Source organism: Mirounga angustirostris, unplaced genomic scaffold (assembly GCF_029215605.1).
Source record: "Mirounga angustirostris isolate CCGP_5_RB_7025 unplaced genomic scaffold, mMirAng1.0.hap1 SCAF_12, whole genome shotgun sequence".
Lineage (NCBI taxonomy): Eukaryota > Metazoa > Chordata > Mammalia > Carnivora > Phocidae > Mirounga > Mirounga angustirostris.
The window spans coordinates 84,278,415-84,521,828 of NW_026991720.1; the positions used below are offsets into that span (position 1 = coordinate 84,278,415).

Below are 243,414 nucleotides of genomic sequence, written 5' to 3' on the forward strand. Positions count from 1 at the left end.
AGAAAGAGAATCAGCAATAACGAAGCCCTGAATGAGGGCCAGAAGTGGGAAGGAAGTTGATCTGGTAAGGTCAGTAGACAGCAAGCAGTGAACAAGATGGTCAGAGTAGGGAGGGACATTTTCAAAATGTGCTCTTCAGATACCTGGCACCATAATTAACTGGAAACTTCTTTAACATGCAGATTCCTGTGCCCCACCCAAGACACACATAATCACATAGCCTGCTTAAGAAGCAGCTTCCCCCTCACCACCCTGGTGGTCCTTACCCATTCTAGTTTGAGAACTTGCGTACCGTTGGCTGGCTGAGAAGATAATCCTTCAGATATAGAGCCGGAAATGTCACCTCTGCTAACCAGGAGGGTTGAGAGGAGAGACAAAGTGAAGCCTTTGGAGCCTGGACATTGATCTCGTCTCTGCAGACACAGACCTCCAGGGACTTAAGGGAGAACTAAAGACGGAATTAGCAGGAAGCCTGTCGTTAGATTGTTTTCAGCTCCAAATATCAGAAAGTCCACTTCAAAGTGTCCAATTAGCAAACACATAGTCTCGCTAAACTAAAAGTCCACAGGAGGGTCAAGCCGCAGGACTGGCATACACGAGGCCCATCTCCAGATCCTCTCTGCTGCCATTCCCCTTAAGGACGTGGTCACTGATTAGGGTCATAGCATCTAAGCCCAGAGCGTTAGAGACCCTAGGCGATCTCGAGTGGCACTGGATGAGAAGCTTCCTGATTTTTTTTTTTAAAGATTTTATTATTTATTTGACAGAGAGACACAGCGAGAGAGGGAACACAAGCAGGGGGAGTGGGAGAGGGAGAAGCAGGCTTCTCTGCGGAGCAGGGAGCCCGATGCGGGGCTCGATCCCAGGACTCTGGGATCATGACCTGAGCTGAAGGCAGACGCTTAACGACTGAGCCACCCCGGCGCCCCAAAGCTTCCTGATTTTTAAACGTGAACATTGCCCACTGCATCTTCACAAGTGAGTTTCCCTTTTGGTTCTGAAAAAACACAGTTCCTAGTTCGGCCACACGTCTAGTTAGACTACTACATAACCGCCATGACTGGAGCCCTGTTCTCCTCAAACCTCAGTTTGGTTCGTTAGTTTGGCCTCTCTATTTGAAGAAACCAAGGAACCTCACTGAAAAGATGAGTCAGAGCAAACTGCGCATGGCATCAAATCCTGAAGTGATCCTAGTTCTCCTACGCGCAGCATCTGCTGATTTCTCAGTGAAGTCACCCTGTAAGGCAGGATCAGGAAGATCTGAGGATTATCAGTGAATCTGGTTATTCTGTAGTGTACACCTGATTATTATTTAGGGCATCATTTCTCAGCTCTTCCGGTATAATTTTGTTAGTGGAGATATAAACATATTTATCATTTATTTTATAATTTAACAAATACTTACTGAGAAATGAAACCCAAAGCAAGCAGAAGGATGGAAACAATAAGGATTAGAGCAGAAATTAATGGAAGAGAGAACAGACACTCCATAGAGGACATCAATAAAACTAAAACTTGGTTCTTTGATAAGATCAACATAACTGACAGACTTTTAACCAGCAAAAAGAGAGAAAACTCCAATTACTAAAATAAGAATGAAATAAGAAGGACTATAAAAGAATGCTATACGGGAGGGGAAGAATGAGGCGGGGGAAATCGGAGGGGTGGACGAACCATGAGAGACGATGGACTCTGAAAAACAAACAGGGTTCTAGAGGGGAGGGGGGTGGGAGGATGGGTTGGCCTGGTGGTGGGTATTGAGGAGGGCACATTCTGCATGGAGCACTGGGTGTTGTGCACAAACAATGAATCATGGAACACTTCATCTAAAACTAATGATGTAATGTATGGGGATTAACATAAGAATAAAAAAAAAAGAATGCTATAAACAACTTAGATGAAATGGACAAATTTCTAGAAAGACACTACTGAAATTGACTCAAAAAGAAATAGAAAATCTGAATAGAACTATACTAAGTAGGGATTAAATTAGAAATTTGAAAACTACCTACAAAGAAAGTCCTGACCTAGATGGCTTCATTGGTGACTTCTACCAAACATTTAAAGAATAATTACTACCAATTCTTCACAAACTCTTCCAAAAAATAGAAGAGGAAACAATTCTCATCTTATTCTATGCACCTGATACCATACCAGACAAAAAAAATCAAAAGAAAACTATAAATCAATTTGTCTTATAAATAGATAGATAGATAGATAGATATAGATAGATAGATAGATAGATAGATAGATGCAAAACTCAACAAAATACTAGCAAATAGAATCCAGCAATATATAAAAAGTATACATCATGACTGGGATTTATCCCAAAAATACAAGACTACTTTAACATCTGAAAAACATCAATTAGTGTAACATACCATATCAATAGAATAAAGGAGGAGAAAACACACAATCAACTCAATAGACACAGAGAAAACATATGACAAAATTCAACACTACTCATGATTAAATAAAACAAACAGACTACATTTAAGAAAAATCAATAAACTAAGAATGTAAGGAAACACCCTCAATCTAATAAAGGGTATCTACGAATAAAACCACAACTAGCACCATATTAATGGTGAAAAACTGAATGCTTTCCACCTAAGACCCAGTACAAAACAAGAAGTCTGGTTTTTTTTTTTCTTTTTTTTTCTTTTTAAAATTTTTATTTATTTATTTGACAGAGAGAGACGCAGTGAGAGAGGGAACACAAGCCAGGGGGAATGGGAGAAGGAGAAGCAGGCTTCCCGCCGAGCAGGGAGCCTGATGCGGGGCTTGATCCAAGGACCCTGGGATCATGACCTGAGCCGAAGGCAGACACTTAACTGACTGAGCCACCCAGGCGCCCCAAGAACTCTGTTTTTTGATGCCAACATTGTACTAGGAGTTGTAGCCAGAGCAATTAGGCAAAAAAAAGAAAGAAAAGACATCCAAATTGGAAAAGAAGAAATAAAACTATCTCTATTTGCAGATGACGTGACCTAGTGTACAGGAAATCTTAAGGACACCACTAAAATTCTACTGGAATTGGTAAACAAGTTCAGCAAGGTTATAAGATGTAAGATCAATATATAAAAATCAATTGTATATTTACAGTAGTAATAAAATAAAAATAAAATAAGAAAATTTCATTTACTGTTTAAAAAGAATAAAATATTTAGGTTAAATTTAACAAAAAAGTGCAAAACTTATACTCTGAAAACTACAAAACATTATTGAAAGGAATTAAAAAGATCTAAATAAATGGAAAGAAATATAATACTGTTAAGATGGCAATACTTCCCAAATTGATCTATTTTTTCTTTCTTTTTTTTTTTTTTAAGATTTTATTTATTTATTTGACAGAGAGAGAGAGACACAGTGAGAGAGGAAACACAAGCAGGAGGAGTGGGAGAGGGAGAAGCAGGCTTCCCGCGGAGCAGACAGCCTGATGCGGAGCTCGATCCCAGGACCCTGGGATCATGACCTGAGCCGAAGGCAGACGCTTAACGACTGAGCCACCCAGGCGCCCTTGATCTATTTTTTCAACAAAATTTTTATCAAAATCTCAGTTGGCTTCTTTGCAGAAATTGACAAGGTGATCCTACATTTATATGGCAATTCAAGGGACCCAGAAGAGCCAAAACTATCTCGAAAAACAGAAAGAAGACTCACACTTCCCAATTTCAAAAATTACTGCAAAGTTACAGTAATTAAGACAGTGTAGTACTGGAATAATGGTAGACATATAGATAAATGGAATAGAATTGGGAGTCCAGAAAGAGACCCACCCAGTTACAGCCAATTGATTTTCGACAAGGGTGCCAGGGCAATTCAATAGGAAAAGAATAGTGTTTTCAGCAAATGTTACTGAGACAACTGGATATCCTCATGCAAAAGGATGAGGTTGGACCCCTACCTTCCAACTATACGTTAAAATGAACTAAAAATGGATCAAGACCTAAATATAAGAACTAAAACTATAAAACTCTTTAAAAAGAACTTTGGCACAAATCTTTGTAACCTTGGATTAGGCAATGGTTTCTTAAATATAATAACAAAAGCACAAGCAACAAAAGAGAGATAAATTGGACTGGCTTATTAATTGGGCAGGACTTTGGTGACCTTGATGAGAATAGTTTTGGAGGAAAGGAAGGGGAGAAAGGTAATAAGGGTTGTATATGGAAATGGCATTGGGCATACAGAGAATGCAAGAGATACGTCAGGGGATGAATCATGAAGACTTGGCAAGAGATACGATTTTTTCCTGAAGTACAAGAAAAAATGAAAAGTCAAATATGCCATATATAACTACTTAACAAAAATACTCTGTATTCTGATTTGGTTTGCCAAGTGTGCAACCTCTCTAGGTCTGTAGAAAAAAAAAGTGATTTCAGTAATAAGTGTGTACTATAACAAATATATATATAATCCCACTTTAGTGTACACACACACATAGAAATAAGATAGAAAATACATAAAAATGGGGCGCCTGGGTGGCTCTGTTGTTAAGCATCTGCCTTCAGCTCAGGTCATGATGGAGCCCCGCATCGGGCCCCGCATGCGGGCTCCCTGCTCAGCGGGAGGACTGCTCCTCCCTCTCCCACTCCCCCTGCTTGTGTTCCCTCTCTCGCTGTGTCTCTGTCAAATAAATAAAATCTTAAAAAAAAAAAAAAAAGAAAATACACAAATTTTATAGGGTTTCTTCCTGATTAGGACATAAAAGATCATTTTTATTTTCTTCTTTATAGTTTTAAATAAGAGAAAATTTTTTAGAGAAAACAAACAGTTGTTTAAATTTCATAATATGCAATCGGAATAGAAAAAGAATAGCTTTTTCTCTCCCATCATCTTCCCTCCCTCATCTCCCTGCCCAGATCCTTCCTTTACTGAGCAATCACAGGCAGGCCCAACCTCTTTTTCTACAGGCTTGGTTCAGGAAAGTTTAACCCTCACACACAAAGTAGGAAGGGGGAAGTCCCACACTTTTCTGAGGAAGGCAGGATTGTGTAAGGGTTAAGAGCAACCCCAGAGCTCCTAACCAGGCTCTGCCCCTCACCTGTGATGGGCCTAGAGGGAGCACAAATGCAACCTCCCGTAACTGTAGTTTCCACGGGGGCAGTGGGCTCATTATACAGGGAGTCTTTTGATGACAACATGAGCTAATGCCTGTAGATGGGTTAGCATAGTGCACACAGTGAAAGTTGGCTGGTACAACTATTACTAGTTTTATCTGCATGAGATTATGAGTTTGACAGTTTTCAAAGGGCAGCAAAAATCTCTGAATGTTAGAGTACCTGTACTCAGAGACAAACTACCAGAATGTAGAGTTTTAACAATACCCTGTGCGTGACCTTACCTGATCTACACAGAAGACTAATCGAGCCCTTCAAATGTCACTCGCAGGCTGCTCTTCCCCAGTTCACATGCCTTTAATCATCCATCACAATAGGAGACTTGATCAAAGTCACGAACAGCTTGGGAGCTGAAATCGCAGGAGAATTACAGCCTCTAAGATGACTTGAGGCTTTAAATCTTACTATTTAAAAAACTGCTCAAACTTTAAAAGTTTAAGCAATCCAAAGAAACAAAAAAAAGGAAATGTAATTTTTTTAATATTTGCAAGGGAGCTCAGAAAACCATAGCCTGTAGACCCATAAAACTTGTGCCAACGGAGACAGGGGCTCCCCATCAAAATGACAAATGCAGGGTAGATTGAAGCATGACAAGAAGTCATTTTAGGAATGAGCAAGTCCCATGCTCTCATTTTATAGAAAGGTCGGGAGCAACTTCAGCCCCTGGCTCATGTTCCTTTCTGCACCATGGCTTCTCTCTGACAGCTGACCCGCACTGATGAGCAGCCCTATGTTGCCGTGTGGTCAGACCTCAACCACACAGCCTCCCCTCAGGGACTCCCGGCTTCCCAGACTCCTAAGGACCAAAGTTGCTAGAATTCCTCAATAGCTGGGAAAGTGGAAGGGAGAGAACCCAACAGCAAGCCTTCTCGGGGTTTTTTCCCAGTTTTTTAACCAGGCCCATTAAATGAAAAGCAGAGGAGCAATTCCTTTAGGAAGGGTCAAGGACAGAGAAGAAACTAGAGCTTCCCTGCCCAAAACTCTGCCCAGAACAAAAGCTCTGCTCTCCATTCAAAGGCCTCCACTAGGCGCTCTAAATCACTCTTCTCAACTTACTCCAAGGGATTCTCTTTCTGAATGACTATTACTAGTCTCCCAGATACATTTTTTTTTTTTTTAAGATTTTTTATTTATTTATCTGAGAGAGAGAATGGGAGACAGAGAGCACGAGAGGGGAGGATCAGAGGGAGAAGCAGACTCCCTGCCGAGCAGGGAGCCCGATGCGGGACTCGATCCCGGGACTCCAGGATCATGACCTGAGCCGAAGGCAGTTGCTTAACCGACTGAGCCACCCAGGCGCCCAGTGAAACTTTATTTATTTATTATATTTTTTTAATAAAGATTTTATTTATTATTTGACAGAGAGAGAGCACATGAGAGGGAGGAGGGTCAGAGGGAGAAGCAGACTCCCTGCCGAGCAGGGAGCCTGATGCGGGGACTCGATCCCGGGACTCCAGGATCATGACCTGAGCCGAAGGCAGTTGCTTAACCGACTGAGCCACCCAGGCGCCCTCCCAGATACATTTTATCCCCAGTAGCGCCACCTCCCCCGCAAGTGCCATTGTCCTGCCCGTTTCCATCTATCAAAATCCTGCTTATCCTTGAAACCCCAGTTCAAATCACTCACTGCTCTCCGTGAGTTCATCCCAGATCAGCCCGAAGAGGAAGTGGTGTCTCTCCTTTGAAATGGAAAGAGAGTCACTGGTTAAACAGCTTCTAGAACCATCTAATAAGGAATACTTTGACAGGAGGTTCATTGTTAAATACTGAAGGAGACTGTGAAGCCCCTCCCCCCCCCCACCGCCCCCACAAGAATAGGAGCTGTGTTATTGTGTTAATATACCCCCTCAGGACTGAGCACAGATAAGGGGCTTCATAATGAACAAGTGAATGAATAAATGAACAAATGAACAAACAAAAGAAAGAAAAAAAAAATCAGACCTTCATGTTTTTCAAGAGATTATCAACCCTTTAAAAAAAATAGCTCTCCTCTTAATGACAATTTTAACCCAGGCGTGGCTCAGACCATATATACTTATGGACCCACAGAACACCATCAAAATGTGAAGCACATTTGCCATTGACATGAAGTACAACTAATTTTATTATTTCTGTTTTTGCCCCTACCTTTTCAGTAATGAAATAAATCCCAGTCCCAGCAAATGGCAAATCTCTATTCTTAAAGTGCATTTGGATTTTACTAATTTACTTTGCTTATACATAATTCAAAGGGGGATTTTTATTTCAGTGCTTTATTTGTGCCTTCTAGTTATTATTCCTTCTGGAAACAGCCCTTCACATATATTAGGTCTAAAGCTCTACAAAAGGTTTTTGGGGTCTCTCTGTGTGTTTTTAACTTCATTTTCTTAAGCTGGCAAAGTGGAAGCATCAGTTTGGGGGATTGCTTTGTGGTAATGTTCAATTTCTAGGACATTAAGAACCCTAGTGAGGAGTGAGGGGAGGATGAGGGATGAAATGTTAAAATACCAGAATACAGGCTTATGGTTTCTCAGAAAAGACCTTTTTTCAGCCAAAAGTCTCTAATTGCAGAGGAAATGGCCTTATACAGAGTGTAACAGGCACCTTGTCTTAAATGCCAGGAACTATATTCCCAGGGCCTGAATAAGCATGATTTTTTAAAAAAAGAAAGAGAGAAATCCATCCTACTCCAGCACTGTGATGTCAGGCTCTCTCTATACTGTGGGGGAAACTCTAACAAAAATCTCAGTGACTTAAGAGATAAGCATTGAAACCCCCCAAGAGAGGCAGGCCAAGAACAGAGCTGTCCCATCTGTCTTAACTCCCCAGGCTGCCTCCTATCAAGTTGGGTGTAATTACGTGCTGCCAGTTTCCTGTACCTCTGTGGGAGCAGAGATAACCCATAAGGAGCTTAGATAAAGTTGATTTTAAAAATAGCATTTACTTGCATGCCCAAGGGCATCAGAAATGGTTTATGAACAGAGGGGAGGGGGGTTGGAAGAAAAGAGGCCAATGGTCAGACATGGAGCATGGACAATCTACTGAGTAGCATGGCTCCTTGTGAAGAACCTCCCAAGCTGTCAGGCAACCTGACAATGCCACTCCGGATGTCTCCCCACGCTGCCTTCCCCAACAGCACCCATCTGGTCACCTTTTCACTGAGGCCCTCATCTCTAGCTTTCCAGAGCTTATACAGACATGCCCTTGACAAACATCAGGGAGTCAGACTTCTTTGTAGCAAACAGGAGGAAGTCATGGACACCAAAGAGAGCTATAATGAGAACCTTCAGGAAGATAGGAAACAGACTCCAAGAGCAGGTGGGGACAAAGAGAGAATACACAGCAAGAACATAGCCGGACGATGGTCCCTGAACAGTCTTGCTAGAACCATGCCCTGGGGTGCTGGATGATATTGCTCCAGGCTCACCTCTACTCCTGAAGCCAGCCTGGAAAGTTCTACCTCTCCCTGTGTCTTTATGTCTACAGCTCTGCTTGGCTAGGCCTAGGCACACACCCATGTCCTGGCTGCCCAGGAGCCTCTGTGGAAGGTGGCTGGGCCCTGTCCTCCACCTAACTTGGGGTTGTCCCCCAATAGGAAGGGTGTTTGGATAATAGGCAGCCAAACAACAATCCCAGGAACCACTCTGCAAGGTCCAGGAACCTAAAGTCTAAGGACTTATGTACCAGTCCAAAGCCAGAAGTCTGGCACCATGGCACAGTTACTGAGATCTAATCTCTTTCTAGAGGAGGCTGTCCCAGGGCTCACGACCTCTGGCTGGACCATAGCACAATCAACTTAAGGGGGCTTGGAGACCATCTGGCCTAACAGCCTAGATGAGGAAATTGAAGTTTCCAGAGATCAAGCCCCTACTTTCCATCCTCTGACCCTGATAGGCAGAGTCTGAATTCACCGCATCTCAATGGAAGTGTGCAACTTCTGGCTTGAACTTGCATGGTCATTGGCTATGAATCAGTCTGAGCTTGAATGCATTAAAACATAATTGTTTTACTATCCTCAAAATAGAAACCCAATCTCCCTCCTGACATTTTCCATCTACCATTTTCCTTGCTGAGTTTTTTCTTAGCCTTCTGCTAGGAAAGTCTCTTGTTGAAACAGTTCTGCCTGTAATACTCCTGAAGAATATGCCATAACCGCCTGGGGTGAACTGATTAATATTAGCCTAAATCTGGAGCTCTTCTGTGACTGGTTCTGGAAAAAAAAAAGAAAGAAAGAAAAGAAGGAAAGGAAGGAAAGGAAAGGAAGGAAAGGAAGGAAGAAAGGAAGGAAGGAAGGAAGGAAGGAAGGAAAGAAAGAAAGAAAGAAAGAAAGAAAGAAAGAAAGAAAGAAAGAAAGAAAGAAAGAAAGAAAGAAAGGAAGAAAGAAAGGAAGAAAGAAAGAAAGAAAGATCTGGTATTATCCCAAGGATTTGTTAGAAACAAATGCTCAAGAAGGTAGGAGTAAGACAAAATGACATTTCCATTTACAAATCCTTTGAACATTGTAAGACCCAGCTGATCCTCCTGGTGATATCTGTTGTGATTTGCCTAATGATTGAGGCCTTATTTTATTTAATTAATTCAAGAAACATAAACTAGCCTCATTTCATTAGTGCTTAAAATGCCATTAAGATCCGGGCACTTGGTGGTGAATGGTTGTATTTGTGTTGTATAAAGTAGAACCTCTATTTGAATTGTGACTAATGCTCTCAAACTAGTCATCTAATGTATTTAAGTATGAGTGGGGAGGGGGAGACACAAAGGATGTTAAAAGGAGCTCATCAAACAGAAGGATGTACCATTTCTGATTGATTTCCAGACTCACTTTCTCACATTTAACATCTCTGTCAATGGCAGTGCCCTTTCTTTCTTAGCAATACACGAAACAATGATGCACTTTAAAATAGAAGGTATCTTAGATTCAATAAAACACTGTCCAGCAAACAACTTGTTCATATGAAATTATTGAGTGATTTATGATTTGGGGGAAACTAGAATGTAGCCATTTCCTCATACTAATATTTACATGTGGAAAAGAAGATTATCCATAATGTCTATAACACAATGGCAATCCCAAAGATTAAACTTGCCTTTGCTTCAGTCCACTGTGGCCCACCCAACATTTACTTTCTGGTAAGACCAGATGCTCTAAGACTTACATTATCTTTAACATACCTTACTCTGTTAGAGAAACAGACTGATTTGGTGACGATGACTTCGTCAAATATGGCCTTATTAACTGGAGAAAAGTAAAATATGAAAACTGATCTAGTTATAGACAATATAAAAAAGGCAAGGCCCTAACTTCCATTGTAGAATCAGTAGACTGAGTAGGGTTTTTTTTTTTCCTTCTTTCTCCTTTTTTTTTTAAATTTTTTTTTTTAAATTTTATTTATTTATTTGAGACAGAGAGAATGAGAGACAGAGAGCATGAGAGGGAGGAGGGTCAGAGGGAGAAGCAGACTCCCTGCCGAGCAGGGAGCCCGATGTGGGACTCGATCCCGGGACTCCAGGATCATGACCTGAGCCGAAGGCAGTCGCTTAACCAACTGAGCCACCCAGGCGCCCCTTTCTCCTTTTAATTAAAAGAAAAAAGAACACTCTGATATATTTCAATTTCAACATTAATGATGATGATTTTCCCTGCTATGAGCACTTCCTATGAGTAAACACATTCAAGCCTCCCAAGGTGATATAAATCATCTCTCGGATCCAAAAGATGAATGCCAAGTTGTTTTCAGCTTCTGTGTTGTTGCTGACACAGGATAAAGACAATTCACAGCTAGTTCAGACATGAGTAACAAACGGTTGCTGGTTTTACTAAGAGATTTAATGCGGAACCTGAAGAGTGGGGTTTTGAGTACAACAGAAATGACTGGGAAGGGAGTAAACTTACTGCATATAACATGATTTAACATGTAATTACAATGATTTTTGTCATTTATTGAGCAATTTCTATTGCCAACATTGTACCCCCATTTTATTTCTGGGAATCAAATAAACTACCTGCTTCTACCTGTGAAGAAATCAAGCCTCAGAGGGGAGACGTGCTTCTCCCGGATCTCACCATTGCTGGGTGAGAGCCAGATTCACACCAGATCTGCCTCCCGGGCCCGTTCACACTCTTAACCACGACCTGATGTTATTGGTGGGTGCTCAGGGCTCTTTGTAGGCTTCCAATCGTGACTTTGCTCTGGAACACGGAGACCGTGAGTCAGAAAGAGCAGTTCCTGCAGTCTGGGTCAGAGAATTGAGTGCTACCGCACTGCCCTATTCTCGGGAGCATTCTTCATCCAATGGGGGTGTCTCTGCGTGCTGGCAGACACTATCCAAACTTGACACCTGAGCTTGCAGGTGCTCGGCAGAGGTGAGCCAGAGTCCTGCTGGCATGTGGTGCATGTAGACTAGGTAAACGCTTGAGAAGAAGGCTCAGGAGTGAAGGGTCTGCTTCTCAGGCAGTTTGCCTGTGGCTCCCCCCGCCACATACACACTTCTAGGGACATGCTCCTACCCTCCATCTCGCCCCTCACTCCCAGAGGTTGGGGGAAAATTCTCTTCTATTTGACCTCTTCTGAAAGCTTGTGAACTGCAGACCTGAACTTAAGCTCTGGAGTCCCCTCTGGGTCTGTCCTAAGAGACCTGATCATGCTCGTGCAGACAGGACTCCTGCAGGCCTAATGGTACAGCAAAGGGTCCTAAGGCGGGTGCACATGCCAGACACCGCTGGGATCCTTCCCTCAGAGCCAAGGCAGAATTGGAGTTTCCAGAATGCGGTTCAAGCCAAGGAGTTTTGTGGGCATCAGTAAGTTTCACGCAGTAGGTATATGTCGCTTAAACATAATTTGGTGTATGCCAAGCACTTTCACAATTTAGCATGGATGGAATTTTTAAAATTATATTATGAAAGTGGTATGTGTTCACTGCAGAAAACTTGAACAGTAGAGAAGAGCGGACAAAGAAAAATTAAGATCACACATATTTTCACCTCCAGAAACAACTTCTGCTAACTGTTTCGAGTGTTTCTCCCCTGCAGCCCACCCATTTAAGGGCACACAAGTGATTCTTGTCCTTACTGAACCATGAGCATTAACTGGATCTACAGAAGAGCAGGGGCTTTATAATTAATTCCAAATGCAAATTTGCTTGAATATTCTAGAGCATAATAACCACCTGGCATGTTGCCTTTTCATTTTGATAGTACTCATCTAAATATAGCAGGTAGGTGCTAAGCTGCTTTCTGAAACTACGCCAAAATGACACTAGTCATAGATATTATTTTTCTGAGTAAACAGATTCAGACTCTACATTTTCATTCAGTCCTTCTGGACAAAAGGGAAAAACACAAGAATGAGTTCCAAAGTGGATTAGTGGAAAGAGCTTTTTACTAGAGGCTGCTACTTCAGGGAGAAGAGAGTATGTCTTGCATACCAAGCATTTCTGGTGCAGTGACTAAATCCTTCACCTGTATGTTCACTCTATTTTGCAGTCCCAGGGAACCTGGAGGTGATGACTCAACTAAATGTTAAGTCTGATGAGGACTCCATATCAAGAGATCATCCTCTTTGCCTTTTATTGATTTGTAGTCTTTTTGTATCAACCCTGACTCTACATCTCTGTTACACATCAGGGTTAAAGAAAAGGTTCAGGTAGAAAAGAGTTAGATAGATCTGAAAGGAAGCATGAATGTATTGGCAAGAATTGGAATCACTGACTTCCTGGGAATGCTCTGGGTACAGTGGACTCTATTCTTGACATAACAAAAGTTGGTAAAAGGCTTCAGAGCAAAGATGGAATTTAAAGCATGTAGATGAAATACCTGAAAAGCAGCAGGAAAGGATGAAACTGTTCCTAAGAAGAGAATCAGGGACTCAGAAGAAAATGTCAAATTCCCAGCAATGCTGTAATAGCCACATGGTTGTATTTCTTTTTAAAATCATTAACACAGGTGGCTGGGTGATAGACACTGGGGAGGGTATGTGCTATGGTGAGCGCTGTGAATTGTGTAAGACTGGTGAATCACAGACCTGCACCCCTGAAACAAATAATACATTATATGTTAAAAAAAAAAAAAAAGAAACAAATAAATAAATAAAATAAAATGGAAAAAAAATCATTAACACATAACAGACAGAGTTTGCTTCACTTCCTGGCACTTCAAGAGTGCAGACTGAGCTCTGCTCAGCACCCCACTGTCCCGAGCTGCCCCTCATCTTAGGTGGTTCTGATGGGACTGCCAGTAGTAATGCCACAGCCCCTCCCGCCAAAGGAGTGGGCACATAACCCAGTCTGGCCAATCGTGGTTCTCCATGGTCCTGAGGTCATTGGTTCAAAGGATGGCCATGTGACCCAAGTACAGCCAATGAAAGAAAGGGATTGGGCCGCTGGCTCCTGGGATAGATTGCATCTTTGTTTCTGTCTCTGGGCTCATGATCGCAAAGGTTCATAAGAGCTTAGAGCTTCTGGGGGTTATTTTGTGGTTGAATGGAGAGCAAAGCAAACAGGAACGCAGAAGGGAATGGGCAGAAAATGGGAAGGAAAAGATGGAAGAGAAAATAGAGTGAAGCCATGAAGACATTGAACACTTGGATCCAACTGCGTCAGAGTCAGCACTAGCTCAGCTTGGCTTCCCAGGTATACGAGTCAATAAATGCTCTTTGGCGCTTAAGCTAACTGATGTGGGTCCTGACACTTGCAAACAAAGACCTAGAAAATCTTCTCTCATTTTGTAAATGTAGAGAAGCTAAGTTCCAGCAAGGTGTTGGCCAAGATTAGATAGTAAGATGAGGGAAGATTCTGGTTCTCCTCACGGTGTATTGCCAATAGACTAACCAGCATACTGAAAATAACCATAAAATCACAGAACTTAGATTCCTTTTCCACACCTCGAAGTGTGATCTGTTAGTCTCTGAGCATCATGAACAGTATCAGCCTTTGTCATAACATTGTGATTTCTGGACTCCAAAAGGACCCTAGGCTCTCAAAAATGTCTTCCTTTTAAGCCTACCATAGTTTTAATTTTTCCCACCAGTTTCTTTTTTCTCTCAAGGAGAAAAAGAATTTATTTTTAGTATTATCTCAAAGATTCCAAAGGCAGGAGGTATAACTGGGCCTTGCAAATGTCTAGACAAGAACTGGAAAATGAGAAATCTGTGCTACTTTCTGTGTCTCTTGGGAGCCAAATGGATTCTTAACTTTTCTTTTATTCTTCTTCTTCTTCCTTCTTTTCTTTGTTTATGGTTCTTCTAATCTTTGTACCCATGCTCTCCCCCACATGCAGGTTACCCAAATTTTAGGTTCAAGCATCCAACAATAACCACTTCAGTACATTTAGATCAACTGTTCTCAGACTTTTTGGTCTCAGAACCCCTTTACACTCTTAAAAATCATTGAACCCAAAAGTCTTTTGTTTACATGGGTTATATCTATTGATATTTACCATGTGTGAAATTAAAATAGAAAAATTTTAAGTATTTGTTAATTCATTTAAAGATAGTGATAATAGGGGCACCTGGGTGGCTTAGTCATTAAGCATCTGCCTTCGGCTCAGGTCATGATCCCAGGGTCCTGGAATCGAGCCCCACATTAGGCTCCCTGCTCAGCAGGAAGCCTGCTTCTCCCTCTCCCACTCCTTCTGCTTGTGTTCCCTCTCTCGCTGTGTCTCTCTCTGTCAAATAAATAAATAAAATCTTAAAAAGATAATTATAATAAACCAATTATAAGTTAACCTAAATGTTTTTATAAAAACTGTATTTTCCAAAACAAACAAAATAACTTAAAGAGTAGAATTGTTTTAAATCTTTGCAAATCTCTTTAATATCCAGCCTACTAGAAGATGGCTGGGATTTCTGCTTCCAAATAAGATGGAGTAACAGGAATCAGGTTTATTCTCTTGCTTGAAACATCTAAGAAACTTGACAAAATATATAATACAGTAAATTCTCAAGACATTTGGCAAAGAAAGGCAGTGATCTCTGAGAGATGAAAAACACATGAGATGAACCCTAAAATTGCTCAAGCCTTGAGAGAGTTCCCAGTAAAGTTCTGTGGTCTTCCTGAGTTGAGATGGAGCTGGAGTGTGGGTAAGTCAAATTGAATAGAGTATACAGGGCAGAATACCAAAAAAGACAGCTACAGAAAGAGAAAATTCCAGAGGCCTCAGAGAACACCTGTCAAGTATTGGGGTAAGAAGTGACCAGAGAATTCATGTAAGAAAACTACCTGAAGTTAATGAAAGAATCACCTGAAAAGATTGGGAAGTGCACACAAGATTGAAAACAGTGTCTATTTCCACAAGCCAGAGTGGAAAACTTCATAATTCATGAGGCATCAAAGTAGAGTACTCAGAAGAGTATGCCCCAGTAATGGGGAAAAATTAATCTGAAACTAATCCTAAACACTGTTTTGGTCCTGCTTTTAAAAGCTTAAAAAGTGGGACACCTGGGTGGCTCAGTCAGTTAAGTGTCTGCCTTCAGCTCAGGTCATGATCCCAGGGTCCTGGGATTGAGTCCCACATTGGGCTCCTTCCTCAGCGGGGAGCCTGCTTCTCCCTCTGCCTCCCACTCCCCCTGCTTATGCGCTCTCTCTCTGACAAATAAATAAATAAAATCTTTAAAAAATAAAAAAATAAAAAGATGGTACTCTTCTTAAAAAAATAAAAATTAAAAAAAATATAAAAGCTTAAAAGAAAGACCCAAAAGGATCAAACTGTTACCAAGTAACTTATTCACTTCCCAGAACAAAGTTTAAGAATACTTATAGGAGGGGCACCTGGGTGGCTCAGTCATTGGGCATCTGCCTTCCGCTCAGGTCATGATCCCAGGGTCCTGGGATCAGGCCCCGCATCGGGCTCCCTGCTCAGAGGAAGGCCTGCTTCTCCCTCTCCCACTCTCTCGCTGTGTCTCTCTCTGTCAAATAAATAAAAAATCTTTAAAAAAAAAAAAAAAGAATATTTATAGGAATACAAAAATATCCAGCACCCAATAAAGTCAAATATACAATGTCTGGCATCTAATAAATCATTACCAGGCATTCAAAGAAGCAGGAAAATATAACCAAAAATTAGAAAAATCAACCAATTAACACTGAACCAGAAATGATACAGATAATAGAATTAGTAGAAAAGAAATTAAAATAGTTATCCTAACTATATTCTGTATGTTTAAGGAATAAGGTGGAAGAATGAACAGGTTAAGCAGAAACATGGATTCATAAAGAAGACCCAACTTGAAATTCTAGATAGGAAAACTACAATGTCTCTGATGTAAAATATACTGCGGATTAATGGAAGATTAGACACTGAAGAAGAAAAGATTAGTACACTTGAAGGTATCACAGTTGAAACCATACAAAATGAAACACAGAGAAACAAAAGGCTGAAAAAAAAAATGAACAGAGCAGGGAAGATTTTGAGCAGCTTAATATTCATGTTTTTGGATACCCTGAAGCAGATGAGGACAGAAAAAAAATTTTGAAGAAATAATGGCCAAGATTTCAAGAAACCAAATTTGATAAAATCTATAAACCCACAGATCGAAGAATCTCAATGAATTCCAAGCACAGGAAATATGAAGAAAACTACACCAAATCACCTCATAACCAAATTGCCTAAAACTAGTTGTAAAGAGGAAAATCTTAAAAGCAACCAGGAAAAAAAAAGACACATAATATATACAGAAAAGAGATAAGGATGAAGGTAGATTTTGTCATGAACACAATGCAAAACAGAGGACAAATGGAACTGGAAAAAAAAAAAAAATCCCTACCAACCTATAAGCCTTTATTCCATGAAAATATCTTTTAAAAACAAAGGCAAAATAAAGACTTTTTCAGACATACAAAAGCTGAAAGAATTTATCACCAACAGATCCACACAATAAGAAATATTAAAGGAAGTCCTTTGAGCAAAAGGAAAAAAATCAATAGACAGAAATCTTCATCTACACAAAGGGATAAAGAAGACCAGAACTGGTAATTATGTCAATAATTATAAAGATTTATTTGTATTGTTTAAATACCTTTAAAATGTAACCAATTATTCAAAGTAAAAACAATTACAATGCATTGTGGAATTTATAACACATGTAGAAGCAAAATGTTTGATAAGAATAGCACAAATTCTCAAAGGGAAGAAATAGAAGTATATTAGTATAAAGTCCTTTTACTATATGTGAAGTATATAACATCAATTCAAAGTAGAATGTGGTACATTTAAAACAAATTCTAAAGCAACCAATGAGATCAAACCAAACAAATAGCTATAGCCAGCAAGCCAACAAAAATGATAAAAAGGAATTGTTAAAAAATGCTCAATCTAAAAGCAAGCAGAAAAAAAGATAAAGGAGGACAAAGAACTGATGGGACAAATAGAAAACAAATACCAACGTGGTAGGCTTAACCCCAGCTATATCAATAATCACATTTTATGTAAATAATGTAAACGTCCCAATTAAAAGACAGCAATTAGAAGATGGATAGAAAAGACCCAACTATATTCTGGCTACAAAAACCTCACTTTAAATATAAAGACACAAGTTGGCTAACAGTGAAAGCATGGAAAATATATCATGCTGACACTAGTCAAAAGAAAGCTGAGTGGCTACATTAATATTAGACAAAGTAGATTTCAGAACAGAGTATATTACCAGGGATAAAGATGGCCATTTCATAATGATAAACCAATCAATTTATCAAGAGTTCATGATAATGCTAAACATGTATGCACCTAATAAGAAGACTTCAAAATAAAACGAGGCAAAAACTGAGAGAACTAAAAAGAGAAATAGCTACACCAATAATTATAATTGGAAATTTCAATGCCTGTTCCTCAATAACTAATAGAAAAAGTAGACAGATAACTCATAAGTATATAGAAAACTTGAACAACACTACTGACCAGTTTGACCTGATTGAAATTTGTCATATAATCCACCAAACAAGAGCAGAATACACATTCTTTTCAAGTACACATAAATCATTTACCAAGATAAGCCATATTCGTGGTTGTAAAACAAGTCTCAATAAATAAAAGGATCCAAATCATACAAAGCTTGTTCTCTGACCACGGTGGAATTACAATCAACAACAGAAAGATTATCTGCACCCTTGGAGGCTTGAGGAGGAAAAAAGCAGAATGGAATTAAAGATCAAAATGTTTATCAATGGAACAGAAAACAAACAAAAAAAATAGAGAAAATCAATAAAAAATTGATTCTTTCCGTACCTCTGAAACAAATAACGTAATATATGTTAAGAAGAAGAAGAAGAAGATAGCAGGAGGGGAAGAATGAAGGGGGGGAAATTGGAGGGGGAGACAAACCATGAAAGATGATGGACTCTGAAAAACAAACTGAGGGTTCTAGAGGGGAGGGGGGTGGGAGGATGGGTTAGCCTGGCGATGGGTATTAAAGAGGGCATGTTCTGCATGGAGCACTGGGTATTATGCACAAACAATGAATCATGGAACACTACATCAAAAACCAATGATGTATGGTGGTTAACATAACAATAAAAATTAAAAAAAATTATTCTTAGAGTATTGTAATAAAATTTATAAATCTCTAGCTAGACTAATCAGGAGGGAATATATAAATTTCTAGTATCAGGAATGAAGGAGGTGATATCACTACAAAGCCCATAGATGTTTGAAAAATAAGGGAAATAATGAATAAACTTTATGCCAATAAATCAAACAACTTAGATGAAATAAACAAATTCCTTAAAAGACACAAAGTACTGCAACTCATGGAAAATTCCCTGAAAGACACAAGCTACTAAAGATCACCCCTACTAAAGAAATTGAATTTGTAGTTTAAAATTTTCTACAAAGAAGAACCAGAGCCCAGATGGCTTCACTGAGGAGTTCTGCCAAACCTTCAAGGAAGAAATAATACAATTCTACACAAGGCTCCTCTAGGAAAAAAAACTGAAGAGGAGGAAATACTTCCCAACTTATTTTATGAGACCAGTATGACAAAACCAGACAAGATATAATGAGAAAAGAAAAACCATGATCCAATATTTCTCATGAACGTAGATATAGAAGTTTTTGACAAAATGTTAGCAAATTGAGTCTATCAATATAAACAAAAGAGAAATACAAACATTTATAACAATATTATGAAAACTTATATGCCAACAAATTGGACAGTTTAGAATGGATAAATTCCTAGAAACATATGCCCTACCAAAACTAAAGCAGGAAGAAATAGAAAATTTGAACAGACTGATAACCAGCAATGAAGTTGAATCAGTAATGAAAAAACTCCCCCAAAACAAAAGTCCAGGACCAGATGGCTTCACAGGTTAATTCTACCAAAAATTTAAAGAAGAGCTAATATTTATTTCTTTCAAACTATTCCAAAAAATACAAGAGGAAGGAAAACTTCCAAATTCATTCTATGAAGCCAGCATCACCCTGACACCAAAACCAGATAAAAACACTAAAAAAGAGACAACTACAGGCCAATATCTCTCATGAATATAGATGCAAAAATTCTCAACAAAATATTAGCAAACCAAATCCAATGATACATTAAAAAAATTCTACATCACAATCAAGTGGGATTTACTCCCAGGATACAAGGGTTGTCCAGTATTCATAAAATGTCACAACAATAAAAGAAAGCACAAAAACTATATAATCATTTCAGTAGATGCAGAAAAAGCATTTGACAAAGTATAACATCCATCCATTCATGATAAACACCCTCTGCAAAGCAGGTCTAGAGAGAACATATCTCAACATAATAAAGGCCTTATATGAAAAACCCACAGCCAACATTATACTCAATTGTGAAAAACTGAGAGCTTTTCCCCTAAGGTCAAGAACAAGACAACGATGTCTACTCTCACCGCTTTTATTCAATATAGTGTTGGAAGTCAGCCACCCACAGCAATTAGAAAATAAAAATAAATAAAAGGCATCCAAATTGGTAAGGAAGATGTAGAACTCTATTTGCAGATGACATGATACCATATATAAAAAACCCTAAAGACTCCACCAAAAAACTACTAGAACTGATAAATTTAGTAAAGTCACAGGATACAAAATCAATGTACAGAAATCTGTTGCATTCCTATACACTAATAATGAAGGAGCAGAAAGATAAATTAAGAAAACAATCCCATTTACAACTGTACCAAAAATAATAAAATATCTAGGAATAAATTTAACCAAAGAGGTAAAAGAACTTGTACCCTGAAAACTATAAAACACTGATGAAAGAAATTCAAAACCTCACAAAAAAATGGAGACATTCCATGCTCATGAATTGGAAGAACAAATATTGTTAAAATGTCTATACTACACAAAGCTATCTACAGATTTAATGTCATCCCTATTAAAATACCAAAAGCATTTTTCACAGAACTAGATCAATCCTATAATTTGTATGGAACCACAAAAGACCCCGAATAGCCAAGGCAATCTTGAAAAAGAAAAACAGGGGGCAGAGCAAGATGGCGGAGGAGTAGGAGACCTGGATTTCGTCTCCTCTCAGGAATTCAGCTGGATAGGGATCAAACCATTCTGAACACCTACAAACTCAAACAGGAGATCGAAGAAAAGAAGAGCAACTACTCTCTCATCAGAAAAGCGACCACTTTCTGGAAGGTAGGACGTGCGGAGAAGTGAATCCGAGGTGATATTCGGGAGGATACACGGCGGGGGAGGGGCCTCTGTTGGCCGCTTCTGGCAAGTGATAGAGCCGCGGAGCACAAAATCGGAACGTTTAAAAGTCTGCTCCGCCGAGGGACGTCACTCTGGTGGCTAAGAGGGGGGTGGAACCCTCCGGGACAGTGTGGTCTCAGGACCGTCGGGGTCACAGAAAAACCGGGGGTGCCTGAGTGCGGCAGAGCTCCCAGGTTTCAGAGCGTGGAAGCCGGCTGCAGAGACAGAGCCCAGGCGCGGGCTCTCAGCTCGGGGTGGCCAGAAACCGGGATCCGCGGCCCAGTCGGGCCCCTGCTCCTCCAGCAGGGACCCAACAAACGGCAGATCCGGGGAGACTCACCTTCCGCCCCCCGGGAGGAGCCATTCAGGAGTGCACCGCAGGGATCTGCTGGGTTTGGAGACTCCACCCTGGGTCGGGTGCCGGAGATAGAAACGCGCAGTCACAGGCCGGGTGAGCACGGGGTGCGGCCGGAGACCGGGGAGACGGGAGTGACTGACGGCTTTTCTCTGGGGGCTCACTGAGGAGCGGGCCCGAGTTCTCGGCTCCTCTGGGGCGGAGATTGGGAGGCCGCCATTTTCACTCTCCGCCTCCAAAGCTGTACGGAAAGCTCGCAGGGAACAAAAGCCCCGGAGAGCAAACCCGAGCAGATGACTTAGCCGGGAGGGGGCAAGGGCGGGGCAATTCCGCCTCCGGCAGAGACATTTGGAAACCACGGCGACAGGCCCCTCCCCAGAAGATCAGCGAGAACAGCCGGCCAAGACCAAGTTTACCGATCAATGAGAACGGCAGAACTCCAGCGCTAGGGGAATACTGCACATAGAATTCATGGCTTTTTTACCATGATTCTTTAGTCTTTCAAAGTTTATTTTTTTTTAACTGTCTTTTTGTCTTTTTATTTCTTTTTGAATTTTTCTTTTTCCCTTTTTCAACCAACATCTAATCAATACCTTTTTTTAAAAAAAACATTTTTATTTTTCATTTTTAGAGTCATATTCTATCACTTCATAATAGTTACCCATATTTTTGGCTTATATATATAAGTTGTTCTGTCTTTAAAATTTTGAGATAGTTTCTTCTAACAGATTAAAATATACCCTAAATCTCTAGTATATGGTGTTTTCTATTCCCCTGCCTGATCACATCCTCTCCCTTTTTTTTTTCTTTTTCTTTTTTCTTTTTTCAAACAACTTCTTTCTTTTTTCAAACAACTTCTTATCAATTCCTTTTATAAAATTTTTTATAATTTCCATTTTTACAGTCATATTCCATCCCTTCATCATATCAACCCTTATTTTTGTACATATATAAGTTTTTCTTTCTTTAAAATTTTGGGAGGCACTTCCTTCTAAAAGACCAAAATACACCCCAAATCTAGTGTGTCGCACTGATCTATATACCATATAGATCATATTTGATCACATTCTGGGTTTTTTTTTGTTGTTGTTGTTTTGTTTTGTTTGTTTTTGTTTTTATCTTTATCTTTTTCTTTTTTTTCTTTTTCTTTTTTCTCTCTTTCCCTTTCTTATCCCACTGCTTCAGGTCTTTTCTGATTTGTTTAGAGTATATTTTCTGGGGACGTGGTTACTCTGCTAGCATTTTGTTCTCTCAATCTATTCTCCTCTGCACAAAATGACAAGATGGAAAAAATCACCTCAACAAAAAGAACAAGAGGTAGTACCGACTGCCAGGGACCTACTCAATACGGACATTAGTACGATGTCAGATCTAGAGTTCAGAATCATCACTTAAAAGATACTAGCTGGGCTTGAAAAAAATATGGAAGTTATTAGAGAAACCATTTCTGGAGAAGTAAAAGAGCTAAAATCCAACCAAGTAGAAATCAAAAAGGCTATTAATGAGGTGCAATCAAAAATGGGGGCGCTAAGTGCTAGAATAAATGAGGCAGAAGAGAGAATCAGTAATATAGAAGATGAAATGATGGAAAATAAAGAAGCTGAGAAAAAGAGAGATAAACAACTACTGGATCATGAGGGCAGAATTCGAGAGATAAGTGATACCATAAGACGAAACAACATTAGAATAATTGGGATCCCAGAAGAAGAAGGAAGAGAGAGAGGGGCAGAAGGTATAATGGAGCAAATTATAGCAGAGAACTTCCCTAATTTGGGGAAAGAAACAGGCATGAAAATCCAGGAAGCACAGAGAACCCCTCTCAAAATCAATAAAAATAGGTCAACTCCCCGACATCTAATAGTAAAACTCACGAGTCTCATAGACAAAGAGAAAATCCTGAAAGCAGCTCGGGAGAAGAGATATGTAACCTACAAGGGTAGAAACATTAGATTGGCAACAGACCTATCCACAGAGACCTGGCAGGCCAGAAAGGACTGGCAGGATATATTCAGAGCACTAAATGAGAAAAATATGCAGCCAAGAATACCCTATCCAGCTAGGCTGTCATTGAAAATTGAAGGAGAGATAAAAGCTTCCAGGACAAACAAAAACTAAAGGAATTTGCAAACACAAAACCAGCCCTACAGGAAATCTTGAAAGGGGTCCTCTAAGCAAAGAGAGAGCCTAAAAGCAACATAGACCAGAAAGGAACACAGACAATATATGGTAACAGTCACCTTACAGGCAATACAATGGCACTAAACTCCTATCTTTCAATAGTTACCCTGAATGTAAATGGGCTAAATGCCCCAATCAAAAGACACAGACTAACAGACTGGATTAAAAAACAAGACCCATCGATATGCTGTCTGCAAGAGACTCATTTTAGAACCAAAGACACCCCCAGATTGAAAGTGAGGGGGTGGAAAACCATTTACCATGCTAATGGACACCAAAAGAAAGCTGGGATGGCAATCCTTATATCAGACAAATTAGATTTTAAACCAAAGACTGTAATAACAGATGAGGAAGGACACTATATCCTACTTAAAGGATCTATCCAACAAGAAGATCTAACAATTGTAAATATCTATGCCCCTAACATGGGAGCAGCCAATTATATAAGGCAATTAATAACAAAAGCAAAGAAACACATCGACAACAATACAATAATACTGGGGGACTTTAACATTCCCCTCACTGAAATGGACAGATCGTCTAAGCAAAAGATCAACAAGGAAATAAAGACTTTAAATGACACACTGGACCAAATGGACTTCACAGACATATTCAGAACATTCCACCCCAAAGCAACGGAATACACATTCTTCTCTAGTGCCCATGGAACATTCTCCAGAATAGATCACATCCTAGGTCATAAATCAGGTCTCAACCGGTACCAAAAGATTGGGATCATTCCCTGCCTATTTTCAGACCACAATGCTTTGAAACTAGAACTCAATCACAAGAGGAAAATCATAAAGAACTCAAATACATGGAGGCTAAAGAGCATCCTACTGAAGAATGAATGGGTCAACCAGGAAATTAAAGAAGAATTAAAAAAATACATGGAAAACAATGAAAATGAAAACACAACTGTTCAAAATCTTTGGGATGCAGCAAAGGCAGTCCTAAGAGAAAAGTATATAGCAATACAAGCCTTTCTCAAGAAACAAGAAAGGTCTCAAGTACACAACCTAACCCTACACCTAAAGGAGCTGGAGAAAGAACAGCAAATAAAGCCTAAACCCAGCAGGAGAAGAGAAATAATAAAGATCAGAGCAGAAATCAATGAAATAGAAACTAAAAGAACAGTAGAACAGATCCACGAAACTAGGAGCTGGTTCTTTGAAAGAATTCACAAGATTGATAAACCCCTGGCCAGACTTATCAAAAAGAGAAGAGAAATGACCCAAATCAACAAAATCATGAATGAAAGAGGAGAGATCACAACCAACAACAAAGAAATACAAACAATTATAAGAACATATTATGAGCAACTCTATGCCAGCAAATTAGATAATCTGGAAGAGATGGAGGCATTCCTAGAGATGTGTCAACTACCAAAACTGAACCAGGATGAAATAGAAAACCTGAACAGACCTATAACCACTAAGGAAATTGAAGCAGTCATCAAAAATCTCCCAAAAAACAAAAGCCCAGGGCCAGATGGCTTCCCAGGGGAATTCTACCAAACATTTCAAGAAGAATTAATACCTATTCTTCTGAAACTGGTCCAAAAAATAGAAACGGAAGGAAAACTTCCAAACTCATTTTATGAGGCCAGCATTACCTTGATCCCCAAACCAGACAAAGACCCCATCAAAAAGGAGAATTACAGACCAATATCCCTGATGAACATGGATGCAAAAATTCTCACCAAAATACTAGCCAATAGGATCCAACAGTACATTAAAAGGATTATTCACCATGACCAAGTGGGATTTATCCCTGGGCTGCAAGGTTGGTTCAACATCCGCAAATCAATCAATGTGATACAATACATTAACAAAAGAAAGGACAAGAATCATATGATCCTCTCAATAGATGCAGAAAAAGCTTTTGACAAAGTACAGCATCCTTTCTTGATCAAAACTCTTCAGAGTATAGGGATCGAGGGTACATACCTCAATATCATAAAAGCCATCTATGAAAAACCTACAGCGAATATTATTCTCAATGGGGAAAAACTGAGAGCTTTCCCCCTAAGGTCAGGAACGCGGCAGGGATGTCCACTATCACCACTGCTATTCAACATGGTATTGGAAGTCCTAGCCACAGCAATCAGACAACAAAAAGAAATCAAAGGCATCCAAATTGGCAAAGAAGAAGTCAAACTCTCACTCTTTGCAGATGATATGATACTTTATGTGGAAAACCCAAAAGACTCCACCCCAAAACTGCTAGAACTCATACAGGAATTCAGTAAAGTGGCAGGATATAAAATCAATGCACAGAAGTCAGTGGCATTCCTATACACCAACAAGACAGAAGAAAGAGAAATTAAGGAGTCGATCCCATTTACAATTGCACCCAAAACCATGAGATACCTAGGAATAAATCTAACCAAAGAGACAAAGGATCTGTACTCAGAAAGCTATAAAATATTCATGAAAGAAATTGAGGAAGACACAAAGAAATGGAAAAACGTTCCATGCTCATGGATTGGAAGAACAAATATTGTGAAGATGTCAATGCTACCTAGAGCAATCTACACATTCAATGCAATCCCCATCAAAATACCACCCACTTTTTTCAAAGAAATGGAACAAATAATCCTAAAATTTGTATGGAACCAGAAAAGACCCCGCATAGCCAGAGGAATGTTGAAAAAGAAAAGCAAAGCCGGCGGCATCACAATTCCGGACTTCCAGCTCTATTACAAAGCTGTCATCATCAAGACAGCATGGTACTGGCACAAAAACAGGCACATAGATCAATGGAACAGAATAGAGGGCCCAGAAATGGACCCTCAACTCTATGGTCAACTCATCTTCGACAAAGCAGGAAAGAATGTCCAATGGAACAAAGACAGTCTCTTCAACAAATGGTGTTGGGAAAATTGGATAGCCACATGCAGAAGAATGAAACTGGACCATTTCCTTACACCACACACAAAAATAGACTCCAAATGGTTGAAAGACCTCAATGTGAGACAGGAGTCCATCCAAATCCTAAAGGAGAACACAGGCAGCAACCTCTTCAACCTCAGCCGCAGCAACTTCTTCCTAGAAACATCGCCAAAGGCAAGGGAAGCAAGGGCAAAATGGAACTATTGGGACTTCATCAAGATAAAAAGCTTTTGCAAAGCAAAGGAAACAGTCAACAAAACCAAAAGACAACTGACAGAATGGGAGAAGATATTTGCAAATGACATATCAGATAAAGGGCTAGTATCCAAAATCTATAAAGAACTCATCAAACTCAACACCCAAAGAACAAAGAATCCAATCAAGAAATGGGCAGAAGACATGAACAGACATTTTTCCAAAGAAGACATCCAAATGGCCAACAGACACATGAAACAGTGCTCAATATCGCTTGGCATCAGGGAAATCCAAATCAAAACCTCAATGAGATACCACCTCACACCAGTCAGAATGGCTAAAATTAACAAGTCAGGAAACGACAGATGTTGGCGGGGATGCGGAGAAAGGGGAACCCTCCTACACTGTTGGTGGGAATGCAAGCTGGTGCAACCACTCTGGAAAACTGTATGGAGGTTCCTCAAAAAGTTGAAATTAGAGCTACCATATGATCCAGCAATTGCACTACTGGGTATTTACCCCAAAGATACAAAAGTAGGGATCCGAAGGGGTACGTGCACCCCGATGTTTATAGCAGCAAAGTCCACAATAGCCAAACTGTGGAAAGAGCCAAGATGTCCATCGACAGATGAATGGCTAAAGAAGAAGTGGTATATATATACACAATGGAATATTATGCAGCCATCAAAAGGAATGAGATCTTGCCATTTGCAATGATGTGGATGGAACTGGAGGGTATTATGTTGAGTGAAATAAGTCAAACAGAGAAAGACATGTATCATATGATCTCACTGATATGAGGAATTCTTAATCACAGGAAACAAACTGAGTGTTGTTGGAGTGGGGGTGGGGTGGGAGGGATGGGGTGACTGGGTGATAGACACCGGGGAAGGTATGTGCTCTGGTAAGCGCTGTGAATTGTGCAAGACTGTTGAATCTCAGATCTGTACCTCTGAAACAAATAATGCAATATATGTTAAGAAAAAAAAAAGAAGAAGAAGAAGGTAGCGGGAGGGGAAGAATGAAGGGGGGAAATCAGAGGGGTAGACGAACCATGAGAGACGATGGACTCTGAAAAACAAACAGGGTTCTAGAGGGGAGGGGGGTGGGAGGATGGGTTAGCCTGGTGGTGGGTATTGAGGAGGGCACATTCTGCATGGAGCACTGGGTGTTGTGCACAAACAATGAATCATGGAACACTTCATCTAAAACTAATGATGTAATGTATGGGGATTAACATAAGAATAAAAAAAATAAATAAAATATTTTTCAAACACACAAAAAAGAAAAAAAAAAGAAAAAGAAACAAAACTGGAGACATCACAGTTCCAGATTTCAAGTTATATTACAAAGTGGTAGTAATTAAAACAGTATGGTACTGGTATAAATATAGACACATAGAACAATGGAATAGAACAGAAAACCCAGAAATAAACCCACAATTATATGATCAATTAATCTTCAACAAAGCAGGAAAGAAGAGTCAATGGGAAAAATAGTCTCTTCAACAAATGATGTTGGGAAAATTAGACAGCCACATGTAAAAGAATGAAACTTCATCACTTATGGACCTGAAACCATAAAAATCCTTGAAGGGAGCACAGGAAATAATTTCTCTGATATCTGCCATGGAAACCTTTTTCTAGATGTCTCCTGAGGCAAAAATAAACCATTGAGACCACATCAAAATAAAAGTTACTGCAGCAAAGGAAATAATCAACAAAACTAAAAGGTAACCTATGGAATGGGAGAAGATATTTGCAAATGACATATCCAATAAAGGTTAGTATTCAAAATATATAAAGAACTCAACACACACAAAAATAAATAATCCAATTTAAAAATGAGCAGAAGACAAGAACAGACATTTCTCCAAAGGAGACATATAGATGGCCAACAGACACATGAAAAGATGCTCAACATCACTTATCATCAGGGAAATGCAAATCAAAACTACAATGACATATCACCTCATACCTGTTAGAATGGCTAAAATAAAAGACACAAGAAACAAGTGTTGGTGAGGATGTGGAGAAAAAGGAGCCCTCTTACACTGGTGGGAATGCAAACTGGTGCAGCCACTCTGGAAAACAGTATACAGGTTTCTCAAAAAGCTAAAAACAGAACTACCCTATGACCCAGAAATTACACTACTAGGTATCTATCCAAAGGATACAATAATACTGATTTGAAGGGGCACATGCACCCCAATGTTCATAGCAGCACTATCAAAAATAGCCAAAATATGGAAAGAGCCCAAATGCCCAACAATTGACGAATGGATAAAGAAGATGGGGTATATATATACAATGGAATACTACTCATCCATCTAAAAGAATGAAATCTTACCATTTACAACAACGTGGATGGAACTAGAGTGTATTATGCTAAGTGAAATAAGTTCATAAGAGAAAGACAAATACCATGATTTCACTCATATGTGGAATTTAAGAAACAAAACAGATGAACATAGGGTAAAGAAAGGAAAAATAAAATAAGATAAAAACAGAGAGGGAGGCAAACCATAAGAGACTCCTAACTATAGGAAACAGGTTGCTGGAGGGGAGGGGGGTTGGGGCATGGGGTAATTAATTGGGTGATGAGCATGAAGGAGGGCAGTTGTGTAAGTGATGAGTCACTAAATTCTACTCCTGAAACCCATACTACACTATATGTTAACTAATTTGAATTTAAATAAGATCTTGGAATTAAAAAAAAAAGAACTCAGCTTGGCACAGGTATGTTGTTGGAAAAGAGAAATATTTTATTAGGCTTCTGATAATTGTAGATATTCTCCTTTGCTACTGTACCAAAACTTGGCATGTTATCTTCTTTAAAAAAAAATGATTTTATTTATTTTAGAGACAGAGAGCGAGCATGCGTGCATGAGTGTGGGAGGGGCAGAGGGAGAGGGAGAGAATCTCAAGCAGACTGCCTGCTGAGTGTGGAGCCCTACTCTGGGCTCAATCCCACAACCGGAGATCATGACCTGAGCAGAAATCAGGAGTCGGACACTTAACCAGTAAAGCCACCCAGGCGCCCCTTGGCATGTTATTTTCTTAAAGGTAAATCACAGGGTGGAATCTGAAGCCATACCATGCACATTTTATACTGTTACACTGAAATCCATCGGTCCATAATACACTTTTATGAATCTCTTACCTGTGCATGATTTTAACCTTGCAGACCCCTGAAAGAATCTTGGGAACCCCCAGAGCTCCCTGAACCATACTTTGACAACCAATGATTTAAATTATTCATTTTTTTTTTTTAAAGACTTCAGTTATCAACTAAGATGTAGGCAATTCTTGCAGCTGAGCCAACCATAAAGGATCTGTGACAAAGTGAGGAAGGCAGGGTTCATGCTGATTTAAAGGCTAGCTTTCCTAGGTAGTTTGGATTAGTTCACTTTCAGCAACAAACTGCTACTCTGTCCTTTTTAAATATCCTCTTGAAACAAAGTTCCTAAAAGACTTGGAGTACCTGTGTACCACTGATGAGCACCCAGGGGAACACAGAGGGGCTAAATGTCATGGCCACTACTCAGCGGACATACACTGTCTGAACATACCGTTTATCTCTAAGTCCTTGAAGCAAGAACAGTAATCACTTGGGTGTGTTGTCAGCATGTATCAAGGATCAGGGGCTATGGCAGGAGAAGCGCCCCCCCACCCAATAAATAAATAAATAATAGAAAACAGTGATACATTATTTAGGACACAAAATTTTAAGTTGTCAACATAGTAGATACATTTGTTCTCGCCTCTTTGCTCATGTACCCACTGACAATGTCTTCATCACTGTCTAAATTCTTTTGATAATGTAGATCATATTTTAGTAATGACAACTCTTGCTCCCCAAGAACAACTTGGTGAGGAGTAAAAAAATCTCCTCCTCTCAGAATCTCTAGGAGTGGAGCAAAGATATCAGTATTTTCGTGTGTGTGTGTGTGTGTGTGTGTGTGTGTGTCCAGGCCTTTCTAACAGGCAGCCAGCATTGAGTCCATTATGAAGACATCACATTCTTAGTAAACCTTTTGGTCTCCCTCTGCTGCTCCTCCTTTATCCTACCCTCAGTGAGTACCCATGTTCAAAAACCTACATTTTGAGACTAGATGCTTATAAATTACATATTTACATTAGGAAATTACAACCACAGTGAACTCTCTGAAAATAAAAGAATTCTTAATTCTATTGCTCATTAGGAGAGAGAAAATAGTAAGACATCTCAGAATGGTAAAGCTAGAGGAGGATAGATAGATCAACAAATTCTAATTCTGAACTATTTCTATTTAGATACAGGGTAAACGGCTACTCCAGGTCATGCAGGAAATCAGTCTAACAGCAGATAGGAGCCTAGGTTCCTGGTATTCCGAGTGAGACCTTCCGTCCATGACATATCTCACTGCGTATTTTAACTGTACATGAGAAAATATGACTTTCAGGATCACTGGCTAAGTGACAAAAGCATATGCAGAATCATAGTATTGAGGAGGACCCAAAGTATCAAGTAAGCCAGTCCTCCTTTCCTAGCAGGTGAACTCCACCAGCGTCCCTGGGGTCACGACATCCACAAATTCTATTAGCATTCTGCATTGAGTAAGTACTTGATACTTTGTGTGTGTGTGTGTGACCAGCCAAAATCTCACAATGCAATTCAAGTTACCATCTGCTGCTTTAAATCCTGGGATTGATGAAGAACAGCTCGCTTGTCAGGACCCTGGCTGAAACCTGTCACATGCTTAAAGACGAATGTAAGCCTTCCACTTGTCTGATTTCCATACTGAAAAATCCTAATGCTTTCTCCCAAAGCCTTATTTTCATCCCTTTAACAGTTTAGACTTGTTCCTTTAGACAGCTTCAGTTTCTCCAGTACATTTTCTAGTTGGATAATTTCTTTAATTTACTGAGATCTCTCTGAACCCTTGCCTATTAGCCAAAAGGGATGCTAATAAAAATAATGCTAATAGTTAATAGTTATTGTGAGATGACTGAGCATGTTCCCTAAGTGGCAAGATAACTTGGGATATTTGCTGCTGAAAGAGACTCAGAAGAATAAGCAGTGTCTTTCCTATCCACTGTTCCAAGAAGATGGTTACACAATCCTCTTTTGAACTCGATTCCCTCCCCTCCATGGGGATTACTGCTGCTGGAGTTCCTGGGCTGACAGGAGAAGTTGTCAAGTCCCAGAAGACAAGTCAGCCAGGCTTTGGCTTGGGAGTCCAGTGGATTGAAGGCAGCTAGTGGAAACTGAGGGAGCGGGAGTTGCTGGGAAAGGGGCTCCTCCTCCAGAGAGGTTGCGGATGTGTCTGATGGAGCATGGCTGAGGGGTATGTGTGGGAGATGGGCACCGAGATCTAAGGCCTTGAAGGAGAGGTGACAATTGTGAGGCTGAGTCTGGGGTCAGCAGGGAAGGACTCTATGGGGAGCATCTCTGAGTTGGCTAGAGCATCAGTGCCCAACAGACACAGGAGGTGTCAGCCGGACAGAAGCGCCAGGATGGAGGAAGAGCTACCACCAGAGAATAAGGACGGGGCCATTTCCACACTTCCCAGGTGCTGGCTGAATCCACTGGATTTCTGTATCAAGGAAGGAGGGGCTCCTCCAAACCTGAATTGTTGTTGTTTTTTTTAAGATTTCATTTATTCTTTTGACAGAGAGAGCGATAGTGAGAGCAGGAACACAAGCAGGAAGAGTGGGAGAGGGAGAAGCAGGCTTCCCGCTGAGCAGGAAACCTGATGTGGCACTCAATCCCAGGATCCTGGGGTCATGACCTGAGCCGAAGGCAGACGCTTAACGACTGAGCCACCCAGGTGCCCCAACAGATTGAATTGTTGATAGTGTTTTGAGCAGGTGCTCAAGGCCAGATTTAGTTTGACAGAGGACAGATACGTTGATATTTTGTTACACAGGAGGACTGTAGGGCAAATCCATGCCCATTACACAAACCCTCCCTGATTTCATACTTGCAAGAACTGCATTAGGCTCCAGCATTAGCAGCCCTGCCCTGTATTTTACAGATGAGAATCAGGGAAGTAAGGTAACTTGCCCAAGGTCATACACATGCAAAGAATCCCAGCTTTGCCTGACTCCAGAACCCATAATCTTTATCATAGTGCACATGACTTGGTGCACCTTATTCTGTAATTTAAAAAAAAAATCACTTTGCAAGTAATTATAAATTAATTCCATCACCCAAATGTGGACAAAGAAACTGAGGTAAATTTAATTATATACACTCTGGGATACAAATTTGTGACATCTCAGGTTGTTTGTTTTTTTTTTTAATTAAATAAAAATTCTAACAGAGTCCTTAACACGTGCTAAAATTTTAAGTTAGAAAAATTAATTCTCGGGGCGCCTGGGTGGCTCAGTTGGTTAAGCGACTGCCTTCGGCTCAGGTCATGATCCTGGAGTCCCTGGATCGAGTTCCGCATCGGGCTCCCTGCTCAGCAGGGAGTCTGCTTCTCCCTCTGACCCTCCCCTCTCTCATGTGCTCTCTCTCATTCTCTCTCTCTCAAATAAATAAATAAAATCTTTAAAAAAAAAAAAGAAAAATTAATTCTCAGTCTGGAGCCAGTGACTAAGTGTCCCTGTAAAAATGTGACCCCTCGGTTTGGTATTCAGCAAGCAACTACGACATGCCCACACTGTAGCAGGCTGTCCTAATCTTTGACGAGAAAATTCAAATTCCTTGGCTTCACAAAGGCATCTTCCAGCCCTACTACTGTTTGCATGTGACGTTTACACTGAGCAACTCCATTACAGCACATGCCCTCCACAGACTGTAACTGATTTGCATGGCTGTACCGCTTCCTACTTCCAAGGTAAATGGAAGGATGGACTATATTTTAATTTCTGTATAGCTAGTGCCTTGCTCAGTGCCTGGCACATAATATTCAAAAACTGCTCACGGAATGGATGAAAGAGAAACTGAATAAAATTGGAAAAGTATTTGGTCTGTTTCCCACATTTCCGAGGCTAATGTCTTCCAACGTCTTCCCCCAAACAGCAGCATTCGTGTTGTGAGGACTTTCCAGCACCACTGCTCTGACCCAGCAGTTCTGTCTGAGAGCGAAAGGAAGGATATAAATAGAGGGTAGAAGAGGTGCTAGCTCCACGTCTGCATTTCTGGGTACAAACAGGGAAACGAATCTGCTGGCACTGGGTATAGATCCCAAGGGACACAAATTGGTCATAGCCTTTGGCAACAAGTCTATTTTTTTTTTTTTTAAGATTTTATTTATTTATTTGACAGAGAGAGACACAGCGAGAGAGGGAATACAAGCAGGTGGACTGGGAGAGGGAGAAGCAGGCTTCCTGTGGAGTAGGGAGCCTGATGCGGGGCTCGATCCCAGGACCCTGGGACCATAACCTGAGCCGAAGGCAGACGCTTAACAACTGAGCCACCCAGGCGCCCCGGCAACAGGTCTATTTTGCCTTAAAGCATACCTCTTGGTACCAAAGTTGGGAAAAACAGAAATTCTCATATATAAATAATTAATCAAGACTTGTACGAGAATTTGACTAAGACAACCCCGAACTCCTGAAAACCTACCTGTTAAGGAGATTATTGAATAACTACAGAAAGTCAATGATTAAATTTGGCAGTAAGAATTGGATTAGCTTTAAAAGACAATAAAAAAATCAAGCCACTAATTTGAACTTCAGGTCACTGTTGAATACACAGAGCTGAATAACTTTATATGAACTAAGCAACAAGCACAACTCTTGGTATGGAGATTGAGAACTATTTCATAGACAGAGGATGTCTAAATATGCTGAAAGAGTGGATTGCCAAGTACTATATTTAAGTAGATATGGGGAGAAAGACACAGAGTGAGAGCAATCAGAGAAGAGAAAGGGCTTAAGATGAAACAGGAAGCCTAACGTGCGAGGCTTGTTCAGGCTGAGAACCAGCCTTCGGTTATTTCACGTGATGAATTTATCAGAAGATAAACGGGGACATCTTGGCCTCACGATTCAGGCTGCAGAATGAAGCCACCACAGTCTGAAACTAAGGACCCAACAGCATGGCCTGCCAAGCTATCAGTGTTTTTCTGCCTCTGCCCGTTTGGGGGCAGTTTCTGTTAGCTGCTTCTCCCTTCTCCACTATAACGACTTCCTCTCTACTTTATGGCTCTGCTTATTAATTCCTGGCTTCTCTTGGGGTCTCTGCTTTTCTAGCAAGTCTCCCTGCTCACACTGTGTCCTGACTCAAACTTGCAGTGACAGAGATTCTGACTGGGTTGGCAAGTCGCCACCAAGGACAGGGTGCCTCTACTGGGCACAGCTCTTGTCCAGCTGGTCTCAGAGGTTACTCACAGGCCCATAAAATCGTGGGCTACCTTAGGGCTGGGCATCAATCACTGTCCATTCAGCTGTGCCTGAGAGAGAAAAGTAATAGAGTGTTCCCTTGCTGCCTGAAAGAACAGCATTCCTATTTTGGAAACTGAATAGTGTAGAGCAAAGAAGCAATTACCATTATTACTTTATAAAGAAAACTTTTTTAGTGTCCCTAGACCCAAGAAATAGCCTGTCTTAGGCTTTTCAGATACCTTAGGACTCATCTTGCTAATGGATGCACAGAATAAACGGAGATAAAGCACAGATACTCATAGACACAGTTAAAAACTATGGCAGCTTGATGCTGAGATTCTGTCATTCCCTGGAAGGAGCTCGACAGGGCCACTCCTGGGGCACGGGGTGCTTGCTGCTTCTATAACGGCTCGTTGCAAAACAAACTCTGAATGCTACTTTCACTTTTCACCTTTTCTTTATTTTTTTTTAAAAGATTTTTTTTTTTTATTTTTATTTATTCATGACAGACAGAGAGAGAGAGAGAGAGGCAGAGGGAGAAGCAGGCTCCCAAGGAGCAGGGAGCCCGATGCGGGACTCGATCCCAGGATGCTGGGATCATGACCTGAGCCGAAGGCAGACGCTTAACCATCTGAGCCACCCAGGCACCCCACCTTTTCTTTAATAGCCAAAATCTTCTTCAATTTCTTTTGGTTAGAGAAAACAGGTACTAATGTAAGTCCTTCATAAGAGCATAGTGGCATCACACAAACTTTCAAAAAACAGGGGATACCTGTATACAGGTCCAACAGAGCTTGATGAACATGAAGAAGCAAATTCCTGCTTTGTTTAGACGAGGGCTGAGGGTATGGCAAGCCCCTCACACTGCCATCCAGCATACCATAGTTCCAACCAACCCATAAACCTTAAATAGTGCTCTCATACTCTAGATTAAAGCACCTCTCATTGAAATCTAAATAGCTTATAGCATGAAATCAGAAAAGGAAAAGATTAAAGATGATGGTAGGGCAAAACCAAAGAGGTATCATATAGAAGGGCAGCGACAGAGTCCTGAGTGCTGATGGACAGCAGGCCTCACCGAGCAACACCTGTTCCATGGACTTGACAAAGGGAGAAAGTGATAGAATTCACACATGATGACTTCTATCTCTTCGATGTAGAGGAAAAAAATGCTGATAGTGTTAGGATGAGAGGGATTTAGGAGCTCCAGGATGACAGAGAAAGTTTGAAAGAGCCATTGTAGGGAACATACAAATGTACAAGAGATTTAAAAAAAAAAAAAAACCCTGCCAAATATACAACTCAGAGTTTCCAGTAAAATCTTCATAAGCATGATTTGTAGAAAGTCAAGTCAGATGTTTGCTACCAAGTCAAAGCATGAACAGTGAGCAGACAACTTAAGGTTGAGAGTTGAGACAAGGCAAAAGATAAAAAGGCTCCTGGGTATTATTAGTGAGGGAATCCACATATAAATGAAACAGAGCTCTAACTAACAATAAAAAGATATGAATGGGATATGCACCTGAGAATTAAGCAAAATTGTTCATAATTGGATAGAACATATAGGCTTACAAAAGAATGAGAAAACTTCCCTTCCATATTTTATTATGCCTGCTTATGAACAAATTAAATGTTGACTCCCTGTAAAAGAATTCTTCCTGTATGATAATTTATATGATGTGTAATTCTTAATTATGTCTCATATTTGCCAGAAATGCACATGATATCATATGTAATATGAATGGTTTAGCTTGGAAATTCTTGTTAATTGCTCTAGGCCATTACTTCTTTGAAGAGGAAAAAGAACCAATCTTTCTGCATAACCCATACATGTCAGTTCTTTGCTAGGTGCTTTACATATGTTGTCTCATTAATCCTCCTAATAGCCCTGTATCTTATGTATTAGTTATCACCATCAGTAATTTACAGCTGAGAAAACCAAAACTCACACGTGGCTAAGGAATTTGCCCAAGACTGTAAAACAAGTGTGACTCCAAAGCATATACACTTTCCAACAAACCACACTGCCAAGAGTTGAATAAGGATGTCAAATGACTTCTGACTTTTTCCTACTGCCAAGGCCTATTACCTTATATATAACCTCACTACCAATATGGACAGATAATTTATCAGTATCTTTGCTCTCTCCAGAATATTTTTCCTATGATTAAGTATTTTGATCAGTCAAGAGGTACAGAGGTACTATTACAGAATATACTTTCTTTTCTTTCTTTTTTAAATAGGGGAGTCTTGAGTTTATTTTTAAGTTTTTATTTAAATTCTAATTAGTTAACACATAGTGTAATATTCATTTCCGATGTACAATATACTGATTCAGCACTTCCATATAATACCTGGTGCTCATCACAAGTGTGCTCCTTAATCCCCATCACCTATTCAACTCACCCCCCCACCTACCTCCCCTCTGATAACCATCAGTTTGTTCTCTAGTTAAGAGTCTGTTTCTTGGTTGGCCTCTCTTTTTTTCACCTTTGCTCATTTGGTTTCTTAAATTCCACATATGAGTGAAATCATATGGTATTTGTCTTTCTCTAACTTATTTTGCTTAGCATAATACTCTCTAGCTCTATCCATGTCATTGCAAATGGCAAGATTTCAATCTTTTCTATGGCTGAGTAATATTCCATTGTGTATGTATACCACTTCCTGTTTATCCATTCATCAGTTGATAGACATGCGGGCTGTTTCCATAATTTGGTTATTGTAGATAATGCTGCTATAAACATCAGGTTGCACGTGTCCCTTTGAATCGGTATTTTTGTATTCTTCAGATAAATACCTAGTAGTATAATCGCAGGATCATAGCATAGTTATAATTTTGACTTTTTGAGGAACCTCTATTCTGTTCCCCACAGTGACTGCACCAGTTTGCATTCTCACCAACAGTGCAAGAGGGTTCCCCTTTCTCCACATTCTCGCCAACACCTGCTTTTTCTTGTGTTGTTGATTTTAGCCATTCTGACAGGTGTGAGGTGATAACTCATTGTAGTTTTGATCTGCATTTCCCTGATAAGTGATGTTGAGCATCTTTTCATGTGTCTGTTGGCCATCTTTAGGTCTTCTTTGGAGAAATTTATGTCTTTTGCCCATTTATTAACTGAATTATTCATTTTTTGAGTGTTGAGTTTTATAAGTTCTTTATATATTTTGAATATTAACTCTTTATCAGATATGTCATTTGCAAATACCTTCTCCTATTGCCTTTTAGTTTTGTTGATTGTTTCCATCACTGTGCAGAAGGTTTTTATTTTGATGTATTCTCATTAGTTTATTTTTGCTTTTGTTTCCCTTGCCTTAGGGACCTATCTAGAATAAAGCTGTTACAGCCAATGTCAGAGAAATTTCTGCCCATGCTTTCTTCAAGGATTTTTCATGGTTTCGGGTCCCACATTTAGGTCTTTAATCCATTTTGAGTTTATTTTTGTGTATGGTGAATGAAAATGGTTTAGTTCCATTCTTTAGCATGTTGCTGTCCCCTTTTCCCAAGACCATTTGTTGAAGATACTCTCTTTTTCCCACTGGCTCTTCTTTCCTGCTTTGTTGAAGATTAATTGACCATATAATTATGGGTTCATTTCTGGGTTTTCTATTCTTTTCTATTGATCTTTGTGTCTATTTTTGTGCTAGCAACATACCGTTTTGATGACCACAGCTTTGTAGTATAACTTGAAGTCCAGAACTGTGATGCCTCCAATTTTGCTTTTCTAATACTGCTTTGGCTACTCGGGGTCTTTTGTAGTCCTATACAAATTTTAGGATTGTTGTTCTACCTCTGTGAAAAATGCTGTTTTGATAGAGATTGCATTAAATGTGTCCACTGCTTTGTATAGTACATTTTTTTTTTTTAAAGATTTTATTTATTTATTTGACAGAGAGAGACACAGTGAGAGAGGGAATACAAGCAGGGGGAGTGGGAGAGGGAGAAGCAGGCTTCCCGCCAAGCAGGGAGCCCGATGCAGGGCTCGATCCCAGGACCTGGAATCATGACCTGAGCCGAAGGCAGACGCTTAATGACTGAGCCACCCAGGCGCCCCAAGTATAGACATTTTAAAAATATTCTTTCAATCCATGAGCATGGAATGTCTTTCATTTCTTTGTGTCCTCTTCAATTTCTTTCATCAATGTTTTATAGTTTTCAAAGTACAGCTCTTTCACCTCTTTGGTTAGGTTTATTCCTAGGTATCTTATTAATTTTGGTGCAATTGTAAATGGGATTGATTCCTTATTTACTCTTTCTGCTGCTTCATTATTGGCATATGAAATGTGCAGATTTCTGTACATTGATTTTGTATCCTGCAACTTTACTGGGTTGGTGTATCAGTTCTCACGGTTTTTGGGTGGAGTCTTCTGGGTTTTCTATATATAGTATTGTGTCATCTTCAAATAGTGTAAATTTTACTTCTTCCTTGCCAATTTGGATGCCTTTTATTTCTTTTTGTTGTCTGATTGCTGTGGCTAGGACTTCCAGTACTAGGTTGAATAAAAGTGGTGAGAGTGGACCTCCTTGTCTTGTTCCTAACCATAGAGGGAAAGGTCTCAGTTTTTCCCCATTGAGGATGATGTTAGCTGTGCATTTTTCATATATGGTCTTTATTATGTTGAGGTATTTTCCCTCTAAACTTATTTTGTTGAGGGTTTTTTTTCATGAGTAGATTTTGTACTTTGTTAAATGTTTTTTCTCCATCTACTGAAATGATCATATGGTTCTTTTTTTTTTAAGATTTTATTTATTTGAGAGAGAGAGCAGATGGAAGAGCAGAGGGAGAGGGACAAGTAGATTCCACACAGAACACAAGGCGCGATGCGGGGCTCAATCTCAGGACCCCGAGATCAGGACCTGAGCTGAAACCAAGAGTCAGACACTTTAATGTGTTGTTGCACTTGGTTTGCTAGTATTTCGTTGAGGATATTTGCATCTAGGTTCCTCAGAGATATTGGCCTATAGTTCTCTTTTTTAGTGGTCTTTTTTTAGTGGTTTTGGTATCAGGGTAATGCTGGTCTTATAGAATGAATTTGGAAATTTTCCTTCCTCTTGTATTTTTTGGAACATTTTGAGAATAGGCATTAGCTCTTCTTTAAATGTTTGGTAGAATTTGCCTATGAAGCCATCTGGTCCTGGGCTTTTGTTTGTTGGCAGTTTTTTGATTATGGATTCACTTTCTTTCCTGGTTATCAGTCTGTTCAAATTTTCTATTTCTTCCTGTTTCAGTTTTGGTAGGTTATATGTTTCTAGGAATTTATCCATTTCTTCTAGGTTGTCCAATTTGTTGGCATATAGTTTTTTCATAATATTCTCTCACAGTCCTTTGTATTTCTGTGGCTGTGGTTGTTACATCTTTTCTCTCATTTGTGATTTTATTTTTTGGGGTTCTTTCTCTTTTCTTTTTGATAAGCCTGGCTAGAGGTTTAACAATTTTATTAATTCCTTCAAAGAGCCAGCTCCTGGTTTCATTGATCTGTTCTGTTTTTTTGTGTTTTTGTGTTTTTTTGTTTTTGTTTTTTTTTAGTTTCTGTATCATTTATTTCTGCTCTAATCTTCCTTCTGATGGCTTTAGGTTTTGTTTGTTGTTCTTTTTCTAGATGCTTTAGGTGTAAGGTTAACTTGTTTTTTGAGATTTTTTTTGTTGTATTGCCATATACTTCCCTCTTAGAACTGCTTTTGCTACATCCCAAAGGTTTTGGACTGTTGTGTTTTCATTTTCATTTGTTTCCATGTATTTTTTAATTTCTTCTTTGACCTCCTGGTTGGCCCATTCATTGTTTAGTAGCATGTTATTTAACCTACATGTATTTGTGGTCTTTCCAGATTTTTCTTCTGGTTGACTTCTAGAATGGTCCATGTGCACTTGAAAAGAATGTGTATTCTGCTGTTTTAGGATGGAATGTTCTGAATATATCTGTTAGATCCACCTGTTCCAGTGTGTCTTTCAAAACCTCTGTTTCCTTGTTGATTTTCTGTTTGGATGATCTATCTATAGATGTAAGTGGCATGTTAAAGTCCTATACTATTATTATATTATTATCAATTTGTTCCTTTATGTTTGTTACTGTTTTATGTATTTGGGCGCTCCCATGTTGGGTGCATAAATATTTACAATCGTTGTATCTTCTTGTTGGATTATCCCATTTATTATTATATAGTGCCCTTGTTTGTCTTTGGTTACAGACTTTGTTTTAAAGTTTAGTTTGTCTGATACAAGTATTGCTACTCTGGCTTTCTTTTGACATGTTTTGTATGATAAATGCTTCTCTATCCCCTCACTTTTTTTTTCTAATAGAAAAATATTGAATTAATGTCATAAGTTGGGTGCCTTGGTGGCTTAGTTGGTTGGGCATCTGCCTTTGGCTTGAGTCATGTCCCGGAGTCCTGGGATCGAGACCCATGTTGGGCTCCCTGCTCAGCGGGGAGCCTGCTTCTCCCTCTCCCTCTGCCTGCCGCTCCCCCTTCTTGTTCTCTGTCAAATAAATAAATAAAAAATCTTAAAAAAAAAGTCATAAGTTTCAAAACCAAAATTCAAAAAGTTACTTAGACATAACCTCTAAGTTTCACGATTTCACTGCCTTATAATATTTTGCATTAAGCCTTTCATTGTATTTTTTTTTTCAAATTTTTATTTAAATTCTAGTTAAGATAACATATAGTGTAGTATTGTTTTCAGGAGTAGAATTCAGTGATTCATCATTTGCATATAACACCCAGTGCTCAACACAACAAGTGCCCTCCTTAATACCCATCAACCATTTAGCCCATCCCCCACCCACCTCCTTCCATCAAACCTGTTTGTTCTTATTGTCTGGTTCCCTCTCTCTTTTTTTTTTCTCTCCTTCCCATATGTTCATCTGTTTTGTTTCTTAGATTCCACATATGAGTGAAATCATATGGTATTTGTCTTTCTCTGCCTGACTATTTCACTTAGCATAATACACGCTAGCTCCATCTATGTCATTGCAAATGGCAAGATTTCATTCCTTTTGATGGCTTTATCCCTTTTATTTTTTTTTTTAAGTTTTATTTAAGTAATCTCTACACCTAACATGGGGCTCTGATTCATGACCCCAAGATCAAGAGTTGCATGCTCTTCTGAGTGAGGTGGTTTCTGGTTTAATCTGCAGGTGGTTTGAGGTTTAAAATGTCTCTGGCAGGCAACATATACATGGGTCTTGTTTTTTTTTTTTATCCATTTTGACACCCTGTCTTTTGATTGAAGCGTTTAGCCATTTAAATTCAAAGTAATTATTGATAGATACGTATTTATTGCCATTTTATTAGTTGTTTTGTGGTTGCCTCTGGAGATTTTCTCTGATCCTTTCTTGTCTTTCTCTCATGTTTTGATTTTCTTTAGTGACATATTTGGATTTCTTTCTCTTTATTCTTTGCATGTTTATAAGTGATTTTTGATATATGGTTACCATTAGGTTTATATGTAGCCTTTTTTTCACACAACAGTCTATATATAAAGTTGATGGTCATTTAAGTTTGAACCCATTCTTTTCTCCTCTCCTCCCCCATTTTTAAGTATATATTATTACATTTTATATCCTGTGTGTGTGTGTTCCTGATTTTTTACAGAAATATTTTTATTGCTTTTGTGTTCCCTACCTTTATACTGTCATTTTTGGTCTCTCCTATCCACTCAGAGTCCCCTTTAATATTTCTTGCAGGGCTGGTTTAACAGTTTTTAACTCCTTTAGTTTTTGTTTGTCTGGGAAACGCTTTATCTCTCCTTCCATTCTGAATGATAGCCTTGATGGATAGAGTATTCCTGGCTGCAGACTTTTCCCATTCAGCATTTTGAATATTTTATGCCATTCCCTTCTGGCTTGCTAAGTTTCTGTTGAAAACTCTCCTGCTATCTTTATGGGTTTTCCCTTGTAATTTACTAACTTTTGTCTTACTTTTAAGATTTTTTTTATCACTATATTTTATAAATTTAATTACAATATGTCTTGGTGTGGGCCTGCTTTTGTTGATTTTGGTGGGGATTTTCTGTGCCTCCTGGATCTGGATGTCTTTTTCCTTCCCCAAATTAAGGAAGTTTTCAGCTATTATTTCTTCAAGTGAATTTTCTGCCCCTTTTTCTCTCTCTTCTTCTGGGACTCCTATAATACAAATGTTATTATGTTTGATGGACTGAGTTCCCTAAATCTATTCTCGTGTTGCATAATTCTTTCTCTCTTTTGTTCAGCTTCATTGCTTTCTATTACTTTGTCTTCTAGGTCATTCATTCATTCCTCTGGTTCTTCCAACCTGCTGTTTATTGCACCAGGTATGTTTCTAATCTCATTTATTGCACTCTTCATTTCTGATTCTTTTTTAACTTTTATCTCTGTGGTAAGGGTCTCACTGATGCCTTCCATTCTTTTCTTAAGTCCAGTGAGTACCCTTATGATCACTGCTTTAAATTCTCCATCAGGCATACTACTTATATCTGTTTTCACTTAGATCTCTGGCCATGGCCTTATCTTGTTCTTTCACTTGGGATAAATTCTTCTGTCTTCTCATTTTGTCTAAGTCTCCACCTGCTTCTGTGTGTTAGGAAAGTCAGTCGTCTCCTGCTCCTGAAAGTAATGGTGTTACGAAGAGATCACGGTAATGACCGGGGCCTGGCACTTCAGGGAGTGTCTCCAGTGTGTGTGGTGTGCTCTCAGCTATTGTGTTCTGGCTGCTCTATCCTTCAGGCCAGTTGTCTGCACAGGCTCTCCTTGCCTGCTATGGGCAGTGTGTGGTCCTTGGCCAGAATGTGGTGAGTTTTAACTAGGTGTGCTCTGGTCTGTTTGTGAGACCTGTCACCACCACCACCAGAAATGAGGCCCTGCAGAACTCACTGGTTGGAAGAAGTAGTGTGGGCAGGAGTTTGTGCTAGTCTTCTGGGGAGGGGCCCACCATGCTGGGACTAAGGTAAGTGTGACTGAAAGGGCAGTTCCACCAGAGTGCAGGGGGCTGGGGCTTAGCACAAGAAGTGAGGCAACCAGTGTCCACACTGTGCTGCTTTCCACAGGTAGCTTTATGTTTATGCTGGGGGCGGGGGAGGGGAAATGGCACTGGCCAGCTCCCTCGTCCGGGAGAGGAGTCTCCATGAATACTGCCACTCTGGGATACACTCTGAAAAAAGCAATTAGTCTCCCCACCGGGTGCTCCAGGTGCTCTTCAGATCGCTGTTTCCATGCTGTATGCCCGCCCCCGCCCCAGGTTGTTTGCCTACCTTTTCTCCAGCACAGTGCTCTCTAGGCTGTATTCCAGCCAAGCCTGCTGACCTTTAAAACTCCAGGCTTGGGGGCCTGGGTGGCTCAGTCGATCCTAGGATCAAGCCCCACATCAGACTCCCTGGTCAGCAGGGAGCCTGCTTCTCCCTTTCCTGCTCCCCCTGCTTGTGCTCGCTCTTTCTCTCTGTCAAATAAATAAATAAAAACTTAAAAACAAAACAAAACAAACTCCAGGCTTTAAGCCTCACAGGTTGCAAGAACTCACAAAATTCAGCCCCTCTCACTTTCCAAACCAATGGCTATGAGGAAACATTCTCTTTGTGCATTCCCTGTGACTCCTCTTTCCCTCTCTCTCTCCCTTCTGTGCAACCACAGTTACCTCCCCTCCACAGCAGCCAGGATCTGTTTCTCCCCTAAACCATGTCTCCACACTTCCTACCTTCTTCAATGTGACTTCTTCTCCACCTTCAGTTGTGGAGTTTATTCTGCCAGTCTTCAGGTCAATTTCTGGGGTACTTAGGATGATTTGATAGTTATCTAGTTGTATTCATGGGATAAGGCGAGCCTAGGGTCCTCCTACTCCACCATCTTCCTGTCTCTACAGAATATACTTTCAAGGAGAATAAAAGAGAGTGTGGGTTCTATCATTAACTAACTAGGGCAACCTTGGGCAAGCTTCTTAACCTCTTTTGTGGTTTCAGTTTTTTTACCTGGTAAAATAAGAACCTTGGACAAGGTGGTGTCTAAGGTCCTGTTTCACTCAGGTCATTCATTCATTCAGTCTGAGATTTTTCTATGTATTAGGCACCGTTTTATGTGCTAGGCCTGTAGTTAAAATCTCATGGAATTCCTGATCTTAAGGTAGTAATTCTCAAGGTGGTGAGGACTGACAGGTGAGGCAAATTTTCCAAATCGTTTGGGGAATCTTTTTGAAAATATACTGCCTCCTAGATCTGCAGTCTCATCTCCAGGAGGTAAGCTCTGTGGGGAGCCAGTGTTATTGATAAGCATTTGTGATATCCTTTGTATAGGCTTGGCAGAAAAAAAGGTTGAGAATTAGTGTTCTAAGTGATATAGCAATTCAAGGAGGTGCCAATCATGGGCTCTATTTTGCAGTCTGAAAGGAGATTCACTAAAAGAGCCAATTCTAAGCTTAAGGTAAGTTTGAAAGTACACTTGAATTAACAGCCCCTGATTTATTAAAATCCTATGAACGCTTGTACCAATTAGGTAATAGAAATATTAGAATGCTTACCCATCTTATTTTTGGCCATGATCTCTCCTGCTGAATTCATGTGGCAAAATTGTTAGATTAAAAATACCACTATCCTTCTGACAGTGAGTTTTACTATCCCAGGCCACAGCCAGTTTTCTGTATTTAAATACAAACAAACAAGCAAAAAAAAAAAAAAAAAAATTAACGATATGATAGCATTTTGGTGATGAAAGACCTGCATATGTATTATTATTCTTTCATGTTAAGAATCATAACAAAATCTTAAATGTCAGGGAGTTTAAAAAAATTTACTTCCATTCTCCTGAAATCTAAGAGTTATAACTAAAGTTCATGCTATAGTAAATACAAAATTACCATAGAAGTGTATATGGATTGCAAATGGGAAAAAAAACAAAACAGAAAACACCTCCAGCTTAACACTGTCAGCATAGAATATTTTATTTTAAACTTGCTGTTCAAACTTTCAAATACAACACATGTGGCAAAGAAACAACAGTTAACACACAACATCTGCCACAATTCTATCTTTGAACTGCCTTTTCTATATTATGTGATATGTTACAATTTCTTTCGATTTCTTACATTCATGGTATTCTTAAAGGCAGCAAATGTCAATTTTTCTGCTTTGAAACAGTTCCATTAATGTTTTGAAATTGCTTAAAATGACAACTTTTTCCTTTTGGTATTCTACTGCTGCCCACCTTAGTGACATAATTCATATTATTTATAGGTCATTGAGAGGTATACTGTACTCAACAAATCAACTCCCAACTCTAAGTTAAAATGAACTTCAATCCAAAACACGCATACTCAGCTACCTTTCTCAAAAATATTTCCATTCTGAAATAAGTTTTTTTTTTTTTTGTGAGATACAATAGTTTTATCTTTTATTCCTAACAGAACTCATGCTGTACTTTTTTTCTCAAAATATATTTGATATATTCTGTGCAAAATGTTAAGTTCTGTATAGGTATGTACCTTATTCTGAAAAAGTTTATAAAATATAATTCCTAAAAACAACCTCAACATTAGACAATAGAGGAAGAAGAAACATATCAAACAAAGCCTAATTTTTCACATGAGAAAATAAGTATGTTCTTAAAGCTCCAGTAATACATTCCTTGAAAAAACTCAGAATGCACTTTGGTCATTATTAAACATATGAGAACACAGGCAAATAAAACAAATTGCTTTTGTTGTTTTCTACACAAAAAAAATATACTACACAATGAGGCTGAATTGAGGCTGATCAAAAGGAATGGTAAGAGCAAAGTGATATTATGACATGGCTCTGTTCTCTACGCATTCCTGATCTTAAGATTACGATTTGGGGATTAAAACGGCACCAATCAAATAAATCATTTACAATTAATTATTTTAAATTCCCTAAAACATGGTAAAAAATGTGAGGATATTCAACATGATACACCTTGCACCAAGAAAATTCTATACTGTTTCAAATAAATTCTTTGTTTTAGAAACTAGATACCCAGTTTAAAAAAAATTGCAAAAACATTTCATGTTTCATGTAATTCCTAATATATTCTTGATTGTACAAATGTAACAACTTAAAATCAAGGCCCAATGTAAGATACCATCATATTCACTCTATTTACCTAACACGCCAACATGTTAAGTTCTCATTTGGACACTTGGCAAATTGCGGGTTTGTGTGTGTGGTGGTGGAGGGGGGGAGGGGGAGTAGGTAACTTTCCAGGTTAAAAGCATCTAAAATAGCCCTTATAAAATTGGGGGTAAGGGGGATGCACCAGATTAAGTTTAGAAGATAGAATTTGCAAACTGAAGCTCTTTTCTGAAAATCTGGATATAGTTTTAATAACTAGCAATCAGAGGAATATTTTATTGGTTCTTAACCTTATTCTTAAGTTGTTCATTTGAGTGTGTATACACTATAGTGTACCATGGGGAAAAATTATTTTACTTGAGTAAACATAATGTACTTTAGTAATATCAATAGGCACTTCACTTGTGAGATGAGTGTATACCTCACTCAAAAGGATACCAGATCATGCCCTAGTACACTATAACATATCCCATATAAAGATACGCATTTAAAAGTAACAATTTTAAAAAGTGCACATTTTGAGCATGCACAGTTGGAGCTGTGCAAACAGCCCAGTGTTTCAAATAAATACAATTATTACTAGTTAATTTTTATCAAAATATCTTACAGTATGGTAACCATTTACAATTATTGCTCTATTAAGAGTTTTATCATCAAAGAGCACTTGTTGACCTGTTATGTAATACCATATATATTAATACTGAAGGGTGTGTAACTGCAGCTTAATCAGTGTAGATCCTGGCATTGTTCCAAAATAATTCAAAAGAAACCCTGACTGGATCTTGATTTACCAAAGAAGATACTTCCTGTGTCTAGCTGAGTCCAATGCAATATTCCAAAGTTAAAGAAGTTTTCCTTTCAAGTAAGGCAAGTTCACGGCATTGATGGAGAAACAGTGCTTAGAATGGCTTCTAGTCTCACGATTTGTTATTTTGTCAACTATTTATGAACAATTACCAGGATCTCAAGTATCTGGATATCAGTTTTATCACCCTTGCAACAACTAAGTACATCAATGCTAAAAATAAAATATAAAGACTAAAATAAATGTAAAAAAAAAAACAGTGAACAAGTAAAATAAATATAAGAATTGCACAAGACAGTCTGATGTAAACACTTCGATTTCCCAGCTGAGACTCCTGAAGCAAAGAGTCAGTGACTGCTTGCAGGCAGCTTAGTTGGTACTCTTATTCTGGAAAAGAGGCTACATCTTCTTTTCTCTGAATTGTCATGATTTAATCTTCCATAGCTAGTGAAAAAATAACAGAAGTAGTAACCATTAGAGTCAGTTTTACTACTGCAAATTACTAAATTACATCACATATTGCTTTTGTCTAAATTTCATTCATAAACAAGAGTAGGTTCTACTATTTTAAACTCCTTTATTCCTGTGTTTTCAAGAATTCACCTTAAAATAAAAAAGTGAAAATCAGATTTCCCCTGCTTTCTTGTACTGAGAAGTAGCAATATATACATACTACTGGTATAATATGAATATGTTAGAGGATGTATGTACTGCTATATAATAAATATCACTTTTAGCTAAAAAAAGAAATAGGGCTCTTCTTTTCCTTTTTTTATCACCTAAATTAGATTCAGATTATATAAGTAAAAATAAATCCCTTTACTTATTCTATACAAGAGTCCTATTTGTATGAACACTGTTCCAAATTAGGCATTCCGTCAGCATTATAAACCAAGAATATTATTCATTCTTTGCGTACAGTATTACTAAAATGACTTCATCACTGCGCATAGGTGATCTCTAAAGAGTAATGGGGTAAAATAAATGTCACAAAATATAACAGGGCACTAAGAAATAAAAAATACCGGGAAGGTCTTACCTTTAAATTAAATCCAAGCAAGTCACTGATAACACCAGAGACAGCTGACAGGATGACAACCTGGGTGATGTTATAAAGCAGTGGATTCATTGTAAGCCCATACAATCTAAAGGGACTGTCCAATTCCTAGCAGAAGAAAAAAACCCATGAGTCTGGAAACTCATCAGGAATTACCAGTTAATGGGATGGGTTAGCCTGGTGATGGGTATTAAGGAGGGCACGTATTGAATGGAGCACTGGGTGTTATACGCAAACAATGAATCATGGAACACTGCATCAAAAACTAATGATGTAATGTATGGTGATTAACACAACATAATAAAATTTTAAAAAAGCAAAAAAAAAAAAAAGGATTATCAGTTAAACTAATTCAGGGCGATATACAATGAGAATTTTCAAAAACACTTTCAAAAAACAGTTACAAATTATGGGTACTTTTAGGAAGGATAAACTCGATTAAACTTGAAAGAAGTAAACACACTGTGTTTTTTTTTTTTAGAAGGGATTTTCATTAAAAGAACTCTATAACCTATATTTGTAACTCTAATTCCTGTCTCGAATGAATGACTAGTAAAGTATCGGTCCAGTAGCTACCAAGGGGTTTGGAAACATTTTCTAAGATAAGAAGAGAAAATGGATGGTTTTTGGAAAAATCAGAAAATTAGCCAAATTTTCTGCCATTATTAATACATACATACATAAACTTCCCTTTGAGACCATTACTTTTCGAATATAAGAACTGACTGATTCCAAGATTTAATATTCTTTGATTTATTAATTCTCAGATTTACAGTTATAGGGCAGGCCCTGTGTTAGGCTCTGGGAAATTAGGATTCAGTCCCTGTGCTGAAGGACTTTATGGTCTAACAGAAATGCAAAATAAACAATTCAGCTGTGAGCCTCCCACAGAAGAGGTGTGTATAAAACGTACAGGCCCTGGAGGGAGGAGAGAACAGGCATTCCGCAAGACACATGACAACATGGCATCTTTGAATGGCTACAGGTTGCTCAGCATTTGAGAGCCCAGGGGCAAGGAAAGAAGTCCTTCAAATTTATAAAACCACTGAGGTAAGGGTCATTCTTTATGCAGATTGTACTGACACAATGGCACCAGTGGAATTTAATTCGGGGAGAAGTGTATGAGATGTGCAGGTGAGAAAGACCACCGGCAGAGGGGCAGCAATGTGGAGGACCAGAGGCAGGAAGGCCTTGAAGGTTCAGTGGATAGTGAGACAATGAGGGTCTGACTCAGGGCAGGACTGACAGGGAAGCGGGGATGTACTGGAAACTATCTGAGAGGGTGAATCAATGGGCCTCAGAATTTCTTGGCAGGGAAGAGGGAGAGAGAGGGAACAACCGATGTTAAGTCCCTGGTTTCTGAGTAGAAGACTGTGTACGACTGTGTGTGATCAAAAAGGATCACACTGTTGTGCTCTGTACTTTAGTTATCTCCTATGTCTCTCTACTCGGGGACTGAAACTGCTTCTGAGTCTCATCCTGTCTAGCGTAGCGCCCACACTCTGAAGGTACTGCACACACGAGACAAGCCCCCCGCCCCTTCAGAGCCTTGTCGGTGCCAAATGTACGCTGGGAGGCCATACAGCCCATTAAGACTTTTTAATTGAAGAAATAATCGTAACACTGAGACACAACTAATTCTGTACCATTCTCTGAACACTTGTAAACAACTCTAAGAATTCATTCAACTTGCTATAGAAATTGAGATTTTAAACATTTTCCTTTTAAGAAAGAAAAGCATTACCAACACTGCAAAGCAGTGCTAAAAACATTTTATTGAATTACCTCCAAGGAGTTATTATTATGAAATCAGATATTTTGAAATTATATTCTTTTTGATTGTTACAAAAAATGATTTGAAAATTTAAATGTTTACTGGTAATATATACTTACTATAATTATTATGTATTACTACTTTTTAAGCTAACTCAGGCCAAGCAGAAGACTGCTCTCAGAAATACAAAATGAGAAAATTTCCAAGTTAACATTAAATCTCCCTTTTTGAAATCTATTTTAAGTTCTAGGAGGCAAAATTTCCAAAGATGCCAACCTCTACAATACTTTAAACATTATTAAAGTCTTAAATTTTTAAAAGTTATTAAAATTTCAAAATGAGATGATTTGGATTACTTTGATTCGTTTTACAGTAAGTAAAATGTACATGGCATAAATGTGTTCAAATATATTTTGGAAACAGTTTGGATAATCATAGAAACCAAACACAAGGTAGGATCTGCAAACAGAAGACTCAGTTATAATGTCAGAACAGCATATTCTACATTATATCCATTTTCAATTTCATTTTTACCTTTAGCAGTTTAGTAGCCAGCTTTAAAACATTATTCACTAGTGTCAGTTCCTCTTTTTTGTTAGGTTTCTTCTCCATTTTCAAGTAGAGGTTTATCTTTTTATAAAAAAGGAATAAATAGTTAAAAATACTGCACAGAGCACTGGGTGTTATACAAAAACAATGAATCGTGGAACAACACATCAAAAACTAATGATGTATGGTGACTAACATTAACATAATAAAATTTTTAAAAAATGACAATACTCATTTTTAAAAGGAACTGAAAGACAGGCACTGAAATATTAGTGGTGGTTCTCTGGTTATTGAGATTACAGATGACATTAATATTCTCCTTCATACTATATTTTATAGTCCAAATTCCTACAATAAACATGTTATTCTATAATAAGAAAACAAGGACTTATTTAAATTTTCAAATATAATGAAAGCTGACACAAGAAAGGCAAACCGGATGTCATTATTTAGTAACAGGTGAAACACTGTAGTCCCAGAGCAAAAGCAACCTCAAGAGTAAGTGAGAACTAGAGCAAAGTAAATCAACCGGTTTGTCTGTTCCTCTCCCCTTTCCCTTTAATTGAGCTCCTGTGACAGGGTTACCGATTTTTAAAAATCAAACTATCCCTGACAAAAACACTAAAAAGGTTTTCATTGGCTGTAAGTTTCTCTGAATAATTCCTATGAAACGGTAAGGAAAATATTAAACAAATTCATACAAAATACAGTTAACCATCAAAATTATTATGCTTTACCCTTCCTATTGAATAAAAATTCATACTTATTCAAATATGGCTCTGCTACACTGCCAAGCAAATATATCCCACTAATGGTTTAAAATTCATCATTTCTATAAATAGCACTTCCTTCTTGTCAAATAAAAGTGAAACAGAAAAACAGCAATTAGATTTGAAATCTGCATCAAGGCAGGAACACTGAAGATGAGGCTTGTGTTCTATCAAATTTCAAGTTTTGTTTTGTAACACAAATGCAATCTAACAGGTTCCTAAAAAATTTGAAGTAAATGAAAAGATTTTTAGTTTAATATGTAGATTATAGACATTAACTTATAACAGAATAAACACGCATTCTCACCTGTTCAGTAAGTAATATTGAGGTATTGCTATATTTTTTACTTGTTTCTGATCCAAGGGTAACAAATCTTAGGAGGAAAAGCGTTAACGAGATGCACCAGATTACTAGCTCCCAATTGTAGTGACAATCAAGGAAGATCTCATGCACATGAAGCAACTAAAAGTGTTATGAAAAAAGCAACAGGAAACAGCAATGTGATTCAAACAATTTCTTTTTAAAAGGAAATAACATTTTATTTCATACAAATGGATCATGAATGTAGTAGTACATTTTAAAAACATTCCACATTTATTATGGAATATTTCAAACACATAAAACATATAAGCAAAACCCATGACTAGAAGTGGGAGAGAGGATAACTGTCTCATTCCTAATTTAAAGTAAATACCCCTAAGGTAATAAATATCATATGAACAATGTTTGCTCTAATTTTTTAAAGATCTACTTTATCAGATTAAGAACATACTTTCCAGTATTATGAATCTCGACTAAAATTCACCAATTTATTTTCTGCACCTGTTGAGATGATCAGATGTTCTCTCCTCTAAAAATCAACTAAAGGAGCTCAAGCCAGATTTGGGGATTTTCCAAATTGAAAATCTTTGCATTCCAGGGATAAACTGTATTGGTCATGGCATATTTATTGTTCCTAAGTTGCTGGCTTCATCTCCCTAGTATTTTGCATTGAAGTGAACAAGGAAAATTAGTTCATAGTTTCCCATTTTCATATTGTCTCTCCCGTCAACTGGTATCAAGATTCTTTTAGTCACCTAAAATGAGTTGGGGAATACTCCCTTTTTTTCTATTCTCTAGATATTTTGTGTAGGATTAGAATTAACTGTTCAGGGGCGCCTGGTTGGCTAAGTTGATTAAGCGTCTGCCTTCGGCTCAGGTCATGATCTCGGGGTTCTGGGGTCGAGCCCCGCATCAGGCTCCCTGTTCAGCGGGGAGTTTGTTTCTCCCTCACCCTCTGCCCTTTCCCCCTGTCTTTCTCTCTCTAATAAATCAATAAAATCTTAAAAAAATATAATGAGCTGTTATCTGAATAATTGGCAAAATTCAACTGCAAAACCACGTGGGTCTAGGGGATTTTTGTTGGTGGCAAATTTTTAAACTATTGAATCAATACTGCTTTATAGTAATAGGTCTCCTCAGATTTTCAATTATGTTTTGAGTCAGTTTTAATAAATTATGCATTTGTACAAAATTGTCCGCTGAAGCTTTCAATTTCAACAATATAAAGTAACTTATATTAGCATTCTTTAAAAAAAAACTTCCTAACTGTGCCAGTAGCTTATGGTTTAATATACTGTGCTTTTTCTTTTTAAACATTTGTTATTGTACATTTTAAAACTTCCAAATGCATGAGTTTTCTTGCTGCTGCCATTGTTTCCTACTATAACTGCATTAGATCAAGTGGCCTGAATGGTCTCAGCTGAGAATTACTTTGTGTCCAAGTACATGGGAAAGTTTTATAAACTGTCCTTGTGCCTGAAAAAAATATGTATTCTCTGATTTTAGAACAAAATCTTAACTGTTGCTTACATACATATATTCATTATATTTTTTTATCTGTTTAACCTATGAATTACTGAAAGAAATGTGTTGAGACCTCCTAATGAGGTTTTTTTCTACAATTTCTCACCTTAGTGCTATTGATTTTGGCTGTCTATACATATATTTGAAGTTATATGATTACATGCATGCAAGGTGGGAATTATTAGATCTTCCTGATGAATTATTCTTTTAATTTTTGTCGTTTCCCTTTATCCCTTGTACTTAAACTACAGTCTATTTCATCTAATACTAATATGAACTCACCAGCTTTCTTTTGCCTGCAGTAGCTTTTTCTATCTTACATTCAAAACCTTTCAGAGTTATTATGATCCATGTGTCTTTTGTTGATAGGCATAGAAAGGTTTTATGTTCCTAAGAGACAGAACTACTACAACATGTACTCCAGGAACATGGAAATTAAATCTGGAAGAAATGGCTGAGATGTGATAAGGAATTGTGAGTACAGAAATCAGTCTTTTCGGGGCACCTGGGTGGCTCAGTTGTTAAGCGCCTGCCTTCGGCTCAGGTCATGATCTCAGGGTCCTGGGATCGAGCCCCGCATCGGGCTCCCTGCTCAGCGGGAAGCCTGCTTCTCCCTCCCCCACTCCCCCTGCTTGTGTTCCCTCTCACTATGTCTCTCTCTGTCAAATAAATAAATAAAATCTTAAAAAAAAAAAAAGAAATCAGTCTTTTCCTCTTCATTGCTTTTATGATTTTTCTCTTTGTTTTTGGTGTTCTGTGCTTCTCCACAGCATGTCTAAGTGTGGATTTACTTTTATTGCTCCTTCTCATTCTTGTGCTTCCTAAATCTGAAATTAATGTCTTTTATCAATACAGAAAAACTCTTAGCCATTATCTCTCCAAATATTGCTCTCCTTCTTTCCATCTGGAATTCCTACTGGATATTTATTGGATCTCCCATCTGTCTCAATCTCCTTTTCATATTTCCATCCCTTCATCTCTGTCCTATATTCTGGGTAACTTCTTCCATCTCCCATTCACTATTTTTAGCTGTCTTCAATCTGCTATTTATTGTTTATTGCGTTTTAAATGTCAATAACTGTATTTTTCATTTCTCTGAAGTGCTGTCAGTTCTTTTTCAAATCTGTCTGTCCTTTTTCCATAGTGTTATCTATGTCTTTATCTTACAGTTCCTATCGGATCAGTCTATCATCTGAGGTAGCTGGAGATCTAATCCCACTGTTTGTTGGTCTGTTGACTCACTCACGATGGATTGTCTCTTCACAGTGTTTTGAAACCTGAAGGGGCTTCATCTGTGGAAATCCTAGGAGGCCTAGGTTGAAGTCACATCCCCCTAAGAACAACCTTGGTTTTATTTCTGCCAAGTATCCAGGTATCCAGGAACCTAGGACCACTTTTCACATTAACTTCTTGACACAGAGGTTACAGGACAAGATCTGTAATGTACATTTTAAACCCTGAACCTATAATAAGTGCTGACCTACAGTTATATATTCTTAGAGGAGAGTCTTATCCCCCCTCATTCTTGTCAGTCCAGGCAGAGTCAGATGAGCTTTCTTATTGTCCTCCTGTGCTGGTGAGCAGGCTGTTTTTCTTATTCTACCTTTTCACTGAGACTGTAGTCCTTTAAGGGGAAGCATGTATAAGGAGGTATGCAGGCTGAGGCCTCATTTTCTGTCCTGTGGACATAAAATCTCAAGTCTCTAGGATACTAAGATTGACAATGTACCTCATTTTATCTGAGGGCTGCCACAGCATTAACACATATACTTAATAGCTGTTTTTAATTTTATCTTCATTTTTGGCCCCTTACCGTCTTATAAACTCAGATAAGTCATATGTGTATAAAAAAATTTATATATGTATATTAAAAAGCTGAGTTTTTTTCTTCCCCCCAGCATTATATAGTGTTTTAAATAGCATAAGAATCTTCAGGTAATCTAGTATGTCATATTACTTGAAATGGAAGTTTAATTTTATAACCTAGACTATCCTGAGATATTTTTGTGCTTCCTGACTAATCTTGGACAATGAGAGTTCTTTTTCAGAGCCTGAGGCAGTCAAGTCACAGTGACAATCCAGATATAAAATGAAAAAATTAATACTAAATGTGAATAAAGCAGAGATTCATGAAAAACAGTCTGAAACAATCTCATAATTCTAGTCACTCATAAGTTTGTTTTGGGAAATAAATTTAGATAACCAAGTGAATGGTGGGTAAAAACTAATTACTATATATTCAATTAACAGACATCTGAGAATATGCTAGTCACTGTTCATACACAGAAATGAATAAAACACATTCATTGATTCTACTGAAAAAAGATAAACTGCAAAAAGTCAATTTTAAAACTTGTATAACTAGGTTTATTATTATTAGAAAGCCTTCTGGAGCTAAATAATTATAGATGTGATTATCTAATTTTTACACATTGGAACGTCAACTTACCTGGGCACAACAGATAAACACAACTGATATAGTCAACAAGAAAGCAGATGAAACTATTACATCAACTGATCGCTGAGGACCTCGACGCTGTGGAAAAAAAGGGAAAACACTTTTAAATATATTTACTAATTAGCAGCTAATTCCATGCTTTCAATTGAAGTGTTGATCCATCCCTGCAGGTTGATCATAGCTTACAATGTTGAAAATATACCTAATTTGTCAGATGAATTTTAATTACAAGTGTTACTATTTCCTGAGGATTGCAATACAGTCAAGATGGTGAATACATAGCACAGAATTCTTGGCGTAACTTCCACATTTTTCATTTCATTTCATTCCAAATATTTTGTCAAACACTAATCATTTATTCAACAAATGTTTCTTGAGCACCTGCTCAGAATGGGGCCCTGTGTTAGGTACTGGAAATATAGCAGAGAACAAAACAGACATGGTCCCTACCCTTCACAGGAACTAGCAGGAGGCCAGACATCAAGCTTATAACCACAGATCTATGTGATCAATTGTAACGAGTGCTATTAAAGGAAAGGTAAAGGATGCTTTGAGAAAACTGGTAGGGAATTTGGTGTAAATATCACTTCCTTAGGGAGATCTTTCCCATTTCACACTCCTAACTCTCAATTACAAGTTAGGAAGATGGCCTGGGAAGATCTCCCTAATAAAGAGGTATTTATGCCAAAATAAGGTGCCAGGGCACGATGGCACATGGCAGTGTTCCTGGCAGAAGGAAAGGCAAGTGCAAGAGCACAAAACAGGAAAAATAATATTGCAATTACAGAACTGAAGCGGTCTAGTGTGGCTGGAATAGAGAGAGGAAAGTGTTTCAAAATGAAAGGAGAGAGAGGCTATCCTCAAGCGCTAGGTCACGAAGGGCACTACAGGCCCTATTCAGATTTTGTTCTTCAGCCTAAGAACAATGGGGACCCTCCAAAAAGTTTTAAGAATTATATGATGAAATCTACATTTTGAAAAGATTGCTGGTGGCAGACTGAGGAATGTACTGGAAGTAGGGAATCGGAATGCAGGGAGGCCAGTTAACAGGCAACTACAGCAGCCCAAAAGCAGATGATTGACAGTTTCAGTTAGGGTGGTGGATATGGAAACAAAGAGAAGTAAATGGACCCAAGATATATTTTGCAAGTAGAAAGGGTGGGAAATGGTGTTAAGTTGGATGTTGGAAATGCAAGAGAGGGAAGTAAACACCAAGGATAATTCCTAGGTCTAGGCTACATGTTTCCCTCGCTGAAATGTAAGCTCCTAAAGATAAGGACTTCCATGTCATCAGTAGTGGATATTACATGGTTAACATTAAATAAATGCTTATTAAATAAAACAATGTATAAAAGAATGCAACACCTACTTAGGGTTGATAATGAGTAGGAATTCCAGGTGGCTTCTTACTAAGCTACATAACAAAGATCATATTCGTCCCTCCATACAACAGAAAAGCCACAGTGGGCAAAAATAATCGAAGCCAATTTTTAGCATTTCCCAATGGAGACTAACAAGTTAAATCAATGAACAGAATTATGAATTTTTTAAATAGAAGGGTTGACAAATAGTGCAAACTTTTTTTTTACTTCTTTCATCGTCACTTCAAAAAAATAAAGATCTAGGTATATCAGAGGGTTTCTGGTCTTTGGGTCAACTTTATTTAAGACCTGATTACTCCATTAATAATGAAAATCATTGTGTCTTAATGCAACAAAGAAATAATCCTCAGAAGAAGTGCTTTCCTAAACCTAATTTAGGTGTTTCCCATCTCCCTCCTGAGTTTTTATATCTTACTTCCATAATTAGGAAAGTTATTTAAAAAAGATTAAAGGAAAAGAACAGCATGAGAAAAATGGCTTAGAACTGCAAGCTAATATTTTTAAATAGTAATAGGCCACTTCAGTGAGGCTACTCACTGATTCGTTTTTTTTTAATTCTTTTTTTAAGCAGTGGGCTCCCTCTGCTGGTTTCTGATAACCATTCTAGGTAGAAACAAAATCTTTAAGCTTTTTAATGAGTAGAAGTTGGTGAGATCTACGAAAAAAAAGATGTCAGACCTAAAAAACAAAACATATGGATAAACAAATATAAAGCAGAATCAGATCTATAAATACAAAGAACACACTGCTGGTTGCCAGAGGGAAGGGGGGTGGGAGGACGGTCAAAATGGGTGCAGCGGGTAGGGAGGTACAGGCTTCCAGTCACAGAAGGAGTAAGTCACAGGAATAAACGGCAGAGGTTAGGGAATATAGTTGGTGGTACTGTCATAGTGCTGTATGGTGACTGACGGTAGCTACACTTGGTGGTAAGAACAGCACAACACAGAGAGAGGGTGAATCACTATGTTGTACACCCGAAACTAATGTAACACTGTATGTCAACTATGCTTCAATTAAATAATAAATTAAAAGAAGATATATTTAGGATAATCCGATCTTGAATAACCTACCTAAAACGTATTTAAGCCTTTTATTATTTAAAAAAAAATTTTTTTTTTAAAGATTTTATTTATTTATTTGAGAGAGAGAATGAGATAGAGAGAGCATGAGAGGGGGGAGGGTCAGAGGGAGAAGCAGACTCCCCGCCGAGCAGGGAGCCCGATGCGGGACTCGATCCCGGGACTCCAGGATCATGACCTGAGCCGAAGGCAGTCGCTTAACCAACTGAGCCACCCAGGCGCCCCGTATTTAAGCCTTTTAGACCTCAGGTATTTTACTCTAAAGAACCAGTTTCTGCATATGGACTGAAAAGACCTCTAATTATGGCCACACAGCACCACCCTAGTACACAGGTAACTATACACCGAGATACACATCCATACTGACAAAAAGACTGAAACCCTGAGGGAGTTCGCATGTTAAGAGTACTTTTATCACTGTCATTCTACCTTAAGGTAGGACCGGAGAGATAGCCACATTTTTATATTCTGTACTTTCTTCAACCGGAAATGAGGAACCTCAGATTTTCGAGCCCTCCTCGCTGATGTTAAGTGTCCAAAGAGTTTTGCAAAAAGCAATCGCTAAAAAAGATTAGGGTAAGGATTAATTTTCAAGTAGATTACCATAGAAAAACACAAATTGACAAAATATGTCTTAAAAAAACAAAACAGGAAAACAATTAGCAGGTCAAAATGATTTAATGAAATACTAAAATACTTCAGGAATTCTTTAAATATTATGAAAAGGATAAAATATTCTCTACTCAGAATTCTGTATTATACCCACCTGTTTATAAGTTCTTTCTGCTACACAGAGCAAAAAAAAGAAAATCCACACAAGAGATACACGAACCACAAAGCTTATTATAACCATAGAAAGAACTATGACATCTTCATTAGAACCAAATGCAATCACATAAAGTTCTGAAGCAGAATGTGCTGTGAGTTGTTCCAAGTCTGTAGCTTGGGAGAGTCGGAAAACAAATGGAGTTAAACCCAGGATTAGAGAGATTGCATTTCCAAAAATCTGGTATCCTATTCCTGGTATATGGCTGTTCACCTTTACAGAGAAAGAAAAAATAAGAAAAAAAAAAAGTATACAAATTTTATTTACAGTAAAATGAATTCCTATTAACCATTATTTTATTTATAGGCATATGAAACATTTTGTTAAAATATGAGTTTTAATACATGAATAATGAAATTCAAATTTACTCAAAGTCTGGAGAGCACATTACAGGGAAACTAAGTCATTATGTCTTCAGTTTTAAAAATAGTTCATTATCAGAGTTCTAATTCACTAAACAAATGCAAAAGGATGAACTATCTTGGTCTTACCTAGATCTGGAAAAAAAAATTCTATGTATCTCATTATTTCAAAAGTTAGAAATATTCATATATACTTTATTAAAAAGAATGAGGAGATCTCATATCCACTTAAGCTCAGTTCATAAAAACAAAACTTATAAATTCTACTTATTTGATAAATTTGCAATTTGTGTTTTCCTTCAAAGAGCACAAAATACAAATGGATTTCTCCTTAAACTCTAAAACCATTTCAGAAGACAGAGTATGTTAGAGGGGGAAAAAATTAAGAAAAGGGGAAAAGGGGAATTACAGAAAAGGAAATTGGAAATTAAATAATGGGAAATATAAGACTGGTAGGACTATGAGGGATCTTAAATCCCAGCTAACTTTCAATCCTCATATTATACATTCTGTAAATGACCTGCTGGTTCACAGGCAGTTAAGGTATGGAGAACTAACTAGAGCCAAATCTCCAGAGACTCCTTCTGCATTAGCAATAGGAAAGAGATCAATTTCTAGAGCAGTTACTTTCATTTCTGTCCTCCAGAAAGTGTGCACCATAGTTCTCACACAACGAACAACAGACAAGAAATTTAGAATTGCAAGTTAAATCATGACTAGCTTCCAGAGGAATCAGATAAAATTTAAAAACTGTGTCTGATAAAAGACACAATTTAATAGAAATGGAAATTAAAACCCATAGTGTTTGTACTCTACCTCCTCAAACTACTCACGATTTTTACGCCACTAGCTGCATTACTTCTATATATTTAAGCAAGTATCAAGACAAATATTCTATTTTGGAATTTTTGGGGTACTAAGAAATAAATGAAGCAGGAGGGATGACACAGGAGAAGATAAGCCGTCATCAACACTTGTGTGTCTAGCAGCTCCTCAGTTTGATCCATGAAAAGCAAAAGAAAGAATTAAACATAAAAGAAGGAAATTTTAGATTGCACCATCTACTCTTGGTGAGAAGCATGAAAACACTACAAGATGACAGTGGTTTGGTGATAAATCACTATTTAAATCAGAGCGCCAAATACAAATAACTGTCTTTTTCAGGCTGAAGAAATGAGTAAGTTGTAAATATAACCTCCTAGTAATTATTTAATGTATTAATAATCACGGTCTTATTCTTGAACTAAAAGAACAGAATTTAAAAACTCACTCTGTTCATTATCATTCCGCTGATTTCAAGCACGGACATGTCTGCTTTCTTACAGTCATTGCCTTCCCACACTATAGCACTGATTTTTTCTAATCCTGGGTGGGAACTATGGAGCCAGGGCAAATGACTCTACAAAAAATAAACAGAAATAGGTGAATACATTTGTCACATTTCATAAATAAAACGTGTATGTATATATAAACTACACTAAAAAACAAACTGGTGAATACACATATTTTATAAATAGAACACATATATATATATATGGGTATATGTGTATCTACACACACCCAACATCAGTGACATTAAAATTCCATCTTAATGTTAATTAGCATATACATTGAGCAGATGGCATATGAAATTACACAGTTATAAAAAGCATGTAAGTGGGCGCTTGGGTGGCTCAGTTGGTTAGGCGACTGCCTTCGGCTCAGGTCATGATCCTGGATCCCGGGATCGAGTCCCACATCGGGCTCCCTACTCAGCGGGGAGTCTGCTTCTCCCTCTGACCCTCCTCCCTCTCATGCTCTCTGTCTCTCATTCTCTCTCTCTCAAATAAATAAATAAAAAATCTTTAAAAAAATAAGTAAAAAAATAAAAAGCATGTAAGTTAAGAACTTCCTGTAACATTAGAGTATTAGTTAGGCAAGCTATTGTTCAAAAATCCTCTAAAATGTGTCAGCAAAAGCACTCAACTTGTCAATCTGTCTACATAGCTACTAATATACTAATGTTCCAAGACAAATGGCTATCAATTTGTTCATATTACTGACTCTCAAGCTTATGGTCATTCAATACAAAAGCACATGAGAGGTCTATTTAACCTTTTGGAAGACCAAACGGTGACACAATCTCATCCTGAAAGAGACTCTCCCTCACACCTTCAGCCTCAGTATTTGATTTAGTTACTTTTCTGATATTTTAGTCTAGCCATTCCCCAAAGGATCGATTTAACTTTTTTTTTTTCGTTATAAATATTGCAACCGGAAGCACATGGAACTAGAAGTACTCTCCCAAGAATAAAACACCTCTCAATGTTGCAAGAATAGAAAAAGAAAAGAAAAATTGAAAGCCTTAATACAAATGATCAGACACTTAAGTTTGGGGTTTTTTGTTTGTTTTAGATTTATAATTTAAAAAATAAAACTGCAGGGCTCCTGGCTGGCTCAGTCGGTGGACTCTTGATCTTGGGGTTGTGAGTTCGAGCCTCACATTTGGGTGCAAAGATTACTTAAAAATAAAACCTTTAAAAAAAATAAATAAAACTTCAAAATAGGATAGTTGGGGATTAAAGATAGCAACAAAATTAATACAACACTAATCTTTACATTGTCAGATATTGATAAAAGAAGTTACCATTAGAAGATTAGACCCCAAATGGGATGACTCTATTTACATTACAGTATTGTTAACTTATTTATATAATGTATTTCATTAAAATAACTTCTAACAATGAACAGAAGAATCTACTATAGTTATATTTATCCTCTGAAGAATAAAAATGTGATTAAAATATGGTAAAGATTTTTGGAAAACTTAAGAAATATAGTATTTTCCTGTAAGGAGAATAAAATTGTATTGATTCATTTTGATTAAAGATATAAAATAATACTTTAATAATATGTAAGAAAACAGATATGGGAAGTTATTATCATTCTGACTTATACATTAACTTTCTTGATGTAATGCCAGTAGCCATATTATTGGCAAAGCTCTTTTACATTTAGTTTATTTGACTCTGAAGAAGTTTCCTCTGAATATTTATCTTTTTCCCAAAGATTAGTATTTTAATATACATTAACCATCACAGCATATATTTCACTACTGGAGAGCCTTAAAAACTGTAAGATACTAGTTATTAACTATCCACTTAATTCCACAAATATTCCACGAAATATTCTAGCTAGCATAGAAGTAATTTGTACCAAAACACATATCCAACTTTCCATGGAAATCTAGGTAATTACGAAATGGAACGGAACTACAAAGCCAGGAACAAGCGGGACAAGCTGAATACAGAGTATGAAGTCTGAGAGGCAAGGTTTCCACCCCTGATTTACAGGCTCCTAATCTTTTTAAACTCTCAATCTGTTAACAGTGAATTAAAGGCTTCCCGATTACATGAAGCAAGGCATATCAAGGTCCATCTAGAGACAGAAATAGGAATTCAAGAAGTTCTTCACCCTCCTTCCAGAAGTATTCATTTTGCCCAGCTACCTTTGCAGTTACTCTAACTAGCATTTGATATCATCTTCCTATTTCTAGAAAGCCAGAAGGCAGGAGAAAAAAGAGCAACTAGAAACTGGTGAATTTAAAAAGAGTTAATTGAAAAAAAAAAAAAAACCAACCCTGTATCTGTGTGTGTGAAATATATTCTGAAGTAACAGTCTTGTTGAAACATGTACTGCCTACAGTGTATGAAGAACAACATTACATGAAACATTTTTCAAAAAGGCTCAAGGAAAACAGAGCAAATAATTCCATTTTATAATTTTATCACATAGGTTCTTCTTAGTGTTTTTCAACCCCAAATTTGGAACTCTTTTAATGATTGTTCTTTATCCTCATTCAAAATCTCAACTGCTTTGCTCTGTGTTCATTCAGAACTGCCTGAAAACCTTAACACTTAAATGATGGTGTGTTTTAAGTAAATTCACCATGACAACTGCTTTACTGGAGTTTCTACCTGTGGGAGCTGTACACATTAAAATCTGGCTTTTCCTACTGAAAAATGAATTTCACTTGAACATGGCCTCATACTTCATTATATACTCAGCCATGATTAGAGGAGAGAAATTTTCTGCTGTAGAAATGTTTCAGTTACTATTGCCAAAGAAAATAAAACAAAACAGGGGCGCCTGGGTGGCTCAGTCATTAAGCGTCTGCCTTCGGTTCAGGTCATGATCCCAGGGTCCTGGGATCGAGCCCCACGTCAGGCTCCCTGCTCCGCAGGAAGCCTGCTTCTCCCTCTCCCATTCGCCCTGCTTGTGTTCCCTCTCTCGTTGTGTCGCTCTCTGTCAAATAAATAAAATCTTTAAAAAAAAAAAAAAGAAAAGAAAAAACAAAACAAAACAAAACTACAAATTTGGTAACATCCTGACTAGAACACATGGATTCAAATGCTCATTGTTTCTTCATAACGAGGGATTTTTTAGTCTTTATGGTGGGTAGAAAATGGTCCTCCAAACCTAATACAGACCTCAGTCAAATAAGAAAAAAAACTGGTAGCTTTTCATTAAAGGGAGCTAATTTCCATTACATGGCTACTATTAAAACTGAAAATACTGAGATTATTTTTTAGAAGCCTGAGAATACTAAATGTGTGTAAAATCAAGTCTTTAATCCAAAAGCAAAACCAATGTAAGCCTATGATACTAAAATTAATATGCAGACTAGAACATTAAAAATCTTATCAAAAAAGGAGCAGAATGGTGATAGATTTAGGGCCAATTTATTCTGTACAGCATTCATTAAAAAAATGTTATTTCCTTTCATTCACTCGATTTTATTTAAACACCTACTATGTACCAAGCACTGTGTGATTCAACAATGAGCAAAAGAACACCTGGTCCCTAATTCTATGCCTCTTTATGGTATCACTGAGAAAATAGCTCTCAGGCATTTTCTGAAACCTCAATTCCAGTTATTATGCTCAGCGACGCAGATGAATCTCCAGATGACTCATCCAACACCCTATTCTCATGGATTGTTCATTGTTTTCTTTACTTCTTAAAATCCAGGGACCTTCAGCTACTCCCATGGCCACAGCCCGGATCTTGTCAAAACACTGAATTGCTCGACTTCTGAACTGAGTCTTCAACCACAACTCCTCTTACCGGGTGTCTCAAACCTTCAATTCTAAAACACTTCTGAACACATCTATCCTTCAATCTATCAGTCCTTTCTTGGTTTCATTTCCTTCTCAATCTAACACGTCTAGATGCTTACCATATCCATTACTTCTTGGCCTCTCCTGTACCTTGAATTGCAACTATTTATTGAGCACCTACAGTGCATTATTTAATTCCAAGCCTCAATTTTTCTCATCTACAAAATAAATATATACAAAATACATTGCATTGTCTTAGGTTGTGAGAATTACATGACATAATGCATCAGGATTACTATGCACAGTGCCCGGCTGATAGTGAATGCCTTTTAAAGGTTTGCTATTACTGATTACCGCAACTGTGTTCCACAGAGTATCACACAACTGTGTGGATTGGACAACCACAAACTCATGGTTTCAGATTCCAGCTGGACCCTCGACAATATGGCAGTGTGACTCTTAATGTGTTCATTGACTTGCATACATGTGCACACATACTCTCCATTTCCCACAAATGGTAACTTCGAGCCTTCACCACCATCTACAAGCCCCCCAATCCTATCATCTCACTTACTGTTAATAGACCTCCTGCATCCTCATCATCCTACTTTCTCTGTGCACTTCCTCCTCATCTCAGCAGAAGATGTGTTCTCCTTCCTATCGAAGGCAAAACTTCCTAATTATGCTTCCCCTCCAGAATCTTAAGAAATCTCATTCAACAACTTTTTCTCCAGTGTGTCTTCAGTCCTTCCCTCCTGATTTTCCCCTACGTACACATATACTTAACTATCTCACATCTCAGGGCGATGGGGACCACAACATTCCCTCAATTCTATTTCCCCATCTTTTAACAATGTTTATGGCTTAATTTGTAGCCCAAAATTTTAAATTTCAGGATATTCAAATTTATCAATCCCTTCATTTTTGATGTTTGCTTGTGGTTTTTGTATCTTCTTTAAAAAATTCTTCTCTTGAGCGTGGAGCCTGCTTGGGATTCTCTTTCTCCCTGCCCCTCTGCCCCTCCAACCTGCCACTCACCCTCTCTGTCTAAAAAATAAAATAAACTGAAAAAAAATAAAATAAAACATAATTTCTTCTCTTATCAAGAGTAACTAAGATTTTTCTCCTTTATTTTCTTGAAAATATTTTAAAGTTTGCTTCTTCACATTTAGGAACTATTTGGAATATATTTTTGTGTAATCATTTGACCTACAACTATATACTGAAGAGTCCATCCTTTTCCCACTAGCCGTAATGCCACTTATGTCATATATTAGGGACCCACATAGACACGTACTACACTTCAGGGTTTTCTATTATGTCCCATTGGTCTATTTCTTTATACACTACCTTGGGCTGCTTGGGCTGCTATAACAAAATACCATGGACTAGATGGCTAAGAAACAACAGACGTCTCTTTCTCACAGTTCTGGAGGCCGGGAAGTCCAAGATCAAGGTGCTGGCAGATTTGGTGTCTGATGAGATCCCACGTCCCGGTTCACAGACTACCCTCTTTTTGCTGTAGGCTCACATGGTGGGAGGGGCAAGGGAGCTCTCTGGGGTCTCTTTCCTTGGGCACTAAACCTATTCATGGGCGCTCCAACCTTACGACCTAATCATCCCCCAAAAGCCCCATCTCCAAATACCATCACCTTGGGCATTAGGTTTCACCATATGAACTGATGGGTGGGAGGGGGTAGGCACAAACATTCAGGCCATAGCATACAACTATAATACCATACTATCTTTATTAATTACTATACTTTTAAAGTAAAATTTTACATCCAGTAGGGAAAGTCTCCCTGTTTTTCTCCAAAATTGTTTTAGTTATGCTCAACATTTTGCTCTTTACTGTGGACTTTAAATCAGTCTAAGTTCAACCAGACAGACAAACATAACTGGTAGGATTTTGATAGAAAAAGCAGTGATAATGGGTATCTCTGACATGTTTCTGCATTTAACAGAAATACTCCTAAAATTTCATTATTAAATATGATAGGTTTTTAGAAGGTTCTTTGGTAGCTACCCTTTAGCAGATTAAGTAAGCTCCCCTCTAACTTTAATTTTCTAAGAGCGTAGTTGTTGGTTTAATTATTAGGATTTGATGAGAAATTACATAAGAGAAAGAAGAGGAAGAGTGAGGATTTTAAATGACCACGGGTTTCCGGACTGGTGCCTGGATGGATGGAGATGTCATTCACTAAGATTTTGAGAGCCATAAGAAAAACAGATTTATGAGGGAAGATGGGGTGTTTGGTTAAATTTGAGATACTGGTGGGAGATTCAAAAAAAGATATGGCATAGACATGTGCTGTGCAATATGGCACCCTACTCACACATTGCCACTAAGCACTTGAAAAGTGGCTAGTCCAAATGAGATGTGCTATAAAGGTTCACAACAGATTTTGAAGATGTAGTATAAAAAAAGTAAAATATTTCATTAGTATTTTTCACACTGGTTATTTGGTGAAGTGACAATATTTTGAACATATGGGGTTAAGTAAAATATATTAAAATTAATTTCACCTTTTTAAACATTTTAAATGAAGCTCCCAGAAAACTTAAAATTACATAGGTGACTCTCATTAGACTTCTGTTGGAGAGCATTGCTAAAGCTCTTGGGAGATATAAATCTGATATTCATGAGATATAGATTTGTGAATTATAATCTTATAGGTGGAGTTAAGGCCACGGGTGCTGATCCATGAAGTATGCTGAGTGAGAAAAGGACTAATGCATCTAAAACACAATTTGACTTATAAAACTCCATTTACCAACAACTCTCAGGAACATACGTTTGCAAGGTGACAGACAAAACCATAATATAAATACTGAAATTCTATGTTCCAATGAAGCCAGACCACAGCTCACATAAAAAGAAAAAAAAAAAACAAAACCCACAGGAATTCTACTTTAATTGAATGTAAGCTTTTTTTTCACCTCTGTAAAATTTGTACATACATTCAAAAAAGCTGGACTGAGAGCCCCAAATAACCCAATGCTGTAAACCAACCTGATGAAAAGGGTCGTCTCTATATTCTTTTTTCACACTTGGATTAATTTGAGGATTTTCCATATCTGTCTCACTGGTACAAGATGACCGGCATTCTGCACAGTGTAATAAGTCTTCCCATAATACATCTTCTGTTTCAGATTCTGGCCTTGTACTCTCAGAATCCTGTCTGGAACTTGAACAGCGAGAGCTGCAACTAGTACCCGATTTAGGGGCATCCTGAAATCAAGATATTCTTTGACATTAATACAATTTATGTACCCTTTCCAACTCAAAGGGTTCTATCAGAACCATACATTGCTACTTTTTGCTACAACAACAAATACACCGTCAAATGACAGTGGGACTGAGAGCAAAACATTAAAAATATGTTAGTTTTTAAGGAATAACAAAATTTCCTCATATCAAAATTTATTTGATTTCACATCTCAGCTCAAGTGTTGTTTTGCATGCAAAGGTTGTGCCTGTTTCCTCCTAAATTTTTATACAAAGTTCAAAATTCAGGAAGGCAGAGACTAGCCTAAGTTCATATGGCTATTATTTTATCAGTATATATATTGGTATTATATTATCAGTGAATATTAACCAACTTTAACTGATGTGTTTAATGGAGTTATTTTCTTACTCTAGTCATGGGGCACCATGAATATAATATTTAGTGTGTTGATTAGGGATTTATTTATGGGAGGAGAATTATCTGTTTGAAGGAGAAGTAAAAATGTTTTGAAAGAGTTGAGCAAGAAAGTAAGTAGAGAAATAAAAAGAAAAAAAATTCAGAAAGAAAAAAGGTAAGAATCAGTCTGCTTTGTTTTATAAAAAACACTCCAAAAATGTTTGATTCACTAACGTCAACCAGAATACTTGAAGCATACACAGTTTTTATCACAACTGTTTTCATTAGGTAGTAAGGCACAGAAAGAATTAAGTAACCAGTAATTGATAATTTAAAATTTTTGAAAAAGCTAGCTTATTACCTATGACTAATTTCTGATGCAGACTTGCTAATCAGATACAGAAATGAGTAACAAGATTAAAGACCTGATAATTATGTAACTGAAACTAATGGATGATTTCAGGGATAGGAAGCATCTTTAATTCTTTGTAAAAGTATTTTGCCAAATACTGATTAAAAAGTGGGCCACTTTACAAATGTAAAATCTAAAAATTATGACCTATAACCACTTACATGTCAAACAGAATTTTACCTGCCACATTTAGGTTATTAATGGCCACTTTGAATTTCACTAAAAATTGCTGAAACAAGGCTAAAAATTGGGAATTTTTGAACTAAAGAATATAGCTAACAGCTCATTTAATTTGGCTTGGTCTGCTTATTTTAAATCTTTAGACAGATAGTTAAAACTGAGCATATAATCAAATTAAGGGGAGAAAAATTATTTATTTGAAGGAATTAAGAATTTACAACATAAATGCTTTGTGCCAGGCAATTGTGCATAATCTTATTTAATACTAACAATCTGAGGAAGCTAGTCTCCTCTCTCCACCATACAGATGCAGAAACTGAGACTCAGAGAAGTTAAACAATTTTTCCAAAGTCACTTAAATGTTCTGAGTCTAAGCCCATGGTTTCTTCATTGTGCTTCCCATCAAATGCTACCTTCATTAGATGAAAAGCTAATTTTCAATAGGGAATAAAAATTGAAAGATGCTTGTAGAGTTAAACAAAACAGGAGAAAGTAGGAAACAGGGCAAATGCTTAAAGGAAGTTATCAATTCCACAGGACACCTCCTATTCCAGATAATCAAGTAACTACAAGAAGACAACCAGATATACATAGCAGATAGCAGAAAAAGGCAAGAAACTGGGGCAGGGGTAGGGGTGGGAGGAAGGGGAGTTAAGTGAAAGTCTACACATAAATGACAAGATCGCCACCTCATCCCCAATCTCCTGGATGCCAAACACTATGGCAGCCTAGTATAATATCTACTACTCCCACACCACCAGAAGATTGGATGATTCTTCCTGAAAAACTAAAAACCCCTAAAAAGTATATCTATAGATATTGACATATGGGAGGCTTATAACAAGTGGCTGTGTCCCTAACCAGTCATTTTATAGGAAGACCATGAGTTCTACCCAGGCACAAAGTGCTTTCCAAAATGCTTTCTTTGTGTCTCACTCTTAAAGAAAAAATATCACCAGTAATTTGAAGAGAACAGAATAATACATACATAAAGATGTCAAACAATAGTACAACACTACCCATATCCTGTCTCAATTTTACTTCTTCAAAGGAGTTTTTGTTTTGCTTTTTAAAACTACCCTGTGAAGCTGGCTTGATTTGGGAGAGTCAAAATTTTCTTGAACTGAAATGCACCTTTTAAGATATTTTCTAGTCTAAAGCTTCCTACTTTGCAGATAAAGAATTTGAAGTCCAGGTTTTAATTGTAGGTAATTTTTACATCATTAAAAAAAGATTTAAAACAATCAATGCTAACTAGCTAGTTATCAGTGTTACTTAGCTTGAAACCCAGAAGATTTTAGGCAACATATTTATTTAAAAGTTAAGATCAGTAGAATATTATTCTGCCTTTCAAGAACCTCAAGAGTTCAAAATATAGCTGCAAACCAAGGAGAGCAAAGATTATGGGGTGAGAATACTACCTCTAAAGCCAAATAATTTATCTACTGGAGACTGAAGACCTCCTTCTATAGAAGGCCCTGAATCCCTTCCAGTACGAACTGACTTCTGACTGAGAAATTCACAAGACTGAATTTCACAAGGATAAGGGGACAGTATATCAGATGATCTGGGTGAAGGCAATGAGCAGACACAGTGGCGTTAGTGTGTGTCTAACGGCAGCCACTGAGAGAAGAAACACAGCCAGAGTCACCACTAAGATTAAATAGAGATACAACCACAGAGAAGATTGTATGAAGAACAAGTAACTCTTCTAAGCTTAAAACAATCAAGGTATTCACACTCCAGAACAGCATAATATCTTATTTTTTAAAGTATAGCCCTAAATCATCAAGAAAAAAATTCTAATATACTCTCGAAGGAGGAGAAGGCAATGTTTATCAAAAAAGTGTCGTAAGTGCCATTTGCCTTGAAGTGAGATAATGAAATGTTCTGTCCTTACAATAAAAATTAAAAATACAATTGAAATTCTTTTTCTATTTAAATAGTTTCAAGGGATGTGATGACTTCCAAGAGATGTGATAAAGTTGGAAAAGGGTTTAGGGAAAAACAAATATTAATAAAGAAAGAATCAAAGAAGAAAAAAGAATTGAATTTTATAATATGGGCAACTTAATAACTAGTGATAGTAACATGAAGAAAGTCACTTAGAATGATAACTGCTATGATCCAGAAGCTATAAAGCCTTTCAAACTGCGAAAAAGACTTAACACAGGAGTTCACAAAGTGTCTCTCTAGGGTGGTTGTCTTTAGAAGTAAACAACAAACTGAATGGATGAGTCTTCAGAGATAATGCACAAAATGAGTACAAATGTATAGCTCTCTATCATGTGTACAGGACAGAAATCTAAAACTGCTACCCTATAAATCCAGATAATATAACAAGATAATTGATACTGATCGGAAATATTTATTTCAATAATTATATTCAATTGTTGAAAGAAGTTGTAAATTAGTAACACATAAAATAGGTACGTATACATATACGTAAGGACAAAGTATATACCTCATTAGGGTAATGTTTCTTATAATGGTGTGACTTTCTGTTCCGAAGAATGCTCTCAGAAGTCCTGTCCACATGACGGCGTAATGGGTATCCTGTTTCAGGACCTTCCTCACTGGAGACTTCATCAGAGACATTTGCTATTGTCCTTTGAGTATCCTGGGGGTGGGGGGGTACACAAATAGAATTACTGGTAATTTATGACTGAATTTGTAGCTTTAAAACTGTAAAATTTTAAATTATATGTACACACACGTGCGTACACCTTCAAATAATCTTCAAAAACCTCAAAGTGATTGATTAGTATTACCTGATCTTCTTTAAAAATGTCTTAAATTAGTGACTCTACTATCATTTCAACTTTAAGAGTAATTCAACAGCCATTTGTCAAATATTGTCCTATAACATTTCTGTTCATGAAAGGATTTAAAGTAGCTTAGAAAATTAAGAATATAAAATAGGATAAGGGTAGAACAGAGGCCATTTAAAAGAAGCTGAGAAAACGGAGATGAACTAATTATACTATTTCTACAAACCCCAAATGCCATCAATTTTAAGACCATTACTGATTTAATAATGACATGAAGCAGGAGGAAGTAAATAGTAGTTGTATGCGTGTACGTATCAGACAGACAACATTATGTACGTATCAATTTGTAAGAGACATCCAGATTTTGGAAATTCTGAAATTGAGAGACCCCAGAGCTTAAGTTTTATTGATCTTTTCATGTTCCTCTCATATAACTTCAGTAGGTAATAAATAGCTGAAAATGTGTTTGAAAGCTGTATGACTGAAAACTTAGCTGTTGAGTGATGATAGTGATGTGAGGCTCACATTATCAGAGAGCTAAATGCTTCAAAACTCCAAAATCAGAATAAGGGATTCTATTTCACTGAAGACCCATGCTATTGATTGTATAGCTACTGGTACTGAAAACACATGTATTGTCAAGTAGTTAACACATACTTCACTCAAAATTGAAGAATCAACACAAATGTTCATGCTCCCATTTCTATATGTAACGAAGCAACATCTTTTAATTTGGCCATTTTTTTTAACTAAGTTTTTTAAAGAAAAAATTATTTAACCAAAAAAATTCAGCAAAACAAAGACAGAGATGATATTACATTAGGCTTTGTTATAATAAATGCAAGATTTCATTATTATTTTGGAAAAGTAAACAAATAATTGTTATTCTTAACAAATATCCTCAATAAGAATTTTTTTTCAAATTAAAAACAAATGTGTTGACCCCAAAGGTAATGAAGGTAGAAAAAAAACAAGGTAATATTTTCTTTTGGGGAACATGAATGGAAAGCCAGATTCCTAGTTCAGTTTCTAAAATAATTTAGATGTTCTATTTAAACAAATTCACGCGCACACACACACACACACACACACAGAAATGAGGAAAGAGAAGACAAGGTTTAACAAACATCAACTATAAATTACGAAGTGCCTTAACATTTTGGAAAAATTGGAGCCATCAATCAATTCAGAAGGTGCCAATTTAGAGTAGCAATCAAGTTTATTCATGTAACTTTATTTGATTTTCAACTTTATCAGTGTGATTTATAATGGTTCACAGAATAAATTTTGGAGAAAATACAGAGTTCAAAGGTGATTCCGATGTCTAAGTCACTTTTCATTCTCTGTTGTAAAATCACACAAGCAAACTATTTTGGAAATCACACTTACTTTGCTGGAAATGTTCCTCAGTGTTCCTGGGTGCCAGGCTGCCTCTTCTGGTCGAACAGTTTCACACTGAGGTTCATGGCTTTGAATTCCCTCTTCACTGCTTTTAACAGTCTTTTTCCCTTCAAGGGATACATAGCCATTGTCAGTCTCCGTTGATTTATCAATTGAATTCTTTGCTTTCTTTGATCTAAAAAGAAAAAATTGCAGAAGCATGTTATGTGGGCTTAGCTTATTTTGGATGAGTTACTGACTGAAATTATGATCTGTTAATAATTAAATCTGGTAGTTATTTTTCAGAATGGCTTCCTTATGTTTATAATAAGTAACTTAGAAATATAATACCTATCATATAAAATAAATCAATAGTTGTAAATCAATGCCCTCATTCAGCTTACTTGATAGGTTCTGAGGTCTTAACAAAAAGCAACTCTAAGAGACATGCCCTAACTTAACAAACAACTCTTGGTCAAAATCACTTGGTCTTTGCACAAAATCTATGATCAAAATTTTGCCAATTTTATTATGGTTAATAATATACTGTAAAGTTTTATTTAAAAAACTGTTTCTATAATTATTAATTTGCAGTTAGTGGTTTAACTTGGTTTTAACACTTTCACTTACCCAATACTACTAGTATATATACATAAGTATCTCTGATAAATTCATTTTACTGTTCAAAGGAGCCATAGGACCTATTGTAACATAAAAATATATGAAGAAAAGGAAAACCTTATAATACAAGTTTTTAAATAATGGAAGAAGTAGAAATGAAGAAAACCAAAAAAATAAAGAAGTAACTTCTCTCACCCACTGAAATACTCTGGAAAAAATATTACCATCATGTACCCATTAATTACCTAGAAGGCGACCACTGATGTTCTTCATCTATAGGAATTTAATTTTTTCAATACATAAAATACAACATGGAAAGTAATAAACAAGACATTTTGATTAATAGGCCAAAGCTTGAGGAGTCTTCTTCAGAGACTACAGTGGGTGGAAGAATAGCTACCAAAAGAAATGGTTAGTAGAAATATAGTGTAAGTCCCAAACAAAATTAAAATGTGCTCAATGCAGATTAAGTTTATCATGAAATTTATTAAAAAGCACCTGCATTTAATTTTACTTAAATAAGTCCCCTTGAATTTTCTGCAGAGTATCCATTTTGCAAGAAAAAAACATTAGTATATCGCCTTCATACAGGTCAAAAAACAAGTTTTTTAAAAATGCACAAAAGAGGGGCACCTCAGTGGCTCTCAGTTGGTTAAGCGTCTGACTTAGGCTCAGGTCGTGATCTCAGCGTCCTGGGATCCAGCCCCTCGTCAGGGCATCAGGGCTCCCTGCTCAGCGGGGAGTCTGCTTCTCTCTCTCTCTCTGCCCCTACCCCCACTCATGCCTGTCAGTGCTCTCACTCTCTCAAATAAATAATCTTAAAAAATGCACAAAAGTGGGGCATCCTGGGTGGCTCAGTCGGCTGGGTGTCTGCCTTTGGCTCAGGTCATGATCTCAGGGTCCTGGGACCGAGTCCCACATCGTGGCTCCCTGCTCAGCGGGGACCCTGCTTCTTCCTCTCCTCCCCGCTCGTGCTCTCTGTCACTATCTCTGTCTCTCTCAAATAAATAAATAAAATTAAAAAAAAAATGCACAAAAGAATTATCTTTAACACTGGAGTTACTCAGTCCTACCGGAATCTTTTAGAACTGTATAGGACCTTAGAACTCACCTATTCTAAATGCTCATTTTGCAAACAATGGATCAGAAAATATAAAGAGGTCTAAGTAACTTACGTCAAGTCACACAACCAGTCAGAGGCAAAGCTAGCACTAGAATATAGACCTTCTGACCATGAGGGTAATTATATTCTCCACACTATCTCCAACTGCCCACTCTTGGGGAAATTGCCTGATAGGATTTCTTAACATACTCAGCAAAGCCTAGAAAGCTTTTGTTTTATACAAAAACAAAAGCTTCTCCTTTCTGACCTTCTCCTGCAAGGTTACTAAAGGGGACAGACAGACAGACCCCCACTTCCCACCTGCTTCACAGAGCTCTGATGCTTTCTAGTCGTTCAGAACACATCCCAACAGAGTTGCAAGGCTCAGGAGCCCCATCTTCTGACCCTTTTCTTTCTATATGACCCTGAGAGACGTGGCGAGACCAAGGGAAAGAGCCACAGAACGAAGATCACTTAAGAATGGAAGGAGGAAAATGGATTAAAGTAGAGAGGAAGGACAAAAATAGAAAATAAATGGTGCAGAGAAAACTTGTGACCTTCTCGGCCTCAGGAAGAAAGTGATAAAAACAGCAGTTATTAATTATCCCCATCACCTCTCCCTTGAACATTGTGCAACATGTAGATGTAGAAAAAGACCTGAGGGAGGTAAAGTTCCTGATATGCCAAAAATGTGAGAAACTCAAAAGACAGAGAAGGCGTGTGCTGGAAAGGTATCTGTGAAGTTTCCTGGAAATTACACTGGGCTGGAAAAACGGGGGGAAAAGGAGGTGGATGAGGTGAAAGAAGACTAGAGAGTTGGTAGAACCATTAATCAGACAGGATAAGCAAGGGGCGAAATATATTTTGGAAGAAGGATAGAAATGCTGGACCTTAAGGGCCTAGGAACACCCTTAGAAAGATCACTAGGCAGTTGAAAACATTGCCTGGAGGCAGGCAGTCAGTGTAGAAAAAGTGGCTGAAAACTTGCAGAGCGAACCAGAACCCCAGTGGGCAAAAAGATAAGGGCCTAGTAAAAAGGGCTTTGAATCCGTAAGAAGTGCCGCTTCCAGGGATTTTTCTAAGGGGAAAGTACTCCTTCCTCACCAGGACAGGGTGAAGACTGCTAAGCACTAAGAGTCCCCACTGCACACCACTTTCAGCTATCTCTCTCCTCTCTCAGGTCTGCCTACTTCCAGTCTCCTCTGGGTTGTTTCTTTCCCCACCATCTCCTCAAAGTACACAGGACACTCTCAGGAGACATGAACAAGAAGTCAGCAGCTTGCTGATGTTTCTCAGGAACTAAATGCAGGTTAAGTTGCAAACCGAGCTGAAAGGACAAAGAAAATACTAAATATACGTACCACCCTCAGAGTTTACAGTGTGGCTCAAAATACACATTGAGGCCGCTTGGCGGTGGCTGGTAGTAACAGCTCTTGCATGAGAACTGCGGCCACCACACGGCAGGGGCAGCCCAAGCGCAGGCAAGAATGGCGCCCCACTCGAAGACAAGTTTAGGCAAGGGGTCAGGCGCAGCCCAGTTGGGTTGGGAAGGCGCTACATCCAGGTATTAACTCAATCAGTAAGTGTACTGAGGACAGTGGGAACCAGGTTTTTCAGTGATGGAGAAGGAAGATATAAAGACAAGATCAAATGAACTTTGAGGGGCTGTATTTGAACTGGAGCTACCACTGCAAATCCATGGCTTATAAAACATCTAAATATAGAGATAAATACAAATGTGGAGGGATAAGCACACACATAGACACAGACACACACACAACTTTCCAGCTCTACCCCGGAGAAGGTCTGGGGGTAGTAACACCACAACAGCAGTAAGCACTTCTAGCACTCAGATCTTGCTCTCTATATACCACCCTCCTCGAAGAAATGGTTGACTCCAAGGCTGAGGCAGAGGAAGGACAAGCTGAACCTAAAAAACACTGTTGCCCTAGAAAGTAAGAAAGTGATCAAAGAATGAAAGGGACCTATCAAAAAAGACAAACTGCTCAAAGGGGTTCCACTGGCCAATTTAGGCCACTCTGATCATCAAAATGAATAATGACATTAATAAATTGAAAAAAATAGAAATCCGTGAGTAAATAAATAGGGGAAAGCTTAGCCTTAAAGCAAAATGCCAACTAATAAATGCAGAAGGAATGATGGATTTAGAAAAATCACCATTTGGCAACCATCACAGCAATAATTCACGTAATAATCATCAATGCCTGTTAAAACTAGAAGGTGAAGGTGGGATAAGAAATGGGTTATTTTTATAATCTTAGTGTGTCTCCACATAGGACATTTGTTGATTATAAAGGGAAAATAAATTTACAAGGGAGAAATCTGACAGATATTAACCAAGTGATTAATGTAAATATCATCAGTATGGGGACAAATTTATGTTGTTTGCCACTTGACAGGATGCAATAAGAAGAGCTACATATCACTTCTACCATATTCCTGCCAAAAATGCATAACTGGTTTTAATAAAGAAACATCACACTACTCAGTATTATGCTGCTAATTGTTAAACAACTAGCTCTCCAGAGGTAAAAAGTCCTTATTTGTAGTGCTTCCTGATTTCCATAGTGTAAATAATCCCACCATGGCCAACTTAAAGTGCCAACTGATAATGCTGACCTAGGAGTTGGGAAGAGACACACATATTCCACATTCAGAAGTCACTTGGAGTCTGATCCCGACCAGGGACACAAACCAAAATTAAGGGACTTTGTGCAAAGTGACTGCCTTGTAGTCTTCAAAAATGTGAAAACCATGAAACTTGAGGAAAGGCTGATGTCTGCTCCAGAATGAAGGAGACTAGAGAGACATGACTGCTGTGGGCAGCACATGATCCCGGATTAGAGCTTCTGCCAGAAGGCATAAGGCTGTTAATGGGCTGTTAATAGGGACAGTCAGCAGAATTTAAATGGGATCTCTGAGTGAAAGATATATGGGAGTTCTTTGCATTGTTCTCTCAACTTTTCTAAAAGTTTAAAATTGTTTCAAAATAAAATCATATCTTTTTCAAAGTATAAGCTGATTTGTACCCTCATTAGGACATTTTGGATGTGAGCATAGGAAAAATGCTGAAAGGAGAAAGAGTTGGGAGAGCTAACTTCAGCTGAAAACCTCTGACTGCCCCAGGTGACGTTTAATTCTACCCCCGACTGCTGCTTCGCTCATACTGCCTTTAACAGCTGAAACTAAGAACCTCACAGAATAATATTAATTTCTCAAAAGGAACACAGGTTACCAAGACTCAGATGTTTAATTACCCCCATTCCCTTGTTTTAGGGCATAAAGATACTAGGGAAAGGCAGTGGGACTGAGAAATTTACTTAAAATACTAATATTGTAAAATTCTACTTAGACTATTTTTTAAAGCGAAGCTACTTCATTTAAATCAACTTTAAAATATGTCCAAAAATAAATTAAATCAAGGTGAAGAGCATTCTGGTTTTAAAATAAGCATATATATATATATATATATATATATATATATATATATAATATATATATAAATCATCATTCTCTACCCAAAATAAAAAACAGGGTAAAAGGGTGCCTGGGTGGCTCAGTCGGTTGGACGTCCGACTCTTGATTTTAGCTAAAATCTCAGGTTTTGATCTCAGCGTCATGAGCTCAAGCCCCATACTGGGCTCCTTAAAAAAATAAATGAAATAAAATAAAATAGAACAGGGTAGAAAAAAGCTGGTATCAGGGATTAAAAGTACTGCAGTATAGAAAGAAATGGTACTTTTTACTATTATCCACAAAAAATCTACCTTTTGACGGCTACACCGAATGCATGTAATATATCCACTTAGTAAAACCAGAGTTAACAATTTTTGCTTAGATCAACCCAAACACCATGAGTCATAGTCATGTAGGCAGTGAGGTTAGTACTGCCTTGAAAACAGGAGACTTACAAGTCTATAGTGATCTTACTTATTCTGTGATAGAAACATTGGATTTTGAACGAAAAGCATTTGCAAAGAAACAATGTGCAATTCCCCTGCCATGGTTAAAGTGTGCCATGTTTTATAAGTTCAGAGCTAATTCTGTAACTACCCTACTGCATTAGTCTTTGAATGGTATGGCCTGTGTAGAATTTTCTTTAAAGTGTTATGCTTGACATTCAAGAAGGATAGCTCTATGTTGCAAATACTCTTGGGAGGAAATGACTTTTAGAAACATAAGTAGTATAATTAGCGTAGTTCCTTTGTGAGATGAATGATGCTTTTGGTCTTGTCTGAAAAAATGCAAATAAATGTACAACCTACACCATAAATCAATCATAAAACTGGATGTGTTTTTCAACATTAAAAACTTTAACCAGAGAGTTAACACAACTTTTAAAGAACTTACTAGCTTATGAAATCTCAAATCTACTGTATCAAACATGAAAAACCAGTGTGCTTCTATTTGAAAAATCTTGTCAGGTAATCAAGAACACTCATGGTACTCTGTACTGCCACGGGGAAAAAAGTTGGAAGTATTTATTGGTGCTCTAGAACTCAGAGGTATATAAATAGATCCAACTGAAGATCATCCTTCCAGTACTAAAGGACATTAGAGAATAACTATGGGGAAAGTTAACAGTAGCAAATAGCTCTTGTTCTAGAACATGATATGAAATTTCTAGTCCTGCTCTCATTTCTACAGGGTTAGGAATCCAGAGGGAGGGGAGGCTAGAGTAACAGACTGCATAAAATCTTATAAATGCATTTATAAGAAAATGACACATACGCCTACATATTATCATCACTGCTGTGTGCAGCTATGCATACATCTTGATGACATGCTAACATAGCCCTTCAAAGACTTTTGGGTCCCTATGTTTCCCTAGGTATCTTCTACAACACCTGAGTTTGAGAGCTGTGTACCAAATTATGCATTATGTACCAGGTTTGTCTATGGTACCTGTAATTTTTCTAGAACTAGTCCAATTCTAAAATAGAGTGGCTATAGCAAAGTTAATGAGTTATCTAGCTATGGCCTAAGATACATATTTTTAAAAATCTGGGATATACTGACATTTACATGGTCTTCATCCTTGTCTGTGGGAGACACACTTCACCCAGTTTACAGCTTAAATGACTGAACTATTTTAACTGCAGGCACTAAAAACCAAATTTTTAATCCTTGTACCAAAAATTTATGGTGGGGCTACCTACATACCCACTCTTACTTACATTGTACACTATACTCCATTATGTGAAGAAAATCAATTTATTAAATCTTTAACATCCATTTAAGTGTTAAAAACATTCAATATGGAGGTTAAATGGGACAGCAATCTTTAAGGTAGGTCAGTCAGAGGGCACCTGGGTGGCGCAGTCGGTTAAGCGTCCGATTCTTGGTTTCGGCTCAGGTTGTGATCCCATGGTCATGATCTCAGGGTTGTGGGATTGAGCCCTGCATCCAGTTCTGCGCTCAGCACGGAGTCTGCTTGAGTGAGACTCTCTCCCTCTGCCCTCCACTCCCCCCACCTCTAAAATCAATAAATCTTTTAAAAACAAACAAACAAACAAAACCCCAAAATACCCTCTAGGCTTAAAAAAAAGAGTAGGTCCATCAGGCATGTGAGTTAACATGTGACCAGGTTTTACTCTGGCATCTGCATCTAATCCACCAAGTCAATTTATATTGACTGTTTTTCAGTGATACTGTGATGGTGAAATTAATCTTAAAGAACATGTAAAAAAACTTAGTATCTGAATTCTGAAAGGTATTATGCTGAAGAGATATACTATCTAGATGTAATTCTTCCTACTCAATCTTTTTAGTAGAGATTATAATTATGCTAATTTAAGACTATAATTCTTTGAAATTAAAGTACTAAATACTTAGGAAATACGGTTGATTTCTACATCTTTTTAAATTGATACTTTCTTTGGCTTTGTTTTCTCAGTTTCATAGAGTTCTTTTACAATAATTCTTATCTTTTTTCAAGTGAGAAATATTATGTCTTGTTTAAAAAAATAGTTTTATCCTGGGAATGAAATGTACTTAGAAATGATAAATAGGGCCCTTCCAACTTATAAACACAGCATGTAAAAATAGTAGTTTTCGTCCTAACATCTAGAAAACCAAAAGACACTATACACAAAGCTTAGACATTTGTGTGGTTATACATTTATTTTCCCATCGGTTATGTTAATTCAGATACTTTAATGGAAGTATCCAGCTTTTCAATTTATTATCACCAGAAACAATTTTAAGTCTCAGTTGATCTTTCAGTCTAAGGCCTTTCTGGCTTATCAAAACTTGAAAGAACAAGACATCATCGAGATTTCAGAACTCAGTTTAGAACTTCCAAAATTAACATTTTTCTTAAGATCTTTTTGTACCTAATATTTAAAACATTCTCATTCATATGCTAGCAAACCAGTTCCAAATGAGACAGCTGAAAATAGTGCATCTTTAAAAACATTTAGATTATGAAGTTGTCATTTTAAAGAGAATAAATCCAAAGGGATTTAGCCATTCTATTATCAATGACTGGTAGTCAAGATCATCCTACAGCCAGCCCAACAGAAGAAAATTGAAGTCTGAATCTCATTTGACTAGAGAAACATAACAGAATTCCAAAGGCACTAAAACCTGATCTAGGGGCATTCTGAATGCTATGTAAGAGAAGATTAGTTTTGGTCAACCATAACAACTAAAGGATTCCCCCATAGCAAAACATATCCACTGTGCCATTTATTTTATAACTGCTCATCAGAAAGTCTTGAGAAATGCGCTTAAGAAACTGACTTTGCAGAGATAAAATTATCAGTTCCTACTGTCAGAAAGGAGAGCTATTTATTAAAAAGAAAAAAAAAAAAAGACTAACAAAGAGAGACAGAATGCAATTCGAATTCAAAACCAAACCAAACCAAACCTAAATCTTTTCTGGATGAAGAAGAAGTGGTTGGAATAGTCAGGGGATCCACCTCAATGCCATAGTTACTTCAAACTATTAGGCTTTTGTACAATTTCCCTCAAAATTACAAGCAATGAAAATATCCCAGGATACAACTGCTTAATTTTATAATGCAGGTATAAAGTTATAAAATGATAAACTTTATCATAAGAGCACAATCACAAGGGGATGAAATAATTATATTAGTAGAGGAGTTAACAAAAGTGATCAAAAACAGTTATGTGCAGTATCCCTTTTCTTGATTTATTAACTTAGCAACTTTTATCATTATACTCAGTAGTTTGACCATAGCGTTTTAACTTTTTTCAAATTTATTACATGTCTAGGTAAACTAGTAATATAACTCTGAAATGTTGTGAATTAACTATTCAAAATAAAAATACAAGATTGAGTTAGGTTTATTTTTGCAGTTTGCTATAATTATATTTTCATACTTGGTAAATCTTTACTGTGATACAAACTATACAAAAAGCCCAATTTGACCAAAGTGCTGATAAAAATAGAATAATCAATTTAATAGAAGGAAAATAGTACTTGTGAAATCACAAAATAAACCAAAATCAAGAAATCCCAACTAGATATACTTTGATGGTATCTACTTATGCTCACAGAGGTATATTTTTACACATATCCCAAAGTAAACTTTATGGTCTCTATTTTTCCATTTTCTAGATAGCATTATTATTTATCAAAACAAAATCCATAATGGGACTGTCATAGTTAAAGTCATTAATATTCATTACCTGAGACTGAAGTGCCAGAAAAGGGATAGTGCATCTCTATTCCATATAAAGCCTTGAATAAATACAAACCCTGATAAAAAGAAAGCGGCATGCCAGAGATCTCTGAAGACAGCACCAACGCTGTAAGAGGTGCTTGTCCCGTGGCTCTGAGCTGCTCCCTCCTGTGTGTTATCTGTGGTACTAGAACCATCTCCTTCCCTATGGACTTCCAAATGGGCTGCTTTTCTTAATTTCCTTCATCAGAAGAGACGAAGAGCAGAAGGTAGCTTTAAAATGTTAATAACCACTTTCTTAGTAGCACATTCAAAATTTTGATCAAACATAAAAACAGGAACTTCAATACACAATAAAATTCAGATTAACTGGAGAAAAGTTAAGGTACACATTGAAGAACAACTTCTATAAATGTTAGGTTACTGTTCCTCGCTCACACTGACAGGTCAGTGGACATTAGGCTGTAATGGTATTATTGGACAGATTTTTACAAAGCATTTCTTCCCTATTTGAATGCCACTTATCTGCAGAAGAAAGAAGAAAATCTAGATCAGAGAGAATTAGAATCTAACCGATGAACAATGCTATTTATCTAATGTAGGTATTATCTTTTCAAAACAAAAAGGGCTTAAATCTCAACATCCCCATACTGCAAATGTCTCAATCTCTTAGCAACGATATTCAAAAGAGGAATTGCTCCAAAAGACCCTTACAACAGAACTCCATTGTGCTGAGTGGCCAGCGAGACTTGCTATGTTTACTTAATCAAGAGGCAATATTAAACAGCTTTGAATAGCATTTAATAAACAGAATTTAGCTGAATTTTTTTCCTGGCTATCGATTTTGCCAAAGTATAAGTACAAGATTTTATAAATAGAGGGAATTACCAGCAATTCCAGCTTATATATTCCCTACAATGATATTAGGTGCCTTGGGAATGAGCTTTAGGAAAGAGAACAAAAACAACAAAAACAGGTATGTGGTCTCACAATGGCCTTGGAGCAAATACACAAACTAAATCATTTGGTAGGTTACTCTGAAGCTTCCTGCTCTACCTAAAAGAGTGACTTTACAAGGTAACATTTTATTCAAGTCGAGAACAATCTTAGATTCAAGTTACACAAATCCACAGAAAGACTGCTTTCAGCAGAGTACCTTCTTCTTTTACCCCCTGCACTCAGAGGGGGTTTTGGTGTTCTTGTTGACACGATCTGGCAGTGAACAGTTCCCAGGAGCAGCATCAGCCATACTGGCCCAATCACTTCCGTCAGAGGTATGCTGTGTGGGCTAGAAGCGGAACAGAATAATACTACTGCAGCAACTACAAAAAGGGAAAGAAAATATGTTTAATTATAGATCTGACAGTCACGTCTTCAAAACTTTAAAAACTGTTCTAACATTGCTTCTTGCCAGATTACTTTTCTAAATTTAAATAAGTTAAAAATGTTACTGCAGACAAGCTCTCTCAGACTATTTTTTTGTTTGCCACTGGCTAACCACACAACTTGGTAATAAACTCCTGGAACAAGATAACATCCAACATAGTCTCTAAAGTACACATTTTCATGCTGCAATGAAAACCAGCTGCATATGAATCTAAGGGCATTCCTGATAAGATCACAAACAATCAAAAGAACCACTAACCTCAGGTGTACTTAACTTCTTTCTTTTACAAACAAGGGAAGTCTATGATGGCGTGTAGTAAGGCTATAAAGAGCTTCTTCTTCTTTTTTTTAAGATTTTATTTATTTGACAGAGAGATACAGAGAGAACACAAGTAGGCACAGTGGCAGGCAGAGGGAGAGGGAGAAGCAGGCTCTCCACCGAGCAGGGAGCCAGACACGGGGCTCGATCCCAAGACCCCAGGATCATGACCTGAGCCTAAGGCAGCCGCTCAACCGACTTCTTTTCAAATAGAGATTTATCTGCTCAGAAATAATAACATAAATTTACTTGGGTACATTTTTCGGGGAAACCAGTAAACACTCACCAATGTTAACCATTGCCACATGAAGAAGAAATCTTGTTTCTGCCTGCTCAGCATCCTTTATACTTTCCAGACATTAAATCTCTTTATCTTTTGGGAGTCTGCCTCCTATATTTGCCAATCAAATGGTCTTATTTCTCCCACTTCAGGGAAAGACATGTAATCTAGTTTTACCAGAGTCTTAATTCTGGGCACAGGAATTAGTAAGGAAATGGGCATGTAACCTTAGCAGGACCAATCAGAATCTTTCTTGGGGATTAATACAGGTAGTTGGAAAGAAAGTCTTTCTCTTACATCACAAACACTAAGGACTATGGGAATATGAAATTGCCAGGGGCCACCTCAGCCACCTCCTTAAGAGACCAGCATGATGAGAACAAAATCAACAGTATAAAAAGTGAAGATATCATCTGAGGCTCTAGATCCAGCAATACTTGGACACAGGGCCTAGGAGTTCCTAATTCTGTTTTGGAACAACTGGAGAATTTGAAAATTGGGAGATTTTTGTGCATTTTGTTAGGTGTGATTATTGTAATGTGCTTGTGTAATGTGCATATTTTGAAGAGATGCATGTTGATGTATTCGGGAGTAAAACATCATGATGTATATAATTTAACAAAATATATTAAGTAAATATTCCAAAATATTAATAATGATTTAATCAAAAAGATGGGCATATGCTATTTAGAATGACTATATAACTTATCATGTAAATCAGGACTCTTTTGAGAGTGAAAGGAGAGCTGTTAATAAAAGCACCAGGACGACACAAGTAGGTTTGGACAGTTGGACAGTCCCAAGCAAACCAAACAAATGGCCATCCCAGTTATTGTTTTTGTAGTAGCCCATCTAGTTTCCTGGTTTTTTTGAAAATTTTTATGATCAGCAGTAAAAACAAACAAAAAAACCCAACACTTTTTGCAAAAGCTAGTTTGCATTTGGTTTTTGCCACCACAACTGAAAGAAAGGATTCTATCATACCAAGATGAAGCTTAGCTCCTCACATGTGTTTAAGAGGTATCATAAACACAACTTACAGCTTTATATTCTCCTGAATAATAATTTCTTTAAAAAGAAAAAAAAAAAGACTTAAATTTTTTAAAATGCCAATCATCTTTATGAATTCCCTGGAATTTAACCCAAATTCTCTAGTTGTTTTTTGTAAGAGTCCAGAAGTTTGAAAAGTATAGAGTTTTTGTTGTCTTTAATAGGAACTCTAATGTGACCTTTATTAAATTCCTTTACCTTTTTGAGCCTTGGTTTATTTTTTGTACAATAAAACAGGATATAGGTACTATAAATACATGTGAGGTAATACAATAAAACACTTTGAAAAGCTCCTTACATAAATAAATGTGTACCTAACGCTGGCAAATAGTACTTTTATTCACCATCATTAACTATCTTTAAAAAGAAGGGGGATGCAAATGCTACTTAAGATCTTGTTTCAAAGTTTCTGGTATAACCTCCAACCTATTTTTCCCCTTTGAGTGAAGGGTTAAGAAGAAATCATTCACCTCTCTTATATAATGCTAAATTATACTTTTTGATCATTTAATGAAGTCCGATGAACTAGACAGAACTACTAGAGATTTTTGCTAGGCAGTACTTCTACAGATTCCTCCAAGAGCTCAACAAGACAACATGTTTTATTAGCCACAAAAGTCCCAAGGTAGGACTCCACATACTGGCCAAGCAGAACCCTAGGGATAATTGTCAGAAATACAAAATATCTAAAGTTTAATTCTCAGGTCTGTCCATCTTTGAGATTTAGTGGCAGATGTTAGGCACTGGGAGTAGTAAGACAAATAAGACATAGTCTCTGCTCCCTGCCCCTCCTCAATTCAGAAGAAAAGGGGGACACATAAAGAAACAAAATACCTGTAATGGACTGAACTGTGCCCTCCCCCGTTCATATGCTGAAACCCTACAGTGCCTGTATGGGTGTAGTAAAGGTTGAATGAAGTCATAAGGATGGAGCCTTAATCCAAAAGCACCGATGTCCTTTTAAGACAAAGAGATACCAGAGATCTCTCTGCTCACACACAGCAGAAAGTCCATGGGAGGACACAGTGAGAAGGCAGCCATCCACAAGTCAGTAAGAGAAACCTCACCAGACACTAAGCTGATGGCACATTGATGTCAGACTTCCAGCCTCCAGAACTGTGAGAAAATAAATCTCTGTTGCTTAAGCCACACAGTCTGTGGTATTTTGTTATGGCAGCCCAAGCCAACTAATACAATTCCTATGAAGAGTGCTATAATGTGCACAGAAAGACCTATAGCTAAACTGGGGGTGAGGGGGTAGGAAAGGATTCTCAAAGAAGGTGGCACCGGATGCCTAATCTAACTGAGAGAACAAGTAGATGCAGATTAGGTGAATATAAGGCAAAAGGGCCACCCAAACAAAGAGAGTTGCACATTCAAAGGCATATAGGATTTAAAACAACAAACAAACAGGGCGCCTGGGTGGCTCAGTTGGTTAAGCAACTGCCTTTGGCTCAGGTCATGATCCTGGAGTCCCGCATCGGGCTCCCTGCTCAGCGAGGAGCCTGCTTCTCCCTCTGACCCTTCCCCCTCTCATGTACTCTCTCTCATTCTCGCTCTCTCAAATAAATAAATAAAATCTTTAAAAAAAAAATAAATAAAACAAACAAACAAACAAAAACACCACAAAACAACACAAAAAAGAAAGAGCAAAGAGCTAATTTAGTCTGGTAAAACCTGGGGAGAGATTCAACAAGGGACTGGCTAAAAAACTTGGCTTTCCTCTTGAAGGCAATGATAACTAGAAAGAGATTTAGACCTTAAGTGGCTGGTTTGAATTTGCAATTTAAAAGGTAAATGGACAGAAGGCAGAATATATAAGGGCTCTTGGCAGTAATCTGGGTGAGAAATGATACAAGCAAAAAGCATAAACGGAGTTGAGAATACATAGTTGCGATACTTAAAAGGCATGTAATTGAAGTAAAAACCTATACTTAGTTATACAAAACCAAATCTGACTGCACACAATTCTTTCTACCTTTTAGGAGGTAAGGGTGGGATAGAGAATGAGGTAACTCAGAGCACTGCACCTTATATGCAAAAAAGATGGAGGCACAGGGGTTTCGAGAGGTACCAGCAGATTCCTGAGGGTCATTAAGGGTCGTATCACTTTGTCACTGGCTGTGACTCGAAACAGGTTAAGTCACTTCTTTGATTTGGTAGGAGAATATTCAGTGTTCACCACTTAAAATGTTAAACTTTGGTTCTGAACTGAAAAGTATCTATTTCATGTCTGATCTAACCTGTCTTCCTTATTTAACGTAGACAAGCCAGTAAGTGAATTTCAGATACAATATGTGAACTTCTAGTTACAATGGAAACTAGTCATTATAATAGCAAAAAAACAGCAAAAAGCTTAAGTGTCCAACACTGATGTAGGATAGAATATTTTACAATAATTTAAAAATGTATTTTTAAAAGCAAAAAAACACAATTGTTTATACAGAATAATCTCAACATTTAAAAATGTTACAAAGTAAACTGCGAAAGGCAAGATTATGGGTGGGTTTTTTGTTTTTTTCCTACATTTTCCACATTTTCTGCAATGAACATTTATCATTCCTTCAATCAGAAACACACACATACTCTATTGACAAAAATCATAAATCTTCAGAGTTCACTCCCTTTTATGTATATAAGATGTACCCTGGCTTCAAAGAAACAACTTTACCTAAATAAAAGTCTGTAGGTTTTATTACATTTTCATTTACTTAAAAGACATTTATCTGAAAAAAAAAAAAGATATTTATCTTTTTACTTAGAGTTTGTTGATAAACCATATTTAAATAATCATTCAAGGTTACAACGATGTTTTTAAAAAAGCAAGACATTAGAAAGACTGAAAGGGTACCCACTAAATTAAAATCATTGCTTTTATTAGAGTGCGGGGATGAGTGGTGTCTCCTTCACACCCCCAAGCGCGCCACGGCGCCGTGTAGTACGCGTGTGACTCGGCAGTCAGAACGCTGAGACTTGAATCTGGACTCTCCCACACCTGCAAACTGTGACTTTGCGCCCTCAGGTCCTTCGGGTCCCCTTTCTATCAGCTAGGCAGAATACCAGTACTTACACTTCCCTGCATGGTGGCTGTGAGAATTAAATGAGAATCTGAAGAGCACTCAGAAAATGGGGTACAGACTCTCAGTACAGAATGAGGACAGTCTCAGAACACAGTGGTCAAAAGAAAAGAGAAACCATGGCTGAGACAGGAAAAATGAACTCCCACTGCTTGTATAAAAAAAGACTAGCGTGGTAGGTATATGTGGATGTATGTGCATTTGAAGAGACTGTGTAGTTGTTAAGTTCCTCTCAATCTGTATTTTTCTTTAGTCATCCACAAATTCTAATTTTCATAAAATTATACTGGAAAATAACTGCTTTGTTTTCTCAAACATTTTTAATACCAAACCAGTTGTGTCTTACTAAATGAAATATCACAATAAAAATGTATCTTCATACTCAGTATAATAATGTTTTTTAAAAAGCCTTAGTAACCCTAAAAATATAACATCCTGAAAGTTAAAAGCAAAATGAATTTCTATCATTTAATTATACCTTGCAGAAGATAAAGGACAAGAAGCCAGAAAAAGATGACTTTTGATGTTACTTGTAACCACCACCGGAAGAAAAAGGGGAAAAACACAACTCGAACGATTCCCTTTCTAGTCAGAGAAGTCCAAGGACTTTCAGGTTTTGCCTTAGCAAATGCAGACCCTGAAAAAAGTAAAATAAATGACAGAGTACATTTATCATTCTTTAATTTCCTCAGAGAAAAAATTTCAACATTTGAAGAACAAAAAACCATGTCTAATTTTATTTTGTATTACACTGTGAGAAATGGCCAATTTTGGGTAGTACACAGAGTTTAAAAACATTCTTCATGCTATCATATTAACATTAACTCAGGTACTCTGAAAAAAAAACTATTTTAACTGAAATGACAGCAGAATTTCTCCCACATATTTTATAAATATAAGACAATGTTCAAATGTCAGTTCCAATTAGGAATTAAAAGTTACCACTTTAATTTTTATAATCAAGCCATATAGCTTGCTAAGCAAACACAAGCTGGTTTTCTTTCCTTTTTATTATTTCTTGGACTGATCTCTAGTGGGAGTAAAGACTAGTAAAGACCAGTAAATACCTCCATTATCTCTTGTACGACTCCTGCCTTCGCTTATGCTCACATTGCTTTTATTTCTACAAACATATATCTAACCCGCTTTGAATTCTGTTTCTTCAAGGTCAATTTCTAATTGCATTAAGCTTTTATTTATTCAAGACTCACCTCTTACAAGATCAACATCTATGAGGTCTGGTTTCACATGTGCTGTTTTCTTTGGTTTATTCCTTAAACCCTATAATATATTAAAGTAGGATTGATAAGAGAGTAGGTCTTAGAAGTCCTCATCACAAGAAAAAAAAAATCTTTGTGACTAGTAGGGGGATGGATGTTAACTACTTATTGTGGTATCATTTCTCAATACATACAAATATTGAATCATGCTGTATACCTAAAATATAATCTATATGTCAATTATACCTCAATAAAAAAAACAGTATTGGAATTCAATAGATATATTTTTAAATCCAGAATAACAGAAAATAATCAAATTCTAAAGATCTCAATTAAAAAAAAATTTAATATACTGGAGAAAAATATAACACATTGTATATTTGTTACAACTGGAATGTAATTGTAGTATTGAATACATTTTATTACTTTCCAGAAGGATAAATTCAGGGATGTGTGTAACAGGGGAGGCCTGTTTATTACTAAAAGTAAAATTCTAGAACAAAGACTATCACTACCACTCAATTTGGATGTCCAGTCTGAGATGGTCCACGAGACTGTGTTGGCCCCAGATTTGCACAGGAGCGTGCACTGAGGCTGGCTGGGAGAGCAGGGGCCCTGAAAGGCCCTCAAGGTGTGATGATGGGGGCGTTGGTGCAAGAAGCAGTGGCTCACAAAGCTGGGGATGCAGACTTCTCAGCTGATGCCAGCATGTGGGGATGTATTAGCTGAGACCCAGAGAGGATGATGCATACCTCAGGGTCGCCACTATGTTCACATGCCAACCACTAACGAGACCACGATGCCACCTAATCACCTTAGAACTTAGACGCCATGCCCAGGCGGAGGAGGAGGAGGGAAAAGCAGGAGTCACAAACTGAATTAGTTTAAACTCGGAATTACTGAACACTAAGATTAAGTTTCTGCCACCAATGTACAGAGTGGGAATAAGGGTAGAGATCAAAATCATTGGGGAAAAAAAACCCTACACTTTAAACTAGGATGTTAAGAATTGGAAGAGCTTAGGCTAAATTCCGCAGGAGCCAAATAGAGGCTGAGATATGAGACGCAGTGTTTAGATGCTTTGTTTACTATTCATTCAATTAATCAAGTGTGCAGTAAATTCTGTTTGGTCCTGATCCAAAAAACAATGACCCCTGAGGTAAAAATTTAGTTAAGTACTGTTTGCATCTAAAACAAAGAAGAGGAGACTATTTGAGCTCAGAATTAACTGAGATGTTTAAACCAAAATGTACCCTGAAATCAAGAAGCAATTAACTCCAAACCCTTTCAGTCTGTCCATGTGAAGTTGAAAACTACTCAGAGGTACAAATACAAAAGAGAAGAAAAGAGGACAGAAGACATAGCCATGGTAGTAATTTTATATACAGTCGGATCCTCATATTCATAGATTCTACATTTGCAAATTTATTTTATCCCCAAATCAATACTTGCTGTGCTTTTGCAGTCATTTGGAGACATGCACAAAGTAAGAGTGGCAAAAAATTTGAGTCACCCAATGTGCACATTCGCCGCTGCAAACAAGGCAACAATCTGCTTTCTTATTTCAGCTCCCATGCTGAAAATAAGTATCCTTTTCACAGTCAATTAGTGCTGGGTTTTGCTTTTTCTGTACTTCTTGTTGGTAATTTTGTTGTTTAAAAATGGACCTCAAGCACAGTACAGAAGTGCGGTCTAGTGTTCTAAGTGTAAAGAAGGCTATGATGTGCCTCACTGAGAAAATGCACGCTAGATAAGCTCTGTTTGAGTGTGAATTATAGTATCATTGGCCATGAGTTCAGTTGTTAATGCATCAACAATATCTATTAAACAAGGTGTCTTTCAACAGAAACATACATAAAACAAGGATACATACTGATCACCTGACGAAAGTGTTATGACTAGAGGTGGAGCAATGGTCAGTATTTGCTAATTCAGTGTTCATGGTGACGTCACAGAATGTAACTCCTGCGAATAACGAGACTTGACTGCACCTGTACTTAATTTCCCATTTTAATGTCATGATAGAGTGGCTCGCAGACTATGAATCACCCCCAATATTTTGCAAATTGGAAAACCAATTCTAATAATACAAACATGTAAAAACAAAATTTCATTAATAGAGCACTATTTAGATTTGATATGAAGTTTGAGATTTAACCTTTGTTACTGCCAACAAATGTGAAAACAGTAACATATTTTGATTTACTTCTATCTTTTATACTTTTTTTCTAATAATTTGAAAATAATCTTATTGCCAATGTTTTATGACAAATATGAAGCTTAATTTACTGCTGTACACCTAAAATTTTTATCAGGTTGTTTTAAGAACTTAAAGTGCTTATGAGAGGAACAGTAAATTAACCTGATTTATGCAACTGTGTTGTTTTTCAATATGTTCATTCTTCTTGACCTTTTTCTATGTGGTTCATTTCCTATTTAATATTTTATTAAAACATTTATTTTGAGCTACATTGTAGAGTCACAGCACAAATGCCAGTTTTATTGACTGATTGATTGACTTTGAGAGAGAGGGTGAGAGAGTTTGTGCTCATGAACAGGGGAGGGGGGAGGGGCAGAAGGAGAGGGAGAGAACGAATCTTAAACAGGTTCCACGCCCAGTGCAGAGACTGACATGGGGCTCAATCTCACAACCCTGAGATCATGACCTGAGCCAAAATCAAGAGTCAGATGCTTGGGGTGCCTGGATGGCTCAGTTGTTAAGTGTCTGCCTTCGGCTCAGGTCATGATCCCATAGTCCTGGGACTGAGCCCCGCACTGGGCTCCCTGCTCAACCGGAAGCCTACTTCTCCCTCCCCCACTCCCCTTGCTTGTGTTCCCTCTCTCACTGTCTCTCTCTCTGTCAAATAAATAAAAAAATCTTAAAAAAAAGAGTCGATGCTTAACTGACTAAGCCACCCAGGCAACCCCTTATTTATTTATTTTATTTTTTATAATTGCCAGTTTTGATAAAACTCCCCTTCATGGTAACCTATCAGAATATTTAGAGGGTTTAAAGTAAGAAAAACAGGGGCACCTGGGTGGCTCAGTCGGTTAAGCAGCTGCCTTCAGCTCAGGTCATGATCTCAGGGTCCTGAGATCGAGCCCTGCATCAGGCTCCCTGCTCAGCAGAGAGTCTGCTTCTCCCTTTCCCTCTGCCTACCGCTCTGCCTACTTGTGCTCTCTCTCTCTGTCAAATAAATAAATAAATACCTTTAAAAAAAACAAAATAAAATAAGAAAAACAAAGAAAAATATCACTGATAAATCTTCTAACATTAATGATTTTAAACACCAAACTAAAAGATATCAGCACCCATACGTAAGCATTAATAAAATCTGATTTTAAGTAAGTAGATATTTTAAGTTGGAAAATTTTAAATTGGTTTAGAGTAAACTATATTCACGCAAAATAGCACAGCTTTCCGGACTATCAAAAAGTTTAAATGAACAAACAAAAAATGAAAACTAAGTTCCAAAGAAAAGATTTAGTAACTACTGACTTAACTAGAAAGTAGAAACAATCAGGCACTATAAATACAATTACTCTCCAAGAATCCAAGTAATATATATATATATATTTTTTAAAGATTTTATTTATTTGACAGAGAGAGACACAGCGAGAGAAGGAACACAAGCAGGGGGAGTGGGAGAGGGAGAAGCAGGCTTCCCCGCGGTGCAGGGAGCCCGATGTGGGGCTCGATCCCAGGACCCTAGGATCATGACCTGAGCCGAAGGCAGACGCTTAACGACTGAGCCACCCAGGCGCCCCCAAGTAATATATTCTTTATTGAATATACACTTAAACTCTTACAGTATATTCCTAAGGCACAATAACACAAATTGTATGAAGTTTTGTATTTTTTCAAATCTGTAAGTACACAGCTAGTGTTGAGCCAAAAAGCTTGTAACTGCTGTTTAAATTTAGAAAGTACTTCTGTTCAATGATGCAGACGTCCCATATTTGGAACTATTATAATACCGTGACTCCACCAAAGGACGTAACCATCAGTTTCACTTTCCAGAAATCCTGTTTAGTTTCCCCCATCCTGTTTTTCCTCTATAATGACTTTAAATAGCATGGTTCTTTTTACTAAAGCTTTATAACTCTAGTAAGTACTAAAACTGGGGGAAATTCCACATTTACTTTTAAATTTGGGTCAAGGTGAACAGAAAGTGGTAAGTTTTTGGTTATAATTTCTAAAATGTTTAAGGAAAAAATAATTTGCGGGCGCCTGGGTGGCTCAGATGGTTAAGCATCTGCCTTCGGCTCGGGTCATGATCCCAGGGTCCTGGGATCGAGGCCCACATCGGGCTCTCTGCTCCGCGGGAAGCCTGCTTCTCCCTCTGCCTCTCTCTCTCTGTCTCTCATGAATAAATAAATAAAATCTTAAAAAAAAAAAAAAGAAAAGAAAAAAATAATTTGCAACTTACAGAAAACTTCAGCAATATCAACTAAGGGTCTTCAATTTTAAAAAAATAAACATTTCCAAAGAATATATTTTGATTTCTTTAGTTGCTGCTCACTGCTGTGACAGACAGACAATTGAGTAGAGAGGACAAACTCAATGCATTCCGTATAGTGTTTTCTAAGTACCTGGTCCTTAGAAACCTTGGGTTTCTTTTTAAGTCAAATATTAATACTAATACACCACAGTTATTTCTCTACCTTTCTTAGAATAAATGCAAAATTATTTTACACAATAAATAATTTGCCTCCACTAAAATGTTTAGCAAGAATAGAATGTTTTAGGCTTATCAACAAATTGACCCCTTTATTTAATTCAAAATAATAAGAGTAAGCTTTAATACTGTTTTTAATTCTTCACTTACTATTACAAAATACTATCTTTAAAGGGAGACATATTTCAGAAAAAAAGTTATAGTTCTTAGCCTTCTCCAAGTTCATCCTGTCAGTGCACCAAGGAACGGCTAATATAATTCCCGTTACACTAACCTCTGTTTAGGCATTAAGATAAGTTCTGAAAGTGAGGAATATAGCATTTTGTGATGAGCGGATTAAAAGGTTTCAAGGCATCTTTACTAAACCTGCATGCTGCTCTTCACTTGTTTGAGTATTCTTACTCTTCATGATACTCTTGCCAGACTACCGTCTCATGGATCTCTTACCTCCCTCACTTACATCTCTCCCTTTACTTATCCATTAACTGTTGTTTCCCAGTGTTCTGTTCTCAGACTTTTCCTGTCATCAACCAGTGTAAATCTCACTCCTATAGCTGTATTGATATGTGTTATTATAGATAATATATACAGCACACATATACACATACCTATATACACACACACTTTCATACTGAGGACTCCCAAATCTCTCTCCCAAGTACCACCTGAATATTTCTAAAGCACAATTTTAAATCTGCTCCTCTTCTAGTATTTCCCATCACACTTGCTGCTGCCTGAGTGAAGTTTCTAAAACAGAAATTTAATCAGGTAACATTTTCTGTTTAAAATCCTTCAATGTCTCCCTCATTGTTTTCCAGATTATGTCCAGACTCTCCCGGGTGAGGCAGTCAAGCCCCTGCACAATCTGACTCCCCTTTTCTTTTCTAGTTTCATGCTTACGCACCCCAATCTCCTTCCTCCATCCAACCTATTACCAATCAAGCTCCTTGAGGATTCCTCAGTCAGTCATGCTCCTTCTTTCCTGCATGTTTATTTTCATACGCTCTTCATTCTGTCTGGAATGTTTTCCTCATTCTTCCTAATGTCTGTCAAACTCAGCTCATGAGTCACTTCCTCTGTGAAGTCTCTCCTAACCTACCCAGGGCTGCTTCCCCCTGCACTCCCCAACAGAGACCTACACTGAACCAATCTCATTTGTAATTATGAATCTCATCTACAAAATTATAATCCATTCCATCTTTTCCATGATTTAATCCTGTATTTAACACATAGCAGGTGCTTACGGCAACTTTAATTCTTTTTTTTAATTAATTAATTAATTAATTTATTTATTTATTTTTTAAGATTTTATTTATTTGTGAGAGAGAGAGAATGAGAGACAGAGAGCATGAGAGGGAGGAGGGTCAGAGGGAGAAGCAGACTCCCCGCCGAGCAGGGAGCCCGATGCGGGACTCGATCCTGGGACTCCAGGATCACGACCTGAGCCGAAGGCAGCCGCTTAACCGACTGAGCCACCCAGGCGCCCCCGGCAACTTTAATTCTTCATGAAAATAGTTTAAAGATTAAAATTGACCAATGGCAAAGAATCTTGCTCATTATTATAGATGACTAAGTTGTTAAACACTGAGATTTTTTTTTGACAGATTTTTAAGAAACTATAGACACTAGTTTCCAATCTAACATAAACCTTTTCATACAAAATAGAAAATGTCAAGTCACTGAAGTAACATTCTCTGGGCTCAGATTAAATTTAGCTCGTGCAGGAACACACAGATTAGTATTATCTATGCAAATGAAAAATATAAATCTTATTATCAAAAAGGAGCAATTGCTGAGAAACAGAACAAATTCAGTTAAAAAAATATTTGTCATGCTAGCCAGGTAGCCTATGAGAACGTCTTGTCAGCATAAGTGATTACATGTTCAAGAAGAAACCACCTACTACAAAACATTTCCATTAATGCTTTACTTTCCTAAGTTCTTTTAAGAAATGACCAACTCCTCAGCGACTCTACTTGCGTTCAGGTCATTCTGTTAGTAGCACCAAAAGCAGATCTCAATGAAGCAGAGCAGCATTTGACAGGATCATTCAGGAGGGAGAAGTCCTGAAACACTTACCAGTTTGATAAACTGTACAGAGCAATGACAGCATCAAAAGGGAGGAAAAGCAAACTAGAAGTATAAGGTGACAAGTGAAAGGGGAGGAGAGCTGATAAAAAAATAATCATTAGAAACGAAATTTTAAAAGAACAGAAAGATGCTAAAAAGCAAAAAAAAAAAAAAAAAAAAAAATCATCAGAGGTAAAGACACACGACTATGCCAGGGTAAGAGTTTACCTCTTTATTTAAAAGTCTGGATAGAATAAGTAATATTTATACCTTAAAAGTGTATGGAAAGATAAAAGATAAAATGTTGTTAATAATCAATTTATAGAACTATATTTCAGAATATACAAAATTAAATAAACTTGTTACCTTGATTTCTCTTTGTTCAACAGATTTTTCCCATATTTGTTGATCATATGCTCCAATCTATGAAAATAAATAAAATACAACACTGCGTTAAGTGATCGCTGTTGGTACCCGTCCAATAGGTGTAACTCTGCTTGCACTATAAGCAACTCAGCGTTCGTTCAGCCAGAGTAGATTCAGCTTTGTCTCAGACTTCTGGGATCGATATTGTACTGCAGTAGTTCTCAAAGGTACAGTTTCAGGACCAGCAGTTTTAGCATCACCTGGGAACATGCTGAAAATGCAAACTCTCTGGCCTCACCCCAGAGCTGCTGAATCAGTAATATGGCTGTGGCACCCAACTATCTGTGTTTTAAAAATTCCTCTAGATGATTCTGATATACTACTAAAGTTTGAGAACCACTGCCCTAGGGAATCCTTTATTTTAAATAAAGACAGCTCTGGTACCTCCAAGAAAAAACCACCAATAATAAATGTTTTATGGAGTTATTTTTAAAGAAAAAAATACAAATGTTCTACAGAATTAAAAATTCATAAACATATAGATCAGAGTTACCACTTGGGTTACAGTTTAAACTGGAAAATAGTCTTGAAAGCGACTGAAGACACAGGGTAAACATCAAGAAGTAGAATTCCTTTTAGCTTCTATGCCCATCGCTCTCAGATGCTGGGAAGTTCTCTGAACTATACCTTCACCTGGGCAGGATGAACAAACCATTTTTACTCTCTGTCTCTAAGTTCTTTGCTGTTAACACCTATTGTCCCAGCACCTTAATCCCCAATGTCCAATGGGACACTGAAATGGGTCATTAGCTTATAGTTTTAACTGAGGATTTTCACTTTTGGCGTTAATGGAAAATTAGAATCCTGAGAAATTAAAATCACTTCAGTTAATTACAATTACAAGATGAGACAGAGACCAGAGACAGGCAGATATATTATGAGGATATTCAGCAAAGAGTATTTTCTGACTTATAACATCATTCTACCCAGAAGTCTTTTTTATCTACAACATTCTTTAAAATCTTGTTTCAAGAAATGAGAAATTGAGAATCCAAGCTGGTTTAAAGACAGACATGAAGGGGGTAGAATAAAATGATTACATGATTCCATAAGGACCTTCATTTCTATTATTCTCTCTTACACATCATCTTATTCGTACTAACTTCTCTGGCCCGTTAAATCCTTTTCTCTTTTTCATCAATTTCCTGTGACTCCTTTCTTATTTTTAAAATCACTTTGTCATATAATATACACTGCAAATTAGAATCTTAGAACATCTAGACCAAGCCACATGGACTGAACAACTCACTTAGATGTAACCAAAATTGCCATGAGTCTCTCTCTAAAGCAGGACAGATTAGCAATAACCAATTGGTTGGACTTAATGGCCGAGCTGACCTGCAGTGACTAGTTGCCCTTTACCCTCCTAAATTTTAAATTCAATCAATCATCCTCCTTAAAATCAAAAAAGTTAAGCATGGGGACACAGATTCCACAAGAGCAATTCTGCTTTAACTTGATAATTCAGAATGACTGGGTTTAATTCAATTAACATTTATTTTTTATTTTTTTATTTTTTTTAAGATTTTATTTATTCATTTGAGACACAGAGATACAGAGAGAGAGCGAGAGCATGAGCAGGGGGAGAGGCAGAAGAAGGAGAAGCAGGCTCCCCACTGAGCCAGGAGCCGGATACGGGGCTTGATCCCAAGACCCTGGGATCATGACCTGAGCCTAAGGCAGACGCCTAACCATCTAAGCCACCCAGGTGCCCCAACATTTATTTTTTTAAATGTGCAACTATTTCAATGGCACTGCATACTTTTTAGTGAAACAATAACCCAAACTAATAAAGAATAGGTACCTATATGTTTTAATGATTATTTTGACAGTATTTTGTTTTGATGTATAAAAGAATGCACTAAATTCTCTTTAAAAAGAACTCTATTTTTATTTCAAGATGACAAGAACATGGACATGGAAATACATGTCTCACAATCTTAAAATCAGGGAAAATAAAATAATGCATATGCAAAAAAACAAATCAGAAATGCACTGTCAATCCTTGGCCTACCCAGGTTTGATGCAATCCCAGCAAGGTACTCAATGGCTCCAGGCTTAAAAAGGTTCAGAAAGTCTAATAAATCTTGCAGGGAAGCGGTGGCTAAAAGTGGAAAAGCTTTTTGAAGGCCAAGGTACTTGTAAATAGCAGAATGTAACCCTAAAAAAAGGACAGTGGTGGTGAAGGATAGTCCTATAAAAAGGATGAAGGTGGCTTATTTTATTGGAGAGTCCATTTTTTTTTTCAAAGACTTGATGATGGGTTATCTTAACCTTTAAAAAAAAAATAGATAAATGTCACTTTCCATTACAAGCAATTAAATGTCTCTCCAGTGGAGACATCAGTTTTCTTTTGCAGCAGACATTTTTGTTTTAAAAATACTACCAGATACACCCTTCAGTTACATAAACAAATAGACCACTTTCTTGAAAAACACTGTGAGGGTGCCATGAACCTAAATGCGGGTTCTTTACATGGTCACAGCTCTGCTTGCTAATGCATATACCCTTAACAAATTAGTCTTAAATATAAACTCAGACTGAATTGTGTCTGTATCTTGGGATGTGTGTGTGATACATCAGAGGCCTGTGAAATCAGGGTGGTGGCAGGATGCCAGAAGGGACAGGGAAGGAATTCTAAAGATCCCTTCTGATCTAAAGCCTCATTTGATTCCATGATGAAATCTGTCAAGATAGACCGGAACACCTGCAGCTGAGGTCAAGCTATTCCCCTGAAAGAAACATAATCTTTGGGACGCCTGGGTGGCTCAATCAGTTAAGCGGCTGCCTTCGGCTCAGGTCATGATCTCAGGGTCCTGGGATCAAGTCCCACATTGGGCTCCCTGCTCAGTGGGGAATCTGCTTCTCACTCTCTCTCTGCCGCTCTCCCTTCTTATGCTGTCTGTCTCTCTCTCTGACAAATAAATAAATAAAATTAAAAAAAAAAAAAGAAACAATCTTCTGGTCAATCATCGTAGAGCAAGAAAAGAAGTGAAACAAACTGAAAGAGAAGAACCATCTGCTCAAGACTTAGGGTCAGGGATGAAGAATAACTTGTAGAGCTGTGCTAACAAAATTAAAAGCAAATAACAAATTTTCTAAAGATTCTATTTCTATTCTACCTCTGACATATAGACACTTGGCAGACTTGACTAAATCACCTAAACTTGAAACTCTTCTTTTTTTTTATTTCTTCTACAGAAAATTAAATCAAAAGCTGAGTCCAATTATAGTTCTCTGCAAAAAATCAGGTCAAAAAATCACCTTATTTTTTAAATTCCATACAAAAGATTAAAGGAATCTCAGTAGTAACATTTGTCTAACAGAACAGAAATTTTAATCAGATAATATGTTCTTCAAGTGAGAAAAGAATATTATGTAATATTTTGGCTACTTCTATATTTCAGCTATCCTAACATATTCTCCCCTGCCCCCCACAAAGCCTCCACTATTCGAGTGTCTAGAAGAGTGCCCAACATTCTACAGAAACAAAAGGATGTATACACACAAATAATGCTTTGTTGGTAGACAGACTTACAAATACCGAGCTAATTAGTGTATGAGTCGTTCTGTGGCCTTCCAACCATATTCTTCATAACTGACAAGCTGTTTCAAGGAGGGAAAAACACTGCTTCTCTCACGAGAGAAGACTCTTAAATCCTGATTTACATTTGATGTGCAGGCAACAGTTCTGTACATGTTCAGAAAGTTCATTCTCTGGTGCTTGGCTATGGTAAGCAATTTTATTAACACTTTGGTTATTATTCGCACAGATGCCATGAACACCTTAAGCTTCCAGTGTCCTCTTACCCAACCAGAGCTGACCTCTTTTTTTTTTTTTTTTTTAACTTGGTCCCTTTGCTCTCTACAAATTCATCCTGCATCTTCAACAGCAGGTCTGACAACCCTATATTGATCTCTTATAATACTTCCCATAATGACAGTAAGGACAATTCTAAATTTCCTTCCCACAGGCTTTAATTCCTAATTATTGTGAGCATTACCCTTCCCGGCAGAACATCTAGCCAACTACTTCAACTACTAAGATTGAAGCCATAAGATGCAAATATCTCCATCTCTAGTATCCATTTTCTCGATTGTTTCTAGTATTTACATTCCTCCTATTTTTATAAATGAACTTTGCACCTTTACAGAGGTAAAGACTGATTAAAAGCAAACCAAAAATAATAATAATAACTGAGGGAACAGCATCCTGAAAGTGGTAAAAAAAATTTTTTTAAGGAAAAAATGAGAAGAAATTAAGACACTATAGTAATATCAAATGAATTAAAATTGAATTAAATGAATACTATAGATATTTTCTGACCTCCTGAAGACTATCATAAAAGGAAAATGTATATGGTATAAATCTGAAATTAATGTAGCTAATGTTACATTAAGTATATATGTAAATATGAAGTAGATATTTAGAAAAAAACATGAAAGCCATTAATAGAAATTATCTAAAAGAAGTATATAAGAGAACAACACTTTTACTTTCTTCTTTGTATTCACTGTTACTGTACCATTTTTTTTTCTAATAACAGATATGTACTACTTTTATAAAGCAGGATTCTAATGCAAGTCTGGTAGACTCCAAATTAATTTGAACTAATTATCTAGGAAATTAATGTTACTGTCACTAAATAGTATCTTTACAGGGAATCCTCTACCTCTACCTGTCATCAGTCTAATTTTTTACGTTTCTGTACACTGAGACAAACAAAATGGCGCAGGGGAAAAGAGGGGAGGACAAGGAGGGAAAGTCAGGGATAGAGAGGGATGAGGGAGGAGAGGATTGGTAGGTGGAGAAAAAGACTGTCTTTGTCTAGGTGTCTGCCAGAATCAGTCTTCTAAGAAAAAAAAATTTGTAATGAATATGATGGTATCAAGAGTACAAACGTTAAAACCTAGACAATTAGATGGTGAAATGAGAAACACGTATCACTCAGGAATTCTAGAAAAGAAACGTTTGAAAAACAATTTGAAAAGCTACTCTTAGGTGATCCGATTACCTCCTAGGTCATCACATTCAGAACAGCAGTGGCTCAGATATCAAGAGGCTAAAGAGAAGGTATCTTGCTTCAAAAAGGTAGTTACCAATAGTTTAATTAGATTAAGTGCTTAGATAAAAGATTTAGAGTTCACAAATAAATATAAGCTGGGCAAATAGAGGCCCAGATTTGCACACATATTTTAGGCACCTCATTTCCTTAGCGAATGAACAGATAGACCACAATACTATATATCGAAGTCCTAATTCTTCCTATCATTTTCTATCATGCTCAGTTTCATTTCTTGGAATCTCATTTCAGAAACTCTGAAAAGCAAGCTATTAATTCTCATAAACATCAAATTTAATTCAAAAAGTTAACACAGAGTCCAATCCCTTCCTAGCTTGGTACACTCAGTGAACAACAGAGGCCAATCGTGACCAGGACAAATGTAGTCCACCTTTGGTAGCAAGAGTGTGTGTTAAAAGCATGACAAGGATACAGGCTCAAGAATCTCTTGAGACCATTTCATCCTAAAAAACAAACAAACAACAACAGCAAATAAGAAGAAAGAGATGCCTGTGACCTTGCTGATTCTTTCCATCTCTAAAGTGACAGTAAATATATTCTATTTTTTTCTGTGACTATTTTTTGTACAAACATCATCAACTACAAGACCCTTATAGGTAAAGTTCATATTGCTTTTACACTTATGACAAGTCCCATATTTTAATAGTGATTTAATAGCTGTACAACCAAAGATAACTTTTAACTTTGAGTCTTTTTTTTTTTTATAAAAATAGAAGTTATCAATCAGAAAATACCCTGTTATATTTGGAGTGTTGGTTTTTAAACTTTCGTTCTCTCATTGCCTTAGTTGATCAGCTTCTAATGTTTCCTGACAGGAGTAGAGAAGACTCCGGATTGTGCAAGAGAAGTGGATTTTCATCCTGCCTCCTTCATAACTAGTCTTATGGTCTTGGCAAGTTTCTTGACCTCTGAGCATCTGTAAAATGGGGACAACGAAACATACTTCACAGAACGAGAATGTAAAAAGGTGATGTCTGGTATACAGTTGGTGCTCTTTAAATATTAGTTCTTTCCTTTCTTGGTAAGTCAGTCTCTCTAAGCCTTAATACCTCATTTTTAAATTGATAAAGTTGACCTATACTTAAATTAATTTTATAACAATATTTATATTCACTAATGATGATTTGGATGGCCACAACTGCTTAATGTGTGAGTATAGGGACAGAAAAGACCCATTACTACTATGAAAAAAAGAACCAACAAAAGCAGCTAGAAATGCCTGAGCAAAAGGTACAAAGAAGAAAACAAAAATAAGGTGTGTGGAGATAAATTCATTTTCTTAATTAAAAACCAATGTTATACTTTTTTAAAGAATTGTTCAGTTTAATTGTGTAAGACTGATGAATCACAGACCTGTACCTCTGAAAAAATAATACATTAAATGTTAAAAAAAAAAAAAAAAGAAGATAGTAGGAAGGGAAAAATGAGGGGGGAGGAAATTGGAGGGGAGGAAGAACCATGAGAGACTATGGACTCTGAGAAACAAACTGAGGGTTTTACAGGGGAGGGGCATGGGGGGATGGGTTATCCCAGCTATTAAGGAGGGCACGTATTACATGGAGCACTGGGTGTTATACGCAAACAATAAATCATGGGACACTACATCAAAAACTAATGATGTAATGTATGGTAACTAATGTAATAAAAGAAAATTAAAAAAAAAAAAAGAATTGTTCACAGTTTATAAATGAAAACAGGGCTGTCAACACCCAAAACCTAATTTGCCCAGACACCTAAACTATGTAACTTTCATTCTCACAAGTTTGATAAAAAAGAGAAATTGAAGTGTGGAACAATATAATAAAATTAAAGTTACTGAACAAAACAGTGACTCTGAGAATAAAATATCCAGTGAAAGGAAACTTATATCTATAATCCCCCAAATGATGCTGTCACAGCGGACATTCTGAAATCAGACCTAGTACTTCTGTTCATATCACTAAATTATACTAAAGAAACTACTTGGGTCACTCAGAACTATTAGAATTATTGATTAACCTTGAGATAAATCTCTACCTAGCATTAGCAGAAACTAATTCTTTAGACATTTTTTAAACTTTTAATTCCAAAGTATAGCTCTCAAAGTTTATCAAATAGGTTTTCACTGTTCTTTGCTCATAACTGCTGCCTTTCAAACAGACTTCTCTGTTGAATGCCTGGCAATATCTCTGAGTCCTTATAACTGCTCCTGAAGAGCCTTGTTTCTAACCTATTATCTTAAAAGCAACTCCCCTTACTTCTCCATTTATATGCTCTCCTATTCTATTCTCTTGTTTCTTCACAATTGTCCTATTTTAATCAACATACTGCCCAATGTTTGTGATTGCCCATCATGTGCGTGCACATGCACCCCCTCCCCCAGACCTATAGAAGTCAGACACTCAGGTGACTTTAACGATGAGGAACAAATGAGGAAATTGAATCATTTAATTTTATGATATGAAGTATGAAAGAGGATGATGTCAAAAAGGTGTGGTCTGAGGACATGGCAAGAGCCAGTAACTCTTTTGAATGTATAACAACTACCAAATTATTTTACCAAATCTTTAATTCTTCTGAATCAGTCTTTTCTTAGAACTCTAAAAAACATGAAAAGCCAAATCACAGAAGCCTTTTAATCCAACCATTAAAATATTCCTCTACAATTCTAGAGTTATTTGGGGGTAGGGGAGAACATGGATAAGTATTAAAAGAAGTCTAAATCATGAAATAAATATAATTATAAGCAAAAAGTTTCTTTGTAACCTGTTTGTTTCAACTGTCCTTTATTTCTTCTATTAGTTATTAGCAGAATCATATTATCAAATATGTTAACTACAGAAAAGAAAAGCTGCTTGAGAAAAAAATACAAAACTTTTAAAAAGATTAAAATCCTTTTTTGGGGGGGAGGAGCATGGGGGACAATAAAAAACGTTAAGAAGCAACCATTCAGAGAGAAGCATACAGTGTCAACTAGAGGGTTAGATTAGGGATACCATGAAGAGCAGACACGGCTGAGTTGGTATTAGAAGCAGTGTACTGGGTGATATTTGTATTTTTCCTTTTACCACCAAGATCAGGATCAGGAGGGGAAGAATCAAATACATGCATGCACACCCTGCCACCAAATACCTACAGTATGTCAGGCACGATGCTATGCACCTGGCAAGACCCCTCAGTAAAACTTCCATTTTCCTTTGCCCTTTCCCCTGCCTTGCCTAAACAATTCAATGCTAAAGTCATTAAATAGGGCAGGAACCATGGCGGCCCCAAGCAGAGTGTGAGAGTGTCTGACACATGGGTGGGCTAGGTGTGAGGTATCAGCCCAAGTGGGGTATAAAGGGGGGGCCCATGGGCTATGGGGACTCAGAGCCTGAGCAGGGTGAGAAAGGTGACCACATTTGGGGGTAACCCAGCACAGACAGGTTGTTGAAATCTATGCATAGTGAGGAGGACATTCAACTGGAGAATATCTTAATATGGGTGTCAGAGCCCAAGAAAGGTGAAGAGGTCTAGAATAAAAAGGCTGAACGAGATGAAAAGGGTATCCAGATACAGAATGGGATAGCAGCTGAGATGGGAGACTGGTTACATATGTGGAGATTGAGGTCTTGATAGCCTGAAAATGTTCACTCCTGTTTATTCAGAAATCTCTACCTATAAAGCTATTAAAGAAATAAGAGAGTAGTTCAATGACATGAATGCTATATATAAACAGGGGAAGGGTTTAAAAAATTATGGCATATTTATACAATAAAATATTATGTTCATTAAAATTATGTTTTAAAAGGATATTCAGTGATGTGAGAAAATACTTTTGCTATGTTACATGAAAACAGGATAACAGAAAAACTAAATACAATAGGATCCTAATTTTGTTTGGGAAAAGTCACAAGGTTAACAGTAGGGCAACTGCGTGATTTTATATTTACCTCCATTTTTCACTTTTCCTATGATAGACATTTATTACTTTTTTTAAAGATTTATTTACTTATTTGAGAGAGAAAAAGAGAGGGAAGAGGGGAGGGGCAACGGGAGAGGGGAGAGGAGAATTCTAAGCAGACTTCCTGCTGAAATCAGAGCCCAATGCAGGGCTCAATCCCACGGACCATGAGATCATGACTGAGCTGAAACCAAGAGTCAGACGCTTAACTGACTGCACTACCCAGGTGCCCCAACATGTATTACTTTTAAATCATGATAAAACATCATTTTAAAAATCAAGAGAAAATGAAAGCTAATAATCACAGTAATATCAAATGTTAGGTATTGGGCTTTCAAATACATTTTCTCATGGAAAAGTACTGTGAGGGGGCAGTCATTAAGAAAGCAATTGCCACTGCACAAAATCAATTTAATTAAGTATCATTATGAAAATAAGGTTTTCCCTATGAGTTATAGAATGGAAATTTCAGCCAAGAAGTTATACCTTAATTAAAAAAAAAAGTTATACCTTAATAACAAAACTGTCAAAGTCTATTACACAGAAGGGCAGATAGATACCTACATCCTAGGATATAAGGGGAGGGGGGATGAGTTAAAGAATCAAGATGCTAAAATATATACCAAGTGTCCCAGAAAACAAAAACATTTCAAATGGGACTTTAGTGGCAGAAGGGTAACTTAAACTGCATTAGGTGATAATGGAAGGAATTCAAACGGTTCACACAGGAAAGGGAGGGAATGGAGGGAAGGGAGCCCAGTAAACGGCTACATGGTGGAACTGGGAGAACTCCAAGTTCTGGAAGCCAAGGAGAGAAGGCCATCATTAGCTTTTTAGCCCTTAGAGTAACCATCAGGGACTGGCCATGTGAGAAAAAGCAGGAGCCATGGACTGTCTCATCTGACTCCTGTTCTCTACTCCCCTCAGTTCCCAAGACATTAAAAAGATTAACCTTCAGAGCTATTTACTTGATACAGTGTGATTTCAGGGGTCCCTCAATAATCCTCAAATGCCAAGCCCCCATCTTTAATAAGAACATAACCTTTGATTTAAGATTAAAAAGCAAATACCTAATTGATTCAATACCTGTCTCTCAATTATACTTAAGTAGAATCATTAAATCACTAAGCATGAAGAACTGAGGGCCTGCTGTATGGTGAGGGGTGCTGCCAAGGACCAGGTCTGTGTTATTTGATCCTGCGCACACCCCTCCACCACAGGGATCCAAAGCTAGATAGCTGACTCACACTGAGCCAATCAGTTCTCTCCCCATTCCAAATGTCAGAAGAACAAGAGAAACAGAGATGGATGGCTAACAGAGGAGAATAAAATTAAACAACAAGGCCCTACAGACAAGTTTCTAGAAATTCTACTACTAAGAGGCCCAACACAGGCCTGGTTTGCCTTTCCTTCCCAGGTGTTGGCTATGGCTGTTGGCTCAGCTGACATGTGTAGTGAAAAGTAGAAGCAGAACACAGCGGTGTTTTTTCCTGGCCCAACTTTAATGAGAACATTGCTGTTAATGCAAACCAACACCACTCTGCATAATTTAAGAAGACTGTTTATTTTCCAACTTGCCGGTACATGGCAGTACATTCTTGGTGGATTTATTAATCAAGGTACTGCCCAATTAATAACCTTTCCCAAGAAGTCATCTTGGCAAAGATAATTTAACTTCTCCTTTTCCACTTAACCTAACCTGGCATCATGAATTGTGAAGAACCCTGCTAATGAGGAAAAAAAGATCATTAGTGGCTTTTATTAATCATATAAAATAATTCAAATGTGCCTTACTTCATGAATTAAACAGAGGGTCAAAACATATTATCCAGGGTAAATACCAAAGTTCTAGTTAATAAATTTATAACATTAATCCCCAGGTTTTAAAGTTTTTACGGCCAAACCCTTAAAATTTAACATTACTTAATTAATAATTATTTGAATTTTTCAGTAAATGTTATCTCAACAATTCATTTATTAAATAAAAAATTTAATTTTATTAAAAATAGTTAAAATAAATTATTAAACTATTTAAAATGGCTTTTTAAAAGCTATTACTTAAAATAAACAGCTTAGTTAAAAAAAATTAAGGTTTCACTTCTTTAGCTTCTAAATTGTCAAAACTTAATGAAAGACCAAACACAAACTATTTTCTCTTTTACCACTAACAGTGCTGTTCATATTTTATATATCAAATTTAATGGGAGAAAAAACCCCTAAAAAACATGAACTTCATCTTCCCACCTAGTCTAAGAAAAGGCTTCCACCAACAACAGAGGTCATAATTCGCTTAGCCGAACATGCATTTATGAAAATTAATTTACTCGGTTAAATAACACTGACCAAAACCAGTCAGTATATGTACAAGACTTCCAATAGACTAGGCAAGTACATTCAAGCTAAAACAATAGTGCCATCAACTATAATTGCTGCTTTGTTTACTGAACACTTGCTGTCCCTCACGGGCTGCAGTGCAGGCAGGGAACAAGACACAAAAGGCACATTTAATGCCATCACCCACAACCATTTGAGAGCTCACAGCCAGGGGAGAAGAAATAGGCCAGGTTTGGACATAAGGTTGGAAGTGGAATCACTCACACTCAGTTAAAGAGTGTACATTCTGTAGCCCATTGTAGCTGGGTTTAAATTCTGGCTCTATCATGCATTCTCTGTGGGGCGGTAAGGAAACTATTAGAATTCTCTGAATCTTAGTTTCCTTAGTTATAAAATCAGGATGATGGCAGGAATGCCTATTTCATAGGGTTGCTGTGATGATTACATGCATGTAAAGTACATGGGAAAGTGGGTAGCACACAGTAAGTGCTTAATAAATGTCACCTGTTGTTATTCACCCAGTATAACACTCATGACAGAGGAAGCTCTGGGCCAACTACTTTACTTACACAATGTCATTTAATCCTCATAACACTCCCTGACATAGACAGTGTTATTCCAACTTTAAAGAGAACTGAACAGATCTAGAGAAGTTCTGTAACTTGCCCAAAGTCACAAGACAGCAAATGACAGAACCAGATTCAAACAAAAGATGTCTGGCCCCAAGGACCTTGATTTTTTGTTTACCTGATTGCTGTCTAAGTTATTAAGACTCACAGAGTATCTGTGTGAGGTACAAACACAAACTGTATCAACATGAAAGGGAATGTTTATTTTAAGCTCTCAGACGCTATGCTAGAACTTTCTCACAAACTATTCATAAATCAACATTTTCACTCCTATTTTTTTTTTATTTTTTGTATTAACATTTATTTTTTTCTCATCTACATCCTTCTCTATCTCTAGAATGTGAACTCCTGGAGGTGTGCAAATCATCTGTCTAGTTTTGTATTCCTAGCACTTAAGATCAACACATGGTAGGTTTTCAAAAAATGATTGCTGAGGGAATTAACATAATTATTATTACAATTTAAAGACAAAGAAATGGAGTCTGAGAGAGATTGAAACAACTTGCCCATGGTCAAACAGCTTTTAAGATACAGAATCTCTCCCATCTCCAGGCACAGATGCCCATAAAGGCTGGCTTTCCATTACACAGTGTTACCTTTCTAAGATAAATCTTAATTGTCTTTTCTCAAAATAATAGCAATCTGTAGCAACTGCTATGTCTTAGTAGCAGAAACCATTTCAAATTATTTGTTTAGAAAAGAATTAAGTAAACATACCACCTATTTCAGATATATCCATTCCTTCACTTGCCAAGATTTGTTTTTAATTAATCACATGCCCAAGAATAGCTATCATTTTTTCTTTGTATTCAGGATTATAATTAAAAGTCCAATTTTATTACTTCCTGTGCATTGAAGAGGTTAAGGGGCATCCCAGAAGAGTGGGGAAAGTCCCCACTCAAGGCACTTCAGGTAGACTGAGGGGGGAAAAAAAAAAAGTAAACATCTCCTTAAAATTAATGTGTATATTTATAATGTCCTCCCAACTGTACTGTTTAACTATAACAGGGACTGGGCATGATTTAACCCAAAAATGCAACTTGTTTTAAAGTTCTGCCCAACCTGTAAATTCCTTAAACAGGGTTTCATCAGTCTAATAAAACCAAGAGGAAAATTCCAATAATGTTTTAAAGCATCAAACTGTAGATTAAATATTTACTTTACTACACCTTTTATTGCCCAACCTAAGAAGATGAAAAAAATGGAAATATTTTTTGCCAAGTGACATCTATTATTTGATATTTTTTCTTAGATATACCAGAAAGGGGAAAGAAAATTCCATGACTACTTCATCAATTGGAAAATGAAGTAATATTTAATGATAATAGGTAAGATCAAGACAAAAACAAAACAAACAAAAACCCACAAAACCGCTACAAATCAACTAGTCAATGGCAGAGCTAAAGTAGAAAATGATCAGTAATATGCCAACCAACAAAGATTGATTATTGTTTTTGTGACAAGTATTTATTCTCTTTTCCTTTTGATTTTACCTGAAGAGACCTAAATTTTAAATCACAATTCAAAGACATTATTTCACAGGATGAAATGGGAATCTTCTGGGAAACCAATATTTCACATGGTAAAGACAATCACGCCACTTTAAGTCTCTTCCAGGATTTCTAAAGCTACAGGAATTTCAAACTAAAATTATAATACCCAAAATAAACAATCAATGAAAAGAAAGAGCTATGCAAATTAACCTATGAGACTCTATTTCATACCTACTAAAGTGGCTATAACCAAAAGGCAGACAATAACATATTGGCAAGGACATGGAGAAACTGAAATCCTCATACATTGCCTGTGGGAATGTAAAATGAAGCAGCCACTCTGGAAAAACAGTTTGACAGTTATGACCTGGTAAATCTACCCCTACTTACCTACCCAAGGGAAATGAAAATATATGTCCATACAAAAATCTGTATATAAATGCTTATACCTGCATTATTCATAATAGTCAAAAACTAGAAACAATCCAAATGTCCATCAATTGTGAATAAACAAAATGTGGCACAATGGGATTCTACAGTGCAATTAAAAAAAAATGAAGTACTCAAACATGCTACATCTGAGGAGTGCAGAGCCTGATGCAGGGCTAGATCTCACAACCCTGAGATCACAACCTGACCCAAAACCAAGAGTTGGATGCTTACCCCAGCACCCCAGTAAAAATTATTGAATTGAATACTTAAAACAAGTGAATTTTATGGTACTTATTTGTACATTAATAGAGCTGTTTTATTAAAAAGGAGTACCTATATTTCTGTAAAATTTCTTCAAATAAAAATAACATGAGGGAAATACACACACCCCCACACAAAGACATTAGATCCTAGGGGAATTGGAATAAAAACATTTTTCCATCAAGTTTTGACTCGTAGCAGGCTTTTCATCTCTATATCCAGAAGACTGCTTCTGCTTTTTTTTTTTTATTAGATTATTATTATTTTTTTATTAGATTATTATTAATTAATTTTAATACTGGCTTAACATTAACTTGCATATTAGTAAGATCTACTTCCCAAGGGATTTGAGATATTTAAACATTATGTAGTATAAATTACTGCAACTGAGAAAATCAATAACAAAGAAATTGTCAGGGTGTTTGGCTGGCTCAGTTGGAGGAGTCTGCGATCTTGATCTCAGGGTTGTGAGTTCAAGCCCCACATTAAGTATAGAGATTACTAAAAATAAATAAACTTTAAAATGGCTGCATTTGCAAACAGTTCTATTTTTTTAAAGATTTTATTTATTCATTTGAGAGAGAGGAAGAGGATGGAAGGAGAGTGAGAGGGAGAAGGAGACTCCCCCTGATAAGCAGGGAGCCAGATGCAGGACTCGATCCCAGAACCCTGAGATCATGACCTGAGCCGAGGGCAGAGGCTTAACCGACTGAGCCATCCAGGCACCCCTCTATTTTTTTTAAGTAGGCTCCATGCCCAGCATGAAGTCCAACATGGGGCTTGAACTCACAACCCTGATATCAAGACCTGAGCTGAAATCAAGAGTTGGATGCTTAACCAACTGGGCCACCCAGGCGCCCCTCAATGGTTTGCATTTCTGTGCAGTTACTTTTGCTTGAGATTACATAAATGAGGATTTTCCTCATAGGAATTTCTAATATATATCACCCAAGTGAATTAAAAAAGGAGTCTTGTGCTAATTTGTATCATACAAAGACATCAACCAAGGATACTGTACATATCAGACTTAATATTTAACTCCATTTTGATTTGATTTTAAAAATCTAACAATATCAAACTATAGTCTGTTGACACCACAGGATTTGCTTTCAGGAAAAAAATCCTTCTATACTTAGAAAGGAAAGCAATTTTTTAAAAGATGGAACCTAGTCCTACTACGTGACCAACTTAAAACATTACCCTCTTTACAAAAAGAAATTAAATCAGAAAATCTATATTCACTCTAAAATAATTTGTTTTATTGTTTCTTTTTAAAAGCAGGAGAACTAATTAGTAGTAAGGGCACCGAATTAAATTCCTAGATTTAAATTCCGGCCTCACCACTTACTAACTCAATGACTTCAGTCAAATTACTTTGACTTCTCTGGGTTTTCTCATTTATTATAGTAGAGAGAGATTTCTGAAGAAATATCCCCATTCTTAGAAATCTCTCCCCTAACTTTTCCCCTCAAGAAATCCTAAAACAACATCATGTTTATCAGGAGTTTTGTTTGATAAATAATATGTATAAAAATTATGGGTAACTTGAAAATAAAAGTAAAAAAGTGTTGTTATTGGGAAATATTCATTGAAAACAAGTAACTTTTACACCACCCAAGATGGCAATAAGAGCTTATCTATCTCTAAAATAAACATGGACTGGGCGCCTGGGTGGCTCAGATGGTTAAGCGTCTGCTTTCGGCTCAGGTCATGATCCCGGGGTCCTGGGATCGAGTCCCGCATAGGGCTCCCTGCTCGGCGGGGAGCCTGCTTCTCTCTGCCTCTGCGTCTCTCTCTCTCCCCCTGTGTTTCATGAATAAATAAATAAAATATTTTTAAAAAATTAAAAAATAAGTAAATAAATAAATAAAAATAAAATAAAATAACCATGGACTGACTGGGACCCAGCCTGGATGGAAGGCCCCAACCCCAATCTTGATGAAAGATATTAGGGTCTCTGGTTTCCAGTCCTGAGAGAGTGCGCGCATGCACATGGGGCAGGGAGGAGGGGCAGAGGGAGAGAGAGAGAATCGCTCAAGCAGACTCCTGACTGAGCACGGAGTGCAATGCGGGGCTCCATCCAGGGACCCTGAGATCATGACCTGAGCCAGGGAGGAGGGGCAGAGGGAGAACTTTTGGCAATTAATATTGGTAATAACAACAATAATAAAGAGTTAGCATTTATTATTTATGAAACACCAGATACATGTTCCATGTACTAACTCATTTAATCCTCACAACTCTATGAAGTAGATATTACAGTATCCCTATTGCACAGTTACAAAAACTTAAATTATACAAAGTTAAACATAAGTAGCACAACACAGGAATTCAAATCCAGGTGACTGGCTCCACAACTGAGCCAGTAATTACCTACCAGTATTTTCATTCTTATCCTTACACAAAACCCACTTATGTTCTCTTGCCTTGACTCTGATCACTAAGGTGCCTGTGAAGAGTGGCATTTAACCCCTAACTACTGTCAGATACTTCTGTCTCTCTTGTTTCTCCGATTGCCTTGCCAAGAGGGAAGCTATCAGACCCTGTTAAAAAAGCGAAACATAAAACTTCACAAAGTCCAATTTATTCAGCCTAAAAATATGTAAAATAGTTAATATTAATCATAGGGTAACTATGAGGATACAATGTGCTAATAGACACTGAGCAAACAACAGTAACAGACACATAAGAGCTCAATAAAAGTTAGCTATTATGTCATCTGGATGAATTACCCAATGCTTGCTTTTCCCTCATACTGAAGCATGAGACAAGGAAGGAACACATATGCTTTATTTACATTCTTTCAATATTTATCATAGGATGTACTCTGGTTTATTATTCTCAAACATAACTCTGACTAAACCATGTGTACATAATACCAATCAAGATGACAGTACTTTCCTTGTTTACATATTTCTAACAGTGTACTATAAATAGCATAAAAATGTGTATCATATTTTTAAGTCAATTTCAATGCCAAGAGTATTAATATATATTGTTTATTTAAGTACATTTGTATTTTAGAAAATACCTAATATTACTGCTATTCATTCAATCATCTGAAATAAAAAATGAGACCATGAAACAGATCTAAATTATTCAAAATCAAATACATTAATTTGTTTGGCTTCCTTCCATTTATCTATATAGGATAACATTAAAATGGAGAAAAAAATTAAGATAAATTGCTTCTGGGTGCTTAGTCCAGATGGCTCAGAATAAGAATCTAAGGGAACTGGACCATCATCATCGTTGGTCAAGAAAAGGTATGCTGTGGGGCACCTGGGAGGCTCAGTTGGTTGGGGGGCTGACTCTTGATTTTGGCTCAGGTCATGATCTCAGGGTCCCTGGATGGAGCCCCGCATTGCGCTCCGTGCTCAGTCAGGAATCTGCTTGAGCGATTCTCTCCCTCTCCCTCTGCCCCTCCTCCCTGCCCCATGTGCATGTGCACGCTTTCTCAAATAAATAAATAAATAAATAAATAAATAAATAAATAAATCTTAAAAAAAAAAACCTCAAGTATATCTACAGAAGTTACACCGTTAATCTTTAGTATAGAGATTTAGGAAAAACTCTGCAGAGGAAGAAATAAAATATTCCCTTATAGTATTTGTTAAATTTATAATGAACTATTTATCTTGGCACTAAGACTGTACAAAGTACCAATTTTTGTCGAGTGTTTTGTAAAGGATTTGCAGTCTTACACCGTATAGACCAGTATTAACTTCTTACACTGATAAGACAACTGAGATTTTAAGAAGTGTCAGAAAGTCCTACACTTATTATTTGGGGGCAGAAACCCAAGTTCTGACTTACAACTCCATGCCCTTTCCACTCCACCACATTCTCTGATGTAACTTGGCCAGCATTTTCCTAAGTATGTTCCATAAACACTTAGGGGAAAAAAACTAAGTCCAGTAAATTGAGAAATGATATCTTCCCTGTCTGCCTCTTCGGCAGTAAGTAACACTACACATATTTGCATAATAAAATCCTGTAATTAAAAACTTGTTTATCTTTGTCTAGCTCAGTATCTCCCAAACTTCTTGACAACAAAATTCCTCTATTCTACTAACACCCGTTAACATTATGCAGTACACACTTTGGGAAATGTTGTTATAGGCTAAAGCATTATGTTTATTAGCACTTAATGTAATAGATATAGTATAGGGACTATTTCACTACTATTACTACTAAATAAGTTACTTGAATAAGTGTCTAGCTTGGTGCATGCCACCTCCTAGGCACTCAATATAATAATGAAGAACTACATGAACTAAATAGAAGCTTAATATAAGTACTGTCTCCTGACAGCACTGTTATCAAAGCAGCAAACATTTACCAAGTACCAACTATAAGATAAGGCACTAGAATAATGGAGATACAAAAATAATGATTTCTACCCTCACAGATTAGCAGGAGGAAATTAATTATAATGCAAGTCGAGCAGTGATAAATGCCAGAATACACAAAATACCACTGTAACAAAGAGATAGAAGAAAAACTGAATTTATAGAAAAAGAGTTCCCTAAAATTGCTCCTGGATGGAGCAGAATGAGTTCAGTTTATAACTCTACCACCAACTCAGCATGTTCGTATCTGATGGTAAAAAGGATCAAAATCTCTCTGTAGCTTTTCCTGTCTCTATGCAGAAAGGATTGCTCCCATTTCAAATTTGTTTCTTCAAAAGAACACCAATATGACTAGAGACTCAGAAGCCACCTAAATAGGCTCCTGTGGCAAGACAGAACAGTCTGAGCATCAACAAGTGCAACGGGCTGAATCACATCAAATATCTTTAGGCCAAGAGTTCACAATGATAATTAAAAACAAACAAATAACAGTGTTGATATTTGAAGGATGATAGGTAACTACCACATTACTTTGTATACTTGTAAAAAGAGAAAGAATCAAGGTAAAAAAAAAAAAAAAAAAGAGCACTCCACGACTGCCATGAACAGAGCACATACAACTTTCGTAGAGGAGCACTAACCTGGGACCTAATCCAGTCTCCATGGGATTATGAAAGATTTCCTTGAGGGAGAAGACTAGCTTTGAGTTTTAAGGATCAATTTGAGTTAGATTAAAAAAAAGAGAGAGAGAGAGAAAGAGAAATAAAAAACAGAGGTGGGCATCCCAAGCAGGAAGGTGAAAAACAGCATGGGGAGACTTCAGCAAGTTGTATCTGGTGGAGGACAGTTAGTGAATAAAAAACCTAAAGGCTGGATGAGGCTAGAAAGCTAACTGAAATTAGATTTTTAAAAAATTCCTTAAAGGCCTTGTGAAGAAACTTGGGAGTTTCTACCACACTTGAGAGGAAGTCTTAGAAGAGTGCTATTCAGTAGGTAAAGACAAGGTCAAATTTTATTTACGATAAACCACCCTGGTGGTTGTGAGGAGAAAGTACTGAACTGTAACAAGAAGAAAACAAAGAAGAAAGGGAGATCATAGCAAATCTGAAAAATATTTAGGAGATAAATGTAGTGACAGAACAGTGACTGGAAAAACAAATTTAGATGGAACTTTCTGTGACTTCCCACAGCACTTTAAAAATAATTCTATTGTAGCATTTACCATAAAGTCTAATAGTTATTTGCATTTTGGTTCCCCCATGATGCAGAGTTGTATTAAGATAAGTACTCAGTGCCTGATACATAGTAGGTCTACCACAAATGTTATTTAAGTATAGAGAGATGCAAATTTTACCAGGACATTATGTTTCTGGGGAGAGAAAGAGGGAGAGAGAGAAAGAGAGAGTGTCTTGGTAATAAAAGTCTTTAATCCTAAAAGTCAAACTGTGTGGATAAAACTAAATGTACTGGGGCGCCTAGGTGGCTCAGTCGTTGAGCGTCTGCCTTCAGCTCAGGTCATGATCCCGGAGTCCTGGGATCGAGCCCCGCATCGGGCTCCCTGCTCAGCGGGGAGTCTGCTTCTCCTTCTCCCTCTGTCTACCACTCTGCCTACTTGTGCTCTCTCTCTGTCAAATAAATAAATAAAATCTTTAAAAAAAAAAAAAAAACTAAACTAAATGTACTGAATTTTCCCTATATGAAGTCAATATAATAAGGCTTCACCTAGCAATTTCCTTAGTTTTCTACCAGTAAATAAAAATAAATCATATAAGAAAGTACTACATTATCCATAAGGCAGTAGTAAAAACATATCCTGCTGTCTACCATTTTGAGATTGCAAAAATAAGACCTCATCTTCTCATTTCCTAAAGTTCTAAAAGAATTAAACTTTAATAAGGCCACCTGACTTTCTCTTTATAATACTGTCTTTTACCTGGTTACAGCCACATACCAACCCATTTCTCCATAAACAAGGTAAACCAGAACTCTTTACCTGTATTTCTAATCCCATCATGGGGTGGGGTAGGGAAGACACTAAAGACAGAAAGCAAACTAAAGTAAGATGCACTTTAAATGAACAAGTATGACATATCCATTTGATAAGGATATTAATTTTAGGCAAAAATTTGAATGAATACAACTTAAATGTTTAAGTTGTATACTTTGTTCAGCATTTTATTCTTATGAATCAATCCTTGGTACTGAATTAACAGCTTTCATTTGAATAAACTCTTCGGGCCATATGGCAAAGAGCAATTTAGCTTCTAAGTCACTGTTAAACAGCATTTATAACTGTTATTCTTTGTGGAACTATAAACATACAGCAGGTTAACACCAGTGTTGTAGACACTCTCAGGCTTTTTCAAACCTGGTACATTTGCCTAATTTTAGGCAGTCAGTGGCAACCTACCAACTTATTTCACCACTATGTCTGTTACCACGGTTAAAGACAAACTGACTGCAAGATATTTGGAATATAACTGGCAAACATTATATCCTTGACTAACATTTCTATTTTAAATCTATTCATCAGAAAATGAAAATGGTTAGAAACTAGTTTTCCAGGATGTCATAAAATAATTTTCTTCCCAACTCCCAAGAGATATACAAAGTTTTATCCATTAAAAACTTCAACTCTAGTCAAATAACACCGTTTCTTGGATTTTCTCATACCTGTGTAAACAACTACTTTAATTATTAGGCCCTGTATATGGCAACTGCTGTAGGCAAATAGATGTTTCCTTTTAATGCAATAACTTACTCCGTTTATCCAAAAGAAAAAAAAAAAAGTCATAAGCAAATTAAGAAAACCACAGCATTTCAAAGAAGTTATGTAGTATGTACAAATTCCTACTTCTGACGTATCAAAGTATTTGCAAAACAAAAACAAAAATCTTCTATTACCAAATACTCAGTTTCTAAAGAGGACAAACATAAATAATAACTATTGAGGTGTTTATGTATTCACGGTATCTAAACATGGTAAAAAGATGTTGCAAAAACTTTAAAAATAGATAAAGAATTTTCTACTGAAAGTGTTTTTGTAAAACCAGTACTTTTATACTTAGGAGTACTGAATATAGGTCCCTTTGCAGTCTGTAAACATTACTGGGTAGCAACCCAGAAGGACACTGCTAGGGAACAGTGCAAGGTATTTTTTTTTTCTATTTTTTCCATTTTCTTTACCCATGGGAGTTGAATTGGCTATCTCAATTAAGTATAGGTTCTGCTCATTCAAAAAGTGAAATTCTATAACTCATGGTACAGCTGACAAGATCTCTAGACTAGATTTAAAAAACAAAACAAAACCTTGTTCCCTTATCTCTCAGTGTCCTCATCTGTAAACTCAAAATATTAGAATGGTTACTTTCTAAGGTCTTTTCCCTCTCTACATTTCTGATTCCTTGGTAAGAAGCTAGATTCTAGCACCAAGCAACCTCAGGTATAGCCTCAGGTGAAGAGATATGGAAAGAAGGAAGGAAGGAAAGAAGGAAATGAAGGTTTCTCAACCATTTAAGGACCCGTCTGAAAAATCCGTTCACTGGAGTACTTGAATTTTTACCCAAATTGAAATTCCCTTGAGCTTTCCCTCAGGTTTTGCTTCAGGGCAATGCAATTAATTTACCCACAATTATACTACTTGATTAAACAACAAATGGAGATAAGTCCATAGAAATGAAAATTCACAGCAAAGGAAGAGAGATAAATCACAATGCATTCTACACCAAAGCTGTACACCAAAGCTGTAATTAATAAAACAACCACTGCTCAGGAAAATATTAGAAGAGGCCATTTCTATTCCATTTGCAGTGAGTGTTAAAGAACTTTTGGAAAGAGCCAAAAATAAAACAAAGTTTGGTCATTTAAGGAAAGATACCCAGAAAATTCACCAAATAGTGCAGTGTGTGTTTGCAAATACTACGTAAAGCTAGGTGCTATTAAACTTAAGAAACTGCACCTGTCCTTCTCTATATTTAATCTATCCACTCTTTTTTAAAGATTTTATTTATTTATTTGAGAGACAGAGAAGAGCACAAGTGGGGGTGGGGCAGAGGGAAATGGAGAGGGACAAGCAGACTCCCTGCTGAGCGCAGAGCCTGACAGGGCTGATCCCAGGACCCCAAGATCATGACCCTAGCCAAGTCAGATGCTTAACCAACAAAGCCACCTAGGTGCGCCTAATCTATCCACTTTTTAATGTATTTTTGTTTTGTTCCTTCCCAAAGCACCTCTCTTTGCCATGAAAGAAAATAATGATCTCAAACACATAATGACATAGGCTGAGAAAAAAACTATTTGTGCTAGAAATTAAAGCAAAGGATAAGGGAAAGAGCAATTAAATTCAAGTACAGAATTCTCAAAAACACAAAAAAATTTGATGTTTTTCTATTTTAATAGACACAAAATGTTCAGTTTAGAAGAACTACTAACCAAAACCTTTAGTTATCCAAATATATTATTAATATCAACACTCCATATTTAATGAAAGAGAACAGAGGGCAGAGGAATTGCTATTCAGCAATATTTACTGAACACAGACTATACACCAACAGTGTACTTGGTATTAATGTTATCTCATTTAATTATCATAGCGATCTTTAAGGATTCTCATCTCAACAATGTAGACAAATTAAGCTCAGTAAAGTTAAGAAACTAACTCAAGCTTAGCAAAATAAAAATGAAATCAGTTAATCTAAAATCGTTCGGGAAAGCCAAATACGTCCTCCAGCACATAATCAGTCTAACGTGTTGTACATATTTAGCCCCAAATACAAAATCCTGAAGCATCAAAGAGATAGAGGATTATTCAAAAGTCTGTAGCAATTACTGGAAAAAAATAGAAAAAAATATGTTCTTGTACATTTGATTCAATAAGAGTTTCAATTTTTCGGGGCGCCTGGGTGGCTCAGTCATTAAGCGTCTGCCTTCGGCTCAGGTCATGATCCCAGGGTCCTGGGATCGAGCCCCATATCAGGCTCCCTGCTCAGCGGGAGGCCTGCTTCTCCCTCTCCCACTCCCCCTGCTTGTGTTCCTGCTCTCGCTATCTCTCTCTCTGTCAAATAAATAAATAAAATCTTTAAAAAAAAAAAAAAGAGTTTCAATTTTTCAAACTTCATACTTTAACTCAACTGCTATAATTTTATATCTGGAACAATAGATTAATATTTAATACACATTTAAATATTTACTTTTACATACAATATTGTCTGGTTCAAATAGAAACAATTGGCATTTTAAGAGACAGTCAAAAATTTATCAAAAAGTAGATCTGACGACCCTCAAAGACTAGAATATTGAGAAATACACACTGTGGTATAATTTACATGCACTTTTTTAAAGGGAAAGAATATTATTATTATTTATAATAAATAAGACACTAAACTTCATATAATTAAAGAACATAAATATCTATGTATTTAATAAGAACTAGATGCAGAAAATTGTGCCTAATTCTACTACAAACTTATTCCTTAACATTTCATATAGGAGGAACTAAGTAAATCACAACCTTAACTTTTAAGAATATGAAGACAATATTGAGGATCCTGATCTTCTTTTACTCAGTCCAATACTGGTGGTCTAGGATACAGCTACACAGAAGGACATAAAGCTACACATCTCCACATGGAATCCATTCAAACCAATCCAATCCTACGCTTTAGACATACTTCCGTAGTGGGGAAAACAGTATCCCACAAAAATTCATGTCTGCCCAGGACCTTGGAATGTTACCTCATTGCGAAATAGGGTCTTTGCAGATGTAATTGGTTAAGGATCTCAAGATGAGATCATCCTGGATTTAGAGTGGAACTAAATCCATTGACTGGTGTCCCTGTAAGAAGAGTGAAGGAGGCAACGTGAAGATGGGGGCAGAGACTGGAATGATGCATCAGAAAGCCAAGGACACCAAGGACTGTGTTCATCAGAAGCTAGAAGAGACGCATGAGGCAATTTCTCCCTCAAGCCTCCCTACAGAGGGAACCAACCCTGCTGACACTTTGATTTTGGACTTCTGGCCTCCTGAACTGTGAAAAAAATTAATTTCTGCTGTTTTAAGCAATCTAGTTTGTGGTCCTGTGTTATGAAAGCCCCAGGGACCTTATAAAACTTCTTTTAATATCTTGACATAGCCACTAAGTTAAGTCATTTCATTATCATAATAAATGAAACCTAAAAACAGAAATAGAAGCACTCTGAAAAATAAATGCTATTTAAATGTGTGGTGGTACTATCATCATCACTGTCATTACTGTTGTTAAATCAATAGATGTGTATATATAATACTCATCATCTTAAAAGAAGATGTATACCTCCCCACGTTCACATCAGAAGTCATCTAAAAAAAATTCTCAAATCAAATAAGGAAATTTTATAGAAGTTTCTTCAGTTCATTTTTCAAAGCAACTTTAGTACAGAAGGAAGAATGACCTCAAAGTCAGTACACCGAGTTTTGGCTTTATTACTAATTCATGACCGTGATCAAGTTATTAGATCTACAGGCATCAGGTTTCTTATCTATAAAGCAAAAAGTTTAACAGAAACTAGATGATCTCTAAAGTCCAACTACTGTGACTACTGCACAGCATAGTTTTTCTTCCTTGCAAACAAAACTGAAACTCAAATTATTTATGCTAGAAATAGCCAACGTGGGTGTCCTTCAAAAAAGAAGAAAAAAGGAAAATTAAGAGAAATAGCCAACCTGGGAGTGGATGAAGGTGGAAAATTAAGAACTTCATGACTAAAACAGGGAGAAAAATCTTAAGTGAAAAGGCAAATATTTTAGTAACTAAACCAAACAATCTATTTCTGGTAGGACAAGTCTTGTTTTTGGCAAGTAAGTGACATGAAAAAGGAAGAAATGGAAAACATGACTGGTGACTACAGTAAAGACAGCTGGGCTTCATAAATTACACTTAATCATGACTTTACTGTGTGAGTGTTAGACAGCAAACATCAACAAATACCCGCTGTTCTCACACTGAATATTAGAAGCCTGACATTCTAGGTTTTTCATTTACAAGTAAGAGTAAGGATCTTTTTTTAGCCTCATAAGAATTTTTAGAATCCATGAAATAAGTCTGAGGAGCAATTCATCTGATAAGTAAGGAGAATATGAAGTAAGAGTAACTGAAATAACTTTCATTTATTGAAGGCTTACCCTGTGGAGCACTTGGCTTAATACTTTACATATATCATCAATTAATCCTCAAATAAGTACAAAAAAAATAGCATTTACATATATGAAGAAAGTAAAACTCAGAGATATTGAGCAACCTGTCCAAAATCATACTGGCTTCCAAGAACAAGGATTCAAATCTCAGCTTTCCAACCCCAAAACCTATGTTCTTGTTACCCACTAAGATACACTGCCTCGTATAGTGGTCACCCTCAAAGAGGGCAGGTTGTGACTGAAAGGGGCAAGGAAGGCTTTGCAGAGCTCATAACATGGTTTCTTGACCTGAGTTCTGTTTCACAAACAGGACACAAACAGGTGTTCAGTTGGTCAAAATTCATGAAGCTGAAAGCCTAAAATCTGTGTGAGCTTCTGAGTATGTTGTACCTCAGTAAAATGTGTATATACTGCCTCTGCATTAGTCAGAACTCTTTTACAAGTAAAACTCCAACTCACACTAGCATCAACAAAAAGGGAGGCTTTAATGGCTGACATGGCTAAACAACTCAAAGTTCAGGGGTAGAGTGAATGTCAGGGTGGACTGAATCCAGGGACTAGAGCACCATGGTGGCCTGTGGTGTCTCTTTTTTCCCAATTCCTAACCCACTCTGGTGCTGTCTCATTCTCTTCTGGCTGCTGATTTTCATCCTTCTAGCTCCTTAAAAGAAGTAAAAAGGTCTTTTCAATCAGCTCTAATTAAAAAGAAAATGGTCAGGGGCAGCTGGGTGGCTCAGTCGGTTGGGTGGCCGACTCTTGATTTCCACTCAGGTCATGATCTCAAGGTCGTACAATTGAGCCCCCTGTCAGGCTCTGCGCTGGGCCTCGAGCCTGCCTGGGATTCTCTCTCTCCCTCTCCCCCTGCTCCTACCCTCCACTCCCAGCGTGTGCTCATGTGCACTCTCTCTCTAATTAATTGAAAAAGGGTTTGTAGAAGGACAGTTGGGTCATCAGATATACCTGGGCCAATTACTATGGCCAAGGAGATGAGGTACCATCTCTGGTCTTATCTTAGCCATATAGCCACCTCTTTGGCCAGATGGAAGGAGGAATACGTGCACTATAAATATGGTTATTAAAGAAACTGTTCAGTACACAAAACCACTCTAATTCTTCATCAATTATATCCTAACTCATAAAATACATAACTAATACTATTTTTAAGAGTGATGTTTCGTATATATTAAACAATTCATAAACCACTTCAAAAATTTTTTTAAAAATCATAGTTAAAATAGATTTACTCCTTCATAACCCTGTGAGGCACATAGGGGAACCATGACTATCTTCAGTTTACAAAAGAAGGAACTGAGGCTCAGGAGATTAAGTAACATGTTCAATATTACAAGCTGATAGATGTCACAACATCAAATACCAAGTGTTCTTTCAACCATAACATACTATGAGTCACAGTAGTCTAAAATTACATTAAAGACTTAACTGTACATATGAGAACACGGTTCAAGAAAAAGAATTAGGGTGCTCAGTCGTTAAGCGTCTGCCTTCGGCTCAGGTCATGATCCCAGGGTCCTAAGATCGAGCCCCACATAGGGCTCCCTGCTCCGCGGGAAGCCTGCTTCTCCTTCTCCCTCTCCCACAACCCTGCTTGTGTTCCCTCTCTCGCTGTGTCTCTCTCTGTCAAATAAATAAATAAAATCTTTAAAAAAAAAAAGAAAAAATTAATAGAGAAAATATAATAAACCATTTGTCTGAGGCTCAGTACTTCTATTTTGGTAAGCCTTAATTTGCTATCTACTACTATAACCATTCAGAGGCAAAAGAGGACTGCATGGGAATCAACATCCCATTAGAATGCATTTCTTGTATATAACTTAGAATACTTTCAGCTACAAGGAAATAAAACTCCAGCTCAAGTGACTGAAAAAATAAGGTATTTATTAACTCTCACAATAAGAAGTTCCTAAGTAGGACATTTCCCGAGTTAATTCTGTGGCTCAAAAATCCTGAAAACTCAGGTTCTTTCCATCTGTCACCTTTGCCATCCCCAGCCTGCTGACAAGCTCCCCTCATGGGAGCAGGTAACTATGACAGCTTCAGGCAGCAGAGCCTCACTCACCAATGTCCAGAAACAGGCAACAGACCTTCTCTCTCTCTCTTTTTTTTAAGTAGGCTCCACACCCAACAGGGCTTGAACTCACAACCTTGAGATCAAGAGTCACATGCTCCACCGACTCAGCCAGCCAGGTAACCCCAGACCTTCTCTTTCATTTATTTACCTATGTTGAATTAGTTCATAAATGTAAAGCAATTAGAAAATGCCTGGCACACAATAAATGTCATGTAACTTTTGCTATTATTACTGTTGAGTCTCTTTTTAAGAGATGGCAGACTTGTCCCAGAAGCTTCACATCTCCTAAGCCAGAATTGGAATACATGACCCTTTCTTTCTTTTTTTAAAGATTTATTTATTTATTTTAGAGAGAGAAAGCACGCATGCAACAAAGAGCATGAGAGGGAAGAGGGGCAGAGGGAGAGAGAGAATCCCAAGCGGACTCTGTGCTGAGTGTGAAGCCCGATGTGGGGCTCGATCCCACCACCCTGAGATCATGATCTGAGCCGAAATCAAGAGTCGGATCCTTAACCAGCTGAGCTACTCAGTCATCCTAAAAGCTGAAATTTAATACTTCTTTAAGGTTTATTTATTTGTTTTAGAGAGAACTCGCGAGAGAGCTTGCAAGTGAGGGGAGGGGCAGAGGGAGAGAATCTTTAAGTAGACTTCCTGCTAAGAGCAAAGGACTTGATCTCAGAACCCATGAGATTATGACCTAAGCCGAAACCAAGAGTCAGACACTCAACTGACAGCCACCCAGGAGCCCCAAGACATAACACTTCATCATCTGTGCAACTCTGAAATGCTCTATGTAAATACTTAGTACACACACACACAAAACTGAACTTTACTAAAAACGTAGAGAATTTCAAGTGTCAGTCAAGTTGATGTTACTCAGGCTAGTTTCTCATTTAAAACTAAACCTTAAATGAATCCCACTGTTAGCTTATATTTAAAAGCCACTAGGCATATCCATTCAAACTTTCTTGCTGGATATTGACTCCATAAAGGTAAGGACCAAGATCTGTATCATACAGTTCTTTCTCATTTCTACAGATGAAGTTAGATTTGAGGGTTATTTCTGGGCCACCCTTCTCTTATGTATTCACCTTCTGAAAACAAAACCTCATTCTCTCATAATTTGACCTGCGTATTTACAACGAAATCCTATGGGTCAACATCGTAGTGTGTCAATTATCTCTGAAACCACGTAACTCCAGGCCCCTATTTAGAATGACTTCCAAAAGACAAATAATCCCCTCTCCTTAGGAACAAGAAACTAGAAATATGAAAGCACAGTATTATGTTATAAAAAACATTTAACAGCCCAATATTAACAAACTACTCTGGTTTCTCCTAATTCCATTCTTGAAGCATTAATTGTTCCTCCGAATTAATGACTGAAAATTATTTTGTTTCAACAGGAACTTTCAAATTATTCATGACTCTGGATGGTTCTAGTAGTACAAAATGAAGTTTAAAATCAGATGTTAAAGAACTTTTAAAAATCTCAAAATAAATAATGCACAGAATAATTTGTTAAAAGGTACCTGATACCTAATTAGATCTTCTACACACATTTTAATACTTTAAAAATTTTTGTTTTTATTTTCTCTTGGAAATTTCACATCTGATATTAGAGTTCATGGTCACAACAGTCTACAAATCAAGTCATGGTCTTTCAAGTTAGCTAGTGCTCAGTACTAAAAAAATATAAATATGTCACCATTTTCTAGTGGGAAAGGTGACACTGAAGTGAATTACAACTAAACATATATACATATATATGTTTTTTTTTTTTCAAGAAAATTCAAGGTGAACATTGCTTGGTTTTTATTTATAGTGATACTAAGCTGAATACTATCAAATGGTAGTCACAAAATCAAAGAGTGTTCAAATACTAATGTTTCAAAAATTATTTAATCTAAGACTTACGAGGTTCAAATCAGATGTGAAATTTTGTTGTGTTTATATATTATATACACTTTTCTGGAAATAAGATCCTGAGAACTTGGAAATTTCATCACAATTTCAAAGGGATGCATGACTGAAAAGAGGCTGAGAACTTTATCAAGTTAATGTAGAGAGTGGTAAGTGAACCTCAAAGAAATGAAATGATTTGCCCATGGTCAAATAATCAGCAAGTATCAGCATCAGTACCCAAGCGTTCTTTGCACTGAAACATAACCCCTTCTAAAAGACTTTTTAAATAAACATACATTTAAGAAAAAAACAAGTCTGTATGACCTAAGAGCAGCGAAAGGAGCTCTCAGGCTGATGATAAAAGGGAGTAATACCAAGATGGCAGATGAGAGGTGTAACATGCTAACAACCCCCCCAGCATGGAGCATGGGGCAGAGTTCTAGGAGGCCATTCCCAAGGGGCGGAGAAAAAAAAGGAACTACTGGAGTTAACTACTGGAGTACTTGAATGTAAGAGACTACAACAAAAGGAGTTTTATAGTTCTATCAGAGACTTTGGAGAATTAGAAAAATCAAGCCAAAGGGGAAAAAAGTTGCAGACAGAAAATATCATAGTATATTACATGACACAGTTCTAAACAACAAAGGCTGCATACTGATTTCACCAAAATTTGTAGTCATTTGGGAGGACTGGAGGAAGGAAGACTGGGGCTAAATCTTTATCATACAGTCAGAAGTCAACAAGTAACATCTCTAATGAAATAATCAAGAAAAAGCAAGGTTTAAAAACATAAATCATAAAGCATAAAAACATAAAACAAACACCATTTAAAAAAAAAACCAATCAATATAATTTAACAGAGCACTACTGCATTTTGAGCAGGGCAATTCTCTGTTGTGTGGGGCTATGTTAGAGCACAGATAAGCAAGCTAAGACCTGTGGGCCAAATCTAGCCCACTGCCTGTTTTTGTAAATTATTTACACAGTCGTCCCCATTCCTTTCATTTACTTACATACTATCTATGGCTGCTTTTGTACTATAAACCAGCAGAATTGAGTAATTGTCACAGAAACCCTATGGCCCTCAAAGCCTAAAGTATTTACTATATGGCCCTTTACGGAAGAAATTCGCCAACCCTAGTTTAGAGTATTGTATTACATTTAGTATCCTTTTTTTTTTTAAGATTTTATCCATTTATTTGACAGAGAGAGACACAGTGAGAGAGGGAACACAAGCAGGGGGAGTGGGAGAGGGAGAAGCAGGCTTCCCACTGAGCAGGGAGCCCGATGTGGGGCTCGATCCCAGGACCCTGGGATCATGACCTGAGCCGAAGGCAGACGCTTAACGCCTGAGCCACCCAGGTGCCCCGACATTTAGTATCTTTGATTTCCAACCCACAAATGTCAGCATTCTCCCAAAAGTGATAAATTTCACCCTACATTTGCAACCCATCCTTCCTAATTCCCTACCAGGGATGAGGAGTAGAACTTTGGTTTAAGCTGTAGAGAATTTAAAATAATTGCCTCTAGGGAGCAAAACTCCAGAGGTTGGGTAAGGATAGAGAAAGGCAGTATTAGTAGCTGCTATTTTTTTTTTTAATAGGCCTTAAAACAGTAATATTTCAAAGTATTCACATGTATTTCTTCAAGAAAATTAAAATTAAAAGCACAACTAAAAACAATAAAAATCTGGTTAATAGTTCTGGTGGCTCACTAACATAAAATGTGTGATCACATTTGCTAGATACCATCTGTGACATCTGTAATGGTTGCTCTGGAGAATTTTTTGGTTGCACATATCCAAAGCTGCTAGGTAAATGACCCTCAGATAAGAAGGGTATTAGTGTACTCACTGAATGCAAGTATAATATTTCAAACCCTCTGTTACCAAGAAAGGTCAACCAAGGATGTTCTACAAATGATCTTCAGTGAAGTTCAAAATGTTTAACATAAAAAGCCAAATAGATTAGATGTTCAATAAACATTACTACTCTCATAAGTTGACAATAAGAGAAACGCTTTCAAAAATCTATGTAGGAAAGACAAAATAATTTTTAGTTTTATTTAATTCACTTTTAAGCTGACTGGAGTTCAAAGGCAAAGATGACACTAACATAGAGCTACAAAAGACTAAATAAATAGTATGATCAACGTCAGTACTTCTGAATCAGTATGAAACGTGATAGTGTGTATCTGTGGTATGTTCTACACAGAAAAGAAATAACACATCTAAAGATGGACTGTATTCTTAGGTTTGCTTCATCTTTAAAGCACTCTAACTACCACTTCCAATTCAACTAAATTTACAAACTGTTTGATTTTACCCCCCATGGGAAAAGCTTTCAATATATAAATAATTATATTTTGTGAACAGGGACCTGAAGAATCAGGCACCAAAAATGTTTTAAAGTATGAAAAGAAACATAATTCACTACATACACTAAAAACTGAAAATACCACATATAACAACATACATTTTAAAGAGTGTAAACAACACTCCTCAGGAGTAAACTCTCCTACACAAGTATAGTAAATACTGTATTTTCAAAAAAGTAATTTATTCTCTTTCACTTCATAAAAAATTACTTTGCAAAACTTATTTTGAAACGTATAGGATGACACAGCTAGTTAAGTAGTTATGACAACTAATCCTAAAACATCAAAATAAACATTTTAATATTTTGGTTTGAAAAATACAATCCTCAAAGGTTTATTTTACTGAAAAGATTCAGCTGTTGAATTGTGACTTACAAGAAACAGATTAAGATTATAGTTTGATATAAAACAGTTATAAAATTATAACAGCTCTGCTAACATAGCTATAGAAGAAATTAATGCAAGAAAAAAGTAATGCTTTTATAAAATGCTAACTATATTCAAAATCCTGGAAATTTGGCTTATATTATAGCTGAAAATAATTAATCTAGCTACTTTAATAATGTGGAATAAAAAGTGGAGGAAAAAATAGTGTTAAGCATCATCTTTCTAACTTCTTTAGAAGTAAAATTAGCACAAGGGAAACCAAAATGCTCCCCCTTCCACTTGAAATATCCTGAAATCTATTTGTCATTATTTCAGGTAATATTTGACATAATTCCATGGCACCAAAAGAAAAAGTACACATTTTTAGAATAAGAATATTTAGAAGGTTGAAAACTTTAACTATGAACTTACCTTCTTTTGATACCAGACTATAGCATCTGTGACTTTGGACGCCATTTATTCCACTGAAATCACACATTCGTCATTTTAGGCTGTGCAAGAGAGAAAAACATACAGACGACTTTACTTCCACCTTCCAAAAGGAGACTGAACAACATGCGTATATAGCACTCTGGTTACTTGCAAAGCAAGGGGTGTATGACTATACTTACATTACACCCTTCCTCATTACTATTTTAGCAACAGGCTCTTCTTAAGCAAACAAAAATCAGTTGCCATAATAAAAGGATCTTTCTATGTGAATTAAACACCCGAATTTTCTAACATGATGGATTTTTTAAAAATAAGCCTTTTAAATAAATTTCAGAATCTCCCAGGTTATACTGCAAATTCTTCATTTATAAATTCATATATGATAGAAATCAATTCATTCACTCCGTAACAGATCGGTTTTGCTATAGTTCCCATCTGGGAACCAACGCCAATTACTGTTGCTAAAGGATGGCTTGATAAAGATGCCAAAATTTATAATCATATTTAATGTTCCCTGGCACTCAGTAAACACCAATTTGAAGTAAAATCAAATAACTGGAAAAACTTAATTAATTTATGTTAAATACTAAACCAATATTAGAGTTAATTACACAGAAATAATTAATATTAAAGACTTCCCAGATATCACAGTTTGCTAATATTTAGAAATTTACCACAGACCATTTCATAGGCATCTTGTTTGTGTTTGCCTAAACCAGTTTTGCATACTAAACCTAATGGTTCCTTAGCCCTGGAAAGAATTAATTCCAGGCTGATTCCAGTTAACTCTGGAATACTTCTCTGGTCATAAGACCCGGATGGCATGGAGGGCATCTCTGGTACGGTGTTAGGGATGAGCCTAAACAGGTTCAAACGCGGACACTGGCCCCAGAAGTCATTACAAACCAGGATCATCCAAGGCCACAGAGGATTTTGGGAAAATCCAGGGAGTAATGCACCGTAGTGAGCTGATCCTAGCACGCACGGATCTGTGACTGTACAGATAGATGCTACAGCTCCAGAGTTTGCCCAGAGTCCAAAGAATACCAGAGGTTTATAAATCATTCTTGGAAGCATATTAGGATTCAAATTTAAAGAAAATTACTCTCCGGAAGGTCAAATGTTCAGATGATCAATCTCTAAATAAAATTTAAGTCAGAATTTATTTGATGCCTGTATTTTTTTTTTTAATATTTTATTTATTTATTTGACAGAGAGAGACATAGTGAGAGAGGGAAACAAGCAGGGGGGGTGGGAGAGGGAGAAGCAGGCTTCCCGCGGAGCAGGGAGCCCGATGCGGGGCTCGATCCCAGGACCCTGGAATCATGACCTGAGCCGAAGGCAGATGCTTAACGACTGAGCCACCCAGGCGCCCCGATGCCTGTATTTTTGACAGTGTTGTAAACCAGATTGTTTTATTACCTTTCCTAAGATAACAATTCTGTCTTTAACTGACAAAATTCAAGCAAACTAGGTTTTGAAATCCCCGACAAATGCCCTGGCATTTGTCACAGAAGGAGCATAGAGTCAAAAGACTCGGATTCAAATACTATCTAGTATATAATATTGAAGAAGTAATTTAGTCTCTCTAACCTCAGTTTCTTTCACTTGTACAATAGGAATAACTACCTATTCATCCCCTGGAGGGTTTCTGTGACTGATGAGATATAATACATAAAATGCCTACCACAGTCCAGGATATATAGCAGCTGTTCAATTATAATTATTTTTATTATTAGTTTTTATATTAAAAATTCTGCAAGCCAGGAACTGGGAAATATTTGTATTTCCTTTTTAAAACATTGCAAACATTTTAGAAAAGGAATGCATGCAATCAGTTTTTGTTGACATTTAAAATAAAAATAGCCACCAGACTATCATAAAATCACAATGTCAATTCCCAACTATATGTACCTGGAGTATTTAGAGATTTCAAAGTTCACCTCCACTGAAGTTTCTCAGTCAGGTGTGGCTACTTTCACTTCTCCCACCAGTTGGGGAAGCTTTCCCTTACTGACTTAAAATCCCCCATTTTGGGTTTTCTGTCCTGGAGACCTCTGGGGGTAATTCATCAGCTTTAACACATTTCATCCCACAAGTTTTTTCCACTGATTCTGCTACAGGACTGTTCATGACAACATTACACCTTCATTATATTTGTTGAGACACATGCTTGTCAAGACACATGTTTTCCAAACTGGTTAGAACTCTCCTTCTCCCCTCTCCTGCCACCCCCCTTGCCAATTGCAAACTACAAAAAAATGGTACAAAAACTATGAGAATGTCAACTTTTCATTTTACCCTCCTTTCACTTCACCCAATCTTTACTGACAAAAATTCCAGATTATCTACCAAGATAAAGATCCTCTCTCCTAATCCCCCAAGAGTGTAAATAATATGCATTTCATATACAAAATGTAAAAGGATTTTTTTATTCACTCCATGTATTAATTGTATGAGATATTTAACATATTTGGGGAATATTTAAGTGGGTACATGTAAGTACTAATAATTTTTTTAAAAAGCTTCAATGGAAGTGAGGAAAACATTGCTTCCTTCAAATAAAATGATCTTTCATTATCTTTTAAGGTAATTTTTAATACACTTTGGTTTATACCAAGCTACACTTAGAAATAAATTTTGAAAATCAACTATAATAGGACACAAGGTATATGGAATGTTATATTTTATTTATATTTATTTGAATCTACAGAAGTAAAAATTCTATTTAAAAAAAACAACACAAGCCTTTCTTCAGTAATGGCAAGGTTTGCTCTGCAAACTCATTTAATAGTTTTTCCATTGTGTCAACCACCTTTCAGTGACACAACTGGCTCATACCTATTTTTAAAACAGGCTTTACAGCATGCTGAGAGAGTGTTCTGAATCAGACATCTGACAAAGCACACCCAGAGCCACCCAAATTTCACATGAATATCAATAACAAGCATAAGTCAACAAATGATTCCATGAATAATTAAGATTATTTCCAAAGCCTTTCCAACTTCTTTGATTCTGACAGTCCAGGAACACAGGTTTACAGTCTATTCTCATGACACTTTGAACCAACTGTTTTAATGCTAAATTATGAAATTAAAATTAATTCACAGGAAAAGAAAAAGAGCATAGAAAGCTTACTGGGTACCTTGAATTGAGAATCTTAATCTTTTTTGATCAACTGATCTGATAGAAGGATGGGTATTAAGATATAGAAATAATCCAATTATAAAACCACAGAGCTAACTGTAGGCATAATATTTAAACCTTGGTATAGACAGTTACTCTGAGCTAATTCTCTCCTTGACACTGCTTTAATCATTACTCCTTGTCAAAACATCTGAAATTATTCTTTACCATGTCAAGGACCAGACAAAATGCACTGATGATGTAAAAGCCCGGGAAGAGGAAAAGGAGGACTACAAGGAGATCGTATGTTAAGTCTGCCTTTATAAAATCTCACTATCAAATAGAGTAATACCCAGGGGTACTCTTTGTAGCCAAAGAAATGGTCACGTTTTTAACCATTCCCTACGTTAGAAAAAAAGGCAGTCTATCAAATACTACATGTTACAATGCACTTCTCTCATTACTCTGAAACAAATTTCTCCGTTCTAGTAACGACTCTCACTGTGCTCGGAAACAACTTATGTCTGTCCCTGACACTTGGCTTTTGCTGTTATTCTCACTCCTTTTCTCCACTCATCCATCCTCTTAAGTCAGTTCAAATCCTACTTACTCTAAGATGAAGCTTCCTACAAGTGTTCACTTGGGAAAGAAGTGTTGAAGCCTGATGGCTCTTCTAGCACTTACCTGTACTGATAAATCTGGTATTTAAATAAAAACGAGGGGTGCCTGGGTGGCTCAGGTCATGATCCCAGGATACTCTGCTCAGCAGGGAGTCTGCTTCTCCCTCTCCCTGCTGCTCCCCCTGCTCGTGCTCTCTGTCTCTGTCAAGTAAATAAGTAAAATCCTAAATAAATAAATAAAAGCAGTATACCTACACGTCATTTGATTATATATAAACACCCTAGAGGGAAAAAAAGAGGCATCTTTCCTCCTTCATGATTCTAATCCTCCAGTACATTATAATATGCAGGAGAGGAAGTAGAGCAGAGAAAAAGCTATGACTAAGTGTCAGGAGAATGGGTTCTAGATCCAAGTTCTGACAGTAAATGCTATGTGCTTTTGAATAAATTTCTGAGTTTTCTGGGCCTTAGTTTCTCACCTAAGAGAATGTTTGCCATCTAGCCAAACATTCCACAAATCAATAAAGGCTAACAATTCCAATAACGTACAGGAGTTTCTCTGAATTCCTTTACTAACTCACCCAAAACACTACTATTAGTTAAATCAATGTTACATATACAGAACTTAATACAGCAGAAACTTTTAGAAAAAATGGAACACGGGCTATTTTTTTTTTAATTTTATTTTTTATTTATCAAAGAGAGAGAGCACAAGCAGGGGGAGTGGCAGGCAGAGGGAGAAGCAGGCTCCCCGCTGAGCAAGGAGCACGATGTGGGACTCGATCGAGCCACCCAGGCATCCCCGAACACAGGTTATTTTTAAAAGGTAGTTTATGTAAATCTCCTTAGGCCCTGATCTCGGTATTCTTTTCAACAACCTTAGATCACTCCCTACTGCCTTTAGAAAACTATTTAGACCCACTACCCTTTAGAATTATATTCAGACCTTCTAAAACCTCACCCTAACCTACTTACCAATATTACTGCTACCATCCATCTTCTCACACATCCTGTTTCAACCACACTACATTTCCCTTTTTTTTTTTTAAGATTTTATTTATTTATTTGACAGAGAGAGACACAGCGAGAGAGGGAACACAAGCAGGGGGAGTGGGAGAGGGAGAAGCACAGGCTTCCCGCAGAGCAGAGAGCCCGATGCGGGGCTCGATCCCAGGACCCTGGGATCATGACCTGAGCTGAGAAGGCAGACGCTTAACGACTGAGCCACCCAGGCGCCCCTACACTACATTTCCTACACTTTCTACCTCTGTGCCCAAATTAACACGTCTTTCCAAAACACAAGGGATTTCCAGAAGAAGGCCTCCTAAATTCCACTTTCTCTACGGGTTTCTCCCAAATTCCTCCACTAAAGATTGCTTATCCTGTTCTATGTTCCCATTATACTTAATATATTGTTTTGTTTTTTATGTACTTGTTGATATGTGCCCCCATCCCATCCATAAATTTGAGAGCAGTCTAATGTCTTCGTTATCTCTGAATTCTTCTGTAGCTTTTTTGTATATATTAAACACAATGTTTACAAACCAAATTTAAAAATTGCTAGCCAAAATACCCTCACAGATGAACCAATTTAAGGACCAGAACTGAAAATTCTACCTGTTCCAACTCCTGTACTACCGCGACCTGTGCATAAACACAAAAACACACTCTTTCCTAACACTAAGAGGTATAAAAATATTGTGGGGATGCCTGGGTGGCTCGGTCGTTAAGCGTCTGCCTTCGGCTCAGGTCATGATCCCAGGGTCCTGGAATCGAGCCCTACATCAGGCTCCCTGCTCAGCGGGGAGCCTGCTTCTCCCTCTCCCACTCCCCCTGCTTGTGTTCCCTCTCTCGCTGTGTTTCTCTCTGTCAAATAAATAAAGAAAACTTTAAAAAAATATATTGTGAAGTATAATAAATACGGCGGGTTTTTACTGACATGTCAATCAACCAATATGTAGATAAATCTGTAGATTTAAAAAGTACAATGAAAAGGAGTTAAAGCCAAACCTGCCACATCGAGTCTAACTTCATTTCTAAATGCTAAAATTAAATATAACTCAGTTGCTTCCTCCACAGCTAAAATAACCAATTTCTTTACTTCAGAAACTAGGAACAAAGCGGTCCTGTCCTTAAAAAGATAAGAAATGCTAAGGTTCAAATCAAAATTTTTATGCTGATACTGAAAACAGTGAAACTGTGGTAGAGGGAACATGGTATCGGCAAAAGGAAATCTACTAGTTCCCAGGCTGCTATTTTCTAATCATGTGACCTATAAATTGTTACAATTTCTTAGAAAGTTTTTAAGCTGGAATGAGGATATGATTTCATGGAAATCTTGTGAGGAATAAATACCACATACTACATGTTTAAAGTTGTTTTCAATCTTAGGATAGAAAAATGAAAAGCAAAATGAGGTCTAATAAAAAGAGCTATCTATTTCCTCTTACACCAACCAGTTCATAAAAAGAATATTTATAATTTTTATTTTCCTGCATGGCACCAATGTCTGTGTATTTTAGGCTAGAGGATAAAAGCTAATTGGAAAATTATAGGCAAGTAACTTCTCTCTAAAGCTGTATGTTCAAAAACATTTTGGGCTATTGTGAAATCTAAGAGAATCTCTAGAGTTCTCATCTTAATACTACCCACAAAGACCTCTGTGAACTTCCTGATGGGTACAACCAACCCACCCTGTATGTCCTTTAATGCAACTCTGTAAATTTCAGGGTATCTTAACCTTAGCATATACCCACAACATCTCTACTATTTCTGAAGAATTCTTTTGTGCTTTTTTAAAAAAAAACACTTAATACTTTTATTTAACTGTTGTGCCACTTGGAAAAATCAAATAGTTATAATCCATTTAAATGGTTTAAATTCCTCATTTACTCCCAAGAAATTTTTGCCATCAACCAACCAGGCTCCATTCAAATATGGATATGTTATTATTGGCCTCTAGTAGAAACATTAACTAAATAAGTGGTCCAGGTACTCTTTATCAAAATAATAATGCACTAAATAATATTCAAATGGCTTAAAGATTTAATAGATCTTAAAAATGATTTTACTTAGGGCGCCTGGGTAGCTCAGTTGGTTAAGCGACTGCCTTCGGCTCAGGTCATGATCCTGGAGTCCTGGGATCGAGTCCCGCATCGGGCTCCCTGCTCAGCAAGGAGCCTGCTTCTCCCTCTGGCCCTCCCCCCTCTCATGTACTCTCTCTTTCTCATTCTCGCTCTCTCAAATAAATAAATCTTTAAAAAAAAATGATTTTACTTAGAGATTAAAAAATGTTAACTATACCTCATCAAAAATGCTATGAATAAAATTTGAAAATCATTACTTCAGAGATATTTAATCCAGTGTCTGATCATCTAATAAAAATACTTATTTACCAACATTACAAATACTGCACTATTCTAAGCACTGAGGATACAGTGAACAAGAAACAAGGTCCCCGTCATGATGAAACTTACACTTCAAAGAGAAAAGATAGAAAATGAACAACAAACAAGATAATTTTGTGCTGAAGAAGTGCCAGGAAGGACATAGGGAGAGATGACTGGGATGCGGTGGGAAGTTTTGAAAATAGTGGTCAAAGAAGTCCCCGTGAGATGACATGGGAATTGAGATCTGAAGGATGAGAAGAGCCAACTACACAAAGAATTGAGAAAGGGCATCCTGAGCAGAGGGAGGAGCAAACACAAGACCTTGAGGTGGGAATGAGCTTGGTATTTTTAAGGAACAGAAAGGAAGCCAATGTGCCACAAGTATAATGGACATAAGTGACAGTGGTTCAAGACGGAGTATGAAAGGGGGCATGGGATCACAGGTACCTGCTCTTTGGAGTGCCTTTCTATTTGCTAGATGGGATGCCACCCAATTCAAGAATCACTGAACAAAGCCAACTGAATCTTTAAAATCACTCAGCTGAATTTTGTTTTTTAACAAAACTAACAACAGTTGCACTTTTACTTCTGTTAGTCCTAACAGAGGAAGTAAAGGGAAGACACCCAGTTTCACTTCTTATAAATTGAAGATACTAAACAGAAAATACAGGACCATAAATTAAGTTCTGTGAACCCGTTACAAATACCTCCAAGAAAAAAAAAATAAAATGCATTTTCCCTCCTCAAATTGATTCCTTTTTTACTGTCTACCCAATCTGCTCTTCAAGCACAGAACCCTAGAATCCTTCTTGTCTCTCTCCCTTTCCTACTACCACCCATTCGGTATCTGGCACATAGGAACCATTTAGTAAATATGAAGGAATAAATTAATATAGTCTATTTGTCATACTGCCAAAAACACCTCTCATATAACCCCTCCCTGACCCACTAGCAGACCTGGTGCAAGTCCACATCATCTATTTTTTTTTTTTTTTAAGATTTTATTTATTTATTTGACAGAGAGAATGAGATAGAGCATGAGAGGGGGGAGGGTCAGAGGGAGAAGCAGACTCCCTGCTGAGCAGGGAGCCTGATGTGGGACTGGATCCCGGGACTCCAGGATCATGACCTGAGCCGAAGGCAGTCGCCAAACCAACTGAGCCACCCAGGCGCCCGTCCACATCATCTATTACCAGGACTATTCTAACAGCCTCTTACTACTTCTTCATTTTCTAAACTCCCGACCTCATCATGTCTATCTCCTCCTTAAAATTATCTAATGATTTCCCATTGCCTAAGAAAATAGTTTAATCAGTACAGTAAACAAAAGATCTTTTTTTTTAACAACCTAATCACAGATTTATCACCTTTACAATCAGTAGCATCTATCATCTTTATCTTCTCCCATGCACAACCTCTCACCTACCCTCTCCAATCTGCCATCCATATACATATCCTACAATCTAGCCATGTGGGCTTCTTTTTTTTTTTTTTTTTAATTTTTTATTTATTTGCAAGAGAGAGAATGAGAGACAGAGAGCATGAGAGGGAGGAGGGTCAGAGGGAGAAGCAGACTCCCTGCTGAGCAGGGAGCCTGATGTGGGACTCGATCCCGGGACTCCAGGATCATGACCTGAGCCGAAGGCAGTCGCTTAACCAACTGAGCCACCCAGGCACCCGCCATGTGGGCTTCTTAATGGACCATACATTTTCATGCTTGCCTTCTAGTCCTTGCCATTTTTTCTCTGTCTAAAATAATTTTCTCTCTGTTCTGACCTACTTGACAAGTCATATCAGATTCTTCTACGCCACGATCATCAGGAAATTAAATTATAAGAACATATCAGCAGTGGTGTTCAAATGACTTAATTACTTAAAGAGTAATTTTAGATTTAAGCATTTCAAACTAGCAGGGAAAAAAAGGCAGACTAAACACAGGCATCTAACTTTACTCCTTTACAATATATAACTGAAAACAAAAGATGGGTTGGCTTGGTGATGGGTATTAAAGAGGGCACGTACTGAATGGAGCACTGGGAGTTATACGCAAACAATGAATCATGGAACTCTACATCAAAAACTAATGATGTAATGTATGGTGATTAGCATAACATAATAAAATAAAAAAATAAAATAAAAATTAAAATGAAGCTTGAAATAAGATATATGATTAGTAACTGACCTAGAAGGTCTGAGACAGCAGAAAACAACAGTAGACCAAGGAGAGTATCAACCCAGTTTACACCATAAAAACCAACAAATTTTCAAAGACTATGGCACAGGTTCCACTTGAAGTGGGAGTAAAGGTGGGACTGAAAGGAGGTCTAGTTGAAAGCTATTAAAACAGCAGATCCGCATTCTCACTGCATACCACTGTGTGACTATTTCTCCATGTTCCTGCAGATGACAAAGTCCTATGTGTATCTCTACAAAGACAGGTAAGTAAAATTTATCAACTAAAAAAGTTAAAAGTATTTGCCTCTGGAAAAGGGAAAATGTGGGTAAGGTGCTCTAGGGCTGTTATTTTTCCTAAACTTTGTATAACCATCTCTTTGTGATATTTTGATTCATAGTAAGAAATGTAGTTGACCCTTGAACACAAGGGTCGGAGCACAGATCCCCCTGCAAAGCTGAAAATCCACACGTAACTTCTGACCTCCCCAACACTTAACTACTAATAGCCTGCTGTTGACTGGAAGCCTTACTGATAACATAAACAGTGGATTAACACAAATCTTGTCTGTTGTATGTATCATATACTGTATTCCTACAGTAAAGGACACTAGAAAAAAGAAAATCATAAGGAAGAAAAAATTAATTTGCAGTACCATATTTATGAAAAAAAAATTTGCATATAAGTGTACTCACGGAATTCAAACCCCTGTTGCTGAAGGGTCAACTGTATTTGGTCTTCATTCCTATTACCAGCCCAGAGCTCTTAAAACCCTTTGAATTTCCTATGATGAGAGTGATAAAGGTGTGTTTTGTTGTAATAGGGTGACTTTTGGAAAGCACCTAAACAAGGGTACTGGCTGCCAGCGGAGTCAACCATGTGATTAAAGGGTTGGAACTTTCAGTCTTGTACTCCCTACCTTCCCCCAACCTCCTGCAAGCAGAGAGCGGCTGGAGATTGAGTTCAACTGCCAATGGTCAATGATTTAATCAATCATGCCTATATAATCAAGCCTCCATAAAAACCCAAAAGTAGGGGCGCCTGGGTGGCTCAGTCATTAAGCGTCTGCCTTTGGCTCAGGTCATGATCCCAGGGTCCTGGGATCGAGCCCCACATCGGGTCCCCCACATCGGGCTCCCTGCTCAGCGGGGAGTCTACTTCTCCCTCTCCCACTCCCCCTGCTTGTATTCCCTCTCTCGCTGTGTCTCTCTCTGTCAAATAAATAAATAAAATCTTAAAAAAAAAAAAAACAACCCAAAAGTACATGATTCAGAGAGCTTCCAGGTTGGTGAACATGTGGAGATTTGGGGAGAGTGGTGTGCTCAGACAGCATGGAAGCTCTGTGCCCTTTCCCCATATCATGTCCTATGTATCTCATACCTATCTGTTCCTAAGTTATATCTTTTTGTAAAAAACCAGTAATCTAGTAAATACAATGTTTCTCTGAGTACTGTGAGCTGCTCTAGCAAATTAACTGAACTCCAGGAGGGGTCATGGGAACCTCCAATCTATAGGTAAGTAAGAAGCACTGGTAACAACCTGGACTTGTGACTGGCATGGGGGGGGGGGGCAGGTAGCAGTCTTGTGGGACCGAACCCTTAACTGGTAGGATGTGATGTTACCTCCAGGTGATAGTGTCAGAATTGAGGTGAATTACAGGACACCCAGCTGATGCTAGAGAATTGCTTGATGGTGCGGGAAGAACATACACACTGGAATTGGTACCAGAATTATACTCTTAAGATACATATTTGCAGAACTTTGATAAAATTACAAGTTTTAGATTTCAATTTCCAAATAGTTACAGTTTCAGTAAACTGGAATCCTAGTATTCATAAATATGATTTGGTTATATAAATATCTTCCAAAATATTCATTTAACATTTTGGACAACCACCTCTTACCTAATATAGTCTTCATTATTCACAATTCTGCTATATACAAATTTGCCTGCTATCTAATTTTTAATTTGTAAGCTCAAAATCAATACTCATAGTGCTTTCCTAATCATTTCCAGACATGTACAGAGTAGCAAAAAAATTGAGATGTCTGATGTGCAGGTTACCAGCTGAGATCGAACAAGATGATGCTCTGTCTTCTTAAGACAGCTTTCATACTATAATTAAGTATCCTTTTTGTGGTCTGTTTTGTGACAATTTTTCAATTTTTGCTTTTTGTTGCTAATTTTTTTTTGTTTAAAATGGCCCCCAAGGGTAGGGCTGAAGTGCTGTCTAGTGTTCCTAATGAAAGAAGGCTTTGAGAGGAAAACACAGGCAGTAACCTCTTTGACCTTGGCTGCAGCAACTTCTTGCTGGACACGTCTCCAAATGCAAGGGAAACAAAAGCAAAATATGAACTATTGGGACTTCATCAGGATAAAATGCTTTTGCAGGGGCGCCTGGGTGGCTCAGTCGTTGAGCCTCTGCCTTCGGCTCAGGTCATGATGCCGGGGTCCTGGGATCGAGCGCCACATCGGGCTCCCTGCCTGCTTCTCCCTCTCCCACTCCCCCTGCTTGTGTTCCTCTCTCACTGTGTCTCTCTCTGTCAAATAAATAAATAAAATCTTTAAATAAATAAATAAAATGCTTTTGCACAGCAAAGGAAATAGTTGACAAAACTAAAAGGCAACCTACAGAATGGGAGAAGATATTTGCAAATGACTTAACAGATAAAAGGCTAGTAGCCAAAACCTATGAAGAACTTATCATATTCAACACCCAAAAAGCAAAAATTCCAATCAAGAAATGGGCAGAAGACATGAACAGTCATTTCTCCAAAGAAGGCATACAGATGGCCAGCAGGCACATAAAAAATGCTCAATATCAGGCGCCTAGGTGGCTCAGTTGGTTAAGCGACTGCCTTCGGCTCAGGTCATGATCCTGGAGTCCCGGGATCGAGTCCAGCATCGGGCTCCCTGCTCGGCAGGGAGTCTGCTTCTCCCTCTGACCTTCCTCCCTCTCATGCTCTCTGTCTCTCATTCTCTCTCTCTCAAATAAATAAATAAAATCTTTAAAAAAAAAAATGCTCAATATCACTTGGAATCAGGGAAATACAAATCAAACCACAATGAGATACCACCTCACACCGGTCAAAATGACTAAAATTAACAACTCAGGGAACAACAGATGTTGCCGAGAATATGGAGAAAGGGGAACCCTCTTACACTGTTGGTGGGGATGCAAACCGGTGCAGCCACTCTGGAAAATAGTAAGGAGGTTCCTCAAAAAGCTAAAAATAGAACTACCCTACGACCCAGCAATTGCACTACTAGGTATTTATCCAAAGGATACAAACATAGTGATCTAAAGAGGCACATGCACCCCAAAGGTTTATAGCAGCAATGTCCACAATAGCCAAAATATGGAAAAAGCCCAGATGTCCATCAACAGATGAATGGATAAAGATGTGGTGTATATATATGTATATATGTGTGTGTGTGTGTACACACAATGGAGTATTACTCAAAAAGCCATCAAAAAGAATGAAATCTTGCCATTTGCAATGATATGGATGGAACTAGAGGGTGATGCTAAGTGAAATAAGTCAAAGACAAATACCTATGATTTCACTCAAATGTGAAACAAAACAGATGACCATAGGGGAAGGGAAGGAAAAATAAAATAAGATGAAAACTGAGAGAGAGGCAAACCATAAGAGATGCTGAACTTTAGGAAACAAACTGAGGGTTGCTGGAGGAGAAGTGGGTGGGGGGGTCTGAGGTAATTGGGTGATAGGCATTAAGGAGAGCACGTGATGTAATGAACACTGGGTGTTATATGCAGCTGATAAATCCCTAAATTCTACCCCAGAAACTAATAATACAGTATACATTAACTAAATTGAATTTAAATAAAAAAATTTTTAAAAAGAAGGCTTTGCTATATACCTTATGAAGAAAATGTGTGTTAGATAAGTTTCATTTACATATGAGTTATAGTGCTGTTGACCATGAATTCAATGTTAATAAACCAACAATAAAAAATAAATAAGATGTCTTTAAACAGTAATACATATGAAACAAGGTTATGTATTGATCAGTTGATGAAAATGTTGTGACCGGTGGCTAACAGAAACTTAACCCTGTATTTCCCCTAGGAGCTATGCTTTAATGTTCATGAATTCAATGTTTGCTGCCACCTTATAGAACACAACTACTGTGAATAACAAGAATCAACTGTAATTGGACTTAGTGACTGGGCTTAGTTCTCAGAAAGCAGATGGAGAGTTAATGGTAAAGTAGAAAATGAGAACTAAATTGTGTTCCCTGAGTTTTCTTATCCTATAGTTACAGTGGCCAATTTAAAACTAGGATTTATGGCTTTTATGCACCAGAATACTTCTTAGGGGACAAATTATCTTTGGAAACCAAGTCATTTTTAAAATGATGAACACGCTGCTGGTCAACAAATCTCACTATTTTATGTAACACCATTATTAATATGTCCACATCATCAAGTCAGGATTAATAAAAATGAAATCTGGGGGCTTTGTTCCTTATTACTACTAACTACCAAGCCAAGTGGCCTAAACTGCCTGGAAACTCAAGAATGCAACACAATTTAACAGCCACTAAACTTACAACATTTTTTTTGGTAAGATTTTATTTACTTGAGACAGAGAAAGAACATGAGCCGGAGGACAGGGGCAAGGGAGAGGAAGAGTGAGAAGCAGACTCCCCACTGAGCAGGGAACCCGATGAGTATCGTGACCTGAGATGAAGGCAGACACTTAACCAACTGAGCCACCCAGGCGTCCCTAAACTGACAATATTCTTCTAATCTGAGGGAATTTTCTATAAATCAAGAAACCAATAGTTCAATTTCCAGCCCATTCAAATCCATACCACAGAGAAAAGTACTCTATAAACATGCTACAACTACTACTTAAACCAGAATCATTAGCTCAACTACGTATAGTTTATTCTTTTCATTTTTGCCTTATCTTTTCAACAATAAAAGGCCAGAGTAGGTGCTCAACAACTGCAACTATTCCATTTCTCTTCTCTCTGTCACAGCAAAGCTTTGCTATCTCTTCCAATTCCTCCACCCTCTCTCTTCAATCCAACCATGCCTTTACTCCCCACACCCTACTGAAAGCTCTCTTTAAGGATACCAATGACTTCTAGTTGCTAAATCCAATGGTCATTGTACTCAACCTACCTGCAGTATATGATGTAGCCGATTATGTTCCCTCCTCTTGGAACACTTTATTTATGCCGCTTCTTATTTATGTAGCTTCTAGGAAACCTCTCTTGGGTTTGCTCCTAACTGTCTGGCTACTACTCAGTTTCTTTGCTGGCTTTCTTCTTCTCCCTGAGCTCAGCACTTGGACATCTTCTCTGGCTTTATTTAGTCCCTTGATGATCACTTCAGGTACCTTGGTTTAAATACCAGGTATGTAGATTCCATCGGCAGCCTAACCTGTCCCCTAAATCTACTGGTTTAGAAAAACTCAGATAAAAGTTTCCTTACTTAAGGACGTCTCAGAGCCTTCTCCTGTGCATTATAAATATCCAAAAGAAGAGTATGTACACGTTATGTCTTACACTTATTTAGAACAGAATCTTTTCCTCATGATGCATCTTGTGAGACATACAATTAACTAAGCCACTAAATATAGCATACTAAGCTGTCTTTCAAGTAGTTCCAAATTCCCACAGCATGAATTAATTATATAAAAATGGGCAAACTTTCCCTCTGATTTTACAGAGGTAATAACTGAGTTTGAAGTTTTCAAGGCAGCTCACTCCATTAAAAGAGTTTGCCTCAGTTTTCCTTATGCAGAGAGAAATTATGTCTCTCTTAAGCTCCATTCACCTGTATTAGTTATACACTCTAAATGAGTACAAAATATATTTACCACATCTTCAGGCTTCGAATAAAATAATATAATAAATATATACTATTGTTAATCTTTCTTTTCCCAGACTAAATGTTGGTAGCTCCTTCAACTGTTCTTCATAGAACATGATTTCCATTCCTCTCACCATCCAAGTCATCTTCCTCCCCAGATAAGATATAAATAATTCCTGAAATCTAGTTGGTCAACAAAATAATCTGTTTATCTGAAGAATACAAAACACAGTAGACTTATAACTTCTATTAATTGGGACAGGGTCACTTGGTTATGCAGCTTAAGAATATATTCACTTTTTTATTCTTAGCAGCCATGACACTGCTTAACTCAATAATCCTTTCTGAAAATAAAGGTGTATTACACAGATCCACACACAATACATACTCATATATACACATTTAGCTATGTCCGCTAAGAGGGCCTAGAAGCAATGATTCCTTAATAGCAATAAGCACATGTAGCAACCAGATCTCTAAATACCATTCTACAGTAAAAGAAACCAAGGCTGCTTAGAGAAATGTCTGATTCTAGTTGGCACAGAGACAGTACAAAATGATTCTGGAACATCTCATGGGGTCAGAAGTTAAGAAGGCTCAAAGAATGATAGGGACATTGCCAAAAGTTAAAGTAAGAATCAATGAGTCTATACTGATATGAATGAATGAATGAATGAATGAGAGGGAAGCTTTTCGATATAGCAGGAAGCCAGCTAACACAGAAGAAATTAGAGAATTAGGAAAAAAAAAGTCACCATTTGGCAACAATCTTTTTACCCAGTTTTACTGAGATATAATTGATACAGAACACTGCATAAGTTTAAGTTGTACAACATGATTTGATATATGTATATATTGTGAAATGATCACAATAAATTTGGTTAACATCGATTACCTCAATTACAATTTTTTTCCTTGTGATGAGAACTTTTTTTGGGGTAGGCTCTACACCCAACGTGGCACTTGAACTCACAACCCCTAGATCAAGAGTTGCATGCTCTACTGACTGAGCCAGTCATGCACCTCTATGATAAGAACCTTTTTTTTTTTTTTTTTTTAAGTAGGCTTCATGTCCAGCGTGGAGCCCAATGTGGGGCTTGAACTCATAACCCTGAGACCAAGACTTGAGCTGAGATCAAGAGTCAGACACTTAGCCAACTGAACCAACCCAGGCACCCCTGTAATGAGAACTTTTAAGCAACCATCTTAATAATGGATTCATGTAAGAAACAGCAATAAATATTAAAGCTAACACACAAGTTTGAGAGTAATAGGATATTTACATAATCAAAATATCTCCAAAGATATTTACTAGCTACAAAGAGTGACTCTGGAGAAACCTGGCAGGTGTCACCTTAACTAAATGATCAAAGTTATCATCACCTGTAACATGAGAAATTGCAGCATTTGCTTCTTGATATAATGTACTGTGAAAAACACAACATTATATCTGTGGTATCCCTGCCCAAAGTATATAACCTGAATCCAATCATGGGAGAAAAATCAACCAAACTAAAACGGAAGGCCATTCAACAAAATAACATCTTAACACTTCAAAAAATGTCAGTATCATGAAATACAAAGAAAGGCTTAAGAAATATTCCAGTTTAAAGGAAACTAAAGAGACCTGAAGACTACATACAGAATGTGATCCTGGATTTTCTTTTGCTATCTGAAGAGTATTGTGACAACTGGTGAAATGTGAATAAAATCAGCAGATTAAATAATAGTTATTGTATCTATGTTAATTTCCTGATTTTTGATCACTTGCACTTTGCTTATGTTGGTGAATCGTCTTGTTTTTAGGAAATAAAACTGAGGTATGTGGAAGTAAAGGAGTATCATGACTCAAATGAGTCAGGAAAAAAATAATATATATATACATATACGTGTATGTGTGTGTGTACACATATGGATAAAAGGATAAAGCAAATGTAGGAAAATGTTAATATACAGTTAATCTTGGTTGAAGGGCACACAGAAATTCTTTATACTATTCTTTTTTAAAGATTTCATTTATTTTAGAGAGAGAAAGCATGAACAGGGGGAGGGACAGAAGGAGAGGCAGAGAGAGAATCCCAAGTAGACTCCCCACTGAGCGTGGAGCCTGATGCAGGGCTCAACCTCAGGACTCCAATATCATGACCTGAGCCTAAATCAAGAGTCAGATGCTCAACCAATGGAGTTACCCAGGCACCCCTATACTTTTCTTATATAACTTCCTTAAAGTTTGAAATTATGTCAAAATAAAAAAGAAATAGCTATAATAAGCTTTAGTTCAGTTTTAAAATACCTCCTTTTTCATGTTAATTTTCTATACACAAACTATCAACTTAATATACATAAAGCCGTCCTCAAGCTTATTTTCTCATTTAGTATGGTTGCAGTGATGGAAAAGAATAGGATAAGCACAAGAGAACTATCCCTATGTTTTGATTTTACAAATTTACAAATCCACCTCCATCAAAAGAAAAAGGTCATACTCAGTTGCCTATGATCAATGAGGAGACAGATTTTTAGATACACTCTTCTAATATCTTAAAGCCCATTTCCTCCAGAGATTTTTAACAGTGTATTTAATACCTATTACTTCAAAGGTTAAGTTAAAATGATTGCTCAAAATATAAACTAAAACTCTGGATCATAGCAGCATTTTTAGTCATTGTTACAAGTATTTTCCAATGATGATAAAAACTGAATAATTATACTCTTAGAGAAATAAACACTTCTCATTAATTTCCCCTAGTAATAATCTAGTCATGTTTTTCACACTCACACAATTTTTTTTTTTTTTTTTAAAGATTTTTATTTATTTATTTGACAGAGAGAGAGACAGTGAGAGCAGGAACACAAGCAAGGGGGGTGGGAGAGGGAGAAGCAGGCTTCCTGCCGAGCAGGGAGCCCGATGTGGGACTCGATCCCAGGACCCTGGGATTGTGACCTGAGCCGAAGGCAGACGCTTAACGACTGAGCCACCCAGGCGCCCCACACTCACACAATTTTTGTCATGAGAACTGGGTTTATAAAAGAAGAAAATGCAATTAGTTGCTCACCTTTTAACTCATCATACTTTCATACATTTGTTTTAAACGAAATAGAAATGGTAAGGGGGATGAACATAGACACATTCATCCAGTCAAAACATACGGTATATTTTGGTTCTGGATATGCAAAGCTAATACATTCTGAAATCATGGGACTTAATTAAAACAATAAAAAAATGGTACTTTATGTACTTACTTTAAAACTTAATATACAGGGACTTCCATTTCTAACCATGATGGAGTATCAGGGACCAGATTAATCTCCCCATCTTAAATACTAAAAACATGGACACAATAGTGAAAAGTTTTCAGACATTGGGCAACAGGCAGCACAATCTCTGAAAGAGGTAATAAAAGTAAGCCGGATGACTTCCCAAGGGTAGAGTTTCCAGGATACAATACTAAGATAGGAAAATCAGATCCAGACAGACTCCCCAAATTGAGAAGACAGATAAGGGGGTTCAGGGATACCAAGGCAGCTACAGTTCCCAGGGCAAAGTACCAGGAAGGAGAAAAAAGCACAAAGAAAGCTCTGGAATTCTGTAGAACATTTCCCCTGAGTCTCCTGCTGAATACTGATCAGCACATGTATGCAAGGAAACTATCTGAAACCAGGGATAGAACCACCAGAAAGGAGCAAGGAGAACAATTACCAAAGTTCACCTAGGGATGATAAGAGTTCACAGAGTGAAGAAATCCTGTAACAATGGGCAATAGCTAGAATATCCAGGAGGGCATTGTGCCTGTACTAGGAACAAATTAGCCTTGTACTAAAGGATGCTCAGGTCTCACCTAACGAAACTTAAAAAACAAGCCTTAGAAAATTAAACTGTTTCTAAGTAACTTAACTATATCTCAGAAGAAATCTCAAAATATTAAAAATAATACAAAGGAAAGGCAGCTCCAAACAACAAAATTCACAATGTCTGATATCCAAACAAAAATTAGCAAGCATGCAAAGAAAAAGGAAAATACAATCCATCATAAGGAGAAAAATCAGTTCTAAAAACGGACCCAGGAATAACAGAAGTGATAGGATAAGTAAGGAAGGACATTAAAACCAGTGTCTTATATAAAACATTGCTGAAAAAAATTAAAGGAAGCAAAAGTAAATGGAAAGCAACCTTATGTTCATGGATTGGAAGACTTAGTATTATTAAAGAAGTCCACACTATCCAAAGTGATCTACAGATTCAGTGCAATTTCTATCAAAATTCCACAGTATTTTTTTGCAAAAATAAAAAATCCATCCCGGGGCGCCTGGGTGGCTCAGTCATTAAGTGTCTGCTTTCGGCTCGGGTCATGATCCCAGCGTCCTGGGATTGAGCCCTGCATCAGGCTCCCTGCTCAGCAGGAAGCCTGCTTCTCCCTCTCCCACTCCCCCTGCTTGTGTTCCCTCTCTCGCTGTGTCTCTGTCAAATAAATAAATAAAATCTTAAAAAAAAAAAATACATCCTGAAATTCATACGGAATCTCAAGGGACCCCAAATAGACAAAATAATTTTGAAAAAGAGGAAGAAAGTAGAAGGACTCACAATTTATTTCAAAACATATTACAAAGCTATACTAACCAAAACAGTGTACTACTGACATAAAGGCAGACAAAAAGACCAATGGAATAGAACAGAGTCCAGAAATAAACCCTCACATATATGGTCAAATGATCTTTGACAAGAATGCAAAGACTACTCAGTGCAAAAGAATACACTCTTCGACAACTGATGCTGGGAGAACTAGAGAGTCACGTGCAAAAAAATGCACGTGACTCTCTAGTTACAGAAATTAACAAAAAATGAATAAAGAGCTAAAACTATTAAACTCCTAGATTAACTAAGGGGCAAAACTCCAGGATTTTGGACTTGGCAATGATTTCTTGGATATGACACCAAAAGTACAGACAACAACAGCAAATATAAATAGGACTATATCGAACTTAAAACTTTTATGCATCAAAGGCTACAATCAACAGAGTGAAAAGCATATAGAATGGAAGAAAATATTTGCAAATTATATAACTGATAAGGAGTTAATAACCAGAATATATAAAGAACTCCTTCTTAACAACAAAAAATCACTCAATTAAAACACAGGCAAAAGACCTGAATAGACATTTCTCCAAAGATGATGTACAAATGCCAACAAGCATATGAAAAGGTGCTCAACATCCCTAGTCATCAGGGAAATACAAATCAAAACCATGAGATATCATTTCACACCCATTAAGATAGCTACTATCAACAAAACTGAAAATAACAACTGTTGGCAATGATGTAGAAAAACTGGAACTCTTTTGTACTGTTAGTGGAATGGTAAAATAGTGCAACCACTATGGAAAACAGTATAGAGGTTCCTCAAAAAATTAAAAACAGAATTACCTTATGACCCAGCAATCCCACTTCTGGATATATATCTAAAAGGAGTGAAGGCTTGGTCTTGAAAAGATATTTGCATACCCATGTTCAGAGCAGCACTATCCACAATAACCAAGAGGTAGAAGTAAGCCAAACATCTACCAATGGATCACTGGATACAGAAAATGATGTATATACGTACAATAAGATATTATTCAGCCTTAAAGGAAATCCTGTCATAAACTACAACATGGATGAATCTTGAGGACATTATGCTAAATGAAATAAATCAGTCACAAAAAGACAAATACTGTATGATTCCATTTATATAAGGTACCTAGTATAGTCAAATTCATAGAGACAGAAAGTAGAAGAGTAGGTACCTGGATCTGGGGGGAGAAGAAAAGAGGAGATATTTCAGATTTGTAAGATGAAAAAGTTCTGGGGCGCCTAGGTGGCTCAGTCAGTTAAGCATCTGCCTTCGGCTCAGGTTGTGGTCCCAGGGTCCTGGGATCAAGCTCTGCATCGGGCTCCCTGCTCAACGGGGAGCCAGCTTCTCCCTCTCCCTCTGCCTGCCACTTCCCCTGCTTGTGTGTGCTCTCTCTCTCTCTCTGTGTCAAATAAATAAATAAAATCTAAAAAAAAATTTTTTTTAAAAAGATGAAAAAGTTCCAGACAGTTGTTTCACAACAATGTGAATATACTTAAAACTCTCAAATTGGTTAAGTAAAAAGGGTGAAAATGGTTAAGATGGTAAATTTTATGTGACGTATTTTTAACCATGATTTAAAAAAAAAAACAACCCGTCTATTATAGACTCCATATATTTAAGAAAGTAAAAGAAGAAAACATGACCACTGTTAAGGAAAGACATGGAAGATATAAACAAGATTCAAATCAAACTTTTAGAGATGAAAAATACAATGTTTAACGAGAAAAATACAATGGATAAGATTAACAGCAGATTAGAAATCAGTAGAAGAAAATGTTAGTAATTTTGAAGACATAGCAATAGACATTCAAATTGAAACAAGGAGGGGAAGAAAAAAACCCAAAAAACAAAAAAACCCAGGATCAGTTAGGTGTGGAACAATATCTATTTGTCAATGTATGTGTAACTGGAGTACCAGAATGAAAGGAGAGAGTGAAGGAAGAGAGAAAAACTATTTGAAGAAATAATGGCCAAAATTTTTCTAAATTTGATGACAATGACAAATCCACACACCCAAGAAGCTCAACTAACCCTAAGCATAAGAAACATAAAACTACACCAAAGCACATCATAATAAAAGTGCTTTAGGGCGCCTGGGTGGCTCAGTTGGTTAAGCGACTGCCTTCGGCTCAGGTCATGATCCCGGAGTCCTGGGATCGAGTCCCACATTGGGCTCCCAGCTCAGCAGGGAGCCTGCTTCTCCCTCTGACCCTATCCCCTCTCATGCTGTTTCTCTCTCTCTCTCAAATAAATAAATAAATAAAAGCTTTAAAGAGTGCTTTAAACCAGTGGTAAAGAGATCATTCTAAAAGTAGCCAGAGACCAAAAACACTTTCAGTATAAAGAAATAAAGATAACAGTAGATTTCATGTCAGAAAAATGCAAATGAGAAAATAGCGGAGCATCATTAAAGTCGTATCATTAAAGTCCTGAAAGAAAAAAACTGTCCATCTAGAATTCTATACCCAGTAAAAATACATTTGAAAACTGAAGTACAAAAAAAAAGGGGGGGGGGTTCAGACATATAAAAGCTGAAAAAACTCTCAGCAGTAGTTCAACTTACAATAAATGCTAAAGGTAATCATAGGCAGAAGGAAAATGATACCAGATGGAAAAGGAATTTCAAAGGAAAGAAGAGCCTTGAAAATGGGACAAATGTGGGTAAAAATAAGAGTGCTTTCCTAAATATCATTTTTAAATCCACTTAAGAGAACTGACCATTTAAAGCTAAAAAACTAAAACCATATTGTGGGATTTAAACATATGTACAACTAAAATGTATGACAACAACACAAGAATGAAAAGGAGAAATAGAACTATAGTGTTTTAAGGTTGTTATATAATATGTGAAGTGGTATTTTACCCAAAAACAGACTGTGATAAGTTAGATATATATAAACAAACAAACAATAAACCCAAAAAACAAACCAAAACAAAAACCTATAGATGATAAAAAGCAAAAAAAAAAAAAAAAAAAAAAAAGATATAAAGGAGAGTCATAAAAAATACTCAAATAATACAAAGTAGAAGGCAAAGAGCAAAAACAAAACAGATGGGACAAATAAAACACAAATCACAAGATAACAGATTTAAACCCAACAATATCAATAATCACATTAAATATAAGTGGTCTAAACTAAAAAGCAAGAATTAGAAAACTGGATTAAAAAACGAAGACTGAACTATATGCCATCTACCAGAAACTACTTCAAATACACACAAATGGGTAAAAGTAAAATGATGGAAAAATATGCACCATGCTAATACCAATCAAAAGAAAGCTAGAGAGGCAATATTGTCAAAGTAGATTTCAGAGCAAAGCATACTACCAGAAATAAAGAGAGCCATTTCACAATGATAAAGGGATCCAATTCATCAAGAAATCACAACAATACTAAATATGCATACATCTAGTAAGAGAACTTCAAAATATACAAAGCCAAACTGATGAAAGTATAAGCAGAAACTGGCAAGTCCAAAATGATATTCAGAGATTTCAATACCCTTCTCTCAAAAACTGCTAGAACAAGTAGACATAAAATCAGTAAGGACAGAGAAAACTCGAGCAATTCTATCAATCAAGTTGATCTGACGTTTAAACCACTCCACCCAACTTTCTTTTCACGTGCACATGAATCATTTACCAAGACAGACCATATTCTGGGCCATAAAACAGTCTCAATAAATTTAAAATGATTCAAATCTTACAATGTATGTTCTCTGAGCACAATGAAATTAAATCAGAAATCAATACCTAAAAAATCCCATGTGCATACTCATTTGTAACCAATGGGGTCAAAGAAGGAATCACAAATAAAATCAGCAAGGATTTCTGAACTGAACAAAAATGAAAATACAACGTATCAAAATTCACGGGATGTAGCCAAAGCACTATTTAGAGGGAAATTTTACAGCATTAAACATTTATATCAGAAGACAATAAATTAATGAGCTAAGTTTTTAAGATACAAGCAAATAAAATGCAAAGTGAAGAACAGAAAGAAAATAATAAAGAATAGAAATCAGTGAAATTGAGAACAAAAAATCAATAAAGAAAACCAAAAGGTGCTCCTTTGAAAATCAATAAAACAGACAAATCTCTAGCCAAACTGAAAAGGAAAAAAAATGAAAAAATACACAAATTAACAATCAGGAACGAGAGAGGGGACATAGCCATAGATCTTATAACATTAAAAATATAATAAGAGAATATTATGAACAATTTTATGCCAATTTAACAACTTAGATAAAACAGACAAACTCTTTGAAATAACCTATTGCTGCACCTGGATGGAGCAGCCCATTAAGCATCCAATTCTTGGTTTCAGCTCAGGTCATGATCTCAGGGTCGTGAGATGGAGTCCCGAGTCCAGCTCTGTGCTCAGCATGGTCTGCTTAAGACTCTCTCCCCTCTCCCTCTGCCCCCCCCACCCCTACTCATGCTCTCTCTCTCTAATAAATAAATCTTTAAAAAAAGATACAAACTATTGATGTTCATTCAAAAACAAATAAATAAACTAAGTAGCCCTCTATTGATGAAAATAAAGTAGTTGTTAAAACCTTTCCTACGGGGTGCCGGGTGGCTCAGTCGTTAAGCGTCTGCCTTCAAGCGTCTGCCTTCGGCTCAGGTCATAATCCCAGGGTCCTGGGATCGAGTCCCGCATCAGGCTTCCTCCTTGGTGGGAAGCTTGCTTCTCTCTCTCCCACTCCCCCTGCTTGTGTTCCTCTCTTACTGTGTCTCTCTCTGTCAAATAAATAAATAAAATCTTTAAAAAAATAAATAAATAAAACCTTTCTCACAAAGAAAACTCTAGGTATAGGTATATAAGTCACTTAGTACTATCTTAAGTTTAAGATACATGGATGGATCTAATATTTATTAATTATCATCATGTGCTGGCATTAAGAATATAACTTTAATATGACTTATTAGTATTCAGCAACATCATTCTAGAAGGAAGTTGTGTGAAGAACTGATTAATATGAGGCTAAATTAAAACCAAGGAGACTAATAATAATCTGGGGGAAAAATGATGAGTACCTAAAATAAGTCAGTGGCAATGAGGGGTGGGTGTTGGGACAGGGCATGGTTAAAAGATGGATAGCTAGTAAAGAGAAAGACCAGATGAAGTTATTGACTGGATATGAAAGGTACAGACAGTGAAAGAGTAAGGATGCTCCATGATTCCTGGCTTGAACAACAGAAGAACTATTCATTAGGATTGGGAATACAGAGGAGAAACAGATCTGGGAACAAGAAGATATGTTTATTTTCCAACATATAATACATTTAGACATTCACTGCCCAAAAGATATATAGTAGGCAATGAGATATATGGAATCAATACTTGGGAAATATATGTAGTTAAATTAACCGGCTCTATCTCCCAAGATTACTTGCAATTAAAGCCTTCTCTATGACTGTAAAATTAATGGCTTTTATCTGTTGGAAGAATTTCAGAGATAAGAATGTGGCTAAGGGATTTGAGGAAAAAAGTCCCTTTCCGTGTATATAGTAAACTCACAGTACAAGAGACCCAATTTCAGTATTCTTTTTATTGCCATTTAGAATAGCAAAATCTTATTTACTTTATCTGGTTTAATGAGTCTGACGTACTTTCTTCAGGAAAAAAAAATTGAGAATATGACGCCCTTTCCCTATCTTTTCCCTTGTTTTGTATGTGGCTGCAATGACTTGTTTTTTTAATTCAACTGTGCCTATTGCCTGTGTAACATCCTATCGTCTCCTCTTAAGGTTTTATTTGTTTGTTTGCCATTTTCTGGCTCTCCTTACTCTGTTTGAGAATTGTATTTTTTTAAAAAAAAACACATCTGTTCAGGGCACCTGGGTGGCTCAGTCAGTTAAGCCTCCGACTCTGGATTTCCGCTCAGGTCACGATCTCAGGGTTGTGAGATTGAGCCCTGTCTCAAGATCCACAGCCAGTGTGGCGCCTGCTTAAGATTCTCTCTCTGCCTCTCCCTCTCTGCACCCCACCCTTTAAAATAAATGAATAAATGAATGAATGAATAAATAAAATAAAAATTACACCTATTCAACTTAGTCAAATAACAGCAACAACTGTTTTTTGAACATGTCTTATAAGCCAGACAATGTGTCAAGTACTTTACGTACATTAGCTAATTTAATTCTCAAAATCTTGCACAGTATCTCCATTTTATGATTAAATAAAACTGAACCTCGAAAAGATTACATAATGAGCCCAAAGTCACACAACTGATGGACTGTAGAACTGAGACTTGAACGTAGGTCTGCAGAGCACCAAAATTCGTGCCACACAACTTTAGTTTTTTGCTATCTGTAACAGACCTTTTATGGAATGTTTTACTAAGGTGCTTTCATTTATGCAACAAATATCAGTGCCTACTACATACCTTCAAAACTTCTATAGAAACACTTTTTTTTTTTTTGTAGAAACACTTTTAACAGTCCTTTCCCCCTACTGTTTCTGAAACTGGAAAGCTGCATACAGTGCACTTTTTCTCTCCTTTACTTCCTCTCATTAAATGTCAAATTCAATCATGTTATGATTATTATCAGGTAGTGGTTCAGCCACAGCCATTTCCTGCCCAGTTCCTGTTCACCACTCAGAATGAAGTCCAACATATTTTCTTTCCTAGTACTCTAAAACTACCTGGTCTAGGAAGCAGTCCGTTTTTCTCATGTGAAATCTGATCTTTGTGTCATTTTAGCAATTTGTATGAGAATAACAAGTTGGAATACAAAAGCAGCTTTCCTAAATGGCATTTAATATTTTCAACTTAGATAATTCTGGTCATGAATTTACATGTCATACATGTACATACATACATTACATATAAATCTACCTTTATAAATCCAGTGGAAGTATTCATGGGTCTGTGCTAACCTGAAGGGAAGATTTACACATGGGACTTTTTCTCAGATTTTTTTAAGAACAGCCCCAATTTGAAACATTCTGTCTCACCGTTACATCTCAAATTTGGATTCAGAAAAGGCAGTCAGCATATATACAAAGGGTAGTTTGCAATAGTGGCCCTATGTGGCTACATACTCGGTAAAAGGGTTAAGGGAAGCAACAGTCACTTTAAGATTCTTCTTTTTAAAGTAATCCCAAAATACATTCCACAAATTATGTGCAAATGCCTCTAGTGGTGGTGTAAGTCTTCCTTTATAGCTCAGAATGAACTACTGCAATGAAATAATGAAAGTGCTTAGCTGGACACGTTTGGAAAAGAAGTTTTAATTGTCACTGGGGAAAAAAAGTCTTAAACGGTAAATATTAAATAAAAATGTAACAATTCCCAAACCGTTGAGGATTTCCTATAATTTTAATCAAAATTGGGTAGTACTCACCTTGCCTAGCCACATTTATACACAATTACCATTTAAATTTTGGCCTTCACAAATACTTTTTATACAAAGCTACCATTACTTGCCATTCCCTCAACAATCCACATTCCTGTTCTGTGACCCCGCCTCCTGTTCTATCTGTGTAGGATGCCCTCCTTCCCCAACCATGAAAACTACTACTTACCCTTGAAGGCTCCAGTGGTAGCCACACCTCCAACCCCTTCTCCACTCCGCCTCTGAATATTATTCAGTCTTCTTTATTCAGGGCTTACCAGTGTGCCAGTACTCTACATATTCTGTTTAATGCTTAATACTCCGCTTTGAAGTAATTCATCTCACTTAACAGATAAGAAAACTGAAGCTGAAAAAGGTTTACTATCATGTTAAAGGTCACAAAGCCAAACAGGAATTCAAATGCTGGTATGCCTAAACTTCAACTGAATTCTCTTCTATTAAATCACAAACTCTATGGCACTCTTCTATGGTATACACTGTATTGTATTATGATTATTTGTTTATTTCTCTCCCCCACTAACGACAGGACAGGTGACTCCATCCTTACATCCCCAACAATACTCAACAATGCCTACTATACAGTGACTCAAAGTGTTACTGAATATGTACAATATTCTTACTCAGTTTATGACTTTGCAGCATTAGTTTTCACTGATTAGTCTCTCCTTTGTACCAGGTCTCTACGAAGCCACTGTGGTGGTAAAACATACTGGCTTGGAATTTAGGCTTTGTAATCAGATTGCCTGGATTTGAATCCCACCTCCACCAACTTATGAGGTGAGAAATCTTGAACAAATGAGTTAACCGAAGTTTTGGTTAACTCATCTATAAAACAGAACAGTAATCACAGTACATGCCTCACAGCATTATAAAGATTAAACAAGACAGTATAGAAGCAATCCAACTATTTTTCGACCCTCATTTTTTCTACATGCCACCCTAAATTGTCTTTGGCTTAGTCTAGTGTAGCCTTTTTAATTACAAATTCCTTAAAATTTTATTAAATGGGCTGGCAAAAAGGTTCATAGGTTTAAAAATTGTTCAGGCCAAAAAAAGTAAAATAAAATAAAATTGCTCAGGCCAGGATGCCTGGCTGGCTCAGTCGGTAGAGCATGTGATTCTTGATCTCAGGGTTGTGAGTTCAAGCCCCACACTGGATGTAGAGCTTACTTAAACCAAACAAATAAACATTTAAAAAATAATAATAGAATAAAAAAATAAAAATTGCTCAGACCACCTACTTGATTTTTAGGGCCAACTGTCCACTGCCAGTTTGGACTCAAAAAAGAGTTTACTCTGGGAGGTTTGACTATACAAGAGTGCCCCCATTATACTTTTTTCTCTTACTATGTTTTCATGGCCTATCAGAAAGTGGTAAAAGTCAGAAAAGACACTTTCTACCTGACTAACACCTAACTTAATACTATTTGATGCATGCACACAACTAACCTGCATGGGAGACAGGCTATTTCCCCAGCCAGAAATTTTCCTGGAACCACCTTGTGTCTGGTCTCAGGCATGGCTCATTCTCCTCAGACCTCTAGATTGCTTTCCTCTGGAATCTGGAGGCTGAGCCACTACAACTGAACATTTCCTTCTCTTAAACTTAGCAATGTTTACTCCAAGAAGTTAGGATTTCAAATTGTTATGCTATTTTACAGCTCTTTAGGCTAAAGTGCATAGTTTCCAAATTCTCAGAATGCTCCCTTCCAACTTTAAAATGCTATGAAAAAATCCAGCTGGGGAGGAAACAAAATTTTTTTTAAACATACATGATCTCTAATAACAAGAGCAAATAAAGTGGCTATGCCCAAAGTCTTAGGGGGATAAAGAAAGAAAAATCCTAAAATATCTAGTTGGCTCAAGCTAACCAAAAACTAAAATCAAAGCACACAATTAACAAAATAACCTCAAAGTAGGCAGGATATACCATAAACAAAGACAGCAAGTATAAATTACAAAATATTTAATAATTCACGAATTTAAAAACTACTTGGTATATAAATACTTAGATTAATATATTATTCCAGATTCTGTACTTCCCAGTCAGTACATGATGATATAAAGCAGTTCGTTTTTTTTTTTTTTTGGTCAGGCTAAAAATAAAGAGTGATGGATCAGTGACAGAATGATCTCCAAAGTTATAGAAGGAGGTTGAGTTTAGAAGTCATGACTCGAAGGAACAATACCAAAATACTGGCTGTCAATATCAGGCAGATAAAATAAGAAAAGGTAAAGCAAGCCGATGGACTGCAGTATTGTTTCCAGAGGGGAAGACAGCCCTTAAGGCCCCCGAGAGAATTTCAGCACCCGCTCCGCAGTGCTGGAATCAGAACTACACTGTTGCCTGCTCAGTGGGTGCAGGGCAAAGACCCTCCCTCCAGCCTGCGTCCTGCGTGCGCACAGTCGCCCCCTCCGCCCGAGCCCACTCCTCCGGCGGCTAGCTGGCCTCCCCCGCCCGCCCGGGCTCCGCCACCCGATGCCCCTGCACGCCCTCCAGGACCCGGCGCGCCCCCAGCACAGCGCCAGGGGAAGGAAGCGGGGGAGAGGGGCCGCGAGAGGGGGCGGAGGGGCGGGAGGCGGCGCCGAGCTTCGGCCCGTCACCATTTAGGCTCGAGGACGGCACGGGCTCGGGAGGAGGGAGGCTGAGCCTCTGCCACCGGTCAAATGATGGGAGGGGACCGCGGTTGCCCCCGGCACGCAGGTGCCAGCGGCTGCCGGGGAAGTCACCGGCGGCGTAGGGCGATGCGTTGGCCCCGGAGCCCGCACCTCCATCCTGCCCTCCGCTTTCGTCCCTCGTCCTGCTCCATCCCCAGGATTCTGTCAGAACCCAACGACCTCCACACGGCCCGCCCAAGCACGGAGGTGATGCCGGCTCTTACCGTAGGAGCGGGCGCCGCGCCGCTAGGAGGCGGCTGGGGTGCGCGCGGGAGACTCCGAGGCGAGCGCCGCCGCCGCTGCGGGAGCCGGAGGAGTCACAACGAGGCTGCCGGCGGGAGCGCTGCCTCCGGAGCTGTCGCCCCACCCCCTCTCCCGCAGGATTTTGCGCCGGAGCGGGCAGTCTCCGCGCGCGGGCGGGGAGGGCGAGAGAAGGGGCGGGACGCCCCTCGGGGGCGGAGCCGAGCGTTGGCTGGTCTGATTGGCGTCTGTGGGCCCAATGGGATCACGGATACTCCAGGCTGTGCTTAGACTGACTTTCCTCCTAGCCCGTAGCGGTAGGGAGGCGGGCCTAGTGGCTTCTCGTAGAGCAGCCTTTTTGACAAACCCGAACGTAAGAAAAGGTCGGTTGGTTCGCACTGGTGGCCAAATGGTCCAATTACCACAGGGAAAAGGGCCTCTGAAACTAGATTGGCATCCTCTCTACCTATAGGTAGAGAGGGTAGACCCAGGGGCGGTGGGAACCTGCCCCGGATGTGGGTGTGGCCCTGAGGTAGAACACAGAGCCACCACCGCGGTGGTTTGGGGAGGCGGAACTGAGATCTTTTTCTTGATTATCATGTGACGGGTTCTGGATTTAATGGAGGAGAAAGCGTGGAAAAGGCCAAGGATCCAAACTGGCGAGTTTTCTGATCTTCGCGCCCCTCCCCGCTCTCCGGCCAGCGGCGCTGCCAGGTGAGTCCCGGGCTCCAATGGGCCGGCATTCTCCCGAGGTGCGTTTGCCCACCCGGTGCCCCGGAGCCGGCTTCCCGATGCCTCAGGGGGTTTGTCGCTGCCTCCCACCCCTTTACGCTTCCTGCCAAACGTACAGACACCTGCTTGGCACCAGGCTTCTGCGTGCGTTTTGGATCGTGTGCAAGAAACCGCGTTCAGCTCCCAAAATGTGCTGGGCCCAAAGCGCAGAATGGGAATAGTCCGAATTAGGGCGAACCGTAGGTGTTGGAAGACTGAGGGCGAGGATAGTTTAGGAACGTCCTGAAGTTCTAGGGACAAGTAGGCCCCCAAATCATGTAAGTTGTAAGCAGAACGCTGTTCCTCTGAAGGAGGGTTAAGTTCGACAAGGCTGTTGAAGCGGGCGCCTTTCGAAAGCGACTCATTATTTAGAGGAATTGTGTTGTGGGCTCCTAAGCAAAACTGTCTTTGGGATGGGGTGAGTTCATTTGGAAGAGTGCTGGCAGTAGCCAGGGAAGGAAATGGGGGTTGTGTAGACCGCACCGTGGGCACATTAATGAGTGCACACACAACTGCTAGATGCTGGAATTGTGGGCAGAGCCCTTTCGATTTCCATCTTGGGACAATGCAGAAGATTTTGACAATGGATGAGAAAGCATATGAACTAATACTTAACTATCTTCCTGGTACCAGAAGTAGTCACCTCAAATAGGACTTTACTAGAGCAAATTTTTGTTTTGGAGCATGCAGCCCCCTCTGTTGAGACAAAAGACGGCCAGTAGTAGGAAATAAATTACTTCAATTAATGAAGATTTATGAACAAGTAAAATTGGCGTTGTAACGCCCTGCATCTAGAATTCTTCAGACCTCATTTAAATATCGGCATAGTGCTTCCCAGTTGAGGGCATTTTAGTGTAAGTGCGTACAGAACTTTGTTGCATCCCACATTATAAAACTCGAAGCCACAGGACTGTGCTCTTTCTATCATCCTTCCATCTCCGTCCCTGAAGTACCTGTGTTGAGTGCAGCAACCGTTTCTATGACCAGTTGCTTACTCAGTCCTATATGCAAAAATTTGAACCCTGACTTACCCAATGGCTGATGGAAAAGTTGTGTTTAAACAAGTGTATTGGGGCGCCTGGGTGGCTCAGTCCTTAAGCGTCTGCCTTCGGCTCAGGTCATGATCCCAGGGTCCTGGGATCGAGCCCCTCATCAGGCTTCCTGCTCAGTGGGAGGCCTGCTTCTCCCTCTCCCACTCGCCCTGCTTGTGTTCCCTCTCTCACTCTGTCAAATAAATGAGTAAAACCTTTTAAAAAAATAAGCAAGTGTATTATCATAAACTTTTTAAACGTTCACAAAAAATGGTCAGATAGATTGGAGATCAGGTTTGAGCAAACTTGATTTCCAGCATGAAATCCATTTGTAGTTAATAATCAGTTCACACTCTTTGCACCTCTTCTTCCAAATTCAGCCCCATATCCCACCATGGCAGCCTTTGGTCAGGAAAGGCGACCTGGAGAAAATGCCCTCCTGGGAGCAAAAGCATCTGCTTTTCATACTGCAGTATGAAGCATCCGATCTGCCAGCTAAGTAAACAAGTGCTAGCAGATGGGTGTCAGGGGAAAGGGGATTTAGGAGATCCGTAAGTCACTATTATAGTAAAACAGATACGCACTCTTGCCCCATGATAGCCACCCACTCTTTAAAGTAGTAGAGGTGTAGCAAACAATATCAAAATTAGTTTTATTTTTTTTAAGATTATTTATTTGAGAGCGAGAACGAGCGGGGGAGGGAAGAGGGAGAAGCAGACCTCCCACTGAGCAGAGAGCTTGATGTGGGGCTTGATCCCAGGACCCTGCGAGATCATGACCCCAGCCAAAGGCAGATGCCCAACCAACTAAGCCACCGAGGCGCCCCTCAAAGTTAGTTTTAAAATATAATTAATTAAACATGCTAGTCTAGGGCATTTTATTCATCTAGCCAGTTTCTTCACTTTTTCCTTGTTTCTTATTTCTTCCTGCATTTTTACTCCTACCCCTCATGCTTTTGCTACCCCACCACCTTCTGATGTTTACCTCTTTCCATCAGGTATCCTCTCTCCGTCTCTCTCTCCTTTGTGGCCTATTTCCCTCAGTTTATAATCATATTTAGATTCTTCCTTTACTGAAAAATTTCTTCCTGACCCTTTCTCAATCTCATTATATGTCTTGTCTTTCATCTTCTCTTCTTCAAATGTTTCAGAGAAATAAAGTGTTGTCAACTGTTTACATTTTGCTAACTCCTCACCCAACTGCTGCAGTCTGGCTTCTGATTTCCATTCTACTTACCCTTTTTCCAAATGGTCACAAGGTTGTTATAAAAAGCTTGAACAAGTATAGAACATACTATCAACCTGTATGTGAAGACTAAATAAATGCTTATACCTATGTATTATAGATTAATGTGTCCCAATCAAACTTCCAAGTTTTTAAGAATTAATGGTTTTAGCAGTGAAAAAAAAATGAAAGGGCAAAATATTCTGGAAAAGAAATCCATGAGTAGTAGGCACTAGTCCTTTCAGATATTAGAGTATATCCTAGAACATACCTAATCACAGTCATATAGTACTAGTGCGAAACAGAAATATAGGTCAGTAGGACAGATCTATAGACAGATCTTATATTTTAGGGATGTAAGAAATAACTTTCCGTTGCCTGGCTGGCTCAGTTGGTAGATCATGCAACTCTTGATCTCAGAGGCCTAAGTTCAAGCCCCACATTCTTTAAAAAAAGGGAGAGAGAGAGAGAGAGAAAGAGCCTAAATTATTGAATAATTTAGCATCTAATAATAACAAAATGTCAAAAGTTTAAGTGGTCTTGATTATTGGATAGCAAGTAGCAAAAAATCAGGATTTATACCACAAACCAAAAAATATATAATGAGTAGTATTAAAAAGAAAAATTCAGACTAATAGGTATTTATAAGAATTGCAGTGAGAAAATTTAATTTAAAAAGACCCACAGACTAAGCTGTGTGAAAATCCAGTATTACCAATATATTTTGTATTATTTAGCCCAAAGATCTCCTCACACTCTTAATTCTATTTAATATCTGAATTTTTGTTAACCATTCCCTCCTTATTAAAACTCTCCTCCCTTGACCTGATAAGCACTTCCTTTTTCACTACTTTTTGAATGCTTTTTCTTAGTACATCTTGAAATTGAATGAAAATTTATAGATGTACAGATGTACAAAAAGAATTTAAGAATATCCCTGAGGTACAGGAATAAAGTCATGAGTACCTGGACTTGAGTGACAGCAATGAAAAGGAACAGACTATTCTTGAGACATTTTGAATAGAGCTTACGCCCAGTTGATATACTAAAAGTTTTATTGTATTTTGTCATGGCCTATAAGGAATGATGAATGTAATGTTGTCAAAGATGTCTACAAATTTTACAGGGTTTGAAAGGAAGAATAGAATGTTTTCAAAATTAGGAAATCTGTGAGTGGGGAAGAACAAGCTTTGTTCACCAGGAATGGAAGTGATTTTTTTTTTTCTGGTATCAAAACAATCCTGACTTTTTTTCCTTCTCTTAGGGTATATTTCCCTTTTTTCGACTCTGCAACAGCCTCTTTAAACTGTTTAAATGAGAATGTCCTTGGCTCAGAGAGTACTACTCACCTGGCTTTTCACATTACTCTTCTTGATCATGTTGGTGTTGAAACTGGATGAGAAGGCACCTTGGAACTGGTTCCTCATATTTATTCCAGTCTGGATATTTGATACTATCCTTCTTGTTATGCTGATTGTGAAAATGGCTGGGCGATGTAAGTCTGGCTTTGACCCTCGACATGGATCACACAATATTAAAAAAAAAGCCTGGTACCTCATTGCAATGTTACTTAAATTAGCCTTCTGCCTTGCACTCTGTGCTAAACTGGAACAGTTTACTACCATGAATCTGTCCTATGTTTTCATTCCTTTATGGGCCTTACTGGCTGGGGCTTTGATAGAACTTGGATATAACGTCTTTTTTGTGAGAGACTGACTTCTAAGGACATCATTCATTTTATTGCCGTTCAACAAGCTATCATTAAAGTGTTCTGAATCCTTGCAAGCTTGAAGAATACCAGAGAACTGAGAAAATAACCAAATGTAGTTTTATACTGCTTCCATAAAATAGTCTTTGTGAATCATGGACTTCTAGTCAATCCAAAGCTTATTCAATATTTCAGTTATTAATATCCTTATTATCCCTATATAAATAAAGTTTGTTTTTGACCTTATTTTTCTACTTGACTCTTAATAATCTGTTGTACATATGTGGTCAATTTTTAAAGTATATAAATAAGAAATCTTTAATCTACATTATTTGGGTAGAAGTTTTAATAGATCATAGCCTCATTATGACCAAAGTAAATGATCATTTGTGCTTGTAAATTATGGAGGAAAAAAACCTAGTTACTGAAATAGTTGTGCCACTTCATGTTTACATTCAGAAGGAATCTGAGAGTTTGACAGATTTTTATCTAAGCTAACATCATTGCTACTTCTCCCTTTATGACCCATGAATTACAGGTGGCATATTAAAACAGAGCAGAGGCTTGCCTCTTCCTAAAGTTAGAGGGACCTTTCATCATGGTTGAATCAGGACAGTTCCTATTTATGCCTTTGTCCTGGGGTTCAGGAAGTTAGTGCCCCTTTCACTCTTTTTCTTTTTTTTTTTTTTTTAAAGATTTTATTTATTTGACAGAGAGAGACACAGCGAGAGAGGGAACACAAGCAGGGGGAGTGGGAGAGGGAGAAGCAGGCTTCCCGCGGAGCAGGGAGCCCGATGCGGGGCTCGATCCCAGGACCCTGGGATCATGACCTGAGCCGAAGGCAGACGCTTAACGACTGAGCCACCCAGGCGCCCCTCCCCTTTCACTCTTAAAAGTGTCCTGGCTTGAGAATTTATAGATGATCCTACCAAGGCACTCAACCCATTCCAGTGAAGCATAGGTGACATTAACTATTCCAAACAGTCTTATGGACATTATAACTCTAAAGCAGGTGATTGTTCTTGACCTATACAGCCCTCACTTTTAGCTTTGGGAAGAACCCAAAGTAGTATTTTGTCTGTTTTAAAAATATCTAACACACAAGAAAGTGATTTCTGGCTGCTAGTACTTGAGAGGATTGCTTTGAATATAGCACTTTGGTCTAGTTCTCCTTTGTAAAGCAGATAACATGACAAAGTTTAAGCTACAACACCACAAATTAATATAGCTGAACTCCTTGTTTGAAACTACAGAGCTACGCTAAATAAATAAAAATTGATCAGTTACAAGCGTTTTCCTGTCTTACAATTGGTATATATTCCTATTTTGAGCATCTAAAAATAGGATGGAAAAGGATAGTTAATATGGGGAACATAATGTTCCAGACTTGATTAGATATTCCTAATTCAGCTGAGAGATCCAAAAAAATTTGGTCTCTCTAATGATAGATTCAAAGTAGAAGAACGCTTTCATCTCAGTGAGAAACCAGATAGGAGGATTTTGAAATTCAGCAAAAGCTGTATTTGTGCAAGTATTATCTAAGTATGATCTCTCACAGGGAAAAGGAAAAGGACAGCACCACGTGCAAACAATTAGCTGGGTCAGGAGTCAGCAAAATTTTTTCTGTAAAGGTTTATCTAGTAAATAGTTTAAGCTTTGTGGGCTATACCATTTCTGTCTCAACAGCTCGGATCAGCTCTGTGATGAAAAAGAAGCCATAAACCATGGGTTATGTTCCAATAAAACTTTATGGACAATGAAACTTAAATTTTGTAAAATTTCCACATATCACAAGGTAGTATTCTTTCGACTTTTGTTCCAATTACTTAGAGCTATAAAAACTATCCTTGCCTCACAGCCATACAAAAAACACCTCTAAGCTAGGTCATAAAACAAGCAAAAGCAGAAATTCTGTGTGAGATTTCTAAGAGAAAAGGTGGGACAGGTCTCCAAGGAAATAAGAGAAACTGGTAAGAATTGTATCTAAAAGTCAGCACAATAACCAACCTGTTAACCCACTAGGATCAATTAATTGTAGTAGTGTCTGAGAGGTTCCCAGAAAGTAGAACTTTTTCTTAAAGTTAGTACACCGACAGCCTAAGCAAACAACTTGCAGCAGCATTGAGTTATTGACGTGCACCTCCTTGGTTCTGGCACCAATTCCAGTGTGTGTGTGATCCCCATACCACCAAGGAATTCTTTCAGTTCTGACACTACTTGGAAATATTATGTGATCCCACAGGTTAAGGGTTCGACCCCAGAAGACTCCTCCTCCCTCCAAACTTCAGATACCAAATACAAATCCAGCTATAGATTGGATGTTCCGACTTCCTTGATTAATCTGCTAGAGCAGCTCACAGAACTCAGACATTTTACAGACTAGATTACCAGTTTATTATGAAAGAATATAACTCAGGAACAGCAAGATGGAAGAAATGGTAAGGCAAGGTATGGGGAAGGGGCAAGGAGCTTCCATGCTCTCTGGGCATACCACTCTTGCCCCATCTCCTTGTGTTCACCATCCCAGAAGCTCTCTGAACCCTGTCCTTTTAGGATTTTATGGAGGCTTGATTACATAGCATATAAATTAAATCATTGGCCATTGGTGACTGAACCCTATCTCCAGTTCCTCTCCCCTGGGAGATAAGGAAGGAGGAAAGTTCCAACCCTTTAATCATTTGGTTGTTTCTCCCTGGCAACCAGCCCCCATCCTTAGGTTACCTAGGAGTTTTCCAAGTCACCGCATTAACATAAGCTCAAAAGACACCTTTATCACACTAACAGGAAATTCCAAGGAATTCCTGTGCCCAGAATAAGGATAAAGACCAGATGTATATTTCTTATACATTACAATGTCACAGTCTCAGTGGTTGGAATACATTTAAAACATTAAATAATTAGACAGAGCAGAAATTATGCTCACAGAAAAAGCAAAACTAACGGAATAATATATAAACAATATTGCAGAAAAATACTTTCCCATTTGTTTTTAGTTCTAGGATATTTCCTTTATAATACAAAGATTTAACTTAAACATGAAAGGTTCCTTATGAAGCCAGTATTTTCCAGGTCAGTATGGACAAGAAGTAACTTATTCTGGTTTGGGGCAAAAGATTTATCAAAAATTCTGAGTAAAAGCAACTTGTAAACAAAATAACTTTTTTAAGATTTGAAAATATGAAAAGTAGAAAATATTCAAAGAATTCACAACTTGTTCAGCAATATTTCATGAACACAGAGGCTGGGTATGGTGGTACCATCAATCCACCACATGAAACATGAACACAAATCCACCAACAGAGAGCTTTCAAGCACCAAGAAAATTTGTTGCTCACAGCTTCTAGAAGTAAAGATCCATCTGTGGGCTAAAGTTTACTGTGATTTTAAAAGTTATTAACCACCTTACAAATTAGGTCATCTGCTTTCCTCTCTGCTGTTTTACAGTGCAGCAAATAAGAGAAACGGATGTGACTGATGAACAGAAGTGATGGCCAAAAAAGGAGAGGAAACCACAGAACTTTCATTAGAGGCAGGCATATTACTATGCACCTGTGTCATCAAGAATAGTTCTCTTTACTGAGAGAAAATTAATCAGAATCCTTTTAGCATTATATTAAGAAACAGGCCACAAACTACAAAAGGAGTTTCCTTTAATCTTGATTGGTCATGTTTGCACAGTAAATGTCAGTTGTTTGGTGTTCTTATAATTCATGACGTAGTGAAGGTACACGGGAATTAGTGTTAGAAACAGGATAAAACAAAGAAAAAACCCTCATTATAATAATGATGGAAAAACTAAAGCACAGGTAAATGAAATGAAATCAGTCCCTGGTCATTGATAAATGGAGAAGTTTTAACTCCAAATGCTATTTCCAAAATAGGTTTGCTATTGAAGAAAAAAAAAATAAGAATTCATCCATGGAAGATACATACCAGTTATCAAATATGCCAAATAAAGTAACCCTAGGCTAAAAACTTTTATGAGAGGGATCTACTTTACACTTCAATGTTTTACTCTCATTTTGCTTGTCCTATGTTCAAATTACCATACTGTAATCATACTGATATCTTACACCACAAAGTAAATTTACTACCACTATCATCTATATACTACAAACCCAAATTTGTAATCAGGAAAAGGCAGTCTGTAACATGATTTTTGAATTGCTGGCCCTGGGCAAAATAGTGAACTAGGAACAAGTATGTTTTGGAAATCTACCTACCTCCACCATACCTCATGACCCCTTGATAAACATCTTCCTCTTCCCAGATGCTTATCCTTTGCCCAAAATTAGAGGAATACAGAGAAAAGATAGTGAGAAAGGCATAAAATGATTAGGCTGACCCAGAACATAGCTCTTCTATTCTTTTTACTATGTTAATTCCAGAATCAGAAGCTAACATTTGTAGTATCTACAATATATAAACCAATGCACTAAGCCTTGGGCATGTTCTGTCATTTAATTTTCACCACCAATTAGCAGAATAGGTTATTCCCTCCTCCCCTTTTACTGATATGAAATAAAAGCTAGGTGATTTCTCAACGTTATACAAGTGTATTCCCCTTTCATGAGCCATAGCTGTACTGCTCAAATGCCCTCAGCATAGTATCATACTAGTGAAGAAGGTCTGTGAAAATGTGCCACCTTTATGTCCTTGTCCCACTCCTGCAACAGAATGGATATTGACTAAAAATATGAGTGCATGTTATCACCTTCAATATTTTCAATTTTTGAGTATTTGTATCAATAGGGAGGCTTTATCTTGCCAAGTTAAGACTTAGCACGCTAAAAATCTGATTCAGACTATAAGATATTAAGGTGCTTCTTATATGATATTTGCCATTTTAATCACTTTAGGTCTAGTTTAAATTTACCCTCAATTTGTAATGAGTGTATCTCTAGTTAAAGAAAAAAGTTGGGTGAGTTTTACAGGTTTAACGATCTTTACAATACTTTCTCCACATTGCCCAATGGGCCTAGATATTTAACAGGTAGCTTCTTAAACTTTATTCATAAGACTGAAGTACAAAATAGAAACTCGGTCTCTTTATAGTGCCTGCTAATCTAATTTTCTCCACTTTTCTATTGCAATTCTAGAATTACATTACGAAATAAAGTCAGTTTTTATATCATAGAAACCCACATAGTTTTTCCCACCCCAGTAAAGTTAAGGTACAACTTTTGTTCCTTCAAATATTTATTGAATACCAAGTGTATATATTAGGTGTCAAGGATACAAAGGGATTAAAAAAGAAAAAACTTGTAACTTCTAGTTCATGGTTTAGGTAAAGCCCAACGTGTACTTAACTAATGTGTACATTAAATGATATGAACAAAGGGACACAAGAAGCAGAGCGAAGAAATGGTTCTACACCAGCTTTGGGGTGAGGGGACAGTTGGAACAGATGAACTCAGTAAAAGACACAGAAGAGAAGATGTTTAACTAGAGTTTTGAAAAAAGATTTCATGGTATTATATTCCAAGCAGAGATTTCCCCAGCAAAAGCAAAGAATTTTAAAAGTACACAAAGGAAATGGCAAGTCCTGGCTCCTGGTAAAGCTGAAAATTGGGCACATTAATGGAAGACTGGTGGATGAAGCTGGAAAGGAAGGGCCATATCATGAAGGCTTTTTGGTGTGATACTGAGATTTGGCTTCTAGACTTTAGGAAAGGAGCCACGGAATATTTCTAAGCAAAAGAGTAACAATCATATCTATCTTAGATTAATCTGGTAGTAACAAAGAATGGATTGGAATGGGGGTAGAGGCAGAGGACTGCAGGCAGCCTGGAACATTTTAGGCTATTTTAAGAGTCCAGGTAAGATGAACATCTACTATAACAAGAAAGTAGACAAATTATGAACATTTCCAGGGTCAACTCAAGAAAATCTCATGACACATTGTATATAGTTAGAAGAAAAGAGAAATCAGGTAACTGCAATGACTAGGTAGAGACATAGTGATGCCGATACCCAAATTAGGAGGGAAAGGAAGAGCTAATGCTTGGGGGCAAGGGAGAAGAGAAGGATTTAATTCTGATTACACAGATCCTTAGAGCTGAAGTGAGAAATCAAGGCTAACTGAAGTCATGAGGTCACGAAGATAATTCGGGGACAAAGTGTAGAGACCTAAAGAACCTGAGATTGCTTTAAATAGTGGTGGCTAAGGCAAAAGAAGACATCCAAAGAAATGGAAAAGCAAAACAGAACAGATAGGTCATACATAGAGTTTTAGGGAGTAAAAGATTGCTAACAAGTGCCACAAGGATTAAACAGAAGTATTAAGGGGTGCCTGGGTGGCTCAGTCATTAAGTGTCTGCCTTCGGCTCAAGTCATAATCCCAGGGTCCTGGGATCAAGCCCCGCATTGGGCTCCCTGCTCAGCGGGAAGCCTGCTTCTCCCTCTCCCACTCCCCCAGCTTGTGTTCCCTCTCTCGCTGTGACACTCTGTCAAATAAACAGAAGTATGAAATGAAGCCAATGAATTTGGCAGTCAAAAGGTGACCTTTGAGAGAACCACTTCAGCCGGGTGATTAAATTTGAGGATTAAGACAAAATTATAGTGAAATGAGGAAGTGAAGGCAGACAGAGTTTTCTAAGAACTCAGGAAGAGGTATGGAACAACAGCATAAACAAAAGCCAGACTAAAGTTTCTGTTTTTGTTTTTTTAAAGAAGATAGAAGACTCGAGATTTTTCACATAAACGTCTGGCTCAGTTAAAAACAAAAACAAAATTTCAAAGAAAGAAGAAACTTGGGTAGAGGGAGGATGTAGAACTGCCTGTCCAAATAAAATTTTAAACACCATATTATGCAAAATATTTGCAACTATACTGACTTGTCTCTGAATCTGCATACTTTGTAGTCTTCAGTAGTACCAAGGCAATGAACTTTACAGAAAAGCATACAGACTTAACATTTTAAAAATATAGATGCATAAATTCTGAATTTCAAAATGTGTAGAAGGATCCAGAGTGCTAATATTTTAATAGTGCAGTTCTTGGAAGGCAAATAATAGTAATAAAACATATAAGTAGTATGTTTTAATTTTACTTTTAATTTCTAGTTAACATAAATTCTATTTGCCTACATTTTATTCTCAGCTCATTCACACTCCCTGATTGGGCCTAAAATCCTAGAAGGGAAGATAACCTGAAATGCAAGATGTTATCCCCTCCTTTTTCCCTATCTCCCAGTAGAGATATGACCTAGAACATCTGTAAACGTAAAGAAGAAAAGCCATCTCTGCTTTTAGCCTCTTGTGCTTGACATTCTAAAAAGTGATGGTTTCCATCTGCAATATGCAGTATGTTAAAAAAAAAAGCCAGAGCAGAGATAGAGATTTATACTTCTTCTGAGTTGTCCTTTTAATTATTTTATCTGAGGTACACTGTCAGTGCCAAACATGTCAAACATAACTCTTTCATGAAATAGAAAAGGCATTCTAAAACCAGTAAAATTCTGTTTACATATCAAAGTAGTTACATCAGGTGGAATATTAATAATCAAGAGCTCTTCTATCACTCTGAAGACCTAAAACCCATCATGTCACTTTTTACCAGCTTAAAAGTATCTTGAAAACAATGCACTTTTGTCCTCCCCTCCTGGGACAGAAATAGTCCTGTCTAGAGAGAAGGGAAGTGATTTAGCATGCCATCCCAGCACCCACACTGAACTAGTTTAACAGCCTTGCTTAAAGTAATCCTCAATATTCTAGGTTGGCATGAATCAACTTTTGATAATTTTTAAGAGAAAAAAAAGACTTTCAGATTGGAATCACTTTCAAGATCTTATGGTTTCATTTGAAGACAAAGAAACAAGAACTCTTGAAGATGACGAGACGAAAATAAAATGTCAAATATAAGAAAATAATACAAAACAAAGGTAAAAAGATTACAGTTATCAATTTTAGTATTTATTGAAAGGTGGAAGACAAGGAAAATTCCTCTCACTCTAAAAACAAATCTTGCATCTCTGCTAAATGTAAAATGAATTTTTAGATATTTGCTTTACATGACAATAAACTTGTCCAACAAAATAACTGAATGCAAATTTACCAAAACAGTGCTAATCTATTATTTACAAAAATGATCTCACCTGCCATTATGTATTTGGGGAAAAAAACCGTTTCACACTCAGGAACACTAATGAAATACCTTGAGGACATAACACAAGAAATAAAATTCGTCCTACCCTCTCTGGCCCTTCCCTCCCTAAAGTTATAGAATAGATTGAAAATGAATATATGTGGGAATAAACATAGTATTTCCAATAATCTTACACACACACACACATGATTGAAAATGAATATATGTGGGAATAAACAGTATTTCCAATAATCTTACACACACACACACACCATGAGTGTTGTGCCTGATCAACCTAATCTTTATTTAAGGTCAGCAGCCTTAGGGACAAGGGAGATAATGAATAATGAATATGGCTTTAGTCAAGTTTTCAACTAAATATCACAAATGCTTAATTCTTTTGCTAGCTAACCAGCTAACCTGAGAATGGAAAAGATTCTACTTCTTCAATAGCTAATAGGTATGAACCAAAGTAATTTAAAAAAAAAAAAAAGCACTGTAGCAGACACCACTGAGGTACCTTAGTTTTTTTTAAAGGTCTGTGTATCGATTTAATAATTTACATAATAACTGTTTATATAGCATAAGATCATATAGAAACTACATCTTAAGTGCTTTATCGTTCTGGTCCAAGAAATTGGAAAAATCAACAAAAAAAGTGTGTTCAGGTAAAGAACTGGAATGTAGTAACTAGGAAACCATTAATATAAAGCAATATTGAAATAGAAATTATGTGTGTTTAACAAAGATAATCAGCAAGTTCTTAGATTGCATCCAAAGAGGATTTTAAAAATTATAACCCGTAAGACAAGGGATGTAACATTATTCAAGGTGACAAAGCTGTATCTTGAAATCTTGAGCCCACTGATTTATGTTTCATATATTTATATTGTAAAATGCATACATATATGTATTTTACAAAACGTTATAAATTTTCAAAATATGGAGAAGTTTGAGTATTGGTTATATAAGAAACTCTACCTAAAAGCAACCACTGTGGTTGTTTTAGATATGTCTTTTAGTTAAAAGTTTAAGGCTCAAGATATTTTGGAGGGATACCCTAAAGACATTTTATTACTGTATGATCTCATGTATCTACGTGTATACTACTGGAAAACTAAAATATTGTTAAATATATCACCCTACAATTAAAAAAGAAAACATTTTAACCACTTCAATTAAAAAAGAAAACATTTTAACCACATGCTCTCCTATTTCTCAATACTGGTTTGCTATGAACTTTTATATCCCCAAAAAGTAGATGCAAATGATAAATTTAGCTTAAAAGAGAAGATTAAAGTGGTGAGGAGTAGGCTAAGACGGTAACATATAAAACAAAATCCCTATTTACATTATCATGATTTATACCTTCCTTAACCCATGAAAATTCCTATATTGCAAATATATTGATTTCCTATAAACCACTGAGATTTCCTACAGTATTTGCCTAACCCTTTTAAACTGCGGGCCAGAAATGATGTCACTGCTGCAACTGATTTCAGTGGCTTCTCCCTAACCATAAAGATAAGCAGTTTTATGGGTACCACAAATGAGGCTGGAGCAGAAACAATTTCAACAGCAACACTAAACAAAAGACAGCACAAAGAATCTCAGTTAAAAGTCATCAACCAAAGTATGAGCCCAGAAAAATACCAAAGATAAATAAAATAAATGTGCAATGAGCAGTGTTCCTTACACCAAAGCATACATTAAAGACATTTGTTTGACTTTTAATTGCAGTAGTGGAAGCAGTCTCAAATAGTGCTGAAGCCCATCACTGAAGAGATCTATTTTAATCTTTAGCTAGGCAATCTTTAGCACTGGCAATCCTACCCGAATTTTACTTTCCAGGGCTTTTTTGGGAAAAAGGTAGGGAGAAGGATCCTTAGAAAAATGAGGTAACGCATCTTATTTTGTTAGTTATATCTCTGTATATGGCAGTTGAGTCATGGCCCTTAAGGTTTTGTATTTGTCAGACTTTCCTCCTGTTCTGCGAGAAAAATGTAAAAGAGGATTTTAACTGCTCACAACTAAACATTCTGTAACTAAAGATTTTTACTCAGCTACTATTAAATATAGTACAGGTGCTTATTAGTAAGAACATTTTCTCAACTTTTTCTCATTCCAGACACTCTATATATATAGAGAAGATTTACGTTAGGGCTATGTAATCTGGCCACGTAACTTCATGAGTTAGAAGAGTTCAATACCACTCACAGACCTTGTTTCTCCCAACTTTATAAAACTGCTTCTATTACCTAAACTGCTTTCTGAATGTTGAATATAAATATTTTAAAATGTATTCCAGGGAGTGAGGCTAGGAAGTTTCACATATTCATCTTATTCAGCAATTTAAGAAGTTATGCAAAATATGATATACATATCTATATATATTCCCATACATACACGCATTATATAAATATGCTTTCATAACTGAATCTTGTTTTCAAAAATGCTTACACAGTGTGGGGAATTTAAATATTCACTAGATTCGAATACTTACATTTGCACTCCATTACCACTCTAAATGGATACACCAGCAGAAACGTAATAGACCAAATAAATGACTTAACTGAATTGTCAGTTTGTCTTTTTGCAGACCCAACAGAAAACATTTTATTATTATGAACCTTTATTAAGTGGCTCCCATTTCAGTATAAATCACACTAAAAAGATTTTTTAAAAGCTATTTACACTACAGTGCTGACACATTAAAATGAAAAAAAAATTGGTATAAATAAGCTCTATGGAAAAGCCTTAAATTGTCAAAAAAGAATTCTGGCTCATATTACAAAAAATATATATATATATGTTAATGTCAGCTCTATTCTAAAACCTACAATTCCAAATCAAATGATTCTTTAAAGACTCCTTTTGTTTAAACCTGTAATATTTACAGTGCATCTGGCCCTAAGTGCTTTGATCCTTCACAGTTATGGACAGGCACTGAGGAATGTTACAAAGCTACATAAACTCTATTTTGTAACAGACTTGGGAGCAAGTCCTTGGCTTGCTTTCAGAATTCATGAATCTTTATTACATTATTAACTTTAAAAAAAAAAAAGAATTTTAAATGGTATGTACAAATTTAGCACAAAATGTCATCATCTTTTCTATCTTGATTTGAAGGTGCTGAACTATGTTGCCTTGTATCAACTAGACTTATGAGACTTCCAGGGCACAATTCTTCCTTTAAATCTTTGTTGCTATTTTCAAATTTAGAGTCCATGTCAATCTTAAATTCTGTAAATTGAACATGATCCAATTTTGCTTTAACATTCTTGCCATCCGTATTATTCGGTGCTCTAGTCTTTTCAGGAATATAAACATTCACAGGTTCTTCCTTGATTCTTACAGCTGCAATAGGTTCATGTTTAATCAGCTGTAATTCAGATTTAGAATGAAGTTTGTCTGAAAAATTAGAATCCAAGGAGGTTTTGCTTACAGCACAAATCACATGGTCAGTGTGAGGTCCAAGAACTGATGTTGTGGAATCTGGTGATGTGCCTGTTTCGTGAGTAGCTGTATTCTGAGCAGTCTCCTCCTCTGAGTGATACAACTTGAGCCGAACATGCCATGCTAAACTGCATACTGCTGAAACTGTCTTGAACTGATGAACAACATTCCTTGGAATAAAATAAATGTCATTATCATACAGCTGAATCCTGGCATAGCGGATGCCTTCCCTCCTCAGTTGATTAAGTTTTGCATCATCAACCCACTGGACACACTAAAAAAAAGAAACAGGAATACCATTAAGTCTTTTCTACAATAAAAATTAAACTGAAGACAATAATAGTTTAAGATATACCTGGGACAGTGGAGGTTCATGTAAATCTAACTGCATTCGTTGAACTACTTCTAAGAAATCTTCAGCATGAAAACAAATTACATCTTTGGTTATTCGGGGTTGAGCAGGCCTAAAAAAGAACATGAGATAATGAAGAATCTTCCATTAATGTTTCACTCTGTTAAGTCCTTATTAAATTTAAAGCAAAAATAGTTTGTGGTCAAAACAAAAGTACCTAGAAATAAAGTTAAAATGTAATTAGAAGATCACTCTACATATTTAAACAAAGGGATAAAACCATGAGTTTTGACCTAAACACAAATAAAAACTAACCTCATTTTATTATAGCTATGTATATAACCATATTTTGAAAAATTAAAATAATCTGAATTGGTTAATTATGCAAATCAAAAAACTAAGGGCTTTGTCTTAAAGGTCAATACTTCAACAAATTAAATGCTAAAGATGAAACTTTACTACATAAAAATTAGAGGTAGAGGGGCGCCTGGGTGGCTCAGTCGTTAAGCATCTGCCTTCGGCTCAGGTCATGATCCCAGGGTCCTGGGATCAAGCCCTGCATTGGGCTCCCTGCCCAGTGGGGAGCCTGCTTCTCCCTCTCCCCCTGCCCTTCTTGCTGTCTCTCTCTAAGTGAATAAATAAAATCTTCAAAAAAACAGTGATAAAATCTAAATGTTAGGGCTCCTGGGTGGCTCAGTCGGTTAAGCGTCTGCCTTCAGCTCAGGACATGATCCCAAGGTCCAGGGATCGAGTCCCACATCGGGCTCCCTGCTCAGCAGGGAGCCTGCTTCTCCCTCTCCAGTCAAACCCAAAGAGTAAGACTACATTCTAACAACTGAAAACCTTTGGTGCAATTATACAATTAGGATATCCAAATACAGTGAAAAATGAACCTTACTTTCCTTACAGTAAGGAGAATTACTGAGAAACTTCCCAAGAAAAATTTTAGAAGCCAAAAAAACCTATCATTAAAATAGCAATAGCTCAAAAACAAACACAAAAAGCAGTAGTTAATATATACCACTCTCCACAGTGCACAGCTTTCAACACTCCGACAGCAGCCGTAGTCTGTCGTTCAAAACCTTGTCCTATATGATCTGCATGGGCTCTTGTTCTGTCTTCAAAGAGCATCTCACGGGGCTCACTGGTTCGAGGTAGGTACTGCAGGTTTTTTATCTCATTGGTAGTTCTGTTAAAATAAAATTACATATATATAATATAAAGTGGAGGTGGGAGAGAGAGGCAGGCCTATGTATTAGGGCTTAATTGCCTTCAAACATTTGTATTGATGTACTGAGGCTTAATTGCCATGAAGCATTTAGATCACGTAATTCAGACAGAAGGAAATTTTAAATCACCTGCTCCCAAATCAGGTTCTATTTTTAAAATGAACAAGTACAAACAAAAACATATATAATCCCCTCCTTTTTCTAACATACGCTTCACAAAAGTGGCAGCTGTAGTGTGGATAGACTACTAAATTACAGATGGTGTGGTTTACCCGAAAGTTCCCCTGTCCAGAATCTTTACCTGAGGTTTGTTTGGGTCTTACCTGTAGAACCATGCCCCCACTCAAGTCACATGGCTAACGTAAGATATATATCTGGAACAAACAGGTAACTTTAAAAATGGATTAATATTTATAGAATACCTATTATATACCAGGTCCTATCTAGGCACTACAGCTAGTGAACAAGACAGTAATGAAAATAACAGACAAGTTTCCCCACTTTCATGAGAGTTCATACTCCAGTGAGAGAAAGACCAACAAATAAATAGCAAGAAAACACCAAATGATAACTGCTTCCACAAAACACGCAGGACTTATTGGAGGCAGAAAGAAAACCTTAGCTCTCTCTTGAAGGACAACCACCTGCCACCGGCACTCTCTCAGAGCTACTGCTCACCTAGATATGCACACAGAAGCTGCTACTTAGCCTCACTCAATGCAAAAACCCTCTAATTTTGCTGCAGAAGGGAAAATGAGTGAGAATTCCTTTGGGAGTCATCATCTTATTTATCCCTCTGTAGAGTTTTTCTGTTGCTTTCAGAGACAATTCCAGATTGCCCCCACAATTTTCTCCTCTCATCCTCATCTAAACCCCTAGAGTCAGTCGCTCTTCCTTACTTGTTCTCTAATTTCCCTAGAATCACTCTTTTCTTACTAGTTCTCTAATTTACCTAGAATCACCCTTTCTTACTAGTTCTCTAATTTCCCACTCTCAATCTCTACTACTTACTGCTCTTTGTGCACTCTTGTATTACAGTCGTATTACACACTCGCACACACAGGTGATGCTACAACATACCTTTTTTGCCCTTTGTGATTGATGTTCTATAGGTGTCAGAAAGCTAGATGATGACCTTAATTCCTATGGAAAGCTAACAGACTTTCAAGCCTACAACTTTGGTCCCATTAACACCACTTTTTTTTTTTTTATTTTATTTTATTACGTTATGTTAATCACCATACATTACATCATTAGTTTTTGATGTAGTCATTAACACCACATTCTAATGATTTAAGACTTTATATGAAGCCGGGCACCTGGGTGGCTCAGTCAGTTAGGCGGCTGCCTTCGGCTCAGGTCATGATCCTGGGGTCCTGGGATTGAGCCCCATGCCCGGCTCCCTGCTCAGTGGAGAGCCTGCTCCCTCTCCCTCTGCCTGCCACTCTGCCTACTTCTGCTCTCTATCAAATAAATAAATAAAATCTTAAAAAAAAAAAAAAAGACTTTATATGAAGCCTTTAGCACCGTGCCTTGGGCAGTGTTAGTAGTTGCTCAGACTACAATGTGATGTGAAATCACATTACATGGATGCTAATCCCTGAAGTACATACAAGCAGGTTCCTCAGAGGCCTGGTGAACTCCCTTAAATTACATGTAAAACTCTGTGGATATCTGTACTTGTTCTGGGGAGAGGCTTTCAGATCTCTAAATGATTTATAAATCCTAGTTAAGAACCACTGAGAAATACGCCAATTTTATCATTTACTACCAGCTTATAAATTAACTTGTAAAAATTTCATTCAACAGATATTTATTAAGCAGCAGGCACTCTGTTTATGTGCTAGAGACACATTAAGTAACAAGTACAACATGGGCTCCTGTCCTCATGCAACCTACAGTTTACTCAGTGACCATTTTCCCTGGTTTTTAAGATTAATAATCACTGTAATTAATAATAAAACATCTTTATAGACCTAAAAAAAGGTATCACCCACTCCATTCCCACCAATGTTAATTCTGTGTACATTTTTTCCACACTTTTCTGTGTTCACATAAATATACACTTAACACATGTTTATTTCTTTTCATACAAACAGAATCATACTGGCCATATTACTCTATATTTTGCTCTTTTCAAATGTCCTGAACAATCTTCCTGATCAACACACATAAATAACTCATTTATTTGAACTATTTCACCGTATTTTTTTTTAAGATTTTATTTTTTTAAGAAATCTCTACACCAAACATGGGGTTCGAACTCACAACCCCAAGATCAAGAGTCACATGTTCCACCAACTGAGCTAGCTAGCAGCCCCAAAGGAATGGATACTGGGGTTTTGGGGTTGTCTTTTTTTTAAAGATTTTATTTCGCCATATTCTTAATAGGAATGTACCAAAATGAATTCAACCATTCCACTGTTTATGGGCATTCAGACCATTTTAAACTCTTTCTCTCACTCCAAATAATGATGCAATTAATATTCTTATACATTTACCTTTAGTGCTTTCATTTCTTAGGACAGATTCCCAAAAGTGGTAGCGCTGGATCAAACAGTGTATGCATATATACATGTGTTAAACTTCATGAGCTACTGTTAAATTACTTTTACAGAATGATTATAGCAGCTCATCTTTCTACCAATAATATATAAATGATCCTGTTTCCTCACATACCTATGAGTCTAATATTATTGTTCTACTTTTTTTTGCCAGTGTAATAGGTAAAAAATAGTATCTCATAATTCTTTTAATATAACTGGCTGAGGCCTATTTTTCTACTGGGATATGTTACATTTTTCTTATCAATTTGGGAATGCTCTATGTCTATTAACTTTAGTCTGTCACATGTTACAAAATGTTTTAGTTAAGTGTATCATAGTTCTGAACTTTGTTAACTTTTCTCTAATAGTATTGTCGTTACATATTTTTATATTGCTTAGAAAGGTCTCTCCTAGGTTTAAAAACTTTATTCTTATATTTTAATTTTTTTCTCTATTATGTTCAAATCTCTAACTTACTTCTTTATTATTTTCTTTCAAATGGACTTCAATTATGCCACCCTTACTCATTAAATAAATCTTCCTTTTCCCATCTATCTCATACATTAAGTTCTCAATATACTTTGATCTATTTGGGTACTCTACCCTACTCCAGTGATCTTTTTGAGCTTTATAGTAATTTTTAGTATCTAGTAACACAAGGCCCCCCTCACTTACCTTCTCTTTCACAGTTTTCTTGGCTATTTGTTGACTTTACTTATTCTTCCTTCTAAACTTTTTTTTTTTTTTTAAGATTTTATTTATTTATTTGAGAGACAGAATGAGAGAGAGAGCACATGAGAGGGGGGAGAGTCAGAGGGAGAAGCAGACGCCCTGCTGAGCAGGGAGCCCGATGTGGGACTCGATCCCGGGACTCCAGGATCATGACCTGAGCTGAAGGCAGTCGCTCAACCAACTGAGCCACCCAGGCGCCCCTTCCTTCTAAACTTTAAAATCATTAAATCCAGTGCTGAAAGTGTGAGTTCAACTAAAATGCCAAAAATTTCAAAGGACTATCATTTTTATCCAATCTGGAACATAGTAGGGTTTTTTATTTGTTTCACTATTATTTTATACCCTCCAGAAGATGTTTACGCTTTCTTAGTATGGGTTCTGAATATTTTTTATTAAATTTATTCTAAAAGCTTACAATGTCTTTGTTGTGAAGGACATTTTTTCCATTCCTAATTACAATTTATTGTCATTTGCCCACATTTTTCAAGCCTTATTTATATTTGATCTATTACGAGAAATTTCATTAGCATGTGTAGCCATTTTTGAATTCACATTCCAAGTATGCTCTAAACGTTCCCTTTCTTCTTTCTCCGATTTTCAACACACACACACACACACACTCACCCAATGTACATCTATCCCTGGCAATAAAAATTGGTATTCAACATACCTTTTCCTTTTGAAAGGTGACTTTGGCATATCAGCCACAGGGATCATTTGTTCTCCTGGGCGTACCCACATGATGGGACCATCATCACTGTCTTTTCGACTCTCCAATTTCAGACTAGACAGGGTCCCCCATGGCAGCGTACACTAGAGGCAAACAATTACACAGAAACCAATTATTTTCAAAATGCATCTTCAAGTATACATTACATACTGCCCCCTTGACAAACCTTCATATGTACCTTTAATACTTATACATTTGAAATACAAACCTACATTGAACATATTCCTATGTAGTCATATATTTTCCTTCAAAAGTAGGATTTCAGACATACCAAGAGTAATTATTCTTGGATGGCTCCCTCCTTTTAACCCTGCCAGAAATATGATTCACTATATTCATCATTTGTTATTCTTCCTTCTACCAAATATAATAAGGGTCATATGATGTTAGTAAGTTGGCAAAATAAGCAAGTGTTCTCCATGAGAATCTATAAAAATGAACAATTTGTTTTAAAAAATAGAAATCTCAAAAAAATGGATACCTCTTTGATTCGCTATAATGAAAATTTAACAAAACAAAAAGGGAAACCAAATCAAAATCAAAATTTATTTGTTTAGTAGTTTCTTAAAGAGTTTGCTGGTCTAAAAGCAACTTTTCTTAAAAAAAAAAAAAAGAAATGTCTAAGGGCCATTGTCCATGGAACAGTGAGAATGGTTATTTTAAAAAACCATTCATCCCATCCCCTTTTAAGAAAGGGTAGAACTGTCACATGAAATTTCTCCTAAAAGAATGCATTTAGCTCATTTGTCTTTAAAATTAAAATCTGAAACATAAATATTTAAATAATGGTATTTTAAAAATACCACTCAAAATAAATGCAATCAAATTCCATAGTATTACTAGTTGGGAAAAAGAGAAAAGTAACAAAAGGTTTAAAAGGAATAAAAAAGGAAATGAAAGGGGAATGGATTGGAGTCAAAAAGATAAGTTAGAAAAAGTTAGAAAATGGAACAAGAAGAAGTGAAAAAAGAATAGATCTATAACAGATTACGTGGCAAATATTAGAGACAAATGGATTCTGTCACATTCTGACCTCTGAATTACTGATTAAATAACTACACAGCTCAGAAATTTCTCTCTCAATGGGATAGCCCCAGCAGCCCACAAGAAGAAATATTTTCTAGAATGCACAGATTACTGAAAAAATAAAAAGAATTTGGCTAGAAATCATTTAAAGAATTCAAAGGGGCCTTAAAGCTATGTAGCCTAAATGCAATGTTTTATGGATGCGGAAACTGAAGTCCAGAAAGTTTAAATGGCTTGCCCAACCCAGCGAGGTAGAGCCAAGATTGAAATACAGATGTATGATTTCCCAAGCCAGTTTTCCACAATGCCAAATTGCCATTCTTTTGTCCTAAACATTTAATTTAGTAGGCATCCTTCCTATACTTCTTAAATCCTCTGATACTCAGCTTATAAAAAGTTAATAAACAGATGGAACCTAATTTCCTAAAGTGGCAGCAACAAGCGTTATTTTTTGGTTCACCACTTAGCTCTGCCATTATAATTAATATCTGAGTCACATGCACACACACTATACAAGAATTATATTTCTGAAACAACTATGATTTGGTCACCGACAGCATGTGAGTGACACCCACAATTTAGACTGCTTGATATTGTTTTCTCTTACTTTTAAAAACGGTGAATCTTCCAACATGTCAAGGAATTCAGGGAAGTAATCTCCCACCTCTTCATCAACTGCTCCCACCAAGCTGATCTGTCGCATTGGGCCAGCTCTGTAAGTACCGTGAGAATATGTTCTTTTTACCTGAAGGATATGGATTTAATTAAAGGTTATAAATAAGATAATGCTTGCTATCATTGTGTAACAACAAATTATATTGTCTGAGAATATTAGAACATAATGTGAGGTAAGCAAATCAAAACAAAAAGGCCTTTACAAACAGTAAAAAAATAAAATAAAAAATAAGGCAAAAAAAAAATCCATACCAGAGCAAGCTATTTTACCTTCTCTAGCTATTCCTATACACTGCTTATGAAAACACAGGTAAGATAAACAGTACAATTCTAGATAGCAGACTATAACTTCTCCTCATTATACAGTTTATTATTTGATCTATAAGGCCAATGAAATTTATAGTCAAAAGTTCATATACCTACATTTTCCTAAACGGTTCATATCCTTTTATCAGAATTTCTAAAAGTAGACTGCCTGAAATGTTACATTTAACCATTACCAGTGGTTTGTATGTCTGAAAGGCCGCCAGGAATGATCTTCCCTTCTAGATCATACCATATTAATTAAGATCCAGTTTATATTTCTATGATTAACTCTGAGAAAAACTACTAGAGATTGAGAATCAGGAGTGCTAGGTCCCAATGCTACCTTTACTATCTAGCAGCTATGTGACCTTCAGAAATCACACAAATTCCTGTATTTTAGTTTCCTTAAGTGGAATGATCTACCTCAGACTGCTGAAGGAAATTTAATAATTACGTAAAGCTATAAAGCCACCCGCACAGTGCTAGCAGGGTAGCATTCAAGTATCAACTGAAATAAAACCACCTGCACCTCAAGAATCTTGATACATGGGTAGGGGAGCCTGGGTGGCTCAGTCGTTAAGCGTCTGCCTTCAGCTCAGGTCATGATCCCAGGGTCCTGGGATTGAGCCCTGCATCAGGCTCCTTCCTCAGCGGGAAGCCTGCTTCTCCCCCTGCTTGTGTTCCCTCTCTCGCTGTGTCTCTCTCTCTGTCAAATAAATAAATAAAATCTTTAAAAAAAAAAAAAAAGAATCTTGATACCTGAATTCTGGCAAGCACATTTAAATCCTGCAAAGAAATCTATGCCTTTTCATACCCTAACGTTAGGAAACAAGAATCTTTATAAAGCAAAACAACTTCCTTTCATGGGGCGCCTGGGTGGCTCAGTAGGTTAAGCATCCAACTCTTGATCTTGGCTCAGGTCATGATCTCAGGGACATGAGATCGAACCCAAGTGGGGCTTCATGCTCAGCGGGGAATCTACCTGAGATTCTCTCCCTCTCTCTCTCTGCCCCTTCCCCCTCCACATGTGTGGCATGCACTTCCTCTCTCCAAAATAAACAAACAAATCTTAAAAAATAAAGTACACTGTAATACTTTTACTTATATACCATTTAACCCAACTTTCTAGTTTAATAACCCAATATTCAAACATTCACTAAGTCAGTTGGAATCATTAATTTAATGTTTTAAACATGGCAAATTACATAAAACAATGCAACCAAATTAAAAAACATGTATCTCTTGAGAAAATATACAGATGGCACTTAAGCAGTTAAAATAAAATATAAGAATACAATCCACACACCTTTCAGAAAAATAGAAATAGTTCTCAATTTAGGTGACACCTATTTTATTAAATACTATATAACAAATATCCCCTACTACATGGAATGAAATAAAATCTACAATATCATAAGATTAAAAAGCCTCAATTCTCCAAAAATCATCTGTCCAACTACTATTACACTCAAGGGCAATGGGCAGGGGAGGAAAAAGATAAGGGTTTAAAGAATCTCTAGATAGCCAAAATAAATGCCGTAAGACCATGACTCATAAAAGGGTCTCTTCTGACACATGTTTCTACATTAGGCACAATTCTCACTAACCTCTAAAATCATAAAGGATAAGAAACTACAAATTTGAAGGGGGAGGAGTAGCAGGAAGCAAGCATACATAGCTGCAGCTCCCCTAGGATGTATTATAGCATCATAATGACAAACCTAGACTGAAAAAGGATAGCTTCACTAAAATCTTGGTACCCAAAACTAAAGACTTCCATTATCTAGAAAAATCACCTATCTCAAAAACCTCACATCATGGTAATACTAGACATGAGATTACTGTATTTGCTTTTTTTCCACTTCAGTAAACATTAATCAAACCATCAGTTTTCTGATGCAATTAAATTACTAGAAAATATCAAAACATGTCACTGTTTTAAAACATTCTATATGCTTCCTAAAAGAAAAATGCGTTGTTACAAAGAGTACACATATTTTTCCTCCCAATTTAGGTATAGCTCTTTCAAAAGACAACACAGTAAAAGAAACAATACTTATTTATGTATTTGCAAATACTTATATTTCAATAGTTTACATTTAAATAGTGCCTGTTAGAACAGATAGATAGATTTTAATCTAAATCTCCTCCCTACAGCTCCTCCCCTTGCCATCCCCAGCCCTGGTAAAAAACCTACCAATATCGGGGCGCCTGGGTGGCTCAGTCGGTTAAGCGGCTGCCTTCGGCTCAGGTCATGATCCCAGGGTCCCTAGGATCGAGCCCCGCATCGGGCTCCCTGCTCGGCGGGGAGCCTGCCTCTCCCTCTCCCTCTGCCTGCCTCTCTGCCTACCTGTTCTATCTCTCTGTCAAATAAATAAATAAAATCTTTAGAAAAAAATAAAAATAAAATAAAAAACCTACCAATATCATAACTGCATGTTTACCTTTCCCCTCATATATTCTCTACAAATGTTATAGAGGGAAAGAAAAAAACAGGAAATAGGAGACTTCTTGTACCCACTGCCAGTAAGTGCCAATAACAAAATCTCAGAAATACTGGTTAACAAGAAATGAACTATTTAATTAAATTATATTTAAACTAAAATCCTAGGGGTGCCTGCATGGCTCAGTCAGTTGAGCATCTGCCTTCGGCTCAGGACATGATCCCGGGGTCCTGGGATTGAGCCCCTGCATGGCTGCCCCACCTCCGCTCAGTGGGGAGTGTGCTTCTCCCTCTGTCCCGGCCCCCACTCATGCTTGTACTCTCTCTCTCTGAAATATCTTTAAAAAATAAACTAAAATCCTATTCATTACTTGTTCTATGAAAAGTAATCTTTAAAACAAACAAACAAAAGACCTTATGATTCTGAGGTCAGCCCGCTATAAAAAGAATAAAGTAGCTTTTCTGACAGGGAATACATTGCCAAAAATAAATCTGTTAGACTTAAGACTGTTTTATGTATAAAAATTGCTACAACAAGGGAAGAAGCAAATATGGTAATAAGTAATTCAAAAAAACCATGAATGACTCACTTGAAACGACTTGCTGTTTCCGAAAATATGTTTCCTTATATGGCAGCCCCTGAAAAGAGGATTCTATACAGTCCACTAAGTTTGGGAAACTCTTCTGTTTGGAAGGTTTACCCACACAACACTATTACTGAGTTTCTGAGAGGTCTTAAATGGTAAACATAACTTATTTGGCTCAGTACTACACAAAGTATTCTGACTTCAAAACCTGTTTTTCTCATAGTTGTTTTAGCATACCTATCAACATCTCAAGACATAAAAAGTTCCACAGGACAATGGTGAACCATAATAAATACAGAAGATATTACAGATGTTCCTACCTAGCATAAGCATCAATCTGAAGAAAATACAAAAACAGGATAGTTATCAGAACAAAAATTGAGGGGGTGAGGGCAATTCTGGGTGTTTTGTGGGGAGGGGTGAAGGTGAGGGAAAGTCTTATCTTAAAAAACAAGGTTTAGCTCATCACACTCTTTCTGAGGCAATCTAAAATCTAACATAAATGAGTGTGCCACAAGAGGGAGCCATTTCCCATCACATCTGGCATATTCTTCCAAATCAAAATATAATAGGTAATGACATTTAGTCAACATTCTATTTCAAAAATATCCATATAATTTCATGTAAAATAAGGATGAAAGTGTTATTATTCATTTTAAAATCAGTACAATAAAGGAAAAAGTCCCCTTTCTCAATTAGAGCATCTGGTACCAGCCACAGTAATATTTTGTACAGATCAGCTCATAAGCTTTCAAGGAAGATGTGACAGGCACAAATGGTCAAAATGAGAATTTAGTGCAAAGGTAGCCAATGGTTCAAAGATGGCATACCAAATTATCTTTATTGCCTAGCACAGTGAATGATTCTAGCAAGAAGTTAATTCTCCATTTTGCAGAGGGGCAAAGCTTAACAGATCAGATCAGATTTAATAACTGTTTAACTATTAGATATTAGCCACTTAGTCATGATTAGTTAACACCTTGACCTAAGTTACCTGATACAAACAACTTAGAACCAGGATAAAATAAAAACAAGATTTAGAGTTTGGGGGAGGGGAAAAGGTGGTGAGAAGACAACTGCTCCGTTTTCATATCCTTACAGCTCTAACTACAGGGTTCAGAGTATATGCTGCTTAAATACTGAGTAACAAGAAAGAAATCTTATTTATTCCTTGACAGACAAAACTCCTATCTCACTTGCCTTTTTGTTTCCCTACTATCAAATGAATATTTGAGCCAAGTGGAGATGGTAGAAAAATTAGAACAAATGTGGGGTTGCAAATAGCCAAAAATTCTTCTCAAGTATGTATGCTCACTTCTGAGCAACATGACTGCACCAGTCCTATCATCATGAAGTGAATGTGGTTTTGGCCTTTTCACTTCCTTTGGCCAATGGACATTAGCAAACACAGCACAAGCAGAGGCTTGTGCACTGGGGATTGCTCTCTTTTTGCTCCAGGGAACCCTACAACAAGCATCATGTGTATGAGCTCAGGCTAACCTGCTACATGATTAGAGAAATGTGATCATCACTCCAGGTGACACTGCACCAACCACCAGACATACAAGCAAGATCTCCTAAGACCAACTGACCTGCCAACCACCAGACATGTAAATGAGGCCACCCAGCCCCAGACAAGATGACAAAGACCCTAAGAACTCTCCAGACAGCCCAAAGAACTGTGAGAAATCACTTTAAGGCATTAGGTTTTCAGGGTTTTGTTTTTTACAGCAAAAGAACGGATATAGATAGGTTACAAACTTACGATAAAAATCGGGTATGTTTCTATTCTCAAAGACTTTTATCATACAGTTTGACTGACACTGTGACTCAGAGCCACAACTTAGAGACATGACATGACCTATTAAAACAAGATATAATTTCACATGGCCTTTACATTTTTCAGGCAACTTGCAAGGATACAGATGAAGATGGAAAACATTACAAGTAAAAAGAATTCCATAACCAAAAGAATTCAAAGGCTAGGATGTCTTGATCCTCTGTCACTGCCGTGTGTGTGTGTGTGTGTGTACTGTTGTATACACATGTACACACATATCCACCAAAAAAACTCAAACTAACGTTTTAAGGATAAAGGCTAAACAGGTGCAAAAATGAGTTTTTGTGACAACTACAGAGTAATTATTACAAAGATAAACACTATCACTATAAAGATCATAGAAATAGCTACATAATTTGTCATCTTTTAGTTTCCACAGAATTGAGGGCAAATGTATTTTGGTTAAATTTTGGTTGCTTAAAATTTTTAATTGGGAAGGAAGGAAGGAAAGAGGGAAGGAAAGAAGGAAGGAAGGAAAGAGGGAAGGAAAGAAGGAAGGAAGGAAAGGAGGAAACAAACTAGTCTCACGAGGATGGACTTAGTTTGGGTTCCATAAGCCAGTGGTAGTCAGGGCCACCAGGCTGCATTATCAAGAGTTGTAGTAACAATTTACATCATCAAATACAGTGGCCCTGCTGGTGGTATTAATTCTTTGGGTCTGATCTAAACTTGGGCATATGAGGACGTGTTTTAAAGTTGAAATTAAGGAGGTTTTATTTACATTTCAAGCTTCAATATTTACACAGAGTACAATATTAGAATGCAAGAAAACAATCAAAAACTAATGATGTAATGTATGGTGAATAACATAATAAAAAAATGCAAGAAAACATAGAACATATATTTTAAATTATTATATATACTATTTTATCCACTAAAAAATTGTGCTAATTCATTACATAGATACTCATCATCATTATCATTATGAATTTCTTTAATGCTGCTAAATGTATTTTCTAAACTAAGATTAAATAAAAACAACAAAGGTCAGATTTCTTTTTTTTTTTTAAGATTTTATTTATTTGACAGAGACAAAGCGAGAGAGGGAACACAAGCAGGGGGAGTGGGAGAGGGAGAAGCAGGCTATCTGCGGAGCAGGGAGCCCAATGTGGGGCTCGATCCCAGGACCGTGGGATCATGACCTGAGCCAAAGGCAGACACTTAACGATGGAGCCACCCAGGTGCCCAACAAAGGTCAGATTTGTACCCTTCTCTATCAACTCATTCAATTATCTCTTCTCATGTTTCTAGATCTTTTGAATACTGCTTTTCAGACTGGTTTTGATTGGATCAAAGGTTTGTCAGAATATAAAAGGTAGAAAGGGGAATTAAAGGGTAGTTACTGGATTACAAAATTTTATTTTTTAAAGATTTTATTTATTTATTTGACAGAGAGAGACACAGCGAGAGAGGGAACACAGCAGGGGGAGTGGGAGAGGAAGAAGCAGGCTTCCTGCAGAGCAGGGAGCCCAATGCGGGACTCGATCCCAGAACTCCAGGATCATGACCTGGGCCGAAGGCAGACGCTTAACAACTGAGCCACCCAGGCAGCCCTGGATTACAAAATTTTAAAATTCAAAACTTCTCTACAGCTCTGCTTTCCTCTGCTCTGTAAAAAGCATTCTTTCTCATATAAAGCAGGTTCTACTGAACCTAACCCCTTGAACTTTGTTAACAAGAAGTTATGACCAAATCATCAAGCTGGAACATGAATTTGGCTTTATTTCCCACAACTTGTCTTTGTTATGGTTGATATTAAGTGAAACTACATTCCAATACTGATACCTCCTTTCCTTTCTCCCCTAGAAGACTAACACACAATTAGTTCAGTTAACGTTACCTCAACCAATTCTTTTGGTGAAAACAAATTCACGTGGCATCATGTAAGCTAATTCATTTAACATCACCAAAATACATAGCTTCACTATGTGATTCTACTAACAAGTGTGCATGATGCACAATAATACCATAGATAAGGGGGGAAAGGATGCTGGAAGAGAAATAAGGTACAAGATACACTTTCAATTTCTCAAGATGAGTGTTAATGTCATATTCTAAAAGTACTCAGAGGGCACCTGGGTGGCTCAGTCGGTTAAGTGTCTGCCTTTGGCTCGGGTCATGATCCCGGGGTCCTGGGATCGAGCCCCGCATCGGGCTCCCCACTCAGCAGGAAGCCTGCTTCTCCCTCTCCCACTCCCCCTGCTTGTGTTCCCTCTCTCGCTGTCTCTGTCAAAAAAAAAAAAAAAATTAAAAGTACTCAGAGCTTCCAAGTTCTCAAAAAGAGTGATCAATAAAATGAAGTCCTCAAATACCTAGGAATAAATCTCAAAGGATGTGTAAGATCTATAGGATGAAAAAAATATATTATTGAGAGAAAATAAAAGACAAATGAAGGGAAATACCATGATCACAGACTGGAAGATTCAATATTGTAAAGACATCAATCCTACCCAAACTTGAACTACAACTTCCATGTAATCCCAATCAATATCCTAAGCAGATTTTTCTGTGGAACCAGACAAACTGTGAAGTTTATATGGAAATATAGAGAGCCAAGAAAATCTTGAAGAATAGCAAAACTGATACTTATTCTACTAGAGACCAAGTTTTATTATAAAGTTAAGACAATTAAGACAAATAGAATAATGAAATTAGAGGGAGTCCAGAAACACCATATATATGATTCAGATGATTCATGGCTAAGATGACATGACACTGTAATGTGGAATGGGTGCCTTTTCAATAAATGATCATGTCCACTGAGTACCTATATGGAAAAATATGAACCTTGAAGTTTACCTCATACCATACACAAAAATCAACTCCAAAAGTACTGTAGATTTAAATGCAAAAGGTAAAACAATGAAAGTTTCAAGAAAAAAACTTTAGAGAATACATTAATGACCTGGGGTAGGCAAAGATTTCTTAAACAGGACACAAAAAGCACTAATCGTAAATGGGGAAAAAACTTACAAATGAGATCACATTAAACTTGAGAACTTCTAGTCATCAAAAGACACTCTTAAAGAGTAAAAAGGCAAGCCACTCAGTGAGAGGGCGTATTTGCAATACACATATCTGACAAGATTCTTATCCACAATATATTAAGAAGCCCAACAAACGAATTAGAAAGAAAAACCAACAGGAAAATGTACAAAAGAGTACACTAGTTTTAGAAAGAGGATATCCAACTGGACAATAATTACATAAAAAGGAGCTTGACTTCTTTAGTCATCAGGGAAGTGCAAATTAAAACCACAATGAGATACTACTACACAGCCACCAGAATGGCTAAAATGAAAAAGACAGACACTATTAAGTGTAGCCAAAGATGTGTACCACTGCTGGTGGGAATGTAAATTGAATTGGTACAATAACTTCTGGAAAACCTGTAGTAGTAAAGCTGAACATTTGTGTACTTTCTGATCCTGAAATTCCAATCTTATATACATACCCAACGGAAACAAATACATTATGTCCACTAAAACACATGTACAAAAATATTCACAGCACCCGTTGTAACCGCCACAAACTAGAAACAAATATCCATCCACCATAAACAGAATAAATTGTCGTTTATTCATACAACAGAATGCCATACAGCAATGAGAAAATAAACTGTTATTATATACAAGATGGATGAATCTCACACACATAATGCTAAAGGAAGGAAGCCACATACAGCAATTCACATACTAGTTGATTCTATTATAAAAGTCCAAAAACAGGCAAAATTTATCTGTGGTATTTGAAGTCAGAAAGTGGTTACCTGGGTGTTTGTGTATGTATGGGTGGGGGGCACAAAGTAGTGATAAAGAAGGGTTTGGAGGAAGCTCTGACTACTAGTAATATTCTACTTCTTAAAATTATACATGTGTTCATTTAGTAAAGCTTCATTAAGCTATACATTTATAATGTGTGCATTCTGTGTATGTATACTTCAATAAAAAGTTTATTTAAAAAATCAGTTTAACTGGGGGTGCCTGGGTGGCTCAGTCGGTTAAGCATCTCCTTTCGGCTCAGATCATGATCCCAGGCTCCTGGGATTGAGCCCCGCCATTGGGCTCCCTGCTCAGCAGGAAGTCTGCTTCTCCCTAGCCCTGTGCCCCTCTCCTCCCTGTGTTCTCTCTCTCTCTCTCTCTGTCAAATAAATAAATAGTAAAATCCTTTTAAAAAATCAGTTTAACAAAAGCTTCAAAAAGTTTATCTTTAAAAATTTTTTTAATTGAAAATGAAAAACAAAACTATCATATGATTCAGCAGTTTCACTTCTGTGTATTTAACCAAAGGAAATGAGATCCTATCTTGAATAGATAGATGCACCCCCTATGTTTACTGCAGGTCCCTTTCCCCCAGGTCCTGGCAGTCACCAATCTGCTGTCTGTTTCTATAGATTTACCTATTCCCATTATTTCATATAAATGAAATCATACAATATGTGACCTTTTGCGACTAGCTTCTTTCACTCAACATAATGTTTTGAAGGTTCATCCGCACTATGTATCAGCATGTATCAGTATTTCATTCTTTTTTTTTTTTTTTTAAGATTTTTTATTTATTTATTTGAGAGAGAGAATGAGATAGAGAGCATGAGAGGGAGGAGGGTCAGAGGGAGAAGCAGACTCCCCGCCGAGCAGGGAGCCCGATGCGGGACTCGATCCCGGGACTCCAGGATCATGACCTGAGCCGAAGGCAGTCGCTTAACCAACTGAGCCACCCAGGCGCCCTATTTCATTCCTTTTTATGGCTCAATAATATCCCACTGTGTTCATGTATTGTAATTTAGTCAATTCCTTATCAGTATATAAAACATTTGTGGTAATTTTTGATCTTCAGTACTTGCTGAACTCCCTACCCTAAATTAACACACTCAAAAATCCTCATTCAGGGGCACCTGGGTGGCTCAGTCATTAAGCATCTGCCTTCGGCTCAGGTCATGATCCCAGAGTCCTGGGATCGAGCCCCGCATTGGACTCCCTGCTCGGCGGGAAGCCTGCTTCTCCCTCTCCCACTCCCCCTGCTTGTGTTTTCTCTCCCGCTGTGTCTCTTTCTGTCAAATAAATAAATAAAATCTTAAAAAACAAAACAAAACTCCTCATTCAGAAACTAGCCATCACCTATTCAACCAAATGGAAAGTTGTAATATTATATACCAAGTCAGTGTAACAACTCTCTTTGTATAACCTGTTAATATTCTATGAAATATTTCTAACCAACAGCCCTGTGAATTGAGCAATATTATCTTTATTTTGTATGTGAGGAAACTCAGACATACAGCTTAAGTAGCTGTCTAGTGTCACAGCTGGTAAACGACAAGACCAGGACTAGCTCCCTTCTCTTTGCATCCACCCCATATCAGAGCTCATCCAGCTACCCACACTAACCCAGTCACACTACAATGACTACACAAAAATTTGGAAGAGAGGTTCTCACATTCAGGACAAGAAAAGCCTCAAGTTATAAACTGGTTTAGCATGTAAGTTAGTCCCTGTAATTCATAAACCATTTTCCCAAATTAAAAAGCTCTATAAATATGGTTAAAAAAAATCATTCTCTGGAGGGATACCACAAATTAGATTAAGTGACAAGCTTTTCCTGGGAAGAATGAAGAAATTAGAAATAAAAGTATGTGTGCATGTGACTGGACATCCAGACTACCATTTAAGGCGGAGACTATAACTTAAACACGTATCAAAAAAAGAAATATACTCAGAGTAAGTAAAACAGTTCTGGATGAAGACTAAGGAGATTGTGTTCTACTCCTGGTACTGCTGCCAACCTTAAAGTAGAAGTCACTCCTATCTATGTTTGTTTGCATATCTGTAAAGTGAGAAAGGTTGGGATAGATGATCACTAAGATCCCTTTGAGGCTTTACTTTTTTCCCTCCTTCCAAACTAGAATGCTGTCAATTATTCCTTAGAAAACTGGGAACTTTAGCACCCATAAATATGAAAATTGGCTGATCTCCTGGCCTAAGCAGTCCCTGATCTGAGAGTGGGTAACAAATGGCAATGGCCTTTTAGATGCGCCCACATTGACTTTCAAGAGCAAATGGACTTGACTCTGCCTCTGCTTTCTAAAATAATGTATATTCTACACCATAGAGAAGGGTAGGAAAAGGAAGTCAGCTCAATAAAAGCACTGCTACACTAATCTCCTCACATAAATGCAGAATTAACTGACTCCTTTGTACCACAATATATTTAACAGCTAACATTTACTCACCACCCACTATCTGATGCATCCAGTGTTAAGCAACTTTAAGGCATAAAGCAAAAAGACTTTAGGTCATTTTTAGGTAAGAGAACTGCTTACATGGGAAATACATGGCTGAATTCATCTCAGTCCTTTCATTTCCAAAATAAATACTTGCAAAAAAGGACAACAAAATCTTATTTCATTAATTATCTTTAAGAAAAAAAGAGACTAAGTAGACTCTGAAATTTAAAATCTTACGTTCACATCAAGAAGGTAATTTATTCTTAATATTCCGAAGAGTTGTCATTATATTCTTACCTTTTTATTTCAAATCTATAACAAAATGAAAAACTGAAACTTGTCTAAAATCATGTAACTAAAAGTTTAAAAAAAAAAAACAACTAACTAAAAACCTCTTACCTGAGCATGAAAATTGGACATAGTTGTCGTTTCTATATCCTTCTTTCCTAATATCTCCATTTTCACTGGCGAATTGGGAAAATTAAATGAAAAGTAGTCTAAAAAGTCAGGTAAATAAGTAGCTGCCCCATGAACAATACCCATTACATAGAAAGCTGCAGAGTTTTCATTTTCACTGAACACCAGATCCACAAACTCTTCGGCAAACCTCTCCATCTCCACAGGAGAAAGGTGGGAGAGTTCATTACTATAGGCATGGATAACGGATGCACCTCCATTAGGCTGGTGCTCAATATGAATGAGCTGTTTGAACTCCAAAGTGTCCAACCTTTTGAGGTTATTCTGAACCCGTGGCTCCTTTAATGAGACAAATGGAAACTCACTATTCTCAGGAATTTTGGAATCATAGTTCTTGTTATCCAAACTCTTTCCACTGTAATCCTTTACGTTATCATGTAGCATGCCTTTGGCTTCTTGATCTTCAACGTCAGATAGCAATCCTGAGCAGATGGTTTGAATAGATTTGCTATACATTTTTGGACGCTTCCGTTTTTCATTCTCTTTGTGTTTCTTTTTCTTTTTCTTCTTTACTTTTTTAATTTGTAAGTCTTCAGCATTTGCTTTTGGTTTCTCCTTCCCACCTGTTGGGAAAAAATTTCTTTAAAAACTCCGTACTTTAGTTACTTAGAAAAATCACACTTAAGGAACTGTCTTAAAATAAATAAGCAAAGTTTACTCAGATTTAGGCTTATATTTGGGACTTGTTTCACACAGTATTGGTAATCATAATTTAGTCTCTTTCCCTTTCTCTACACACACACACACACACACACACACGAAGGTCTAGGACAAACTCACACCTATAGTGTGCAGGTACCATTCTGACATGTAGTAGATGCTCAGTCAGTGTTTACTGAAGTAATGAATGGAAGTTTTAGAAAGCATAATCTTCAAATTTAAATGTAGAAAATCAGAAATGGGAAGGTGAACAGACGTCAATATGAATAATGCCCTCCAGATGTTTTCCACTGATATATAGCGTCATTTTTATTCATCTGAGTTCTCCAAAATTGCGTATGTGTCAAGACTTGTAAATCACAATGGGAGAAAATGACTTGCATAATAGAAGAGTAACAAAACACACCAATTCCTTAGCTTTTTACCGTATTTCCTCCTTAGTAAACTACTCTTGCATCTAAAATGGGCTATTTTAGAGATCTACTGGAGTTTGCAAAGTTCCTGATGAAAACCCAATAAGGCACCATAAAGAAGATGACAGAATTAGAATAATTTCTCATGTCCTAAGCATAAATGATACCATGTACTAGTAAAGAGATGAATATAAAAGTAAAAGATTTGGGGCATTATAAGTTTATATATTAATGAGCTTCTGTAACTGAATTCAGGTAGACTCTGCACCCAGAAATTTAGAACTCCAAAAAATAAAAGAGTAATCCACGGAGTCTATACAGCTATAGACTAAGTGTACATATAAACACATAACATTATCACAATATATTTCTGTAAAATGAGAAAAAAGGAGAAAGTAAACATCTTCGCAAGAAAATATTATGCTTCCTAAGATAATATGAGAAAGCCATTAAGGTAAGAGTTAAGAAAAGAAGGCATTCACTGTTTCCACCTGTTATTTCACTTTTATAGACAACCTGTTATGAATTAAATCTTCCCACTCTGCTTCCTTACCTGAATTTTTCCATATTCACGTATGTCTTTTATTCCTGTCTCCAGTGAGTGAGATGTCCTGCCTACTTTTCAAAATAAGTCCTTCCCACCAATTCCAAAAACCCTTACAAAAATAGTTCCCTCTCCTCTTCTTTTGACCACACTTCTCATAAAGAACCCTCTATGCCAAGTGTCTTCCGTTTATTATCTTATCATTCTTGTTCCTTAAATTCTAGGTCTGCTTCCAGTCTACTCAAATTTACTTTCCCATAATGTTCAAATATCAAATCCAGTGATATTATTTCAAATCATTCTTCCTGGTCTCTCCAAGGTTTAACAATTATCCAGTTCATCCTTGATTTTTTACTTCTTTATAAATTTTTGGTCTAACAGCTTCATGACCAGCATCCTGAATTCTGGAGCCATATTAATCTTTCTATAAGTTTTATATATTGTTTGATCATATTCATCCCTTGAGTAAACTTCTTTCAAGTGTTCTCAATACCTACCAAATAAAATATAACCACTCTAGTATGGAGTCCCAAGACAATGCTCTCAAGTACTTTATTCTCCGGTCAATCTGCATTACTTAAAATTTCTTATAAAACACTTAGTCCTGCCTTTTCTTTCTACTACTTGCAAAGGCATTTCCTCTCCCTAAAATACTCTTGTCCTGACCTCTCTCTTACATATTCTTTAAAAACAACTCATATCATTTCCTTCATTTTGCTTTCCCTCATTTCTCTAGCTGGAACTGGAATCACTTCATTCTAAATTCATATATTTTTTTCACTCATAGGATACCTATGTATCAGATGTCCTTCCACATATTGTATGAGTGAAACAAGTCATTTTTATATGAATTCAGAGTGAAGTGATACTTCTCCCCCGTCATTGTAACCTTTGTGGCATTTAATATATCATTACAGATGAATATTTAATGAATCCATGAATGAAAACATTTCACTCACCAACAAACTAACTGAGGTTTGTGTAATTTTTCCTTGTCCCCCTTTCAGCCAAAGTTTTCCACAATATAAATGCCACTAAATCCTAATCTTGGAAACAAACATAAAAATTCTCTCAAGTTGGGGCGCCTGGGTGGCTCAGGCTCTTGGTTTCAACTGAGGTCGTGGTCTCAGGGTCATGAGATCAAGCCCTGCAACGGGCTCCACGCTCAAGCTTAGAGTCTGCTCGGGAGTCTCTCTTCCTCTCCTTGCCCCTCCTGCTTGTGTGCACTCTCTCTCTAATAAATATTTTTTTAAAAAAGAAAATTCTCTCAACTTGATGGCAATTCTAAAAAGGGGAAGTTTACTGTTAAAAGCAAACCATCACTTCTAAAAATTCATAAATAGGGACGCCTGGGTGACTCAGTTGTTAAGCGTCTGCCTTCAGCTCAGGTCATGATCCCAGTGTCCTGGGATCGAGCCCCGCATCAGGCTCCCTGCTCGGCGGGAAGCTTGCTTTTCCCTCTCCCACTCCCCCTGGCTTGTGTTCCCTCTCTCGCTGTGTCACTCTCTTTCAAATAAATAAATTCTTTAAAAATAATAAAAATAAAAATTCATAAATATTCAATGAATACTGACTTGGTATAATCATGAAAAGCAAAAATAAAAGCCTTTCAACTTTATTGATTACGCAGATTTGTAAACTCATAAAATTCTCTGAGGAGTCTACTTAGAAGTAAATATATTAACAAATTCATACTTGCTACCTAGGATGAACTATCAAAACATGAGATTCAGGTTAATATCTTAACAAAATTAATGAAAAAAATTAAAATAGGGAGGTAATCAGAATAAAAGATAAAAGAGGTTTTATATGTAAGCAAAATCAAAAATGTGTCAAGGAAAAAAGCAATGAATTAAAAAATACAACTTAAAGTTTAAAAGGCCTAAGTATAATAACTAAGTTGAAAATACATGTAAAATTATACAAATGGATTGCCAAAATAAACAGAATTTCATTTGAATGAAAATATAAGCTTAATATCCTATTACATTTATGCCTAACACATGTTTAAAAAGTAAAATAGAGGGGCGCCTGGGTGGCTCAGTCATTAAGCATCTGCCTTTGGCTCAGGTCATGATCCCAGGGTCCTGGCATCGAGCCCCGCATCGGGCTCCCTGCTCCGCGGGAAGCCTGCTTCTCCCTCTCCCACCCCCCTGCTTGTTCCCTCTCTTCGCTGTGTCTCTCTCTGTCAAATAAATAAATAAAATCTTTAAAAAAGTAAAATAGAAAATATCCAGTCAATAGGATATATGTTACTTTGAAATGAAATAGGCACAACAGTCTATCTATTCTCTAGTCACGAGGATGGATGAAAATAGCAATAGTATTAAATAGTCAGATGAAAAATGCAAAATAGTAAAAAAAAATCAGTTAAGAGAGTCTCATAATGAGCATTAAGGAATTAAATTCCCAAGACAAGCTGCTCTGTAATTAAATACTAAAGTGAGCACAGTATGCAGAAGAGAGTTAACATAACATGGCTGAGGAAGGCCTGCTTGCAAGGTTGGCCCTTGGCTGGCATCTGAGTAACTTGTTCTTTGGGAATGTTCCCACAAATCCCTGATAAGAGTGGCTCACTGTACCTAAACTTTTTGTGTAAACAATCTGTTTTATACTGAACACATGTTTTCCTTCTGAGAGCCTGGAATTTTGGTACATGCTAGACAGAAGGTGCCTATGTAATCAACCCCCAATAGAAACCCTGGGCATCAAGTCTCTAACGAGCTTCCTGGTAGACAACATTTCACATGTGTTGTCACATGTGTATCCTGTATGATTCCACTTGGACAGTACTCTTGGAAGCTTATGCCTGGTTTCCTCCAGACATCCCATGTGCCTTTTTTCTCTACAGATTTTACTTTGTATCCTCCACTGTAGTAAATCATAGCCATGAGTACATCTCTATGCTGAGTCATATGAGTCCTCTTAGCAAATCACCAAACCTGGGGGTAGTCTCGGGGACCTCTGATGGACACAGGTAAAATGCATTCTTTACATTTAAACCAAACCGAGGCACTAGCATTTACTAGATAGGTTTTTAAAGTTTTATATAATCTGTCATTCATTTCCTGTCTTAGAATGACATATGAAATGCAGTAGATATATAATGAGAAAATTTTAAAAATACTTTAAGGAAAACCAAAAATAAAAATAAAAATAAAAATAAAAATAAAATAAAATACTTTAAGGAAATTAGACAATTTTGAATATCAATGTTCTTCTATTACACTAAAAAATACTTAAAGTACACCTTTCTCTAAATCCTGTAAATCTTCAAATCAGACCTATACTTTATTAAAAGGATCCTAATAAGCACCCATAACAGAAAGAATAGAAGTGTTGTCAGTAATTTGGACCCTCAAAAAATATAAAGGTATAAGGTTGATAGGGAATCCTCCCTCCACAGATCCACAGATCTATGCACACAGTGGACCCCAGACAAATACACATACACATGGCACCACAGACACACAAATGCAAACAGAGGCAAAGAGAGATTCAGACACAGAGAAAGGTGCACACACACAGCCAGAGAGAAAGAGACTGTCACTCAAAGAAAAAAACACACACAGAAACAGAAACAAAAACAGTGTATGTTAATGGCTAATTATACCAAAAAAACCTTTAAAAAAATCACAAATTTACTGGCATTTATTTGCACCACTAGCCTTAGGATACTTTGTGTTAATAGAAAAAATAAAGGCTGTCCAGAAAAACTGGTTCTGATTTCATGTCTAATATGAGTTAATATTTATATATAACTCCATTCTCATACATAGAAAAAAAAGTAGTAATTAGCTTAGCTATTTTCAATGTCTGGTCTTGGGGGAATGACTTTGCTTTTTTTGCACAGCAATATTTTCACTCTTCCTGACAAGAATTACCCACCTATGACCGACCGACCGACCTTTGGTATACTACCAATAATCTTGGATATTGGCTTCTTTTAACCCCCATGCCCACTGCTCACCAACAAGCTTCTTTGATATACTAGAATGATAAAACTTACTCTCAAAAATACTATAATCATAACATCTCTGTTCTTACAACTTTTCACAACAAAAAAAATGGCTGGAACATATAGCTGGCAGACATTATAAAAGGATGAGCTGATAAGCTTATGTGTCAAATATATTTGTCCCTTTAAACTATTTCTCATAAAAGAATCCTATTTCATCAGTGAAAAACATTTACAGGATTTCTGCATTAATAAAAACTTTTTAGGGCGCCTGGGTGGCTCAGCCGGTTAAGCAGCTGCCTTTAGCTCAAGTCATGATCCCAGGGTCCTAGGATTGAGCTCCTCATTGGGCTCCCTGCTCAGCAGGGGTCTGCTTCTCCCTCTCCCTCTGTGCTCTCCTCTCTCTCAAATAAATAAATAACCTTTTTAGCATGTATATAATTATGTACATATCTCTAGTATACTCAGTTTGATGCAGTTTTTGATAAAAACCTGAAGGAAATGAGGACTGGTGTGAATTAAGAGTTAGCATCTATTTTAGATGTTCGAGTGCTGTCATCAGTCAATGCCTGAATAGCCACAGCCTGCAACATTAGTCTTATCAGAAGGAGAAAATTGTAAAGACAAAATAAAGGTTAAAAGCCATGAAGGAAAAAGGGGCACACAGTAGTAAGTAACAGCACACCGCCCCCACCATACTGATTCTGTTGTTGTTGCATGACACCAATAACAAAGAGGGCCTTTCCCTGATCATAAATTAGCAGAGCAAACTGTTTTTACTAGACAATAACAACAGCTAACACTTACTTGCTGCTTACAAGGGGACAGGCACCATTGCCCAATGAATCGTGTTTTATTCATTTAATTATCTGCATCTTACCCAGGCAGGAGATAATTTTGTTGTTTTGCAATCACAAGAGTTAATCTTTCATACATGTTTACAAACAAGATTCATATCCACTTCTTGAATTATCTGTGGGCCAAACACATTACTTGGCACTTCACCATACCTTACCTCATTTAATCTTCACAACCCTGTAAGGCAGTAATTAAATTATTATTTACCTGTTTTACAGTAAATACACTTTCCCCTGGTCATCTCAGAGGTCACTAATTCATTTCCAAAACTATCTCATTTTTTCCCCTTTATCATCACTAGGTTTTCAGTTTAGCTCAGTTCAAAATATCTCCTAGATTTTTCACTTACTTCAAAGTCAAAGTTATTATTGCCTATTGCTGAAAAATCTCCATTTTCTGGGGCTATTTTAAATTTTATTTGTATATGTAATCTCTAGATTCACATATTTTACATTAATGGTATGTAAGGAATCCCACATTCAACCCAGTAACATCACTGTACATTCCATTGGATAAGAAAATGATTATATGACTAAACCAGTAAAAAATGACTATTTGACCAAACCAACAGGATAAAGTTAAGTAAACACTTCAAGCATGAATCATTAGCTGCTGTACAGCACTAGGGTGGTTAGACTTGACTCCTGCTTCAAAAGCTTACAATCTAATTGGAGAACACAACAAAAACACAATGTCAAAAGAAACAGAATCAAAGGACCATGAGCATTAACTAAGTAGCTATCGACTTAAGCTCTGACCTGCTTCTTCCAAGGTCAAAAGAATTTTATAAAATATAAAGTTCTGACAAGTAGAAAATAGAGTTTAAAGTGTGACCAGGGAACATGACAAAGAATGAAATGAAAATACAGAATCTAATATTCTGTTTATCTTAAATAATATAAATTTTAACCAATTATTTCATTATACATACAGTACTACAGCCTTTTCTTAATGTAGATATAATGGTTTATTAACACGTAAATTCAACATCCAATTAATCAATGTGTTCTGATCTACAAATTGTCAATAGGGGCAGGTAATGAATTTGTTAGCTGCCTAACAACCAAAGTGCCACTGATTATCTTGCTACCAGAGTGAATTTAAAACTGTCCTGGGGCGCCTGAGTGGCTCAGTTGTTAAGCATCTGCCTATGGCTCAGGTCATGATGCTAGGGTCCTGGGTTCGAGCCCTGCTCCTCGGGAAGCCTGCTTCTCCCTCTCCCACTCCCCCTGCATGTGTTTCCTCTCTCACTGTGTCTCTTTCTGTCAAATAAATAAATAAAATCTTTAAAAATAAATAAATAAATAGGGGCGCCTGGGTGGCTTAGACAGTTAAGCATCTGCCTTCGGCTCAGGTCATGATCTCAGGGTCCTGGGACTGAGTTCCGCATCGGGCTCCCCATGGGGAGCCTGCTTCTCCCTCTGCCTCTCTCTCTCTCATGAATAAATAAATAAAATCTTTAAAATAAACAAATTAATTAATTAATTAAAATAAAACTGTCCTTACTTCTATTTCTACCACACATATTCCCTGATAAAGTTCAGATTTACTGATAGGATTTGTATTATTCCCCAACCACCCCCCACCATGTATAAACAGCAACTGAAAACAAATGTAACAATAGAAAAAAAACAGCAAACAAAAAGAAGATGTTCTTTAAGCCTGCAAGAAACACACAGTAAAACAATATACCTTTTTTTTTTTTTAAGATTTTTATTTATTTATTTATTTGACAGAGAGAGAGACAGCAAGAGAGGGAACACAAGCAGGGGGAGAGGGAGAAGGAGAAGCAGGCTTCCCGCGGAGCAAGGAGCCCGATGTGGGGCTCTATCTGAGGACCCTGGGATCATAACCTGAGCCGAAGGCAGACACTCAATGAATGAGCCACCCAGGTACCCCAAAACAGTATACCTTCTAATTCAGCTCAGAATAAAATGTTCCCTCTATGATACCAAACTATGATAGGGTGATTACATTCAAATATTTTTAAGCTCACTTCTTCTACCATCCCTACCATACTAAAATTGTTTTAGCCTGTTTAGATGATCTAAATATGGGTAAAGACTAGTAATGCAAACAGAATTAGATAACCTATGTTTAAGGAACCTAATAGTTTAATGAAGGCTAACCTTTTCTACTTTTTCATAACTCACTAATGAAATTTACTAAAGACATTACTATACAGATTAGAACTCCACACTATTAGAAAACTTTCCATATTCTTACCATTAAAGTTTATTCTCAGCAAAATTCAGCAACAAACATTTCTTATTTGAATCACTAAGCCAGTAAGTACACTGAGCAATATAATATAGTACAACTAAAATCACTGAATATAAACTTACTTTTCAGCAAAATCTTTACTTCTCCATTTTCTTTCTTGATCTCATTCATTACTTTATGCTTTTTCTTCTCTCTCTCTTTTTCCTTATCTCTCTCTTTAATTTTGTCTTTGATTTTATCTGAAAGACAAAACCAAGTAAATATTTAAAACTATTTTATAATTTTTCCCCAAGAACTATGTGCAATTTCTAGAATACACCAAAAATCAGAATGAAAAACAAACATGCCTTTTGTTCTTCTTCTCAGGTCTGGGGAAAGAGATTTCCAAACTTCCTGTCGTATATTAACATAGAACACATAACATACACATCATAAACTATCAAAATTTATCATTATATATTTCATTCTAGAGATTCTTCTTCTTTAATGCATGTCAACCACAATATTAGACTAACTTCAAGTCATTTAAAATAACTTTAATCAAGATAATAAACTACAATGGATAAAGTGCTAGTTTTGAAGTTGGCCATATCTGAATTAATACCATAACAATCGCAGTGTCTTAACCTATAAAATACTGGTTATCTTTCTCACAGGTTACCATAAGGATTAAATGAAAAAAAAAATAAAATGACTACCCAGACCCTGGTATATATATGACTAAATGTTAGTTCCCTTACCCTTACTCCTTTTAAAAAGGATATGACTGATCTGGCTACCTGGTGATATTAGGATGTTAAAATAAAAGGTATAAGAACTCTAGGAATCACTGATCTGCTTTCTAAAAATTTAAATTTGCATTTATAAGATTATTTGATGTCCTATTCTTGCTTAATCAAGCTACTATGCACACAGCAAAACAGAAGATGTAGAGGAGAATTTCAAATAGTAACATAGCCTTTGCCTTCAAAAAAAAAAAAAAAAAGCTTACTATTGATTACAAAGTCATGACTGAAGCACATAAAAAGTGTAAAATATCTTGTAACAGAGATTATACAGTGTATATGCATACTGCAGAATTTCTTAAAATCCTTCCTTACTTTCCTTTCTATAAATACTACCCTAATTCAGGTCCTAATCACCTCATGATTAGATTACCGTCTAGATCAGTACTGCCCAGTAGAAATAAAATGCTTACCAGATACGTGAATTTGAATTTTCTAGTAGTCACATTAGACACAAAAACCAACAGGTGAAATTAATTTTAACAATACATTTTATTTAACCAATAGATCTAAAAAATGTCATTTCAAAATGAAACCAACACTAACAAATTATTATTGAGACATCTTACATAGTTTTTCACAATAAGACTTCAAAATCCAGGGTATATTTTACACTTAACAGCACATCTCAATTCAAAGTGTTCAACAGTCACATGAGACTGGTGGCTACCACACTGAACAACTCAGGTCTAGGCTACTTAAGCAGGTAATTCTCAAAAAATTAAGTACATGTACTTAATAAACATTTTAAAACTTGCACTCATTAATAATAAAAAAATACAAATTCAAATAAGATACTTTACCTTGAAACTTACAAAGTGCTTTTTTAAAAGTGATAATACTCAAAGCAGAAGAAAGGATAGTTGATGGGAGAGCAAACAAAAACAGGGATTCACCAATTTAACAAATATGCATCGCTGAGTGTAAGAAAAGGCTTAGGGAGACAGAAGTGAGTAAATAAGGTCCTCATCTGTTCATATACAACTTAAATTCTAGAAATAGATTAAGCGGTTCTCATGCTTCAGACTAGTTTGCTACTCTTACTTTTTAATGTCTAAAGTCCTTGAAATCCTGTCACAGGCTGTCGTCCAGCCATCAAGTGTTACTCCAAATAGCTGGAGCTTAGACACATATATAAGTTAATATTTCCTAAGTAAACATACAATTTTTTTTTTTAAAGATTTTATTTATTTATTTGACAGAGAGAGACACAGCGAGAGAGGGAACACAAGCAGGGGGAGTGGGAGAGGGAGAAGCAGGCTCCCCGCAGAGCAGGGAGCCCAATGCGGGACTCAATCCCAGGACCCTGGGATCATGACCTGAGCCGAAGGCAGTCGCTTAACCAACTGAGCCACCCAGGCGCCCTAAACATACATTTTTAATGAACTATTTACGTATCTTTTAAAAATCACAACTGAAGAAAAGTCACCTATCTCTACATTTCTTTTCCCAATCATCCCTATTAACTTTATTAACCTTGTTATTTCAAGTACTGAACTTTTAAAGTTTATTAAGATATACATACAGAAAAAACATGTAAGGTATATAGCTCAATTTTCACAAAAATAAACAGCACCTCAGGACCCCTCTTCGTCTTCCCTTCCAGTCTTGATGCAACATCCCTAAGGGTAACCACAATCCTGACTTCTAACCACAAAGATTAAAATAAATATGGCATATATATAAAAAATTATGATATAATATAACCTATCAGTCACAAAATATAAATATTTTTCAGAATACAATTAAACTAGCTTCTCAGGAAATAAAATTATAATATGGTATTACCCAATTTTTAATAAACTTTATTTATAAATATATTTATTACATTACAGACCTTATTTTTCTTGTTTTTTTGTTTTTTAAAGATTTTATTTATTTGACAGAGAGAGACACAGTGAGAGATGGAACACAAGCAGGGGGAGTGGGAGAGGGAGAAGCAGGCTTCCTGAGGAGTGGGGAGCCTGATGCGGGGCTTGATCCCAGGACCCTGGGATCATGACCTAAGCCGAAGGCAGACACTTAACAACTGAGCCACCCAGGCACCCCGATAGACCTTATTTTTTTAAGATTTTTATTTCTTTATTTGAGAGAGAGAGCGTGCACACACATGCACGTAAGCAGGGGGAGGAGCAGAGGGAGAGGGACAATCAGACTCCACGCTGAGCAAAAGAGCCAGATGCAAGGCTCAATCTCATGACCCTGAGATCATGACCTGAGTGGAAATCACGAGTCAGACATTAACCAGTTGAGCCACCCAGAGGCCCCTAGACTTTATTTTTTAGAGCAGTTTTAGGCTCTCAGCAAAACTGAACAGAAAGTGCACACAGATTTTCCATATATAACTCCTGCCCCTATACATCCCTATCTATCTATCTGTCTACCTACCTACCTACCTATTTATGAGAGCAGAATGTGGGTGGGGGGCAAAGGGAGAGGAAGAGAGAATCTTCAGCAGACTCCACGCTGAGCATGGGACTGGATCTCATGACCCTGAGATCAGGACCTGAGCTGAAACCAAGAGTTGGCCACTTAACTGCTTAAACTGTACCACCCAGGCACCCCAATTATCATCCCAATTTTTTGAAATTATAATTAATACACATTCAAAAATCAGACTGAAAAATAATAATGCAAATTATTAAAAGCCATTATTTTTTTAAGGTAAATTCTACACCCAATGTGGGGCTTGAATTCATGACCCCAAAATCAAGAGTCACAAGCTCTACTGACTGAGCCAGCCAGACACCCCTAAAAGCGATTATTTTTAAGTAGCAAAAAGTTTCAAAGTTTCTGCAATAGGACCATATTAGTTTCATAAAACAGGAAAAAGGGTCCTAGAATATGCCTTCCGGTATAATATTAGGTAAAGATAAATTGAAGATGTTAAGTCATTATATGAAAAACATCTAGAAACAAAAACAATGACATAGCCAAGACAAGAAGAGTGACTGACAACATAACTAGTTACCCTCCCACCCCACACTTAGAACCTTCTAAGGAAAGGAAGCAAACACAAATCATCCTATATATTCATAGCAGAAAAGCGTTTTTGGGGGGTAACTGCTGTCCCAACCTACACACCTGTCTCAATCTTTCAATCTACCTTCAACCTTCCTAGAATTTTTTGCTTCTTGTCAGGGCATATACTTTTTCAAAATCCAACTTTAAATTCCTCCATTAAATGTTTCATAAATCATGTTACAGATAACATAAAGATGTTGTAAGACATGTTTATATGTTACAGGTAAACATGTTACAGCTATAACAAAGTGGAAAGCCTACAAGTTCAGAAGACCTAGGTTCAAGTTCTGCAACCTTGATAACAAACTTTCAGATCTCCTATCTCAGCTGTAAAATGGAGTTTAAATAAAGATTAAATAGGAAATATATACAAAAGCGTACTGCAAAGATATGAGCCTTATGAATGCAGAATATTATCTATGTCTATCCATAATATTGAGCCATAATAAGCATTTTTTGTCATAACAATTTAGAACACCGTCTATAAAATCGCAATTCTGCTGTTACTATATTTTAATGCATTCATAGTCATAAAAGCCACTTCTACATGTTTTCACAAGGAAAACAGCTCCCTGGCATCATGTTTACTGTAAAATATTGTTCTTTAAAAAATGGTCATTCTTGGGCGCCTGGGTGGCTCAGTTGGTTAAGCGACTGCCTTCGGCTCAGGTCATGGTCCCGGAGTCCTGGGATTGAGTCCCACATCGGGCTCCCGGCTCAGCGGGGAGCCTGCTTCTCCCTCTGACCCTCTCCCCTCTCATGCTGTTTCTCTCTCTCTCTCTCTCTCTCAAATAAATAAAATCTTAAAAAAAAAAATGGTCATTCTTAAAAAATCATTTCTCTTCATGACCAAGAATTTGTATGGTTTTACCCTTCATGGTCTAATCTAAGGTTTAGAAGGAATTTTTAGCTAATTATTGGGATAAAAGTAAAAATTATTCTACCATAAGAACAAGAAATTATCGGTTTTGAAAAGTCCAACTTAACATAAGGACTGCAAGTTTTATTTAAAAATAAAGGGGGGGGTGCCTGGATGGCTCAGTTGGTTAAGCGTCTGCCTTTGGCTCAGGTCCTGGGATCTAGCCCCGTATAGGGCTCCCTGCTCAGCAGGGGAGTCTGCTTCTCCCTCTCCCTCCCTCCCTGCTCATGCTCTCTCTCTCATTCTCTCTCAAATAAATAAAATCTCAAAAAAAATGAAAATAAAAAATAAAAAAAGATAAAAATAAAAAGGGGGCGAGGGGAGAGAGGAAAGACAGATATAAACAGACCCATGATAAGAGTTTGAACCTACAGAAGCAGAAGGAATATAAGAATGAAAGAAAGGAGAAGGAATAAATGACTAAGTCATTATGAAACCAGAACAAACTACAAATTACACGTGTGGAAAAATACACGTGAAGACTTACACTGTATGTAAAAGTTATGATATAAAAAATAAAATTGATTAAAATAATTTCAAATAAGATATAAATGGGATTTTCAAACATATATTCAATTTACTGATTTAACAATATATTTCAGATTTCATGCACACAATATATTTCTATTGAGCACTTATATGCAAGAGATGAAAATGAATAATAGTGCTGTACTAAAGAGTCTTAACATCGATATCATTTGATTCTTATTGGTACCACTATGGAAAACCAGCTCTTAAATAAAAATCATTGTTTTCATTTGGTTATAATAAAATTTACTAGTCTTCACCTGTATTAAAGTCATTATAATAATATAGAGATGAAAGCACATACACAAATATTAGATGAATCACTTCAGTAAGGAGAAAGTCAAACTTATAAAAAGCATTGTTAGAGAATCCTTTTAAGAGATATTTTTAATTTTCTTAGAGAGGAGTGAGGGGGAGAATAAGAGGGGATAGACAGAGGGAGAGGGAGAATCTTAAGCAGGCTCCACACCCAGCATGGAGTCTGATGGGGGCCAGATCTCACAACCCTGACTTCATGACTTGAGCTGAAATCAAGAGACAGACTTGATTAACCAACTGAGCCACCCAGGCACCCCTTAAGAGATTTATAATACAACAAAAATCCATTTATCTGCAATCTTAAGAATTCATTCATAGTTTCTAGATAACAGAAGATTGGCACTATTTTTTAATCATTCTAATAATTTTCAAAATGTATTACATACTTCCCTGTTTACAAAAATCTAAGAAATATAATTTAGTCTTTTCATTATGACAAATATTTAAACTCATTATCATATTCATATTGATGAACTCAAAAGCAAAACAAAATTCACCTGTTCAAAACTACAGGATTTGAGCATCATTTAATTTTTATTGTCTTGGGTGTCATTTATTATTCCACATATGAGAGGTGACAGTTATAACTTCTGGCAGTCATCAATAGGCTCATTCTCATCTGCTCTGTGCTAAGAAATCAGACCAGGTCCATTAAAACTATCCTGTATAATACAGTAGGCAGGTTCTCTCTAGCCTTATTACAGCAAATTTCACACTGTATTCTTTCTGATATAAATGTATCTTTCTCTTTATAATCATTCCTCCCCCCACCAGAGTACAGTGTATGTTCCTTAACGGTAGAGAAGGCTCTAACCCAGTAAGTGCTTGTTGGATTCATGAAACAGGTCCTGCGATATAGTAAGAGATTACTGCATTACTTTCTACAATACATCATAACTTTCTTTCCTCTTAGGTGCTCTATGTTGATCTTTGTTAATTCTTCCTTCTTTTCCTAGTCATACCACAGCAAGGAAGGAAATTCTTAGTCCTTACAGCCTTCCAGAAGTAGTTCCTCAAATTTATTTCCCTTTTCTAACGGGCCTGGTTGTTTTTGACAAAAAAAAAAAAAAAAATCCTAAGATTTAATGAAGCTACTCCTCCAAAAATGTTAGGGATCCACAATTTTTCTATGTGTCTCAATAAAAACAAATAATTTTCCTTAAAAGACCATGGGGTAATTTCTTTTTTATATAGATCTCTTTTTATAGGAAGAATTCTTACAACTTAGTATTTTTTTAAAAATAAGAAAAAATAGAGAAAGAAAATAACAGTGCAGGGGTGCGTGAGTGGCTCAGTTGGTTAAGCATCAGACTCTAAGATTTCGGCTCAGGCCATGGTCTCAAAGTCTTGAGATGGGCCCTGCTCAGTGGGGAGACTGTTTGGGATTTTTCTCTCCCTCTTCCCCTCTGCCCCTCCCCCCCACCCCTGGGAGCACAAGCATTCATGTGCGCTCTCTCTCTCAAGTAAATAAATAAATCTTTTTTTAAAAAAATAGAAAAAGGTGCAAAGGACATAAAACAAATTCCAGAGAATGTTAATGTCAAGTAAATATTAAAAAAAAGTTCAACCTTATCAGTCTTCAAAAAAAAACACAAATTAAAACAATATAAAACCATTTTCACTTATCAAATTGACCATTTTTCTTTTTTTTTAAAGACTTTTTTTTTTTTTTAAAGATTTTATTTATTTATTTGACAGAGAGAGACACAGCGAGAGAGGGAACACAAGCAGGGGAAGTGGGAGAGGGAGAAGCAGGCTTCCCGCGGAGCAGGGAGCCCGATGCGGGGCTCGATCCCAGGACCTGGAATCATGACCTGAGCCCAAGGCAGACGCTTAACGACTGAGCCACCCAGGCGCCCCCAAACTGACCATTTTTCTTAAGAGTAATGGCAAAGGTTAAGTAAAATAAGCACTTCTACAGAATGATAAGTATAAACTAAAAAGTCTTACTGGAAGGCAATTTAACAATATGATGGAAAGCATTAAAACTGATCATTCCTGGGACACCTGGGTGGCTCAGTCGTTAAGCGTCTGCCTTCGGCTCAGGTCATGATCCCAGGGTCCTGGGATCAAGCCCCACGTCAGTCGGGCTCCCTGCTCCCGAGGGAAGCCTGCTTCTCCCTCTCCCACTCCCCCTCTGCTTGTGTTCCCTCTCTTGCTGTGTCTCTAATAAATAAATAAAATCTTTAAAAAAAAAAAACTGATCATTCTTGGGTGACTCAGTAGGTTAAGCGTCAGACTTTTGATTTTGGCTCAGATTATGATCTCAGGTCAAGAGATGGAGCCCTGCGACAGGCTCCGTTCTGGGCATGGAGCCTGCTTGAAATTCTCTCTCTCCCTCTCCCTCTTCCCCCCACAAAAAACAAAAATAAAACAAAACAAAAAAAGCCCAATCATTCCTATGATCCCAGAATGCCACTGCTAGGATTCAATAAAAAGGAAATAACAAGCCAGCACAAACATAGATGCCCAGGAGTCCTCATCTCATATTATTTATAATTACGAAAAACTGTAAATATCTTAAATGTTTAACAAATGGAGACTGATTAAATAAATTTGGGTATATTCATTAATGGGAAAATACGAAGCCATTTAAAATCATGTTTGAGGGATGCCTGGGTGGCTCAGTCGTTGAGCGTCTGCCTTTGGCTCAGGTCATGATCCCAGGGCCCTGCTCAGCGGGACCCACATCAGGCTCCCTGCTCAGCGGGAAGCCTGCTTCTCCCTCTCCCACTCCCCCTGCTTGTGTTCCCTCTCTCACTGTGTCTCTGTCAAAAAAAAAAAAAAAAAAATCATGTTTGAATAATAGTTAATATCATGAGGCAGGGATAATGTTCATGAAATATTAGAAGAAAAAGGCAATTTAACATATATAAATGTAAACATATAAAATGATCCTATGTATCATATATATATATATCTGTGTAAATATATGAAAACTCATACACATATATTTAGGTATATACATCTGTGTATACACACCACACACAGGAGTCTTTAAATAAGGGAAATCGTTTAAAAGTTTACATAAAAAATAGTAGGACTTCCCAGTCTTCCCACCCTTGTCCCAAAGAGTCAAGTAATCATTCAATCTCACTCCTTAAGGCAAACATCCACTTTTCGTTTTCAGGAGAAAATGAACAGGCTTGAACCTCAGGTACCCCAGGCAAGGCAAAGGGTGGAGCTAAAAACAACCTGATTGTACTTCTCTAAAATGCTTAAACTGAATTGAATTGGGAAATTAAAAAAAAAAAAGAACTTTTAGAATTTAAAAATACAAAGGCAAAACTGAAAAACTCAAAAAGTTGGAAGGTAAGTTGAGATAATCTTCCAAAAAGAGAGCAACAAGACGAAGAAGTGGAAAATAGCAGAAAATAAGGTAACCTGGAGGACCAAATTCCTAAAGGATTCAGGAGATCCATTATCAAATTAACTGAAATTTCAGAAAAGGAAAATAAAATTTTATAGGGAAGAAAAATACCAAAATAAATAAATAAAAGAAATTTTCTCAGAAAAGATCAGTCACCAAAATTAAGATTCCATCAAGGGATGAGTACAAAGAATGGAATTCACAGTGGTAGCCCCCCTTCCCACACACACACCAGGCACACCATCATGAAATTTCAGTACACTAGAGATAAAGAAAAGATCCAGTCTCCAAAGGAATTAAAAAAACAAAACAAAACCAGATCACATAAAAGATCAGGTAATAGCGTGGAACTCTTCAACATGACAGTAGATGCTAGAAAGCAATACAACAAACAAGTGCCTTCAGAATGCTGAATGAAAATAATTTTTAACTTAGAATTCTTTAATCTGCCAAACTATCAATCAAGTATGAGGGAAGACATGATCAGACAAGCAAAAATTCAAATATTTTTATCATACACGCATCCCCTCTTAGGATATGCTCAAGAAAATTTTAAGGACTAAACAAAGAAGGAAGAAGGCATAAAACCAAGGAAGCAGGAGACCCAGCACAGGTGGGCACACAAGGAACTACCTGTATGAAAGCTGTGCAGGTGGCTTAAAGGGTAGCCAGTTCAGACTGAAGGACAGCAACAGAGCACTGCAGAAAGTACCTCCAGGAATAAAGAGGAATTGCTATATCATCTCTTATCACACAACACAGAGAACAGGACAGAAAATGAAGATGTAATAGATATAAACAGAGCTTCCTGACTTACAAACAAGGGGATTTCATCTCAATAAATCCATTCGTTGTAAACTGAAAGTATCATTAAGTCAAAAATGCATTTAATACACCTAATTCACCAAATGTGCTCAGAGCACTTACATTAGCCTACAGTCAGACAAAATCATCCAACACAAAGTCTATTTTATAGTAAAGTGTTGAATATCTCAAGTAATTTATTGAATATTGTACTAAAAATAAGAAAAAGAACGGCTGTATGGGGACAGAATAATTTTAAGTGTATGGACTGTTGACCCTTGTGATCCCATGATTGACTAGCATTATGGCTCACTGCCCCACCCAGCATCACCAGAGAATATCCTACCACATATTGCCAATTCAGAAAGTACAGTTCAAAATTCAAAAGTACAGGGACACCTGCGTGGCTCAGTCATTAAGCGTCTGTCTTCGGCTCAGGTCATGATCCCAACGTCCTCGGACTGAGCCATGCACTGGGCTCCCTGCTCAGCGGGAGGCCTGCTTCTCCCTCTCCCACTCCCCCTGCTTGTGTTCCCTCTTTCACTGTCTCTCTCTGTCAAATAAATAAATAAATAAATAATCTTTAAAAAAAATTCAAAAGTACGATTTCTACTGAATTGCATCACTTTCGCACTATAATCAAGTCAAAAAATTGTAAGTCATTGTAAGTTGGAGACCATTTATCTGTGTGTAAAGAGAGCCAATTCTTTATTATGAAAACCCAGAAGACCATACAGAAAAGGATCTCTGATCTGCACTCAACAGTATTTGCAAAGTCATAATTAACACTGATTATTATGTTTCAACTAAGTTTTATGAAATTACTGGGTAGGAAAGAAGCTAGGTTATAAAAGTGCTAAATTCTTCTTAATCTTAAGAAGAATGCAATATATGTCTAAAACTGACCAATAAAAAATTAAAAGGCAGTATGAGCACTTTATTTAGAAATTTGGAATTAAAAGAGTTAACAGCTGGGGGCCAGGGCAGGGACTAGAGAGAGTTAGGGCCAATTCTCATTATAAACCTTTCAGTACTGGGACACCTGGGTGGCTCTGGGTGGCTCAGTCGGTTAAGCACCTGCCTTCGGCTCAGGTCATGATCCCAGGGTCCTGGGATCGAGAACTGCATCGGGATCCTTACTCAGTGGGGAGCCTGCTTCTCCCTCTCCCACTCCCCCTGCTTGTGTTCTCTCTCTCTGACAAATAAGTAAAATCTTTAAAAAACAAAAAACAAAAACCTTTCAGTACTACTTGATTTTTTTTAAAGATTTATTTATTTGAGAGAGAGAGAGAAGAGAGTGCATGCACGTAAGTGGGGGGAGGGGCAGAGGCAGAGAATCTTCAAGCAGACTCCCTGCTGAGGGGGGGATAGACCCCAAGACCCATGAGATCATGACCTGAGCTGAAACCAAGAGTTAGACCAATAACCATCTGAGCCACCCAAGCACCCCTTGATTTTTTAAATTAAATTTTATTTTTAAAATTTACAAAGTCATGGGCCTTCCTCTCAAAAACCGATAACCCCATTCTAATCATGAGAAAAACATAGGACAAATCCCAATTGAGGGACATTTTACAAAATGCCTGACCAGTACTCCTCAAACCATCAAGGTAATCAAAAGCAAGAAAAGTCTGAGAAACTGCCATAGCCAAGAAAAGCCTATACAGACATGATGACTAAACGTAATGTAGTATCCTGGGTGGGATTCCTTGAACAGAAAAATGACACTGGGTAAAAACTAAGGAAACCTGAATAAAGTATGGCTTTAGTTAATAATGATAATGTGTCAATACTGACTCATTAATTGCGACAAACGTATAATACAAATGTAAAATTTCAGTAAGAGAAAGTAAGTACGGAATACATGGACACACTCTAATTTTTCTGTAAATCTAAAACTCTCCTAAAATTAAGAGATTACTAAAGGTCATATATATAAATTTATAAAGGCAAAACTTAATTAAAAGAAAGAAATACAGTGCTTACTTCAGCAGCATATGTACGAAAATTGGAATTGAAACCATACAGAGAAGATTAGCATGGCCCCTAAGTAAGAAAGGTATCAAATTCACGAAGCCTTCCATATTTATGGGACAGACGGTGGCTTCCTTGTGGTGAGCACAGCATACGTATAAACTGTCACATCACTACTGGTGTACCTGAAGCCAATGGGCCATTGTGTGTCAACCACAGTCAAATAAGTAAGTAAGAAATACAGTTTGTGTGCATGAGGCTACCGTGGCACTGGTGTCAACTCTACCTACATACGTAACACAGACACACACAGTTTGTGTACATGTGTGTATAAATTTCACTCTGTGTAATGGACAGAGCTCCAAGACACACTGTTAAGTAAAACGAGCAAGTTATAGAAAAATACATATAGCATATTTAGGTTTTCAAAAACTGGCTACATATTCTTTTCTGTGTGTACATGTATTTATGTATATATGTAAATGCATAGGAAAAAGTCTGGAAGGAAGAACACAAAACACCTAACAGGGTTTACTCCTGTAGAAGGAATAAAAGGAACTCTTGATTTTTATTTCCTTTACTTCTAAACTTATATTTATTATTATTATTAATTATAATTTCTACAACAGAAAGGGATTCATATTTATTACTTATGTAATTGTTAGCCTACATCTCTTTCCTGAAAGAAAAACTGATAATTATGTTCAGACAAGTACTTTTTTTAAAGATTTAGAATCACTTAAGATCTATCAGAAGAAATAAGAAAAAAGCACTTCAAAATAAAACAATGAATATATAACCTAATACACACATACATGAAAATACTCTTCCTTTTTACAAAGTCCTCCCTTCATTACAATTGTTCAAGTGCATTTCTACCTCACTTTATATACGTTATGTCAAGTTCACGCTATAGTTAACAAAAAGAAGAATGAAAGGAGAAAATACGATACAATTATATATGTATTCTGAATATGTATATATACATGCACTATTTGTTACATTTAATAGATTTTAAGGAAAAGACAGAAATCCCATACTATACCATGACTCATTAAACCAAAGATTTTTGTTTAAAAAAGGATCTTTAGGGGCGCCTGGGTGGCTCAGTTGGTTAAGCGACTGCCTTCGGCTCAGGTCATGATCCTGGAGTCCCAGGATCGAGTCCCACATCGGGCTCCCTGCTCAGCAAGAAGTCTGCTTCTCCCTCTGACCCTCCTTTCTCTCGTGCTCTGTGTCTCTCATTCTCTCTCTCAAATAAATAAAATCTTAAAAAAATAAAAAATAAAAAAATAATAATAATAAAAAAGGATCTTTATATAAGTTCATTTAAAAAAAAATTTTTTTTAAGAAGTGTCACGGGGGGCCTGGCTGGCTCAGTCAGCAGAGCAACTCTTGATTTCAGGGTCATGAGTTCAAGCCCCACGCTGGGCATAGAACTTACATAAAAAAATAAAAATAAAAAAGAAGTGTTCTAAAAATCCACACTTACTTCTTAAGAAGTGTTGGTAGAATTTCCTGCTAAAGCTTTCAGCCACAATATATTCTTGTAGAACAAACCTCAAATAGGCTTCATGCTATCACAGTTTTGCCTGCTTTGGGTATGTGCCATGATTCACACTGTAATAATGCAGTCTATGAAATCAGTTAGTCTGAACAACAACACTGATCTTCCTGATCACCCTCCCCAGACAGAAGTATAGCTAGAAATAGATCTGAAAACAAGCAGGAAACAGGGTGCCTGGGTGGCTCAGTTGGTTAAGCGACTGCCTTCGGCTCAGGTCATGATCCTGGAGTCCCGGGATCGAGTCCCACATCGGGCTCCCTGCTCGGCAGGGAGCCTGCTTCTCCCTCTGACCCTCCCCCCTCTCATGTGCTCGCTCTCTCTCATTCTCTCTCTCTCAAATAAATAAATAAAATCTTTAAAAATAAAAAAAAAAAATAAATAAAAAAAAAAAACAAGCAGGAAACAGGAGAAAATGAGAAATAATACAGAATTGAAGTGGGGAGGAAGAGGGAAAGTAACATTACAAAAATGGAAAGGAAAAGATAAAAGATATAGTAAAAAGGAGTGATGCCTTCTCAGTCTTTTTTTAAAGATTTTAATTTTCTTGGGAGCCTGCGTGGCTCAGTTGGTTAAGCGACTGCCTTCGGCTCAGGTCATGATCCCAGAGTCCTGGGATCGAGTCCCACATCAGGCTCCCGGCTCAGCAGGGAGCCTGCTTCTCCCTCTGACCCTATCCCCTCTCATGCGGTTTCTCTCTCTCTCTCAAATAAATAAAATCTTAAAAAAAAAAAAAGATTTTATTTTGCTTGTACAGAAATATTTATTGAAAATCTCATCAACAAATCACTGAGCCATTCTATATATGACATAGAAGTAGTGTTTGGAACACTTGTTTTTAAAGAGACTTGCTTTAAGGCTAGTTTTCCGTTTTTTTATTTAACTCAATTAACCAACATATAATGTATTATTGGTTTCAGAAGTAGAGTTCAGTGATTCATCAGTCTTATTATAATACCCAGTGCTCATTACATCACATGCCCTCCTTAATGTCCATCACCCAATCACCCCATTCCCCTATCCACCTCCCCTCCAGCTACCCTAAGTTTGTTTCCTATGATTGAGTCTCATATGGTTTGTCTCCCTCTCTGGTTTCATCTTATTTTTTCCTCTCTTCCCCTATGATGCTTTGTTTTGTTTCTTAAACTCCACATATGAGTGATATCATACGATAATTGTCTTTCTCTGATTGACATATTTCACTTATCAGCCTTTTTTTTTTTATTGGTCCTCACTGCAAGAGATATTACTAGCCTCTTACTCAAAACTTCTCCCTAAAGTCAGTGGAACTCCACTATCGTGACGACTCCATAACTCATGATCCTACCATCAAAACCTGCACATTCTCCTTAGGATTTTATCTTAGGTGTACCTCCTTTCTCTATACTTGTCTAAAAATGCATTCCTAGGATTTAAACTGTAACCATTAGGCAAATGAATCCCCAAACTAATCTCTCAACCCAACCTCTTGGCCAAGCTTCACCACGTCATCTCCGTAAGAGATATTTAACATCCTGGGGCACCTGGCTGGCTCAGTCAGCAGAGCCCGCAACTCTTGATCTTGAGGCTGTGAGTTCAAGCCCCATACTGGGTAGAGAGATTCTTAAAAAAATAAAAAAATTTTTAAAAATTTTAAAAAGAAAAGAAATATTTGGGGCGCCTGGTTGGCTCAGTCGTTGGGCGTCTGCCTCCGGCTCGGGTCGTGGTCCTGGGGTCGTGGTCCTGGGGTCGAGCCCTGCGTCGGGCTCCCTGCTCAGCAGGAGGCCTGCTTCTCCCTCTCCCACTCCCCCTGCTTGTGTTCCCTCTCTCAGTGTCTCTCTCTCTCTCTGTCAAATACATAAATAAAATCTTAAAAAAAAAAAAAGAAAAATATTTAACACCAAAATTATCATCTTTCTTATATAAATAAGGTTCAAGCTCTCCTTTTAATTCCCTGTTTAGGTTAATGGCACAACAGCCCCTGACATCCAAATTCAAAATTCTTAAAACCTTTACACCTCCCTCTTTAGTTTTTCCCCTAACATTAAATCACTTGTTTAGTTCAGTCTACTGAAATACGTCCATCTTCCTTTCCCTTTCCACAGCTATCACCATAACTGATTAATTATCTTTTGAAAGAAGTGATCTTCCTACTTAAAATTTCTCTCCTCTCCACCAATCCACTCAGCAGTGACAAAAAAATATTCCTTGAAAATATAGTTTATCATGTCACTCTCCTCTACTTTAAACAAGTGAACAAATCCACCCTATGTAAAAAAAGAAACTTCCCACAGTATGCCATTCAAGAATCTGTATAGTGAAGACTCATACTTTAATCATTTCTTCTACTATTCAACCATATGTATATGTACACAAGATTCCAGATTGTTTAATTCATTACTACTTGAGTCTTACTCCATTTACTTAGAATGCCTTTGCCCATCCCTACTCTTGCCGACCAGAATCCTACACATCCTGCAAGATCCAGCTGAAATTCAGCTTTTCATTAAGGACTCCCTGATCCCTACAACTAGAAATGACCCCACTGCCTCCTTCTCCCTCTCTTATGATTTGAATTCTGCTTCTTTGTGTACCTGTTCTATCTGCCCTGCTGAATATAAACTCTTCTGCAGTTTTTTGGTTTGTCTTTTTTTTTTTAATTTTATGTTATGTTAATCATCATTAGTTTTTGATGTAATGTTCCATGATTCATTGTTTGTGTATAACACCCAGTGCTCCATGCAGTATGTGCCCTCCTTAATACCCATCACCGGGCTAACCCATCCCCCACTCCCCTCCCCTCTAGAACCCTCAGTTTGCTTCTCAGAGTCTATAGTATTTCATGGTTCGTCTCCCCCTCTGATTTCCACCCCCCTTCATTTTTCCCTTCTTACTATCTTCTTTTTTTTTTAATATATAATGTATTATTTGTTTCACAGGTTCAGGTCTGTGATTCATCAGTCTTACACAATTCACAGCGCTCACCATAGCACATACCCTCCCCAGTGTCCATCACCCAAGCCACCCCATCCCTCCCACCCTGTTTGTTTCCTGAGATTAAGAATTCTTCTGCAGTTTTTGTATCTAACACATCTTTGTCTTCTTCTATAGAATCTAGAATAGTGTTTTGCACATAAGATGCTCAAAATCAATGAAGTTTCCATGGGGCAAAAGAAGAAAAGAGTTAATGTAAATAAAAGCAAATTACTGATAATCATCTGAAGGGTCAGCAGTCACAGAAGATAAAAAGAAAAAAGCAACATTCAGAAAAAGAAACAAGATGCGTAATAATACAAAGTGTCTCTTACATTGCAGCTAATAATCTTTCCAATTAAATTATAAATTCCTGAAGTCAAGAAATATAAACAGCTTTCCTCTCTGCATTCCCCTACACAGTGCCAAGCATATAGCAGGCAGTAAATGTTTGTTGAATCATATAAGAAGCAGAGGACAAATTAGAGAAATTGTGACGTAATTTAAGAAAGTAAATGCTCTTATAAGACTCTAGAAATAAACAATAAAAAATAGCAGAGGTACGACAACAATCAATAAGATAGTGTTGAAGTGGGGCAGCTGCCAGAGAAGTTTCAATAAAATTAGTTTTTTCATAGAAACAAATTAAAGATTTTACCTACTCTCCTCGTCAAGGCCCAGAGCATTTAAGATTTTCTCAGGGACAGAGACTAAGTGGCAGAAGTAGGAAAAGTCCTAACCAAGTCCCCAAATTTCCAGTTAAAAGCTCTTATACCACACTTTAGGGGAAAAAAAAAAACCATAATGAGAATTCTTTGGACCACAAATGTTTCATTGTATTTAGCTAATAAGGGATAGTTCCTAACTTATAACTGGCACATACAAGGAGCACTACTTCTAGCTCTTCTGCACCAAATCTTCTCCAGTAGATAGTTATATAATAGGGGAAGGAATGACATAGAAATGGGTTCCAGAAAGTTGGAAGGCAAAGAAGAAAAACCCTTTCTTCTAATTAAGGGATGGCTGAGATCTGACAGGCATGAGGCAGACGGTATTTAAAATACCTGACTCCTCCTCTAGGGTTGTCTGCTCATCTATACTGAGGGCAACTGTTAAAGGGTGAAAGGTCCTTATGGACTTAACTGTAAAAATTGCTGTGTTAAGAACCCTGAGATATGAAAGATCTGTGCAGTTCCAGTAACTTAGAACATAAGGACTTGCGAACTGCTGAACTGAAGGAGTGTTATGGAGCTTCTGTTGCTTGTACTTGTAAAATCAGGGGCTTATGCTATCTCTGATGAACCTTTCTTTGCTAGTATTTTATGATTCTACGTTTCTGCTTTTTTTAAGAAGGGGAAAAATTTAGTATAATGACTCATAAAGCAAAAACGTCCTATGTTTTGTACAGTAATGCAAAAAATGTTTCTGCCTGAAGATATTATGAGGAAGTTCAAATTGTACAATACTTATCTCTCTTACTATTCAGGAATAGGCAGTTTGCTCTAAATACTGAGACCAAAAAAAACAAGGAAGAGAATGTTGAAAATGATGTAGTTTAAGACGGCTGTGTATTAAGAAATTCTAAACATACTATAATACGTTGGAAATAACTCAGGCTTTGTAATCAGACATACTTAATTTCCAGCTGCTCCTGCCACCAACTGGCACAAAACAAATTACTTATTAACTATGTTGTGCCTCAGCATTCTCATCTGTCAAAGACAGTAGCACTTATCTTTTAGATTTTTATGAGGATTAAAAGCAACATATGCATTATTTCCAACACTATGCCCAGTATATATCACAGGCACTTAACAAAGGTAGCTAGCATTTTATTAAATATAAATAGCAGAATTGTATTAAGAAGGCATCTAGTAACACACATAGAGTGACAAACAGTATAGTAACAGTCGTCCCAAAAACACAGAATCACTAAAAGGAAAACAAAAAATAAATATATATATACCTACATGAAAGCCAAGCCAGATATAACATGAAATAGTGGTCTGGGCTCCCTCTCCTACCCTAATAAAAAATTTCAGGTCAGGCTTACTTCACTGACCGACCATGAAAGATCTGCCTCCAAAACAGAAGTACAAATAGCTTTCCTCCTCTCAAAATACTGTAAAGGCAAGATATAAAAGTACTGAGGCACTCTACTTGGTATCTAGATCACAGACTTAAATCATTCTAGTCACTGAACTTTATACTATAGCTGTCATATAAAATGTGATTCACACATGAACTGGGGCATTCTAGACCTCTGAAGTCAACATTATACAATTACATTATTTAATTACAATTATGCTCTATAATGCAAACAGTAAGTCATATAGTTTGTAGTTAATGATAACAGCATATATGGGAACCACTGCTCTTATTATATACCCTTTATGTTTTTCATGCAACCAATTAAAGTTCTAAATTTTAAAAAGTTATGTATTGGGCGCCTGGGTGGCTCAGTTGGTTAAGCGACTGCCTTCGGCTCAGGTCATGATCCTGGAATCCCTGGATCGAGTCTCGCATCGGGCTCCCTGCTCGGCAGGGAGTCTGCTTCTCCCTCTGACCCTCCCCCCTCTCATGTGCTCTCTCTCATTCTCTCTCTCTCTCTCAAATAAATAAATAAAATCTTTAAAAAAAATAAAAATAAAAATAAATAAAAAGTTATGTATTTAGTTAATATCATTAAATAATGCTCCTATAGGTGCTTTATCTATTTTCAATTTAGAATGTACTCTAAGGGAAATTTTACAAAATATACCTATTATATTATGTAATGCATTACAAATTTTTATTTTAATTTATTTAAATCATTTTAATATATTAAAATTTGTAATACATTATAAATATTAATGCCCTACTATATGTACAGGGAGGAAATGATTCAGACTTCTAAAGCTAGGTTATAAGAAGCCTCGTTGTTTCCACTCAGGTCTCTTGGAGTCCTGAGCTGCCATCTAAGAAATCCAACTATCCTGATGAGATCACGTGGAAAGGACCCAAGATAACACAGAGAGAGAGGGGCTCGGCTTAGCATCTAGTTATCAGAGGGATGAGAAAACATCCAAGTGAGTAAAGCCATCTTGGGACCTAGTAAACAAGACCAGCCACCAACTGACCACCACTGAGCAACCCCAATCAACCCCACATGAAGCAGAATCACCTAGTCAATTCTGCTGGAATTCCTGACCCATAAAATCACTAAATATAATAAAATGGTTGTATTTTACGCCACCAAATTTTAAGTCTGTTACACAGCAAAAGATAATATATCCTTCACAAAGTCTTAGAGTCAATGAAGAAGTTGTTTGGTATAAGTTACGTATGTATAAAACTTGCACTGACTTCAGGTCAATGTTAAAACAGAATTTGTCTTATAAAACACGCTGATATTTAAAAATCAAAAGTGAAGGGCTAGAGGGGTGCCTGGGTGGCTCAGCTGGTTAAGCATCTACCTTCGGCTCAGGTCATGAGCCCTGGATCCTGGGACTGAGCCCCACATTAGGCTCCCTGCTCAGCAGGAGCCTGCTTTTTTCTCTCTCCCACGCCCCCTGCTTGTGCTCTCTCTCTGTCAAATAAATAAATAAAATCTTTAAAAAAAAAAAAGTGAAGGGCTAGAATAAAGATGCTTAGCAATATATAATGTCAGAACTATAATCAAACATCTCGGAATTATTTTCTTCCTTAAGCTTTTATGGCACTGCATCGTTGTTTTCCTATCTAGTTCGATGAATGTTACACTTCAAATAATGCTCTCTACCTAGAATTCCTTCATTTTTTTTAAAAAAGATTTTACTTCTTTACTTGACACACACACACAAACACACACACACACACAGAAAGTGTGCACAAGCAGGGGGAGTGGCAGAGGGCGAAGCAGGCTCCCCACTGAGCAAGGAGCCGGATGACCTAAGCCAAAGGCAGACACTTAACTGACTGAGCCACCCAGGCGTCCCAATTCCTTCATTTCTTTACTGATAACCTACCACACTGTCCTTCAAAGGTTCTCTCAAGCATCCCCTCCTCCCTCCTGCATTCCTTCTCCCTTTCTTAATATCTGCCTACTCCCATTTCCACTAGTATCAACACTACTGTCCATCTGTCTTGGGGTATTTAACTTAGAGCATTAAATATTATAATTACTTTTTCTGGTATACTGCTAGATTGCTTAAGGTACTTGAAGGCAGAAGCTTTATATTGATTTTGTCATTTTTACTAAAACCTACCAGGACACCTAAGCACTAAAAGTGTTTGTCAAGTTGAATAGTTATACTCTGCTAACAGAGATCTCAGATTTCAAAGACAAACACAATGTTTGAAGAACCACAAAGAAATCATTTCCTGAATATTACAAAGTACCTTATTGTGATTCAATCTGTTCCTTAGGGCCCCTGGTTGGCTCAGTCAGTAGAGCATGTGACCCTCAATCTCAGGGTCATTAGTTCAAGCCCCACATTGGGCACAGAGCCTACTTAAAACAAAAACAAAACAAAAACCTGTTCCTGATTATGAAGAATTGATAACCTTTCAATACTACACACTTAACATACCCAATTATCAAGTATATGTAGAAACAACAAAAGCTTTCTTATATACCAGTAACAATCTGGAAAAAACTCCCCAAAATGAACAAAATACCAGAAGAAAACTCATAATCTGTATTAAATATCAATAGACTTTATGGAGATATAAAAGAATATAAGAGTAGGTAAAGACATACATGTAGCTTGTAAGTATAAAGAAAATTCTGTAATTACAATCTGCCCCTACTTTAATCAATAAATTTAATGAAAACCCCTAGGTGACTGGAGTCGGGGGAGGGGGGAGAGAGTGGACTTCACAAAATAATTTCCCACTTAATCAATAAGGAAAAATAAAAGTAAGGGAACTTTGATCCAAACCTCAAATACAAAAATTTTCAAAATGCACTACAGCCCTAAAGGTAAAACCTAAAACTATAAAGTATCAAAAAGAAAATATAAGAGAAAACGTGTGTGACCCTGGGTTAGGCAAAGCTCTCTTGGTTAAGACACAAAAACCACAAACCATAAAAGAAATAAATTATGAAGTAGACTTCACCAAAATCAAATTTTTCTGCTCTGAAGAAGTGTGAAGGATAATATTAAGGGAATGCAAAGCCACAGAATGGGAGAATACATTTGTGAAATACATATCTGATAAAGAACCTGTACACAGAATATGTAAAGAATGATTACAATTTGAAAATAAAAACAACACATAATCTGAACAGACACTTCACCAAAGAAGAGACAGGGATGGAAAATAAGCACATAAAATGATGCTGAACATCAGAAGTCATTAGGGAACTGCAAATTAAAACCATAATGAAATACTACTACATATCCACTAGGATGACTAAGATTTAGTAGACTATAACAATATCAAGGGCTGGTGGGAATGAAGAAAGTACAGCCACTTGAGAAAAGTATGGAAGTTTCTTATGAAGTTAAGCATAAATTTAACCATACAACCCAGTGATTCCACTTCTAGATATTTGCTCAAGAGAATGAAAGCTTATGTCCACCACAAGATTCATCAATGAATGACTATAGTGGGCTTATTCATAACCATCAAAAACCAGAAACAATCCAAATGTCCACCAACTGGAAAATGAAAAAACAAACTGTGGTATCTCTATGCAATGAACTACTACTCAGAAATAAAAGGAATAAATTGATTAATGCAACACTGATGAATCTCAAAAGCAATACGCTAAGTGAAAGAAGCCAAACATAAAAAAGACAGTGTAAGATTCAACTTATATGACATTCTGGAAAAGGCAAAACTATTGGAACAAAAGACAAATCACACCCGGGACTGGAGGTATGAGCAATGAGTGGCAAAGGGAACATTTTGAGGTGACAGAAAATATCATGACTGTGCTGGTGGCTACAATGTACACTTATTAGAACTCAGAGACCTATATACCTTAAAGGGGTAAATTTTATCTTATGTAAATTATGCCTCAATAAGCCTGGTATTTTATTTTATTTATTTATTTTTTTTAAGATTTATTTATTTGAGAGAGAGAATGAGAGACAGAGAGCATGAGGGGGAAGAGGGTCAGAGGGAGAAGCAGACTCCCTGCCGAGCAGGGAGCCCGATGCGGGACTCGATCCCGGGACTCCAGGATCATGACCTGAGCCGAAGGCAGTCGCTTAACCAACTGAGCCACCCAGGTGCCCCAAGCCTGGTATTTTAAAAAGCCAAGAAAATTCTGAAAAAGAGTATGGAAGCAGGGGGGCCTTGCCCTATAGATATTAAAATCTAAAGATACAGTAAAATGAGAGTGTTACTTGAGTAGAAATGAACTGATAAATGTAAAGAATTGGGAATCTAAAAATAGACCTGAGGGGGCACCTGGCACTCAATCTGTAGAGCATGGGACTCTTGATCTCGGGGTTGTGATTTCCAGCCCCACACTGGGTGCAGAGATTACTTAAAAATAAAAAAATCTATAAATAAATAAATAAAATCTTTTTTAAAGATTTAGAAAAATAAAAATAGATCCAAGCACACGTGATTTTAGTATAGGATAAAAACTGGCATTCCACATCTGAGTGCAAAGAATGACCTATTCCATAAATGGTGTTAAAATGGTATTAAAAACTATCTGATTGCTGGAACAAAATTAATCTTAATTCCTATCTAATTTTATGTCTAAATAAATTACAAATAGGATTTCCATTTATAATGCCCTTACGGGTTTTGAAATACATGCAGATTAAAAACAAAATTTCCAGGGCACCCGGGTGGGTCAGTCGTTAAGTGTCTGCCTTTGGCTCAGGTCATGATCCCAGGATCCTGGGATGAAGCCCTGCATCAGGCTCTCTGCTCAGCGGGAAGCCCGCTTCTCCCTCTCCCACTCCCCTGCTTGTGTTCCCTCTCTTGCTGTCTCTCTCTCTGTCAAATAAATAAAATCTTTAAAAAAAATAAAAAATAAAAAAATTTCCTCTTCGTATAATGTAGTGATAAGCTTTATTTTTTTGAGATTAGAGTGTACAAAATGGCAATTCGGAAACTCGAGTCAAACATAATACAATTAGTATTATCCACACAGTGACTTTCCTTTCTAGTTCTCATACCATTAATATCTGCCTCTTGTGCTCACTTGACAATTTAACCACTGTCTGTGAGCTGTTGATCAACTTCTCATCCCATTATCACTTTTCTACTGTTCTTACTTTGAAATACCTGCCAAAATTTTCCTGAATAACAACTAGATATCTCTTCTCAGCAGGCAGAAAGGGCTGAAATGCAGTACAACTCGTTAATTTCCCAAACAGTTACTGACTACCCAGAGGTACCCTGACCTGAAACAAGATAACCACAGCCCCCAGATTTCACAGGCTGTGTGTCTAGTGAAGAAGATAACTAAATAAGTGATTAAAATGAAGTGAAGAAAGTCAGGAAGGAAGAAGTGCAAGGTGACATGGGAAGAGACAACAAGGGGACCTAACCTAGTCTAGGGAATAATAAAGGCCTCCCTTTCAAGTGGAGTCCTAAAAGATGAGTAGACATTAGCTAGGTGTAGTAGAACTGTGGAACGAGGGATAACGCGTAGACAAAGTTCTAGGCAGCAAGAAGCACTGAGGAGAAGTTAAAGAGCTAAACAAGAGCCTTGTAGGACATTTTTAGGAATTTGAACATCATCTCATAAACAGAAAAGTGACATAACCAAATGTGTTCAGATCTCTAGCCATCACTTAGGCTGTAGCATGAAAAATGAATTGAAACATCACAGATTTGAAGTAGGGAGCCCAATAAGGAGGCAGTTATACAATAATCTAGGCTAGAGATAATGGTAACTTGAACTAAGACTAGTAGAAAGGACAGTGAAAGGAGACAGATATAAAAGATGGTGATTAGAACTAACAAGATTTGGCTACAGGTTGGATGAAGGTAAAGTGTAGAATCCAGTTTTCAAGCTTGAGCCACCAGATACAAGATGGCACTGAGATAAGGAACACACACAGCAGGACAAATTTGAGTAAGGAAGGCTGAGTTTTGAACATATTAATTTTACAGTTCTGTGGAACATCTAATAGTGACTATGTCAAAGATGGATCTAAAACTCCAAACTAAGCTAAGATTTGGGGAGTGCTAACAATAGACAGTAGAAAACCAACAGGGTGATTAGCAAAGCCAGAGAGAAGAGTACTGTAAAAGGGTCCCAAACTAAACTAAATGCTGAAATAGTAGCAGCAGAGATAAGGCCAATGATGAGGGAGGCCAGGAAAGGGAGGACAAATGGAAGGTAAACTGTTAAATTGTTAGACCAGAGTAAAAGTTAAGGAATCATGCGTAATCTTGATTTTTTTGAGACCGTTTTAAAGGCTGTTAACAGCTGGCTACCTAAGAACTAAGAGAGGATCTGAGATTATTTCCTCCTCACACAAAAAGCAATCATTGTTGTCTGCCACCACAAGACTTTTACAAGGGTCCCCTCCACATATGCAATACTGAAGCATACACACACTAACAGAATCTCCTATACATAGAACAACATTTTAAAACTTTACATATTGACTCACCATTAATTTGAGCTGCATCTGATAAGAGAACTCTAATATAAGGCACTTGCCTATATCTCAAACTCATATCCATCTTTTCCAACTAGTTCTCCTGCAGGCCCACCAACATTTTTTCAATGATATGCTTACTTCCTCCATCTGAAACCATAAAATTAAATATATAAATCCTCCTCTCTTGCTACATATTTGATAATCATGAAGGCTGATCATACATTCCCTCTCAAAATCTTTTCCTTTCCATGTCCAGGAGTACCTCATTTTACCACTAAAATTAGTCTCCAATATCCCTGTCTCTATTTTTTCTCTCAGCCAATTCATCCTATACAATGCTAACAAATTAGTATTCCTTAAATACCAATTTGAATAAATTATCACTCTATTAAAAACAAACAAACTGTGCCTTGCTGTTGCCCACAGTACGAAGTCTTAACTCCCTATCCTGGCAAATAGAAAACATATTGTGGCAAACTTTCAACTGACATGAGGTGCTATTTCCCAACTTTGTACAAAATCACCAATCCCAGCTGAATGGTTCTATTCACAGACCACTGAACATGGCATGCACACTCCGGTCTCTATGGTCTTGCTCACACCATTTCCCCTAACAAGCCTGTTCCATCATCTCCATTTTCCTAAGTCCCACTTTTCCTTCAAACTCTGGTTCATTTATTTAGCAAACTAGCTCACAATGTAAGGTACAATTCTGGATAAAGGAGATTTAAAAACATTAACACAGTTTGCACAATAGTTTATAGAGCTGGAGCTCTTAAGTCAAACTACATAATGATCTAAAATTTAGATTGTATACTTATTTAATATCCTTGGGCAAGTTACTTAAATTTTCTGAGCTTCCATTCAGCACTTATAAAAGGCTAATATCTAACTAAACTTTAAAGAAGTTGTGAAAATTAAATAAAAATACATATAAAGTACCAAGTACAGTTCTATGTGTTAATTATTATTATTGTTGTTGTTATTATTATTGTTTCTGTCCTCAAGAAGCTTATATTCTAGTTCAAATTGCACCCAAGTACTCACTGCATCAGCTTTTGGTCCAACTCAAAAAAGCCTGACAGAATTTACTAATCGTGATATTTTCATCATCCTCAAAGGAGAAAAGTGAAAAATGGTGACTATATACTCCCTTAAGGTATAAAGTTCATCAGTGATTCAGCCAGAAAATGAATGCCCCAGGACACTGGCTTTCCAGAATATTGTTCCACATGTCAAACCACTGAAAACGGTTCTGAATTAAATAATATCTAAAGAAAATGTATACCCTTTCTATAAAAAAACTAACAAGAGGGTGCCCGGGTGGCTCAGTTGGTTAAGCGACTGCCTTTGGCTGAGGTCACGATCCTGGAATCCCAGGATCGAGTCCCACATCGGGCTCCCTGCTCGGCAGGGAGTCTGCTTCTCCCTCTGACCCTAACCCCTCTCATGTGCTCTCTCTCATTCTCTCTCTCTCAAATAAATAAATAAAATCTTAAAAAAAAAAACCCAAAAAACTAACAAGAGTAGCCACTTAAGTTTGTAATGCAAAGAGAACAGATAAAATTAATTTCTTAATGAAAAGTATTGTTTTCTTCAAATCACTTATTGAGTATAAGGCAAAGATCATAAAATGATGACTAAAATGATGCCTGCTCTGAAGGAATTGATATAATCTATTTAATATAGGAATTCATATAGGTATACAGTTAATTTATATTAGTCCACAGAGAACATTATGTAATAGAAATTATAATTTTGAAATATATATAGTATTTAACACACTATACTAATTCATATTTACTACATTAAAAAAAACTGGTAGGACTTCTTATTTTTGGCCCATGTTACCAATATTATAACAGATCATCAATTGTAACTGACTACACTCAATCTTTAACGAAAAGCATTCTGCAAGTAGCTTTCCAAAATTCAAACTATGATGAATTTAGAATTTAAGAAAACTGTTTACCATAAGATTCTAGTCTTATTACTTATTTACTTTGGTACCCAAAATCAAAATAGACTGCCAAATTTTAATCTAAATACAAGAGTAGCAAATTATTTTGAATTCCCCATTCCCAAATCGAATTCCTTTTTTATTTAGAAATAGTTTGGCATCATTTTTTAAGTCCTAACAGAATGGGTGACACAGGCAAAAATCATTAATTGATACTGAAGCCATTAAGTAAAAAATTGCTGGGAAATTGGATATTCATAAATCATCGACACACCGATTACAAACTAAATGCAAATAGAAAAATGAACTAGTATAATGGGGATAATGGTCACCTCAACCAATTTACTAATGGCACAATCTTAATATTATACGCCTCCTGATGGGATGTAATATGAAGCACACCTATGAAATATTCTTACCAAAACTATTTAATCTGGATTAATCAGCCTTGATCTTGATACCTAACTTCCAGTTTGTAATAAATACAAAGAATCAAGCTAAATACCACAACATGGATGTAGAGATTACTTAAAATCTTTAGTGGCAGCTGGGTGGCTCAGTCTTTAAGAGGCTGCCTCAGGCTCAGGTCATGATCTCAGGGTCCGGGGATCCAGCCCCATTGTTGGGCTTCCTGCTCAGCAAGGAGTCTGCTTCTCTCTCTCCCTCTCCCTCTGCCCTTCCCCCTGCTCGCGCTCGCTCTCTCAGGCTCTCTCTCTCTCGCAGATAAATAAAATCTTTAAAAGAAATAAAATAAAAAATAAACAAAATCGGGGCACTTGGGTGGCTCAGTCGTTAAGTGTCTGCATTCAGCTCAGGTCATGGTCCCGGGGGCCCTGGGATCGGGGGCCCTGGGATCGAGCCCCATGTCGGGCTCCCTGCTCAGCGGGAAGCCTGCTTCTCCCTCTCCCACTCCCCCTTCTTGTGCTCTCTCTCTCGCTGTGTCTCTCTCTGTCAAAATAAATAAGTAAAATCTTTAAAATAAATAAAATCTTTAAAAATATATATCACTATATATGTTTAGAAATCATGAATATAAAAAAATCTACAAGGTAACAGGTATATTAAACTAGTATCTTCAAAAAGTCAATGTCATATGAAGAAAACAGTAAGTGGAACAGTTCCAGATTAAAGTAAACAGAGAGGGACGCCTGGGTGGCTCAGTTGGTTAAGTGACTGCCTTCGGCTCAGGTCATAATCTCAGCGTCCTGGGATTGAGTCCCGCATCGGACTCCCTGCTCAGCGGGAAGCCTGCTTCTCCCTCTCCCACTCCCCCTACTTGTGTCCCTCTCTCGCTGTCTCTCTCTCTGTCAAATAAATAAATAAGATCTTTAAAAAAATAAAATAAACAAGACATAAAAAGAAAAAAAAGAAAATATCACTCAAGAAATGGCATTATAAAAATAAATACTTAGTGTTGTTTGGGATACAATGGGAAACATGGGGGTTATTGGAAGACTAAAAATGCATTGGCTATATGATTATTTTAAATGTTTTATTTTTTAAATTTTTTTAAAGATTTTATTTATTTGGCAGAGAGAGACACAGTGAGAGAGGGAACACAAGCAGGGGTAGTGGGAGAGGGAGAAGCAGGCTTCCCGCGGAGCAGGGAGCCCGATGTGGGGCTCGATCCCAGATCCCTGGGATCATGACCCAAGCCGAAGGCAGACACTTTACGACTGAGCTACCTAGGCGCCCCTTCTTAAATATTTTAAAGTTATTGTAATTATCTACTTTTAGAAGATGAAGGCTGAAATATTTAAGAATGAAGTATCATGATGTCTACAGTTTACTTTCAAATGATTTACTTTCAAGTGATTCATTGCACATATAAGATAAAATATTAACAGTTGTTGCATCTAGGAGGAAAATCTATTCTTTCAGCTTTTCTGTGTGCTTAAAATTTTTTATAATAAAAAGTTACAGAAAAAAGAAATAACTTGGAAAAAGTTTTAAAGTTCATCTTCACTTTCTCCTTCCTGTTTATCACAGTCTAAAGGGAAAAAATTAAGTTAACTGTGGCATTCTGTAGTTAGGCTCACACTCTTGCAGAGATGGGGTTGATCCAAATTCTTTACACATTAGCAATGCAACTCTGAGCGAGCTAAGAAAAACTCAGTGTTTTAATCTAAAAATATTGAGATAATACCATGGCATATGACAAGCACTCAGCAGATGCCTTTTCTTTCTCCCACCAAATCCCCAAATTTTATTTCCTAAGCTATCATGGCTGACCGCACACTGACTTCACAAGTATCTGCTCCAAATAAATGTTACTGGGAGTTTTTTGTCTCCTTACTTAGATTTACTTTTCTGATACTAAATAGTTAACCCAAACCTTGGGCACAGCTGGTGGGAATGTAAAATGGTGCAACTCCTATTGAAAACAGTTATGGAAAACAGTATGGCAGTTCCTTAAATTAAGATTACCACATAATCCAGCAGTTCTACTTCAGGGCATATATCCAAAAGAACTGAAAGCAGGGACTCAAACAGGTATCTGTTCATCCATGTTCATAGTAGCATTATTCATAATAGCCAAAAGGTAGAAGAACCCACATGTTATCAAGGGATGAATGTACAAACAAATGTGGTATAAACATGTAATGGAACATTATTCAGCCTTAAAAAGGAAATTCTGACACATGCTGCAACACACACACACATAGAGAGAGAGAGAGAGTGAGTATGTGTAAGTGTGTATATGGGAGGGGTGGGGGTTGATTCTGCCCTCTTGCATCTTTTACCATCTCCAATTTCTAAGCCTTTCTAGGGGTACTGCAAAGTAAATAGGATTGTTTGGGCCTTACACTAACCTTCTATTATGCTCACTCACCCCCTCCTCCGTTCACTGCCCCCACCACAGGAATGAGGTAGGATCTCCAGCAAAACTGAATCAGAATGGCTCCAAACTCAGGTGCATCCCACACATTAAAAGGGAGAAGTGAAATGTGGGTGTGAAAGAAGGGAGACTAAGTGAAAATTTAGAAACTGAACGGTGAAACTTACAGCTTTCTTCCTCCACCAAGCACTACAGCCCCGCCATCTAAACTCATTACCTCTGCCAATCCCCTCCTCTCCATTATTCCAGTTACACAGACAGACAGAGAAATGAAGGACCTTTATCTGAAGAAACTGAAAACCCTCTTACCCACTACCCAGAGAAAAGAAGTAAAGGTAAAATATGGGAGGGGCACCCAGCTGGCTCAGTCGGTACAACACGCGACTCTTGATCTCGGGGTTGTAAGTTCGAGCCCCATGTCGGGTATAGAGATTACTTAAAAATAAAATCTTAAAAAAAAAAAGGTAAAACATGGGAGTTTATTAGTCACTAAGCCATGCTCATGCATGCCCAGTGAGCTTTCAATCAGCTTTGAACATTCCTTGAATATGAAGGAACTGCTAAGGATCACACAAATCTGAAGAAAGCCTCCAACAAGACCAAAATCAACGACCAAAAAAAAGTTTTAGAGGAACCAAAAACAATGCAAGAAACGAAGAAACTATAATTAATATCCTTGAAGAGGTAACAGAAGATGCTGCACCCATGAAAAAAGAACAAGATGCTACAATACAGGAACTAAGAGCAAGAGCTCATGAAACATTGTTTTTTTAAAAGAGAGCTAAAATTTAAAAATTCAATAAAAGGGTTGAGATCTCCCAGATTGTGGAAAAAAGACAATTTTTTTGGAGATCAAATTTCTCAACAAGAACATTGGAAGCCAGGCAATAATGGGAACACCTCCAAACTTTTGAGGGAAAATGATTTCCAATATAGAAATCTCTCAACAGCCAAACAGTCTAGCATGAGGGTAAAAATAAATTAAAAAAAAAAAAAATTTCCAGTGCACACTTTCACAGTAATAGTAGAGGAAACCAAAATGAAGGAATAAACCAAAGGACGGCATAGGGTCCAGAAAAAAGGGACTCAGCGAAAGTGAAGGAAATTCTCAGAATGTCAGCTAAGGGAAGTCCCAGATGACAGCTTTGCAGCAGGCCTAAAGAGAAAACAATCCAGACTAAAGCAGGAAGAAAGACAGCTACAGAAGAGATGACTACAGGAACAAATGGAACTGATAAGTTTATCTGACAGATTTGACCATGTGGAAAATTGTACCGAGAAGCATTTTATGGAGCCGCTGGAGGGTACAGAAAGACTTTGCCAGACCAAACTAAGCAAATGAAAAAACTAGGTATGAAAAACAAAGGTTACACAAGAAAATGAAATCATAGTAAACTATTTCAGCAGTGACAAATACTTGGTCATAATGATGAAACCTCTGAATATGAATTTAACCTAAAATTGTGGAATTAACATTAGAAAGATAGGAAAAAGTCTAGTTTGAAAAATCTTCCAACACCTATCCCTTTAAATCACTGACATTTACATACCTTAAATTATTCACTTCTAACAGACTCTTTAACTACAGAGAACAAACCAATGGCACCTAGTGGGTGGGGGAATGGGTTAAATAGGTGATGGGGATTAAGGAATGCACTTGTGATGAGCACCTGGTGATGTATGGAATTGTTGAATCACTGTATCGTACACCTGAAATGAATATAACACTGTATGCTAACTGGAATTAAAATAGAAACAAAATAATTATTATTCAATTCTTTAAAAAAGCCTCTATTTTCATTAGTTAAATTCTGTTAACTATACTTTCAAGGCAAACATTCTGTGAAATGCTCTGGTTTTATCTTGGGATACTTAACAGGATCATTCTAAGGAAAAAAATAAGTTAATAAATGCAAAGCAAAAACACTAACAAAAATGAGAAGAGCTATACAAGTTTTATTAGTTAGTGCAATTGTTAAGGCACTCTGTTATCCAATAATATGTTTGTTCTGTTTGCTATAACATAATTCTAAATGTTGGATACCTTCAGTACATGTCCACTCTTACCTTCCACATTTACCAATTCAAAAATTTATTCAATCTTATAGGAAAATGGGCTGTGAACTCTTTAGTAGATTACCTCTCACCACTAAATCTGGTTATTTTCTAGTTTTAAATATCTAAAACATTTTGCACATTTTCTTTTTATAAGAAATAAATTTAACTTTTACATGATGACTCAGGCTATCATGGAAGTCAGCTACCGCACTATGACTAGATGACCTCACAGGTTTTTGGTGTGTAAGGCACCAACCCTTATGCTAAATGGGCTTAGACTGCTACGCTTTTGTGATTCTGTTGTTTTATCACTCTTAACTTTCAAATCTGTCAATGATTCTTACTCTATCTGGACTGATCCACTTTTTAATTGTTATAAGGTTAAACAAATCATCATATTTCTGACTCAAATAACATTTACTAAATGGCTTGCCAAGCCTTTTCATACACAGTTTCATTTAATACAAGTAATTCCTGTTAAGATGGTAGCCAATGTAAAAATTTAGCAGTTCTCACTAAAGACTTAAAAAAAAAAAACCTACTAGCATACAGGAACTCAACTGGTTAATGGAGTTGGGAGCTAGATTTTTTGGATGTCTGTTTGCCTTTTGAGGGAAGGATCTATTTTCTTTGCTTAGGTGTCTTTATAGCTCACTTCCTGTTCTGATTCAGCTTGTTCAATCAGCCAGCTATGGGATAAATGGGGTCACTGAACTATCCTCTGTGCTATCCATGAACTATCCAACTTAGAGCAACATTAGAAAGAGTTATATATCTAAAAAAACAGACATATCCACTAAGATTTTTTTTTTTTTAAGATAAGGCTAAGCCCAAGGTGGGGCTCGAACTCACTGACCCGAGATCAAAGAGTTGCACGCTCCCGTGGCTGAAGCAGCCAGATGCCCCAACCACTCACTAAGATTCTTACATAAAGCCCAGAGAAACGGACTGTATTACAAATTAGAATTTTCATATTTATAATTACACTTTATTGAATGTATATAATTTTGTTTTAATAACACTGTTGCTGAGGAATTTTCTTAATTAAAACAGAACTTCAATTTAGTTAAAACTGAACTTTAGAAGGGTAATACTTCTTAAGATTTTCACCATTAATCATTAAGACACTGAAAAAAATCCTTTGATTTTTAGATTTTCTTCAGTAAAATAGCAGCATTTCTCTCAAAAAAAAAAAAATGAAAATCTTACAATGGTGTTCATATTTAGTCACTACGAAGAAAAAAACCCTATAGAGGTCATGGAAAAACATGTTCTCCACATCCTAATGTAGAAGCTATCATTCCTCATATTAAGGCTTCATAAAATAATCTGTAGCCTTCGAAAGAAGAATTCTAAATGTAATTTAAAAAACTGGACAAATTTCTCTTTAACAGCCATTTCACATTAAGAGCCATTTTTATGCTCCATATTTTAAGTTAGACTTGGGAAAGAATGCTTATTTATTTTCAGCCATTCCAATACCCTGACAGTGTTATACCCCACACTCACTTCCTCATTCAAAGAACTTAGAAGAATACACTGTTCACACATCAAAAATGAGACTAATACCAAGCTGCAAGCGCACAGACTTTCAAGCACTTTTTACTTTTAAAGGTAAGCATTAAAACGAAATAGCTTTAAAATACTAACCACCTAAAATTCCAGACTAAAAGTAGTGTAAGTTCCATCCTCAAAACCACTTTCCTAGAAGCAACACTCTCCAAAACTGAGAGAACTTTACCCTGTGCCAGAGCACCTGATGGCTATGCTTAGTTGTCCAAGGTTTTCTACAGGCAGAACAGCAGGGAAGAAGTAACCCTGCTACTACATACTCCTGTGCAGCATTTTAAAAAAATTGTGAGAACAGCCATTTCTAATTCAAACATACAGAGAATTATTCATGATTTAAGCTACAATTAGATCAGCAATACTAAAACTGCTTGACATGTCATTTTTCCTCAAAAACACTTTCACAATACATTCTCAATGTATATTTATAATAAAGGTCACTATGTGCTTTAGGCTTTTGATCACATAAATACCTAATTTTCAACCACTCTCCATGTTGTACCACCGTCAGATCAACTGTGTATCAACAAATAAGCAGCTCCATCTATTTCAAATAAATACTTTCTGAAAATCATACGGCTAGCCTACATCTTAAAAGAAAATCGCCTAGCCCTGTCTGAAAAGGACCCTTATGAATTTGCCATTTTCTGATGCTAAAACATTTTGCAGTCACTTGATCTGGCAAAAAAAAAACACGTCAACGCTCCTGATTTTATCATTTGCTGCAGGAGAAAAGAATATGGCTGAAATTTCTTTCTGAAGGGTGGTGGTATTCCAAACAGGACCACTCAAAACACCTGAGAATCCTGAGCGGTGCGGAGGGTGCAGGGAGGCTACCTTACGAGACAGCACACACTTCGGGCCCTGCACACGACCTCATTTCCCTAATAGGGATGAAAAGCTCAGGCCTCTGGTAGCTTCCAGCTGACGCCAAAGCTCTCCACACCCCTCTTTTTGACAGGATTTTCTGGCGTTGGAGTCTGTGTCACAAATAACGAATTCTGTGATCACGTCTAAACGGTCTAATAATGAATCAAGCACCTTTTACAAGACCAAACCCTCCGCGATCCCATTCCCTCCCCCCTCCCTCCGCAGCCCAGCACACCTAGGCGGGCACTCTAGACCGAATTCCACAAATCTTGCAGCGCATTAACTGGGAGATAGAAACAATATAAAAAATAAGTTTCGGCCATTCCCCTCGCCGCAACCGAAATTACAGGCTCCATTTCCTGTCCCCAAGGGGACTGCAAAGTCGCCTGCTGAGAACGGGACGCCTCCCGCCCCCTCCGGGCTGGCGCCCGCGGCCCCCGCGCTCCCCCTGCCCGGGCCCCGCGGGCGCGAAGAGGTGGCGGGGACCCGCGGCGCCCTCCCCTCCCCCTCCCGGCGTCGACACCCACCTCGCGGCAGCGGCTTCAGCTCCCCGTTTTCCTCCCGGGCGGCCCCGCCGGCCTCGCCTGCCCCGCCGAGGCCGTGCCTCCTCCTTTCCTTCTCTCGCTTCTCCTTAGGTCGGCGCGGCTTGGCGTTGGCCGAGGAGGCGGCGGCGGGCAGCAAGAGATGGTGAGGCTGAGCGCGCAGCAGCGGAGGAGGGACCAGCAGTTTGCGCGGCACCGGCTGAGACGAGGAAGCGGAGGCTGAGGAAGGGACCGCGGAGCCAGCGGAAAAAGAGAAACTGCTCCGAGCAGAGGAGGGGGACGCGGCAGCAGACAGACCGGGAAAGCTCCAAGACGCGGGGCTGCCATAGCTCTGAGGCGAAGGTGCCGCCAGCGGCTGCAGCTGCCTGCTGTTCCCGCCGTTGCCCCCCTCTCCGTTCAGTCTCCGCGGCGCCTTCTTCTCCTCAGTCCGGACCTTCTTGGCCGACAGAGGACCCGGTGGGCCCCGGAAGGCGGGCTGCAATTTGCCAAACGGTTCTTTCTCCGAGACGGCGGCGGCGGCGGCGGCGGCAGCGCCGTGCACTGGGCTCGGCGGTTCCGCCATTTTGCGCTCCTGTTGTATTTACTCTCCTCCGCTCCCGGGCGCGGGGCAGGGGCGGGCCCTCAGCGAGGGGCGGGGGAGGGGCGGGGGAGGAGTGGAGCGGCCGGGCCATCGGCAGAGCCCTCTATTGGACGAGCCATGCTGAAGGATCCCTCTGGGAACCAACCAAAGGCGTCAATCTGGAGCCCAAGAGGCGGTATCGCCAAGCGGACCAGGTTTGGAGGTCAAAGCTCCGCGGGGCGCGGCTAGTGGTGGAGCGAACTGTGAGGGGAGGGTCTTCCACTTGTCGCCAGCGTGAACCCTGGTGCCGCGCGAGTGTCCGGAATGAATCCCCAGCTCCGGACCCTCAACTCTGCCCCCTTCCAGGCGCGCTCGTCTCTGCTCCAACTTTGTCCTGTGTCACTTTCTCTTCCTTTTATCCCCTGGGGTCCTTTTGGTCCCTCCCCGTCTCTTCGCGCTCAGAAAGCCGAATTTCGCTGATGCTTAGCTCAGAGAAGAAAATTTTGTGCGGAATTCAGTCCTTCCTTCTGTTAGGCGGCAGTCGTTGGATGGGAGGGACTAAAAATCACTTGGTGTCCTGACAAGATCTGTTACTGTTGCTGAGATCGTCAACGCTAATGCTTTAAGGGAGGTAACTTCGTGCAAAGCCAGAACTTTCGGATTACTTCCGAGCTTGAAGGTAAGACTCCCTGGATAATTTTTCTTTTAAACTTTAGTGGTACACTCTTAAAGCTCTTAATTTTATTGCAATTATTATAACTGAGGCTTGCTAAGAAAAATCCGTTAGCGATATTTACTGATGTTTGAAAAGCAAGGATTTTTTTTAGGTGTAAAATAGCGGTTAGCACCCTGAGTGTTCAGTGCTTTATAAATGTGTATTTTGATTTCTAGCTTAGAAAATAAGGAATTGGGGGAGATGGGTTACAGTAACACGGTTGCAACCAAAGCGAGGAGCAAGATTTTAATTCAACTCAGGTCTCACATAAGATTAACAAGTCAAAGGAATAGATGTAAAAATAAAAGTAGTCAAATCAGGAAATGAGCACTCGGAGAATATGCTAAGTCCTAAAAGGAGCCCTATGTTACCTGTAACTTTTTAGAAAACAGAAGTAACTTTCCAGGATTGCCAATTCTTGTGACCTCACGAAGTTGGAATTTTTTATTTTGTTTTCCCTTTTTTGTTTGTTTGGAATACTTTGGAGTCAAAATTTAATAGTGGACTTTTTTTTAGGTGCCTCAAATTTTTAAAGTAATGAAAGTATTTACTTCCTTTAATACCTTAAACGATGAAAGAAAGTGAAAACTTTGTGGTTGGAATTGACTCTCAGCATATGTCTTCATGAAAAGTAGCATTGTTGGAAGAGTGGACAGAGGATGGGGCTGGAAATCACTGGGTAGTAACTAGCTTTGTAACCTCAGTCACAGTGTTTCATCTGTCAGAACCTCTGTTTTATTTGAATAAATTCAATTACATGATCACTAAAGTCTCTTACATGCTCTTAACTTCTGCCATATTCAAGAATCTTTTCAAAATCACACTGAAACCATTACAATTAAAATAGCCTCTTAATTGTTGACCCTCCAGATACATAAATGTATCTCATATACGTTAATATAGTACCTGGAAACTTGTACCATTTATTTTCTCATCACCCACATAGAAGTCTGGAAAATCCGATTTGGCCCAGCTAAAGTGTACTCTCACTCTCATGAATTTGTTTCTGCTTGCACTATAGTCCTTTATACTGTTATACACGCTTATCAGTCCTAACCCTAAATTTGCATAGCCTGGGCAAGAGTATGGCTTGGAGGCTCACATACTATGTGTCTAAATATTTAAGTTATAAATCAAGATAATAAACTATTATAAAAAATGTATTCTGGGACACCTGGCTGGCTCAGTCAGTGGAGCATGTGACTCTTGATCTCAAGGTTGTGAGTTTGAGTCCCACATTGGGTGTAGAGATTACTTAAAAAAATAAATCTTAAAAAAAGATAAAAATAAAAAATGTATTCTACTCTACCACCTTGACTGAAATAATCTGGAAGGCCAGGTTTAAATTTATAATTCTCAGACTTCTAGTGTTCTCAGCCGGATCCTGTTCTCTTCCCATTCCCAGCTTCTTCACCCACCACACCAGAAGGGACCATGCATGTGTGCACCTAACATGTGCAAGCTTATGTCTGCATCCCTTCTTGCAAATACTGATGTGTAATCAGCAGCTCTGTCTGCCCTCTGATCTAGGCAGACATGGCCCCTTGATTTCCTGGACTTTCTGCTCTTTGCAATAGGAGGAGGATCCTTCCAGGTCTAAGGGCAATTCAGTTATCTGTTATCAGTGCTCAATTATCTGTTTTCTCTCCTGTGTAATCAGACATCCCCTTTCAGCTAGATCAATCCTCATAACAGTGAAGTAGGAGAGAATTCCCACCACTATCACCAATTCCTGTTGGCTTCATCTCTGCTACCACTAAAACCATCCACTTTTCTCCATGCCCATTGTTGGCACCCTATTCAAAGTACTATCCCTTCTCACCAGGATGACTATACTGGCCTTTTTTGTCATCTCTTTATAGTCTTGTTTTTCAGATCTGTTCTCCATTCTATCCAGAATGCTATTTTTAAAACCTAAATTTGATCATATCACTTTCCTTGCTTCAGACCTGCCAATGGCTTCTGTTGTTTTTAGGATAAAGAACAAATCCTTAATGTGACCCATCATGAACTAGTCCCTTCTTCTTCTGTATCAAGGTGAAAGCTCTTTAGTTTCTAGATTGCACCATGCTATCTTTCAACATAAGAGTATTGCATATGTTAGGGCGCCTGGGTGGCTCAGTCGGTTAAGCATCTGCCTTCGGCTCAGGTCATGATCCCAGGTTCCTGGGATCGAGCCCTGCATCAGACTCCCTGCTCAGCAGGAAGCCTGCTTCTCCCTCTCCCTCTGCCTGCTGCTCTGCCTACTTGTGCTCTCCTATCTCTCTGTCAAATAAATAAATAAAATCTTAAAAAAAACAACAAAACAATATTGCATATGTCGTTTCCACTGCCTGGAATGGTTTTCTCTTTACCTGATGCTTATATGATGGTTAGGATAATGAGCACAGTGGAGTAAGATACAATGAATACCTCCTGTATTTCTAACCTGCGTGACTTGATGGACAGTCGTACCATTCACTGCCCTAGGAAACATTGGAAGCGTGACAAGTTTGGGCTACTCCTTGACCTTGGACCTGATGAACATGAGGTGCCTATGAGAAAGCACATCTTTTGGATCTCAGCTCAAGCCAAGTCTCAGTTGTTTGGAAAAGCCTACCTTTTCTTCTCCATCAAGACTAGATTCTTACCTTGTTTGTTCCTGTTCTCTTTATCCCCATTTCTTTCGCTTTTGGTTGTTGTTGTCAGCTCACTGGTAATCTCTCCCATCCGTTTTCATTCCCTTCTCTATAACAACAGCTCTATTGAAAACATACTACCATATATCCTGCTTCTCCATCTTGTTTGAAACTCTGAGGACACAGTCTGTACATTTGAAAGTTGTTCCTTCTCTCTGAGCTGGGGATCACTTCCCCTGTTCTACATCACAGAATTTCAAGTTATTATTACTCTTTCAATATCATGCCAAAAGCCCTCCCTTCTATCAAATTTTTGTATTATGACTGTACCATCCTCCACTGACTTGCTGGTGATTTTGCCACACTTAATGACGACTTTCATACTTTGCTCATGTTCATCCCCTCTACCCTTCAGCCAACATTTTAACTGACCTCAGTGTCCATGCTAATGAGCCACCAAATATTCTTGCCTCTGTTTCTTCTTGGACTTGCATTTCCATTCCATTTCAGTCACAAATTCCAGTGGACCGTCCTTGATCCTTTTCATCACCCTTCCATCTCTGAAATCCTAAACTACAATGCTTTAATATTCAGGGTCCTCACTCCTCTATACCATGCCTTTGTCCTTTGACCTCAGGAGAACTCCCAGACTCTAGATCTTTCTTTTTCACCTAATTATGATTGCCAAATAAAATACAGGACACCCAGTTAAATTTGAATTTGAGATAAACAATGAATAAATTTTTAGTCTAAGTATGCCCCATACAGTATTTGGGACATATTTATACTAAAAAAATATATTCTTTGTTTATGTGAAATTCAAATTTAGGAGCTCCTGGGTGGCTCAGTCAGTTAAGCATCTGCCTTCAGCTCAAATCA

At 37.4% G+C, this 243,414-nt stretch overlaps 3 protein-coding genes and 1 non-coding gene across 10 annotated transcripts; 2 read left to right on the top strand and 2 right to left on the bottom strand.

Moving 5' to 3' along the window:
- Positions 1-45,577: 45,577 nt before the first annotated feature.
- On the bottom strand, positions 45,578-160,091 carry PHTF2 (putative homeodomain transcription factor 2). Of its 6 annotated transcripts, XM_064575381.1 has the most exons (20): positions 159,912-160,090; positions 157,199-157,352; positions 133,707-133,843; positions 129,876-129,955; positions 96,970-97,026; positions 89,846-89,915; positions 89,113-89,271; positions 83,679-83,844; positions 82,599-82,763; positions 73,139-73,325; positions 71,443-71,598; positions 67,774-67,992; positions 60,932-61,060; positions 59,240-59,512; positions 58,903-59,034; positions 56,004-56,090; positions 52,016-52,171; positions 50,924-51,019; positions 48,598-48,723; positions 45,578-48,002 (listed from the first exon to the last, which is right to left on the bottom strand). In XM_064575381.1, exons 4-20 carry the CDS (start codon positions 129,918-129,920, stop codon positions 47,982-47,984), a joined length of 2,244 nt encoding a protein of 747 aa, XP_064431451.1. In that variant the 5' UTR covers positions 129,921-129,955; positions 133,707-133,843; positions 157,199-157,352; positions 159,912-160,090; the 3' UTR covers positions 45,578-47,981. The 6 variants fall into 6 exon arrangements, with proteins under 6 accessions (XP_064431451.1, XP_054361300.1, XP_064431452.1 ...); XM_054505325.2 differs by lacking the exon at positions 157,199-157,352; XM_064575382.1 differs by lacking the exon at positions 133,707-133,843.
- A 273-nt stretch (positions 160,092-160,364) lies between these two features.
- Positions 160,365-164,907, top strand: TMEM60 (transmembrane protein 60). The gene is made up of 2 exons (XM_045864819.3): positions 160,365-160,641; positions 164,218-164,907. Exon 2 carries the CDS (start codon positions 164,268-164,270, stop codon positions 164,667-164,669), a length of 402 nt encoding a protein of 133 aa, XP_045720775.1. The 5' UTR covers positions 160,365-160,641; positions 164,218-164,267; the 3' UTR covers positions 164,670-164,907.
- A 4,983-nt stretch (positions 164,908-169,890) lies between these two features.
- RSBN1L (round spermatid basic protein 1 like) lies at positions 169,891-239,205 on the bottom strand. Of its 2 annotated transcripts, XM_045864820.3 has the most exons (8): positions 238,629-239,205; positions 204,144-204,260; positions 195,288-195,928; positions 183,425-183,562; positions 181,732-181,874; positions 177,576-177,743; positions 176,558-176,666; positions 169,891-176,476 (listed from the first exon to the last, which is right to left on the bottom strand). In XM_045864820.3, exons 1-8 carry the CDS (start codon positions 239,203-239,205, stop codon positions 175,835-175,837), a joined length of 2,535 nt encoding a protein of 844 aa, XP_045720776.1. In that variant the 3' UTR covers positions 169,891-175,834. The 2 variants fall into 2 exon arrangements, with proteins under 2 accessions (XP_045720776.1, XP_064431443.1); XM_064575373.1 differs by lacking the exon at positions 204,144-204,260.
- Positions 215,748-215,859, top strand: LOC123836182 (U6 spliceosomal RNA). The gene has a single exon (XR_006788882.1). It is a non-coding gene; the product is annotated as a U6 spliceosomal RNA (small nuclear RNA).
- Positions 239,206-243,414: the final 4,209 nt, after the last annotated feature.

What these genes read in the sequence shown, in the direction of transcription:
- RSBN1L (XM_045864820.3), bottom strand. Translation starts at nt 239,205, where the DNA reads ATGGCGGAACCGCCGAGCCCAGTGCACGGCGCTGCCGCCGCCGCCGCC. An exon ending in TGTCCAATTTTCATGCTCAG is followed by an intron (nt 183,563 to 195,287) that starts GTAAGAGGTTTT and finishes CATATCCTTCAG; the next exon opens with GTAAAAAGAACATATTCTCA. An exon ending in AAGATTCACCGTTTTTAAAA is followed by an intron (nt 181,875 to 183,424) that starts GTAAGAGAAAAC and finishes GTTTGCCTCTAG; the next exon opens with TGTACGCTGCCATGGGGGAC.
- PHTF2 (XM_045864816.3), bottom strand. Translation starts at nt 129,920, where the DNA reads ATGGCGTCCAAAGTCACAGATGCTATAGTCTGGTATCAAAAGAAG. An exon ending in GCCGCTTTCTTTTTATCAGG is followed by an intron (nt 73,326 to 82,598) that starts GTTTGTATTTAT and finishes TTTTCTTTTTAG; the next exon opens with ATCAAAGAAAGCAAAGAATT. An exon ending in TGAGGAACATTTCCAGCAAA is followed by an intron (nt 71,599 to 73,138) that starts GTAAGTGTGATT and finishes CCCCACCCCCAG; the next exon opens with GATACTCAAAGGACAATAGC.
- TMEM60 (XM_045864819.3), top strand. Translation starts at nt 164,268, where the DNA reads ATGAGAATGTCCTTGGCTCAGAGAGTACTACTCACCTGGCTTTTCACA.